This window comes from Capra hircus, chromosome 2, assembly GCF_001704415.2.
Source record: "Capra hircus breed San Clemente chromosome 2, ASM170441v1, whole genome shotgun sequence".
In the NCBI taxonomy this organism is placed as follows: domain Eukaryota; kingdom Metazoa; phylum Chordata; class Mammalia; order Artiodactyla; family Bovidae; genus Capra; species Capra hircus.
This window is the reverse complement of record NC_030809.1, coordinates 100,067,697-100,356,054: the sequence shown is the minus strand read 5'-3', so window position 1 is coordinate 100,356,054 and position 288,358 is coordinate 100,067,697. Positions and strand designations below refer to the sequence as shown.

The 288,358-nt window shown below is 39.7% G+C and overlaps 2 protein-coding genes across 11 annotated transcripts; one reads left to right on the top strand and one right to left on the bottom strand.

Annotated features, from left to right (window-relative positions):
• On the top strand, positions 59,806-281,173 carry RBMS1 (RNA binding motif single stranded interacting protein 1). Of its 10 annotated transcripts, none has more exons than XM_018063576.1 (15): positions 59,809-60,450; positions 183,179-183,351; positions 238,736-238,794; positions 243,684-243,775; positions 252,755-252,912; positions 254,829-254,908; positions 267,175-267,290; positions 268,331-268,380; positions 268,507-268,600; positions 271,045-271,092; positions 271,986-272,036; positions 275,228-275,338; positions 276,270-276,350; positions 277,657-277,741; positions 278,542-281,173. In XM_018063576.1, exons 1-14 carry the CDS (start codon positions 60,376-60,378, stop codon positions 277,732-277,734), a joined length of 1,266 nt encoding a protein of 421 aa, XP_017919065.1. In that variant the 5' UTR covers positions 59,809-60,375; the 3' UTR covers positions 277,735-277,741; positions 278,542-281,173. The 10 variants fall into 10 exon arrangements, with proteins under 10 accessions (XP_017919096.1, XP_017919065.1, XP_017919064.1 ...); XM_018063575.1 differs by having other exon boundaries at positions 59,810-60,450; positions 183,176-183,351; XM_018063591.1 differs by having other exon boundaries at positions 60,245-60,450; positions 183,176-183,351; positions 267,175-267,281.
• On the bottom strand, positions 234,540-234,782 carry LOC102187275 (dynein light chain 1, cytoplasmic-like). The gene has a single exon (XM_013969401.2). The coding sequence runs from the start codon at positions 234,780-234,782 to the stop codon at positions 234,567-234,569; it is 216 nt and encodes a 71-aa protein (XP_013824855.2). The 3' UTR covers positions 234,540-234,566.

Below are 288,358 nucleotides of genomic sequence, written 5' to 3'. Positions count from 1 at the left end.
ATAAGGCATAAAGATTGGAAAGGAGGAAGTACAGCTGTTTTCAGTTCAGTTCAGTTCAGTTCAGTCGCTCAGTTGTGTCCAACTCTTCTTGACCCCATGGACCACAGCATACCAGGCCTCCCTGTCCATCACCAATTCCCAGAGTCTACTCAAACTCAGCTCCACTGATTGATGCCATCTTCTGTCATCCCCTTCTCCGCCTGCCTTCAATCTTTCCCAGCATCAGGGTCTTTTCAAATGAGTCAGCATCAAGTGGCCAAAGTATTGGAGTTTCAGCTTCAACATCAGTCCTTCCAATGAACACTCAGGACTGATCTCCTTAGGACTGGTTGGATCTCCTTGCAGTCCAAGGAACTCTCAAGAGTCTTCTGCAACACCACAGTTCAAAAGCATCAACTCTTTGGCGTTCAGCTTTCTTTATAGTCCAACTCTCACATCCATACATAGCTACTGGAAAAACCATAGCCTTGACTAGATAGATGGACCTTTGTTGGTAAAGTAATGTCTCTGCTTTTTAATATGCTATCTAGGTTGGTCATAACTTTCCTTCCAAGGTATAAGCATCTTTTGATTTCATGGCTGCAGTCACCATCTGCAATGATTTTGGAGGCCCCCCAAATAAAGTCAGCCACTGTTTCCCCATCTACTCCCAGTCTATAAAACCCCCTCCTCAAAACTAGCAAAAAAAACCCTAAAAACTACAGAGTACTGATGAGGGAATTTGAAGACATAATGCTGCCTCTGCTGCTGCTGCTGCTAAGTCGCTTCAGTCATGTCCAACTCTGTGCAACCCCAGAGACAGCAGCCCACTGGATTCCTCTGTCCACAGAATTCTTTAGGCAAGAATACTGGAATGGGTTGCCATTTCCTTCTCTGGAAGACATAATAAATGATTAGATATTCTGTATTCATGGGTCAGCAGATTCAATACATAGTTCAACACATTTTTACTCAAATTTATCTATAGACTCAATGCAATTCCCAATGAAAACCCCAGGAGACATTTTTTTAAGAAATCAATTGGTTGATTCTAAAATTTATAAGGAAAACCAAAGGTCCTAGAATAGTCAAAATGTTTTCAAAAAAGAGAAGTAAAGTTGAAGGACTCATACTATCTGATTTCAAGACTTCTTATGATGTTATTATAATCCAGAAACTTTTATATTGGCAAAAGGATAGACACACAAATATTAGAACAAAATTGAAAGTCCAAAATTATACCCATGTATCTGTGGTGAAATTCTGGTGAATGTGCCAAGGTAATTCAACAGAGAAAGAATAGACTTTTCAACAAATGATTCTGGACAATTGGGGATTTGCATATTTTCAAAAATGAGACCTGACCCATGGTGGTGGTTTAGTCGCCAAGTCGTGTCCGACTCTTGTGACCCCATGGACTGTAGCCTGCCAGGCTCCTCTGTCCATGGGATTTTCCAGGCCAGAATACTGGAGTGGGTTGCTATTTCCTTCTCCAGGGGATCTTCCCGACCCAGGAATCGAACCCAGGTCTCCAGCATTGCAGGCAGATTCTTTACCGATTGAGCTGTAAGGGACCTGACCCGTATCTCCAATCATAAACAAAAATTAATTCAAAATGAATCACAGGCCTAAATGTAAAATTTAAAGCTATAAAGCTTCTAGAAGAAACTTGAGAAAATCTTTGGAATCTTGGGCTAACAAATATTTCTTAGCATACAAAAGGCCCAAGCCATAAAAGAAAAAATTTGGTAAGTGGAACCCATAAGCCATACTATGTACAAAACTAACTTGAAATGAAACTTTGACCTAAATGTAAAATTAAAACTATTGACAAAGATAATTTGCTTGATGAAACTTTAATCAGGCACCTTATCCTATATTCATTTGTTCATTCCTTATAAAATTCCAATTTAGTAATCTATACTGGCTTAACCACAACCCCCCACTCTCAATATCTGATTACCTTCCATGTCTGATCAAGTTCCTCATATTCCAGGATCCCCAGAGTGATGTATGATCATCCTACCTGTCTTCGGCAAGAATTCTGTTAGGTCAGTTTTACCAGAATCTCCCTTACCTCTGACATTTCTGCTTAGTAATTTTCCACCCACTAACCCCACTCTTGCTCTTTGACTACAAATTCCCAATTGCCATGCTGCATTTCAGAACTGAGCCCAGTTCCATTCTGAGGTCTCTTTCCCCCTCTTGCAATAGTCCTGAACAAAATCTGTTTTTATTTTTTTAACTACTATCCAGCTACAATTTTTCTTTAACACTATAAAACTTTAAGGGAAAAAAATCTTTGTGATGTCAGGCTAGTAATGATTTCTCAAACAAGGTACCAAAAAGTCAAGCCATAAAAGAAAAAAAAATGATACAGACTAGAACCCAGACATACAATGACTCTTAAAATACTATAATAAGAAAAATAACTGAACTCTTTTTTAAGAGAAAATTTTAGCAAACACTACCAAAAAAAGGTTCAAATGGCAGACAAATATGGGAGCGTATGTTCAACATTAATAGCCATTAGGAAAATTCAAATTAGATGCTTAATAATACATCATTACACACCAATTAGAATAGCTAAAATTTTTAAAAGTGACAACGCCAAGCACTGGCAATGAAGCAAAGTAATTGGATCCTTACATGTTTCTTTTGGAAATGTAAAATGATAGTCACTTCAGACAACAGTTTGACAGCTTTTTGTAGGGCTAAACATATACTCACCAATTCACTACTAGATATTTATCCAAGAGAAATGAAAACACATGTCCACACAAATGCCTGTGTGCAAATGTTTAAAGCAGCTTTATTCATAATCCCTAAAAACTAGAAACAACCCAAATGTCAGTTGACCTAGGAATGGATAAACAAATTGTGACGTGTCCGTACTTAACAACACGAAAGAAAAGACTACTAACACATGCAGCAATGCGGATGAATCTCAGTATTATTGTGCTAACTGAAAGAAGGCAGACTCTAAAGATTACGTAATGGATTCCTCACTTTATGTGACATTCCTGAAAAGCAAAACCATAGGGATACAAACCTGATCAGTGGCTGCCAGGCCCTGCAGATAGAGTAGGCAATGTATTACAAAGGCCTACAGGGGAACTCTATAATGTCATAGAAATACGATGTGATGGAAATATTCTGCTATGTATTGATTGTGGTGGTGGTTCACACTACTGCATACATTAGTCGAAACTCAGAACTTTACATCTAAAAAGGGTCAGTTTTGCTGTATGTAAATTATACGTCAATAAATCTGATGTTCAGAAACAAATCAACTTATACAATCATGTAAATTGCAGATATAAAGAAAAATTAAAGAAAATTATATAATTAATTTAAATTAGAAATTGGATGAGAGGTGTGTGGAAGGGAACATAAACTAGTTTTCTTACAGTAGGGAGGCAATGAGTAGTGTCAAAAGTCAACAAATCCAAAAAGATTAAGCTTTAGTATGTTATTAAAAGCTCTAAAGTCACCACTAAAGGGCTTAAAACACATTATAAATCTGCTGAACTATCAGAAGGAAAATAGACATACTTATTTAATTTTAAAAGCACAGATAATTTGGAAAACTATAGAATAAAGTAATAACAGCAGAAATTATAAAAGATGAGGACGAAAACCAAAAATACCTGCATAATGATATATGTAAATGGGATAAAGTCACATATCAAAAGAAAAAAATTCTCAGGTAGATTAGAAAATCAAACAACTATTTGTTGCATGCAAGAGATACACTTGAAACAAGACTAAGTATCGGACACATATAGCAGGCAATTACTAAAGCAGTAATTACATTATTAATATCAAAGTATTGAATTCACAGCAAAAAGCATTAGATAAGACAAATAAGTTCACTTTACAAGAGGCAATCTAAATGAAGATCTATTGTAAATCATTTATGCCAAATATCCTAGCATGAAAAATTCTTAAAGCAAAAACAGCAGAAGATATAAGAAGAAATAGAGAGAGAACAGAGAAGTAACAAGAAAATTCGCTCATTCTCTTGACCCATGACAAATCAAGGAAACAGTAAAATATAAAGGTATAGAATCAAATTCTGTAATTCATCATCTCTCTAAAATTTTAAGCTCTGTAAAGTATTAATGTATTACACTCTTCACCTTGAAAACAAAGAGTACACCATCTTTAAGTACCCAGAGTACGTTCAGAAACATTTAATGTTGGACCACAAAATACTCTCAAAATACTACAACAACTAAAAATAGTACAGATTATATTCTCAAATTACAATACAAAGAATGTAGAATTAAATTTCAATATAGAAAATAAAATCCCCAACTGCTTAAAAATTTAAAACTGTTTTAAAAGTTGACTTAAAGTTAATAGAAAATGAAATTGAAGGATATTTAGAAAATAATGTAGACACTATGCATCAGAATCCATGTGTTATGTCTAAAAGCAATACTTTGAGGAAAAATTCAGTCTTAACCAAAATATCGAAAAAAAAAAAAAAAAGAAAAGTGTTCATATTTAGAGGAAGAGATAAGAAAAAGGAATAAAAAATAAATGCAAGGAAACAGAAAAAAAGAAATCAGACAAAATCATATATGAATAATATTGAAACAAACATATCAAAATAATAAGCATAAGAATTGGTCACTTGAAAAATGTCAACAAAATGGATAAAATGGTAGCTCACCTCATTTTTTAAAGGATGTGTAAGGAAAGCAAAAACACATAAAATCTGTAGTTATAATGAGTAAAAGGAAACCAAAATAATTATTAGAAAATACTTTTCATGAAAGTATGCAATATACATGAAGTTGAAGGTGAAGTCGCTCAGTCATGTCTGACTCTTTGCGACCCCGTGGACGGTAACCTCCTAGGCTTCTCCATCCATGGGATTCTCCAGGCAAGAATACTGGAGTGGATTGCCATTTCCTTCTCCAGGGGAATCTTCCCAACCCAGGGATCGAACCCAGGTCTCCCACATTGGAGGCAGACGCTTTAACCTCTGAGCCACCAGGGAAGCCCAATATACATGAAAACCTAGATAAAATAAGTTGGTCTCTAAAGAAATATAAGTTACCAAACTGACCCAATAAAAGATTTTTTTAAAACAAGCTGGCCAATTACCAGTAAAGAAATTGAGAAGGTTATCAAAGATTAACCCCTCACAAAAGCACCAGGCTCCATCAATCTCACTAATGACTGCATTCAAAACATCTAGGAAAGCATTATTTCAATCCTAAGTGGCCTCTGAACATGGAGAGGGAGGTAAAGAATGACACTGACATTGAATCTGACAAATAAAGTGCAAGAACAGAAACTACAGAACAATACAGAATTTATATATTGTGAGGTAATTCCATAAAACACCAAGAAATTTAATACACAATGATCAAATCGGGTTTCTTCTTTGGATGAAGGAATAGTACAAAACTGGAATATCTATTAAGCTATTATTATCACATTAATAGGTTAATGGGTTAAAGGAAAAACTTATTTCATCATCTCAATAAATAGTGAGAAGGTATTTTGCAAAGTTGAACATCCTTCACTGTTTTAAAAATTGTGTGTAATATACATACATATATATATGAGTATATTATGTGCATATACACAAATATATATAACATGATCATATTATATATGAATGTAAATATGATTGTTATGTATTATGTATGGTTATGATTATACATATATATCATTTTATTCTTATATACACATATTTATTTTTAAACTTGTATATTCACATATATGTATATATGCATATATATAACCAAAATCTAACACCTTACATAATAAAGATTGTTATATTTATTTCCATTACCATAAGAAATAAGATGGGTAATGACAGTCTGTATGAGCACAGGGCTGGAGTGAGACACCAGGGCAAGCCCAGTGGCAGATGGTAGTGATTAGAACAGTATCAGAACAGGAGGGAGAACATTTCAGCGTCAGGCAGTACTTGTGTCCCTCTCAAGGACAATGTTGTAATGGGGCAGCACAGACAGTCTGGCAGGATCAAGAAATTAACTACTTACAAGTGACTGAACAAATAAATAAACATCCTAAGGATAATGGAAGATAGGGTTCTCACTGATGGGCAGAGAGAATACAAATATGGAAAAGATGCAAGTAGAATGGATCCTGTGGAACTAAATTAAAATCGGAGCTATGTGAACTCAGGGACATATCCATATATAAAGATTTGTCCCTTGAGCTCCTGCTGTTTCCTCTGATAAGGTCTGGGAGAAGTAATATTCCAATAACTATGAGCACACTTGGTACCCAAATCCTGATTTGCAAATCACGCTTTCCACTAAGAGCAAGCAGGACTTGGAGAAATGGCTAAATCTCAGGGAAGGGCAGGAAAGGTGCAAGGGGAACCTAGGTTTCATGCTGTGCCAAAAAAGTAAGAAAATATTCAATGGAACATGTCAAAAGGACATAGAAGACAGCTTAAAGGAGCTTCTAATAATCAAATTTGGACAATGTGAGTATCAAAATAGGTTAAGATAGCAGTTGATTACTCTTACTGAATGAGTCCCTGAGTCCACACTGATATAAACAAATCAATAAATAAATAGGGAGAAGAGAAAACACTTTCTTACTCTGCTGCTAAGTCGCTTCAGTCGTGTCCAACTCTGTGCGACCCATAGACGGCAGCCCACCAGGCTCCCCCATCCCTGAGATTCTCCAGGCAAGAACACTGGAGTGGGTTGCCATTTCCTTCTCCAATGCATGAAAGTGAAAAGTGAAAGGGAAGTCGCTCAGTCGTGTCCGACTCTTAGCGACCCTATGGATTGCATCCCACCAGGCTTCTCCATCCATGGGATTTTCCAGGCAAGAGTACTGGAGTGGGGTGCCATTGCCTTCTCCATTTTCTTGCTCTAGAAAGTCAAAAAATATAAGAAATGATGAAATTAAAAAATCATTTGGCAGTCATCAGAGAAATAATTCAGATAAGAAATATCAATGAGTGCTAAAACCGGTAGGCGAAAATAGAATGAAAGATGGAATATTTACTTGCTCTCAAAAGTGTCTCCTCATAATATATTTCCCACTTACAAAGGAAAGAAAGAAACTTAATAATAGAGACATCTAGGAAACTCAAAGGTAAGATCATTAGTAATGGTACAAATGGACTTGGTGTATCAGCTGAGTGCGTGCGATGAGAACACTGCACCTCTTCTGTGAGTCATAACCTGGGTCTTAGAAAACACACTGGACAAACTCACATCAAAGTCACGTTCTAAAACACAAATGCTTCATAAATGTCAAGGACATGGAACTTAAGGATAGACAGGTTAAAGGAGACTAGATAGACATGACAAGTATGTAACATGTTATCCTGGAATGGACCCTCTTGCTGGAAAGGACAGCAATCTCGATAAATTGATTTGGTTAAGGGTTAACAATTGGATTCCTATATTGCAAAAGCAGTCTTATTTTTCCCTTAGCAATCAGCAGTAACTCTAACTCTTTCATTCCTTCTACATTTATTAGCCAGCACTCTTCCCATTATCATCTTTTAACAGAATATGCTCAGTGATCATTCTTTCCCTTTAAGTTCAAGTGTTCAGAGTGAAAATTTAATGTAAAAGTCACCTTCAACGTGACAAATGACGCATGTGCTCTCTCCTCTCTCTCACTCTAATTTATAATCACTTACAGTTGATACTCTTTTTAATGCTAGAATTGTCCCATATTTGGCCAATGGGAGTCTCTTCAATCTGGCCCTTATATACTTTTGTTATAAACCCATTGTTCTTTGAACACTTCCTGTTGGTTTTCAATAACTACAAGACATCCTAGGCTCGCTTTATACTCTGAATGTCACATGACTAAGAATCAGCTATTTCTCCAAGGAGATGATTTCTTTAATCTCCAAAGTATTTAGAAACCAAGATGAAGGTGTTAAGTATAACTGTTACTACTAGGGTGTCGGTGGTTCTAGACAATTTTAATGGGTAAAGTTTACTATAATATCAGGAGTTTTATGTGTCCAATTCAGATCTGTATGTCAGAGCTTTATTTCCTTTAACTGCTTTAATTTTCTACTTCTATATCCTCTTGTTTACATTTAAAAATATTGCTTCCTAAAAACATTAACAAATTGTCTTATTTGCTTTACCCTACTGTATATAAAAAGCTTCAAAGTTATAATAACAATATTACTATTAACAGTAAAACCGCTGGCTTAAATTTACATTTTCTTTGCAGTTCTAGTTGTCTTTAGACTGTCATGCTACAAACGTCATCAGTTCAGTTCAGTCACTCAGTCGTATCTGACTGTTTGCGACCCCATGGACTGCAGCATGCCAGGCTTCCCTGTCCATCACCAGCTCCTGGAGCTTGCTTAAATTCATGTCCATCGAGTGGGTGATGTTATCCAAACATCTCATCCTCTGTCGTCCCTGTCTCCTCCTGCTTTCAATTTTTCCCAGCATCAGGGTCTTTTCCAAGAAGTCAGTTCTTCGCATCGGGTGGCCAAAATATTGCAGTTTCAATTTCAGCATCAGTCTTTCCAATGAATGTTCAGGACTGATCTCCTTTAGGATGGACTGGTTAGATCTCCTTGCAGTCCAAGGGACTCTCAAGAGTCTCCTCCAACATCACAGTTCAAAGCATCAATTCTTCAGCACTCAGCTTCCTTCACAGTCCAGCTCTCACATCCATAGGGCTTCCCTGGTGGCTCAGACTGTAAAGTGTCGCCTGCAGTGCAGGAGACCTGGGTTTGATCCTTGGGTCAGGAAGATCCCCTGGAGAAGAAAATGGCAACCCATTCCAGTACTGCTGCTGCTGCTAAGTCGCTTCAGTCGTGTCCGACTCTGTGTGACCTCATAGACAGCAGCCCACCAGGCTCCCCCGTCCCTGGGATTCTCCAGGCAAGAACACCGGAGTGGGTTGCCATTTCCTTCTCTAGTGCATGAAAGTAAAAAGTCAAAGTGAAGTTGCTCAGTCGTGTCTGATTCTTCGCGACCCCATGGACTGCAGCCAACCAGGGTCCTCCATCCATGGGATTTTCCAGGCAAGAGTACTGGAGTGGGGTGCCATCGCCTTCTCCATACTCCAGTCAAAGCGAAGTTGCTCAGTTGTGTCCGACTTTTTGTGACCCTATGAACTATAGCCTACCAGTCTCCTCAGTCCATGGAATTTTCCAGGCACTCAGTACAGTTGCCTGGAAAATTCCATGGACTGAGGAGACTGGTAGGCTATAGTTCATAGGGTCACAAAGAGTCGGACACGACTGAGGTTTCTTTCTCACATCCATACATGACTACTGGAAAAACCATAGCTTTGACTAGACGGACCTTTGTTGGTCAAGCAATGTCTCTGCTTTTTAATATGCAGCCTAGGTTGGTCATAGCTTTTCTTCCAAGGAGCAAGTGTCTTTTAATTTCATGGCTGCAGGTACCATCTGAAGTGATTTTGGAGCCCAAGAAAATACAGTCTCTCACTGTTTCCATTGTTTCCCCATCTATTTGCCATGAAGTGATAGGACTGGATGCCATGATCTTAGTTTTCTAAATGTTGAGTTTCAAGCCAACTCTTCCATTTTCCTCTTTCACTTTCATCAAGAGGCTCTTTAATTCTTCTTTTCTTTCTGCCATAAGGGTGGTGTCATCTGCATATCTGAGTTCATTGATATTTCTCCCGGCAATCATGACTCCAGCTTGTGCTGCATCCAGCCCAGCATTTTGCACGATGTACTCTGCATATAAGTTAAATAAGCAGGGTGATAATATACAGCTTTGACATACTCCCTTCCTGATTTGGAACCAGTCTGTTGTTCCATGTCCAGTTCTTAACTGTTGCTCTTTACTTGCATACAGGTTTCTCAGGCTGCAGATCAGGTGGCATGGTATTCCCATCTCTTAAGAATTTCCCACAGTTTGTTGTGATCCACACAGTCAAAGGCTTTGGCATAGTCAATAAAGTAGGAGTTGATGTGTTTCTGCAACTCTCTTGCCTTTTCTACGATCCAATGGATGTTGGCAATTTGATCTCTGGTTCCTCTGCCCTTTCTAAATCCAGCTTGAACATCTGGGAACTCATGGTTCATACACTTTTGAAGCCTGGCTTGGAGAATTGTACAAAGTAATGCACAAATGCCATCACGAAAATGCAAATCAAAGCTGCAATGAGATACCACTTCATACCTATTAGAATAGTTATAATAAAAAAAAAGAAAAGAGAAAAAAAATGTTTTTAAACAAAATAATAAGAGTTGGCCAAGGAATAAAGAAATTGTAACCCGTATTCATTGCTGGTAGAAATTTAAAGTGTTCAGAGTCTTTGGAAAACAGTCTCACAATTCTTCAAATATTTAAAGTTAGTTTATTATATGACCTAGGACTTCTACTCCTAAGTGTATACCCAAGAAAAATATGAAGACATGTCTACATAAAAACTTGTACATGTATGTTCATAATAACCAAAAAGTGAAAACAACCAACTAAAGAATGAACAAAGTGTATCATAAGGTAATATTATTATTATTATCATTTCTTAGCAATAAAAAGGAGGATGTACTTTTATAGCTACAACTTAGATGAACATTATGCTAAATGAAAGAGCAATTACAAAAGACCACACATATTGCATGCTTCCATATATGTGACAGAGAAGGCAATGGCACCCCACTCCAGTACTCTTGCCTGGAAAATCCCATGGATGGAGGAGCCTGGAAGGCTGCAGGCCATGGGGTCGCTGAGAGTTGGACATGACTGAGCGACTTCAATTTGACTTTTCACTTTCATGCATTGGAGAAGGAAATGGCAACCCACTCCAGTGTTCTTGCCTGGAGAATCCCAGGGACGGGGGAGCCTGGTGGGCTGCTGTCTATGGGGTCGCACAGAGTCCGACACAACTGAAATGACTTAGCAGCAGGTTAGCAGTTGCCTTTGGAAAAGTTGGGGAAATGGAAGAATGAGTAGGGACTGCTAATGAGCACAGGATTTCTCTGAGGATAATGAAAATATTCTGAACTTACACTGTGGTAAAAGTTGTACCTTATCAATTTTATTGTATATGAATTGTATCTCAATAAAGATTTTGCCAATAAAAGGAAAGTTCCCTAATTGATAAAGGATATCTACAAGAGCATCAGATAACATCATATTAAATATAGTAATTGCTTTTCTTTTGTGATCAGGAATCAAAAAAGAATGTTTGCTCAAAATACTTATTTTCAACATTAAGTAGACATCCTAGCCAGTGCCATAAGGCAAACAAATAGATGTGTAAGTGAGAGATAGACAGGAAGATAGATGAAGATTGAAAGGGGGACTTCCCTGGTGATACAGTGGATAAGAATCCACCCGCCAATGCAGGAGACACAGGTCCAGTCCCTGGTCTGGGAAGACTCCGTATGTCACGGAGCAACCAAGCCTGCGTGCCGCAAATGCCGAGCCTGCACTCTAGACCCCGCGAGCTATAGCTACAAAGCTCGTGCATCTAGAGCTCTTCACCAAAAGAAGCCATCTCAGTGAGAAGCCTGCACAGCACAACTGGAGTGTCGCCCCTGCTCTCCACAACTAGAGAAAAGCCACAACAAAGACCCAGCACAACCAAAATAAATAAATAAATAAAGATTGAAAGGGAAGAAATAAAATGACATTCTACAAAGTAGAGGCTACAACAAATAAGTGAATCTAGCAAGATTGCTAAATGCAAAACAAATATGTAAAAAAAATCAACTGCATTTCAACACATAATCAATAAGCAATTAGAAATTAAAAGAAAATTCCATTTAAAATAGCATCCATTTAAAATGAGTCACCTAGAAATACACTAAATAAAAATATGTGTAATATCTGTGCACTGAAAAATGAAAATATAAAAATATCTAAAGAAATGGAGAGATATGCTATTTTTCTAGATTGGAAGACTCAGTATGCTTAGGATATCATTTCTGCTCAAATTGATTTACAGATTCAGCACAATGCCAATCAAAACACAGCATGTTCTTTGTAGAAACTGCAAAGACTTAGAATAAACAGAACAATTTTGAAATAGAACAGAGTTGGAGAACTTGTGTATCTGATCTCAATAATTTTCATAAAGTTAAAGTAAATTAAGACTTACTATAAAGCAAAAGGGGGCTTCCCAGGTGGCACTAGTGGTAAAGAACCTGCCTGCCAATGCGGGAGACATAAAGAGACCCAGGTTCAATCCCTGGCTCAGGAAGATCCCTTGGAAGAGGGCATAGCAACCCACTCGATTATACTTACCTTGGAAATCCCACAGACAGAGGTGCCTGGTGGGTTACAGTTTATAAGGTTGCACAGAGTTGGACATGACTGACGCAACTTAGCGTGCAAGCATGCATAAAGCAAAAGACAGAGTGGTACTGGCATAAGAAGAAAGGTATAAAAAAATGGAACAGAGAGTCTAGAAATAGGTCCACACCTATATAGTAAACTGATTTTTGTCAAAGATGCCAAGGATTACCCAATATGAAGAGCATAGTCTTTTTTTAAAAGGTGCTAGATCAACTGGATATCCATGTAAACAAAATTCAATCATAACTTTTCCTTCACGATATATGTACACAAGCAAAAATCTCTAAGTGGACCATAGCCTTAAAAACAAAAGCTAAAATCATAAAAATTTTAGATGAAAACATAAAAGAGAATCTTCGTAGTGTTGTGGCAGGCAAACATTTCCTGGATAGGACACAAAAATAATGAGAAATAAAAGAAAACTTTAATAAACTGACCCTTATCATGTTAGAACTTTTACTCGTCAAGAGATTACATTAAGCAATGAAAAGGCAAGTTACAGACAGGGGAGAAAATATTTCCCGAATCTAAAATATATAGAGAAATCTTATTTCTCAATAATAATTCTAAAAGTAATCCACTTTTTAAAAATGAGCAGAAGATTTGAATAGTCACATCACAAAAGCAGGTATATAAATGACTCTCAAGCTCATGAACAGTCAACATCATTCGTTCCAAGGGAAATGCAAATTAGAACGCAGTGAGATAATATGACACACCCAAATTAAAATGACTAAAATTAAGGACTGAAAAGGCTAAGCATCAACAGGTAATTCTCATACTTTGCTGGTGGGAATGCAAAATGTTACAGCCACTTTTCAAACCCTCTGGCAGTTTCTTACAGAATGAAATATACACTTACCCATATGACCCAACAATTCAACTTCTAAATATTTACTCATGAAAAATGAAAACATAGGCATGTAAACATACATAAACGCTTCCAGCACTTGGTTATTATCCGCTTTGGGTAGAAGAAGAAGCGACCCAAGATTAGAATATATATGACTGAGACACAGTGACAAACGGCCTGGTTTTCTTGGCCAGAGGCCAAAAACTGATCAAATGGGACCTGGGAAACCAAAAACTGAAATATTAAGTACAGTGAAGTCTAAGGTAGAGGCATGTGGGGGTGGGCACAAAGGGTGTAGATCTCTACATCACATGGCAGCACCCACCAGAGAAGATGTTAACTAACCAAGTAGACAAAATGATTTGGACTGCTGATGTCGGCCTCTGACTACACAGCCCTCTCATCCCTGAAGGACCAGAGATTTGTCCTACCACCACCAGACACAAACTCCAGATATGGGTTTGCCTTTCCTGCCTGCAGGACCCCAACCAGAAACACCATCTGTAGGTTAATCGAGTGTTTGGTCCACCAGCAGAGGGTTCCACACAGACCAGGGGTCCACTTCACAGCAGAGAATTTGCCAGTCTTCTAAGGCTATGGGATCCACTGTTGATATCATATACTACAACACCCACGGCAGCTGGCTTATTGGAGGGATGAGTCTTTCAACGTCACTCCAGAGTTCTTGGTCTGTACCCACAAATTGGGTAGAAACACCTATAAGTCAAGTTCATGTTATTTTGACTTCCACCAGCTGGTTGTAATGGATTCCCATATGACCGTACATATCAGCTAGGTGCTTCTCCAGACATAGGCTCTGGGCTTTTGCTTACACAGCCTACTTGTGTGCCTTGATCCTGCTTGTGCTCATTCCCATGTCATCTCATGTTGCTGGCTCCAGAATCTTCCTGATCTTATGACTGACAGAACTCAGATCCTGAGGGGCAGGTCCAAGTGCATAGTCTCTTGGTCAAACACTCCACCTCTACTGGGGCTCAATCTTACTCTCAGTGAGATGACATTTTCGACTATTTCTTTTTCATGAAGCAGTTTTACTATGTGCAATCTCCAATATCTATTTCTATGCAGTCTTGAAACAATATGCACAAAAGTTGAAAAAAGTCAAACAATAGACTTATTTTTTAAAAGGTGCTGGTTCTCAGAAGTCAAGAACTACCAAAACCCTAATCTCATGATCATAATAAGAATCATATGCTCATAATCATGGCTTTGTTTTTGTTGTTAATTTTGTTCTTGAAATTTAAAATAAAGTTGGAGTTCAAATATGATCAAATATTTCCATTTCAGGACATGCTTTTTGGCTTACATCTTTATCTCTATTTTGTTTAACATATGAAAGTTCCTATGATTAATACTAGCACTTCTATGTTTCATTAAAATTGGGGCAAAAATCGAAATAAAATAGTCAAGTAACTGGCCAGTTCAACTAATTTTCAAAAATGTCAAAGCTGCCAAAACTGATTTATTGATTAGCTCCCAGCATACCCACAGAAAAGCTTAATGTTTATTAGCTAATGTATATCAGTATAAAGAATGGTTTCAGGCATTTAAACATGTATATATACAAATACTGTTCAAAAACTTCAAACTCAAAAATCTAATACTACCTATATTTAACTTAATTTATAATTTAAGTTGAATTACTGCTCTAATAAAAATGGTACTGGCCAAGCCATGAAGCCTTTCACATAAAAAGCCTTTCTCGTGGACAGTGACTCTGAGTGATTTCTTACACATACATACCCAGTAGAGTGAACGCTGTGGTGCGCCACACACATCGCTCAGGCCTCACCACTTCAGTGAGTGCAGCGCTTTCAACTGCTGGGTTCAACTGCATCTCTTGGCCTGAGGCTGCAAACATTAGGGAATAGAAAAGTGAACACCCCTCCTCAGCTTCCCTCCCAGCAGCCTTCAGCTAAAAACTGAGATAATACTTCATTGGGATAACCCTGGGATACGTGTTTTATGTACCCAGATTTCCCCTCCGGATTAAACTCTAGTCACTCACAGTGCTTGATATTGCACTCTTTCCTGGATGTCTTTCCCCAACTCTCTGTCCCAGTTCCCCAGATCCCAACTAGTGTTTCTTGCACTTACCACAGAAACTGTGTGCACAGGAGTCTTCCAGGTAAGCTTTGCACCATTTGACCTCAGCACTAATTGGAACAGCAGTTGGCTAATCTGTGACCCCTGAAGTGGTCTGTTTTGAGACCTCGAGGAGCACTGAATACTGAACAGGCTGATGATCCCAGTCTCCTCTTGGGAAATTTACATGTGGAATACTTGGAAATAGAGTTGATCATAGAAGCAAAGACTCAGAGACATGCTGGTGTACAGTAAGATGATAAGAGTCAGAGGTCCACAATATCTTCAGCCCTTGTAGAAATCAAGAATCAAGTGTTTTACTCTGGTTGAGGTTTCACTTTATCATAAATGAACCTAGAATTGAAACCAGTATCTTCTGCCTTTAATTTATCTATTCAACTCCCAACATTTTCTTTTCTATAAATCAACAATATCTTATATAAATTTCATGTGTTTTATTCAAGTGTTATTGTAGCCTTAAAATTTTTTATTCTAAGCATTTCAAAGGTTTAATACAGTAGGTTAATCCTGGCACTTTGTCAATCACCCCAAAATGCCCTAAGCCAATTTTTTTCATATTTTGGGTCTCAGATATCATCTTCCTCTTGTAGTTGGCTTCTTTCCACATTTCTTTGTCCATTAAAAAAGTTCTTCAAAATATCAACATGTTGCTTCTGGTAAGAGGGGAGTATAATACATCTTTCTCTGCAACCACAGCCCAAGTTATAGCTAAACTACTTTGCAATGTGGGGCTGAGAAGAGATTTACAAATGTACAAATGTTAAGATGCTTTGTAAAGCTATTTAAAAGGAAATATACACCCCCTTCACAGCACTTTTGAACCTATTATAGATAGCAATAAAAGACGCTTACTCCTTGGAAGAAAAGTTATAACCAACCTAGATAGCATGCATGTAAGAATTTAAGATTTTAAAATTTAAAAAATAAAATAAATAAAAAAAAAAAAAAAAAAAAAAAAAAAAACAAAAGCAGAGACATTACTTTGCCGACTAAGGTCCATCTAGTCAAGACTATGGTTTTTCCTGTGGTCATGTATGGATGTGAGAGTTGGACTGTGAAGAAGGCTGAGCGCTGAAGAATTGATGCTTTTGAACTGTGGTGTTGGAGAAGACTCTTGAGAGTCCCTTTGACTGCAGGGAGATCCAACCAGTCCATTCTGAAGGAGATCAGCCCTGGGATTTCTTTGGAAGGAATGATGCTAAAGCTGAAACTCCAGTACTTTGGCCACCTCATGTGAAGAGTTGATTCATTGGAAAAGACTCTGATGCTGGGAGGGATTGGGCGCAGGAGAAGAAGGGGACGACAAAGGATGAGATGACTGGATGGCATCACGGACTCGATGGACGTGAGTCTGAGTCAACTCCGGGAGATGGTGATGGACAGGGAGGCCTGGCGTGCTGCGATTCATGGGGTCGCAGAGTCGGACACGACTGAGCGACTGAACTGAACTGAATGCATTAGAGTTTTTAGAAATGTTTGTAGCCTTATCTTGTGTTTTCCACACAGGAACTCGTGAGATGAGGAGGACAGGTATTAACTTACACCTGAAGGAGGAGGAAATAGAGACACAAAACAGTAACTTCAACAAAGTTCAAATGAATTGTTGGTAGAGCCAGGACCTCAGCCTCTTGGCTTGGTACTCTTCGTCTTCCACCACTGAAGCCGAGTTTTCTGAGGTCTATTTTATAATTGTCTAATTTATAAATAGGGCAAGGGTCGCATCTTCCAATTTAGTGGTTAAAAACAATGTGATACACATGGAATGCCCCAAATAGACATTCATTTTTGATCATTTGAAATGTTTCTAATAGGCCCAAAGTATGTTAAGAGTTCTTGAACAAGAAATGATCCTTGAAACACATCAATTCTGAGAAAGTGGATTTTGATTTTTTAAAGTTAGAAGTATTCCCAAGATGAGTCTCTTCGTATATTCAATCTATTACTTTCTTTCAAAGAGTAGGAAAGCAATCTCTCATTTTGAAAATGAAACAAGCCTTGAAAAATATCTAGCTAATTCCAGCAGTACTTTTGTCCCATTCTGTGCTGTAATTCTGCTAGGTTAATGACGAGAAACTAGTATTTTTAAAGTTGTATTAAAAAAAAAGGGCAACACTGTTTACTGTAACTATAGTTTACAGCCTATGTGTTCTATTTGAAATATAAACTTAAAGGTTTTTTTGTTTGTTTGTTTTCTATTTCTATTCCCATTAAGCTTTGGAGAAGAAGTAAAATGATTTCTACCATTGCTTCTTTTCAAGGAAAAAGTTTGCGAATTTAAATAAAAGGCCTCCTCTGCTCCTATTTCTTCATGCATAACTCAGGACAGAGACTTCTAGCTGAAGTGTAAGTCAGATGAACTTTATTTGTAGCTAAGCATAGAAGCTTAAGAATCTCATAATTATATCTTGTGGACCGGTTCCAAAACCAGCTTCCAAGGAGGCCATTGGAGAGTCATTTCAATGTCAGGGCAGTGGGAACCCATGCTCCCTTCAACAATAGCTGAATCTCTTCATTGTTCATGGAGGTTTATTGGCAGGTGTCACTGCTTGATAGTTTCCAGATTCTCCAATATTTATTGCTGAGATGCCAGCATTTCAAATTATTTTCCAGAGCCCAAAGCACTCATCTGGTAAAATCCAGATTTATTTTCATATCAAATTTAGTCTGTGTATCTTTCTAAGCAGTATTTCTTATATTTCTAGCAGGTAAAGATTGCTTTCTCATCCTCATCAAGGTCACCATTAAAATCCCTGTGGAAATTTTTGTATGTGTTTTGGGTTTGAGCTGTCAAAGCATATTCCTTGCGTCACAAATCATTCTTTTTTATTTTGCACCATTCCTAGAGCTCAGAACAAGCTGCATTTTGAGCTGAGAATTCTAAAATTAACATTGATTTTCAATGCGGGCTTAGGATCCTGATAGCTGAGAACAAATGCATTTGTGAGAGTTATCAGCAACCTCTGACAATATTGTTTCTTGGAAAAGGCTGATGATAGCATATTTAGATGTGAATCTGATTCATAAAATTCAGAACTTCTTGCCTCGTGTATATTTGCTTTACTTAAACACTAATATACTGGGTTGACAGAAATGAGATCTAGGGAATACTTCCTGGATTACTTAAGCAATGATTCTTGTTCAATTGCAGGCACACAAAGGAGAGATCAATAAATGAATGAGCAAATAATTACATAATTAGGAGAAGTCACTTAACCCCATCACCCTTTAAGTCCATAATGTAGTATAATAAACATGTATATAATAGTGTGTGTTAAACTTTAAGATGCCATTACAGATAGTATCTACAGTGGACATTGGTCATCTCTGTCTGTTTAGCATCCACCTTTATTTCCTATCTTCCTAGTTTTTCAGAAGACACCTTGTATTTCAGAAGCTAAATGACTAAGATCCTCTATCCATCTTTCTATCATAGGCAGGGTACAGGCACATGATTAGCCTCTCCCTGGACTTTGAATGATGAACCAGGAATAAAATTATTTTGAGAGAGTTCAAGATTATCTCAAGAGCAGAAGCACATGAGCCAGATCATTCCTTGCAGCTTCTGTTCCTGGCTTTCAGATCTTGCCCACTTTCTAAGCCTTGTACTCAAGCTTCTCTTTAGTTCTCTGCCCCCTGATATTTTTCCAACCTTCCCACCTTCCCCTTCCCTCTCCTTCCTCTTCCTGTTTCACCTCACTCTCCTCCCCTCACTAATGGATGTTAAATATTGTCAAATACTTTTCCTGCATCTATTGAGATGGTCATATGATTTTTATCCTTCATTTTTTTAATGTGGTGCATCACATTGATAGATTTGCAAATATGGAGCCATGCTTACCTCTCTGGAGTAAATCCCACTTGATCATGGTTGGGTCCTTTTTCTATATTGTTGAATTCAGTTTGCTAATCCAATCCCAAAGAAAGGCATTGCCAAAGAATGCTCAAACTACTGCACAATTGCACTCATCTCACATGCTAGTAAAGTGATGCTCAAAATTCTCCAAGCTAGGCTTCAGCAATACATGAACCGTGAACTTCCAGATGTTCAAGCTGGTTTTAGAAAAGGCAGAGGAGCCAGAGATCAAATTGCCAACATCCATTGGATCATCAAAAAAAACAAGAGAGTTCCAGAAAAACACAATTTCTGCTTTATTGACTATGCCAAAGCCTTTGACTGTGTGGATCACAATAAACTGTGGAAAATTCTGAAAGAGATGGGAATATCAGACCACCTGACCTTCCTCTTGAGAAACCTATATGCAGGTCAGGAAGCAACAGTTAGAACTGGACATGGAACAACAGACTGGTTCCAAATAGGAAAAGGAAGACGTCAAGGCTGTATATTGTCACCCTGCTTATTTAACTTATATGCAGACTACATCATGAGAAACACTGGGCTGGAAGAAGCACAAGCTGGAATCAAGATTGCCAGGAGAAATATCAATAACCTCATATATGCAGATGACACCACCCTTATGGCAGAAAGTGAAGAGGAACTAAAAAGCCTCTTGATGAAAGTGAAAGAGGAGAATGAAAAAGTTGGCTTAAAGCTCAACATTCAGAAATCTAAGATCATGGCATCTGGTCCCATCACTTCATGGCAAATAGATGGGGAAACAGTGGAAACAGTGTCAGACTTTATTTTTTTGGGCTCCAAAGTCACTACAGATGGTGATTGCAGCTATGAAATTAAAAGACACTTACTCCTTGGAGGGAGGGTTATGACCAACCTAGATAGCATATTCAAAAGCAGAGACATTACTTTGCCAACAAAGGTCCGTCTAGTCAAGGCTATGGTCACGTATGGACATGAGAGTTGGACTGTGAAGAAAGCTGAGCACCAAAGAATTGATGCGCTTGAACTGTGGTGTGGGGGAAGACTCTTGAGAGTCCCTTGGACTGCAAGGAGATCCAACCAGTCCATTCTGAAGGAGATCAACCCTGGGATTTCTTTGGAAGGACTGATGCTAAAGCTGAAACTCCAGTACTTTGGCCACCTCATGCGAAGAGTTGACTCACTGGAAAAGACTCTGATGCTGGGAGGGATTGGGGGCAGGAAGAGAAGGGGACGACAGAGGATGAAATGGCTGGATGGCATCACTGACTCGATGGACCTGAGTCTGAGTGAACTCCGAGAGTTGGTGATGGACAGGGAGCCCTGGCTTGCTGCAATTCATGGGGTCGCAAAGAGTCGGACACGACTGAGAGACTGAACTGAACTGAATATTTTATTGACAATTTTTGCCTCTATATTTATCAGAGATATTAACTTGAAATGTTCTTCTTTTGTCTTTGTTTGTTTGGTTTGTTTTTTCATAGTATCTTTGTCTGGTTTTGATATCAGAGTAAACACAGGCTCATATAATGAATATAGGAGTATTCTCTCCTCTTCCATTTTTTGGAATAGTTACAGAAGGATAGATATTAGCTTTTCATTATTTGTTTGGTAAATTTATCCCATGATGCTGTCTAATCCTGGACTTCTGTTTACTGGGAGGTTTGCCCTTTTTTTTTTTTTAATAGATTCAATTTCATTGTTGTTGATCTATTCAGATTATCTATTTCTTCCTGATTCAGTTTTGGAAAGTTGTATATTTCTAGGAATTTATCCATTTCTCTTAGGCTGTCCAATTCATTGACATATAACTGTTCCTAGTATTCTCTAATGATTTTTTTTCTTATCTCTGAGATATTGGTTGTAATTTCTCCATTTTTGTTTCTTATTTTGTTTATTTAGATCTCCTTTCTTTTTTTCTCAATGAGCTTTGCTGAAAACATATCAACTTTATCTTTTAAAAAACACCAGTTCTTGGTTTCATCGATGTTTTTCTTTTTTTTTTTTTCTTTATTTTTTGGTCTCTGTTTTATTTATTTCTTTTCTGATCTTTATTATCTCCTTCTTTCTGCTGGCTTTGAGCTTTGTGTGTTCTTTTTAAACTCCTCTAGGTGATAGATTATGTTGTTTATTTGAAATTTTTCTTGTTTCTTGAGGTAGGCCTATATCACTATAAAATTCCCTCTTAGAACTGCTTTTGCTCTATCCCACAGATTTTGGAAAGTTGCATTTTTATTTTCATTTGTGTTAAGGTCTTTTCTATTTCCTCTTTGATTTTTCCATTGACCTATCGAGTTTGTTAGATAGCATACTAAAAAGCAGAGACATTACTTTGCCAACAAAGGTCCGTTTAGTCAAAGCTACAGTTTTTCCAGTAGTCATGTATGAATGTGAGAACTGGACTATAAAGAAAACTGAGCACCAAAGAATTGATGCTTTCAAACTGTAGTGTTGGAAAAGACTCTTGAGAGTCCCTTGGACTACAAGGAGATCCAACCAGTCCATCCTGAAGGAAATCAGTCCTGAATAATCATTGGAAGGACTAATGCTGAAGCTGAAACTCCAGTACAGCTTGGCCACCTGATGTGAAAAACTGACTCATTTGAAAAGACCCTGATGCTGGGAAAGATTGAAGGTAGGAGGTGGAGGGGATGACACTGGATGAGATGGTTGGATGGCATCGCTGACTCAATGGACACGAGTTTGGGTAAACTCTGGGAGTTGGTGATGGACAAGGAGGCCTGGGGTGCTACAGCCCATGGGGTCACAAAGAGTCAGACATGACTGAGTGACTGAACTAAACTGAACTGAATGAGTTCTCTACATACTCTGGATACTAAATCTTTATCAGATAAATGGATTGAAATATTTTTTTCCCAATTCTGTAGGTTGTCTTTTCCCTCTCTTGATGGTTTCTGATGCATAAAAGTTATTAATTTCAATGGAATAAAAATCATCTTTTTTTGTTTGTTTCTTGTGCCTTTGGTGTCGTATTTAAGACCATTGCCAAGTCTAAGGTCATGAAGACTTACTCCCATGTTTTCTTCTAAGATTTTTATAATTTTAGCTCTTATATTTACATCTTTACTCCATTTTAATTAATTTTTATATATGGAGTGAGGTAAGGGTCCAACTTTATTCTTTTGCATGTGAATATCCAGTTGTCCCAGCACCATCTGTTGAAGAAACTGTTTTTATTGAATGATTGACTCACTTGCAAATATCAATTGGCCATAGATCTATGGGTTTGTCTCTAGACTGAAAATTCTATTTCACTAATCTTTATGTCTATCCCTACACCAGTATCACAGTCCTTTGATTACTATAGCTTTGTAGTAAGTTTAAAATCAGGAAATGTGAGTTATTCAATTTTGCTCTTTTTCAGTATTGTTTTAACTAGTTAGAGCCCCTTGAATTCCATATGAATTTGAGGGTTGGCTTTTCCATTTCTGGAAAATGCTATTGGAATTTTAGTAGGTATTGCATTGAATCTATGGATTACTTTGAGTAGTTTTGCCATTTTAACACTATTAAATCTTCCAATCCATGAACATATTATGTCAGCTCTATTTATGTCTGATTTAATTTTTTTCAGCAATACTTTGTAGTTTTCAGTGTATAAATCTTTCACCGCCTTGGTTAAATTTATTCCTAAGTATTTTGTTCCTTTGAATGCAACTGTAAACGGAATTGTATTCCCAATTTGTTTTTGCATTGTTCATTACTAGCGTATAGAAATACCACTGAACTGTGTGTGCTAATTTTATATCTTGCAAATTTGCTGAATTTATTTATTGTTGCTAATAGTTTAGAAGAATTTTTAAGGATTTTTTTATATATAAAACTATGTCATCTGTGAACGGATAATTCTACTTCTTTGCCATCTACATGCCTTTTTTCATCTTCTCGCCTAATTACTATTGCTAAAACTTCCAGTACAAAGTTGAATAGAAGTAGCAAAAGCAGGTAGCCTTGCTTTATTCCTGGTCTTAGGGAGAAAACGTTCAGTCTTTCACCATTGATAGAAGTTAGCTGTGAGTTTTTATAAATTTCTTTAATCATATTATAAAAGTTCTAAGAAAAAGTTTTTGCAACCTAGAATTGAATACTCAGCCAAGCTCTCAGTCAGAGGTGAGAGCAGAATAAAAGACATTTTCAAACTTGTGGATTCTCAGAATATTTGCATGCATTCATCTTTTCATAGGCAGGTGCTTAAAAATGCACTACAGTGAAACAAAGAAGCAAAATGAACAAAGGGAAGATGGAGGATCCAAAATTAATGGATCTATCCAATTCAGGAGCGCAATAAAAGAAGTCTATAGAACGGTTTCACTCTAGAAAGCAACCGGTCCATATTTCAAGAGTGTTAAGATAAAAGAATCCCAAGAGGGAGCTTTATGGTAATTGTTGGAAGTGGGGTTAAGTATGAAAGTATGGTCCACAGATGAAGAAACTAGTCAAATTAAAACAGAAAGTCAATAGCCTTAAAGAGGAATGAAATTGACTCCAAGTAATTTTTAAGAGAGACTTCTCTAGTGGGGAAGTCACCATAAGAAAACAGTCTGGATGACACATAACGGAGCGAACTAAACTGTAGTTTTAAGTAATTGGTGGCAGAAGTCAAGCACCTTTATTTGAACTTGACAAATACAGTTCAATAGGGAAGGCATCATAAGAAAATAGTCTGGATGCAGACTGGATACCAGTGGGGAAGGCACCATAAGAAACACAGCTCAGTGGGGAAGGCACCAAATAAAGTCAAGCAGTTATCTGAACTTGACACAAGAAATTGTCCTTGGAAAGGCATCAAAGTCATGAAATGTACCATCGGGACACTTTTAAGTGACCACTCTTTACATGATCAAGATAATGTTAAAACTGCTTTATTGGTTTTCAGTGTTCATAAAATAAATCAAAGACAGGTTTAATTATGGTTACAGAAGATAACGAAAATAAACAGTCTGATGAAAAGACGAAGAAATGTTTTGGGTTTTCTCTTGGACAAGCACTTTTTCCCAACTGTCTCTCAGTCAGGTTGGGGTTTTTATGATACTGGATCATCCAGATGTGTGGGACGAAATGGTAAGTTTACAAGGTAATGTGACAACGGGTGGCATGAAATCCTAAGAAGGATATGGAAGGACTTTACAAAAGCTTTAGCTTTTTAAAAAAGGAGGATATTTTGTCATCCTTACGGGAAGATAGAACAGGTGATAATTAGTATATTTGAGGTGGAGGAAAAGAAAGTTCCAAGAGAATTTGCCAGTTTACTCTGAATGTTCCATCACTGTTTAACTAGTTTCTAGCTTTTGCCTGAAAACTAGGAATGATATATCACATCCAATTCATTTGAAGCATAAATTTGAATCCATGAATAAGTTTTTCATTTTTGCAGACACCACACCCTCTTCCCGTCTTCTAGTTCTTTTCAATTTTGTTCCATCTGACAATTATGCCATTATGCTCCATGGAAACCATTCCGTGCATTCTTGGCATTAGCTGTTGGTCTTCTTGGTATCTATAACTCCTACTAATATGAATGGGCATGACATCAGTATCAAAGAGTCGTTTAGTTTGGCGTACAACATGAGATATGCTCATAATGAATTATTTTCTGTGCATGTAAAATATATAATTCAAAGCTTACCCAGAATATAAATAGTTCTTGAATATATTCCGTCCTTTTTGAAAAGCATTGCTGTATTTATATGCATAAATCCCATGATTCCTTCTAGTCATTTTGAACATATTATATGTGACTTCCCCAGAAAAGGAAAGTGGAAAGTTAAGCAATTATCCAATGAATGTATTTAATGGAGACAGTCAGTCTGGACCATGTAAGCAATAAAACATTTTCTCAGAATCCTTTTTTGAAACTTGAATTATCAATATAGGCACCTCAACCTCTCGGTTATTTGTGTATGTGTTGCAAATTGCTCAGGACAGGGATATTAAATGGCAATATTTTGCCTATTTTCATAATAAAAGGAGAAATTAACCCTGTTTAAATAAATTTCCAGGCCTTTTGAGGTAGACATTGGCAAGTTCAATTTTTTTCAGTGTAGTAAATTATGGATCATAAGCTCCATCTGAATTATGAAAATTGTGGCTCTTCCTGTAGGCTCCTTCAAATACAGCTTTACCTAGAAGTGGATAAAAAGGAGAATAGAATCCTCTAGAGATTTCAGAGACTTACCTTAAAAGATAACTTGCATGTAACTTGTAGTTAAGAACCTTGGCGTACAGATTACAAATGTATGAAATACATAAATTAGCACCTTGAATCAAAAACCAAGGTATGTTTTTTAACCAGCACTGAAATATGGAGAAGCTCTCCCTCCCACTCTTCTGCTCCCTTACAGTTACCCCTCAGGAAGCCGAAGGGGAAGAACACTGGTTTCCCCTCTCTGCAGCCCTCCTTCGTAGTCCCAGGCAAAGGCGGCTCACAGAGTCAACTCAGCTGGCAGATTATGTTGGAGAATAAGGAGGAAGCTGTTGAGAGCTGGGTTTTGATAGCTTCTCGTTTTCTGGAACATGGTGTCATGTGCTGCGAATACTGAGACGATATCAATTGTAAAAGATAAATGCAAAAACTCACTTAGCATTAGTTATAAGATAAGGCCAAGCAAATGTTTATTTGGATACAGATCTACTACCTGTTTTTAGGACTAATTGCCAAAATAATGTATTAATAGTTGAACAGTCTCTGCAATAATCTACTGATCTCTAAAGCACTCTTCCCTGTTTCATGGGGACTTCAGTCTTCCTCAGTGTGGGTGAGCATCTTCACTTAGCACCCCTCACATAACCCTTACTAACACTGACCTTACAGTCTCTTAATCCGCAAATTTGCTGTATCTCCCATAGCAATTCTAACTGTGATATTGATGAGACTGTGTACCTTAACCTCCAAAGTTCCCTCTCTCAAAAACCCCCAATCTAAAATTCCCCATGACGTATGGAATCCAGAAAAAATGGTATTGATGAATCTATTTGCAGGGAAGGAATGGAGACTCAGATGTAGAGAATGGACTTGTAAGAGTAGACACAGTAGGGGAGGGAGAAAGTGGGACAAATGGAGAAACTAGCATCAACATGGAGAAAGCGATGGCAACCCACTCCAGTACTCTTGCCTGGCAAATCCCATGGATGGAGGAGCCTGGTAGGCTGCAGTCCATGGAGTCGCTAAGAGTCGGACATGACTGAGCGACTTCTCTTTCACTTATCACTTTCATGCATTGGAGAAGGAAATGGCAACCCACTTTAGTGTTCTTGCCTGGAGAATCCCAGGGATGGGGGAGCCTGGTGGGCTGCTGTCTCTGGGATCCAGAGTTGGACACGACTGAAGCAACTTAGCAGCAGCAGCATCAACATATATATAATATTATGTGTAAAATGGATAGCTGCTGAGAAGTTGGTATATAACATAGGGATCCAGTCTGGTGCTCTGTGATGACCTAGAGGAGTAGCATAGGGGAAGGAAGGTTTTGGGGAGAGGGGACATATATGTATAATTACAACAGATTCGAGTTGTTATATGGCAGAAAGCAACACAACATTATGAGATGAATGGATAAGAAAGCTGTGGTACATATACCCAATGGAGTATTACCCAGCCATTAAAAAGAATACATTTGAATCAGTTCTAATGAGGTGGATGAAACTGGAGCCTATTATACAGAGTGAAGGAAGCCAGAAAGAAAAACACCAATACAGTATACTAACACATATATATGGAATTTAGAAAGATGGTAATGAGAACCCTGTATGCGAGATAGCAAAAGAGACACAGGTGTATAGAACAGTCTTTTGGAAGAGGGTGGGATGATTTGGGAGAATGGCATTGAAACATGTATAATATCATATAAGAAATGATTTGCCAGTCCAGGTTCAATGCAGAATACAGGATGCTCAGGGCTGGTGCACTGGGATGACCCTGAGGGATGGTACAGGGAGGGATGTGGGAGGGGGGTTCAGGATGAGGAACATGTGTACACTCGTGGAGGATTCATGTTGATGTGTGGCAAAACCAATGCAATATTGTAAAGTAATTAGCCTCCAATTAAACTAAATAAATTTAAATTAAAAAAAAATAAAAATGTGACCACAAAAAAATAAATAAAAATTTAAAAACAAAAAAAAAACAAATAAATGAAATTTCCCATGACCTGAGAACCTCTCATTTGACATCTCCCCATCCATCAGTTCAATTTCATCTGCATTTGGTTATCACCGAATCTGAAGTATCTGACCCACCACATTTTCAGCTTTTCCTTCCATCTTACTCTGTCTAGTCCATCTGGGCAGACATTTTAAATCTGTCACTTAGAATCTTTCTTTTTTCCACTTATAGAAATAAAACATGCTAATGCACACCTCCTTCTTCGGGTACACATTATCCCATAGTATGGTTATATCTGTAAAACACTGACCATTTCAGCATTGTTCATTGTTCATCTGGAATCCCTTATTTGCTATTTCACCAACCATTATCTTCCTTCAGTAGCTGGTGTCCTGTTTTCTCTCTTTCCTGCTTCTAGGTTAATAAATATCGTTAGAGCAGCTCACAAGAAACTGTTGATAGAACCCATGTCTAAATGTATGCTCTCCAAGTTCACCTGGATCACTCTAGATTTTTGGCTATCTGTTAATGACTGTCTTGTCAAATTAGGATTTGCATCTCAACAACTGTTCCTCATCTTTTTCACTTTCCTTGACTCCCAGGTTTCCCCTTGATTTTTCACTTTCTGGATAGATGATTTAACTTTACACTTTATTAAAAAAGATAAAGATCCTCTATGACCCACCTCCTAGAGTAATGGAAATAGAAACAAAAGTAAACAAGTGGGACCTGATTAAACTTAAAAGCTTTTGCACAGCAAAGGAAACTATAAGCAAGGTGAAAAGACAGCCCTCAGAATGGGAGAAAATAATAGCAAATGAAACAACTGACAAAAGATTAATTTCCAAAATATACAAGCAGTTCATACAACTCAATACCAGAAAAACAAACAGCCTAATCAAAAAGTGGGAAAAGACCTAAACAGACATTTCTCCAAAGAAGACATACAGATGGCTAACAAACACATGAAAAGATGCTCAACATCACTCATTACTAGAGAAATGCAAATCAAAACTATAATGAGGTATCACCTCACACCAGTAAGAATGGCCCTCATCAAAAACTCTACAAACAATAAACGCTGGAGAGAGTGTGGAGAAAAGGGAAAGGTCTTGCACTGCTGGTGGAAATGGAAATTGATACAGCCACTATGGGAGATGGTATGGGAGATTGCTTTAAAAACTAGGCATAAAACCACCATATGACCCAGCAATCCCACTCCTAGGCATATACCCTGAGGAAACACAATTGAAAAGGACACAGGTATCCCATTGTTCACTGCAGCACTATTTACAATAGCTAGAACATGGAAACAACCTAGATGCTCATCAACAGGTGAATGGATAAAGAAGTTGTGGTATATATACACAATGGAATATTACTCAGCCATAAAAAAGGAATGCATTTGAATCAATTCTAATGAAGTGGATGAACCTAGAACCTATTATACAGAGTGAAGTAAATCAGAAAGTGAAAGATAAATATCATATTCTAATGCATATATACAGAAGCTAGAAAAATGGTACTGAAGAATTTATTTACAGGGCAGCAATGGAGAAACAGACATAAAGAATAGACTTATGGACATGGAGGGGGGGAGGAGAGGGTGAAATGTATGGAAAGAGTAACATGGAAACTAACATTACCATATGTAAAATAGATAGCCAACAGGAATTTTCTGTATAGTTCAGGAAACTTAAACAGGGGCTCTGTATCAACCTAGAGGGGTGGGATATGGAGGGTGATGGGAGGGAGGTTCAAAAGAGAGGGGATATATGTATACCTATGGCTGATTCATGTTGAGGTTTGACAGAAAAAAAACAAAATTCTGTAAAGTAATTATCCTTCAATAAAAATAAATAATTTTAAAAAATAATAAAAATCATCTGACTTGATGTATCTCTCAGAATTCCTCATGGTGTCTGCTCCTGTTTTCCTTAGCTAATGCAAATCTTGGAGCATACCTCATAACTTCCTTTGAGACCTTGCCCTCCTCTCTTACCTGATCATCCACATGTTACATAACTCACCCATCCTCACATAGCTTGTAAGGGCTAGAGCTGGACTTTAACTCCAAGCAACCTGACTGCAGACTCTTTCATGCTCACCACAATGCAATCCTGCCTCTAACTTATGCTACTGTCTTCTTCCTTAATCTCCCAAGTTTCAGAAAGAATAAACTTTACCTAACCCTTATTTAAATTATCATTACTCACTCTTTAATCTTTTGCAATTTCCCTATGACCCCACTAGTATCCTGAAAATACTCTCTCCAACATGCCCTCATTGAAAGACTTTTTTTTTCCTTCCTTGAATCATTTCTCAGCTTCTTTGGAGGATTTGATATGGCAAAAGGGCAAGGGAAAAGAACTCATATTAACTAAGTGGCTATGAGGTATCCGAACCTTTGCACGTTATCTACTCTAGCCTAACTCTTACTGTAGCTCTATGGTACAAGCAGTATTCTTTATCATGCTGAGGAAAAATATTTGCAAAACACATTCACTAGAAGACTGTTTAAATCAGAACTTATTTTAAAAGAAAAAGAGCCTCTTAAAACTCAATAACAAGACAAACCTCTCCCAATAACTTAAATGAGCAAGATTTGAACAGACACACCAAAGAGTGGTACATGAATAATAAAAAAAAAAAACATGCTTAACATTATTAATCATTAGGAAAACACAAATTAAAAATATTCCACACACAGTTGAACAGCCAAAATCAAGAAGATTGATAATAGTAAGTGTTAACAAAGATGTGAAATAATACATACATTGCTGGTGTCACTTTCAAAACAGTCTGGCAGTTTTTTTCAAAATTAAACATACATCAATCATACAACCTGCTAACCCCACATAAGGTATTTACCAAGGAAAATGAAGATGTATATTCACACAACTTGTACACATATGTTCATAATAATTTTATTCATAATAGCCAAAAATGGAAATAATTCAAATGTCCACTGACTTTTTGAATACATAAATAAATTGTGGTATATTAAAAAATAAAACTACTCAACAGTAAACAGGAATGAGCTATGATACCTCAAGGATGTTATTCTAAATGAAAGAAGTTGGTCACAAAAGACTAGAGGTATATGAAATTCTAGGAAAGCCAAATCTAATAACAAATGCTGAAGACACTGGGGAGAAAAGGGAACTTTCCTACACTATTGGTGAGAATGTTAATTGGTGCAACCACTATGGAAAATAATATAGAGGGTCCTTGAAAACCTAAAAATAGAGTTACCATATGATCCAGCAATCCTGGACGTATATCCAAAGAAAACCCTAAATTCAAAAAGATACATGTATCCCAATGTTCAGAGCAGCACTATTTATCATAGCCAAGACATGGAAGCTACCTAAATGTCCGTGGATAGGTGAATGGATAAAGAAAATGCGACATATATAACAGAATACTATTCAGCCATAAAAAAGAATAAAAGAATGCCATTTGCAGTAACATAGATGGACCTAGAGATGATCATACTCAGTGAAGTAAATCAGACAGAGGAAGATAAATATCACATTATATCACTTATATGTGATTTCTAAACTATGGTACAAATGGACTTATTTACAAAACAAAAACAGATTCACAGACATAGAAAACAAGCATGACTACCAAATGGGATAGGTGAAGGAGAGATCAATTAGGAGTTGGGATTAGCAGATACAAACTACTGCATATAAAATAGATACACAGCAAGGTCCTACTGCACAGCACAGGTAACTATATTCAATATCTTGTAATAACCCATAAGGAAAAAGAATATATATTTATGTTTGTATAACTGAATCATTTTGCTGTATCCCAGAAACTAGCACAACTTTATAAATCATTATACAAAAGAAAAACCACAACTCTGTTTATAAGAAGCAGATAATTTGTTTCTAGAAGCCAGTGGTGGGAAGAGGAGATTGAGCATGAAGGGGATTTGGGGCATTGAAAAAAAATGTGATCATGGTAGTAGTTTGACAGCAATAAAAACATCAAAAATCATGGAAAATTCATGCCAAGTTGGTGACAGTTCAATCAGTTCAGTTCAGTTCCTCAGTCATGTCGGACTCTTTGCGATCCCATGGACTGTAGCATGCCAGGCTTCCCTGTCCATCACCAACTCCTGGAGCTTGCTCAAACTCATGTCCATCACATCAGTGATGCCATGCAACCATCTCATCCTCTGTTGTCCCCTCCTCCTCCTGCCTTCAATCTTCCTCAGCATCAGGGTCTTTTCCAAAAAGTCAGTTCTTGAGAGTGAAGATTTGGGTCAGTGATGAAATTGTGATTGTGGTAGTAGTTTGACAGGTTAAAGACATCAAAAATCATGGAAAATTCATGCCAAGTTGGTGAATTTATAATAGATATATATTAGTATATATTATAATAACATGTAATCAAACAATAGTAAAATGAACATTTAAGTGTTACATTTAAAGCTATATCTCAATAAAACAAATAAAAACTATGAAAGAAGGGGTGAGAAAATTTGAAAATAATTAGCAATTAGAAGGGTTACATGAACCTTAAAATGTTCCCTCTTCTCACCTTCATTTTTTCTCTCCTTCTGGTCCCTCTGTATTCTTCTATAGTCTTTTTTTCATCTCTCAACATTTTATTTCTACAACCAGTGATTAGTGAATTATATGGTGATTTTTAATCCTAGAAAGTGATTATTACATGAGTGGGAAAAGAAGACAGCCTTTATGGAATCATGTGCTGCAGAGCTTCTCTTGACTAAATAAGCAAAGTGCTGTTAGAGTAAGATGTAGACGTAACTATGTTATCATAATGACGGCTGCCAGGAAGGTAGAGTCCAATGTGATGCTCAGTCACAGCAACTCTATTAGCTCTTAAGGTTGACATATGAGCTTTCTCTTTCTTTCCGTGGTCTTGACTTTCTACTTTAATTTCATCATCCTTATAATACCTTTTTTCTTCATGAACCACCTTAATTCCTTTTGAGACAGAAAAGGAGTATAAATAAAGGACATAGAATTATAATAAAAATGATGATGCTTATGATAACAGGATTATTCCTACGTATGTAAAGGACTGTGGTGGTGTGTATTCTGCTGATGCTTCTTTTCCCAAAACACAGAAGTAGGCAATTAGTATTTCCCAGGGCAGTGTGTAACAGTCTGGAATTACAGGGAAAAGATGAAATATGTTCTCATTTGTTCCTTACATATATAAAAAGCTAAACTTATTGCTGCGCATCTGAAAGCAGTCTCATTTGAACCTCTGACTCGAGAAATTTTCCACTCCGCCTCAGGAATGATAGTGTCCTGCTGCGTGGGATGTATTCTGTTTGCCTCTCCAGACCCACCTTTCCTTCCCGTTTAGAGACTGCCTCTTCGGTCATCTTTTCCTCTGGCATCCATTTCGATTTGGCCAAAGAGAGGTACCAGTAAGGGAGTGGAAAGGGAATAAAGTTGGGTATTTCCTCCTCCAGGTTTCTTTAAGGCAAGTGAAATTCTCTTTCCCAGGCCTCATGGGTACCTCCCTCCCCACCTACTCCCCACCTACCGCTACTGGCTCTAGACTCCACAGTGTGCTTCCTTCCTCTCCCCTACAGCCCTAGTAAATGAGCCCAAGAGGGCTTCACAGTCCCTTGTTGGTTTCTCTCAACCCTGCTATAATGGGTTGAATACTAGCCCCCCAAAAAAGAAATTAAGAGATGTCCACTTCTTAACCTCTTATTTGGAAAACTGATCTTTGCAGATGTAGTTAAGCTAAGGATCTCGAAATTAGGAGATCATCCTTTACTACTTGAGTGGGCCCCAAATCCAATGACTGTCCTTACAAAAGAAAGACAAAAAGAAATATGACATAGACAGAAGAGAAGAAGGCAATATGAAGAGGAGAAGGCAATGCAAAACTGGAGGCAGAGACTGGAGTGACGTGGCTGCAGTCGGACAAAGGTCCATTTAGTCAAAGCTATGGTTTTTCCAGTAGTTGTGTATGGATATGAGAGTTGGACCAAAAAGAAAGCTGAGCACCAAAGAATTGATGTTTTTAAACTGTGGTGTTGGAGAAGACTCTGGAGAGTCCCTTAGACTGTAAGGAGATCAAACCAGTCCATCCTAAAGGAAATCAGTCCTGAATATTCATTGGAAGGACTAATGCTGAAGCTGAAACTCCAATACTTTGGCCACTTGATACAAAGAACTGACTCATTTGAAAAGACCCTGATGCTGAGAAGGATTGAAGGAAGGAGGAGAAGGGGATGACAGAGGATGAGATGGTTGGATGGCATCACAGATTCGAAGAACATGAGTTTGAGCAAGATTTGTAAGTTAGTGATGGACAGGGAATCCTAGCGTGCTGCAGTACATGGGGTTGCAAAGAGTCAGACATACTGAGTAAATGAACTGAACTGAAGTGGCTGCAGTCGAGGAAGCCAAGGAATGCCAATAGCCAATAGAGCCTGGAAGAGGCAAGGAACAGGTTCTCCTCTGGAACCTCTGGAAGTAGTGCAGCCTGGCCAACATCTTGACCATGGACTTCTGACCTCCAGAATGATGAGAGAATAAACTTCTGATGCTTTAAGCCACCAGGTTAGTGGTAATTTGTTATGATAGACCTTGGGAAAAAATACACCTGCCCATACCTTTGTAAAAAGACTCCCTAAAACTCTCGCCAGTTACCCAGTTTGCATGTCTCACCCATCTCCTGACAAGCTGCAGGATATAACTGGCAATGAATGAGTGTCTCATTGTTTTATCTCTGAACTATAGGAGTGCTCTGGTGACATAAACGCAAAATTGTTATTTACATTACTTATTTCTATTAAGTAGTACTTACCCTTATACACACTGGTAACTTTCTGTACAGCATGAGGTACACCTCGATGCAAAAGGTATGTTACGAGGTCCCTAAAAGACCTTATTGTGGGGTTTCTCCTGTAAAAAAGTTGCATGATAAAGATGGTAGTTTTCAAAATGTTCTATGGAATGTCCCATGCTGTGGGAGTTGATATCTGGAATAAAAGACTGTAACTTAGTTTTATGACTATGACTTTTCATATCTAATTTCCAAAACCATGATCAAGTCACCAGGTAACTTACTAAAACAACCCCTGTGGGAGAGATTAGGCCAAAAGTTAGTTATATGAATGTTGTTTATAGAGAAGTAAGACCATGACAAAGGCCAGGAAAAATTAATCAGAGAAGAACCCTGAGGACAGCTCTTTGGGGAGCATCTATATTTAATGTGCAAAAGGTTGAAGAAGAGGCAGAAGGGTAGTTATAAGCATAAGAGGAAAACTTGGAGAGTGAGGAGTTTCAAGGTACTGGAAATCATGGAGTGTTTCTAAATCTCAGTCTCAGGGATTCAGAGGAACAGACACTAATAAAAGCCCATTAATTTGTGGACTTTCAGGAGAGTCCCTGGGACAGAAGCCAGATTGCAAGAGAAGGCTCTGCTGACTGCTGATAAGGGTCTCCTGGGCTGGGTCAACTTTCAAACACAAAAACAGGAACTATCTCAGAGCGATGGCTGTCAACACTGGCTATACATTTTCATCCATGGGATGTTTTTAACTAATATCAACACGGGAGGCCCCTCCCAGACCAATTAAATCAGAATTGGGGGAAGGGGAGTCCAGGTAATACCATGTTTAAAAGCTCTTGCGTTCTTCTAATGAGCATCTGAGATTGAGAATTACTCTTGTGGAGGAGTCCACAAACGATAGCCCAGGCCAGCATCAAGCAGGCTGACTGTTTTTGTAAATAAAGGTTATTGTGAAACAGATGCACCCACTGTCAGCTGGTATATTGTCAGTAGCTGCTTTCATTCTACACAAGCAAAGGCAAGTAGTTGTAATGGAGACTGCATGACTCACAAAGAGGAAGATATTAACTACCCAGTCCTTACAGGGACAGTTTGAAGACTCAATATAGGGCACGGTTTCTCAGCTTTGGCACTGATATTTTCGACCAGATAATTCTTTGTTGTGGGGAACTGTCCTGTGTATGCTAGGAAGTATAAGAGCATCCTTGTTCTTTAACCAAGGCTAGTAGTCTTGGGGGTATACGCCATATACCCCTCATCACAGCCCACTCTTCGCCAAATTCAAGACCATCAAAACAGCTCCGCACATTCCCAAACGTCCCAGATTGTCTCAGGTTCCTATGAGCAGACAAAATCAATTCATATTCTTGTTTTATGTGTGTTTCTGTTTAAAGACAACATTATATATATATGCATAATAATATATTACATAACAATTTTATATACAAGTGTATATATGTCTTGTAAATAATTATTGACATATTTATTTATAATAAAACACTAGCCAGGATGGGTTTAACATTTTCTTGACCCTAGTTAAAATGTCTGTAAATTTCTTTGGTTTTCAGTGTTACAACAATTCAATTGTGGAGGTCACAATAGAATTTGCAGATGCACCATGGAGCAAGTGGAGAAGGAAATGGCAACCCACTCCAGTATTCTTGCCTGGAGAATCCTGTGGACAGAGGAGCCTGGTGGACTGCTGTCCATGGGGTTGCACAGAGTCGGACACACTGAAGCGACTTAGCATGCATGCATGCATTGGAGAAGGAAATGGCAACCCACTCCAGTATTCTTGCCTGGAGACTCCCCAGGACAGAGGAGCCTGGTGGGCTGCCGTCTATAGGATCACACAAGTCAGACACAACTGAAGCAACTTAGCAGCAGCAGCAGCATGGAGCAAGTAGAGAAGATAAGTGTGATTTTTAAGGCAGTTTTCAGGACCCCTTAAATTAAAGTGAGTTTGGAATATGAATCCCCATACATCCTGACTTCTGCTGATTGGTGAGGTCATGCCAACTCTGGACATCTCAAGTCAGAGTTTGTTCTGTGACTCTTCATGAGAGTTAACTTAAGATTCATTTAATTACAAAATAGTGGTAACTCTGCTCAGTAAAAGAGAAATTCTTTTCTTTGTATTTGCACATCTTCTAGAGTTTCTGTGCTGTTTGGAATTTATATGAAGAACTATTCTCTGGGCAATCACTTCCAAACACTGTAATTTTTGTCTATGTCCAAGATCAGTATAATAATTGCAGCAATGAAATCTTACATTTTAAAATTAGTAATAATAGCTAATATATTTTTATTTACCAGGTAAATAATACTCAGTGATATAGACTTATGAAATAAGTGATATTATAATGTTCATATGATATGAATGATATATATATTTATTTAAATTAATTAATATCACAACTTTTAAGTAGGAAGGTATTAGCCTCATTTTTCTAGTTTCATCGAGATATAATTGACGCATACCACTGTATAAGTTTAAGGTGTATAGCATAATAATTTTATCTTCCCTCATTTTGTAATGAGGAAACTGAGGCACACAGAGGTCAAATATTTTGCCAAGGGTCACATAGCAAATAAATAAAAGAACAAGGGTCCAAATCTATTTCCTAACTCCCACCCATCTGCATATACAATATAAAGAGACTTTACTGTAGTTTGAAATGATCAGCAAATGTATTTCGGGGTAAATTTTCTGAGTCGGTAGACATATTAACCACTCAGTAATATTTATTGGTCATAGACCTACTGAGAGCTGATAAAATACAAAATTTCATAGCAGCACCTGATAAGAAAGATATCTTATTTTCTACTTTTAAAAAAATGCTATCTGATTCAGACTATTTCCTCCTTTTTCTCACTAACGCTATTTGGATCAAAATTGCTATAACATGAAAAATAAAATTGTGCCTTTGTCGTGAGGGTTTTATCGATATAATTCATGAGAAAAGACAGTCTGCCAAAGTGATATTAACCATTTTTCTTAAAGATTTTAAAATTTAAAAAATAAAAAAATAAATAAAAATTATAAAAAAATAAAAAAATTTTAAAAAAGATTATAAAAAAATAAATAATACTCTCCAAGTATAAAAAAAAAAAAATATGAAGTGTATGTGTGCTAAATCACTTCAAATGTTTCCAATTCTTTGTGACCCTATGGATGGTAGCTCGCCAGGGTCCTCTGTCCATGGGATTCTCCAAGTAAGAACACTGGAGTGGATAACCACTCCCTCCTCCAGGGGATCTTCCTGACCCAGGGATCAAACCCGTGGCTCCTGCGATTCCTGCATTGCAGGCAGGTTCTTTACCGCTGAGTCACTCAGTTCAGTTCAGTTCAGTTCAGTTCAGTTCAGTTCAGTCGCTCAGTCGTGTCCACCTCTTTGCAACCCCATGAATCGCAGCACGCCAGGCCTCCCTGTCCATCACCAGCTCCCGGAGTTCACTCAGACTCATGTCCATCGAGTCAGTGATGCCATCCAGCTGTCTCATCCTCTGTCGTCCCCTTCTCCTCCTGCCCTCAATCCCTCCCAGCATCAGAGTCTTTTCCAATGAGTCAGCTCTTCGCATGAGGTGGCCAAAGTACTAGAGTCACTGGAGGAGCCCAAATATGAAAATACGACCCTAAAAAGACAGGAAACACTGTGGCATAAATGGTTTAAAAAAATAATAATAATAATTTCAACCAGGACATACTCCACTTTACCATACACAAATTAAGGTTATTTAAGGACAGGAGACAGAGAAGGCAATAGCACCCAGCTCCAGTATTCTTGCCTGGAAAATCCCATGGATGGAGGAGCCTGGTGGGCTGCAGTCCATGGGGTCGCTATGAATCAGACACGACTGAGTGACTTCACTTTGACTTTTCACTTTTATGCATTGGAGAAGGAAATGGCAACCCACTCCAGTGTTCTTGCCTGGAGAATCCCAGGGACAGAGGAGCCTGGTAGGAGGCCGTCTACGGGGTCGCACAGAGTCGGACACGACTGAAGCAACTTAGCAGCAGCAGCAGCAGCAAGAGCAGGAGAAGCTTTATACTGCGACTGCCAGAGGAACCTAGGAATCACATTCTGTTTTACTCATAGCAAAATTAATCAAGTGAGGAATGGCTAAATCTGATAAAGAATTCTTATCTAGCACATGTGGCCACATATTTGCCCCAGTCTAAAGGAAAAGAGAATACAGACAAAAGCAGACAGGATCGAGGAAAAGTATTTGGTCTTGTTTACATTCTTCAAAATAGAAATTATCTAAGAAAAATAAAATGAGGAAACCAGGCCTGTCAGAATGTTGATATCAAAGGAAGACAACAGATCAACTTTGATAGAATAAATTTATAAAATAAATTAGCTGAAACTACAACAATAATGCAGGAAGCCTTAAGAAAGTATGTCCTCACCTATAAAGAAAGATTCCCCTGCAATATCAAACAAGCATTTGATTTTGGGAGGAGGCTGGATGGAAAATATTTCAAAAAATGGATGTTGATCAGGTATGAGTTAAAGCGGTCACTTCTATCCTTGACTAATCTTTGTCTTTTTACAACTTCTCAAAATTTTTCAGCTTCCTAATATGTGTAAGAATTAAATAAAATCTGATGGGAGACAATTAACAAAACACCAGCAGAGCGGTTAATAGTGATTATTCCCCCAAAGCAATGTGACCTCATTGAACAAAGATAGTTTGCATGTGGAAGAGGGTAGAGTGGTTTTCATTATTATGTATCTTAAATATAACCTTGTTCAAATAAATCTTACTTAAATATAATCGAATCTCACTAAGCAAAAAGTGAAATCTTTGATGGGGGGGGGGTAGGCTTTAAGCGAAAGGTATAGCATCTTCTCTCATAGATATAGTTATGTATTCCCAGTCGAATGTCTTAAGATTTTTAAGATATGTGTTTACACCTACAGAAATCAGGATTTCAGGAAAAGATATCTGCTATTGCATATCCTAATCAGGGGGCACAGTGGTAAAGAATCTGCCTGCCAATGCAGGAGGTGCAGGAGATGCGGGCTCAATCCCTGGGTCGGGAAGATGCCTGGAGAAGGGAGCAGCAACCCATTCCAGTATTCTTGCTTGGAAAATCCATGGACAGAGGAGCCTGGTAGGCTACAGTCCACGGGGTCACAAAGAGTCAGACTCCACTGAGCATACGTACATACACACACACATCCAATCCTACAACATAATAGGACATTATACTAGTATATTTAAAGTCACAGACAATCTAAAATACACCTTGTTTTCTACCTGATGCATATTTATTATTTCCTTAATTTTAAATTTTTGGAAACTATCTCTTGTATGAGATGGAAATGTATAAGAAGGGTATGAAGGCCCTCTGTTAATTGCTAAAAGTACACTGGAAGTGTGGACTGGATTTGGAATGGCATTATTGAGGAAGGAGAAATGCTCCCAGTGTCTGGGTCTTGTTAAAAATAGGGCAGGCTCTTCTCTGTCTGGGCGGGTTTGGGTGTGGTCCGACTGGAGGCAGGAGAATGGACGAGAATAGACGACCGCACACCGTCCCTGACAAACTGAGGACACCAGGAGCCAAGAAGCCCTTGGATTCGGCATTGTGGGAGTAAATGAGAGAAAAACCGTTCTGAGTTTTTATTGACCCACCAGAGCCTGAGAAGTAAACACATCCTTCATTCCTGTAGCTTTCTTCAACTGAAAACCCCTAGAATAAATGGGTGGCCTCGTTTTACTCAATCAATGCATTAGTCATCATGTGCTAGAAATGAGCTCAGAAATTATCCAGTCTTAGGTAGCCCTTCACAAAAGTGTGTAACTTTTAATTTTAGGATACCAAATCTCCTGGGGATCCAGGGGAACGTTACCATTTAAAGGAATTCTATATTGAGTCCTTTCCTTACGAAAATACTCACCCTCTGTTTTGCTTTTTTTGTTTGTCCAGAATTCTGGTTCTCTCAAAAGGAGATGTACGAGTGAGTGTCACACTCGTCATGAGTGAGAGTCACTCAGTCATGTGCAACTCTTTATGACCCCATGGACTGTAGCCCATCAGGCTCCTCTGTCCATGGATTCTCCAGGCAAGAATACTGGGAGTGGGTAGCCATTCCTTTCTCCAGGAGAATCTTTCCGACCCAGGGATCGAACCCAGGTCTCCTGCAGTACAGATGGATTCCCCACCATCTGAGACACTAGCCAAGCCCAAAATGAGGTGTATCTGTGTGATATTTTCTTAATTTTCACTACTACAGTAAGAATTTTTTTAATGTTTCTGTATTTATTAACTGTATTGTTGTGTAGCTACTAAAATTATAAATGTAAAAACTATACAACTTGGGGAAATGTAAATGAAAAGTTATATGAGAAAAGTAGAACTGGAAATTGTGCATTTGCCAAAGGTTCTACTACTATATAAAAATTATAAGTATATCTGAATTAAGACCAGAATATGCTTTTATAAGTTAAGGCTTGAGGAACTTTCCCGCAATCCAGTGGTTAAGTTCATGCTCCCTATACAGGGAACACTGGGTTCAATCACTGGTCAGGGAACCAAGATCCTGCACATGCCCCATGGTACTTACATAATCATGCTTATTAATTTCAAGATTAATTATAAAATTAACTGAACCATTTGTATGTTCCATTGGCTGTTTGCTTAAAGTGAAATATTGACGCATAATGCATTGAGTAGAAACTCAGTTCAAATCCTGATTCCTCCATTCTGAACCTTTGGGCAAGAGGCTACTCACACAGTCTTTGGCTTCTCATCTGAAATGCAAGATAGTAACCTACAAAGTGGGTGACTGAGAGAGGATTAGGTAAGGAAACATTTCAAAAGTGGTTGACATTGTACAAGAGCTATGAAGTGTGAAAGATCCACGGAAATTAAATGCAAGCTGGACCTTCAGGAAGTCATAGAAAATGGCTATTTTTCAGGCTGGATCCTGGTTAGTCAGGGGAGCCCTGATCAAACTACACTTTGCCCATCCATGCCAATAGCCCACCAAGTAATCTTGACTCTGCGCTTCCCTGGTGGCACAGTGACAAAGAATTTGGCTGCCAACACAGGAGACACAAGAGACTCAGGTTCGATCCATGTGTCAGGAAGATCCCTGGAGTAGGAAATGGCAACTCACTCCAGTATTATTGCCTGGAAAATTCCTTGGCAGAGGAGCCTCGCAAAGAGTCAGACACAACTGAGCAATTGAACACACACATAATCTTGACTCCTTGCACGGCATTCATCAAAGAGTGTTAACTACCCTTCAACTACATAAGAGACATATCTTTCAAAGAGTTGGAATAGTCTAATGATTCCACAGAAATAAACACCATTCCCATGTAATTGCATTACCCAGAATTGTAACCTACTTCCTTCTAGACATCAGGGTGCAGGTATAGTCCTTCTGAATGCTAGATTAGATTTCCTCCTCTCACTAGGCCAGACATCTCCCAAACACAGAGAAATCCATCTAAAGTATCTTGACAGCACAGGATTACTCACATTTCATTATTGTTGCTGTGTCAATCACAATATATACCAAACAGAGAAAGGCTTGACAAAGACTAGATGGCTTACAATCACTGCATTCTGCACTGTACCTGCAGGAAATGCAAATTACTAAGGTTTCCCTGAACTGGGATTTAGTCTACCAGACAAGTCTCACCTTTGCTCTACTATCCATTAAACTGGGAAAGTTGCAAACATACAAAGGCTCATACCATCCTACAAATGTAATTTGATAGGGAGTAATGACTGCAAAGAGATCCAACCAGTGCATTCTGAAGGAGATCAGCCCTGGGATTTCTTTGGAAGGACTGATGCTAAAGCTGAAACTCCAGTACTTCGGCCACCTCATGCGAAGAGCTGACTCATTGGAAAAGACTCTGATGCTGGGAGGGATTGGGGGCAGGAGGAGAAGGGGACGACAGAGGATGAGATGGCTGGATGGCATCACGGACTCGATGAACATGAGTCTGAGTGAACTCCGGGAGTTGGTGATGGACAGGGAGGCCTGGCGTGTTGCGATTCATGGGGTCGCAAAGAGTCGGACACGATTGAGCAACTGAACTGAACTGAACTGAATGCCTCCCCACCCCCCACCCCAACCCACCAAAGTGCAGGTGCTCAATTTAGTGTCAGTCTAATAGTAAACTACCACACTGAGGTGAATTTCAGTTTTCCAATGTTGTCAACATTCCTTATCAGTAACAAAATGGAATTGAGAAAATTCTCAGTACTGGTGTAGTTGCGAATATGACATGATTAATACACACACACACACACACACACACACACACACACACTACAGGAAGAAAATTGAAAGTGTCCTTTGTAAATTAGAGACTTCCCTGGTGGCTAAGACGGTAAAGTGTCTGTCTACAATGCGGGAGACCTGGGTTTGATCCCTGGGTCGGGAAGATCCGCTGGAGAAGAAAATGGCAATCCACTCCAGTGCTATTGCCTGGAAAATCCCATGGACAGAGGAGCCTGATAGGTTACAGTCCATGGGGTCGCAAAGAGTCGGACACGACTGAGTGACTTCACTTTCACTTTCACTTTCATAAACAAAAAATTCTGAGAAAAGTACAAAGTAACATTAATTAACACATGCCCTGAAACTGAAATACTCTGCTGATGTAACAGGAGAAATAATCTAGACAAACCATTAATAAAGGGGTTTGAGATTACAATGAAGCACAAGTTTAAAGATACTGATAGAAAGAAAGAAAGTGAAGTCACTCAGTCATGTCTGACCCTTTGTGACCCCATGGATTGTAGCCTACCAGGCTCCTTCGTCCATGGAATTTTCCACGCAAGACTACTGGAGCGGTTGCCATTTCCTTCTCCAGGGGATCTTCCCGACCCAGTGATTAAACCCAAGTCTCCTGCAATGCAGGCAGACGCTTTACCATCTGAGCTACTATGGAAGTGGGAAGGACTGATAAGCCCCTCCCAAATTCTTGACCATCAGAAATCATGTGAAATAATGACTGTATGTTGTTTAAATTGCTAAAGTTGGGGTACTTTGTTAAGCAGCAATATATAACAAATACAATGATTAAAACTCAGCAAATTCCAATGCTGTAAAGGACAATAATGCATAGGAACCTGGAATGTCAGGTCCACGAATCAAGGCAAATTGGAAGTGGTCAAACAGGAGATAGCAAGAGTGAACATCGACATCTTAGGAATCAGCAAACTAAAATGGACTGGAATGGGTAAAATTAACCCAGATGACCATTATATCTACTACTATGGGCAAGAATTCCTTAGAGGAAATGGAGTAGCCATCACAGTCAACAAAAGAGTCTGAAATGCAGTATTTGTAGGCAATCTCAAAAATGACAGAATGATCTCTGTTCGTTTCCAAGGCAAACCATTCAATATCATGGTAATCCAGGTCTATGCCCCAACCAGCAATGCTGAAAAAGCTGAAGTTGAACTGCTCTGTGAAGACCTACAAGACCTTATAGAACTAACACCCAAAAAAGATGTCCTTTTCATTATAGGAGACTGGAATGCAAAAATGGGAAGTCAAGAAACACCTGGAGTAACCAATTTTGACCTTGGAGTACAGAATGAAGCAAGGCAAAGGCTAATAGAATTTTGCCAAGAGAATGCACTGGTCGTAGCAAACACCCTCTTCCAACAGCACAAGAGAAGACTCTACACATGGACATCACCAGATGGTCAACACCGAAATCACATTGATTATATTCTTTGCAGCCAAAGATGGAGAAGCTCCATACAGTCAACAAAAACAAGACCAGGAGCTGGCTGTGGCTCAGATCATGAACTCCTTATTACCAAATTCAGACTGAAATTGAAGAAAGTAGGGAAAACCACTAGACCATTCAGGTATGACCTGAATCAACTCCCTTAAGATTATACAGGGGAAGTGAGAAATAGATTCACGGGATTAGATCTGATAGACAGAGTACCTGATGAACTATGGACAGAAGTTAATGACATTGCACAGGAGACAGGGTTAAAGACCATTCCCTAGAAAAAAAAATGCAAAAAAGCAAAATGGCTGTCTGAGGAGACCTTACAAATAGCTGTGAAAAGAAGAGAAGTGCAAAGCAAAGGAGAAAAGGAAAAATATACCCATGTGAATGCAGAGTTCCAGAGAATAGCAAGGAGAAATAAGAAAGTCTTCCTCAGTGATCAGTGCAAAGAAATAGAGGAAAATAACAGAATGGGGGAGACTAGAGATCTCTTCAAGAAAATTAGAGATAACAAGGGAACATTTCATGCAAAGATGGGCTCAATAAAGGACAGAAATTGAATGGACCTAACAGAAGCAGAAGATATTAAGAAGAGGTGGCAAGAATACACAGAAGAACTCTACAAAAAAGATCTTCATGACCCAGATAATCACGATGGTATGATCACTCGTACCAAGAGCCAGACATCCTGGAATATGAAGTCAAGTGGGCCTTAGGAAGCATCACTAGAAACAAAGCTGGTGGAGGTGATGATGGAATTCCAGTTGAGCTATTTCAAATCCTAAAAGATGATGCTGCGAAAGTGTTGCACGCAATATGCCAGCAAATTTGGAAAACTCAACAGTGGCCACAGGACTGGAAAATGTCAGTTTTCATTCCAATCCCAAAGAAAGGCAATGCAAAAGAATGCCCAAATTTCTGCACAGTTGTATTCATTTTGTATGCTAGTAAAGTAATGCACAAAATTCTCCAAGCCAGACTTCAGCAATACTGAACCATGAACTTCCAGATGTTCAAGCTGGATTTAGAAAAGGCAGAGGAACCAGAGATCAAATTGCCAGCTTCTATTGGATCATCAAAAAACCAAGGAAGTTCCAGAAAAAAAAAACATCTATTTCTGCTTTATTGACTATGCCAAAGCCTTTGACTGTGTGGATCATGACAAATTGTGGAAAATTCTGAAAGAGTTGGGAATACCAGACCACCTGACCTGCCTCTTGGGAAATCTGTATGCAGGTCAGGAAGCAACAGTTAGAACTTGGACATGGAAAAACAGACTGGTTCCAAACAAGGAAGGGAGTATATCAAGGCTGTATATTGTCACCCTGCTTATTTAACTTATATGCAGAGTACATCATGAGAAATGCTGGGCTGGATGAAGCACAAGCTGGAATCAAGATTGCTGGGCAAAATATCGATAACCTCGGATACTCTAATAACACCACCCTTATGGCAGAAAGCGAAGAGCTAAAGAACTTCTTGATGCAAGTGAAAGAGGAGAGTGAAAGGTTTGCTTAAAGTTCAGCATTCAGAAAACTAAGATCATAGCATCTGGTCCCATCAGTTCAGTTCAGATCAGTTCAGTCGCTCAGTCGTGTCTAACTCTTTGCAACTCCATGAATCGCAGCACGCCAGGCCTCCCTGTCCATCACCAACTCCTGGAGTTCACTCAGACTCACGTCCATTGGATCAGTGATGCCATCCAGCCATCTCATCCTCGGTCGTCCCCTTCTCCTCCTGCCCCCAATCCCTCCCAGCATCAGAGTCTTTTCCAATGAGTCAACTCTTCCCATGAGGTGGCCAAAGTACTGGAGTTTCAGCTTTAGCATCATTCCTTCCAAAGAAATCCCAGGGCTGATCTCCTTCAGAATGGACTGGTTGGATCTCCTTGCAGTCCAAGGGACTCTCATGAGTCTTCTCCAACATCACAGTTCAAAAGCATCAATTCTTCAGCGCTCAGCTTTCTTCACAATCCAACTCTCACATCCATACATGACCACTGGAAAAACCATAGCCTTGACTAGACGGACCTTTGTTTGCAAAGTAATGTCTCTGCTTTTGAATATACTATCTAGGTATAACTTTTCTTTCAAGGAGTAAGTGTCCTTTAATTTCATGACTCAGTCACCATCTGCAGTGATTTTGGAGCCCCAAAAAATAAAATCTGACACTGTTTCTACCGTTTCCCCATCTATTTCCCATGAAGTGATGGGACCAGATGCCATGATCTTAGATTTCTGAATGCTGAGCTTTAAGCAAACCTTTTCACTCTCCTCTTTCACTTTCATGAAGAGACTTTTTAGTTCCTCTTCACTTTCTGCCATAAGGGTGGTATCTGCGTATCTGAGGTTATTGATATTTCTCCTGGCAATCTTGATTCCTGCTTGTGTTTCTTCCAGTCCAGTGTTTCTCATGATGTACTCTGCATATAAGTTAAATAAGCAGGGTGACAATATGCAGCCTTGACGTATTCCTTTTCCTATTTGGAACCAGTCTGTTGTTCCATGTCCAGTTCTAACTGTTGCTTCCTGACTTGCATACAGATTTCTCAAGAGGCAGGTCAGGTGGTCTGGTATTCCCATGTCTTGAAGAATTTTCCACAGTTTGTTGTGATCCACACAGTCAAAGGCTTTGGCATAGTCAATAAAGCAGAAATAGATGTTTTTTCTGGAACTCTCTTGCTTTTTCGATGATCCAGCAGATGTTGGCAATTTGATCTCTGGTTCCTCTGCCTTTTCATGGCAAATAGATGGCGAAACAATGGAAATATGAGAGACTTTATTTTTGGTGGCTCCAAAATCACTGCAGATGGTGACTTCAAGCATGAAATTAAAAGGCACTTACTCCTTGGAAGTAAAGTTATGACCGACCCAGACAGCATATTAAAAAGCAGAGACATTAATTTGCCAACAAAGGTCCATCTAGTCAAGGCTATGGTTTTTCTAGTAGGTATGTATGGATGTGAGAGTTGGACTAGAAAGAAAGCTGAGCACCGAAGAATTAACACTTTTGAACCGTGGTGTTGGAGAAGACTCTTGAGAGTCCCTTGGACTGCAAGGAGATCCAACCAGTCAATCCTAAAGGAAATCAGTCTGGAATATTCATTGGAAGGACTGATGTTGAAGCTGAAACTCCAAAACTTTGGCTACCTGATGCAAAGCCCTGACTCATTGGAAAAGATCCTGATGCTGGGAAAGATTGAAGGTGAGAGGAGAAGGAGACGACAGAGGATGAGAATGTTGGATGGCATCACCGATTCATTGGACATGAATTTGAGTAAACTCTGTAAGTTGGTGATGGACAGGGAGGCCTGACATGCTGCAGTCCGTGGGTTTGCAAAGAGTCAGATACAAGTGAGCTACTGAACCGAACTGAAAACTCAGCAATAACCATGGCAATTATTTACAACTTAGACCAACGAAAGATTTTTTTCAGGGAGGAGTGTTTCATCATTATCATCACACTTTCTTACTGCCTACACCCAGAATGGACAGCTCCCATTGCTTATATATATCCTGACTCTAGATTAAGCCATTGTCATCTCTTCCCTGAAATAACTGAAGTTTCTGATTCTAATCTCCCCATTGCCAATGAATCTACCATATTGATGACAATGTAATCTTTCTAATCTTAAATCTGACCTTGTAACTCAGACTGCAATACAGACTGCATAAAACCCCTAATAACTCCCTTATACCTAGAGAATAAAGCCCAAGTGATTCACAAATTCATGTTGTCTATGCAGGAAATATTGGAATATTTCCACTTATTGGACAGTAGTATTCTAATAAGATTGTCATGATCTATCCCCTACTTCAGAGAAGGCAATGGCAACCCACTCCAGTACTTTTTCCTGGAAAATCCCATGGTTGGCGGAGCCTGGTGGGCTGTAGTCCATGGGCCCGCAAAGAGTCAGACACGACTGAGCGACTTCACTTTTCACTTTCATGCATTGGAGAAGGAAATGGCAACCAACTCCACTGTTCTTGCCTGGAGAATCCCAGGGACGGGGGAGCCTAGTGTGCTGCTGTCTGTGGGTTAGCACAGAGTCGGACACAACTGCAGTGACTCAGTGACTTAGCAGCAGCAGCTTCAGCAGCCCCTACTTAGCCTTTTCAGCGTCAAATCTCTACTCACCTCTGCATGCACTTGGAACTTAAATCATAATGAAAGATTTGCAGTTCTCCAACACTTTTGCATAAACTTATCTTTTGTGCAGAATTTTCCAATTCTCCTTTAAATTTACTCCTACTACATTCTAGTTGTATCCTTACTTCGTGAATTCTTTTTTATTTTCTCCCTATAAACTATAGTTAAAGATATCTCTTCTTAAAGAAGCTTCATTGGACATCCTCATCCAATAAAGTGCTTCCTCCTTAACCAGCTCACCACACTCTATAGCAAATATGTTTACATGTTTGTTTTTACTGCTAGACTGAGAATCTCTCAGTGACAGGAACTATATTTATTTTAATTTTCCTTTAGTTCCCTGTTGATTAACACAGTGTCAAGCCACCCTCTAGGCATGTGATAAATAATGGAATGAATAAACATTGAAAATCAAAGCAACAGCAGCAGCAAAAACTACCCACTATTGCAATACCCCCACTCACATACTAGTATAATTTTTACACAAGCATTTCCATATTTTTCTAGATAACAATTTTATATAAATTGTCCATTTATATTCTTAGCATTAGCACAGTTTAGTGTTCTGCATTTATGAATATTTTTCATTTTGGATAGCTTCTACTATTAACTGTTCAAGTTCACTAATCTTTTCTTCTTCAGTGTCTAAACTGCTGTTAATCTTTTCAAGAATGTTTTTCACCTCAGGCATTGTTTTTTATAAATAAGTAGAGACCATAACTACAAGTTAAATATATAGCATAGTACGATTATCAACTAAAATTACATTTTTCTTCCTTCCTTTCTTCTCTTTCCTTCTTTCATTCTCCATCAGCCCATTAAAAAGACATTTACCAGCATGAGTTCCTTTCAAAGTCATTGCCAGTCTAGTTCATCACGCTAGTGTTTCTGGTGATAACGTTGGGGGCAGCAGTGCTGGAAGAGGTGATTAGGGTAATGGTAGGACTATGAGAAGGAAGAGAAAACAGAGAGAAAGGAGAAGATGAACGGGAAGGAAAAGACGAGAGAAAGAATGGGATGAAAAAGAGAAAGAGGGGAAGGAGGAAAGAAATCTTAAAGGAAAAGTGATCTAAGTAACAAGCTAGTACTGAACAATACTTAAAAGTAGGGCTTTTAACAATACTTTAAAAATCTGGGATTTTACCCTAGATTTTTAACTTACCATAAATAACTACCTTAGGACAATTATTTCATATCTCTGAGATTTTTTTTAATATATAAAAGAACTAATAGTAATGAATACTTTTATAGTGCTTACTTTTTACCAGGTACTAGTCCAAATGCTTTTTGAATATTAACTCACCTAGGAGAGCGAAAAAGTTGGCTTAAAGCTCAACATTCAGAAAATGAAGATCATGGCATCCGGTCCCATCACTTCATGGGAAATAGATGGGGAAACAGTGGAAACAGTGTCAGACTTCAGTTTTTTGGGCCCCAAAATCACTGCAGATGGTGATTGCAGCCATGAAATTAAAAGACGCTTACTCCTTGGAAGAAAAGTTATGACCAACCTAGATAGTATATTCAAAAGCAGAGACATTACTTTGCCGACTAAGTCCATCTAGTCAAGGCTATGGTTTTTCCTGTGGTCATGTATAGATGTGAGAGTTGGACTGTGAAGAAGGCTGAGCAACGAAGAATTGATGCTTTTGAACTGTGATGTTGGAGAAGACTCTTGAGAGTCCCTTTGACTGCAAGGAGATCCAACCAGTCCATTCTGAAGGAGATCAGTCCTGGGTGTTCTTTGGAAGGAATGATGCTAAGGCTGAAACTCCAGTACTTTGGCCACCTCATGCAAAGAGTTGACTCATTGGAAAAGACTCTGATGCTGGAAGGGATTGGGGGCAGGAGGAGAAGGGGACAACAGAGGATGAGATGGCTGGATGACATCACTGACCCAATGGACGTGAGTCTGAGTGAACTCCGGGAGTTGGTGGTGGACAGGGAGGCCTGACGTGCTGCGATCCATGGGGTCGCAAAGAGTCGGACACGACTGAGCGACTGAACTGAACTGAACTGAGTCCTCTCAACAACCTCCTTTCACAAGCCAGGGAGGGGAACAGTCAGCTCTAAACCTGGGCAGTCTGACTCTGAAGACTGTGCTCTTTAATAACAAGGTCTACCTGGAAGGATTTCAGTGAGGATCAAATGAGGTAACTAATGTGTGGGGGTTTTGTAAATTAAAAAGTAATTATGGTGAAGTCCATGCAGGTCCAGTGGTTAGGACTCTGCACTTTTACTGCCAAAGGCCCAAGTTCAATCTCTGGTTGGGGTACTAAGATCTCACAAGCCACATGGTGCAGCCAAAAGTAAATCTAAAAGTAAATATAATGTTAAAATAATTCCAAAATAAGTGTGACAGCAATGATGGTGATAAAATCGAGATAACAAGTCTTTAGAAAGAAAGCAAAGTATTTCTGAGAATTCAACTGTAGCTTAGATTTGGAAAATTTACAAGTGTTAAAGAAGTTAAGGGCTTTCTTAGTGGCTCAGATGGTGAAGAACCTGCCTGCAATGTGGGAGACCCAGGTTTGATCCCTGGGTCAGGGAGATCTCCCGGAAAAATAAATGGTTACCCACTCCAGAATTTCTGCCTGGAGAATTCCATGGACAGAATTCCATGGCCAGCTACAGTCCATGGGGTCACAAAGAGTTGGACACGACTAAGCAGGCCAGGAAGCAACAGTTAGAACTGAACATGGAACAACAGACTGGTTCCAAATAGGAAAAGGACTACGTCAAGGCTGTATATTGTCACCCTCCTTATTTAACTTATATGCAGACTACATCATGAGAAACGCTGGACTGGAAGAAACACAAGCTGGAATCAAGATTGCCGGGAGAAATATCAATAACCTCAGATGTGCAGATGACACCACCCTTATGGCAGAAAGTGAAGAGGAACTAAAGAGCCTCTTCATGAAAGTAAAAGAGGAGAGTGAAAAAGTTGGCTTAAAGCTCAACATTCAGAAAACGAAGATCATGGCATCCGGTCCCATTACTTCATGGGAAATAGATGGGGAAACAGTGGAAACAGTGTCAGACTTTAGTTTTTTGGGCCCCAAAATCACTGCAGATGGTGATTGCAGCCATGAAATTAAAAGACGCTTACTCCTTGGAAGAAAAGTTATGACCAAACTAGACAGCATATTCAAAAGCAGAGACATTACTTTGTCAACAAAGGTCCATCTAGTCACGGCTATGGTTTTTCCAGCAGTCATGTATGGATGTGAGAGTTGGACTGTGAATAAGGCTGAGCGCTGAAGAATTGATGCTTTTGAACTGTGGTGTTGGAGAAGACTCTTGAGAGTCCCTTGGACTGCAAGGAGATCCAACCAGTCCATTCTGAAGGAGATCAGTCCTGAGTGTTCTTTGGAAGGAATGATGCTGAAGCTGAAGCTCCAGTACTTTGGCCACCTCATGGGAAGAGTTGACTCATTGGAAAAGACTCTGATGCTGGGAGGGATTGGGGGCAGGAGGAGAAGGGGCTGACAGAGGATGAGACGGCTGGATGGCATCACTGACTTGATGGACGTGGTGAGTCTGAGTGAACTCCGGGAGTTGGTGATGGACAGGGAGGGCTGGCGTGCTGCAATTCATGGGGTCTCAAAGAGTCAGACACGACTGAGCGACTGAACTGAACTGAACTGAACTGAGCTACTAACACACAAAGAAGCTAATGATGCTTCCACTATGTGTTCTTTCTTCCCGTTTTCTAATTCCATAGCGCCTTCAAGTAAACAGCAGCGGCAGTGCCTTCCACCTTGTCTCACTGATCAGCTATACTCAGAGAGCCCATACTCTGGAGATAAATATTGATAGATTTTATAGTCTTAGGCGTCTATTTTTATCAAATACTTCCATGTAATATTGAAATACATGCTATATATTTTCAGAACTGAATTGAAAAGTATACATGTGTGTATACATATATAATACATATATACACTGGTTGCATCTCAACTTTTAGTACATCATACCATCTCATTTTAAAATGCTTAAAAAAAAAATCTCAAAGACAGAAGATCTGAAACTACTAAACAGTGGAGAAAGAGAAAGAGGAGAGAGGGAGGGAGGGAGGGAGAAAGGAAGAAAGAATTAGGGAAAGGCAAAAATTTTCTTCTCACTCTTTTCTGATACCTCCTCAGAAGTTCTCCTATTAAAACACTTGAAATATCCTCTGGTTAAAAGAGAGCCTTAAAATATTAGGAGCACAGCCACTCTTTCTTGACCTCTTCTGATGATGAAATCATGAAACCACAGCCTACCTCACATAGGCATCTAAACATATGGCTGCAATGGTCAGGCTATTTTAAAAAGTGAAATTACAGTTGAAAAAAATAACCCTCAGTTGACACATGCTTAATAACATGATTTTGTTGGTCCTTGTAAAACATTTTTAAAAAATCATGTCACTAAATGACTTTTATCTAAATCATTTAAAAAATTTGGAAAGCAAGGCATAAATATAAAAATCTATCTTTAGGAAATATTGGCCTCCACAACAATCCAAATTTCTAACCAATAGCAGCTTGAGGACGGCTAGCTTACTCAGAAAGAAAACAGACCATAAGGTGAATTTAAAAATTTCCCCTTCCCATTCAGCTGGCTTACTCCCTGAACTTTTGAAAATGTCTACTTATTTGGGACTTTAATATCACCAAAGGCTATATTAATACTTATCAGCAACCTGTTTACAAACACATTCACAGAATCAGCTAGGGAATGCAAATTATGAAATCTTGATCTTTGAGGACGGGGTCTAAGTCTCGACTTGCCTCTAGAGGCCAACCATTGCATACTAATGGTGCTCACTAACTACTTACTTAATGAATTAATTCACTATAAATTATTTCATTCACCTTTTTGTGGAGATGATTATCTGGCTTATGGTAATAAAGAGGAGAACACTTGTTTATAGAGCACTCAGCAGGGCTGATTGGGGGAGTGTATGTCCCTGATGATCCACTAAGTCCTTAGTTCTACCACATTCTTGGATAGCAGCATCCAATTACATGTATTATTGCTAAATTTAAAATTAGTAGTTTGCCATCATCAACATTATTCAATATTTACTATAGCTGAGTCCCTCAGTTGTGCCCAGTTTTAGCCCTTATTAATAAATTTATCAAATTATTTTAAATTCATATATAAATTAATTGTCTATTTCAACTCTTGAAGGAAGGTCTTCCTGAAGTTTTGCTCCTACTGTTGGAAATATTTGTGTTCCTTTTATTGGTCTAAAATACACTGGGGCAAGGAAGGGATGTGTGGGTTGTAACATATCAGGAAGTGACTGTGTACACAGCCACTCTTGCAAATCACGAAATCACTGCATTTCTAAATTGGAAGGGACCTTTGAGTATTTGAAGAACTTTTCTTATCACAAGTTCTGGAAATTGCCTCCAATGAATGTGCATGTTAATTGGATAATTGCTGTTCAGAGAGAGGTTCAGACTAGGTACCATGGGAAAGGCATTCAGTCCAACCCGGTGGTTGAAGGAAGTCATGATGGAGCTGTCTTAAACAAAGGGTAAGAGGAGACCACATGAAGAAAGGTGAAAGACCCTCCAGGCAGGTGGATCAGAAAAAGTTGGTTGGAGATGTACAACAATTTGGTGAGTTTAGAAGGCGCAGGCATGGAGGCGAGGAAAGAACTACAAGCCACAAGGCAATGTGGTAGAGGAAAATGAATCTGGGAAAATGGGAAGGTCTAGTCAGGGAGGGAATTTTGAGCTGCGATTTAAAAAAGAAAACTGTGAACTAAGCAATGCTTCTCAAACTCTGGTGGAGTATAAAGGATGCATTCTGTGAATTTCTAAATTTGTGTTTAACTTTGATGGAAGAAATGTTAACGTATATTCCCACTTTTAAAAGTAGCAAAACTTTAGTTTCTTAAGACAGGACTCCACAAAATAAGGTCTTGGATAAACACCTGAGGAACATCAGGCTAGACAATGATTTAAACATACCTTCCCTGAAGACTGTAAAACAATTCCCTATTCAAGACAAAACTCCATTGTACATTATTACCACTGGTTCCCTTTTATCTACTCTCCTGTTTGTTTTACCCTCTAAGAACTCTAACATGTATGTCAGTTACACTTTCACCTTGCAAAAGCTATATAACCTTTCTGTCTTAAGTGTTCAGTAAATGTGTTACAGACATCACCTAGTCACCTAGTGTGGAAGCAAATTCTCCAAGCTCTACGTGAAGTCCTAACGAATCTAAAACCCATTTCCAATTTACTGATGCTCTAGCACAGGGACTTTTTGTAACAAAATTTCCAATTTTATCCAACAATTATTTCAATACTCTCTGACAGACAGCATTAGAACAAAGGCATTCATCAGTGCTCATTTGTTTGGTTCACTTCTGATTAACTGTTTAAAAAAGAAAAAGTTTACCTTTGGTTATAAGTGAAACCAGATTGGAGAGCTTGGATGGGACAATGCATGCCTCAAAATCTTTAAACTGGGGTTGTTTCTACAAGGACATCACCCACACCTTTCACCTCCTACAAGTTTCTTATGGCTGGCCCAGTCTCATTCATCATGTCTCCTCTAAGTGGTTCTCCCTGACTACTTGAAATTCCTAACCCGACTCCCACAAAGTTACTCTGCTCCCATTAGCTTGTTGGTTTCTTCATAGACTTTATCACGATTTATTTTTGTTTTATCTCTGTCTGTCTCACTGGGCTGTACACTCCATGCAGGTGAATACCGTATCCCATGTCCTGCTCATAAAGGACGCTTCTTAAATGTTGGTGAAGGTATAAATATATAACTTCTCTTGAGGAAAATCACTCAATAGCTTATGCTCTCCTAAGAATCATCTTGGCACAAATTTCATAAAGAATAGCTCATGAGCTCCTGCCCCCCAAATGTAATAAGGATAAAACACATTCAAAAATTTTTTCATAATAAAAAATTATTAAGAGCAAGCTGATGTGGGCTCTTTTTTTTTTTTTAAGAGAACTAGCTGATCCAGGTTTAGGCAAGAGCTGTACAGGAACCTAGGACAATCATATGCTAGAAAGCAAAAAAATCTATCAAAGACTGTTTGTTGTCATTCACTCATTCAGTTGTGTCTGATTCTTTGTGACTCCATGGATTGTAGCATGCCAGGCTTTCTTGTTGTTCACTGTCTCCCAGAGTTTGCATGTGCATTGAGTCGATGATGCCATGCAACCATCTCGTTCTCTGAACCCATGTCAAAGGCTATTGCGATCTGGTAAAAAAAAAAAAGCAAGCCACGGTTTTCCATTGGCTGAAAAATGGAACACTTTGAGCATAACAAGAGTAATGATTGTGATGGATTGAAACAAATCAAACATAAAAATCCATAAGTTCAGAATGTTGTTACTTAAAACTGGCAAGCTTTGGAGTTTCTTACAGCATCAACTTATTATTCTGAAACTTGGTGAATAAAGGGAAATTTATCCTGCTCTTCCTGTGCTAACTGTATTTCAAGTTAACCAAAGAATCGAAGAGAGAAAATTCTCCTCCATAGACAATTTCCAACTAATAAGTACAGAAGGAATGGAAAAACTATAAAACCCACAGTTCTATAACTCCTAGTGAAATAATGGATTGAGGTAACGCCCATGAATGACTACTAAAACCGTGGAACTTTTTAATCGAAAAATAAAACTGATAATACCTGAACTTCTGATTGATCTTAATATCACTAAAAGTGAGACAGCCAGACATTATATGTCTCTGTTGGTGTGATATACATCACATTACCTATGTGTATTTAGCACCACCTATGAACTGCTCTTTGCCACCCAAAAAAGTGAACCTGCATGTAATTAAACCTCTGTAAACTTAAATGACACCTGCTACTGCTAAGTCGCTTCAGTCGTGTCCAACTCTGTGCGACCCCATAGACGGCAGCCCACCAGGCTCCCCTGTCCCTGGGATTCTCCAGGTAAGAACACTGGAGTGGGTTGCCATTTCCTTCTCCAATGCATGAAAGTGAAAAGCGAAAGTGAAGTCACTCAGTCATATCCGACTCTTGTGACCCCATGGACTGCAGCCAACCAGGCTCCTCCGTTCATGGGATTTTCCAGGCTAGAGTACTGGAATGCGGTGCCATTGCCTTCTCCATAAAAGACACCATGAGGTTGCAATAAGCCATGTAGGAAATTCTATAGGACAAATGACTCAATTTCTTTAACAAATAAACATTAATTTAAAAAGTGAGTAGGGGTGAACTTTTATATAGTAAAGAGACATATCAACCAAATGTAATGTACAAGCATTGTTTCATTCTGATTTAAGCCAATGAACTTTTTAAAACTGTTTATGAGGTTTCCAAGGACACAACTTAGAGACTGAACAAGGACAAGCAAATGAACTACAAGAAGTGATTTTTTTTTTAGATAACTGGAGAAAAATGAGCAGGAACTGAGTAGTAGACAATCTTAACAAAGTGTCTGTTGTCACCTTTGTTAGAGAGGATCTGATACTGTGTTCTTAAAAGTTCTTATTTGTTAGAGGTAGGTACCAAAAGTGTTGCAGGTGAAGTGATAAAATGTTTGGGATTTGCAGAAACAATGCAGAAAAATTAAAATGGCTGTGGGTATGTGTGTGAGAGAGAGGGTTTGAGGGAGGCAGAGAGAGAGAAACAAGAATGACAAAATGTTGATAAATGTTGGAGCAGGCTGTTAGGAACAAAGGGATCATTGGTCTATTCTTTCTGTATATGTTTGGAAAAGATCATAAACAACATTAAATGTTGAATTTTGTTTTTAAAATGATTTAGTATGAAATACAGTATACATACAAAAGTGTCTAGGAATCACTTAAAGAAAAGTATTGAAATATATTGTTGTATGTCCACAACACAGTGCAAACACGAACGATTGCCATTTCTGCAAGTCCCCTTCTGTCCATCCCTGAACATCACACAGAGAAAACCATTGTTATGAATTTTATATTATAATCCCCATGTTTGTCTTTATAGTTTTAAAAACACTACTTTTGTACTTACTCTTACACAACATACTATTCATTTATTTTTTCTGTTTTTCAACTTCATACAAATGGAATCATGCTTTATGTTGACTAACCTCTTGCATCATTTTGAAATGATCTGTGTTGCTGTTTTTAACTGTTTATTCATTTTCACTACTGCAAAGTGTTCCATTGTAGGCATGTACCACAGCCTTTTTTATCCATTCTACAGGTGGTAGACATTTGACTTATTTTTAGTATATGATGAACATTCCTGTACATTTCTCTTGGTACACAGATAGACAAAGAGATGGACACTCACAAACCAAATTACTGTGTCATCAGATATATGCAAATAAATTGGGAAATGTCAAAATGTTTTCTAAAGCAGCAGATGTACCAGTTTACATTTCTTCCAGTAAGCAGTGTTCTTGAGATATTCCCCTTTTACACATCTTTACCTACTCTTAATATTTTCAGAATTCTTAATTTTTGCCAATCTGGTGATTGTGAAATGGTATCTTGTTATCTAAATTTGCATTTTCCTTTATTACTTGGCTTACCCCGTGGCTCAGGGATAAAGAATCCACCTACAGTGCAGGAGCCGCAGGAGACATGGTTTCTATCCCTGGGTTGGGACGATACCCTGGAGGACATAAGCAACTCATTCCACTATTCTTGCCTGGAGAATCCCATGGACAGAGAAGCCTGGCGGGCTATCGTCCATAGGGTCTTAAACAGTCAGACATGGTTGAAGTGACTTAGCACGCATACATGCATGACTGTCTCTTCAAGTGTTATAGTGACATTTGTGCTTCCTCTTCTATGAAATAGACACATTCATTCTTTTGCTCACATTTTAACATTTCTCTTTTTTAAACTGATTTCAGAAAGTTCTTTATATATCCTGTTAGCCTTTTATAGTTCATATGGATTGCAAATAACTATTATGTGGCTTGCATTTTTGCTTTCTTTATAGAATCCTTTGATGAATCAAATTTAATCAATTTTTGAATTTTAATCAATATAGTCAAACTGATCAATTTTTCAGTCTTGGTTACTTTATTAAAGAAATATTCCCTACTTCATTGTGATAAAGATATTTTCTATATTGTCTTCTAACAGCTTTACAGTTTTATTTTTTTACATCTAGGCCTTTAATTCACTTAAACTTCTTTCTTCTCCTTTTGTGAAACAGGACTCCAATTTCATTTTTCCATATGGACAGCCAATTGACCCAAAACCATTTATTGAAAAGCTCATTCTTTCTCCACTGCTCTGCAATACTAACGCAGTCATAAATCAAGTGTCTACATAATTGTGGGTGTACTGCTGGGCTCTGTAAAACAGACTGAATTTTCATCATCCAGAAGAAACTAGAGCAGTCTAAGTTTGGTCATTTCTTTTATCAACTGATGCCTAGAACCCCTGAAATTGTTCTTAATCTGTCCTCTTCCTTCAGTCACTCTGCTAAAGCATTCCTAGTCCTGCTAGGCTCTTAATGCTGGTTAGTTCATGGCCATTCCCTTATCAAATACATTAAAAGGTCCCACATTGAAACAGTATAAAGAACTATTTTTAACCCCTAGCTAGACAATGAACTACCCCACTCTTCAGACTGTTATTAACCTCAACAGGATCCACCATATAGCAGAAGCTCAGTAAATGCTAGTTTCCCTATAGGGTTTCACATGGGTTAACTGTTATTATTTTTTAATGAGAGCGTGATTGCCTCCTGGCATATCCAAAATATTCTCATATGAACTTATATTGTTTTTCTCAAAATGTTTAACCTAGAAATTTGTCTAAATCATATAAAGATAATAAAGGCTTTACTTCACCTTTGCATTGTTTTAAAGTATCTTACTAAACCGTTTGAAATGTAATCAGACAAAAATGTAATTGTTTGACAAAATCAAGCATTTCATTTCAGCTTGATTTACCTTTGGGCTATTATGAAAACAGACTCTTGGAAATCCAAAATGACAAAACAGTAATCAAGGTCTATTTACTAACATATTAATTTTTCACTACCCTTTATTAGATGTGCAACAACTTCAACTTGAAGGTGCTTTCTTACTTATCCTATTTGTACATTTTGGTATTATCTCTTGTTGAGCTAGAATGTAAAAAGTCTTCTACAGGCAGCTTCAGGGACCAATTAACTCCATTAAATTATATCCAGTTAAGTAGTGAACTGAACCACGGCTGTCTGGGGCTGTCTGGAGCTGTGACAATCAGGAGATGGAGAGAGGCAGAAAAGGAGAGATTGATTTTAATATGTCACCGAAGCACACTGCAACAATATGCCAGCGTGACTTTCAAAATGGCCTTAAAATATTCCAAACTCAGGGAGTTTCCTTGCTCCTGAGTGGGAGTTGACAGACTGTCTGGCAGCATTAGAAACAGGCAGAGAAAAGCTGATGTCTATATTGTGTCCTCTAATGATAACATTCTGCCTCTTTGCGACATCTCCCCCTTAGAAGGATCCGTATATTTGGTATGAGTGTGTGTGTGTGTGCGTGTGTGTGTGTACGCGCGCACGCGAACCCCCCCTCCCCCCGCCCCCGCGCGTTTTGCCTCCTCCAGTGCAGAGGGCAGGGTTTCACCTCTCACATCTGGGAAAACCAAATCGAAGGACACTAACCCTCCCAAGGTCAACTAGAAAATTAGGCCTGGGGAGGGGGGATGGGGGGAACCGAACCCTGGTGTCCCCACTGCAGCTTTGTGGTTGGGCACTAAATCATTTTTCTTCTCTTGTGGGGGAAAAAAAAAAATCACTGGGTGGGAGTAAGTGAGAGATTAATGAGATTTCTTCCTCTTTCTCCCCTTTCCTCCCCTCCTCCTAAAGGAGATAAAACTCATGAAACCAAACAAGGTGTCCACTCCGCAGTTCTTAAGCTGGGTCCCTGCAGTCTACCCCCACACTCCACCCCCAACACAAAGCGATCCGGGCTCCCAAGGTTTCGGTCCGTCCTACGCGGAGCCCGGGAGGTGAGGAGTGGTTAAAACTCAGCCCTCACCTCCAGCGGGTCCCGGATCCGCGGCGCCCAAGCCCCGCCCCCGCCGCCCTTCCCCCACGGCCTCGGCACGCCAGCCCCTCTCCCCTCTCCCAATCGGGCGCACCCACCCCAGATGCCGCCTGGCACCGAGCGCTGCCGCCGCTGCTGCCGCCGCCGCCGCAGCACTTTCCACTTGTATTGATCACCTCCCGGCCCCGCTCAGCCTGCTCGCCGGAGCGGAGCGCGGCCAGCGCGCCAGCCCTTGGCAGCCCCGGAGCAGTCGGGCTCCGGGAGGCAACTCCTTGGGAGCGCCCTGTCCGGGGTGCCCTCTGCGCTCTGCAGTGTCTTTCTCTCTGTCTGGGAGGAGAAGAAGGAGGAGGAGGAGAAGAAGGAGGAGGAGGACGTCTGGTCCGGGCTGGGAGGTGGAGCAGCGGCCGCCGCCGCCGCCGCCGCCGCCGCCGGAAAGGGAGAGGCAGGAGAGACCGAGACTTGGAAACCCCAAAGTGCCCGCGACCCTGCACGGCAGGCTCCCTTCCAGCTTCATGGGCAAAGTGTGGAAACAGCAGATGTACCCTCAGTACGCCACCTACTACTACCCCCAGTATCTTCAAGCGAAGGTAAAGGGGCGCCGGGGATGGGGGGCGCCCGGGGCGCACGCTGCTCGGGTCCGGGAGGGGCGAGCGCCGAGCACCCGCCGCCCCCGGTGGAGTTGATGGAAGGTTGCTAACTATAGCGCTGGCCTGGGCGCAGCCGGGCGGCGCGCTGGGCGGCTGCTGCCCGCGGAACTGAGTGCGGGGGTCGGGTTACAGAAAGCCTCGGGGGGAAAGACTAGACAGGAAAGAGCCGCCGGCCCCTTCCTGGCCCGGGAGGCGGGGAGGGTCGCGGGCCGAGCGGCGCCCCTCGCCGAGCGTTGGCTGCACGGCCGCGGGTCCCGCCGGCGGCGCAGATCTTCGACCCCTTCTCCTGGGCCTCGCCCGGCGAGCGGCAACTCTCGGCTTCCCTCGGAGTGGCGCCGAACCTCCCGCCCCCCGGGGACGCCCCTCAGTCTCCCGCGCGCGCGATGACTGGGGCTCCAGGGGGGGACGGGACTTTTCCCTCCCCGCCTCCGGCCCTGCGCGCCCGCCCCTCGCCTTGATCTTTGTGCGCTGTGGCACTTCACCTGGTTACTGATTTCTACTTTTACGCTGGTGTTTTGGGTAGGAAAGTGGCCAAAGTTCACTCAGCGTTCATTGATGTCCCTTTTAATCTTCCCTGTAGCTTCTGCAAAAGAGGGACAATGGGCAGATTTCGATGCAGAGAAAGAAGTGACTTCGTATTTAGTTTTGAAAAATGCTACCTTATATGTTTACCTACAGATCGATTTTCAGTGGTGCTTTCTCAGAAGTGGCCTTGGTACACGCTTAAGTAAAACAGCAGATGACATGTAGTCATACAAATTGCGCCTGGCTTTCTAGGGACCCTGGGTACGTTGTTAGTGGGCCTATCTTATTTTTACTATAATAATTTGATGCCTTCTGAACTCATTTAAAAAAATTATTGGGTCCATGAAAAGTGAGGGTTTCGCTGCTTTGGAAGCTTTTTTTCCAGTTTGGGAGGGCGAAAGTTGAATGCAAAAGATTTTGTCAGCTGTTAGCATCTCCTATCTGGGCTTCTGGTGCCCTTCCAGATTACAAAAGAATCAAGTGTGGATACAGCCTCTGAACTTTTTCTGGAAGGTTGTTATCATGCCCTGCTTGCTGGCAGAGGGCATTTCAGGCCTGGTGCAGAGAATCTCTGATTCAACTTCGATAAGCCTTTTTTCTTACAGTGTGTTTGGTCCATGTTATGTACCTACATCATCGTTCTGCATGTGTCCCTGTAGGTGAAATGACACTCTTCCGCATAGAGACCTGAAATTTCTTAGCCCTGAAGGACCTCATTTTCACCCCCTACCCAGTAATCACCAGAAAGCAGCAAGATGGTAGCAGTAAGGATACCCATTACTCATTTTTGTGTGGTGGCCTCTGTATTTGTTTTCAGGGATTGGAGGGCGGTACCCGTATTTTGGTGAACTACATTGTAAATATAAGTTGTTCGGAGAAATTTTGAGGTGTAATCAATGCACTACCTTTTAGATATCATATATGTTTAATGCATTTGTTTAAATTATGCAGCATTGGGTACCTAAAGGACAGCCTGTTCAACACTTAACTTTATGAATAATAAATAACATACACTCAGGTGAAGAAAAAAAGACCATGTTTCTACAGGCACATTCACCTTAGTAATTTTTATGTACCATTAGTAAGTTAGAAACCAAGTACATAGCATTTAATATAGCTAATGCAATGCCATTTGGCTCTTTTTGCCCCGTAAATAATTGAAGAGAGAGACAAACGGCAAGAGCCTGCTCTAGTAATTAGGGTCAGATCCCAGAAAGCTTTAGGGCCCATTTTCTGAAAGTGTGCTTCCTGCATAAAGCATTTAATATTGATTTGTGTTACAGTAAATGACAGTCTCAAAACATATCTTGCTGTTTCTACTCTGAAATCTGAAATCCTATTACTCTGAATCTCTTTGTTTCCGGAGAAAGACAGACATACTCACTTGACCTATATAACATGGTATTAAAGTTTGATAATTAAATCTAAATTCCCTGTTGTAAAGAATCTTGATTATCTCAAGAAGAGGCATCTCCTAAAATGTAAAGCGACTAGATGCAGATTTTAGGTAAGCATAATTCAGTACACATAGCCGTTTTTTTCTCCCTTATCTAATCTCTCTCTTGTATCATGGTATTGTAAATCATTTTTAAAAAATAGAGACCTGATTTGATCTGTAGTTAGTTGAAAACCAAGTGTTACCTATTCTCCCTAAAGAGTTAATAAACTGCTGTAGTATCTGTGGTCTACAGTGATGATCCTTGCCTCTGTGTGTTTGTGTTCTGATCCTCCTGAAATACGCGATAGGTAGCATCACCGTTTAAAGTACAATGATGTGTTTGCTAGACAGAGTTGTTTTGAAACTTCTGTTTGGAAGCGGTATCGAAAACTGAAGAATGGTGTGGTCGTTTACCAAGTGATATTTGACTTAGACTTGTCATCAAGAAATGGATGTGATTGTTTTGAATCGAGAAAGAATAAATGGGTGGGATTTCTTTTCCTCAAAAGGAATAGATACACCAATGAAAATGGCACTTGAAAATCAGTTTTGTTACCATGCTTTATTTAAAAAGTTATCATGTGTCAAATAATTTTTCTTATGTTAATCATCCAATCAGTCTGTTTTGAAAAATTTATTTAGTAATGTTTCTCTATAGAAACGTATTAGTTACTCCTACATTTCTATTAACAATTAGTAACCAAAAAATTATGGAGCTGTATTACAGCCTGTGACCATATTTGTGTGTGTTATGCTTTGACAGAAAAAGAAAAGTAACGCAGATGCGATAAACATAAAGTAAAATAGAGGATATTATGGAAGGACTAGACATGGGGTGGAAATGAAGGACTCCAAAATTTTTATAATACCTTAGTGCAGAGTAACAGAGATTGCAAGTAACCTGATTTTACACGCTTGTTGAGTTTTTTGTATTTCTCTGTAAGGATGGTCTTATCACAGCAGGAGTCTCTCTATCACTTGACACATCCATTCTAAGATATAGGCTGATGTAGCTTCATAAGTATAAGCATGTATTGTTTTGAAGGATTTTCTAAATTATTGAGACATTGTATATTATTGAAAATTAAATTTGGTATCTAGTTTTCAGATACACAGGAAACATTCTGACAATTTGATATATTTTAATTAAAATTTTGTATGTAGACATTTTCACTTATCGTAAAGGAAACCCTTGAATTCTGTTTGTTTCAAAAATACCATGATGTGTATTACTAGCAATATGTATATACAAATGTTTATGGGAATTGAAACACTTATTCTAGTTCTTTTGGAGAAAGGGAAGCACAAAACGTTCTTTAATGGTTAGTTGATATTTTGTACCATCTACAAGCAACTTGACTCATTTGGGATCTTTATTCATAGATTGCTTTGTGTAAGAGATGACCTACACTAGAAAAATGTTTGTTTCTAAAACAAATGTTTGTTTTAAAACTATTTTTGTGTAAGTGTATGCCAGAGAAGATACCTGAACCTAGCCTAAAAATCTGAAAAATATTGAGCGATAAAATTTGGTATTCTATTAATGAAACTACTAGGAAAAAAGCTTTTTCTGAATTGAATTTGTGGGTGCATTAATGCTTTGTTGAATTCCTTGATTTTTCCTTAGTTATAACCACATGAATATTGTATCAATCTGTTTCTTTAGGAATTAGGGATGATGATTTGATACATGGAACTGCTGAGTATATTAAGGTGGATTGGAGGTACAGTGGCATGATGTTAAGACTTGGGGTGCTTTGTGTCCTGAGAAGTAACCGTATTTGGGAAATGAATAAAGTTTGTTTAAATGCATCAATACATTAATACAATATTTTATATGAAGAATACACTTTCTTTTCATAAGTGGCCGAGATATTGTGGCTATCTGGAAGTAGTGTTGGAAGACTCGGGGTCATGGAAATGCTAAAGTGAAGATGCATTATAATGAAATATTATAGGCTCCTTCCCATTGGATAGCCATTTCTTTTAAATTTCCATAATATCTATTATTTTTTATATGTTGGGAGCCAAATCTTACACTATTAGAATGGAACAGGGAAAAGATAAGTAAAGAAAAGGAGGAAAGTAATCAATTATTTAGTATCAGTATAACCAGATATACTTTACATATATGGTGATCTTGGCTTCAGATTTAAATTAAAATATGGCAATTCCCATGTAATACACGTTCATGACAAAAAGTTTTAAGCTTTTTGATACATTGATGAGTCTTTGTGCTTTGCTTAGTAGTTTCTTGGAACTATTAATTACCCCAGCTTTCTTAATGAAGACTGAAATTTTAAGTTCTAGGTCTTTATGCTAGACAGCAGGACCTTTTCCCCTTTCTTTTTACTAAAGAAGGATTTGCTAGAAATGAAAATTCCTTTTTTCCCCTATATCTTCTTAACCAATAAAAATTATGTGAGGAAGATCTAGAATGGAAGTTAAAATGATATGGACATCTAAATATCATTCATTTTTTTTAAAGATGAGGGATTTCTTATCTAGTTTGTTTTTTATTGGATTCTCAGTTCCCTAAAGTTTATTTTCCCCTAGTATGGTCTCCTTATCCTACGTTGAATCTCTTTTCAAAGGCTATCAGCTGTCCATATTTCTTATTTGAGTTGCAGAACACTAGGTGCTAAGTAAATGCTTGTTACTATTATATTCTGAATAAGTACATGCAAAATTTTCTTAGACCAGAAAAAAATTATAGACCAAAATCTACAAATATAATAACCCAGCCTAATTTTCTAATGAAATCTCAATATAGTTTGATTTGAATTTTAATTTATCTTGTTCCTGTAATGAAAACTTTCATTTTATGAAGATCACTAAGGTGAACTACATATCAATTGGTCCATGCTTAATTTATGAAATCAAAGTACCTTTTTTTTTTACAGTCTTTATTAAAGACTATGGCACCAGAAAAAAAGATCTCATAGTGTTATAGCAAAGAGGGAAATGTTATATGTGATGAATTGGTTACTCAGCATGTATTTGCCTCTTACTACTGGCCCCCACCAACACAATTCAAACTTTTTCTGCTTAATTTTCAAGAAAATCCTTTTTTTTTTTTTTTTTGGTATATTTCAGATGTGGTAAAAACATTTATTCATTTAATGAATAATAACTAAAATATAAACTAGCCTCAAGTGGTTCAGAATTATAATTATCTGTGTTACTGAGGGGTGTATTACCCTAAATATGACATTTAGCTACCTAGTTTTTTATCCCATTCATTGGGATATTACAGGAATAAACAGGAACATACCCAATTGTTCTTAACTGGAGGTGTTTTATTCAATGTAACATTGCTTAAAGAAATGTTGTAATGATATGTCAGTGATTTAAATGCAGTGCCATAATATTTGGTACACAATTAAGCTGTATATTCAAAATTGAGCATTGGGCTTGGGGATTTTATGTGGAATGAATGTAAATATCCTGATTTCTCTGCTGTATCATTTTAACAAGTGGTAAAACCTGGTGCCTTGGGAGAAGCAGCAGTTGGATGACACAAACATTTACCACCCAGAGTTTGGTCCGATGATACACAGCAAAATGCCTTCTTATACAGTGTATGTGTCAAACACACATGCAGATTTGAGCACACACACACAGATTTGAGAACAGAAACTAAGTCATTTCTTAATCAGGTAGATCTGTGGGGGAAGGTATAAAGAGAGAATGGTGACAGCCAAGCTAGCAAGCTAAACATGTATCTTACATAATTGAATTCCTTATTTTTGCTTAATGCACCTAATATCCTTAAAATAATTATATGAATATTTAACATTTTCAAATAAGCATTGGAAAAAAAGTGTATCAAAGATGGTGAGAAAGAAAAGGGGAGCAAAAATCAACATCTAGACCTCCAGGAGGAGAAACTGTTCAGTCTAAAACTGAACATTCTTGTTCTCCGTATATTGTCTTCTAGCTAATTCTTAAATGCATGCATTTGCCATTGAGGGAGAACAGTCTTCTGGATGATATATGTGAAAACCTAGATTCTAAAAAAGAGGTTAGATACTAATATGAACAATTAACTTGCTTGTAAATCTGATACTGTGGCTTTCCTAGTGGCTCAGATGGTAAAGAATCTGCCTACAATGTGGGAGACTCGGGTTCAATCCCTGGGTTGCGAAGATTATCTGGAGAAGGGAATGACTACCCACTTCTGTATGTTTGCCTGGAGAATCCCATGGGCAGAGGAACTTGGGTGGACTACAGTCCATGAGGTTGCAAAAAGTCGGACATGACTGATCGACTAACACTTTCACTGTAAACACACAAAATCAACGTCTGGTGGATGATTGCCTGTGATGACTCTGTTCTGGAATTAGGCTAAATTTTAAGCTGGTGCTTGTGGGAAATTGCTGAGGCTCTTGAAGGGCTATAATACTAACGAAGTGATTGTATTTCCTTAGTCACCCTACAGCACCATTGTCTGCTTTGGGTATTGGGAAAGGTAAGGGGGTGTCATATCTGGTCCCTGCTGTCCAGCTGCCAGCAAAGACAGAATAGACACATTTTAAGACATAAGCAAAGAATGTTTTCAAAATAGTTCACCCGGGAAGACAGCATACCAACCAAGGGTCTGATGAGAGGAAGGGTCTCTGATCCACATGTGGGATTAAAAACTGTCATGTGTATTGTGAGAAAAGGTAAAGTGCTAATAAAAATTACAACGAACCTGGGAGTTTTATAGAGAAATGGGCTTTAGATTAATGAATGAAAATTTCTTAAATTGATAATCACCCTTGTTTTATATATTTTCTGCTCTGTAATCCTCTTATGACTACTTAGAATTTTAAAGAATATCACTTTTTCATACTTTATCTTAACTCCTTCTCCTCAAAGTTTCATGTTCAATTACCTTATTTTACATTATTATATTTCCAGTTTTATGCTTACAAATGTGCTATTAAGCCCACCTATTAGGGTTGTGACAGGCTGGAAATATAATCCTTGAATGATGACATAATTGTGATATGGAACTTTTACTTTTATTCTTTTACTTTTATCATTTGAAGTGATGTTTATTTCTTCTAATTTGTTACTGTTGTTTGGAGTTGTTAGGCGTCACTGTGTACCTGCAATCTACATGGTGATAATGTGTTTAATATGAGTTGACATTTCTTCAGAAAATAACAGATTTTTAAAAAATTATTCCTGATCTTTTAGGATTATAGCTTTTTATTCTCTTTATTTGGTCATTTTCTAGCTTTAATTTTTTTAAAATGAGCTCTGCAGTGGGTCTGAGTCCTTCAGGAGGCGTATTATCCTCTGGCCTCAGTGTGGGACACTGAGCCCACCCTCCCGACTACCCTTTGAACAACACGTGCTATTGGGCTGTTGGGTCAAGGGAAAAAAAAAATGGTTTCAGGAAGAGTTTTTGTGCAACAAAACAAGATGATTTCATAGATATCATGAATAATTTTTACCAATCTTGAAGAAAAAAATACATCATCTTCCCAGCTCTCCCAAGTGGGTAGATCCACTTTATATGATATTGATTTTGTTTTTTATAAGTTGAAAACTACGAATTGGAATGGACAGAGTTCGATGGATACATCATGGAATTCTGTGCTTTTTCTGAACTTGAGTTTTTTGGGCGGGAAATCAAAATTGCCAAAAAAGAATTTTAGATCATAAACCTACATTTCTGTTGTACTTAAGCTCCTCAAATGCCAATATACTATTCCCCCTATTTAACACTTTTTTAAATGGTGATTTTGAGAGTTGTAATTGAGAGACTATTTGGGCTGAAAAACCTCTAAACCCTTCTTCGTATGTGGGATAACAGTGAAATATTTTCACAGTTTGAAATAAAGTCTCATAAAATATTTGGCTACAAGAAGTACATCATGTCAGAAATTTGTAATACCACCAACTTTACCTTTGTCTTTTCAACAGTAATTTAGATTCATTACCAAACAGGCTTTTGACAAATGCAGACATTTATAGAAAGGAAAATTTGCCACTTTTTATTTTCAGGTGTTTAACTGAAATACTCCCAAAGTCCCCTCTGCCACCTACAGAGCACAACTTTGATTAATTTCATTGTTTAAAAAATGAAAGCCTTAAGAAAGAAAGTTCCTAGTCTCAATCAGTTCTTGGGTTTTATTCTACATGATTATTTGCCTACTTTTATTAACAACAACAGCAACACACAAAAAGAACTGGCTAGAAGAGAAACTTCTCTAACAGAAATTCTATTGCTAGGCAAATGATATTTTTTAGAACGCTGTGTGATTTTTCTGTGATTGGGTATAGCTTATCTTAAAAATGAATTTTGTTTACAACAAGTTTTGCTCCCCAAAGTTCACATATCACTTACTTAGTACTTGAAATTCATCTAGTATATTTCATGTATAAATTGTTATCTTTCATTAAAGGGTTTCCAGCCAACGGATATGGGCCTGTGAAAGTAACCCATTTTAGAATTCACATATAATTGTTACGTATTGGTCCTACCACATGTGCTTCCCAGGTGGTGCTAGTGGTAAAGAACCCACCAGCCAAGGTTCCCTGGGAAGGACATGGCAACTCACTCCACTATTCTTTCCTGGAGAATCCCGTGGACCAAGAGCCTGGCAGAATGCAATCCATAGGGTTGCACAGAGTCTGACACAACTGAAGCAACTTTAGCATGTACTCATGCATGGAACCAAATCATCATAAGGAATAATGTTTCTTGGAGGAGGAGGGTAAGTATTCAGAGTTGGAACTCCAGTACCCCTCTTTGCCCCTTTTAGTGGGGAGTGAGAAGTTTTTCTTAATTCACCTGAGGGGAAGTGGGAAGACTGAAGCTCCCCGTAGTCCCTCAACAGGGCTTTTGAGCTTACCGGACTGGGGACTGGGTTTTAAGAAGAGGAGGGAGGTGTGGCTTGTGAAGTCACAAGGGGCAGGGATTTGTGGAAGTGGGACTTGTGGGCACTGGAGCTTCTCAGTGGGTTAAGCCTCGGGGGCCCTGCTCACTCCTCACTCCTGAGACTAGCTCCCCACATACTTGTTTTCTTTTCCTGTGCTGGCCTCACAGATAATCTCTTGTTCTCCTTCCTGCTGCTGCTGCTGCTGCTGCTGCTAAGTCGCTTCAGTCGTGTTTGACTCTGTGTGACCCCTCCCCCATCCCTGGGATTCTCCAGGCAAGAACACTGGAGTGGGTTGCCATTTCCCTCTCCAATGCGTGAAAATGAAAAGGGAAAGTGAAGTCGCTCAGTTGTGTCTGACTCTTCGCAACCCCATGGACTGCAGCCTACCAGGCTCCTCCATCCATGGGATTTTCCAGGCAAGAGTCCTGGAGTGGGGTGCCATTGCCTTCTCCGCTCCTTCCTCCTAGCCCAACTTCAATTTTATAAAGCAGTCCAAGGCTAGATTCTAAGAAGTAGGGTTTTGTATCCCTGGCTCATCACTGGCTAGATTACTACAGCCTTGCCAACTTCTCTCCTCTTCTGTAGCACTCACTGAATCAGGCAAACAGCTCTTGAGGCTGGTAACAAGAAGGAAACCAAAACACAAAGAAATCATCGTCCAGTGCCATCACTTCTATTTCCACCAAGTCCTGGTCCAACAATGCTTCATGACTCTTCAGTTCAGATCAGTTGCTCAGTTGTGTTCGACTCTTTGCAACCCCATATACTGTAGCACACCAGGCTTTCCTGTCCATCACCAACTCCCAGAGCTTACTCACACTCACGTCCATTGAGTCGATGATGCCATCCAACCATCTCATCCTCTGTCATCCCCTTCTCCTCCCACCTTCAATCTTTCCCAGCATCAGGATCTTTTCAAATGAGTCAGTTTTTCACATCAGGTGGCCAAAGTATTGGAGTTTCAGCTTCAGCATCAGTCCTTCCAAGGAATATTCAGGACTGATCTCCTTTAGGATGAACTGGTTGGATCTCCTTGCAGTCCAAGGTACTCTCAAGAGTCTTCTCCAACACCACAGGTCAAAAGCATCAATTCTTTGGTGCTCAGCTTTCTTTATAGTCCAACTCTCACATTCATACGTGACTACTGGAAAAACTGTAGCTTTGATTAGATGGACCAAACGTTGAGCATCTGACGATGGCACAGTCCCATTAACCTCAGATATTTACTGAGACTCAACCTACGGAGCACTGGTTAAGAATCCTACCTTGAAAAGAAGACAAAAATGGAACCAGTCTGTGCTTAAGAAGACAACTCGGACCATGGATCCTTTGGTACTTGTTTGTGGTTTGTGGCTTGACTCTGGGATGAAGAGCTCGACATGGTCCAAGAGCCTGCAAAGGAGGGATGAAGTCCATGGGTTTGGGCGATCTCCCAAGTGTGCTGCTTCTCTCTCATCTCCTTTTCCCACACTCCCTCCTGCCTTTTCTCCTCCATTTCTACTTTTACCTTTTCTTCCTGCACAGTGACAGTAGTCTCACTGTGCACTGACTTCTGAGCAGCCAGAGGTTTGTGTGCTCCTGGTGGATCTGCCAGGGTTATGGGCGCTTCCAAGCTACTCCCCCTGCATCTGCCCAAATAAGGGACCAAGTGGGTCTGACTTAATTTGGGTAAAAAAAAAAAAATCTTTCCTTTAGAGATTATGATTAAGAATTTGCTAACTTCAGTTCCCTCTTTGAATCAGATTTTCTTTCTGATTCCTTATCCAATTTTATAGGGAAAATTTTAATAAAATTGTATTTGGTGGTGACTTGATGGTAAAGAATTCTGCCAAGCAGGGTTCAATCCTTGGGTTGGGAAAATCCCCTGGAGAAGGGAATGGCAACTCACTTAAGTATTCTTGCCTGGGAAAGCTCATGAGCTGAGGAACCTGGTGAACTACAGTTCAGTTCAGTTCAGTCGCTCAGTCGTGTCCGACTCTTTGCGACCCCATGAATTGCAGCACGCCAGGCCTCCCTGTCCATCACCAACTCCCAGAGTTCACTCAGACTCAGGTCCATCGAGTCAGTGATGCCATCCAGCCATCCCATCCTCTGTTGTCCCCTTCTCCTCCTGCCCCCAATCCCTCCCAGCATCAGAGTCTTTTCCAGTGAGTCAACTCTTCCCGTGAGGTGGCCAGAGTACTGGAGTTTCAGCTTTAGCATCATTCCTTCCAAAGAAATCCCAGGGCTGATCTCCTTTAGAATGGACTGGCTGGATCTCCTTGCAGTCCAAGGGACTCTCAAGAGTCTTCTCTAACACCACAGTTCAAAAGCATCCATTCTTTGTTGCTCAGCTTTCTTCACAGTCCAACTCTCACATCCAGACATGACCACTGGAAAAACCATAGCCTTGACTAGATGGACCTTTGTTGGCAAAGTAATGTCTCTGCTTTTGAATATGCTATCTAGGTTGGTCATAACTTTTCTTCCAAGGAGTAAGCGTCTTTTAGTTTCATGGCTGCAGTCACCATCTGCAGTTTGGAGCCCCCAAAAATAAAGTCTGACACTGTTTCCACTGTTTCCCCATCTATTTCCCATGAAGTGATGAGACCAGATACCATGATCGTTGTTTTCTGAATGTTGAGCTTTAAGCCAACTTTTTCACTCTCCACTTTCACTTTCATCAAGAGGCTTTTTAGTTCCTCTTCACTTTCTGCCACAAGGGTGGTGTCATCTGCATATCTGAGGTTATTGATATTTCTCCCGGCAATCTTGATTCCAGCTTGTGTTTCTTCCAGTCCAGCGTTTCTCATGATGTACTCTGCATATAAGTTAAATAAGCTACAGTTCATGCGGTCACAAAGAGTCAAACTCGACTTACTGGCTAAATAACAACAAGTGTTATAGAAGCACAGACATGATGTAAGACTTTGAGCAAAAGATAACATAATTAGCATAATAAAACGTGTTTTGATGCCAAATGTGTACTCCAAAGAAGACTGGAACTTAACTATGACATAGTGAAATGGTAAGCTGCATACATTTTTTTGTTCACCCATAGTAAAGTTTAAAATCATATATAACCATTTTTTTCAGTTTCTTGAATATTTCACTAAATTGTTATTTATCTAAAAATAATCACGAAAGTATTTTTTTAATTGGCATAAATGTGTGTTTCTTACTTGGTAATAGTTCCTCAGATTTTAATTTTAATAGCAGAAATATTAAATGTTGACTTCGACTGCTTATTTTTTAAAAGAATAGATTATATCTTAGCATACAAATAGGATTTCAAATGACAGAGAGTGATATCTGGTGTTCTTTTCTATCCCTCTGTCTCTGTCACCAAATTCAAATTCATGTCTCAGCAATTCGGGATATTCTTCAGTGAATATCCTTTGAGCCTTCAAAATTTGATTTGACTGTGTGTTCTGAAGATAGCTCTTTCAGATAAGCACATGGTGATCGTCATCCATGTGTCTGGGCCCTAATGAACATCTGCTTTCTAGGGCGCCACAGGAGCACCTTTCTTTGTTTCCTCTTCCTTTGCCTTTTTGATTTGAATCTAGTTAAACCCTGCAAATGGGGTTGTTTTTCAATATGCAAATACTCCTATTTCCCTTTTTGGAAAAGAGAAAAAAAAAAAGCGCCAGATATTTAAAACATGAACGCTTTGGGAGTTTAAAGAGAGTCTGCAGGAAGCGCACGCACAACTCTAGTTCTTCTCTTGACCACTCAGACATGGACAAAAATCATCTAGCGAAGATCATAGAGTTGGAGCTGCCTGGTGGGCAATTTAATTAAATTCAGCAAACACTGAGCAGGCATTGTATTAGACCCTGGAAGGTGCAAATATGTAAATAAGGCATGATTCCTGCCATCATGGAGCACAATGAGATCATTTTATTTACTTTCCTGTTTATTTAAAATTTTTATTTGAGGTAGAACACACACACACAAATATAGCACACATATTTTAAATATAATATGCTCATATAACAGCTACCCAGGTCATTGTCTGACATTGCCAGCACCCACAAAGCACCTTCATGCCCTTCTCAGTGTGTCCTCCCCAAAGGTGTCTGCTAGCCTTACTTCTAGCCTTGTAGATCGGTTTTTGCCTATTCTTGTATGTCATAAAAATGAATTCCTGGTGGCTCAGATGGTGAAGAATCCGCCTGCAATGTGGGAGACCTGGTTTGATCCCTGGTTTGGGATGATCCCCTGGAGGGAGACATGGCAACCCACTCCAGTATTCCTGCCTGGAGAATCCCCATGGACAGAGGAGCCTGGTGGGCTACAGTACGTGGGGCCGCAAAGAGTCAGACACGACTGAGCGACTAAGCGCATTCTTGTATGTCATACAAATGAAATCCTATAGGATACAAAGGGATGTATCCTTTTGTGTCTGGTCTCTTTAGCTCATCATTACTTTGATTTCATTCATTCATGTGGTTAAGTGTAACCATCGATTCTTTTTTTTAATGCTGTGTAGTATTCTATCACAGAATACATCACAGCTTTTATCTGTTCTACTATTAATGGGCGTTTGGATTATTTCACTGTGGAGCTATTATGAATAAAATTGCTGTAATTATTCTTGTTTATACCATTTGGTCAGCATACCCATTTACTCATAAGAGAGGAACTGGTAGGTCATAGAATGTATGTGTGTTCACCTAAAATGGTTGATGCTACCATTTTCTGTTCCTATTGGCAAAGTGTGAGAAAGCTAATTATTCTACATGTCACTAACACTTGGTATTGCCAGTCTTTTCAATTTTAGCCCTTCTGGTTGGCGGTATCTCAGTATGGTTTTCATTTGCATTTCTGTGATGATTAATGATTTTGAGCACGTTTTCATGTCTTTATCGGTCAGTTGGATATCCTCTTTTGTGAAGTGTCTTTCAAGTATTTTGCTCACTTCTTAAACATAACAGCTTTATAAGTCACATAACATAAAACTCAACCTTTTTCCTCACTTTTTAATATCGGATTGTCCTTTTTATTAGTTGTAGGTTTTTTAATAAAGTCTGGATACAAATCATTCGTCAGATATATATCTGACGAATGATTTGTGTGTATATATATATATATATATATACACACACACACGTGTGTGTGTGTGTGTGAAAGTATCTGCTCCCAATTTTCAGTTTTCTCTTTCACTATCTGATTACTATCTTTTAATAAATAGAAGTTTTTAATTTTAAGTTCCATTTATGATTTATGATCATTGCTTTTTGTGTCTGTTTAAGAAATCTTTGCTTACTTTAAGGTCATGAAGATATATTCCTATATTTTCTTCCAGGAGCTGTATTTTATCTTTCACATTAGGTCTGCAGTCTATTTCTAATTAATGTTTGTGTATGTGGATGAGGTCGAGATTCATTTTCCCCTGATACGTGTGTGTTAGTCGCTCAGTCGTGTCTGATTCTTTGTGATCCCATGACTGTAGCTGACCAGGTTTCTTTGTCCATGGAATTCTCCAGACAAGAATACTGGAGTGGGTAGTCATTTCCTTCACCAGGGGATCTTCCCAACCCAGGGATCGAGCTCAGGTCTCCTGCATTGCTGGCAGAGTCTTTACCAGCTGAGCCACAAGGGAAGCCCCCGCATATGAATATCTTGTTGATCCAGCAGCATTTGTTGAAAAGACATTTGCATTTTCTCCTTTGAATTTTAGCGCCATTTTGGTTATATATCAGAGGACCACATTTATGTGTTTCTTTTTCTGGATTCTTTGTTTGGCTTCATATGTATTCCTGTGTCAGCACTACATGGTCTTAATTGACAAAGCAATATATTATTGGTATGTTCCTCAAGGTGGACCTAAGTATTCTAGATCTTCTACCTTTTAAAGTAAATTTTAGAAATTATTTTTATTAAAAAAAGAAATCTGATAGAATATTGGACTGACGTTAAGACTATACATCTGTATTGGAAGAACTGATAGTTTCCTAACTGTAAGGATATCTCTTCTCATTTATTTATGAACTTACCACTTTTAAGTAATTGATAATAAAACAATGGAAAATTACTGTTTTAGATGCTTGTTTCTTAAATATAGTCAATGATTCCTTCAAAATCTGTAGTAGGAGAGTTGGCATAGATCCTAAGAAAATAATTCTTTTCAAGGGGGAGAGAGAATATTCATTATCAGATAAAAATTAATTTTGAAAAGTAGTTTATAACTGAAGTTTTTCCCTTAAAAACATATGGGACGTTCTTTTTGGTTTCTCTTGAATGCATCACAAAGTACTGCTGTTTCTCCTTTATATTCTTTAGTTTCCTTTCTAGGCTTCGTTTATTTAATGACATGTCATCCAGTCACCTTGTCTTATATAAGCATGATTATCATTTGAAAATTAGTTGTGTTTGGAGAATTTTTTGACATCCCCTGTGATTTTATTTTTTTAGTATTACCTGGATATTGTGAAAACAAAGGCTGGGAATAGCTGTGCTTAGATACTAACTTCTGAGCAATAGGATATGCTGCTCTATGGCCCTTTGCCCCTTCGAACTCTTTCTTAGATGTTCTGAAAATCTCATATGTATTTTTTTCATGCTTTATATTTAAGGATTTTAAGCTTTGATTACTGCCAGCTTCAGCAAGCCAAAAACAACTACATAGAACTTTCAGAGCTTATTAGTTCTGGCTAGGTTAGCTTGGGTTGAGTAGGAGGTTGAATAGAAGACTTCTGAAGTCCCTTTCAACTCTAAATTTTATGATTCTGGGAATTTATAACATCCAAGAATCACACAGTCTTAGAACTGGAAGGAACTTTAAGATGATCTGGTCCAAGCCACTCACTTTACCAGTGAGGAAATCTACCCAAAGTGAAGAGACAGGAGTAGAGTTCCAGAGCTGGGGGAAGTGGGGGAGAGGGATGGGGGGGTGGGAGTGGCAGGAGGGCCAGACCTCACATGACTGGTCCGTGCTGTGACCTGAAGGAGGGAAGGAAGGAAGAAGGCAGGCCACACACAGCCTTAGCAAGTAATTATTCCAGGAAACCTATCAGAGGTTGGACCGGGCTGTGGATGGGGCCGGTGTCACCAGCTGGTTTCGGGTTGGAAACTAGTAGTGGTCACCCTGTCAGAGGTCACCCTAGCAGGTGGGGCTGGCCAGACTTATGCACTGCCTTCCCCGAGCACGGCCGCTTCTGCTGGTTTGCCAGAACATTGTCCAAATCTGATTCTGCTTTGTCGTCCTGTTTCTAACCATAAAGATGCTCTGGGTACCGCTCCCATATCTGGGCCCTGCTTGTCCTCCATGGCTCCTGGCCTCTTCACAGCCTTGTCCCCCTTCTGGATTCTTCCTTTACCACATTCCTACAGTCATGGGTTTGGGGCCAAAACCCTCTCGCTTTTTTAGCACTCCTGAAGCTTTCCCACAGTAGCAGGATACACTCCAGACGACTTGATTCTTACTAAACTTTCTCTGTCCTGCCATCACTACCTGCTGTAACCTGTTTGGTCACCAAAACAACAACAGCACAGCCCAGGGAGGCTCCGCTTAAGCACCCCCTGTGTTTGTTGAAGCCAGACGCCCTCATTCACCACTCTGATGGGAACCACTTTCTTCTTAATGCCGAGCACTCCACTTTAGGCTTTAGTATTTCTTTTCTTTTTTTTTTTTTTCATGAGCTGTTTGAACATAGTTGACAGCCTTCTGCATTTATACAGGGTCAGGTTTCCGGAGCTCCATTTTAGTCAATTATGTGGAAAACCTCGGAGAAAGAAAACACGCAGTAGGAGGCATCCACCAGCCTGTGTGCTCCTTGGACACAGCATTGCCCTCATGCTGTTTGGATCATATATTCATTTAAATACATTAGCTGAAAAGATCATGCCTGGCTATACACTTCACTTTAGGGAGATCAAATACCAGAGAAATTGGGATATATTAAGAAAAAAAAGAGACTGATTTTCCCCCAATTTATAAAATGTTCACCAGTGAAAATGCCTCCTAAGTTCATTTACATATTTCTAAGTCTTGGACAGAAAGTATAATTTAAAGTTGAGCCATCAGGAGAAAGGGTGTGTATTAAAAAGAGTAATTCGATATTACGAAAAACAGTTTGTGAAATAATTGCTTAGGTCAGTTGGAAAGGATGAGTTTTTCTGTCATATTAGATTTCCAGCTGACTTCTGAGGAATGCATGACTGAGCAAAGGTACGGCTGTAGTAGCTTTTTGTGTTTGTTTTGTTTTGTTCTCACTGTGTCAGTGCTGATTGGTTTAAAGCTTTTGGTTTTCTTCCTCCAAGAGTGTGTAATCATGACGGGTGAACTCTGGAAGCCATGGCGTGCACAGAAGGAAATGACCGAAAGGCCGGTGGGTGATTTAAAATCATCATGTTAGGGCCTCTACATTGTCTGTAAGGAAAACAAGCTGTGTGTGGACCATTATTTGCTGATAAGCGTCACAGTCAAGGAAGTTTCCAGGAGGTGGGGGTGTTTAAAGATTGAGGAGAGATGTGCCTTTTAAAAACATCTCAGGGTGCTATTTACAGAGCAGTTGACTTCTTGGGCCAGAAAGTTCTCTCAGGTGGGTTGAGTGAATCAAGTTAAAAAATATGTAGCAAAAAAAAAAAAAAAATGTTGTTCTAATGTATTTGGCTAATAATAATAGTGCGCGTGTGGGCCTCCCTGGTGGCTCAGTGGTAAAGAACCCGCCTGCCAATGTAGGAGATGCAGGTTCAATCCCTGATTCAGAAATATCCCCTGGAAAGAATGGCAACCCACTCCAAGTATTCTTGCCTGGGAAATCCCATGGACAGAGGAACCTGGTGGGCTGCAAGTCTATGGGGTTGCCAAAGAGTGGAACATGACTCAAGGACTAAACAACAACAAATGGATGTGTGTAAATTGCTGTCTCTCCCAAAACAAAGCAGTAACTTCGTATTTTACTTTCCTTTACTTATTTAATCATTGCAAGAAAGATAGGCCTGCTTGACATTTTAGAAATCTTGTGCATTATTTAAGTTAAAAACATATGTATTCCATCAGAGTAACTTAGAGGAAAGTTAGGGTTCCAATAAGTACAGGAATAATTATTATCCTTAGAAAGATGGAATTTCTTTTCTGATCCAAGTTTACTTCCTAAACTAAATGTTTCTGATTTTAGTACCTTTCATCTAACTTTTCCAAAATGTAACGAAGCTTTAGAGCAAAGATTACTCACATTTTAAAGAATGTACAGGCATATTAAGGCAGATATATCCAGTCTTGCATTGGTTATATGCCCATTGTTGGGTAGCTGATAAAATCTCATGTTTGGGATGTTTAAAATATAGGGACATAAGAGTTTACTAATCTTATCTTTCCTCATTCCTTATTACATGTTAACTTTCACTGAGTGGAATTTAGTGAAAATTATATAAGGTGAAAATAATATATAGTAAATTAACATTATAATATAATACAGTTTACATGTTAGGAGAAAATATGGAAAAAGTCAGAGTTTATCAGGAAAGAAAAAGCATAGTCTGAAATTATTTAAACTGCATTTAACAGTTTAATGTAGCATTTTGCTAACAGTAATTTGTATGTGATCACCTTTATAAGAATGTGTTAATACATTAAGAATCAGGAAATATGTCTTGTTCTTTTTTGTGCCTATTGCAATGTTTTGCACATAGTGAGTAGTTAAATAAATGCATATTAAATTGAATCCATGTCTTTTGTTTTCTAATATGATAAAGAGAAGTATGAAACACAGCCAGAATTCTTTAGGGATGAAATGCTCTTGTTTAAAATAACGATTAGGATAAAAGGGGGCTTTTAGTCTAAATTACCCACATAATTTTCCCAGTCTGTTGCTTTACCATTAGACTCCTTGTTCATGCCTAGAAGGCCATCACTACTATTAAGCTAGTTTGTCACTGTCATATAAGCAGTTCATGAAGTACAGAAACAAAATATTCAAGTTGAATATAACAAATACAATGTATGTAGAAATGAGAGGCCCATTAAAATGAAAATTTTACTTGTAACTTTTGAATAACATATGAATGGGGCATTATTATTGAAAAGCAATTAAACGTTTTAAAAGGGCTACCTTTCTAAGAACTGTATTTCCTAGGATTAGCTGGAGGTCTCTAGGGCCTAGGACTGTGTCTGGACAGATTTGTGATTATAGTTGTCAGGGTTTTGACAGGAAACATATGGCATACTTAAAGTTGGTATTTAAGGGATGTTTAATAAACAAGGCTATTTACCAATGTGTTGGCAGGACTTAGGGAAACGAAAAAGGGATAATGACATGTTCCAAGGCTAGCAAAAGATGGGTATTTTTACTCCACAGGGTCTGAAGGACTAGGGGAGGGAGCAGTTCCCAGAAGGGTACCCTGCAAAGAGGACTGCCTGAGAGGAGCAGTGACCTTTGGCTGAGGACCAAGGCCCACCCACGTTAGGCAGACATGTCTCACTTTCCTCCCACTTTCACATCTCCCGTGAGTCTCTCCAGTTGGAATCCATAAGAAGCCAGAGGCAGGAGAATCCCTCCGATGCAAGGCATTATGGGTCCATATCTAGGGTGCAGAGTAGGATGGAGAAGGTGGCAAGGCAGCCTGAAGAACGGGGAGCAGTAAATATTTGTCAAATAAATAAATGGCTGCTTACTACTTTTCTTAATGAATAGTTTTTTTTTTCTTTCAGTTAGCAGCACTACTTATTGCCTTCTTAAAAAATCTTTGTTTTTTCTTGAATGAGATGAGCCATATTTAGTAGAGTGCCTACTATGTACAAAACATTTTGCCAGGCCTGTTTCTATCAGTAGCAGATAACTTTCTAAGAAAATTCACTACTAGTGGAGTTGTACCTTGCTTCACACAATAATTAAATCCTTTGAAATGACATTACAAAGTAATCAAAAGCACCTCATTTCAAGACAGATTTGGGAAGCTCGCTCCTTAAAGCAGTCCTTCGGTGCCACTCTGTCCAGTAGGACTTTCCACAACTACAGGAATCGTCTATATTGGCGCTGTCTGAAGCAGTGGCCACTGGCCCCATGGAGGCTATTGAGCACCTGAAATTTGGCATATGTGACTTGAGACACTGAGTTGAAAATTTTAGTCACAGGTGGCCAGTGACTGTCATAATTGGGCAAGACAGCTCTAGTAAACTGTTAAAGAAATATAGGTTACCTGATTTAATTTTTGTGTGAGATCCATTTTAAAGTAAGAAGTTGAATCTTGCATTTGTAGATTTTTTTTTAAGATTGCTAGCCTCCACATATAGGAACCCTACAAATACTGGTGACCAGAATATAAAGGGAAAAGAAGTTAAATGCACCCAAAGAGGAGTGGGTCCTATAGTTTTTGGCTAGTAAAAGCAAAGCAAAACATACAAGAATGCTCTTATGTTATATAGTATATGTTTTTCAAAGGTAGGTTATATTTATTTAGACCAAGTTATATTTAAATATAGATCATTGTGCCTGGATTTCTCATCATTAAAAACTCTACTTCAATTAAAAAACAATACATTTATTTTTATGATGTAGATATTCTGTTCAGTTCAGTTCAGCCTCTCAGTCGTATCCAACTCTTTGCAACCCCATGGACTGCAGCACACCAGGCCGCCCTGTCCATTACAAACTCCTAGAGTTTACTCAAACTCATGTCCATCGAGTTGGTGTTGCCATCCAACCATCTCATCCTGTGTCATCCCCTTCTCCTCCCACCTTGAGTCTTTCCCAGCATCAGGGTCTTTTCAAATGAGTCAGTTCTTTGCATCACATGGCCAAAGTATTGGAGTTTCAGCTTCAAAATCAGTCCTTCCAATGAATATTCAGGACTAATTTCCTTTAGAATGAACTGGTTGGATCTCCTTGCAGTCCAAGGGACTCTCAAGAGTCTTCTCCAACACCACAGTTCAAAAGCATCAATTCTTCGAATCTCAGCTTTCTTTATAGTCCAACTCTCACATCCATACATGCCTACTGGAAAAACAATAGCCTTGATTAGACAGACCTTCGTTGGCAAAGTAATGTCTCTGCTTTTTAATATGCTGTCTAGGTTGGTCATTGCTTTTCTTTCAAGGAGTAAGCATCTTTTAATATCATGGCTACAGTCACCACCTGCAGTGATTTTTGAGCCCCCCAAATAAAGTCTGACACTGTTTCCACATCTTATTTGCCATGAAGTGATGGGACCAGATCCCATGATCTTAGTTTTCTGAATGTTGAGTATTAAGCCAACTTTTTCACTCTCCTCTTTCACTTTCATCAAGAGGCTCTTTAGCTCTTCTTCACTTTCTGCCATAAGCGTGGTGTCATCTGCATAGCTGAGGTTAATGATATTTCTCCCAGCAATCAGATTCCAGCTTGGGCTTCATTTAGCCAAGCATTTCTCATGATGTACTCTGAATATAAGTTAAATAAGCAGGATGACAGTATACAGCCTTGACGTACTCCTTTCCTGACTTGGAACCAGTCTGTTGTTCCATGTCCAGTTCTAACTGTTGCTTCCTGACCTGCATACAGATTTCTCAAGAGGTAGATCAGGTGGTCTGATATTCCCATCTCTTTCAGAATTTTCCACAGTTTATTGTGATCCACACAGTCAAAGGCTTTGGCATAGTCAATAAAGCAGAAATAGATGTTTTTCTGGAACTCTCTTGCTTTTTTGATGATCCAGCGGATGTTGGCAATTTGATCTCTGGTTCCTCTGCCTTTTCTAAATCCAACCTGAACATCTGGACGTTCACGGTTCACGTATTGCTGAAGCCTGGCTTGGAGAATTTTGAGCATTACTTTACTAGCATGTGAGATGAGTGCAATTGTGCAGAAGTTTGAGGATTCTTTGGCATTGCCTTTCTTTGGGATTGGAATGAAAACTGACCTTTTCCAGTCCTGTGGCCACTGCTGAGTTTTCGAAATTTGCTGGCATATTGAGTGCAGCACTTTCACAGCATCATCTTTCAGGATTTGAAACAGCTCAACTGGAATTCCATCACTTCTACTAGCTTTGTTTGTAGTGATGCTTCCTAAGGCCCACTTGACTTTGCATTCCAGAATGTCTGGCTCTAGATGAGTGATCACACCATCGTGATTGTCTGGGTCATGAAGATCTTTTTTGTACAGTTCTTCCATGTATTCTTGCCACCTCTTCTTAATATCTTCTGCTTCTGTTAAGTCCATATCATTTCTGTCCTTTGTTGAGCCCATCTTTGCAAGAAATGTTCCCTTGGTATCTCTAATTTTCTTGAAGAGATCTCTAGTCTTTCCCATTCTATTGTTTTCCTCTATTTCTTTGCATTGATCACTGAAGAAGGCTTTCTTATCTCTCCTTGCTGTTCTTTGGAACTCTACATTCAAATGGGTATATTTTTCCTTTTCTCCTTTGCTTTTCACTTCTCTCCTTTTCAGGTATGACCTAAATCAAATCCCTTATGATTATACAGTGGAAGTGAGAAATAGATTCAAGGGATTAGATCTGATAGAATGCCTGAAGAACTATGGACAGAGGTTTGTGACATTGTACAGGAGACAGGGATCAAGAACCTCCCCAAGAGAAAGATATGCAGAAAAGCAAAATGGCTATCTGAGGAGGCCTTACAAATAGCTGTGAAAAGAAGAGATACGAAAAGCAAAGGAGATATTTTGTACTAACTTATTAATAGTTGCTTCCATGCTTAGGCAATTGATTACAAAGATATTCAAAGATGGAAGTTAAGAATTCTAGTATGTACTCAGAAGAAAATATGACTAATGATGATATATTAAAGGTATATCGTATATCTTCTCTTAAGGTCTTGATATTTAATGTCTTCATTCATTTTTTGGTTATTTCCTTGTTTTTATTGTGTATATTATATATAATATATATGTAATATATATATTCAGCTTTATGGTGAAATCTGAGAGTTCTCTTGGCATTTTAAATAAAGTATTCTTCTTTTTAGCCTGTCTTTAGACCTTAAACTAAGTCCAGAGCCTGAAAAAACATTCACTTGAAATTCATAATTATTGCATAAGGGAAAACAGATGATTACATCACGGATATGACATGTTACCTGTAATGCAACTGAAAATACTTTCCAGAGCATAAGTTCACGGATGTTTGTTTTCTGATTATTATTCTTCTTCTACTCAGGCTGACCTTCTCTGTGCTATGCTTTATTTCATTGGCCTTTAATAGGCCATAATAATTATATATGAGACTGTGCTTTTTGAAATGAACAAGATAAGGTCTAAGATGATTATGACAAATTTTTAAAATGATCTTGCTCTACAAACTCAAGAATGTTGAAGTAACTTTTAGAATGAAATGGCTCTTTAAATAGAAAGATGCAGTTATTTTGCCTCTTTCCATTTCATTTCTGAAGTAATTTTGTCAGAAACCCAATAAACAGTATAAACTGATGATATGGTATGTGCTGAAGGAAGGTGTGGTTTCATGTATGGAATATATCACACTTTGTGACTCACCTTCCTTTAATGTGTTTTTCAAGTTTGTATAGTAATGTCCATACTTAAGCTTTCTTTCTTTTATTCATTTAATTGAGTTCTTAAGGTGATACTAACACAACAGTGAAATTTTAACTCACTTTTATGTGTGATAAAATGCATAATTGACTCATAATATTTTTGGAAATTATAAAAGATAAAATCAGCTTTCTTCCACAACATTGGTTCTGCCTGCTTATCTATTGCCGTAGTAACCAGGTAAACACTAACTAATATAACTAAATGGGCATCAAAAATGTTTCTCACCATCATTTGCATTGAAAATGCTTCATAGTACCTCTTAACAAATATGTTATCTAGATAGGGAAAGGAAAGATTTACGTAATGGAGGAGAAGTCAAACTTTATTTGAATATAGAAAGAGAGTTGAAGGGGTAGGAGTCTGTACTGCTGAGAAAAGAGTTTTCAGAGCAGACTGTTTCTGGTATTTTATACCAATTATGTGCAGCTATTGCTTTGAATAAATTTTGCTGCCCTGCTGAGATTTCCTTTTTTTACAAATCCTGGCGCAATTATAAGATGGAAGTCTGGAATGTATAAACAATGTCCTTTGAACAGTAAATGAGCCTCATTCTTATAAAACTCAAGGGTAAGAATGTACTACCTTTTATTCTATGATTCTTTGCCTTTCCTTCTTTCTTAATCATTGCACAGAAACTCATGTCTACTTATGAGTGTACAAAAATGGGAATTTTCACTAGAAATTCTTTTAAAGTATAATTTCTATCAAACTAATAAAAATCTCTCTGTTGCTATAATACAATAAACAGTAATAACTGTTTAGTATAGCTGTTGATTACATATTTCTGTATCTCCAACCTTAACCCAACAAACTATAATAGATTACCTTTTTCTCTAGACCTGGAAATCAAAACATTGCCCCAAGTCAGTTTCATGGGGAGAAAAATGACACCCTTAGAGCATAACGTTAGGCTGAGTTTCCAAATGTCAGCTTGTTTTATGTGACAAAGCAATCTACACTAATCATGGCAAACAATATATCAAATCCTAAAGAGAAGTCAACTGTCACTTGGATTAACTGAAAAAGCCTGAACTCCATTATTTTGGTGAACTTACAGACCTTATACAATGTTTACAATAAGGTTTGGAGAGTTGCCTAGCATTGGAATATATACAATTAAACAACACAGTGGAACGGCCCTTTTATGTCAGCACTGCTAAAAGACCGCCATTATACTCACATGATAGTCATTCTTGGAACTCTTAACATAAACAGGAATAGAGAACATTCACTTGTAATTCTATCCCAGTGCACGCAGGATTTTATTTTATTCACATAAGCCCCCATGGTAACTAAAGATAGCAATAATAAAGGGATCGTCGAATGAGAATTATTCCTTTGACTGTCAAAGAATGTCATGCTTTTGTTTGTAACTGAGCCCAAGTACTCAGGTCTTTGGACTTTTATGTCAGCTTCTATAAACAAGGGATATTGTGTTTAAATTTATTACAGAGTGAATTTTATTTGTTTGAAGATATCTTTACACTAGAAATTAATACAAAATGCACTTCCTGGTTCCCTTTCTCATACATTTATCAAAAATAACAAATGTAAAGACGCCACAGAGTTTCGTAGATTAAAATGAAACCACACATAGTCTAAGTGTTTAATCCACATCTTGTTTCCTTGAAGTTAGATTAGGTCAATTTAATAGTCACAGCTGGACCAGAAGTGTTGCTCCTTCAGTGCTATAGGAACCGTAAGAGCAAAAGATATACAATCAAAGCAATTTCTTGTTTTGGGGAAGTGGAATATGTAAGACATTGATTTATAGTTGTTTCCTTTAGTAATATATTTTTTTAGTATGTGCATTGGATTTTCCCAGTAATATTTTTTTCCCTGTAGTTTTCCCTAGAATGTTTGGCATTATGATTCCAAAAATTAGTTTACGTTGAGACCAAAATAAAGCAGGGCTATAATCACACGACTCGCTACTGACAGGAAGATTTGATCTCACTTTTAGGTCACTGGAGCCACCCCAGCAGTTTTTGTCTCTGTTTTCCAGTCTGTTGTCGAAAATTTGGGAATTTGTTAAGCATGTTTATTTACAGAGAGATTTGAATTGCTTGATAGAAAGTTGATCTGTTATGTGGCCAAAAAATAGGAATGTCAATTTGATATATGAAAAGTTCACAGGATATTTTAATGACTGAGTATTAGAGTACCTCAGCATTAAAAGGGTATCTGAGATACGGTTTTTTCAACAAAAAATGAAATGTTTGTCTCTCCCTAATCTTGGCCTGAAATCTGTAGTTTAGAGCCCTCATTATAGACAACTTTTTGTCCTTTATTTTTTCTTGTAGTATAAATCCTTGTCCCGACTTCCCAAAATACCCGGCAGGCCTCCACTTATAATCAGAATAAATGAAAGGTTATATTGAGTTAGACTAAGGATTTCCCAAACGTGATTTTGACCCTATTTGGACAAGGTGAACTGAATGCCCTAAGAATCCTTTAAATAACCAATGAATCAATCATAGGACTAGACAGTCCTTGGACCCATTTGTGTGTTTAAAGACATTGAGAGCAATGGTATCCACATACACTTATGAAGTACTACTGGATTCCTTTTTTCAAGAAAATACGTATTTCGAATGTTTCCTCTGTTCTTTACTTTTCATAATTTGAGAACTAGGTTTGGTTGTGATTATAAACTTTGAAAGTATTTCTTTCAAATTAATATTTTTCCAGAATGGGCAATCCTAATTTTATATCTCTTTTCTTTGAATGATTTTAGTTGATATGTCAGTTTAATTGTTTGGAAGGACAATAATTACAACTTCCCAGAATGACCTTGATGCACTTGAGTTTTTTGCATAGTGTTGCAACATAATAGTAGATTTTCGATTTTATTTCCATTAAATAACTTGCCACGCTGAGTGTTAATTGCTCTCCTGGGTTATGGCTCACGTTGAGCTGCTGCCTTTCAAGCGATCCAAAGTGACCCCCAAACACTGCTCCAGTTGTAGCTGCTAGTTTAGAGGTTGTGTTAGTCCTACTCGTGGATAGTGAAGACCGTCTGTCACCTTTTGACCTACTTTCCCATTTGTCAGCCTCATCAGAACAGTATGTGTTGTGATGAAAGGCTAGAGTGATATATGCAGACATGGCATTTCAGTGTGTTCCGCTTCTTTAAATTTTATATACAAATGTTAAGTTAGGCCAGGCACCAATCTGAGAAAGTTCATTCTTGGAATTTAAAAGAATGATGTCTTGATTCTCTTGTTGGTTTCTTGTGACATTCCCTTCCATTCTAGTGTTCATGGCACCTACCTAGGCATATGGAGGATTCGGAGGTCACAAGACATAGCTGCACTCTTGGAGAGAGTGTAACAAAGCTAGGTATGCGTTATACTCTGAAATTTGTAGTTTAGAAACCTCATATGTAGTGTGTAACATATGCCCCTAACAGCCTGAGATGAGGGCTGTGGCTGGTGTGAAGGGAATGGAGAAATAGACTTGACTTCTCTTCAGGATAAATCAGGAGAGCTCTGTGGATGGGGCAACACCTGTGCTCAGCTGTGAAAGACAATGATGATGTGTGGTGTTGGTGACAGAATAACCCTAGTATGTTTAAGGGGACAAGAAGAGCCATGCAGGTAGTTTGGGGTCCATGCAAGAAGACAAGGCAAATGAAAAGTTCTTGCTTTTTCTTTTGGGCAGTGGGGAGCCATTAAAGGTTTTAAGCTGAGGAATGACAATGTTTCAGGGAGATTAATCCAACAGATGCAAGGTAAATGGGATGGAGGCAAGGGGAAGTCTAAGCATAATATGTCTTTTTCTGTATGTATTTTAAAGTGGATTCTCTGTGGGAACTGTGTCAGAAATTTCTTGAAAACTCCTAACTGAGGTACTGTCTGAAAGTCAAAGTGTTAATCGTTCAGTCATGTTTGGCTCTTTGTGATCCCATGGACTGTAGCCCACCAGGCTCCTCTGTCCATGGGATTTTCCAGGCAAGAATACTGGAGTGGGTTGCTATTTCCTCCCCCAGAGGATCTTCCTGACCCAGGGATGGAACTGGGGTCTTGTGCATTGCAGGCAGATTCTTTACTGTCCGAGCTACCAGGGAAGCCCCAGGGCACTGTCTGTATTCCTTCAAATATTCTTTCAGTTAGTGTTAAACAGCTCTTTCCACTACTGACCACAAAAATATTTGAGTACAAAATCAAATATGCTTGTAATATGTACAAAAGACATCTAGGCACAGTGATTCTATGTTTTTTTCTTAATTATTTGAATTTGGAATCCCACTTTATAAGACTAAAGTACTATGTAAATCTATCCTGCACAACTGCAGGTATAGGCTATGAAAGAATTCATCGTAGTAAGGTAAATGGTTTTGAACAACAATAACAAAAATAATAACAATAATGATTACAGTTAACGTTTATTGAATGTTTACTATATGCCAGGCACTCTTCCAAGAAGTTCATGTGTATGCAAATCACTGTTGTTAAAATACATAGCTAAGTATGAATGGATCTCATGTTAGAGTAGGCAGTGGAAAAACGGGAGAACAACAGATCGACGTGCTTGATAGACAGAACAAATTTAATCTATAAACGTTGTCTTCTTTCATGAAATTGAGAAAGCACCTATGTCGTAGGCCCTGTGGGAAATGAATGATGTCACTGTTTTATACTGACATTTGAAATAGTCTATTATATAGTTAATTAACATATGCTAGAAAGTAAAAATAAATTGGGTATACAGAATAATATTTGGGGAGTGTGATGTGGAGCTATTCCAAGCAGAACACCAGCTTGGATTGTTTTTCTTTTACATCTACACCCGCACAACAGCCGCATGGATTTAAAAATATATCTGTGCAGTTTTATCGTCTTGGCTCTGGAGCACTGCACTCAGTGAGAATCATAGTTATCTGCATTAGGTTTCCGATGCCGATGCTGCCTGAGCATCTTTCATTACAAATCTTCTTTCTGATTCCACCTTTCAGAAATGTATAGCCCCGCACCCCTCATTGTTTTATCTATTCACTATGAGGTCAACTTTTTGTCTCCTTAACTTTATTCTGTTTTTTGAAATCTCTCTTTTACTCACTTGTGGAGTTACATTACAGAATGTGTATCTCCTATAATTATATATCTTGTGATAACTCTCATGATGCTTCCCAAGAATAATTTCCGGGTTGTTTGCATAATCCTGTGACTTGATGAGAGTTAGTCATAGGGATATCAGTAAGGTCCTGAGAGAAAACAGAAGGATCAGGTGTAAATGCTGAGATAGTGACTCCCTGGAGGAAAATGCCCTGTAGTGAGGTGGGTGCCAATGAGGACAGTTAGAAAACCGTGGATGGTGATTCTGGTGGATGGTTGTCCAACCTCAAAGAAGCTGGAACCTACTAGAGAAATGGCAGGTTTAGAAAGTGCTGAAAGTTCTTGGGGCCCCACAGCCCTGAGCAGCCGTCTGGAGCCACGTAACTTGAATGCACAGAGTCCAAGGAAGCCTGGAGTCAGGGCTGTGGTGGCAGCAAGGACCCAGGAGATGAGAACCAGACCAGGCAAGAGCCTCTGGTTCTTTCATGTCCAAGGAGATAGATAAGACTCTGCTTTGGGTCAAGGTTGAGAATGAAGGTAAATTTGGAAAAGAGAGAATGCAATGGAAGAATGATTAATATCTCTGTAGATATCATTTATGTGTGGAATGTTTAAAAAATGATACAAAGGAGCTTATTTACAAAACTGAAATACACTTGACAGACATAGAAAACAAAATTATGGTTATCAGTGAAAAGTAGGGTATTTGGAGGGAGATATATTAGGGATTCAGGATCAATAGATTCACACTACTATAGATAAATAGAAAACAAGGACCTTACTATATAGCACAGAGAACTATATTCAGTGTCTTGTAATAACCTATAATAAAAAAAGAATTTGAAAAGAATATGTTTGTATATATGAATAACTGATTCACTTTACTATATACCTAAAGCATTGTAGATCGACTATATTTCAATTAAAATAAAAGAATGATTTAATGTGTAAACACGAGCCAGACCATGTGGCACTTGAGAGGATGTACCTATGTCTAATTTGTATGTAGTTTATTCCCTGAAATTCCTTTACTGTTTGCTTGTGAACAGTTACCAAGCCAATCATTTTGTCTATTTTAAATGACTTTCTGAACATGCAATACTTCAGAGTGGGGACTGAGGGCATTTTAAGAAGAGTACAAAGGCATGAAAGCAAGTGGCTCTGTCTTCAGAGAAACTGGTGTTCCTTGGGATGATGGTGACAGAACATTTCCCGAGAAGTGGCATCAAACAGAGGCCATTTGTTTAAGAGTCTCCTGGGTTTGCATTTCAGCAGGTATACATGTGATAAACCCACTGCTGGTAAATACTGACTCTATCCTGGGTAAGGGCAGAACCAATGCTAACATAATTTTTTTCAGTGAGTTGTTACTAAGCTAGCCCTGCTACCTCTTTTCTTAAAAGAGTTTGAATTTCTTGTGACAGACACTTTAGGTGTTCACTTTTCAAAGCTGAATTCATGAATAAAAGTTGCTTGAATGATTTCTTACAGTTTTTTTTTTTTTTAGGAACCATAAGGATAAAGTTCTCTCCAACTTTACTGCCTAAGATAGAAGTTAATCGTATTTACTTACTTAAAATTTATGCTATAAATTTTAACCAAATGATCAAAATTGCATGTCCCACATGCTGTATGTAATACTGTTACTTTAAATGAAAGCTAATCAAAGTGATCAGAAAGTAGCTTATATGTTTGTGGTTGAAATTGCAGAAATGAAAATAAGTTTACTTCTTTTAAAGCTATTTGTTTTTTTATTGAAGTATAACTGACTTACAGTGTTCTAGGTATATGGCAGAGAAGGCAATGGCACCCCACTCCAGCACTCTTGCCTGGAGAATCCCATGGACAGAGGAACTTGGTGGGCTGCAGTCCATGGGGTCACTGGGAGTCGGACATGACTGAGTGACTTCACTTTCATTTTTCACTTTCATGCATTGAAGAAGGAAATGGCAACCCACTCCAGTGTTCTTGCCTGGAGAATCCCAGGGACCGGGCAGCCTGCTGTCTATGGGGTCGCACAGAGTCGGACATGACTGAAGTGACTTAGCAGCAGCAGCAGCAGCAGGTATATGGCAAAAATACGGACTGAAGACAACCAACCTTTCAGTGTTAGACCATAAAAAAGCCAACCCAAGTTGTGGGCTGTGGGTGTGGGGGGAGGCTGTGTATTTACTCCTCTAATCATTTTGTGACAGCACTCTAACCATGCTCGCAAAACAGTCCCAAAGTAAATCAGATAGGAACATGAATCTGTGTTCCCAGAGAGACTGTTAGTAAGACATTTGCAAGCAAGGGTCGTGCCTTCAAATTGCTTTGAAACGTCTATTATGCACATAGTGGGTACATACGAATAAATACTTGTCGAGTGACCCAGATCCATACATAATGTCATCCCATTCTTTTAAAGAAAACAACCACTGCATTTCCTATTCCAAGTGCACAAATTCCTATCCCCCGCCCCCATACTTTACCTTCTCTGAAATCAGAGTGCATCGCCTGGTTGGTGGCATATTTAAGGGACTGTCAGCCTGCTTCAAAGTCCAGTTCTTCTGGAGGGGATTTGTGGATTTTTGTTTACTTGTGATAGCCACCTGGGGACACTACCAATCTGAGCCCACTTGAAATGAAATCTGCTTGAAGTTTTGTCATGCCACACTGGTTATACGGATCTAGTGCCAGCTGGTAGTTCACATTCTTGGCGGAGAATTTTTTCTTTTCTTCACCCAGTCACAAGCACACACATTTACTTGCTGTGTGTTTTATTGCAGTCAGTTTGTTTCTTGTTTGCTCTTTTCTGAATAATGGAACCTCTTGCTCTCCCTATTTTCTCTAGAGTTCTTCTATCAGATCCCTCATTTTTTATTTCCAAGTGGTACATAGAATAGTGGTGTATCCTGTTGTGGATGGTATCTTAGATGTGATGAAATACAATATTTGTTCAGGTTGCAGTTATCCAGCTGATCCAGGGCACTTGAAAGCCCAGACAGAGGTTCTCCTGACTGGCTGCCAGTGGGACCAGAAACCTGATTTTGTGTAGAGGATGGTTATGAAACCTTCATGGATCTCATGTTATGAGCTAATGGTGGATGACAAGTAATGGTGTTAATTCTGCTAAGCCTGTTTGGGGTTTGGGAAACCAAGTCTCACTGTAGTGACTTCCTCATGGTTCCTTGCTGTGCTTAAGGTTCACTTTGAGACAGCACTTATGTGTTCCAGTCTAAAATTCAAGAAGTATTTTAATCAAAAGTCTTCATGTTTCTCATTAGTTCTCACTACCTATACCTACTCTTTCTTTAGATTTATGGCTAAGTTTCTACTTTACGAACTTACTGGTCTGTTGCATCTGTTTTGTATTTCTCTAGCAATTGATTCTTGCCTGTCTCTTTGCTATCATGTATGCATACTAGAACATCCTCCTAAATTGTAATCTCCACTTGTTAGCATATTATTCATTTTCACCTTCATGAGTGTTACCAGCCCTTTCTTAATGCTTCTTTCTTGGGTGATTCTCTTCCTCTTTGGGAAAAGAGACAGGAGGAGAGTTAATATTTATTGATTGCCTATTGTTGTCAGGTATGCTGTGAAATTATTTTATTTAATCCTGACAACAGCTTATAGCAGATAATTATTATTATCCCATTTTACATAAGAGAAGACTGAGGTTCACAGAGGTGAAGCACCTGCCCAGGGCCATACCGTAGGTAAGGAGGTGAGCCAGAATTTGAAACCTGTGTCAGACTTCAAAGCCAGGCTATGTTCATCATTTCACTTGAGGGCAGAGCTTCACATAGGTTTTTTAAAGTTTTCTTAAGCTCATGTAAGTGATTCATTCACATTAGAGATTCAGCACATACATAGAATTCGACTAAAGCAGATGATGCATCTGGTTTTATCACAGGTGTAGGCCCTGACATTTGAAATTTGCACTTTTGGCTACTGTGTTAACATTTGAGAAATCAGATAAAAACAAAAGCCGAGGCCTCACTAATCCAATTAGCAAATTTAAAAATCTTAAAATTAGTCTGATATCTGCTTCAGTATCTCATTTTTCACATAGATAACTTGTTTAGAACTTTTCCTCCTTAATTCAGATTTGGCAAAGCATTGATTGCAAATAAGTAATATTTTTTGTTTACATTTAGTTATATTCTCAGACTCCCTAGAACGTACTACTATATAATTTGAGTGAATTTAATTTATAAAAGAAAATTATTAGAAACTTTCATTTTTATGCTTTTTTTTTCCTAGGAACTTTTGTTTTTAAAGGTATGATTGACAGACATAATGTAACTCCCTGGGAATGACAATAAATTACAATAAGATTATAATCAAAACACTTTGGGTGTGTATGTACCATATGATAATAATATATGAATATGCTTTGAGCTAACACAAACTTTCCTGATAATTGTCAAAATTACTCTGAGAGGGAGGATTTATGTTAGCTAGATGACATTCATAATTGCTAGGTAAAGACTGAAATTCATGTGTGTGTGTGTGTGTGTGTGTGTGTGTATACACACATACCTATAGCTCCACCAAGGCCTAATTTACTTATCTGTCCTCTTGTTTTCTGCTGCTTGATCAGATCTAGCATAACTTGGGTAATCTGAACTAGGCATCTAATCTGATGAGTTCTACCATGAACCTTCATGATAGAAGAGCAGTCTCAGAAGACATGGGAGAGAAGAGAATTCTGTCCCACAGTCCTCACACTTGGTTCCTGAGTCATGCCTGCTTTCATGATTTCATGCTGATCCTGACTGTGATGGGTCAGTATCTGACTTTTTCTCACCCTCAGACCTGGTTCCTCTCTGAAAGGAAATAATAGGGTTGCCTGACTACAGGCGTGAGGGCTGACAGGTGATGAATGAAAAAGTGGCACCTTTCTTATCTTTATCAAGTAAAAGAGTTGAATGAGAAATGTAGTATTGAGTTTGACAAGAGTAATAATATTGGAGTAGTCAACAATATTGGGGCCTGATTTTTTTCAGTGTAGGTGGTGATATATGTTTGTTGTACAGAGATTACATAGTTACTTTGGGGAAAATAGAAGAGACAAGGCTTTGAGTTTTGAATTTCTACAGAATTGAGTCATGAGATGTTGGAAGCGCTATTGTAGTGTTGCCGTGACTATGCCAAATTTAAGTTTTGCTGTATTACATACTGTTGTCCTTGTTAGTGACAGGTTGACCAATTAATCAGTCTCTTTGGAAAACTTTCAAAGAAAGATTAGCTAATTTGTCTTTTTGTCATTATGATTGTCTGATAATAACTTTGGAACATCTTCAAAACTCATTTGTTTCAATGCCCTTTAAAAAACTCTTGGCAAGAAGATAATTAAAGATAAATATTGACAATTATATTTGTAGTGCTATGACAATTTCAACTCTAGTACTATGCTATTCTGTAAATAAGTATACTGCAGTTACTCTTGGGAAAGTTCAAACCTGATGGAAATCCTTCCTTATTGTATTTAGAAACGCACACAGTAGAATGTGATACTATTCCTATCAAATAAGATTAGTCCATTCGTGTGAGCCTTACAGGAGCAAGGATCTTTTCTTGTTCTTCATATCCCAGGATTAATGACACATTCAACAAATATTTGTTGAATAAACGAGTAAATGGGCAATTGAATGATTTTAGAGAACATACATGACTTAAATAAAAGGTCTTCAAAGATACACTATTTAAAAATATCAGCACCCAAAAAGCTGCAGAGAATAACATAAGTCTATATATCTACCTTAAAATAGTAATAGTTATTAAAATTGTCACATATCGTTTATTTCCTTTTTTCTTTTTAATCAAAATAAAATAGTATCTTCGCACCTTCCTTAGAGGCACCTCTCATCGTAAATTTTGAGACTATTTCTTATGTTCATATTCTATACTTCCAGTACATTTATGTGTATCAATAAAGCAATATATAGTAGAGGATTATTTTGTGTTTCTACATTTATATTTATATCATCCTATGTGTACGATAGGGTCTCATTCTGCAATTTTGCTCACAAATTACAAGGTACATTTATGAGAACTGTCCATGTTGATTACATATGTTCTGTGCTTAGTTGCTCAGTCGTTTCTGACCCTTTGCGACCCCATGGACTGTGGCCCGCCAGGCTCCTCTGTCCATGGGGATTCTCCAGGCAAGAATACTGAAGTAGGTTGCCATGCTCTCCTCCAGGGGATCTTCCCAACCCAGGTCTCCCACATTGCAAGCGGATTCTTTACCATCTGAGCCACCAGGGAAGCCCTGGTTACATATAGATGAATTGTATTCGTTTTATTGTTTAGTAGTCTTCTGTCTTATACCTTAAGTTTGTCTACCCATCTTTTGACACACAGATTGTTGCAGGTTTGTTCGCTCTTCTGGAAATGTCTCCATGAGTATCTGCCTAGGGTCCCTTTGTGTGCATGTGTGGGAGCTTCTCTGAGGCCTGTTCCTGGCAGGGAGTGGAAGGCTGTCCTATGCTCTCTGCAAGGGTGATCTTAATTTATTCTGAGACCAGTGCAGGAGAGTACCTTTCCTCCTTAGTCTTTCAAACAGGCTTTAGTATTTAATTAGTAAAATATGCAAAATAGATTTTAAAGTTCATAGTAGATGGCTTAACTGTTACTGAATTCTGCAAAATTCAAATTCTTTTTCATAACCTTAAAGTTTGGAAGGGAAAATAGCATACTGAACAAAACACTTGTGAATGAAAAGATGGAATAGCCATGGAATAAAATAGGAACCATTAAGTTAAAAATCCTTTGGTTGCCCTCCATTGAGAGTTTCTTCAGAACCACACTGAAGTGTGTCTCATTATCAAACGGATGGTGACTAATCCCCTCCCAGCCTCCCACTACAGTCCTGGCTGAATAGACTCCATAACAATCATTTCTCAGTTCTAAGTACTTGGTCTTGTAGCAGCCTGAACTGATGCCTCTGAGAGGCCTGTTATAAAATGCAAGTAGATATCTAATGAGAAGTTCTGGATTAAATAGCTTAAGTGAGTAAGAATCAGCTTTTGCAGTTATTAGATTAACCATCTTGACCAATCTGAACATCTTTTAGAACCTCTGTTTTTCTAAAAAAGATATCATCTCTTTTATGTGGAAACTACTATTAGCAGAAATGAAACCCTGGTTTTGTCAGAAAGGAAAAAAAAAAAAAAGCTTTATAACTAACTTTATGGATCGGGTTTCTTTCTCTTAGCTCCTGACAATGGGTCCTGTTTTCTTCTCATTTCTGCAGGAGGAGCGCGTTTCCTTGCCATGGTCTTTGCCTTTCATGTATAAATAGTAAGAGTTAGACGGGCTTTACCTCAAATCTCCTCCATTCATCTCAGGTTCTCGTTCTTCAACTGAAACGACCTGCTCAATCTGGCAAGTGACCATGGCTAATATGTTCTTTATCTTTTGCCCAAATTCTCCATTTCTCTTGCCAAATATTTTTATTGTTGAGAGTATGTTTCTCCTTACCCAGCTCCAGAGTCTCCACAGTCTCCTGATTGTGAAGTCCTCCTGGGTACCGCTCACTGCCCTTGCCATCAGAAAATCAGCATTTGGTCATTTGTTCCTTTCCTGTCTCATGGCTTCCCTGGTTGCTTAGACAGTAAAGAATCTGCCTGCAGTGCAGGAGACCTGAGTTTGATTCCTGGGTCCGGAAGATCCCCTGGAGAAGGGAATGGCAACGCACTCTAGTTTTCTTGCCTGGAAAATTCCATGGACAGGGGAACCTAGCGGTCTACAGTCCATGGGGTTGCAAAGAGTCGGCCACAGTTGAGCGACTAACACTTCCTATCCCAATCTGATTGGCGTGAAATGTTAAATTACAGGTTAAAAAAGGTCTCTTTAAGGCTGCTACCTTGAGATGCCTGGACAAAAGGCATGAGAAGGAGTAGAGGACAGGAGTCGTGTGCTGGCTATCCCTCTGCAGGACTTGGCTTGTTGGGAAGTTAGAAAGTCTGAAGCAGAAATGCTTTAGTGTCTACTTACCAGTTGTCGGTAATAAATGGCACAGAATAGATTGGTTTTTCTCACCGCACAGTATGCTTTCAGGCCACTTGAATACTGCCCCCAAATGGATTTGGTATACGTCCAAGTTTGCATCCCTTTGGGCTAAGCAGAGGAGAGATGGGGAAGGAATTGGTGGGGGTGGGGTACAAAGAACAATAAAAAGAGATGAAACAATAATACTAACTGGTACTGTCTGTTGTTCAGGGTCATCTGCCCTGCCCCTTGCCTTTCACTGTCACAGAAAACTGAAAATTGATTCAATTTATTAAATCAAGAAGACGACAATGGTGATTCCATTCAGCTGCCTATAAACCTGAGGGATACTTTCACAGCTAAGCAAATAGTTATGCGGCTAATGCCTCTAAGAAAATGAGCAGTAGGTCCAAGGGAAATTAAACTCTCTCCTTTCGCCAGCTCCCTTTCTATTATATTCTATGGGAAATGTGTATCTGTGAAGGATTTCTGAGTCATTTGCTGTAGGCAAATACTTGCGTGGACTTAATGGACTATATAGAGCAGTGAAAACGGAGTTATCATTCAGGGAGGAAGGCGGACAGTGGTGTGATGGATGTGAACTAGGGCAGGGTGTCTTCGAGGCACTTGTCACAGCCCCAAAGCTCTCATGAAGCAACACCAGCCACAGGGGCTCTCCTTCCAGGGGCAGTGGAGGTGCACTCTCTGGCCCTTCGATGACCAGTGTGCTGACTTTCCAGAAGTGAAAGGAAAGGGACAGGAAGTCACACCCTACCCCACACTCGCTTGAACTGGGATGCAGTTCTGGAACTGCAGACGAGGTCACAGGCCACTCTGCTTCCCTCTGATGTTTGTAATGCTACTATACGGAACCCTAGGTGGCCCAGTGGTGAAAAAAAATCCACCTGCCCGTGCAGGAGATGCAAGAGACAAGGGTTTGGTCCCTGGGTCTGGAAGATCCCCTGGAGTAGGAAATGGCAATCCAGTCTAGTATTCTTGCCTGGACAATTCCAGGAGCAGAGAGCTACAGTTCGAAGGGTGGCAAAGAGGTTGGTGTGATTAAGGAACTGAGCACACACACAATGCCATCATTTACACTTTATTCCTTCCATCAGAACATTGACTTTGGTTCAGAAAAAGCACATTTTCTAAAAGAGATAATGTGAACCTTCATTGTTCATCTCGCTCTGACTGTAGCAGACTGGATGAAGTGCAAAAAATAAGAGGATGCTACCTGTCTATAGACAAGTTCCACAAGGTCATGAGAAGGGGATGGGGATGGTCATTCTTCAGGGAGCTTAGAAATCAGAGAGAAAACGTACCTCCTTCCTCTCCCATCAATGTGGTTGTCATATTGGTAAAATGAGAATAAGCTTGACCTACAAGGGCAGCCTTCAAGCAGCAAAATAGTTGTTGCTTTTCAGTCGCTAAGTCATGGCTGACTCTTTGTGACCCCATGGACTGCAGCATGCCAGCTTCCCTGTCTTTCACTGTCTCCCAGAGTTTGCTCAAATTCATCTCCACTGAGTCAGTGATGCTATCTAACCGTTTCATCCTCTGCCACCTTCTTTTGCTTTCAGTCTTTCCCAGCATCAAGATCTTTTCCAGTGAGTCAACTCTTTCCATCAGTATTGGAGCAAAAGTAGCAAAATGGTATTGGAGCTTCAGGGAGTTTCAAGGAGCAAAATAGCCAAAGAAAAAAATGTATATAAAGTATCAGGTTGTCTGATGCCCTGTGTTAGGAAGGGAAGTGAGCCCTCTTGCAGCAGCAGCTCTCAGACCCCCTTCTCCTGGTATCTCTCCAGCCTGTGACCTGTGGCCAAACCCCAGTGACCTTAACCCAGACTCAGCCTCTGTGAACTGCAGTATCTTTATCAATGAGTTGTCCTTTATGGAGCCCTGGCTGTTGATCACCTTATATCCTGGTGATATGCTGAGTGATGAAGGGCCCCGTCTCTGGTCACCAATTTCTCCTCCTAGCCCTCTCCATTTTCTGTCTCTCAGAGTCATTAAGTGGCTTCAACTTCTTTCTGCACAGAAAAGCTAATGCGTCCCCAAAGTGATGATTGGAAGCAGGACATTGGCCTTCGTTGCCTTGCCTTAGTTCAAGGATGGAACAGTTGGGGCAGGTCAGGGTCATCAACTGCCTCAGGGAGATTCTGCCTTCTTTGGGTCCAGATATTTGTTTTAACTTATCTACAAGGTTAATGGATTTAATTGTGTGTTAGATTGTAATTAAGGATTCGTCCCAATTAATGATGCTGGTGTAGGAGAAGCCATAAATTCTCCCATGACTCAGCCAACTTAGGCTTGAAATAAAATAGTGTTTTGGGGGAAGTTCCCTTCTCCTAATATATACTTTTGTGCACGTTGAGTTCAATCACTATCGACGAACTGGTCTCTTAGAAAGAAGATAAGTGCTTTAGACTTTATCGTGTCTATCCAGTGAGTCAGTTGCTGTGCTTCAAGTGTTAGTATCAGGCACTCTTCTGAAACTTTACTTTCAAAGTAATGGAAAAGTGGAATACATTATTTGTTGAGAACTTTGGTCATGAAATGCCCTGATTTCTTGGGCTTCCCAGGTGGCGCTAGTAGTAAAGAACCTGCCTGCCAGCGCAGGAGATGTAAGAGATGTGGGTTCGATTCCTAGGTTGGGAAGATCCCCTGGAGGAAGAAATGGCAACCCACTGAAGAATTCTTCCCTGGAGACTCCCATGGGCAGAGGAGCCTGGTGGGCTGCAGTCCATAAGGTTGCAAAGAGTCAGACACAACTGAAGCGACCTAGCACACACACTCTTGAAGCAGTAAGGTTAGCTATATAACAGTATAACGTGTGAAATAATATACAAGTTGGTCCACAGTTAATAATGATTAATGAGTAGAAGAAAGAGGAGAATGTTGTAAAATAGATCAGAAATGTAGTGCTTATGTTGGGTTGTATTTTTGTTTGAAAATTTTTAAATCAGTAAATGTATCATTTTCAATTATTTGAAATATGCCATTAAGAATTATGGGTTCAAGGTTTCCCATAAATGCATTTAATCTTTTAAGCGTTTGTGCTATTACAAAAACCGTGGAGGATCAAGTGGAAGCATGTTAAATGGAAATCTTATAAGAAGGAAGAATGGCAGCACTTTGAGTATTGTACTGTATATTTTTCTAAGAGGAAATTAAACGTACTGTATTTGGGGAGCCCACTACCTTTTTTTTCTTAGGGAGACAACAACTTCGTAACCCTGTAGGAGGCTGGATACTTATGGTAAATTGAAATAAATATACCAATTAGAAAGGAGACCAAGAAAGCGCGAATCTACGAGTGGAAACTGTCTAAAATGCCATAGACACTCTGTTAACAGGATTGTTTGGATCATGAATGCAGACCAACTGTAAGCCAAAACAATCTCAAAATGTAATTGCATCCTAAAGCAACTGGGCATGGTAGGCATTAGGACTTACCCCTGATACAGCCTCTTAAAGGTGCTGCCTAAATTGCTAAGGAACTGTGTGGTGCCTCTGACTGGTGGTTAGAAAAGGGTCACAGCAGCACATACAGGCTGAGTGAGTCTAAAGTGAATGAAGCTCAAGGATCTGTCCCAGCCAGGAAGCTGTTCCTCCGTAACTCTGTGCATGTAGTATCTATTATTGGCCTTGTGCTTAAAACATTTCTCTGCAGATTTCTTTCTCTGTGTGTGTTCTGAGATCCGGGACCACAAGATGTGGCCAACAGTTCTTTCATCCTCGCTTGTAAGGAAGCTCTTGAGATGTCGCGGCCATGTGAAGACCTCTCCACTGGTTCTGGTAACTTTAAATGTTAGTGAATCGGTGTATTCTTCAGTGTAATTTCATGTGTGAAACAAGTTCAATGAAAAGTTTCTTGATCCACTTTTAAAATACTGACAATTTTAATGGTGAATAAATGAAGGTACATGTTAATCCAGTGACAATCACTGTACCTAAGTAAATGTCCAGGGTTATGTGCTATAAAAAGAGGCACCTCTACCCTGCCATCTAGTATAATATGTAGCACAGAGTCTCTTAAGCAGAGTATCTATTTAATAAATATTGGTTAAAGAAATAAATGAGTTCAGACAACCAGAATTAGTTCTAAATAGGAGAGATAAGTGCCATGTGTAGCATCCCAATAAGGGGTCTGAATAAGGTCATCAATAATGCTTTAGTGGAATGATATTCAAAAATTGATGCTGACTGTGTTTTTATTCTAAAAGATGTTTGATGTTTAATAGAGAAACTTATATTTCTTTGCATAGTTGTTTCGTATGTGTGTGTATTTGTATGTGTTCAGTGGCTCAGTTATGTCTGACTCTTTGTGACCCCAAGAACTGTAGCTTGCCAGGCTCCTCTTTCCACGGGATTTTCCAGGCACGAATACTGGAGTGGGTTGCTGTTTTCCTCCTCCAGGGACCTTCTGACTCAGATATCAAACTCGCATCTTTTGCATCTCCTGTATTGGCAGGCAGATTCTTTGCCTCAGAACCACTTGGGAAGCCCTCATAGTTGTTTTACTCTTAATGCAGTGAGTTGCTCAAAAGTGGTGGGTTGTGCCCAGAAGTGCCAGGAAATCACTGAGGAAGTCACACGATGTGTGAGAGCGTGATACTCAGGCCAGCACCGATTAATGCATAGGCAGCACTGCCCAGCTAGCTGATCAACGGTTGTGTGTTGCCTATTTAGTAACCTCTGGTTTGTGCTCTGAACCATGTCTTACGATTTCAGTGTGTATTTTTGATATTACTCAATATTTAGCATACCTTAAAGGCATAAAACCAATTGTGGCTATTTCTGGTGGCCATTAGTACTGCAGGAAAGGTTGTGTTTTTTCCTTGCTGTTTGTGACAGTGAAGCTTAGAAATAAGACCATGTTCATATCCAAGCTCTGTTACTTATTTGCTGTGAAAGGCTAATAATTCTATTATAAACATACAATATTTCTTAGCCTCAGTTGACCTCTCTGTAAAATGGGTCTACTCTTAGCCTCTGTTGAGTTACACAAAATTCCTTTGGAACTGGACAGCTGAGGGGAGCTGGAAAGGAAGTGAAGTTGTCTTGGTTTGGCCCAGGATCTCCATTGTTGTTGAGGAAATAACCCATGGAGGCCAAGTGGAGACTCAAAAGGAGGTTGGAGAAGGAAGAAGCAGCCAAGTTGGTAGAGAGGGAGTACAGGAGACAGATTCCTGCTAGAGCTTGGTATCTTGACACCAGCTAAAAGTTAGAGTTGACAACTTGGCAGGGAGGGGCCCGACAATCAGAATAGAAAAAGCAGAAACAACTCAAAGCAACTTCAGCTCCCATTTGGTATAGAAACAAAGAGTCCTACGTTTTTTAGTATCTCCTGAGGTTTGCTATTAAGACAGAACATGATAGCTAATGTTCAAATTATGCTCAATATATTGTGAATTATTAAGAGAATTTTAAATTATGTGCAGGATATTGTGTTTAAGAAAATTCACAAAATCTAAAATATGACTTAGAAAATTTTTCATTAAAAGAGTCAATATTAAACTCTATAGTGTATCTTACTTAAAGTCTGAATTGTCTAGATTGAAAAGAACAACAAAATTTACAGGGAATGCATTTACAAAAAGCTCCAGTCAGATGGAGATGACCTTTCATTCACATTTTAGCTTTGTGATACTGAATTTAGCAACAATTTCCTCATCTTTCAAATGAAAGTAAAATTACTGCCCGCTTAGAGCTGGTAAGAGGTTTAAAATCAGATAACCCTTGGAAAGCACTGAGCACAGTACCTAACACAAAGTCTGTGCTAAATAGAGGTTAGCTTTTATGACTGGTGTTCTTACTACAAATGTTACAATCAGTGGTTTACTATCTCAAGATTCTATTTCTGGAAACTACTAAGACTCACTTCTTTTACATTAGCTAGAATTCTGTCCTTTGTACTCCCTTGCTTGGTCTGGATTTCCTTTTCTTTCATTGATTTTTCCAAACATTGTATTGATACTAGATAAATCAATGCCGTTAAAAGCTTGGGAAAAGAGCTTACATTACACTGTGTGTGCTGGTTATAATTTTCCTTCTGCTTTCTTTCTTCTCTTGTCTTGGCTGGATGTTGGATATTTCTTTGGTGTCCTCTCCAAGCATGTTCATAGTTTTCCTTTCCAAGCTTAAGTAATACCTATATGACACTGCAGTTTGTCAGCCAAAATCCATATACTAAAGTGTGTTCCGGTTAGCCTCTGTTCATCCTGCAACGGTATTTCTCTTCTTCCTTTGTCTCCCTCTTTCTGGTCGTAATAGTTCTTTTGGTTTAACAGAATGTCATAAGAACATTCTAGAAATGATACTATGCTTTATCTACTTTTTGCGCCATAACTGTAACTTGAGTGAATTTGTTTACAACAGAGAGAAGGCTTATGATATTTCTAAACAAACAAAAGTAACAGCCTTTACTGCTTCTTATATGCCATTCTTGGGCTTTCCCAGTGGCTCTGAAGTTAAAGAATCAGCCTGCAGTGCAGGAGATCCCTGAAGATCCGGGAAGATTCCCCTGGAGGAGGAAGTGGCAACCCACTCCAGTATTTTGCTTCCCAAAATTCCATGCACAGAGGAGCCTGGTGGGCTACAGTCCAAAGGGTTGCAAAAAGTCTAATACAACTGAGCATGCACACATATATGCCATACGTAAAGCAGAAGCTTAAGTGGAAAAGGCCGAGTCTTTAATTGAAGTTAAAATGAAAAGTTTGAGTTTCAGTCAACATCAGATACTAGTCTTTATCTTGACATGAGGCTTTGAATACTTTGGAAAGATAACTCTGATTAAACATTTGTTGGCACGTACAGAGTGACATTCCAGGATCCACAATCTGTGCTGTGACTTTGTATACCTGAAGTGTATTTTCAGAGAAACAAGAGCTACAGGGGGTGGCTGGGGTTTAACTGCTGAGGATGATAAGAGACAAATATTTGACTGATGAATATAATATTTGACTGACAGGTATTCAAATAACTATTATCCTAAATGTGCTAGAAAATTAAATAAACGAGAACTTTTCCCTCTCACGAGTAATTCTCCCTAAAGGAATTTTAATTCCTCACTTCTGAGTGATATTTTTAAAATGTAAATCTGATCCATCACCACCACTCTCCTCCCAACACTGCCTAAAATCCTCAGTGGCTTTTGGATCCCCTTAGAGGACGGTCCACTCTGTTTGGTGGAACACCAGCACAGCCTAGAGGAGCTGGCCCATTGAGTTCCTGTTTCACCAGCTTCCTAACAATCCTTCACTTTTGCAAATGCTCCACACTCCCTCCTGCCTCAGAACCTTCCAGGACACTTCCCCTTTTGGAATTCTCTCTCTTCCATTCTTTACATGGTTGATTCTTTCTCTGCCTTCAGTTCTCATTGTAACAGTTGCTTTCTGAGAGCAGGCTTCCCTGGTTCCCTGATTTAAATTAGAGCCTCAAAGTTGCCATCCTCCATGGCTTCCTGCTCTTTCCCCTTATGGCACATACCACAGTGTAATTGTTATTTTTTTGTGTGATTCTTTACCATCTATCTCACAATTAGATTGTAAACCTCATGAGGACAAGAATTCTGTCTCCTTCACGGTACATGGTACCTACCCCAGTGTCTGGTAGATAGTGAGCCCTGGATAACTGTGAGCTGAATTGATAAATATGTAGGACTGCAAGAGAAGGATAAATCATTGAAATGGTTTGCATGGGTCATCTTTGCTTTTCTATCTGACATTCTACCTCTCATGAGATTCTCTTAAAGAAACCGTTATAAAATTATTTTAATTTGAGTAGCAATGATGCAAATGTTTATTGAGTTACAGGCTGGGTGCTTCTACACACAAAGGTAAATTAGATGTAGCTTCTATGTTAACGAAATTCATAATATAAGCAGAGAGGTAAACATTTATCTAGCTCTTTGGTGGGCAATATGGGAGGGTTCCCAAGGGTTTGTGTTTGGGGTAATTGTGGAGAGGGTGGAAAAGACTTTCATAAAGGAGGTGACATTGAAGCTCACTGAGTTTGGAAGAAGTAGTAGAATGTTTATAGGTGGAGAATGTTGAAAAGCTCTTCTTGATGGGAAAACTCAAATGGGCTAAGGCTGTGAGAGCTTCTGTGTGGAGAAGGGTGAGTATCGGAGGAGAGTGGCAGGAAATGAGGCTGGAAGGATAGATTGGGCATCGGTCCTGGATCATTGGGGTGATTTTGCTAAGAGGTTTGGATATTATTCTATAGGCCATAAGGGGCTATAAAATGTTTGAAGCAGGTGAGTGAGAGAGCAGATCTGTATTTTAGAAACAGAATGCGTCTTTCTGAAGACCTTTTCCAGAGAGTTGTTGCAGAAGAGTGATGACAATGCAAAGCTGAGTGGGTGGAGAGGAACAGAAGAGGACGATGAGTAATAGCCAGGTTTGCAGAAGCTAGGTTATAAGGGGAGGGAAAATAATGATGGGATCTCTGTTTTAAATCTTTCTTTTAAAAAAATTATGAAAGTATCTCATGCTTAATAGAATTTGGAAAATGCAGAAAGTTATAAAAAAAGAAAGCAAAGATCATAATATGCTTATGGAAGGGAAAGCAGAGTCAAAGGAAAATGTTCTTTCTCATCCCACCCCCACCTTCCCCCACGGTGTCTACGAGTCTGTTCTCTCATCTGTGTCTCCATTTGTTCCCTGCAAATAGGTTCATCAGTACCATTTTTCCAGATTCCATTTATATGCATTAATATTCAAATTTGCTTTTATTCAGGTTTATGCATGTGAACCTCACTGCACTTTTCATACTTTATAATTAAAAAATAATAAATTAGGTGGAAATTATGGAAAGATGATTTTTCAAGATAATGCTGCAGTAAAAGTTTCATTTTCCTATTTTGTTTGATGGGTTGAATTTAAATAGATGTGAAACTCACCACTAAAGAAACTGAGGTTTATTTAGTACAAAGAAGATAAATTATTGATTTTTTACATTTTAATTCAAATGTTGGTCACACTGTACATTTTAAAGAAAATAGTTTTGGGATGAATTTTGAACCTCCTGCTCTTTATTCTGTTTATCAAGCGATAAGAACTATGAAGACACTAGAAGTTGAATACTCTCAGGAAGTTAATCTCTCAGGTATTTTGATCACAGAAGCCAACATCCACAGGGCAAACGATTAAATTAGTTTTGACATAAATAAATTTAAAGATCCCAACTACTTCTTTAGCAGTTCATTCAGTGTCAAGAAAAGCAGCATACATTATGAATTTTTCCCCTAGTTTTACATATTTAGTTGAGTTCTTTTTGTTTTGTTTTTTTACCCCCCCCCCCCGCCCCCCGCCTTAACAAAAATTGGTCACAGTAAGGCATTTAAGGCAGGTCAACTTGAATTTCAAAATATTGTCTTGGGAACTGCTTCAGTCTTTATCTTTGTCTTCCTGTTTATTTATAGACTGGAAAAGGAAGACAGCCTTTCCTGCTTTTTCAGTTTCCTAATGATGATATCTCAGTTTGTACTGAATTAATCCAGAGGAAGAAGGCATTCTTTCTGTATCTACAGAAGAAACCAGCTCTGTGAGAAGCTGGAGTTGGGGCTGTCAGATTCAAGCGGTTTAGCAATTTCCACCTTTTTACTTTATTTAAAAGTTAACACAACTTTCTAAAAAAAATTCTTAGCCCTATGATATATTAAAGCTGGAATTAAAATATGTAAGAATCGGCAATATTGTAACAGGAGATAAAGATAGTAAGCTATAGTAAAACTAACTTTGTTGACATTTCACGACTGATTGTGATATAAAATTTTGTTACTTTTGGCATGAAACTAAACTTAATAGAGCCTGTGTTCTGATTACCCTTTTTAAAAAATATTTTACATTCATTCATTTAGCAGACAGTTTCTAAGAGTGCTGAATGTTAAGAATTCAGAGATAAGTAAGACCTAGCTCTTGCTTTTGCAGAACTCATAGTCTGGGTGGAAGGAGATGGTTTAATCTTCTCCATGGTTATCAAGGGCATCATCCCAACCATTGTCAAAGCCACTGTAGCATCTCTTGACCCCAGAGCGCTCAAAAGAGCCAGGCTCCAGTATATATGGATTTTTGGAGTCTTCAAGTACCATTTAGCAAGCTAAGCAGTAATGGGAAGAGTGGGCCAAAGCTCCTTCATTAATCCGTTCACTCACAAGCATAAGTGGTTGTGGCAGGAATGTCCTGTGCTATGTGTTAGCACTATAAAAATGGAAAGCACATTGCTGTCCTCAAGGAGCCTGTGACACAGCTGGGGAGATGAACAAGTCAATATGCAAAGTCAACACAAACCCAGTGTGATGGGATCAGTAACCATAGACTTCCATGGATATAACAGTAGAGTCATCTAGAGTCAGAGATGTGGATTCAACAACACTGTTGCATTTTCCTCCAGCAGCTATACCTCTCAGCTTCTTTTGCAGTAGGGATGGAGCCCTATGACTGAATCGTGGTAAGCAGAAGTGATATATACACATCTTGGCCTGGGTATAAAATCCTTACACTCTTCCTTCTCTTTCTGAGATGACCTTGGAGACCAAGTGTAGATGATGGCAGACAGAAGGAATCTGGAGGTAAACAGTGCCCCTCCCAAAAAATACTGAACTGTAATGTAAATGAAAAATAGATTTTCATTGTGTTAAATCCCTAAAGTTTGAAGGTTATTTTTTATAGTAGTTAATCTATACTGATTAATGTACTCTCTGTCCACAGTCAGGATACCTCCCCCTAGTAAGTGTTAGTGAGAAAGGGGAGGAAGAGGGTCTCAGGAGGAGCATGGCAGGGGAAGGAAGAAAGCTTGGAACTTTCAGGAAATAGTAAGTAGGTTGGTGTGGTCAGGGGTGTAGTGGAAGTGGAGGGCAGTGTTTATGGATGGGACTGGAGAGGAAAGTCAAGGACTGATCTTGGAAAACTTTCTGGGCCAAGCTAAGGGAGGAGAACTCCTGAGACCTGAGGGAAAGCAACCTCAGGGATAGAGTATGGGGTGGGGTGTTCGGGCAGTAAAAAAGAGCTAACCTAGCTTTGGAAAATAGTTTAATAATAGAAACAGCTTCTCACAATAGAGATAATTTTTAGTCATGGTCATGCTTAGTGGGTTTTCCCACATGTTGTTCAATCGCTAAGTCATTTCTTGACTCTTTGTGATCCCTTGAACTGCAGCACACCAGGCTTCCCTGTCCTCTGCTATCTCCCAGAGTTTGCTCAAACTCATGTGCATTGAGTCGGTGATGCTATCTAACCATCTCATCCTCTGCTGCCCTCTTTGCCTTTGGCCTTCAGTGTTTCCCAACATCAGGGCCTTTTCAAATGAGTCAACTCTTTGCATCAGGTGGCCAGAGTATTGGAGCTTCAGCTTCAGCATCAGTCCTTCCGATGAATATTCAGGGTTGATTTCCTTTAGGATTGACTGGTTTGATCTCTTTGCAGTCCAAGGGACTCTCCAAGAACTGATTGAAAAGCATCAATTCTTTGGCCTTCAGCCTTCTTTATGGTCCAGCTCTCACATCCATATATCATTACTGGAAAAAACCATAGCTTTGACTAAATGAACTTTTGTTAGCAAAGTGATATCTTTGCTTTTTAATACTGTCTAGGTTTGTCATACCTTTCCTTCCAAGGAGCACGGTCTCTAAAAGTCTGTGATTATAGACCCCTCCACTGATGCTAATGGGGGCCTGGATATCGATAGATGTCCAAGTGACAGAACTGGGGATGTTTAGCCTGAAGGAGAGAGAACTTGGAGAGGCCATAATCATTGCCTTCAGCAGGTGGAAGAGGGTTGACTGAGTAGCCCCAAAGTCTACTTAAGACAGGTAGTGGATGGGTGTGGAGACAGATTTGGGATCAGTATAAGGAAGAACTTTTTGCTATAACTGCCTGAAAATCAGTCATTCAGTCCTGGAAAAGATGGCAGTAAGTCTTATGAACAGAAAGGATTGGAATAAACTGGTTTCACAGCTTGGAGGTTTGCCGTCCAGGTTATTCAACTGTTGGATAAGACTGGGATGAGATACATTTTGAAGTCTTTGCGTAGTTTCATATTCTGTGATATTGATCTGAAATTTAAAATTTTATGAAAGCTAACTACTTACATTTGCCCTCATTTTAAGGTTGAGGAAATGTATGATATAAGGTTTTAAAAAAACTTCCAAAGAGAGAGAGAGAACTCTATGTGCACAAATGTCTTTACCCAGAGCTAACCATTTGGCAGTTAATACATACTTTTTGTTGGGGCTGATGAATAGGCATTTTGTCTGCTTCACATGGCTAAATGACCTTGCCTAGATATCACTGAATGGTATCTCCGTTAGAATGTCAGCCCCCAACAACAAGGCAGTGGGATGAAGGAAAAGGCAGATACTATCTTCCTCTGAGATATTGGGGGAGAAAGTTTCCCTTAACTCCTTTATTTATCAAACCCAGATAGCTCAGCTGTTCCTCTGAACCTGTCAGGCTTTCTCTCATTGCTGCCTCTGAACTGATGGATGGGGATTGATGGATCTTGCTTACCACATGTGCATTGCAGCAAGACACAACTTTATTTAAAATACCATTAAGATGCAAACACTTTATAGCTACTCTGAAGGCCTTCTCTTACAACATGAATTATTCAAACAGCTCTTTAATAACTGCATTGATTTCCACAGTTAAGAGCAGATCAGATTCTGGAATCTGCTCAGTACCACTTAAATGTTTATAGATGTTAGGGTTGACAAATATCTTTTAGACACTGATAATTCCTTTCACTAGATCGGAATGCTAGAGATTTGGCATTACTAATAATGGTCTTTGTTTATTTTTGATAAATCAAGGAATATTGTAACAGCAGCCATTTAAGGTCTTCATTCTTATTCCATTTGGTTCCCAGAGTCATTGCCTAAAAATCTAGTTATGCTAAAAATCTGACCCAAAACTTTTACATTTATATTGATCAGAAGCCTTTATGTTTCTTTTGTAAAGATCAATATATTAAACATGTCTTAACCTGCCTGTGTTGATGCATGTATTTTAAAATCTATGAATATTTATTGTGATAAAATCCAGTAAGATTGTAGCTTCTCAGATGCTTTTAGTACCCTATGAAAGAAGGGCAAATTAATTGGTGTGAGAAGAAATTATAGGTGAAGCCAAACTTAGATCTTTTTTTCAATTGTCCCCTTACTTGGAAGTTTCTGGGAAGATGATTTCCACAGTGTTTTAGTCTGTGTGGACTGCCATAACAAAATACTGTAGACTGGGTAGCTTAAAAGCCAGAAGTTTATTTTCTCACAGTGCTTGGAGGCTGCAAGTCAGAGGTCAGGGTGCTAACATGGCTGTGTTCTGGCAAGACCTCTTTTCTTTTTGAAATTTATTTTATTGAAGGATAGATGATTTACAATGTTGCGTTAGTCTCTAGTGTGCAGCAAAGTGATTGAGTTTTATATGTATATTTTTTCATATTCTTTTCCACTGCTGAATATAGTTCTCTGTATTATACAGTAGGACTTTGCTGTTTATCAACTTTCTATATGATAGTTTGCACCTGTTAATCACAAACTCCCAGTTCCTTCCTCCCCAGCCTCCTTCCCCCATGGCAACCACAGATCTGTTCTCTATGTCTGTAAGTTTATTTCTGTTTTGTAGATAAGTTCATTTGTGTCATATTTTTAGAATACACATATAAGTGATATCGTATGATCTTTGTCTTTTTGGCTTGTTTAGTATGTTAATCTCTAGGTCCATTCATGTTACTGCAAATGGTGTTATTTCATTCTTTTTTGTGGTAGAGTAATATTCCATCTTATATATGTACCACGTCTTCTTTATCTGTTTATCTGCCAGTGGACATTTAGGTGGTTTCCATGTCTTGGTTATTGTGAATAGTTAGAGTTCTTTTCTTGATTTGCAGACGTCTGCCTCCTTGCTGTGTGCTCTCATGGGCAATCCTTGGTGCTCACAAGACATGGAGGATAAAGCCACCAGTTCTATCGGATTAAGATTCTACTTTTATAACCTCATTTAATCTTAATTTCTTCCTAAAAGCTCTATCTCCAAATACAGCTACACTGGAAGTTAGGACTTCAGTATAAGAATTTAGGAGGACAAAATTCACTCCATACCACATTGGCAGTGAACTCTGGAGTCAGACTGCTTGTGTTTAAATGTGACCTGGAACAACTTACTTACTCTTGTCTGTTTCTCAGTTTTGTATAAACTGATAATAAACAGTAATGTTTTCAAGGCTTTATCATGTTGAATAAATGAGTTAAAACATGCAAAGTACTTAGTGTATGGCATATATGAAATATTCAATAAATGTTAGTTATTATTGTTGAATAACTATGTATTTATATCTTAGCTAATAAGACTTTTATGATTTTATATATGTATTCTCCAAGTATTTGTGTTTATATATCAAATGATTACTAGCACTGGAAATTCAGAGCATGCCTAAAAAATTTTCCTTCTGAAATTTGGTAGGTACTTAATTGTAAGAAGATAAAGTATATCTTATTTTATAAAGTACTTATAAAGAAATTCTCATCAGTGTTGATCTAGTCACCCTCGTTCTTCCTATCTTATCCTGTCTCCCAGGGCTAGAGAATGCTCTCCAGACAGACTCTGGACCTTCTCTGTCTATAACCTAAAGTTTTCAGGATGACATTGTACACAAATAGCAAGGGCAGAGTAACTTTCCTGGTGACTGAAAGAGGAATTCTCTCCTTTTCCTATTTTTCCTCTTAACCCTTTTACACATACTTGCATGCGCGTGAGCGTGCACACACACACACATTCACTCTCCTACTTGTGCAGTTAAAAAGCAGAGCGTATGGTTGCATACTTTATTGCTGTGGAAATCAAGATACTTTATCCATAACAAGAAATTCAATAATCTTTGGACTACCCAAAGGGAGTTTGGGGTAAAAGCATCCTCATTTAGTTATTGTCTTGGAAAGCTAAGTGGAAGACAAATGACAGCTTACCAGTAGCTCTATAGGTAAGATACGGTTGCTTGATTCGGTGGCTGATATTCCATTTCTTGTGTTAGACTGAACACTGGCTGGAATTTGAATTGAATTAAAAGAGTAGAGAAAGTGCACTTAACTGATGCTCAAATAATAAATTATTTTTCAAGATTAGCAACACATGCCATCAGACAGTCTACAGTCCTTCCTGGCTCTTTCTGGAGCTGTGTTTTCTGTCAGCATCAGTCATTCCTATTTGGCAGGCAGGCTTAAACAAGAGAAGGAGAAGAAGCAAGACAGACTGTGCCCATGAATTCTCTTTGGGCCCTTCCTCCCTAGCCATTCACTTCTCCTGCCTTCTGAGTCTGCGTTGCAGGCGTTGGACCTATGGCTCCTCTCCCTCTCCTGTTATAAGGACATGAACAAGTCACTTTATCCTTATAAATGTTTCATTCTAAACAGTTGTACTTATGAGTCAAATTATAAGACTTTCACTAAAATTAGGAAACCTCAGAGTCTTTTTATATCTGAGCTCTTGCTTCAAAAACTAAAAGTGAAATATTTATGTAGTGCAATTTGTAGCTGCTATAGGATGTGCAGTTTGAGTAATCTGTCCTTGTAATACTTTTCAGTGTTAAGATGGCCAGTCCTACTAGAATATTGAATGCAGTAGAAAATAAAATCGGCATGGTGTGGGCATGTACCATTCACATGCAAATTAAGGCATTTATAAATTATTTTTCATTTGTATTGGGATGCAATTATTTCACAAACTGTGGGCAAATATATTATCAAGAAACAGACCCTTTGGGAAAAAAAGTGAACTTTCACACCCATCTCTGTTCTATAGAATTAATTTGAATGGATTGCAGACCCATATGTAAACTCAGGACCTTAAATCTTCTGGAAGACATGGGAGGATATCTCTATGACCTCAAAGTAGACAAAGATTTCTTGGATACCGCGCAAAAAGCACATAGTCAGCTTTAAAAACTGACTAATTGGACATTATCAAAATTAAGCATTTTTGTTTGCCAAAATATACCTTGAAGAAAATGAATAGACAGGTAAAATAATCACAACACATGTATCTGACAAAGGACTTAAATCCAAAATACATAGAGAATTTTTACAAATCCATAAGAAAATGCCAACTCAAAGACTGAACTTAATTTACTGCACAAATTAAGGTATATGGATGGCCAACATGCTCAGAAAAGATGATCAACATTATTAGACATCAGGGAAATGCAAATTATAGCCACAGTGAGATGCCATTTCACATCCACTAGAATAGCTGAAATATGAGAGGCTACCAATGACAAATGCTGGGGAGGACGTGGAGCACCTGCAATTCTCAGTCAATAGCGGGAGTGTAAAATGGTCTAACCACATTGGAGAACTGCTGAACAGCTTCTGAAAATGCTAAACAGACATCATATGATGTAGCAGTTCCACTCCTAGGTGTTTACCAATGAGAAATAAAAATATATTCCTACAGAAAGAATTGCATAAGAATCTTTATAGCTGTCATATTCATAAAGCCAGACGCTAGAAACAGTCCAAATGTCCGTGGAAAATGATTAAACAAATTCTTTTATAATGGGGTCTACTCATCAATAAAATACTACTCATCAGTAAAAAAGAACAAACTACCAATTTAAGCAACCACACTGATGAATCTCAGGCAGTTTGAATGAAAGAAGCCTGATGCAAAAAAAAAAAAAAAAGCCTTGTTTCTATGATTTCATTTACATGAAATCCAAGGTAAATCTAACTTATGTTGATAGACTTCAGAAAGTGGATGGAGAGGGAGGTTAAAAGAGAGGGGCATGGTGGAACTCCTGAGAGATGGAAATGACCTAAGTTGTGTTTTGAATGGTGGTTACACAACTGTATACAGTTGTCAGAATTCATGGACTAAACATTTAAGATCTGTGTATTATATCTCAATCTTGTTTAAAAAAAAAAAAAAAACAATAAGAATCTGTCTTCCTCTGTCGAAACATTTGCATACTGATGAATAACCCAAGATGGGATCCTAGAGAATGTGAGAAAATATTATATGTGAGATTTCTTGGAAGAAGAAGAAATTGGCTGCCTCCCATGTGTACAAATATGTCTGTGCTATCTGAACCCCTCAAAAGAATGTTAGAGAGGAGGTCTTGGAGTCAGCAACCTACTGAGGTAATGGAAAGCACAGCTTCAGTACCAGCGGATGCTAGGGACATCACTAAAAAGGCCATTTTAGAGCGAACACATTTGATGAGGTGGGTAGGGGTGGGGTGTAGGGGGTTTTGCCAGCAGTAAAGGTGGCGACTCTCATGCTTCCCCTAGAGGATAAGGTGGTAAGTGGAGATACTTCCAAGGGTACTTCTGATGGTCTTTGGCTTGGGAATCAACTGACCGAAAGACCAGTCAATCAGTCTATGTTGAAGATGGAGCTAAGGTGGAAGCACCCTGAAGTCAGGGATGCCGGATTAGTTTAGGTGTCAGAATTGTACCTAGACATGGTTTTCGAGGCCAGGCCTATTGAGTCCCATCTCAGGGAGGAAGCTGGATCCATTTGGTCAATTTTCATGATGGAGAAGGAGAATTCCTTTAAGTTCTCAGTTACTGGAAAGCATTGATCCTCCAAAGATTGCCTTTTATCTGCATAAACAATAGGTTTTATATAACTTGATTCCCCTATGGAGTCCCTTCAAAGAGTATTCCTGACTTCTGAATGCTTTGAATGCTGCTGAAAAGCAAAAAGGACTTGCTGGGGAGTCAGAAAGGACATCAGCATCAAAGTCACTTCTGTTCCTGCAGTGGTAGGAACAGCAGGGCCCTAAGGCATTTCTTATTTCTTGTCCAGGTCCTGTCAAAAATCTCAGCTGATCACAGGAGGAAAAGTGGTATGAACAGGGTGATTCTCCTGCATTTTTGGAGTCAGGCTCTTGAAAACTGGTTTAGAGAAATTTATCATTAACCCCTTATATGGAGAAGTATAGAATATGGCTATAATTGGAAATTTGTTTTAGAAAAACTGGTAAGTATGACTTCAGTCCCTTAATAATCAGTGCCTCTGATTTTTCCTGAATGACAGAAATACATATTGCATGTGATACAAACTGTTCCTTCATACCTGTACTTCTCACAGTTTGAATACTTCTTAGGTTGCATGCTTTAAAGATTAAAAAGTGTCACAAGCCAACATCCATCAAGCACTTGGGAGGCTGACTCAGAAGGAAGCATCACATTCATAGACTGCCTGTGTTCTTATGGTTATAGACATTTCAAGATTCATTTGTTGGCCATAAAATTGGTCATGTTTCAACATCTGTAGCTCCTGTTGCATACAGGAGATGAAGATTCTGTGTATTGAGTACTGAATTGGAGTGTTGGCCTTTCTGACAGAACTGGCAACTTTTCAGATTGGCTGAGGCATTGGGTACACTTTGAATTATGGATTGTATACTATGCTTGCTAATTGTGCCATAGTGGGAGCAATTGCAAGAGAAATGAGAACAGTTCACGTTTTGCACCTCTCCCTCCCTCAGAGGACCTTTAGGAGGGCTCAGATAGGAGCCACAAACTAGACAGAAAACTAAGGTGGCAGTGGTGGAGCTAAATCAATGTCACCAAGGGTAACCATGAAGGTCCAACTGATGGCCTTTAGGACAGTAGTTGCCAGTATGCCCTTGTAGTTTTATGTAATTTCTTTTCACCTTTAATATCACTCAGGGTTCAGTCTAAAGTGGATTGAGAAAGCTAAAGCAGGTTTTACCTTAGAAAGTGCCCTTTTAACATTTTAGACTTATCTAGCTACCCAGGTTTGTTTTTCATGTCATTCATATTTATTTTCCCTATTAAAAATATTTTCCCAGCATCATTTCATTCCAGGGAAACGAAGCAGTCTTCTACAATCGATTAATGTGCAAACTTAGCACTTATCTACTTATGTTTTGTAATGATTTAAAGTTCTTATCTCATCGTCGAGTTAAATATTCATGGTAAAAAAAGAAAGACAAGAAATAGAGTGGGAGGAGGGGTGAGATTCTAGGATGTACTTCAAAGACAGACAACCCGGCTGCTTAATTTCAGTTAATCTGGCTACTTTTCTTCATTATCCTTTTCAGTTGAAAGGCTTCAGCTGAGGATTCTTTTGCTAAACTCATTCTCTCAGATCAGGGTAAAAATGTATGCTGTGGTTTTCCAGGATCCCATTACTCTGTTAGCTCCTTTCGTTTACTTTCTTTTTGTTCAGTGGTGGTAATAATCACGAGACCAGTGTATCAGGAAACCTCAGGGATGAGCTTTCTGTTTGGGTGAGCCTTTTCCATGGTAGGAATACCTTCAGAGATACTCTCATTCAGTCATATTTGAGCTTGGGTGAAAATGGTCAACTATACTTCCAAGTTATTTCCTCTGTTCAGAATAAGAAGTAAGGAAGCAAATTTGGTAGTAAAATATGGAAGAGATAACATCATAAATCAACCCAAAACTGCATTGCTTAAGACAACAGTGATGTATTTTTCCTCCTGATTCTGTGATATGGGAAGGTAGACAGGGTTGGTAACTCCAGGTGCTATCAGCTGAGGTGGGGCGTTGGGCTGTATTTCAGCTGGTGGCTTCAGTGGACTGGAAAGTTGTGAAGGCTCCACTTTCTCAGGGCTGGTGCTTCTTGCTTTGTTCTTATTCTTTCTTCTCCACCTGAGTAGCTTGCCCTTTCTCATGGGACAGTATTCTCAAGATAGTTGTGCTTATCTTATATGGTGGCTGTCTTCCAGAAGGAAAGGTGGAAACTGCCAAAAACAGCATCACTTCCACCACATTTTGTTGGTCAAAGCAAGTTACATGTCAGCCCACATTCCAGGTGAATTGAGAGAGATTGCACCTCTTGATGGGAGGAGGGACACTTGAGTACAGGAAGGCGAGGAATTGATGGTGGCTGTTTGGAGCTCATTGGCCAACGTTATTTACTGATGTAAATTAAATAGAAGGGACAGTTTTAGAAAAATTGACAATTTTATTTGTTCCACTAAGGTGGACTGCTGCAATGAAGGTTATGAAACCTTTCTTGATGGATTGTTTCATAGAGATGACTTTATAAATCCAATAATGTTGATCAGAACTCCTTCCCCGCTTCGTTTCCTTCTCAATTTATTAATGCTTAATTAAGTCATAACTTGACTATGTGATGGAACATATATTTTCATACTATAACTAAACCTCAGAATGCTGTAATGAATGCATTCTTGGTTCTTAGGAAATTTGGACAAAGAAGTTCAGTTTAGTCTGGATCTGAAAATAATTCTAGATTTAGATTTCCCATTATTGTACTTCAATGGACAATACTTCTTGTTTTTCCTCTTACTTCTTGGAGGGAGAAGTATATGTCCATTTTCTTACAGCCAGAGGTGATCTTAAAAATAAATGCTTTTTGTAAAAAAGAAAAACTAAGGCTGCAGTTCTAATGTAAAAATCCTCCCAAATATGAAAACTAGTCTGTGGCTTGGTGAATATAAAAACCTATTCCTGTTGCATTCTAATTATTAGATAATAAAATATATTGCGTGATTAGTGTATACTAAGTATTCTGAAGAAAGAGCCTTGGAATAGGAATAAAAAGATTGATGTTCTCGTTGCCTTTGGCAAGTCACTTAACTTTAAGGCTTTCTCTTTTTGTCTTTTTATCCCAGTTCTTTTTCTTTAAAAAAAAAAAAAATCATTAAAAAAATTGAGGTATAGTTAGTATAGAATATTGCGTTAGTTTCAGGTGTATATTCTTTTTCAGATTCTTTTCCATCTATTATAATATATTGAATACAGTTCCCTGTGCTATATACTTTATCTGTTTTATATACAGCAGTATGTAGTTGTTAATCCCAAACTCCTAATTTATCTCTGCCTAGCCCCATCCCTGCTATACTCTTTGGTACCCATCAGTTTGTTTTCTATGTCTAGGAGTCTTTCTGTTTTATAAATAAGTTCATTTATATCTTTTTTTAAGATCTACATATAAGTGATATCACATGTATTTGGCTTTCTCTGTCCAATTTACTTCACTTAGTATGCTAATCTCTAGGTCTATGCATGTTGCTGCCAATGGCATTATTTCACTTTTTATGGGCTAAATAATGTTCCATTGTATGTATGTACCACATCTACTTTATCCATTTATCTGTCAGTGAACATTTATATTGCTTCCATGTCTTACCTGTTGTAAATAGTGCTGCAGTGAACATTGGACTGAATGTATCTTTTTGAATTAGAGTTTTCTTCAGATATATAAGGCTTTTTCACAATGTATAAATTGAGGAGAATAATTCCTACTGTTCCTTCCTCAGAGAGTGTGAGATTTAAATAAATAAATGTTTTCAGGACCACACAGAAGATATGGTAACTGGTGATAAGAAAAATGTTGGGATATAAAAAATGAGAAAGAACTGAATTTAGAAAATACATCTGTGTGTCTGTGTGTGTATTCCCCCAAAGGGGCTCAAGTCTCATGAGAGAGGATTTTCAGTAGAGTGTCTAGTTAAAGCATAGAAATAGTTTCAGATAATCTCAGTGATTTCCAGAGAGAGTTAGTAAGACTTTTTGTTGTTGTCATTCTGCTTGTCTCTCCTAGCTGTGTAGACAGTTTGGGTCAGGCTGAACTGCCTTAGCCAAAATACCAGTGCCTTTAAATGTTTAATTTCTTGTAAAAACTGGATAACATGGCAGAATGCTTAACTACAGGAATCAGGATTGGGCTTATCCTTTCTGCCCTGACATTCTGTCATTTCTGTCCTTCCTTGACAGTCCTTATCTATGGTTGAAGATCTTTTTCATGGTCAATTTAACAAGGATTTTAAAACATCATCAGATAATTATCAGATAAAAATAATTCTAGATACCTGCTGACCACAGAGTAGTTGAGCCACTTAACTAACTGTATACAGACATACTTTGTTTTGTTGCATTTGGCTTTATTGCACTAGGCAGATACTGTGCTTTTTACCAGTTGAAGGTAACTGGCACTGAGCAAGCCATTGTCCAGCGTTTTGCTTATTTCATGTCTCTTTGTCACACTTTGGTAATTCCTGCAGTATTTCAAACTTTTTGTTATTATTATGTTTGTTATGGTGATCTGTGATGTGAGATCTTTGATGTTACTGTTGTAATTGTTTTGCCCATATAAGATGACGAACTTAATCGTGTATGATCTGACTGCTCCACCAACATGCTCTTCCCTGGTTCCCTCCTGCTTCTCAGGCCTCCCTGTTAGATAAAACAATTTTGAAATTAAGCCAATTAAGAAGGAAAGTGTCACACATCTTTTATATTAAGTCAGAAACTGGAAATGATTAAGCTTAGTGAAGAAGGCATGTCATAAGTCAAGAGAGGGTGAAAGTTGCCTCCTTTGGCCAAACAGGTAGCCAGGTTGTGAGTGTAAATGAAAAGTTCTTGAAGGAAATTAAAAGCACACTCCAGTGAACACATAGATGATAAGAAAGCAAGCATCGTTACTGCTGATAATAGTGAAAATTTTAGTGGTCTGGATAGAAGATCAGACCAGCAACAATATTCCCTTAAGCCAAAGACTAATGCAGAGCAAGGCTAACTGTGTTCAACTCTGTGAAGGCTGAGAGAGGTGAAAAAGCTGCTGGAGAACAGTTCAAAGCTAGCAGAGGTTGGTTCATGAGGTTGAAGGAAAGAAGTTGAAGCCATCTTGATAACATCAGATTGCAAGGTGAAGCAGAAAGTGCTAATGTGGTAGCAAGCTACCCAGAAGATCTGGCTAAGATAATTAATGAAGATGGCTACACTAAACAGATTTTTTAGTGTACACAAAACAGCCTTTTATTGGAAGAAGATGCCATCTAGGACTTCATAGCTAGAGAGGAGAAGTCAATGCCTGGCTTCAAAGCTTCAAAAGATGGACTGACTCTCTTGTTAGGAGCTAATGCAGCTAGTGATTTTAAATTGACGCCAGTGCTCATTTACCATTTTGAAAATCCTAGCATAAAAATTATGTTAAATTTGCTGTTCATATGCTCTATAAATGGAATAACAAAGCCTGAATGACAGCACATCTCTTTACAACATGATCTACTGAATATTTTAAGCCCACTGTTGAGATCTGCTGCTGCTGCTGCTGCTGCTACTACTGAGTCGCTTCAGTCGTGTACGACTCTGTGCGATCCCATAGACGGGAGCCCACCAGGCTCCTCCCTCCATGGGATTCTCCAGGCAAGGACACTGCAGTGGGTTGCCATTTCCTTCTCCAACTGTTGAGATCTACTGCTCAGAAAAAAGACTCCTTCAAAAGAGTACTACCTGTTGGCAGTGTCTCTGTCACCCAAGAGCTCTGATGGAGATGTAAAATGAAGTTAATGTCATTTTCATGCCTGCCAGCGCAACATTCATTTTGCAGCCCATGCATTAAGGAGTAATTTTGACTTTCGAGTCTTACTACTTAAGAAATACATTTTGGAAAACTGTAGTTGCCGTACTGATTGCTCTGGTGGATCTGAGCAAAGTCAAATGAAAATCTTCTGGAAAGGATTCATCATGTGATTCATTGGAAAAGGTCAAAATATCAACATTTAACAGGATGTTGGAAGAAGTTGATTCCAACTCTCATGGATGACTTGGAGAAGTTCAAGACCTCAGTGGAGGAAGTAACTGCAGATGTGGTAGAAATAGCCAGAAAACCAGAAGAAGAAGTGGAGCCTGAAGATGTGTCTGCTCTGCCGCAATTTCACAATAACATTTTAATTGCCGAGCAGTTGTTTCTTACGGATGAGCAAAAGAAAGTGGTTTCTGGAGATGAAATCTACTCTAGATGAAGATGCTATAAAGATTGTTGAAATGACAACAAAGAATTTAGAATATTAATAGCTGATAAAGCAACAGCAAAGTTTAGAAGGGTTCACTCCATTTTGGAAGAAATTCTGCTGTGGGCAGAGTGCTATCAAACAGCACTGCATACTGGAGAAAAATCATTTGTGAAAGGAAAAGCCAGTCGGTGTGGCAGGCTTCATCGTTGTCTTCATCTAGAAAATTGCCATAGCCACCCCAGCCTTCAGCATCCACTACCCTGATCATTCTGCAGCCAATAACACTGAGGAAGACCCTCCACCAGCAAAAAGATTATGACTCACTGAAGGTTTAGATAATGGTTAGCGTTTTTTTTAGCAATAAGTGTTTTTAAAATAAGGTATGTACATTGGTTTTTTTAGACATAATGATATCACACATTTCATAGATTACTGTATAGTATAAATATAGCCTTTATATATATTCATTATATAAATGAATAAATAAATGAATAAAATGAATATTCATTTTATTGTGGTGGTCTGGAGCCAAATCTGCAGTGTCTCCAAGTTTGTTTCTTCCCCAAGTGTCTCCCAGCATGTATAATAGTTTATTTCTTCAGTTTTCAGGGATCCACTAAATTATAGGCCTATGCTATCAAATATGGTAGCCACTAACTGCCTGTGATTGTTTGAATTTAAATTTAAGTTAATTAAAATAAAATTCACTTCCTCAGTCAACCCTCAGCTATATTTCAAGTGCTCACCAGGTGCCATTTTGGACAGTAAACATGTGGAACATTTTCATCATTACAGAAGACTCTCATGGATGGTACTGTTATAGTCTATTTTCTAACCCATTTACTGCTGTTTTTTTTTTTTTTTTTTCCCCTGCTCTCTATCTCTCCCTCAAAGGCTTCCTTTTTTATGCTTGTTTGTTTCGGGTACACAATGGGAAAAAAGAGATCAAACTCATGTCCAGTGTTTCTGTGTTTTAGTAGTGCTAATGAAATAGTTGGTAACTGGATGGGCTGTAACTATTGACTAGAATAAGATTTTGGAAATATCTGAATTTAGTTTATATGTATCACCCAAAATAGTGGTGTAGAGGTGGCTGTGTTTAGTTTTTAAATGGACTAAACTCATGTCTTCTTCGTTAAACACATCTCTTGAGCTAGTGATTACACTTTTCCTATTGAGTATTGTTTCATTATCTCTAAAAATTTCGTTTATTACAAACTCCTTTAGTAAGTGAAAATTAGGCCACCATGCTCTAGGCTTTTTCTCAGTTTAAACAAATTTCTGATCCAAGATGTGTTTGGATCTTGATATATGCCAATTAAAATATTGACTTTAAACAAAGAGGTCATAAAAAATATGTGATTAAAATGATTAGGAGTTGAGTCCTTATCACATAACCCAAAGTAAACTCAGATTGCACAATTCCGTACTTAAGTGGTGCAGCTCTGCTGTACAGGCATGTTCCTGGATATTCTAGATTGCTTTTAAATTATGGTGCTTTGTGTTGAGAGATTGATATTAAAATATACTTGGGAATTAAAATTCACTTTTGATGAATAGTTGTTTAAAAAGCTGTAAGATAGCACTGTGGAGACATGGTGTAAAAAAAGAAGTCTTCAAAACTAACTCACATTTCTTTGGATCAGAACCAGAAAATTCTGTGTAAGCAGTATATTTACCAAATGAATTTCCAGTAATGGAAGCCCATTTTTCAACCTTAACTTTGATGTTATTTATGCAAAGCCAGGCAACAAAATTATATCTTCATGTCACTTAATGTTTGCTACATGGACCAAATTTCAGTCATTTTTTTAATTGTGAAGCTAAAAATAATGTTTGCTGCCGAAAACTTGAATTCTGTAACCAGACTTGTTTTACTTTCTTAACTTTATATCCAAGCCAGTGAGAATAGGTTCCTTCCCAGGAGATTCAGCCAGTTAACTAGGAGCATGAACTCAGAAGAGAAGATAGTTCATAGCTCCTCTCGTTGGACTTACATGATACACACTGCTTGAGGATTGGGTAAGGAGGGTGATATACCAGGTGTGAATCGGCTTTGTTTTAGGCAGTCAGGCAGGCTACTTAGCATATCTGTCCAGAATTCCAAATCATTAAAGAGATGCTTGTTTCCCAGTCGCTCTGTCATGACACAGCCACGTGTCACAAACATTTCCCCGCACTGTTGCCGCAGCCCCGCTTTCCTGAAAGCTCTGGTCCCTTCTTAGGCTTATTGCCACCAGGCCACCAGCATGGTCTGCGCATTTTCTCCCTACTCCCAAGCATTTCACAGTCTTTATGTCTGGATTTAGCTGAAGTCTTTTCTTGGGCAGGCTTGGTTTTCAGGTCCTAGTCTGAATTCCTTCACAGATGCCAAGTTGTTGCTACAAGGGGTTAAGTCAGTCTCTACACATAAGTCTAATAGTTTATCATTCAAATGACATTTCTTTGAGTGACAATCATTGCCAATGTCCTATGAAACCACCATTTCTTTTATTTCCTAGAATTGGGAAAGAATTTGAGACACCAGGTGAAAAGGAAGGGTGAAGAAAGAAGAGTGTTGGTTTGATGAACACTTGTGAACTTGACTGTTTCTTGTGGGCCAGAGAAATGTATTTGTTTCAGCCTTGCCCTTTCTTGCACGCCCTTTCAGAATATTTTCCACAAAGCTACCTGTAGTTACCATTTGGGTCAGTCTCCTTCTCCCGATTCCCCTCTGGGTGTTATTTAGATCTCCATCATATTACTACTGGTCCGGTTCTGCTTTGTCCCTTGGTCATTTGCGCCTATCTTTTATTGAAATGGTTAGATTGTTCTTCAGAAGCACCTATAATACAGTATGATATGATATGATAATATACAACATAAAATAACATGTTTATATATAGATATATATTAAGTTCCTTAAATGTAACAGATTCATATTCAATATAAAGTATTGAGTAGTTACTCTATATTGTACGAGACACTAGTGCCAAAACAAAGAACAAAACAGGTATGACCCTTTCTTTCAAGGAGCTTTCATCAGAGGATAGACATTAAACAGTAATTTAAACTGCAGCCTGATGAGTCTAGAAAAGGAGATATGCTGAGTGCTCCATGTGAGATGATATAGGAGGAGGACCTTGCCTCTTCTGGGGCATGGGAGGGATGATTTTCTGGTACAAGTGCTGTCTGTGGTGTCAGCTGAAGCTTGGAGGGTAAGTAGGAGTTAACCAGGTGTAGGTAGAGGAAGAGCATTCCATGCAGAGGGAACAGTGTGTAAAGCATGTTGCTGGATAGGTTACCTTGAAGATATGAAGAGCTGAAAGACCAGTGTACTTGAAACACAGTGAGTGGGAAGAGAGTGGTGCTGGGGGGGCAGACAGGCATCAGCTCTTGCAAGGATTTGTGGGTCATGTGTGGAAGGTTTGGTTCTTTACCCTAAAATCAAGAAATCACCACCACAAGGTATACAGCAGAAGATGCTTAATCCACATATTTATTTAATTAAACCCTAACAGCCTCCAGCTTCTGGAATTTACAGTTGCACTCATTGTGCTCATTTGTACTTTTTAGTCTCTGGGGAAAAGAAGTAGTATAACTTAGGTAATTGGAATATACTTTTCCAAAGTATATTGATAATAAGGTGCCTCCTCAGAAGAGGAAAAACTACCAGTCTGGATCTAAGGCTTTTGAATTTTTAGTAATTGATGTGGACCACTTGGTTTGTTCTGATAACCTAGTCATCTTCCTCCCAATTTTTTCTGGTTCTATTGTCTCAGTGAATTAGACCATTCTTGAGTTCTGAGACCATTCACCCTGCCACCCCTCAGGAAAACTTAGCCTTAAAGGGAAGAACCCCAGTGATTTTTCTCTAGCTGGAGTCATGTGTCCATTTCAATTATAAGCAGTCTCATGGAAAGCTTGGAGGAAGGATAGTAGGGGGAGGGGCATCAAAATGTAAAGGGCCTGGGACTAGGCGTCCAATCATTACTTTGGTGAACTGGGGCTCAGACAGATAGGAGGTTGCAAAATTTGTGAATGCATTGAAAATAAGGAAGGCAAGAATTTTTTTTTTTTTTCTGAAAGTATAATTGACCTACAGTATTATCTTAGTTCCAGGTGCACAACATGCTTATTCAATAACTCTATATGTAACAAAGTGATTCCCAGAAGGTAAGAATTTTTAATGGATATTCTCAAATTTTAAATTGCTTGAAGATGCCAGTGCTTTGTGCATAGAAACTTTAGATGACCAACAGTTCTTAAATATCAAAACAAAACTAGAAGTGTGCATAAATCATCATAGGTTGAAAAAGTTGTTTATTACATTTTGAATCCTTAAGACTAGTAGAAATGAAAAAAAATTGTTTAACCAGTTCTAATTTTTTTAAAAAAAAGCACAAGAAAGAGTAATTTTTAGTCAATTGCTTGATTATTTGATGATCCTTACTATAGTTGTTGAATTGGACACGACTGAGCAACTGAACAAAAGCAACAACTATACTAGGTACAAAATAGAAACAAATAGAGATGCAGTATTTTCTTAGGAGAAACATATCTCTTTTAAATGTTAACTTTGCATTTGCTTTTAAGCATTCTCAACTCTTGGATAAGGTATTTTACCTCTGACCCAGTTTCCTACTGGGTTGTAGGGCTATAGGAGCTTGTGGATGTGAAAGGGTTTTATCTATGGACTTCCCTGGTGGTTCAGACAGTGAAAGCGTCTGTCTACAATGCGGGAGACCTGGGTTGGAGACCTGGGTTTGATCCCTGGGTTGGGAAGATCTGCTGGAGAAGGAAATGGCAATCCACTCCAGTACTATTGCCTGGAAAATCCCATGAACAGAAGAGCCTGATAGGCTATAGTCCATGGGGTCGCAAAGAGTCGGACACGACTGAGCGACTTCACTTCACTTATTACTGAGGAATAAACCATCTCAAACTTAAACCAATGATTTATTATTTTGCACAATACCCTGAGTTAGCTGGGATCTGCTGGATGGCGCCAATGTGACTTTGGGTCACTCATGTAGCTGCATGCAGCTGGGAGCAGAGCTATGGATAGAATGTCTTAAAATGAGTGCACTTGCGTGCCTCACAGGTGTGTGGCTCTTGGCTGGAGGGCCTCTCTTCCCCTCCACCTGCTTCCCATTCGGTAGGACCTCTCTCTCCATGTGGGCTCTCTACCTGGACACAGAGGAGCCCAGGCTTCTTTATGTGACATTTGACTGAAGGCTTTTTAAGACCTGGGCTTCCCTGGTGGCTCAGAGGTTAAAGCGTCTGCCTGCAATGCAGGAGACCTGGGTTCGATCCACTGGGTCGGGAAGATCCCCTGGAGAAGGAAATGGCAACCCACTCCAGTATTCTTGCCTGGAGAATCCCATGGACGGAGGAGCCTGGAGGGCTACAGTCCACGGGGTCGCAAAGAGTTGGACATGACTGAGCGACTTCACTTTCACTTTTTTAAGACCTAGACCAGCAAGTTACTCAGCAATATGTTTATATTCTTCTGATCCATCACAAGACCATCCCACATACAGCAGGTGGAAAAATAGGTTGCAAGTCTTGACTGAGGAGAGCAAACATGCATTGGGAAAGTGTATGCAGCCTGGGAGGGATTGTGGCAGCCATCTTTGAAACATTGTACGGACAGTTATTAGGTAAAGCTTGATAGATGAAAGGTTCCACTCTCAATGAATATCAGAAAGAAACTCTTAACCTATACTACTTCTAGAAATTAAAAAGGTTTGTCATTTTTAATTTGTATCTATGCATAATAACCATCAGATATATTATTAGTAGTTATGCTAGTTGAAGGGGAAAATGTTGTCCCCTGAAAGCCTAATTCCTGATTTGGTTTTATTAGCAACGACAAAATGTACAGTGATCACACTTTTTGTTGTTTCAGAAGTTAAAAGCGCTCTACACGTTTATTGATACAAAGGGAATGTGGAGCTCCCTCTAGTGGCAGTAGGTTTTCTTTTGTGGTTTTTTTCAAAGAGCTTGCTTGAAATACTAAGATGGCTGACATATGTAACAGAACGTAGTTTCAAAAATCACTGGTTCTCACTGAGAGGGGTGCTTTCTCCTGTGTGAGTTATGGTAGGTTCTTTCATCTCTTACGAGAAATGGTCACCTTCCTAAGAAACAATGATCATATTATATGAAAAAAAATTAAAAAGAGATATCATTTTTTAACTTTTAAGTATAAAAACTTAAGACCCATCAATCAAGGTCTTAAGTGAAAATGATTATATTTAGACAATTAAAATAGATTGCTCCTTCACTGAAAAATAAACTGAATTTTTAGTTTTTGTCTGAAGAATTATTTTTGGAGCAGATAAATGTATTTGACTGCAAAAATATTTAGAAAGAGAGCAATAGGTTGTTACTGAAATGTGAAACTTGGGAAACACTAATTGCCAAATCAAAAATAAAAAATAAAAATAGAGGTACCCAAACCTTCTGCTTTCCTCTCAAAAAAGTTCGAGTTCAGATTTTCTTAGCCAGTGGAGAACAATATTCATCATAGCCATCACCATCATTGTGCAAAAGGAAGCACCACGTCAAAGGGTGGGAATAGAAAAACAGGGACAATAGAATTTGTAAAGGAAGCTTTCCTGTCTCCACCCCACCACCAAATAGAGTTAACTTAGTCCTGTTGTCTGTTCATTTACAGGCAGATCTATTCTAATTCTTTAAGAAAGGACATTTTCTGTAATGCTATCAGAAAAAAACATTCTTACAAATGCTGTTTTTTCAACTATTTACTGAAGCTGATCCAGGTTACTTATCCTGCATTGTCTTTTCTGGTAGGCTGAGGTCCTCATCCCTCTCTTCTCCTTCCCACAGAGATAGCAGGATGACCAGGGTTGGTAGATGAAAATTCAGAGATTTTTTTTTTTCCCTTTTTTCTTTTTAAAATTTCCAGAAAGTAGAACCTAGGATTATCCAAATAATGTCAGGATATTTTTTGTTTGGGAATAAACTATGAACTAGTTAAGATTTCACGAAATTAATTAAACCATCCAATGAAAATTGAGTTTTTCTTTCCAATACCTCTTTTCAGTTCGACGTGTATAACCAAGTATGCGTCTCTTGTGGTCTCGATTACATCCGGTGTTTTTAGCTGGCAGCATTTCCTCTGTTGAGGCCCCACTTGATTTGCCAGACTTCATTTCTGTGAATATAAAGAGAAAACCAAGTTGTATGAGACAGTGGAATTTAAGAAAAAAATCAAGTGTTAGGATAACATTGATTTTTGAAACAAAAAAACCAGCACTAAATCTGTTACAAACTGATCCTTTGTTTATGAAAAATATATAGGCTACAAAAGTACTTGGAAAGTCTTATAGCCATCTTATAACCATCCAGTATGTTTTCTTTTGAATATATATAAAAATGTAATTCAACTATCAGGGACCAAAGAAGCCCCTCCTGTGTAATTGCACGGATCTGGAATAATGAAAGTGAATTTGCGATTCTTAAAATGGTGTTTTCTTCCAGTTCTCATAGAAGTGTTTTTGGAACAGTGGTCTGTACTAACAGCTGTATTCAATCTTGAGTAAAAGTCACTTCCTGAAGAGAATGAAATTCAACTTAACATTCAAACTTGCCCGGAACGTAATCCTGTGGGGCGGGTGTACTATGTGATTATGAAACTGGACATGGGCACCCTGCTGAGGTGATTTCTTGTAAATAGTACCCAACAGAAACCGTTAATCAGTGCCAGTGCTTTGAACTGAGGATTTAATCATCTAAAAGCATTGCTTATATACAAAACCATTTTCATTTGCAAGAATTTTACTCTTTGGTATTTTGAAAATATAATTCCCTTCTGAAATTATATTTGTATGGAATCTGTATCTTTTGATAGATAGATATAGACATATATGTTTGTATATGTTTATATATATTTAAGCTTTTTAGATTTTTTAAATTGTCATTCTTAGTTTCAGGCAAGTTTGTTTTTGATTTTTTTAATTCATTCACTCATTTACTATAATGAACCTAATTTAAATAGAGTTTTTGTTCCTGGCCTCATAAGGTTAGTTGATTACACATAGAGATATGAGAAGTACAGTTTTAGCCATTTAATATCTATTTTAAAAATATCTTTTAGATAGATATTACTAACTTCTACTGTCCTAAATATTGTACTTATTTATTTTAAAGAAACAAATGTGTATCAGTATAATTTGGACATTGTTAATGGAATCATGCTTTAGATGGAAAAGTTTTTACTGAATCACTTATTTTGTTTATATATCACTCTTCTGATGTCTGAATAGTGATTGCATGGTTTTCAATCAAACCATCAAACTGAAACAAAGAGAAAGTCTGGCACATTAAGCCAGAATTAACAAACATATATAAAAATTCCAGCCTTCTCAATCTGTAGAAATCAAAACCATTTCCTGCTTACTTTGGTAACAAAGGAGGGAGCTAGGCTTTCTTCACTCCTTGACGAAATCTCCCAAGTTGTCTTGAAGACGTTTGTTTATAATGTCTTCATGCATTCTTTTCTTTTTGACATGCTCCACTCCCTCCAGTGAGATACTAATTAAAGAGAGGCCGCTGTGACCCCACATGGTTTAAAAGTCACCAGGAATGAGGCAGCAGGGCAAATCTAGACCGGAAGTGCTCATTCCTAAAATATAACACAACCCTTAAGACCATCTTATCAAAAATCTATTGGCTTCTAATAGCAAAAAAAAAAAAGTGCTTCCTTTGATTTAGAAGATATACGCTTAAACCCAAAATAGAATCTCTAAAACTTATTTAGACAATTCAGCATATGAAAACTTTTTAGAAGAATTTGAAACAAATAACATCATCTCATATATTAAATGGTATATTAAATGGTCCTTTTAGAGACATTGAAATACATAAGCATTAATTACATATTTGGAATTTCGTGGAGAATAGTCTAAATTGTATGTGTGTTTTTGGTTTTGTTGTTTTTGTGGGAAGATAAACCTATATCTTGCCATTCCTTTTAAAGAATTTGAGACAGCTCAGATTGTGTGTAAGAACCTTGGTTTTCTCATATACAGAAAGTAGCAACACTTTAATTGGGATGATAAGATACCAGCTGATCATGTAGGTGCAATTAGGGCAATTTTGTTAATAATAAAGATTTGAAAGAAATGGAGGTAATTTAGTAACTTAATAAGCAGGTGGTACTGCCCGACATCAAATTATTTCCCTCTTGAAATGACTTGCTGTTGCTAAGTTCTAACTTTCAAGAAGCAGTTTCTTATGTAACTGTGTTAGTATTGTTTAGCAAGATGCTTTTGATCGCAAGTAATAGAGACCCCTCTACTGATTGTGCTAATTAATGGGGCTGGGGTTGTTCTAAGAACATATGAATGGGAATCATGAGTCTCTCTTATGAGACCAGACCTCAAGGGAACCCAGGAAGACTGCCTTACCAGGCCTTGGGATTGGCAGGAACCGTAGTGGCTGTTGGGCTTCCCTGGTGGCTCAGATGGTAAAGCGTCTGCCTACAATGCGGAAGACCAGGGTTCGATCCCTGGGTTGGGAAGATCCCCTGGAGAAGGAAATGGCAACCCACTCCAGTATTCTTTCCTGGAAAATTCCATGGACTGAGGAGACTGGTAGGCTACAGTTCATGGGGTTGCAAAGAGTCGGACACGACTGAGCAACTGCACTTCACTTCACTTCATAGTGGCTGTGGGCCTTGTTAAACCAACTGGAAGACTGGTCTCAGTTCAAGGCACCAATAGAAGAGCAGGAGTTTTAAGTTTTCCTTCTTGAGTGCCCTTCATTTCTGTCCCCCAGTTGCTCATTGTTTAGCTGCTTTCTGTGTCTGGCCTCTTTGCTTCTTGCTGTCTCCTGGAAGCTCATTCCTCCATCCCTCTGAGTCTCGATGTTGTTGGAAATCCTTGCCCTGTGAGTCACTATTAGAAGCGATGACTCCTCTGTCTCATTGTTTCTGTTTCCTCCCAGCTTCAGCTTAGTCATGGCCCCTCCACTGCCCCACGGCTTCCCTCTCTGTGCACAGCTCCCAAAGGTTTGACTACAGTAAACTCCCTCTAAATATTGGTCGAATGAATAGATGAGGAATATTGGTAGGGTATTACTTTATCTTCTCTTTCAATCAAATTTTTAAGGAGCTAGTAAGATATAATCTGCCTGCAATGCAGGAGGCACAGGAGACGTGGGTTTGATAGTTGTGTTAGGAAGATCCCCTGGAGTAGGAAATGGCAACCCACTCCAGGATTTTTGCCTGGAGAATGTCATGGACAGAGGAGCCTGGAGGGCTACAGTCTGTGGGGTTGACCTGCAAAGAGTCAGACATGACTTAGTGACTAAACAACGACAACAACGAGAGATAATCAATTCCTCATTGTCTTAAGGCAACCATCCCCTTTTATGCTTATTTTGTAAGTCCTCTACCTTCTAGTAGCTGCTAATCTTTTAGCTTTTGGTTGCTTGGGATATAAAAATTAACACCAGGTCAGAGTTCTCAATTCTTTATTCCTTGTCCTGTATTTTTTTTTTTTAATAAAGGTGAAAGGGAGGTTCTAAAGTTTATTTTGTAAAAATCTTTCCCAGATTCTGCAACTTTTATAATAGTTTATGAGGAGATGGTAGGCATGATTAGATCCAAATGGGCAATTATGTTTTTCATTTAAAAGTTTTCATCCAAAACTTGAGTTGAAGAACCTGAAGAGCAGTTCAATATTCAATAAAATACATTAAAAAAAAATTCAGTTGCTCAAATTTCCCTGTTAGAGCATGACTATCAAAAGTTGCCAGTTAATGGGGCTTTCATTTTTGCTGTACTTTGGAAATGATCAGCATTCCCAAAGGCATTTGAGAGTGTTTTCCCTCATTAGAGAAAAAGTCCTTTTCCAAATCTGAGGACTTTCTGTGTGAAAACAAAAAGAAAATAGATAATAAAAGTACTACATGAGCATGAGGAAAATTTCCTCTTTAATTTTATGAAAATGGTAGATTTTTTCCCCTTGGACTCATATACCAATAAATTTAAAATAACTTTTGTTTGTAGAGTTGCAACTGTGTGCAAGGCATTGAGCTAAAGCCCTAGATCTTAACAAGCCTACAGATTCCAGTGAAATACACAGTTGGATATAAGCAAAGTATACTACAAATGGCCATGATAGGGAGCAAATAGATTTCAGTGGTAATGAGAGAGAGAGACAGATAACCCAGGGAATGCTGAGCAGGGAAGCAGCGGCTCAAGGCAGTTAGGACCATGGGACGGGACCCCTAGAGAAAAGCCAGGATTGGCTCTCTAAATGTGGACTCCTTTATTTAGGGTGATTCCTGAAGTGCTAGTCATGGGTGAACTCATATATAGAGTAGAATCTAGAGCAGAGAAGAAAATGAATGCAAAGGAGGACAACTGAAAGAATAGACATTTATGAAGAATTCCATGAAGGTGAGTTACAGAACTAAATCATGTTAAATGCAGGCCAAGAGGCAGCTGTGGGTAAGTGGTAGGGGCAGAATCTAGATCACAGTGGTCTGTAGCTAGAAGGGAAAGAGAAGGTATAAACATCCACTGATGAGTGATCTTTTAAGAACTTTGCCAATGCATAAGAGAAAGAATAAAATAGCTTAAGAAGCAAAGAAGCAATTTTCCTTCTTTCGGACTAGAGATTTAAATAAGTTAGTTTACAGGAAGAAAAAGCCATTGCATCTTCTGTTATTTCTAAAAGGAAAATATATTCATGTATTACTTTCATAGGAAAAGAAAGAAAGAGAAAGGAAGGTATAGACGTTGCATTGGGGAGATAGGTGTGGGGGATGGGAGAGGAAGTAATAGGGAAATTCATTTGAAATCAAGGGTTTAGATGGAAATTTATGTCTCGAGAAGAACAGGGACCATCTCTACTACTTGGTAGTGAAGAATGCCAAGAAAAAATATATATTTGATCATCACATAAATAATGTCCGTTGATCTCTATGTTATCATTTGGCAATGAAGAGTGAGATTTCCAGTTTGAGGGAGAAAAATGAAAGGTTTGGAATTTTGGGGGGGATGGGATAGGAAGTCACTTGGAAATGAGTAAAGTGAGCATTATGCTTAAGTGAATTTTTCATGAAGCCAATGAGCATGGTTATGACTTGCAACTGTCAGCAATGCAGGAGGAGGAACAGAAAAATCTGAAGGTCAGAACTGCTTGTGTGTAAGACAGGATGAAACAGCTGTGGATGCCGAACACTGGACAGAACAAACGTGGTGTCCCTGATTTGGGGCTTTAGATTAGTTAGTAAGTGAAATGTGTGTGTGTGGTGGGGGTGCTGTTGGTAATGGTGGTGGCAGTATGACCTGATGGAGCAGAAGAATGAAAGGATAAAGAGAATGAAGGGGAAGCTTACATTTTTACATCTGGAATGGGAAGAATAATGATGGTGTCAGATTAATGAAGCAATGCCTGTAAAGTACTTAACAACAATTTCTGGCACATATTATGCACTGAAAAATGTTATCTCAAACTATTATCTTTATTAATAAGAGCACAGAAAAGATAGAAAAATCGGCATTTCAGGACTTGATGGCATGCAACAGTGTTAGTCATTGAAGTCAAGCAAATATGCAAGTTTTCTTGAAGTGGAGTTCAAGCACCAACCTGTAAAGTTGGGATTTTAGATGACATGATATTACCTAGGAAAATCTTAGCTATGTGCAAAATTATATTGAAGGTGAATACATGAAAATGACTTGTAATTTAACAAACTGAACTGTCTTATTTGCTTCTTTCTTCCCCAAACCCCATAACAGAGGTGTTGTTGTTTTTCCCCTTTTTACAGTTAAACAGATTTAGGTGAAGATTCCTAAGTTATCAAGTGTTAGAATTTTCTTTTGAACCTGGCAGTTTTTATTGAAAGCCCATGCCTTGCTCATTACTCCACACTATAAACAGCAGTGATGATCTGGAGGTGATATGAGACAGAGTGCGTTTCAAGGGCTGTGCTGTTTTGCATTGAAGAGGAACATGGAAAAAGCAGATGCCTCTTGGTGTGGGGAAGACAGAATTAACCACTGGAATTTCAAGGAAAATTGTGTCATGAGGAGAAAGTAATTCTCAGCTGCTTTAGTCATTCTGAAATACATTTCGGTACCATCTTGGGTAATAATAAAATAAATCCTTACCTGAGAAAACATTTCATCAGTACCAAAGCCTCTTATGTCAAGAGGCTATAATTTTTATGCACTTTTTTTTTTTTACAAAAAAGAACAAAACATTGTATTCTGTAACATACTAGTTATAGACATATGTCTTATGTCTGCATGCATGCTAAGTTGCTTCAGTTGTGTCTGACTCTTTGCAACCCTATAGACTAGCCTTCCAGGCTCCTCGGTCCATGGGATTTTTCAAGCAAGAATACTGGAGTGAGTTGCCATGCCCTTCTCCAGAGAATCTTCCCAAACCAAGGATCAAACTCGTGTCTCCTGCAACTCGTGCACTGCAGAATTCTTTACCGTTGAGTCACCAGGGAAGCCCCTCTCTTTTATCTCTCTCTGTATAAGTAGAGCTGAAGTTAAATGCTTGTTTTTTCTGGGTTCCTATAACTTACTCTCTGGTTCATTATTTGTAACAGTGTTTTTCAGATAAGGATGGGAGTGTATATCCTCATCCTTTTTGACACAGAATCATATAGAAGTAAGCCACAGTGACTGATGAGAATATACAGTATTCCTCAGGTGTGCTGGACTGGAAAAGAGACTAAGAACAACTGATTTATGGTGAAGCCAGGCCAATAAGTACTTGCTGAGTGCTCACAGGAAGCCTTTTAACATAGTAAATAGTGGAGAGTACATGGTAAATCTTGGTCATGGTTTCATCAGTAGAGGAGTTTACAATGTAAAGACATCAGGTTGACCTAACTTAGGCATTTATTTAATACAGTCCTTAGAAAATATAGCGAGAGGTCTTGGAAAATAGATGAAAGTAGGAAAAACTCAGAGGGGGTGGACCATGAGCTGTGATTTCAACAGAGCAAACAGAGGGAGGGATGAATGTGGTTTGGCTGATGGAAAAACAGAGGCTGTTTCCTGGCAAAACTCAGAGCCAGAAAAGAGTGAGTTCATCTGCAGCCAAAACACAAATAGTAGCCGGAAGAGAGGTAAAGGAGGAAAGGAGTTAGAAAGAGTGCTTTACCGGGGATGGTCAGAAATTGCACTTGATGTGGGTGTGTTAGGAAGTACAGGGATATGGCCAAAGAGGTCATAACAAAGTATTTTAGAAGCAATGTAGACATCAATTTGGAACAAATAAGGACTGGTTAGAGGGAGAAACAGAAGAGATTCCAGCAGTTCTAGATTGAGGAAACTAATGGATATAAGATATCGAAAAAGAGAATCAGTAAGGATGAAAATGAAAAGAGAATCGGTAAGGACCATAGAGGGACTGCTGATTTAGAAGATGGGCATTTTCCCTGTCGACCGTAGAAACTGACTGAATCCAGATATGTTTCATCACTTGGAATTAGATAGCATTTTCCAGCGGGTTTGCTGTCACTCTTGTACTATTCAGACTGTAGTCTCATATATCAACTTTTTAAATGTTTTTCTCTTTTTAGGAGAAAAGAGCAAAGTGGAGAGACAGACTAGTTATTTAAAAGAAAACTTCCTGGATGTTGGAGCACCAAGAATCAATTTGCCTTGGTTTCTGCAGTCCTCTGAAAATCAACCTCACGAGGCGTTTAGTACACTGTATCATCTCAAAATACTTTAATTATGAAAAATTTCAAATATACACTCAAGTAGAGGGAATATCTTGGAGAAGGCAATGGCACCCCACTCCAGTACTCTTGCCTGGAAAATCCCATGGACGGAGGAGCCTGGTAGGCTGCAGTCCATGGGGTTGCTAAGAGTCGGACACGACTGAGTGACTTCTCTTTCACTTTTCACTTTCATGCGTTGGAGAAGGAAATGGCAACCCACTCCAGTGTTCTTGCCTGGAGTATCCCAGGGATGGAGGAGCCTGGTGGGCTGCCTTCTATGGGGTCACACAGAGTCGGACACAACTGAAGCGACTTAGCAGCAGCAGTAGAGGCAATATCTTCAACAATTATGAACAGTTTGCCTATTCTTATTTAGTGATATAATTCAAGTGTCATGTGATAGAATGAAACATTCTACATGATTTTCAATTATAAGAGTTTGTATATCTGCTTTTTAAAAATTTGGTAATTATCAAAACTTAAATTATATATTTTTTTAAAAAGGAAGGAGACAAGGTATAGAAATGGGAAAAAGTCTCTACCATGATTTGCAATATTTTGTACCCTGATTTACTTAAATGATGTCCCTGGTAAATAGCTTAAATGAAGTCTAAAACTTCTTAAAAGAGCCCCGAAATAGAATATATTTTCAAATCACTCAAGAAATCATGCATTACAGAAGCTGGAATGATATTCTTTAATACTGAAGAAGTTTAGCTAGTAAATTCAAATTTATAATCTGTCATTGAATTAGCATATCTTAAAATCATAAGCTGGTTGTACTTTAGGACATAATAATATCTGTTTCAAAAGGACTCTCATGCACTTTAAACATATTGCTTATTTATTCATTAAACCAATATTTGAATGCCTAGTGTGTGCCAGGTCCTGAGTTAGGGGCTTAGAATATATTGGTGGGTGGATGTGTTAATAATTTCTATAACGTAATATTCAGTGTGAAATCAATTATAATTTTCTCTTATAACAAGGGAGAAGTTACAGATAAATGAAATTCATAGATAACCTCCAACCAACATTTTGGCCAACCTCAAGTGAATTAATAAGTTGACCAGTTGTTTCACTTTTTCCTATTGGTTTTATCTTCACATCAGCAATGAAATGACTAAAAGGAAAGGTGCATGAGGAAGGAGGAGGAAATGGGACTTGGTTGATTCCTGAACAAACTGAGCCCTAGGATACCAACAGCTACTAAGTCATTGCTCTAAGTGTGAACCATTTATATATTTTTCTATAACTGAGTCATCTCACCTGCTAAGTTATTGCTTTTGATTCACTTTGTAATTTCATATCAATTTTAAGAGTTGTGATAACCATTTTAGATATGTCTTTCTATCCGATTTACCTGATTCACATAAAAATTACTTTTCCAAATGGAAGTGCTGGACGACTGAGAATTACTACTCCAGGCTTTGCTAAAAGGTAGACTCTTAGATTGGAATTGATGCTAAGTGCCAGAACAGCCCTGAACAACCTTTTGAGTGTGTGTGTCCACTTGCATGCATTTGTGTGCCTTAAACTTGGTAAAGAAGTAACATCTGGGATGAATGTTCTTAAGTTTTGTTTGTAATTGACAGCTTTAGAGCACTGATAACAAGACGTGGAGTGGAGAAGTCTGATAAATGTCTACAGATTAAGCTCATCTCCTTTCACTTTTCTTATATAAATGTGCTGCGTCTCTAAAGCACTAGGGGTAGAAGTTGAGGTGATAGGAGGTGGGGTGGCTGAGAGGGAAGCTGACAGCTGTTTCTTCCTTTGTGAGATTAGGGTTAAGTTTCTCATTCTGACTCGCGGAGGCTGTGCTCACTAGTAAGACACAGTCAGGTCTTGGAAAAACTGACTGTGTGAGTCATTTGCTTGCAGTCACCTAGTAGCTCTGGGTTCTTGTGAAGGTTAAAAATGAGTGTTTGAAAAAATGTATTTCTGGAGTTAAGCTGTAAGATGAACATGTGTGTGCACGGTATCCATGCACTGTCTTCACACACCTGTGTGCCATTCTGAACAGATTCTAGTGCTCACTTTTTTCACATTTCAGCATAGCTGAAATCAGGATGCATCTTCTAATTCATGATGTTCTGTTAATTGCTGTTGTCCATTTTTTTCAAATGTTAATATCTCAGTAGTCGTTAAGCATATTATAATCAGTGGCATCTTAGATTGCATGACATACAGTTTATATCCAAATATTTATAGGAAACTGATCTCAGAGATTTGTCGGACATTTCACTTTCCCTTCAAAAGTAAAGCAAGATTTATTCTGACAGTAGTAGTTGAGGTTAAGAGAGAAACCATTTGATCGTGGTATCCCATTTCCTTAATAAGTAACATACAAATGCAAAATGCAACATTCTCTTAGAATCCCAAGTGATTGAAAGATTAGGATGCAAATTTATCATGCTTAATATAACCTGTGAAATGTACTCTTTAAACTTTGATCCCTCCATTTCTCACATTCATCTCTTTCTAGTTTCACCTCATGATCATTTTCAAAAGAGGATGAAATTCATCATTTGTCATTTGTGTGTGTGTTTCTGTGTGTCTCTCCCTGTGTGTGACTATGTAAGAAAGCTATCGTTCCTCATTCATTCACACCTCCAGCAGAACGGACTATGTGTAGAACAGTGGGTTAAGGAACTCATTAGAGATTTACAGACTATTTAAGCAATCTTACAAGATTGTTAAGATTCAAAGTAAGATGACTCCACCCTCACTTTTATGGGTCAGACACTGTAGAATACAGAAAAAAGCTGTATACAATCTATAGAAGACACAGATTCAAGTCCTGGGGTAGGAATATAATGAATAGATTCAGATTTGGAGGCTGTTTAACAAAGAACCTTCTAAAAGAAATGGCTAAATATGGATAGATTTAATTTATTATCAGTCATGGTGTCCAAGGGCTTGCCTGATAGCTCAGTTGGTAAAGAATCCTTCTGCAATGCAGGAGACCCCAGTTTGATTCCTGGATCAGGAAGATCTGCTGGAGAAGGGATAGGCTACTCACTCCAGTATTTCTGGGCTTCCCTGGTGGCTCAGCAGGTAAAGAATCTGTCTGCAATGTGGGAGACTTGGGTTCGATCTCTGGGTTGGGAAGGTCTCCTGGAGAAGGGAAAGGCTACCCACTCCAATATTCTGGCCTGGAGACTTCCATAAACTGTATAGTCCATGGAGTCCCAAAGAATTGGACACGACTGAGCAACTTTCACTTTCATTTTCATGGTGTCCAAGGAAAGAAGCACAAGCTGGAATGAAGATTGCCAGGAGAAATATCAATAACCTCAGATATACAGATGACACCACCCTTATGGCAGAAAGTGAAGAGGAACTAAAAAGCCTCTTGATGAAAGTGAAAGAGGAGAGTGGAAAAGTTGGCTTAAAGCTCAACATTCAGAAAACTAAGACCATGGAATCCGGTCCCATCACTCCATGGGAAACAGATGGGGAAACAGTGGAAATAGTGTCAGACTTTATTTTTCTGGGCTCCAAAATCACTGCAGATGGTGACTGCAGCCATGAAATTAAAAGACACTTAACTCCTTGGAAGGAAAGTTATGACCAACCTAGATAGCATATTGAAAAGCAGAGACATTACTTTGCCAACAAAGGTCCGTCTAGTCAAGACTATGGTTTTTCCTGTGGTCATGTATGGATGTGAGAGTTGGACTGTGAAGAAAGCTGAGTGCCAAAGAATTGATGCTTTTGAACTGTGGTGTTGGAGAAGACTCTTGAGAGTCCCTTGGACTGCAAGAAGATCCAACCAGTCCATTCTGAAGGAGATTAGCCCTGGGTGTTCTTTGGAAGGAATGATGCTGAAGCTGAAACTCCAGTACTTTGGCCACCTCATGTGAAGAGTTGACTCATTGGAAAAGACTCTGATGCTGGGAGGGATTGGGGGCAGGAGGAGAAGGGGACGACAGAGGATGAGATGGCTGGATGGCATCAGCGACTTGATGGACGTGAGTCTGAGTGAACTCTGGGAGTTGGTGATGGACAGGGAGGCCTGGTGTGCTGCAATTCATGGGGTCGCAAAGAGTCAGACACGACTGAGCGACTGAACTGAACTGAAGGAGAGACAGTTGCATTATTCTATATTGATTTATTTCTTGAGTGATTATTATACGTCAGGCATGGGAACTAGCATTTAATTATTCTTTCCAACCTTGAGGTCCTGCTTCATGACCTAAGTCAAATTGTTTAACCCTACCTGAGGCTCACTCTGCTGTTCAAAAAAAGTGGATCATGCCTGCCCTGCCACCTTCCCTGAGACTCTAATGAGATGTACAATAAAGCATTTTGTAAATTATAACATTTTAATAATATAATAAAATATAACAAAATAATATAATATATGCCTGCCTGCCTGCCAAGTCACTTCAGTCATGTCTGACTTCTTGCAACTCTATGGACTGTAGCCCACCAGGCTCCTCTGTCCATGAGATTCTCCAGGCAAGAATGTTGGAGTGAGTTGCCATGCCCTCCTCCAGGGATCTTAACTCGTCTTCTCAGGCTCCTGCATTGCAAGTAGGTCATTTACTGCTAAACCACTGGGGAAACCCAGTATAACATACAGGTCTGAAAAATGTCCTCAGAAATTATCTACGTCTTCCTCCTAGTGCTTCCTCCAATTTAGAAGAATTTTTCACAGGATTTTAACGTTTAATAATCCTTTAGTTGAAACTTCAGCAAATCTGCCAGTAGATTACATATTAGATTGGGAGGTGAAGGAAGGGTGGTTCTGGGAGGATCTTTTTAGGGTGCTGTCAGCATTCTGGGAGTGTTCTTTATAGTTTGGAATTAGGAACTGCTGACGTCATGATCAGTCATATTGTCATGACGATATCAGAGTTTCCTCCCTTGCCTTTTCTTCGCTTGGGGAGTATCAGTTTGCCACAGGTCTGTCATCTGTTTGTCCCATATGTTAAGTGTATTAGAGAACCAGAACTAGTCATTTCTTAAAGACACTCAGGGTAGGGAATTTTTATAAGCTCCTTATGTAGCCCATTGCAGTACTCTTAACTAAATATGCTATTACTTGAAAGTTTGTCTTCATCTACCCCCTCTGAATAGAAATTTACTTCTAATTTCATATTTTCTTATGTGAACCTTAACATTTATAATTTAGTGGAGAATAGAAGCTTTTTTAGCATTCTCACTTATTATTCTGTTGTCCTCCTCTTCAGGTAAAATTAACTTAATGGTCTTCTTAGCAACTAAAGAGAAAGGAAACTGTTTTATTGTTTTTTTTCTTCTGTATTTTGAATGCTTTAAACCCTAATCTGTGCTGTGGATCCCAGGTTTTGCATAGACATTGTTTGTCTCCCAGCATTTAGGAATGTCTTATGCCTTTTGTCATTCTTGGCTTATATGAGGGTTTTGTTTGTCCAAGGTAGTTGTTCAGTCTGTACTCTCCAAATTTTCATTCAAACAGTTGATTTTTACCTATGGAAAGGTGATGGTTACTCCAGATCTGAGTTTTGTTTTTCATGATTTAGAGATTTTTTTTTTTTTGGCTCTAGTTTTTCACAAATTCTGTTGACTTCCTAAGTACTTTCTGTCTCTTCCCAAGTCATGTAGGAAGAGGTGAATGTAATTAGCTGTTTCCATAGCACATCACCCCCTCCCTGCCTCACTTCAGCTCTTATCCTTTACACATAGTCTGATTACTACAGACTCTTTTCCTATTTTTATAGAAAACCATAGGAAAGAAATTTAACTTACAGAGAACTTATGCCAGGAATTTGAGTGAGCTTTGATTTTATTAACTAATCTGCAAGAGCAAGGAAGTAACTAATTTATGATAGGCTATACATAAAATTTTTTTAAGTATAAATTATTTGTTTGAAATTTAGAGGATGTTGTGCCACAGAAATAAATATCCCAAATGATGATTAGGATGTTAGTTGTCTAATAAGCATTTATGAGTCCCATAATGAAGCTAATCTCGAATATGGTCTCCCACTAGATTGTGAGGGAAATTCGATTCTCAGTTTCAGTTCAGGATTTTGGGAATACCATTTATGTAATCACCATCCCAGGTTCTTTTCTGCTTCTCTCCCAACTCCATTCTACCAACTATCCCTGAGAATAAGACTAGTGGTTGCAAGAGGAGTTACATCTTAGCAAACATTAATTGAATAAGATACAGGAGCTAGGTTGGGTCAGAATGTGTATTTGTACTATTAAGTATGTAATCTAATATTGGAAACTTTGTCTTTGTAATAAACTGAATGGAAATTCAGTGTAATTCCTTATCTTTTAAAGAGTGATTTGCCCAAGTCATGTAGTTGGTAATCGGTGAAGCTTAGATGCACACCCAGGCTTGGGCTCTTAGGTTTTTCCCCACAGGGTTTGGATTTGAACTGTAGATCATAGTAATAATAGTCATCAGGACTATCATTGGGGGTAGGCAATTTGGATTCAGAAAGACCTAAGTTCAAACCTCAGCTCTATCATATTGGATCTGTGGCCTTGGAAAGGTTATTTAAGCCTGAACCATCAGGGAAGGCTAACAGTGAGCCTCAGTTTCCCCTTTAGTAAAATGGGCTAATTATTATTCTCTCATGGTGTGTGTGTGTGTGTGTGAGAGAGAGAGAGAGAAAGAGAGAGAGTGAGGGCAGGAGAGAGGAACTTGCTGAGAAAAATGCCTAGAATATAGTAGTTACTCAATAAATGACATTTATTAGTCCATACAGAGAAGCTGCAGTAGGGCAAAGCCCATTTCTTCTGTTTTGTTCACCAGGATAAATTTAAGAATCATTAGAATATTGCTTCTGATAAGACTCATCAGAATTTGGCCATGTTTATGTTGTTCTATATGTCTTCCAGGATTATAGCTATAGAACTATAGTTTTGTTTTATTATAGCAGTTTCATTTTTATACACATGTGATTTTATATGTGTCCTGGGAGACTTTAGGTCTAGAATAAGATTGTAGAATTTTTAAAAAGCAAAATAGCAAATAATAGAAAATATTGCTGCTCCTTTAGAAATAGGATATTTTATCAACTCTATTTTGTATCAAGAAAGAACAGAAATTTGAAGAATCTGCTGACCTCATTTTTTTTTTCTTTTTTTCCTGCTTTGCTGGGAGCTAGAGGCTTTTGTTATATTTTAGACATAGAGACTCTCAAATGTAAACACATTTTTTTAAGTTACACTAACACCTACTATGTGGTTATATTTTATTCCTTAAATATTGTAATGTAAGATAATGTTGGATAACTTTTCCCCCCTCTTATTTTCTGTTTTTAATGTGACTCAGATAAAAAAGGGTGCTTGAAATGCCTTAGCACCAGTCGAGGATTAGAACCTACCACAGGTCTGCTCTCTTGTTGGCAGAGGTATTCTATTCTTATCTCATTGGACATCTTCTCTACACCCCTCAATGTGCGCCCCGCCCCCCGCCCCCCACTGCTGTTTTCCTGGCTTCTTTCAAAGTATAGCTCTCCCACCACACTTTCTTTGAGTAATTTTATTCAAGGTCTTCTTTCTTTCCTATTTGAGGCTCAGCAACACGTGTTGGAATGGGAGCCTCCCCTACCTTTTTTTGATTTTCCTTCTGGCTTAAGGAGTTTATTGGTAAGTGACGATTTCAATTGCAGTCACCCCACATCTACATTCTCTCTCATACCACCCCTCTCTCTCTCTTATACAGACACACACACAAACACACACACACACACACACACACACACACACACATTTTTGTTTTTCTCATCTGCAGAATGCTTCTTTCTGAATGTCAAACAAAACATTTATACAGCTGAGCTCCCCACGCCCTTGTTATATCCTGTATTGATCTCACCCTGCAGTGGACTTGCACAGTGCGTAATTGTACCACTTGGCTGGCACTTATCACTTAATGCCTTGCATTATTCGTGTCCAGCAACTCAGTGCTGTAGGGGTTACAAGTACTCACCTGGGAATTGGAGCATTATTTATAAGGCTTTTTTGAGTCCCAGCTTTATAGTGTTGAAGGAGCACAGGACAGGATCTTTTAACCCTCACTCAGTCTGGGTTTGAACATTTGCTTGCTACTTCCTAACTCTATGGATAAGTCAGTGAGTCTTCACTTGTTTTCCTTGCATAAGTTAATGAAGCCTAATAACCCTTCCAACTTCATAGGGTTGTTGTGAAAGTGAAATGAGATGTGAAATTTATAAATGAAAGTCTCATTTTCAAAATATTTCTATGGGACAGATATCTTCTCAATTCAGATTCTCAAACTGTGGCTTTACAAACACTTGGGAGTCGCGAAATCTCATCTCCTCTACGAGGCTGCAGGCTCCTGCATGTCCTGATGGCACTGTCCTTATTAGCCTCATTCATAGCCTCCTTTTGCCTCACGGTGTGATCTCTGATAGCACGCACAGTCTTCCCATTCATACAGAAATGGCCCTGGTCCAACATACAACCTCTTTAAAGGAAACAGGACAAAAACAAACGTGGGAGAAAACCTTGAGTTCACCTAGGCTCTTGAAACAGACCTTCTGTCAGACATTTTTTTTAACCTCTTAGGATTAAGCCTTGGAAAGCATCTTCATTCAGCCATTCAGCAAACAGTTCTCAAAGACACAGGCTCTCCTTAGCTAAATTTGGTCTTTTTTACTTGTCCATTCAACCTGCTCCCTTGCTCCTTCTCTTTGATGATCAGCCAGCCTTACTAATAGCAGTTATTTACACAGTATACCTGCTGAAGTCTACAAGCCACCACTATAAAACCTGGGAAAACAATAATAATAGCTGCCATTTATTGAGTGGGGCACTTTGGTTGGAGTACCATAGATATACTTAGGACAGTCAGCGAGGAGTCTGAGACTCAGAGAGGTTAACTGGCTTGCCCAAAGCCATGTGGCTAGTCAGTGGAAAGCTGAAATGTGGAGCCAGATCGGTTTGGCTGTTTAATTTTGTCCCTTGGATTGCAAAGTCCAGATTCACTTAAGCTATCTGAAGAACGAGGGGTGGGGCTGGTTACCCATACACACAGAGGGGCTGTTGTCAGTCTGAAGAGCCAGAGCAGCTTCAGGGACTCCATCATGTCCCCGCCAAGTGCTCACCCGCTCCTGGCATCTGCTTGCCTCTCCGTTTGCTGCCAGTCAGCTTCCTGTTACTCATAGTTTCTGCTTCCTCATAACCTTGGCTTGCGTATGGTTTTGGCTTTTTGTGGCCTCAGTTCTACCCCTGGCACTGTTGCAGTTTCTGCCCCTTCCCTAACTGGTTCAGTTTTCTGAATCAGATTCCCCAGGGGTGAGGATCTGATTGGCTCTGCTCATTTTTTCAGTCCCAGCCATGTCATAGGTCACTGGCCTATCTGTGGATTGATTGCTCCTGGGTCAGATTCCCACAGCTTTACCCACCAGCTGAGCTGGGCTGTGGAGGATATTGTCTGCCCACTCAACAAAGTCTCAGTTTCCCTTTCAGGAAGATGAGCATCTACTGGGCAGATTCCAAAGCTCTAATTCTGACCACGATAACTTAGAGTTTCTCTGGAGTGCTTCCTTGCTTTGTCCTAAAATATAGTTTTTTCAAAGGTCAAATATACTTTCCTAGATGAATCTCACTAATGTCTCTTCTTATAGCCATTTATAAATAATCACTTGTGAATATTTATAATTGATTATATATGTATATATTATATATATATATGGTTTAATATTTGTTATTTCTTTTAGGTTGAAATTATTTGGGTTTTAGTGACTTTGTTTATTTTACATTTATAGTCATTGAGGGTGGAAAATCTATCTTCTCTTTTCTTTGCAGTGCTTAGTTAAGTGTGTAGTACCTTCCTGAGTCTGGAACTTTTGAATCCTGGCTTGTAGACATTGTATAAATATACACCTTTCCTTGTTTCCTTTTATGCCATCCACCATATAGAACATTTTGTTTTGTTGCTATTTAGGTATCATTTTTATTCTTAAAAATAGTCCTTGAGATATTTTTAATGTTCTTAGTATATTTTAGTTACCTAGTTATTAGAATGGCTCTTGTAGTCCAATTTAAATTGTATTCTCATTTAAAATCTTGTCTTAACCCTGTAAAACAACTGCAGGGTATCAAATCAAGTCTTCCTGTTCTAGAAGAGCACAATATCCAAAGCATCATGACCTTAGAGCAGAACCATAGAAAAATTAATCTATGCTGTTCTTTTGTGGTTTAGACTGTGGTTTCCTAAGAGACCAGTCATGACAACTGAGGTTGTACATGGAATTTTTTCCATAGATGACAGGTTTGAACTGCTGGGGTCTTGGGCATTAAGTTCTCAGCAAAAGGCATCTATGACTTGAACAGTTCTACCTAAAGCCTTCTATTTTATACCGGTGTTTGATGACTTGTGGTAAAGGACCTAGTGCCTGGAGACAGCAAAGGAGCAGCCAAAATGGCATGGAGTAGTCCTAAATAGTATATATATTAACACAGAACTGAATGTTAGTTGCATTGTTTTTATTCAATCAATTAAAACAACAGATACGTTTCTCTGAATGTTACCTAGCAAGTTCTTACTTGCCAAACTGTTCACCTAGTGCTGTGCTTAGAGTAAGCTTACTACTGCTGCTTTTTCTTTTTTTAACAAGAAGAATTAGAAATTATATGTATAGTTTGTGTATATAGTTTTTAAGTAGGTGACACTTGCTAGTTCTCATCACTTTTGTCAGAGACTGTTCGGAGCCCCTCTGTATACCGAGGTGGTTCCGGAAGTCAGCAGTGGGAAGGGTATCTAGGTTGGATATTTTTCAGCTCCTTGCTGCTGGTAACACCCTTGAATGGTCACAGCTTTGCTAGAAGATTCGATTTCCATAGGGCCCACTTTGTTTTTCTTAGGGCAGCCAGAAGTTGAGTGCCTTCACTTCATAGCCGAGTTAGGAGTTTTCATTATCATGGCAGATGGCCCTTTCCAGGGAGGCGTTAGAGGCCAGAGGCCAAGGAAGAACGCTGTAATATTGACCGCTTAGTGTGGTAATATTATCCCTGATAGTCTCTGCTGAACAGGCCAACTGTCCCAGTGGCCCATCCACACACTGCCTGTGGAACTTGTTCTAGAGGCCATCTGCATTGCTCAGGTGCTATCTGGGCTTGATATGCTAACGAATGCAAAGCTGATCAGAAAAAAAAAAAAAAAAAAAGTGGGGGCATCTTGAATCGCCTTAAATAATTTCAGTTGAAAAACAAAGGAAACTACCTCCTCCCTTTGTCCCTGTTTTGCAGTTTCTGTGTCCCTTCAGTGGAACACATTTGTGTCGTATCTAATAATTAAATATAGAAGGATCGTACTCCAGTTTTCGAGAAGGCTTGCTAAACCGATGGCTTGAAATGATTTTCGCTATTTGATTTTGGCATCTCGAAGGTAAGCTTGCCAAACTTTGGCATAGGAATGAAGCACGAACTTTACTGTGCGTGTTTGCGGTGAGGGGGTGGGGAGTGGAGACTTATTTTCTCTTCTAAAATTTTCGCGTGAGAATTGGGGGAACGGGGATTTGCAGAGGTTTGATGGAAGGCTGGTGTGTTCACTGAAGTAGGTGTGATCGCCCGCACCTTTTCTGGGAGGGTGGACGGTAGGGGGGGTGGGGAGGGTAATTTGGAAGGATGAAAGAAAAGATAGAACTGGGACCAGCTGGCTTCCTACTCAGGTGTTAGCGTGATCCCCGACCCGGTGCCCTGAAAAGGGGCTTCGAGCCGGGGTGCAAAGCTGCAGCGGGTGCTGAGGCCAAGAATCTAGGAGGAAAAAAAAAAGAGGAGGGGGGGTGGCTACTCCAAGGAATGTGCGGCATGCGGGGAGCCAGACCCAACCATTGCACCGGAGCGGGGGCGCCGGCGGCTTCCCCGGCCGCGTGGCCCCCGCCCCGGCCCCGAGCCCGGGAGGGAGCGCCTGGGGGCCGGCCGGCGGGCCGGCGGGGCGGCAGGCGCGGCGCCGGGCGGGAGGGCGGGGAGGCGCGGGTGGGCCTGGGCGCGGCGCGAGGCGGTGCGCGGCCGCCTCCCCGCCCCCGGCGGGCGCGCTCTCGGGGCGGTGGTTGAGGCCGCGGTAGGTGGGGACGCGGCGGCGCTGCTCCTCCGCTGCCGCCGGGAGAGTCCGCGGCGCCGCCAGCTCTGCGCGCGAACTCCCGTCCATGGCACGCAGGGCGGCGGCCGCCCGAGCTGCCCGAGTCCTGCCCGCCGCCGCCGCGCCGCACTTTTAGGCTACTCGGGAGGTCGAGGGTGGAGGAGAAGTCAGCCCGGAGCTGCAGCCCCCGCCGGCCGCCGCCGCGCGGCGAGAGGGAGTTCCCGGAGCGGCCGCGGCCCCGGCCGGCCCCCTCCTTGCGCCCTCCCCCCTCGCGGCGAGGCTGCCCCGCGCCCGCCGCCCGCGCCCGCCGCGATGATCTTCCCCAGCAGCAGCGGCAACCCCGGGGGCAGCAGCAGCTGCAGGACGCCCTATCGCAAGCAGGTGAGGCGGCGGCGGGGATGCCGCGCGGAGGCCGGCCACCCCGATCTACAAAAGGCGGCAGCGCCCGGCCAGACTCCGCTGTCCTCCTCGGAGGGACCGGGCTGGGCGGTGACCTTGTTTCGCAGGAGGCGGCCCGCGGGGACGGCTCGGGCCGTTGACCTTAGCTGGGGAGATGCCCTCGCTCCCGCCGGCCGGGCCGGGCAGGACGCGGAGGAAGGGGAAGGGGCGGCGGCGCGGCGAGAGCAGGAGCGCTCCGGGCTGGGGGCTTCGCCTAGCTCTGCAACAAGTTTGGGTTTTTTTCTGGAAACCTTTGTGTGTGTAAGAGTAAGATAATAAGTCGTAACACTGGGCTACAACAATCTTCACTTGGAACCTCAAAGAACCTACCCGATTCGTACTAAACCCGGAAGACCAATATGTGTGTGTGTGTGTGTGTGTGTGTGTGTGTGCGCGCGCGCGCACTCCCCCCTCCCATTTATATATTTAAAAAAAAAAAAAGAAAGAAAGAAAGAAAAAGAAACAGGAACTTCTGCTGTCACTTTCTCAAGGTTTTCAGTTTCCAACAGCAAAGGGGAATCCTGTGACATCTAGTTGCAGAGATACTTGGATAAGCCTGAGTCATACACATGCCTTTTCCTATTTTAATACCGTTTCATACATTTTTTAACAGATTGAACTCCAAAGGCACTTTAGTGGTTAGATCAAAATCCCCTGCCGGGAAAATGAGTGGAGCTGGAAGCTTATATTCATAGCCTTTTGTTTTGTTTTTCATCTTTGTTTTTAAAAGAAGGTTACTGAAGCCATGTTGTGATAAATCTCACAGAGCCTTTCAGCAGCAGCAAAAACAAAACGTAGCCTTAAATTATGTAAAAAATGTGCAGGTCTGTTTAGAAAAGGTTAAACTGATTTAGAGGTCAGTGGCAAGATGCTTGTTGAGAAAACAAAAACACGATTGCAGATATTTTTCTTCCATAATATATCTCTTGTCTACATCCTTAGCCACTGAGACAAATCAATTAAGTTATTACCCCCATAATGATTCAATCAAACTGTATCCTTCCATGCAGACCATGGCTCTGTTAAGATCATGACAGATGACAGCGATGCCTGGTGGCTTTCCTAAAGGCGTTCACAGGGTTATTGATTATGTTTAGTCCTTTTTGTTCTCAGACTCATTCTGGGGGAGGGAAGGCATGTCTTAGCATAAGTATGTCTGAAAGTGGTCCTAATTTTCTGAACACAGTGACAGTGTCCAAAAGTATTGTTTTCTGGCCCTTGTGTCTTTCACTTGTTAGCTTCCCCTTAAAAAGACAGTAAACACACCTAGTCCGTGTTCCCTTCCTGCCCAAGTAAATGAAACTTACCTGGCTTAAGAAAAGTCCCTCCTTTTAATTAAAAAAAAAAAAAAATCTACATTTGTGACTTGGTTGAAGTATATACTAAAATTGTCAAGATTCAGAAGCCGGCATCTCTGAACTCTCTTCCTGTGGCCTCATTTAAAAGAAATACCTGGGATCCAGTACACTTACATCAACTTCATAAACCAAGCCAGTTTACAATGAATATTCTCCTGAACCTTCCTCCCACACCCACCTCCCTCTACCTGAAAAGATGGCTAATTATGTAAGGGCCTTGTGTATTCATTTATTTGTTGTCAAAACCCGGCGGGGTGTTAGCTCTGAAATGGGGAAAAAGCTCTGAGGGCGAGGCCTTTTGCTGTGAGGGGCTGGAGGTTTTGTGTGTGGAGGGGGACAGCCTGCTGGTCTGGAGCACGCTGATAAGATGCTCTTCTTTTCACTGGGCTCTCCTTAGATTCAGAGACTAAAAGGGCTGACTGAATCAGAAAAACAAACAGACTCTTTTTTTCTATAGGCGAAGAAAGAAATGAATGTGTAGGCATTATACAGACACAAGACCCTGGGTACCAGTGGTATTTTGAGTCAAAGGTTTCTTTTGTTAGTATTTAGCCATTCACTGGGAAAACACACTTCCAGCGCGGGGACCTGGTTACCATGAGTGACTTTGTGATCTCATCCTGGCATAGTCTAAATGGGAAGTTTAATTAATGCTTCTTAGAAGATTTTGTGATATCAAGCTTGCACCTTTCAGTTCACAATACTCTGTTCATTTAGATGAAAGAATAGGTACGTTTTAGGTGTATAGTGCAGTTTGATTTTAATATATAATAAGCTGTTAGAGCTGATTTAAGATAATTTGCCTGAGGAAAACACTGAATGTGAGGAATACTTGAAAATCACCTTTGGAAAAAATAAGCCAGAGTCATATTTGTATTATACATATATATTAGTGGCAAACCATCATTGAGCATCTTGCAGCCTGTGGATTGCTGTTCTCAGTGCTTTAGGTGGATTAACTCATTTAGTCATCTTGACAGTCTTACAGGGCAGGTAATAATATCTTTATGTTTTACAGTTGAGGAAACCGAGACATAGTTTAAGTTCCGTGCTCAGTCTGTATGACCCAAAGTGCGGAGCCAGGATTTGGACCCTGGCAGCCAAGCTCTTTAAACTACCACACCTCGGCAGCCTGCTTATTACGTGCACATTTCAATGAACACTGGCAGAGAGCTTCTCCACATCACTGCCCATCACCCTTCGAGTCTCAGAAAGTCTGGTTTAGGGATTCCTCCCACCTTTCTGGACTGGGGGCTGGGGTACAGGGTGGAGGGATGGTAAGGGAGTTGAAGGTGAAGAATGATGCGTGGATGACTTGGATAGTGAGTTCAGGATATTGAGGATTGGCAGCAATGTCAATGGATTGCTTATGGAATGATTGTACGATTTATTCTTACAACTTTACAAATATCGGAGTCAGCCAGTTTCAGTTAAAGCAGAAGTGGGTGATGCTCATCCTCCTCCTACTCCGTGTTGAGTGTGGAGGGCATCAAGGAGCACCGATCTCTGGCATCATCCAGAATAAACAGGATTTTCCTGTGTCACAGGCCTACGAGCTTGTTAGAAATACACCTGCTCGGCTCGGGTCAGAGTAAGATGCTTTGAGTGGAGTGATAACCCAGGAGGCAGTATCTAGGCAAAGACTGCTGGCTCTAGTCTCAGTGGAAAAGCCTGTGTGTCCAATTATTGTTAACTGTGACTTTCAGATATAGGATATTAAGCAAACCTAGTCTGATTATATGAGAACACCCCACAACCAAAATGAAAACCGCTTCTGTAATTGTGAAAATATTTTAGTATGTTTCCGTAGAAAAAGTGCTTTGTGCTGAAAAGGCCTTAATTAGAGAAAATAAGTATTTCCATTTTATTTTCAACTGTTGTATTAGGTACTTCCCCCTTCGTGTTTCCTTACTTCCATTATGGAACTGCTTTCTTGAGGTTGACTCAGTTATGTCATATGCTTGGTTTTTTACAAATTGAGGCATGTCCTTGTTTAGGGTTTTGAGCAAGTCCTCTTTTTTTGCCCGGTGGTTTGCAGTTGGGTCTTTTGGGGTAGAGGAGTGAATATAAGAATTTGTGTGTATGTATTTCTTTTCTTTCCAAATGATCTTGCCAACCAATAGCTGTACTTGATAAGAGTTGCTAACTTTTGATGAGTGAAGTACTTATCTCCTCAGTTTAAATAGATTTACATAGTTTGCTGCTTTCTTGAAGATTAACTGGGTGTAGCTGCACGTGAAGAATTCAACAGTGATTCAGTGGTTGGCCTTGTTAGAGGATGACATACAAAGCTGGTGATTAATCCTCTTCAAGCAGTTTCTGTTCACAGCAATTTATGTGTAGTAGATTGGATTTTTGTTAAAGTTTGAAGATTAAAGTTGTTCAGAGAAATGTTTAAATGAACACTGACTGAGCCAGTTCCAATTTATTGTGTTTTTTGTTTGTCTGTTTTAAAGAAAGTAAACCTCCTCAAGCCACTGATACTGGAGGTTTTTTTTTAAAAGTTAGCAGATTGTTAAATTGGTATCTGGAAGATACCAATTCCTGGTTCTCTACTAGGCTATTCCGATGTGTTTGTGATTCAGTAGTCCTTATGTATCAAGGTAATGTTTGAAATAAGAATCCATAGCCATTTGGAAAGTATGGAATTCATCATTAGTGATATCCAGTTTTTCCTCTAGGTATCCCTTTTGGCATCTCACTACATTTTCCATAGTTCACGTCAGGTTTTAAACATGTTTCTTGTTTTTGCTCTTTCCTTCCTTTTAGAGTCTTCTGTTAACTGGGCTCACCATATATTGGTAATACTTTTCAAGCCCTTTCTTGGAGGAGTGGCGGGGAGACTGTCTCGTCCAAGTTTCTGAGAATGTATTTCCAAAGCACTCTGCCAATAAATATTTAAAGATATATATGATATCCCCTTCCCAACTTCAGCTATATTTAATCTTCACAACGGCCATGTAAAGTAGGAAAAGGTCATGAATTTTGAGGTAGTGAATTTAAACGGCCTGGCTGGTGAAAGCTTGGTCTCTGGAGTCAAAAGCTCTGTCTGCTACCAGGAAAAGGACGGAAGCTCAGTCAAGAACAGCTGTAGCCCTCACGACACTTCCCTTTCCTTGGCCTCCCAAAGACATGTGGCACACAGAGCACCCCAGATTTCGGCTTTGGGAATTCTAGCTCTGTAATTTATTAGTGTTTTTTGTTTGTTGTCATAAAGGCCTTTGCTCTAGGGTTGTCAGATAACATACAGGACATCAAGTTAAACTGGAATTTCAGATAAACAGTGAATAATATTTCAGTGTAAGTACGTCTTGAATATTGCACAGTACTGTGGTTTTTATTTGCCAAATCCAATAATCCTATCTATTTCTGGGGAACGAAACTCACTTTTTAAAACAAGTTATAAAAGAAATGATAATCGTAAACAAAATTATTTCCATGTTTTCCTCCTAAAATCTTGCCTCTTAGGATATTCCTTGAGCCCTGGTAATGCAGATTTCACATCTTAACTTCATTAACCATCACTCAACCTCGTTGAAAGACCCCCAGCTTAAGTTCTGGCTCTGTCACTTGCATGCTTTTTCAGTCAACCTCACAAAGCCTCAGTTTCTGTTAAATAAAAGTAATAGTGCACACTCCACAGGGTTGTTGTTGTTAATCCTTCTCAGGTGTTATTATTATTAATGTCCCTACCAAGCAAGCAACAGTGGGTGGTCCTGGGAGGCACTGTGTGATCCTGGGGGACCTTGACACAGCCTGTAAGAATGGATTTTGTTTAGAAAGTGGGGGCAACCTCCCAAAGGGTAAGGATCTGGAGCTTGAAAACAAGACTCTCAACCACATTAAAAAAAAAAATCCAAAAAAGATGTAGAAAAGAACATCCCACCATATTTTAAGACAGTGGTCCTGTGTTATGCTCTTGTTAGCAGAATTTGCTGTGTCTTTGGGGAAAGAAAGCCTTTCAATTCTCCGTTCTTTATGCAAATGTATGATTGGAGAAGGGGGAAAAAAGCATTAGTGACTGTTGTTAATGAAAAATACTGCCTTTTAATTTGCTCAAAAGCAGACAGATTTGCTTATTAGTATATGCATGATGATTTCCTGAATCCTTTCCTTTGTCTTGTTTGTATATTTGGTTTTCAAAGGTGCCATCTTTGCCTTTCTCAGAAAAATAAACATTTTTTTCTCCTCGGACATCTGTAGGTGTTCAGTGGGTGTTTGTTTTTAAACTCGAGTCTGTAGAGAATGCTTTGCTTAATACATTCTAAAAGCTTGGTAAATTTTAAAATAAGATAGACATAACATGAGGAAGGAAGTAATAAGCTTTTCCTGAAGTTAGGACAGGGTGGAAACATTAAATGGAGCAAACTAAATTCTATATTAAAATAATGAATCAATGTAACTGTTGTTTTTTAACACTTATTAAATAGCAGCTACAACAAAACTTGTAAATATAGTAGTGCTCTAATAAATAGAAATATATCTTGGCTCCACTTTATTTAAGTATATGAATATACAAAGCAATGTAATGTAAACTGGGGAAATCGTATTTATACTTGTTAATTGTGCATATAATACAGCTTCAAAAATGCATTTAAAAAAAAGAGGCTGAAAGGAAATTTGCCAAAAATATTAACAAGTGTTTTCCTCTGTTGGTAGATGGAGTCATGAATGATTTACTTTTCATGATTCTCTCTACATTTGTTTTTCAACCTTCCAGTCCCCCTTGGTCTCCACATGAACATACAGTCCTCTGGTTACCAAGAAAAAGATAAAGTGAAAAGAAAAATCTAGAAAATTATACTATTTTTAAGGTTTAAAAATTGCAGTGAAAGTTCAGTTTTCAAGTCAATGAGAATTTCAGCCTAGCGTGTAGGTACTACTTGTTTCTATGTCTGACCTTTGAGATGTGGTCCTTTCCTATTCTTTACAGGTCTCTGTGTATTCTTATTTTTACTGCGAATTCCTGTATCACGTTTTTGGAAATCACCTATTTCTGACACATGGTTTTTATATTTATGAACTCAGTATTTTCCTGTTTTATACCTGCTCAACAATACTTCTGTGCTTTTTAAAAAACATTTTTAGGACACCACTTTATATGAGTCAGCAAGGAGAAAATATAGTTATATGTATGGAATTTCATTTGCTAGATCACTTTTCAGGAAAGGAGCTATTCAAAATATTGAGGAATTACCTCTGTTTTCTCTTGTTGTCATTTGACTTATAACTGCATTTCAGTACAGCTGTTTTGTGGACAAATTCCCTCACATTTAATTTCTGTACTAAACATGAACCAAGACTGCTCTACTGCTCATGTCATAATCCTTTGGATTTATTTTATCATGAATACTTATGGTTATCTTCATCACACACTTTCTTTTCAGTATAGCTTTTTGAAAGGGCAGTAGGGTGGGAGAAGTATATATTACAGCTTCCTCACAGATAGCTCTAATATATAATGGGGCAGTGAGGGTTTCTGTAAGAATCATTAAAGCTGTTACTTTGTAATCCAGGGGGATTTTCAGTTTATCAGGATATTTGAGGTGAACTCCATAGAGGCTACAGGACTTCAGAGAGAAAGGAGAGAGCACTGGCGGATGGAAGAAGAGGTGTTGGGTCTCAGGGAGAAATAGAAGGAAAGCAGTATTGCCTCGTTTTGTTGTTTGGTTGAATACCTGAGCTCTTTTAGGGGAAGAGTGAGTAATCTAGGTGAGCTGGACTGCAGAGTAGAGGTTGAGGGGTGGAGCAGGGATAGTCAAGCTTGCTAAGGTGTGAGAGGAGCTGCTGGGCTGTGCTCAGTTGTGTCCTATGTAGCCCGCCAGGCTCCTCTGTCCGTGGGATTTTCCAGGCAAGAATGCTGGAGTGAGTTGCCTTTCCTCCTCCAGGGGATCTTCCCGACCCAGGCATCGAAGCTATCTCTTGTCTCCTGCATTTGGCAGGCACATTCTTTACCACGTTGCCACCTGGGAAGCCCAGATGAGAGGAGAGCCCTTAGCTCAAAAGTATTGGCGACAGTTGAGACAGAGCTGTAAAATGGAGTAACGGCTGTGTGAAGATAATAGATGGAGTGGATTCAATTTATTGCACAGAGAGAACTGACAGGATTTAGCTGGTGACTGGTTGGAGATGGTATTAGTGAAAAAAGAATCTTAGGTCTCTTGTCTTAAATGAATGGGGAAATGAAGTTTCTGCTCCATTACTTGCTCTGGGCTCAGTGATAAGATGGAATCCAGCCATTCTCTTTCAAGGATTGTCTACATTTTTTTAAGGCACAAAAATAAATTGAGGAGGGGCGTTAGGTGCTAAATTCTAGTGACATGATTCAAAGTCCAGACACCAGAGATGCAAGCGGGTCCTTCTGTGTCCGTGTCAGTCTCTTAAGGAAGAATCATCCAGGCTAAAAGGCTAGTGGCACCTTGTGCAAACCACTTCAAGAACTCATTTTGGATCCAAGAGATGGTTGTAAATATTTTTACTGCTTCCCTGAGATTGTCTTAAAGTTAGTATAGAGGCTTTGTCACATGGGTGTGCTCATTTCATGTTTGGCCTGGATCCTCACATTCTTTGGAGTAGAGTACTTATCCAGCAGATTGTTTCTTGATAGTACATGTCATCTATAACATCTGTAGAATAAACAAGTGCGTTTGGTTATACTAAATATTCCCACCTCTACAGAAGTATGGAAGATGGCAGGTTGGGTGGCAAAGGGGTTAGAGAATTCACCCTGCCACAATAAATTAGTTTCTGAGGAAAGACCGTAAGCTTGGTTTGCCCATTTTAATTTGGCCACACAAATCACACATTACCACCCTTCCCACCTGCCAACTGTAGGCAGAAATTTCCAACAAGAAATACAGAACTAGAGTTCTGGGCAGGAAGCTCAGGACCTCCTGAAACTTAATAGAAGGCACATTGGAACAGGTTAAAGCAGTTCAGGAAGAGAAGGTGTCCAGAAGAATCTGGGCAGACCTAGATTCTGTGGGAGAACCTGTGGGAAGAAGGATGAGCGTTAGGCAAAGCGGGGGAAAGAAACGGCAAAATGTTGGGAGAATCGAGAGATTATCACAGAAGCCCAAGAAGAGCGGAGTCTCCAGAATAGCTGGTCAGCTCTCTTAAGTGTTGCCGAGAAGACAGAGACGTAGTAGAGGGCATTGGGAATGTCCACTGGAAGGTCTTTGAAAGCACTCAAGATGGAAGCCTCAATAGAGTAGTTTGTGTGTGGTAGACAGGCAAGGGGAGCAGGGGTGAGCATGGAAGAAGTGCATGCCAGAGTTTAAGGAATGCATAAGTGAAGAGGGTGTGTCTTCAGAAAAATCGGATGTCCAAAGGAAAGAGTCCCTTCAGACAATATGGAGGCAAGATTATCTTAGTATCTGACTGGTTGTAAGTAGAGCAAGGTAATAGAAAACATGGAATAGTTGGAATTAGGTCTTATTTTCTTTGTTATTTTTTAAGGTTAGTCTTATAGGAAAGGGATCTGAGAGAACTGCCTGACAGTGATACAGGAAAGAGGAGATTGGTGATGCTAGAGATGTTAGGAGGAGTAAGGAGGCCAGTGAAGCACAACCTTTCAAAAGCTTGCACCTCAGTAAAGAGGCTTGGTCATCTGTTATGACTGAAAAAAAAAAGAGAGAGAGATTGTAGGCCTAAGGAGTGCAACAGAAGATTTAGAATAATTGCTCTTGAGAATTTGGTGAGTGTTCAAATAGAGATGGGTAAAAGGATGACTGAGCTATAGTGAGGGCCCCTGGGAATGCAAGGGTCTGAGTTGGCAGGGTATTTTGACCCTTCTCCAGCAAGAAATGAGGGAAAGCATCTGGGTAATGGGACTGCAAGGAGATCGACCAGTCAATCCTAAAGGAAATCAACCCTGGATATTCACTGGAAGGACTGATGCTGGAGCTCCAGTTCTTTGTCCACCTGATGCCACCTAAGAGCCTACTTGTTAGAAAAGACCCTGGTGCTGGGAAAGATCGAAGGCCGAAGGAGAGGGGGTGACAGAGAACGAGATGGTTGGACGGCATCGCCGACTCAGTGGACATAAATTGAGCAAGCTCTGGGAGATGGTAGGGGACAGGGAAGCCTGGCGTGCTAGAGTCCGTGGAGTCACAAAGGGTCAGCCACGACTGAGCGGCTGAATAACAACGACAAAAGGGATTAGGTGTGGAAATTGAGAGTATTTTTGTGAAGGTTAAAGGAGACAGGTGAGATCGAGAGAGACACTGCACTTTGAGAACAGGGAATGTCCTGGGGATCCTGGTAAGATAAAAAGGAAAGGCCCTGGGAGTCAGGGAACGGGAGTGATCAGAAGCTCCTTGATCACGATCTTGAAGAAGTCGTAGTCCCAAGATCTTAATCGTGTAGAGTTATTGGGAGAAATAAATAAGGTGATACCAGTGTGTCTGCCTGGCATGCCAGAAATGCTCAGATGGTTATAATCATTAAGATGTGGCTCTTGTATAGTTTTTACCTCCCTAAAACCACTGTTCAGATATTTGTGTAAATCAAAGCATATATGAAACAGACTTCAATCATGAACCACAAACCAAAATAATACATGTTTTCAACTGAACCACAAGCTGAAATTAAGTTTTAAAACATACCATCAAACTATTGCAAAACATCTTAAGTTGCTTTTAAAGAAAAAAAGGTGGACATGGGTGTGGATCCCAACTTCATCATTTATTCTATTACTGTGAACTCATTACTTAAACTTCCTGCGTCTTGATTTCCTCAGTGGCAAAACGAGGTAAAATAGTTACTTAATGTTATTGAGATGATTCAGTGAAGTCATAGGCGTGACAGCACTTGACCCCATTATCTGACCAGGTGCTCTGTCTTCCCTTCTTCCATGGGATATCACCTAACAAGTTACTTTACGCAAGAGGATCTCAGTGGATGGATCACAAAGTGATAATAGTAGTGAGAGATTGTGATCATTCTGTTCATTAGTAGAAAATACTTTTGAGGAGAAAGATCTAGAAGGATAACTCAGTTGTCATTGATAAATGGGAATGATTCTTACGTTATTGTTTACTTCCTAGAGTAAAAGATCAAGGGATTAATGACGGACTTTATAACAGGGAAACAGTACAGAGATATTGTTATGGCTTCTGAAACAGGTGTCCTTCAGCTATTACATGAGTATTTTGTTTCCTTCAGCATGTGATTCTAAGTTTATGAAGTCTTATCATTCAAAGCCGCTTTTCCAAAATTGTGTCCTCTAAGATTCTGGAGTTCTTTTAAATGTTAAGAGCATTCTGGAATTAAAATATTTAGTGTTCAAAGAAACTTGGGAAACACTACATGGTATATAGTGTTACTGTTTTAGAGAGTGATAGTGGAAATCAGCATTAAAAAGTCTGAGAAGTCCTACAGTGTAGACTTTTGTCCAAATTTTGTTTCTCATTGTTTCCAAAACTATTTGATCATGGTACGTAGAATATTTACTAGACATCCTGTGGAACAATTTGGGAAACACTTTTTTAAAGGAACCTTTGGCATATTAGAGTTGGAAGGGACTTTAAAGATGGTCTAGTCCAACCCATGTAATTTACTAAGGAAATTAGAATCCAGAGACACTGAATGGTTTGTTCAGAATCTCACAGCTCTAAAGCCTAGATCTTTTGACCTGAGTGTTCCACTAAACTACCTTCAGAATCTTGGCTTTTCCAAGGGTGGCACACCCTTGCACTAGTGTTTTCAGAATTGTTTTCATATGACGTTTTTTTATTCTGTGAACAAGTCTTTAGGGATGGTATGCTATGTGTTACTTTCAGGCAAAGTAAATTAGTATCTGCCAGCTGTTATCTGTTTTGTTTTTAATTGCTCCTCTTTTAAGTTTAGTTTACCCACCTATTTTATTATTTCTTGCAGCATTTACGAAATCTAGATTACTGGCTTGGGAAATCAATCTAGTTTTAAATATCAGTGATCTAGAAAACCCGCAGGTTCTAGTTATTAATGAACATTCTTTTGCCCTCTAATTTTGTTTTGTCTTTTTCACCTAATTGGCTGTGGGTAGACAAATTTACATATTTTTAGCCCCTTCCTGCCTGACTTATTACAGCATGCAAAATTTGCTCTGTGGTTTCTAGGTTAAGTTCCTGTATACAAGAAACCACAGTTTAGACTTTACAGTGCTGCTGTGTGCTAAAGGCCCATCTAGGACACAGTAAAATATGCTCTTTAAAAATCTAAATGACCAGTTATTGCCCTTTGTTACCATTATGATATTTTAGGCTAATAGTTCACTTGAAGTGTTTCTTTTTAATGTATCTTACGGTTTGTAGTTGCTTAGTTTAAAGAAAAATGGGTGGGTCCCTGTCAGAGACCCACACTAATTTTTTCTGGTGTCTGCAACATGAAAATTTATTCTGAATGAATCCTGTAATGTGATACTAGTGTTCTGGATGAAGTGATATGAAATAATGTCTGTAATATCATATGTATCACAAAAGGAGCACAGAATATTAGTAAAGGACCTTAGAGGTGAGGATATTTCAACATCACTCAGCTTATCTGTAACAAAGCAGGAGTAGAACTCGTATATCCTGACTACCAGTGCAGTTTGAACCTTTGCAAACAAATTCATCTTGGATTATCATTGATTCGATCAGTATTTTATGGCCCAAGCGCAGTGTGAGTTCTGAAGGGAATAAGAAATTAATGGTTTTACTTCTCAACATTATAGTGAAATGGGAGTTAGGGGGCAGGTATAAATAACTAGATAAGGTAGAAATGAATCAGTAACATAAGAGGTGTAGCTATTTAAGTCCATGGTGTAAGAACATGTGTAACCTGTAGCTATCTTGCTCTCAGTTCAGTTCAGTTCAATTCAGTGGCTCAGTTGTGTCTGACTTTTTGCGACCCCATGAAACGCAGCACGCCAGGCCTCCTTGTCCGTCACCATCTCCCGGAGTTCACCCAAACTCGCGTGCATCGAGTCGGTGATGCCATCCAGCCATCTCATCCTCTGTCTTCCCCTTCTCCTCCTGCCCCCAATCCCTCCCAGCATCAGGGTCTTTTCCAATGAGTCAACTCTTCGCATAAGGTGGCCAAAGTATTGGAGTTTCAGCCTCAGCATCAGTCCTTCCAATGAACACCCAGGACTGGTCTCCTGTAGGATGGACTGGTTGGATCTCCTTGCAGTCCAAGGTACTCTCAAGAGTCTTCTCCAGCACCACAGTTCAAAAGCATCAATTCTTCGGCACTCAGCTTTCTTTACAGTCCAACTCTCACGTCCATACGTGACCACTGGAAAAGCCATAGCCTTGACTAGACGGACCTTTGTTGGTAAAGTAATGTCTCTGCTTTTCAATATGCTATCTAGGTTGGTCATAACTTTCCTTCCAAGGAGTAAGTGTCCTTTCATTTCATGGCTGCAATCACCATCTGCAGTGATTTTGGAGCCCCCCAAAATAAAGTCTGACACTGTTTCCACTGTTTCCCCATCTTATTTGCCATGAAGTGATGGGACCAGATGCCATGATCTTCGTTTTCTGAATGTTGAGTTTTAAACCAACTTTTTCACTCTCCTCCTTCACTTTTATCAAGAGGCTGTTTAGTTCCGCTTCACTTTCTGCCATAAGGGTGGTATCATCTGCATATCTCAGGTTATTGATATTTCTCCTGGCAATCTTGATTCCAGCTTGTGTTTCTTCCAGCCCAGCGTTTCTCATGATGTACTCTGCATATAAGTTAAATAAGCAGGGTGACAATATACAGCCTTGACATACTCCTTTTCCTATTTGGAACCAGTCAGTTGTTCCATGTCCAGTTCTAACTGTTGCTTCCTGACCTGCATACAGGTTTCTCAAGAGGCAGGTCAGGTGGTCTGGTATTCCCATCTCTTTCAGAATTTTCCACAGTTTATTGTGATCCACACAGTCAAAGGCTTTGGCATAGTCAATAAAGCAGAAATAAATGTTTTTCTGGAACTCTCTTGCTTTTTGATGATCCAGCGGATGTTGGCAATTTGATCTCTGGTTCCTCTGCCTTTTCTAAATCCAGCTTGAACATCTGGAAGTTCACGGTTCACATATTGCTGAAGCCTGGCTTGGAGAATTTTGAGCATTACTTTACTAGTGTGTGAGATGAGTGCAATTGTGCAGAAGTTAGAGCATTCTTTGGCGTTGCCTTTCTTTGGGATTGGAATGAAAAATGACCTTTTCCAGTCCTGTGGCCACTGCTGAGTTTTACAAATTTGCTGGCATATCTTACTCTAATTGACCTGAATTTAGACTATTTGACATTTAGATGCATTTGACTTGATTCTGGGATAGAAAGAAGATTCTCAGTTGGCCCATTTTGTCATTGTGTTGGTTGTCATGTTAGAGTTACTGTACCCTTTAACTGACTGTAATAAGCTGCTTACTGGGCTTCCCTGGTGGCTCAGATGGTAAAGAATCCACCTGCAATGCAGGATACCTGGGTTCAATCCCTGAGTTTGGGAAGATCCCCTGGAGAAAGGAATGACTACTTACTCCAGTGTTCCTGCCTGGAGAGTTCCATGGACAGAGGAGCCTGGAGGGCTACAGTCCATGGGGTCACAACAAGTCACACATGACTGAGCGACTAAGACACACACGCACAGTTTATTAGGGTGTAAAGTAGAGTAGAAAAGATACAGAAGTATATCTTTCATATTCTTGACATTAATTCATTGCCAAATTTGTTTTAGTTCTCTAAACGAGGAGTGGGAAAGGTAGAGAGCACAAAGAGAAATTCAGGCAAAAATGTACTAATTCAGTTTCTAAAAGGCTCTTCTTTTCATTATTCACTAACTGAATGTGTGAAGTTTGGAAAATATAGTATTTGTAGAGCTAGGATTGTTGACAGTCAAGGAAATAATAAATAAAAGTTGACATAAAAGTGGCTCATACATTTTATAGAGTATCTATGGCCAGCGTCAACATATAGTTTTCTGTGAAGGGCCTAACAGTAAATATTTTAGGCTTTGCAGGCTGTAAGGGCTCTGTTACAATTACTTAGCACTGCCTGTGGCTGCCAGGCAGCCATAGAGAATGCGTTCAAATGGGCTGTGTTCCAATAAAACTTTATTTACAAAAGCAAGTAGCAAATGATATTAGGCCTCTGGATAGTAGTTTGCAGACCCCTGATTTATAGAATCCTTTATTCATTGACTCTTTTACCAAAAGGTACACAGAAAGAATTGAAAGAAAATGGCACTCAAACTAGAAGTAATGATACTTATCAGCACCATCAAAATAGAGTAGACAGAGAATAAAACCAAGTGAGTATAGGTTTGATTCTTAGCTTTGATCAGAAGGTGTTAGATTAAAGACTCAATCTTGACTAGATATTTCGTTTGGTTCCATTGGGGAGGCTTCTTTCATGTATCTGTATAATCAATACTATCTTGGTCTTTTTTTTTTTTTGATATTTTGAATCCCTAAATCTTAGTCATAATTCTGAAATGGTGAGACAGAAAGCTGTGATAAAATAGAAATAACATCCTAGGAGTAAAATATTAATTTCTTTCCCTTAAAAATATCTTTTGCCTTAATTTCCTATAGCTGCCATAACAGAGTTCCACAGCCTGAGCTATTAAACAGTAGAAGTTTCTTTTCTTACAGTCTGGAAGATAGAAAGCCAAGATCAAGGTGTTGGCAGGGCCACATTTCCTCTTACATGTTAGAGAAGAATCTGTTCAGGCCTCCCTCCTACCTCCCTTCCTCACATAACAGTCTCCCTGTGTGGATGTTTATCTTTTTGTCTAGATTTTGCCTTTTAATAAGGATACTAGCCATATTAGAGTCCACCCTAATGACCTCATCTTAACTCAGTTACCTTTGTAAAGGCTCTGTCTCAAGTAAGGTCACGTTCTAAGATACTGGCGGTTAGAACTGCAATGTATAAGGGTTTCTTTTTTTTTTTGGTGGGAGGACAAAATTCAACCCACAACAACCTGATACCAGGCTTGCATTCACCTGGAATTGCATTCATCTGTTGGGTTCCCTGGTGGACCCAAAATAAAGATGAATTGCTTTGTGACTCAGTCGTGGTCACCTTGGCTTTCATAACACAAATGTTAGTTATCCTGGTGGCCCTCTTGTGCATCATATATAGATGATTTTTTGTTCTGTTGTGTTTAACCTGTAAGATAAAAGATACTTCTTTACAGAAATAGTGTAAACATGCACATGGCGAGGGATGCGTCCATTTCCAACCCCAGTCTTCCAGGACCTTGAGGAACTAACTGCTGTGTCCCCAGTCTGCTTTGCTCAAGTTCATACCTGCTATTCCAGTCAAAGTTATTGACACTTCCCGTGCTTTCTGAAGCGTGTTTTTCCTTCCTCTCCTCCGCACTTTTGTTAGGCTGTCACAAATGGCCATGGAACTCTGTCCTCTGCTCTTCAAGCTCACTCTCCTGTCTTTCGGAAGTTCAAGTTCTCCCTCCTCCAGGATGAGGATCTCTGTGATCTCTTTTTTCCTGCAGTTCCTGCTGTTACATGAGAGCAGAATTCTGATATGATGGTTTTCCATCAACCACATCTCAGCTGAGATGTGTGTGTGTGGCGTGGAGAAGCAGTAATGCCATTTATATTCAGAAAGGGATGAATTGCACCATTACCCATTAAGGTATTAGGTTACCCCTAGGGACTTGGAATGGGAGTGAGCTCCTATAGTTATTAGGCAAGTCCTTCAGAACAAGGAGATTCTTGCCATTTGTAAGTTTGTTTTCAAAGCTGTTATAGAGCTGTAGTTCTGTAAGCATGTGGCGTCGTATCAGAACTTCTTGAGTCTTATACAAAGATTTAAAGGTGTTCATCCATTCTATTAAAGATTCCTTGCTTTTGTTATTCTTTCTTTTACCTTTTTCTTTCTTCCTTCCAGGACTACTTCACTCCTTTTTTTTTTTTTTGACAGATACTAAGGATGTATCTTAATGGCACCCATTTTAAAAAAGGCTAAATTAACCATTTCTCTTTATCAAAGGATTGCTCATTATATATATAATTGTTGCTTAATTTCTGAGTTTTCTAACTTTTTGTTTGGGCGTGTTTCTCATTACCTACTAGATTGTTTAAGATCTCTGTGTACGTGAAAACTGTATTTCTTTGCAGCATAGTGTTTATGGAGCATAGCATTTTACATGCATTATTTGGGCCACAATATTTGCTGATTTCATTGTCAGGTTTTCTTTAAACATGTTATTTCCTTAATGCATTCAAAACATGAATTCTCATGAAGAGTTTTTCAGAACTACCTCAGTGTGTGAAGTAGAGATGCTTATCAGTCATTATTAGGCAAGAATTTATCAGTGACTGGCACTTCTCTATGTCAGGGAAGGTACATTTCTGCCCAATATGAAGTCGCTGATAAGCCGTCACTTTCTGAAGTTTGTTTTACCACATGTAGTCACACAAACTTAGGTAAGGATTGAGACAGTTTGTAAGATGAACAGATGTGGACTTGACTCCCTGACTCTGAATGGGAAGAGAAAGATGTCTTGAAACTGCGTAGGAGGTGCCCTGTCGAGCACCTTGTTCCAGAGCATGGCTCCCAGCAGGCGAGTTGATGTTTCTTTGTACCCAGTGAAATATATGTAGAACTGAACATTGAATTCCCTCCCTGTCTGTCCAGGGGGAGCCACAAAAACCTCTCACATCTGAGGGAGGGTTAGTAACAAGTGTCAGATAGGGAACCAGAAATTGCTTGAATCAGCTGATGCAAAAGAGGATCTAGAGGGTGTGACCAGAGAGTGTGCAGTTTTAGAATGGGGAGACGCCTTTTCCTGCCGGCAAGTCAAAGGATCAAGTGTCATTTGGAAGAGTTTAAAGAGACCTGGTGGGGAGAGATGGCAGCTACTTTGTGAGTAGGGTAATCACAGCCAGGGTGCTGGGGCTTAAGTGGGCGGAGGCCTCAGTGCCCTGAAGGCTCAGATCAACTGTAGAGACCAGAGGGTTGACCTTCCAGAGTAGGAGGAACACCAGGGTCTTTGAATTTCAAAAGTGTGCTCTCTTGGTTTTATGCATTATGTAGGCATTTCCTCAAGCGTGGTCCCTGGACCACATGCATCAGTTTCCTGGGGTGCTTATTAAAAAGATAAATCACTGGGTCCCACTACCTCGCTTTCTCAAATGCTGCAGGGACATTTTAAGGTCTGTTGGTCCCATCACTTCATGAGAAATAGTGGAAACAGTGTCAGACTTTATTTTTTGGGCTCCAAAATCACTGCAGATGGTGATTGCAGCCATGAAAGTAAAAGATGCTTACTCCTTGGAAGAAAAGTTATGACCAACCTAGATAGCATATTCAAAAGCAGAGACATTACTTTGCCAACAAAGGTCCGTCTAGTCAAGGCTATGGTTTTTCCAGTGGTCATGTATGGATGTGAGAGTTGGACTGTGAAGAAAGTTGAGCGCCGAAGAATGGATGCTTTTGAACTGTGGTGTTGGAGAAGACTCTTGAGAGTCCCTTGGACTGCAAGGAGATCCAACCAGTCCATTCTGAAGGAGATCAGCCCTGGGTGTTCTTTGGAAGGAATGATGCTAAAGCTGAAACTCCAGTACTTTGGCCACCTCATGCGAAGAGTTGACTCATTGGAAAAGACTGATGCTGGGAGGGATTGGGGACAGGAAGAGAAGGGGACGACAGAGGATGAGATGGCTGGATGGCATCAGCGACTTGATGGACGTGAGTCTGAGTGAACTCCTGGAGTTGGTGATGGACAGGGAGGCCTGGCGTGCTGCAGTTCATGGGGTCGCAAAGAGTCAGACACGACTGAGCGACCGAACTGAACTGCACTGAACTGAGGTGACTTAGAAGAATGAGCTTGCTTATAAAGCAGTGATCTTTTAAGTCCAGGGGTGATGCAGGCAGTAGATGGCTGCCAAGTAAGAGAATGACATATATATGAGCAACTAAGTCAAAATCAAGTCCAAAGAAAAATTGAGGTGTAGCTTTCAAGGCCAACATCAGAAAAGCTAACTGCATTTGTCCCTTGGAACCTTGGTTGTCCAGACCACTGGACCAGCTGGACTGGTGCATATGAGCCATTCTGTGTTTCTGTAGGAAACTGGAAATAGTTTCAGAGGTCAGTCTGTAGAAGTGCTGAGCCAGCCAAGATGCAGGGCCAGGCATAAACCTCAGGGACCGGATGAAAATCTTCAAAATCTAGAATACAGAAAGCTTTTTCTTTTTTTATCCCCTAGTCGAGTTTTTGCCACACATGTTTTTTTAAGTAGCTGCCTAGGGTGTGTATGTGTATTGAGGGGGTGGAGGAGGTATGTATACTGCTAGCTGTGTGTACTTGTTCGGGAAGAGGCGATTGCTGAGCATCTCAGAGGTGTACTTGATGGGGAGAGGCGATTGCTGAGCATCTCAGAGCCCACATAGCTGTACGTGTGTGTGAGAAGAGTGAGCTTCCATTTCTCTTGTTTTGTTGACTCTTTTCCTCAACATCTCTGCTCTGCATACTGAGTGGACAAGACTGCCATGGGCAGCAGGGACAGGAAAGGTCCCAGGACTCACACCATTGCTAAGCCTCCCCCCACCAGCTGGACAGCTGTCCGATCAGAAGCAAGTACAGGACCAGTCAGCCCATCAGACAGTATCACCCAAGTGCATCTTTTCTTCTTGCTAAGCCACAGTCCGCAAAACTTGGCAGTTCCTGTTAATTTTAGTAAACAACAGTTGGTTATTAAAACCTCTTCCTAATAAAATTTAGAGATTTACCCAATTCTTATTCAGTCTACTCCTTAGGGAACAGGGCGAAAAGAACCATTAAGATAAAAGGAATGGTTACTGTCATCTCGCTTGCCTCAGTGGTTCCCCTATCATGACCACCTCCTCAGCCCCATTTACTGCAGCTGCTGGCAGTATTTTGATATTTTTCACTTCTATATTGACAGTCACCCATAGCTCTATCTCTTGCCAAGAGAGAAAAAGCAGCCAGGGAAGACAAGAGGTGGGGTTAGTCTTAGGATTTGATAAACCAGACAGAAAATATCCTGAGATGAATTTGTTGAAAACAGCAACTTGTACACCATGTAGAAAATATGCTTCTCAATTCTTCTGATGACATCCAGCTGGGAAGAGTGGTGCACTACTGAGAATATCAATTAGCAAAAAGTACCAGCCCACTGGAAGATAGGTACCTGTTAACAGAAAGAGCGTAGATGGGAATAAGTAATCATAAAATCGTGCAGTTCAGTGGAAAAAAAATAAATAATGAGGGAAATTGAATACAACTCGGTATGTGAAAAGACCTGTATGGTGGTTTGACCATATATGAGTATTAGCCAACTAATTTAACTGCTTAGAGCACTAGGGTTGTTTTACCTACAATTAATAAAATTTGAGTATTTAAATTGAGAAGTGAAATCATCCTGTTGCATGGATATTGAAAGTTCTCATCCAGAAGTTCATCTGTAACTTGAAATTTTAAAAATTAGAACGCTTCCCCCCCCCCCACAGAAACATTGTAGTCGATAAGTTGGTTCCTAGGTTTGCCAGTCAAAATGTTATTAGCAATAGCTAGATTCCCATGTTAGCCCCAAAGCCCAAAATCTTCTAATGGAATTTGAAAACTGGTGGTGGTGCCAGCTTCAATTCTGAATCTCTGGTGAGCAGAGGCTTGTCATATGATACCTTCAGTAGAGGAAGAAAATACCTTTCTTACTTCTAATAATCATAGTGAAAAATGTAAATTGGATGGCCTTTTGCACTCTCCCGCCTGTCTCTCTGAAGGTTGAACATAACAAAAATTAGGCACCTCTAATGGAACAAATGTAAGTCTTTAAGTTCCCTTGCTGATGCTCATCTCAACTGTTTTAGATGATGACTATTTTACCACATCAGATTCAGGAAGTTTGGGGATTTTAAGAGAGGCCCCAACCCAAACGCATCTCTAGTTGGAATTTCAAGTGATAAAACTAACCCAAATGGAGAAGCTCAGGGAGTAGGAAAGGTTTGGTTAGGCCAGCCTTCCCAGGGAGCCTTTCCTGGGTAATCAGCTCCAGCAGTTCCCCTTTCCTTTGGCAGCTTCTTCCACTTTTGAACGCACAGGGTAGTTTACATTTTCAGTTTTCTCCATTCTCTTTACTGTAGCTTTGCAAAGGAGCCTCAGAGTAGGAGGGGAGGGGATTGAGGAGCTGCTTACCTATACAAGTCAGTTTCAAGCTTAGGACTGGTGGTGTCTGTACTGGGCAGAACCCTCTGGGTACCAAGTTGAGAGAGAGACACTGAGAAAGATGAAGTCAAATGTAGCTGGAAGTCATTAAGTGCGTCTTCCAAGCTTGGCGTTTTACTGGAGGCCCAGCAGTGATTAGTGTGAGTCTTCATAACTACTCTGTGAGCCAGAATAGACAGTATCACAGTAGAATCCTTAATTTTTTCTTGGCTGCATGGTACGGTTTACAGGATCTTAGTTCCCCAACCAGGGATTGAACCCAGGCCCTCAGCAGTGAAAGTGCCAAGCCCTAACCACTGCCAGCGAATTCCCAGTATCATCCTTATTTATAGATGAAGAGATGAGATTCAGTTGCCATTTCCTTCTCCAGGGGATCTTCACCACCCAGGGATCAAACCCATGTCTGCTAGATTGACAGGCAGATTCTTTACCATCAATATAGTGGTACTGACATAACTTTCTATACATGTTTTGATTATATAAGTACATTTAAGAGAAGTCTGATTAGGAGAGTCAAGATCAGCCTTTAGAGAAGGTCACTTCAGTGGGTTGAATAGTGGCTCCCAAAACGCGTGTCTAACCAGAAATCCAAAATGTGACTTAATTTGGAAATACAATCTTTGCAGATAAAATTAGTCAAGGATCTTGAGATTAAAAAGTATTAATAGAATTAGAGTGGGCCTGAAATCCAATGACCAGTGTCCTTATAAGAAGAGGAGAGGACCCAGAGAGACCCAGAGAGGTGGCTGTGTAAAGGTGAAGTCAGGTTGGAATTATGCTAACTTGAGAAAAGGAATGGTAGGAGCCTCCAAAAAACTAGAAGAGACAGGGAGGGAGTCTGCCTTCGAGCCTCCAGAGGGAGCACTGCCCTGCTAACCCTTGGTTTCTGACTTCTGGCCTCCTGAGCAGTAAGAGGATAAACGTCTATTGTTATAAGCCATTTGTTGTTGCTGTTGTTAGTTGCTCAGTCGTGTCCGACTCTTTTGTGACCCCATGGACTGTAGCCCACCAGGCCCCTCTGTCCATGGCATTTTCCAGGCAAGATACTGGAGTGGGTTGCCATTCCCTTTCTCCAAGGGCTCTTCCCTACCCAGACATCGAACCCACGTCTCCTGTGTCTCCTCCGGGGTCTTCTTGGCAGACAGGTTCTTTCACCACTGAGCCACCAGGAACACCATGTAAGCTACTAGGTTTGTGGTGATTTGTTATAGAAGCCCTGGGAAACTAATACAGCCATTTCCCACTTTCTCTTCATTTATAGTTTACCTTTAGCTTTGGTATGGCTTAATGTCCATATGTAATGTTTCAGTTACTACACAAATGTAAGTTTTAAATTTCCTGATAGAAACTAATGACATTTAAATTGTTTTAAGATGGTGATACTTATTATTTAATTAACTTTTTTTAAAGAATTGAGGTTCATTTCAAGGAGTAGCTTTTTCTTTGTCTAATTTTTTGAAAGGCACACTGCAGTTGAAGGTATGGCGGGAACGGTTTGGAATTCATCTGAGAGAATTTTATCAAACTACTCAGATGATTCCATTAAGAAGTTAGTCCTCTAAGTAACTCTCTGTCTTACACTTCTCTCATGTTAAAAATCAATTAAAAGGATTGGAGTGAAGGTGTCATTTTTCAATTGAGCGTCTAATAAAGCAAATCCTGGCAAGAATGAATAACAACTGCCTGACCAGATGTGGCCATTACCGAAGGCAGGAGGATCCCAGAGTGATTACATCTTCTTGAAGGTTTATAGTAATTCTGATTAATCTGTTTTGAAAAGACAGATACCCACATATCTCCTGTATCCAAAGGAAATAAGATTAGGATTATTAGGACTCATCTTTTTCGCTAAATTATAATTCTTACTATCAATCATAATTTGTCTAGCGTCCCTGGTGTTTTTGAAGTCGAAACTAGGAATTTTAAAAGTCCACCTGTCAGAGTTGGGAAATTGTCCCAGAGATGCTTCAAGTCTGGATTTCAGTGAAAACAGAGATCTTGTTTCAGCTACGAAAAGGCTATGATGGATGCATTTTGTCCCAGATGTCAAACTCCTTTCTCAGACAGTTAAGCTCTACCCATCATCTAGCCCTGGCCAGCTCCTCTCACCTCTTTACACCCCAGAGGTGTTCAGCGCGCCACACTTAAAGTCCTGCTACGGTTCCATGGTTTCTAACGTGTGTCAGTCTGTGTTTCCTCCCTTTCCACCCGCAAAAAGCGCTTGGTCCAGGCGCTGTGCTGTGCAGGGTGGGATAATCAGGCAGGATGTGGTTACATGTCCTCAAGGGGCTTACAGGCCAAGGGAGGAGATTTATTCTTTAATTCAAAGGTAGAAATATCTTTAAATATTTTTAATATTTAAAAATAGAAAGTGTTAAACGTTTGTTAAAATTAAAATACTGTGTATTGAGAAGACCTAAAAGAAAGCATGTGGCCTGAGTGTTTTGTAGTGATATTCTTTCAGAGTCACACTGTACTTTTGGGATTGCGGTAAGGGAGGACATATCACTAAGTTTCACCATTCTTGTAACCACTTTCTTGAGCCAGAAACCTTCAGTTAATCTTTTATTGATGGACGTTAGGAAGATTTTTAATATGACATAGGCAAACTATGCCAGCAGAGGTCATTTTCTTAAGGCTCCCAACTCAGTGAAACTCAAGGATACACCCTCCCTTACCCGCATTTTCTCTCTGCCGAGCTCCTAAGGAGGTTGTCAGGCAGACCATATTTCACATCCAGACTGCTACCTCCTCCATGATGCTGGGAAAAATCTCCTAACTTCTGTTTTCTCAGCTGTAACATGGTGAAAATCATACCTCCTTAATTGTGATTTAATGAAAAAATACATACAAAGCCTCTAGCTTGGTACCAAAAAACACAATAAACGTTCAACAGTGTTAGGAATCAGTACAGTAAATAACACTCAGTTTTCTAGAAAAAAATGTTTGCAATAAGTTGTCATGGTTTGAAATGGTGTTTTCCCTTTAGTTTCTGCTTGTTTTGCTGTTTTAAAAGATTGTCTAGATAAATTTGACAGTAAAACGATAAAATATTATAGCCCCAACTAAAACAGGTAAACAAATGTGTAAGCCTCCTCCCCTCAATTAAGAGAAAAATATTCTTCTTGGCATTCTGTCTAATGAGCCTTTGCACATCAGCTAATATTGCAAGACATACTTGAATTTTGTAAGAAGAATGAAGATGAAGTTAGAGGCTCCAATGCAGGCAGAGTTTCCATGTGTATTTCTGGGGACAGCAGAGTGAGATAACCTGTCTAAGATTTTAATGGATAGGTTCTGGCTTCAGTATTTATAATTTATATATTACCTTTTGAAAAATGTATCCAGGCAGGATTAAATGATCTTTTAGATCTGTATCTCCTCCTAATTTGCTTGGTAATGGAAGTTCTCCTAAAACTAGGGTGATGTTTTAACTTGAACAATTCTTACATAACTGGGAGCAGCTACTGGGTTGCAGAGATGAGCAGAGCAGTGGCTGACTGGCACCCTCCGTGCCATGAGGTTAGAACAGCCCCCTCTGGTTTCCCTGGCGGGAGTGTAAAGAAGGCAGCTTGCCCACTCATTCCTATTTTTTTTCCCTCATACTAGAAGTTATAATGCCTGGTTCTGACCTTTAAAAAAAAGAAAAAAAAATCTACCATTCTTCCTTTGTTCTGTGCCCTGATTTTTAAATTGGGCAGAGAGTACTGCTTGGGGATTAAATCTATTCCAGAATGTAAAGGAAGTATCCAAAGACTTGAATTTAAGGATTTGTGATGTTGTCTATAGGGAGAAATAGAAGTTTTAAAGCTGTTGGTGTTCCCCTCCTGCATTTTTTTTTTTTTTTTTTTTTCTGTTTCAACGAAATGAGCTGGTAACGCACAGGTTCTCTGAGGTTCCTCTGCAGCTAGCTGCTTTGTGTTCACACAGTTCGGAGAGCCTAGGAGATCCTAGGTGGCTGCAGGTCGCACCTGAACCATTCCTGTCTGCTCTGTCAGGGCAGGGGTTCACCTTCCCTGTCCTGTGCTGGCAGTGCTCATTGGCTGCTTTGAATTAGATGGGGTGGATGCAGAGAGCTGGTCCCTCCTTCCTGGTTTCTGGAGTGTGGAGTCTCCTGAAGCCAATTTCCATTTAGGTACAATTGTCTTCATAAATTTTTTTAAAATAATACTTCTTTGTTGATGAGTAGGAAGAAATGGTGTCATTTTCTTGTGCATTTAAAGGGCAGAGATTTATATAGCCCACTTTGGGTTCTTGTCACTAATAAGTTAGATTAATCTGGGATTATGATTGAGAATGAAAGATTGCGTGTTTGGTTTTATGCTGCAAAGGTAAAGGGTATATGCTAGTATAGTGAAACTAGACGAGAAGAAAGGGGGATGGGAAGACGCAAAGGAATGAGTAAGACCTGTGCTGCTGGGGGAGAGGTGACCCCCACACCGGGCCCCTCAAACTCACAGAGGTTCCAGGTCTCGTTTCTACCGAGAATTAGAACATGATTCCTACTGTCCAAGGTTTCTTGGAAAAGAACCTCCTTCTGAAGTTTTCAGTTTTCAGTCAGTTTCAGATGAATGGATGCTTTGTGATTAACTTGAGCAACAAAAAATAAAAAGGTCTTCAGGAAGATTAATAGGTTAACTTTTTTCTTCTTGAGCAACAACTCCCTACTTTAAACAAAGAGTATTATGAAATAATTTTTCTTTTGAAAGAGGAGTCATGTCTGGTTTACATAAATACTGAAACCATTTCCCACATTCCACTTAACTGCAGAATTAAGATGTGGATTAGATTATCCACTTCAGAAATGATGAAGAGAGGTGTGAACCTTGCCAGAATTTGGGTCAGTTTCCTACAAAGGCCCCCAAGTACCCCAGGGCTGATGCCATCAGTCCTGAAGTGATGAGACAGCAGTGGTGCACGGGCTGGCTCCACAAGACAGAGGAGAGTCTCCAGGCTGCTGGAAGCAGTGGTGGTTTAGTGGCTAAGTCGTCTAACTCTTTGTGACCCTGTCGACTGTAGCCTGCCAAGCTTCTCTGTCCATGGGTTTTTCCAGGCAAGAATATTGGAGTGGGTTGCCACTTCCTTCTCCAGGAGATCTCTTCCACCTAGCCATTGAACCTGGGTCTCCTGCATTGCAGGCAGATTCTTTAACTGCGTGAGCCACCAGGGAAGCCCAATAGATATTCAGATATACAAGAGAAATACAATGTGGAAGAAAATTGTCCCTGCAAAAAAGCAGAGAAATGCCTACCAGGTTGAAAGAGATACAGTTCTTTGAAGTATACTGGTGAGCTGCTGGGAGCAGGTTTATCCTAACTTTTTGGGCTTCTAAAGGAAAACCTACTCATCTTAGAGAATTATATGAGTATAAGCATTGTGAAGCTTTGGGATAAAACCAAACACTGGAACACATGAAAGGAGAATCTCACAAATCTCTGTTTTCTTTGTAAGAGAACTGAAGGTTGAAGTTGTTTGCTTTAAGTGAGTGACATACACAGGGGGACTAGACAGTGGGCAGACAATTCTAGTGATTTTTTAGAGGGTTTTAATCTAAGCTTATTAAATTGCCAGTTGACCCTTAATGTACTTCTCTGACAGCAAGGCAGCAAACTGCTATAGTTCATCTATTTGATTTATTTCCTTGTAGATGGTACAGATACTGATTGTGTTAGTCACAAATTTTTAATATAGACATGAAAATAACAATGGTAGCATTCATAGAATTTTTTAGGGATTTTTGAATGATAAGTTTAATAGATAGTGTGAGATTTTTTTGAGGGGGGATGGTAAGTAGAAACACGGACAGCTAGGTAAGCCATTTAAAATATGAGATGTATCAGAGGCAGTACAAAATATACACTTTTTCTATGATGCCTTAATAGGGCTAGCATATCAATTTTCCTTTACAAGACTCATTGACAAAACTTGGCATGTGCTGTCATAATTGCTGCAGTACTTATGGCAAATAAGGCTGGTGCCTTTTGACAGCAGTGGTGGGAAGAGAGACTTAGTTCTGCCTTGAATTAGCTGTATAACACTGGACGTACATATGCTTTGACCTCTCTGGACCTCAGAGGGGTTTCCTGAAAAGTAACAATGAATTAAATCAACGTTTATCAACACATTAACAGTCAGGTCTTCCTGCATAAAAATAAAAATACTGCCCCTGTCTCCACTCCTGACCCATCTTTTAAGTTTCCGCTATACTTCCTGTTGAGAATTACTGGACTGCATGATCTCTGATGCCTCTCTCAGCTCTGGAAAGCAGAAGAACAGAGGTTTTCATCTTATTTTGTGGATAGGTAAGCCTTGCTCCTTCTTAAAGCTGGCAAGGGGCTTTTCCAAAATGCCTCCTTTCTCACCAGGAGGACACATTGCCTTGAGTCCTGCCTTGTGCATGGGCAACACCCAGAGAGAAGCTTGCTAGAACTGCAGAATCTTGGCTCTACCCAAATGGCTGAGTCAAAATCTGCATTTTAACAATGCAGATGATTCCTGTGCACAACAGAGTTTGAGAAATGCTGCAGAGCACTGTTTTGTAACCCACAAGTGGCAATATTAGTGGGATCTGAAATCAATTTAGTAGGTTGCTGCCAGCATTTCTTATTCAAGGAAATAGACAAGAAAAGATAGTATTAATGGCACATCGTCTGTGGTAAAGGACAATAACTATTTCACAAAATTTTTGTTTCAGTTTTAAATATCTGCGCCTGTACGTGTATACAGGGTTTCACTCTCAGGCCAAAAGTTAATTAATTTTTAGGTGGATCTCAGGCAAAAGGCGGGTAGGGGGAAGCCCCTGTGCTTTGTCTCAAGACAGTGTATCTCAGAGACAGTCATCTGTTTCCTCCCTCTCCTCACAGATAGGTCAAGATATGTACACAGAGATACATAATAAAGAGCTGTCCTTAACACTAATTATCTGTATTGCGTCAGATGTAAACTGCTGAATTGTGCCATGAGAAAGAAATGTGTGACTTAATTTTTTTGAGTTGTATTAACTCAATTTTTTTTCCTGTTGATGTTTTACTTTGAGTGTATACAAATCACAACACTGTCAGATAAGATTTCATTTTTTTTTTTGTAATGATTATTATGGGAAGATTTCAGATACTTGTTCGGTTTCCTGAAAGTAGAGAGAATGCTTTTTTCTCCAGGGCCTAATTTGTGAAACCCATAATGCTCCCAGCTTATTCATATGTCCCTTTGCATCTTGAGAAAAAAAAAGAATACCTTGAATAAATTCATTTGGGGGTTTTTTTTTTGGGTAAGCTGGCTCATAATCACTTTTTAAACTTTATGTTTAGTTAATCACTTTACAGTACTTTCAGTAAGTATTGTATAGTGTGAAGAAAGTATATTTTTAAATAGGTAGTTTCCACCCTGAGGACTTTGCAATCTCAGCGATAATTCTTTACTTACAAGAAATGCTAGAAGATACAAACTGTACTGTACATAGACTTTTAAAAACAGATGGAAGGAAGTTGTCCGTGCCGGCATGCTCACTTCATTGGGGTGAAGCAGGAAATTCAGGCTTTGCAGAGGTGTTCTGAGCTGTCATGATAAAGGTAACCCCACACTTCCCTTAGGAAGTTTCCTTTTTTTTCCAGTTTATTTTGAGTAAAAAGGAAGAGTCTGTTCTTGTCCCTTCACAGGGCTCTGTGTCGAGGAACATAATGGGTGTGGATTTGAAAATTCTTCACTTGAGACCCAGAATGAGAATAAAAATACTCCATGCACCTGCTTTCAGAATCCAGAAGACTAATCCGTTTTGTACCTGCAGTTTGGCAGGATTTTTTGTTTACCGTGTGGAACATAGCTGGTTGTTAGGAATGTTCTTTTAGGGTGATTTTGAAGGTATTACATGGTCCTTGTTATATGTGAGATTAAATAGAATATGAAATGCAGCTTTTTACTGATTACCTATTGAAACAAAGAGATATGAGGCTGTTAACCAACATAAAGTCTCAGTAGGTCAACATTATTAAGGCAACTTCAGCTATAATATTCTCACCATAAGACCACCCTGGCTCTGAATATGATATTTTAAAAACTTGTAAAATTTGTTTCTTTAAACTTCAGTTTTGATTTTAGTATAGCTTCCATGTTTATAGTATTTCCTCATAAACGTCTGTGACTAATAGGACTCTGTGCTTGGCCTGAGTGATGTAGGGAGTTGGGACCACATTGCAACTCCTGTCTGTCTTTAAGCTGTGCCTGTAGCTTCTCAGGTCTACTGATTCAACCTCTGACTCCATTTCTCAGCTAGTGGCACAGGTCAGTAAGAGTACCAGGAACCTGGCCGAGTTTGGTCATGATATACCTTAGCTGGAGACAGCAAGAAGCATTAGCCAGCCTTAGAATCTGGAAGTAGAGGGGAGCTTAGAAATCACCCAGTCCAATCTGCTCATTTCCCAGGTGAGGAACTGTGAGGTCCAGAGATGACATTCCCGTTACTGGCCAAGACAAGATTGGAATCCAGATATTTTTCCATTCAGTCATTTTTCGTGCCTGTATACCTTTTTATAGAGAGGAGGGGGAAGAATTTCCTTTGTTTTATGTTTTCCACAAGCTATGCTCTTCATTTATCATTTGAATTTTCTTTTCTCCCTGTGAGCCTGAACAGTCACGTGTGGCTTGCCATCCATATTCTGTATTGATTTCTAGGTAATCTTGCTGCCTTTCTAGTGTCATCCCGCTGTCCCTTCTTGTCCGCAGCAGTGTCATCACCCTGTTCTGGCGTGTACCCTTGAGCCAACCAAGGTTGGGCTTTTCCCCGGCTTTCGTTAAAAATGCTCCATCCTATCTGCATCTTTGTTGGCACTTCTCTCCCCGCACACCCGTCACTTTCAGCAACTGCCCTTCCTCCGGTTTTAATGACTTGCCATTAATATGCAGCTCACTTAGCCGTCTGCCCCCTTGGTGAAGCCTTCTTCAGCCTTTCTGCCCCAGGCCCTTTCATCCCTGATCTTGCCTTGGTTGAACTATAACTATTTTTAGAAACCATACCATGCCACACCATTAAACGTGATGCAGCTAAGGGCAGATAAAGGAGCCCACTGTTAAAAGCTTTTCCTTCCTAATGAATGTGCTTTCTGGTAAGGAAGTTTTGAGCCCATTGCTGTAGGCCCCTCACAGTTTTCTGGTGAATAACTTATGTTTAATACCTTCAGTTTGATATCTTAATGTTGATGTTTGTGCTTTTTAAAGACTGTTTTTTAAAAGCAGTTTTAGGTTTACAACGAAACTGAGAGGGAGATTGAAAGATTTCCCACCTGCCCTGGCTGCCATACATACATTTACTCCCTCCATTGTCCACAGCAATCATCAGAATAGTACATTTTAAAATTTCAGTGCACATCTTAAATTTATTTTTTTTTACCCAAAGCTTAAGAAAACGATGCCTAGGTAAAGATATTTAGGACTTAAGAGATTTATAGGTAGAGATTGCAGCTTTACACTTAAGGATCAGATTTGATAGGTATCTTAGAGAATATTAATTATAAAGTCTTAGAAATTTTTACTTTTAGTTCACGTAACAACGTGAACCTCTTTGCTTCAACAAACACAATCCAGCAAAAAATACTGAATGATCTATTGCTCAGTTTCATAGTTTGAGGCTGCAAAGTTTATTTCCAAACAAGGGACAGTGACAGTATGAGAGCCAGTTCATTAGCTAATTAGCTTTGTGATCTTTAGCTTTGATATCTTGGCATCCAGTGGGATCAACTGATATCTGCCCATTTGTCCTCCTTCCCACGTGGTGGATGTTGAGTAAGACCTTGCATGTGTGAAGGGGCACCATTGTTCTTAGTTACTGCTGGTGCCGTCCTTTCGCCTCCAGGCCCACCCGGAAGAACATCTGCTTCCTGACCAGCTTCTCATCTCTCACTAACTCACCTCCCACTTCTCAGCTGTGTACTTTCCCAGCTGCCTGTGCCAGAAACTTTCTTTCTCAGCCATTATTCCTAGCCCTTTTGGAGCCACTCAGATGTCTAAAAGAAAACAAACCAACAAAAATGCCCTGACAGTGGTGAAAATTGGCCCATTCAATTATTAAATTCCCTTTACATATTGAAAGTTTAGAGAGAAGAACCATTATACAGAACTAGTCTGGTAGACAGTGCCTTTGTATAGTACTCCATTCATGCCAGGCTTGATATTATACTGTTTCCTGGAGAAATGATAATGTCTGTGACTCCAGTCTGCTCTCAGGAGTGACTGTGGTGATTATTGGATAAAGAAATAGTTGAAGTGGTAGACCTCCCTGCTGTTTGATAGTGGGTGTCTATCTGTCCCTGTGTGTGTGTGTGTGTGTGTGTGTGTAGGGGTGGCAGGGTGGAGACAGGGATTATGGACTATAATCTTAAACTATAAGGATGACAACCTTAAAGAAGACTTGAGGGTAATTAAAAGGGAGGTACTAGATTTCCTTTCCCTTCAAAATATATTCTTAGGGAAGTTACTAAATGGGGAGGTAGGGGTGGGGGAAGAACCACTTCAACTGTAAAATTGGTCAGAGCACTATTCTTGAGCCTATTAGAAATAGGAAGGAAATAAGACAATAGAATTTATAGTGACCAGTCTTTAATTGTCTTTGCTGAATAGAAATCTGCAACAATGTACATGATTACCGATATATTTTTAGTTCGCACACAGCTAATCCCTTGAAAAAATACTTTTAGACGCATTTATACAGAAGAGGCTTCTTAGTGTGCGTTGGAATAGGGCTGATGTGATGGGAGTGAAATAGATTTACCGTATGTATAGTTGTTGTGTGCCAGGAGTCTTTTAGTTTAGGAGGTGAGTGGGCCTTCCTGCTTTGATGGAGGCATCAGAGCTGTCCACACAGGAAGTCCTCCCTGATTGTGGTCCACACAGGAAGTCCTCCCTGAGTGCTGAGAAGCACTCTTCCTGCTGATGCCACACCCACTCCTACAGGGAATGCAGAGAAGCTCTGCTAACAGCCACCCAATTATTCACCATCACCTCTGCATGAGAATTTAGCCCAGTTATTAATGAATGTTATTGTGAAAACTGAATTAGCTTGTTTTTCCCCTTGGATGACAGTTTGCTAGGTATATTGTTGGCCTGAACTGAAGCAGTGAGATTAGGCCAGAGAAGACTGGGATAGACTTCTCAGCTCTTGTAGGATGTGCTGTCACTTAGTGGTGGTCATTCAACCATCCAGTTCCTTAAATAAATAGGTTGAATTTGTGAAAATTGTCTACACGCTTCATCCAGTGGGTGAAAGGTTGGTGGCGGGGGAGGGGGGTGTCTTTTCAAATTTGGGGGCAGCTTAGGGATCTTGAGAGGCAAAATGTAAAAGGACAGCCAGTAATGGAAATGGAGTTTGGTAAAGTATCATCCACTTACAAGCTTTTTTCCTCCCCGTAAGTTTGCTGTTCATGCTGTTGAGGCATGTGACTGTAAAATGTTAACTGCTTTGAATTGATCAGCAGGGTCCTAACTAAGGTAAAGACTTGTCAGGGTTTGTATTTCAGTCTGGGAGTGAGGGTTTCATTCTTTCGTTGAGTGGAGGCTTCCTAAAATGATGACTCTGTTGTTCATCTGTAACATGCTGTAATTTTCCAAAGTTGTTCGCAGAATTCTTTTAGTGAAAAGATCTATAAAGGTAGAATCTTTAAAACTGACCTTTTAAAAGATTTCCTTAAAAAAAAAAAACCAAAACACAAGCTGACTTCTGTGATCATTAAATTAACTTAAAGGCACTTTTGACATTTTTTTTAAAGTGCAGCCACCGATGGTATTAAGTATCATATTTCAGAGAAACTGGAATTTAGTCATTTAACTTGTAGGAAGGATGAGCACAGAAAAATGAAGTAATACAAACAGCACATTTAGGATATGGACAGTGTTTCAGATGCCACTTAGGACACAGATTAAGGGCTTTGACTTTTTTTGTCCAGCAGACCTGAGTTCAAATTCCAGTCCTGCCACCTACTAAAAGTGTGACCTATGACACATTACTTAATGTCTCCCGAGACTCAGTTTCCTGATCTTCAAAATGCGAAAACAAGAATGCATCTGTCTCGTTTGGATTAAGTAAGATAATACATGCACAGCACACGGCACAGTGTCTGTCACATATGAAACATGCAATATTTGGTAGTAATTATTACCCTGCTCTTACAGTTATCATTAACCAATTCTGAATATTTTGGAATAAACTCCTTTATTGTGTTTGAATTTTCTTCTTTGAACATGTGTCCAGTCTTTAACTTTTTAATTTCGATGAGTTCTAAAAACTCAGTCTTTGGTCTAAAGTTTTAGAAAATTGACAACCTGGACTAATTTAATGCTTCTTCTCTTTAGTCATCAGCCATTTGTGACAGTTGCTATTAGGATACATTTGAATTTAAACTTGGTCACCAGGATTCACCAGAGACCAGTCATCCTCCTTGAGATGCATTCAGGAACCCCCTTCTCCCACCTGGGATAGGAATGCTAGGAGATTTCTTTCCCCCAGAGAGTAAGTTGAAGAGTTAGTGGGGAGGGACAGAGGGTATTTGCTCCCCACCTACTTCCCAGAGTAGGAAAATATTACTGTCATAAATAGGGAGGCCTGTCAAAGATATATTAGATCAGCTATGTAAATCACAGTTCTACTTCTGCCAAATACGTGAATAAAAGCCTACTTCTTGTCCAAAAAAATCTCCTGATAAATCATGCCCCCAGGTGTTTCTTTTAACGATAGAAAGTCCATGCCTGGCACTCCACTTTCCACCCCAGAGAAAAGCAGAGGCAAGAGCCAAGGCCAGCTCGGAATGCAGTCTTTCAAACACCTAACGGTTCACTGGCTTTGCATGGCATCCCCCTGAGAGGTGGGCGTTGACCCGAAATCCACAGCTTCTGTCAGACCCCTGCAAGGCTTACCCAGGTGAGCACATTGCCTTCCCCGACTGCCACACTGAACACACCAAGTCTTACCAGGAAAAACAGTGTGTTTGTGGCAAGGACCAGGTTCTTGGACGTTAATCAGAAGTGATTTAAGAAAAATTTGATTCTTGCCTAATCATCTACAGCTGTCAGTGTAAATCGAAAGCTAGGGACAGAGAGGCAGATGTGTGGGTTACGTCCCAGTCCCCCTGCTCTTCACTGAAGAAAGAAAGGAGGGGCACCTGGCTGATTGCAGGTGTCAGCCAGCAGTTATATTGAATGACCTTGGAGCAGGAACACAGACCTCTCTGTGGGCCGGATGGGGGTCTGCAGTGCCAGCAGAGACAGTGCAAGAGACAAGGCTTAGTTTATACCTGGAAAACAATTCTTACCTCTTAGAGAAACACGAGGGATGACAGGAAAGGGTTTGAGTTCACGTGCTTATTAAGGGCATAAATCAAACAGATTTGATAGGATATGAGCTCAGGCAGGTTTCATTGGGGTTAAGCATTGCTGATATTCCTGGTTCAAGTTCAGCCTTCATTAATACATTGACTATTGTTAACTCTTCTGGCAACACTCCTTTTTGAAAAACAATCCTTTGAGATAAAGTGGTGTCTGGGCTGTGATTTTAGCAAGGACCCTGGGGAGTGAGAAGAAAAGTCTGTATAGTATACGTTTCCTGTCTAGATCCACGAGGAGCCCCATGCCCCCAGGATATTGTGGCGTTTGGATGGCCAAGGCAGTGCCAAGTGGGACAGTCTATCCTGGGGCGCTGAGATGGCCAACAAGGTGAGCAGGGTTGTATGTATTGCCAGAGGTCTGCCTTTTGATATAAAGAGGAATTGAATTGTGTCTTAGATATGCTTTATTTTCTTGTTTGTGGTAGTAAAAGTCCTAAGGTTTGACATTTTGGATCCATGTCTAGTGACTAATTTTACATCTTCAAACTGTTGTTCAGTGTCAGTGATGTCCTTTATTAGGACCATGTTGGTTAGTCTTATTTATTATTTAGAAGATGGGAAGTGAAAAAATTCCTGTCCTGGTGTGAAACTGCAGAACGTTTGCCGTGAGAACACTTCAGGGTGTGCTCACTCGCATCTCACACTGAACCATTTCACTTCTTCAGAGGTCATGTGTGTGGCACGGGGACAGAGAACTGTGGTTTCTTTCAATTGGTTAACAATTATCTGGTGTGAGTACATTTTCAGACAGGCTTCCTAGGTGGCTAAAACCACACTGAGCCCTGGCTTGCAGGCTTTACAGAAGTTACGTTGGTTGCTGCCAGGCCTGGGAATGTGTCCAGCTTCTGCACCGTTCTCACAGGGGTTAAATTTCACAAGGTTAGCCAGAGCGAAAGGCAGCTGACCTGTGAATCTTATCCAGATGTCTCAAAGAAGCCGTGGGCCTGTCTTAGCACGAGGTGTAATCTTCGTTATTTGAGCATCTTGACTGAACTCTTTAACTTTCTGATACTTGAAGAGTAATCCTTTTTTCTTTTTTGATCGCTAAGAATCATCTCAATAAAATTGTCAGCAACTTTCAATCAAGTGTTTTTCAGCGTTTGAAAACCTTTTCAAAAGTCCAGTGACTTCTGAATGACTGTGTATTAAAATTTTATTGCATAACTTTATGCAAGTTCACTTTGAGTCTTGAATGTATTCCTTAAAGTATGTGAAGAAAATCTTACAAAATTTTAGTCTTATTTCAAGGGCATGTAGAGAATGAGTTGTCCTATTATTAATTTCATGTTGAAGGAGAGAAATCTTTTGCAAAATGAACAGATCTTTTTTAAGATGTAAATTAAAATTATGTAGTAAAGTAGCTGAAGATAATCTGTATATATATATATCTTGATTTGCAGATCTTGCAACCTCTGAATGGTGCTGAACACAAGTTCCATGGAGCATTCTAACGCTGTGGTCTTTGTTTTCCAGCAGTCTCTGGTCCCAGCCCATCCTATGGCCCCTCCCAGCCCCAGCACCACCAGCAGTAATAACAACAGTAGTAGCAGTAGCAACTCAGGATGGGATCAGCTGAGCAAAACGAACCTCTATATTCGGGGACTGCCTCCCAACACCACAGACCAGGACCTGGTGAAGCTGTGTCAGCCGTAAGTAGAGGTTCTTGTTTTTAGCTCCTAAATACCTCCTTGATCATATTACAGAGTGGTATAAATTGTGTTTTAAGAGAGGTTTAGTACAAATCTGTGAATCCTCATTATGGCCATAGTTGACAGAGTTTCTAAGTTTTGAGTCCTTGGACACTTTCTCAGTCAGCATTAACATCAACAGGGTACCTATATAACAAAATAAATTGGAACATTTTCTCAGTAGAATTTGCCTTTGTTGGCACATGAGAAGGAGAATGTGAATTATTTAGAAACACGGCTGGTTCCTTTTGAGGAGTGCTTTTGTTTTTGTGGAAGCACATCTGGGGGCCAATAGGTCTCATCCTTAAGAGAAGCTTCAGTTGTTACTGTTTGTCAGAAAGGCAGTTACCATCTAACCTAACTCTAAATGTGTATAAACTTAATTCCAGTGGGGCAGCGGTGATCTGTCTTCACTCACGCCTGTAGTTTTGTGGTTCATGTTGCTCACCCTCGGCTCTGGACACTCATTCCTCAAGTTCTTATTCCTCTTCTTGCTGCCGCCTTTGTTGTGTCCTGGGAAGAGATGTATACATGTGTATTACTTTGTTCCAAAGGAAATGTACATTCTATGCTAATGTTGTCAAGGAATAGCATAGAAATATGCTACTTGGCTGCAATTGCATTAACTCACTAAGAAAGCACTAATTTAAACCAAAGAGCCAGAAGCAAAGACTAAAAACCGCTAATCACTTTAAGCTATAAAATCCTGCATATGCAGCAGCATCTTTTATTTACCCAAAGACAATCATGGTCCTTCACAAATGGAATTTTATGTAACTATGGAAAAGGATATCCACTAAAGAATGTTTCCTGTTCCCTGAAAAGTATTTCCATTTCTAAACATCTGATTAATAGCATCTTATTTCCATTATCCTGGGTAAAATATAAATTTATTACTTCTTGCTTTAAGAAAAAAAAGAATCTTAAAGCTTACTTGGGCAGCGTTTCCAAACCGGAACTAAAAGTAACATCTGGCTTTCCATCAGGAGTGGTGGTGGTTTTGCTCTGTTTTGTTTCTAGAGAGGAGTGTGGGACGGTGAGAGATGACTTGTCAGGATCCAGAGAGCCTTTTGACGACCATCGCCCTCAGCACCCTCCCTGGGCCTTTCCCATGTAGCCCTTCTCATCAGCCCCTTTGGACTTGGACTGCAGCCTTTGCTTCCAGGGCAGTGAAATAATGTCCCTGTGCTCAGGATGACTTTGAAAGCAAGTCTGGCTCCTGGGGTTTGTCCTGCTGACCAGAGTCAGAGGAACTCTGCCAGGCGCGCCCTGCCCTTTTGCAGCTGTTCAAGACCACAGATAGGCCTTTTGCTATCTTGTCTGCTGCTGGCCTTTACCAGCATCTTCCTATGGTTTTGCAGCATAATTACAGGTAGATAGAGCACCATAACGTCTAAGGAGCTAAAAATGCAACTTCGTAGGGAACAGTAGAATGAAGATAAGCCTCACATGTGTGAGGTCTAAGAGAAGGGGGAAAGATTTCTGAAGACAAATTTTTCCTTCAGCTAGTTTGGAAGCACGTAAGGTGAGTTTTAACACAAAGAAGATAGAATTGAACAACCATAATAGAATACCATTTTTTTATGTACAGTAAATTCTATATTCAAAAAATTAAACTGGAAGGTTTTTTGTTTTTTTTTTTTAAGCTGAGTTAAATCATGTCCCAATGCAGCAGAAGAGCATTTGATCATCTGTCCTAGATAATTCATCCTCTTTGACGAATGTGGATTTTCTCAGCATGTGTAAACATCAGTCTCTTTGCTGTTATCGATAGCAACAATAACAGTTTGCCACTTACTTTCTCCTATCATTTGCAAAACCCCAAGTTTGATAGTTAGCTCCAGTGATAGTTTTCTTTATGTATTATACAGAGGCAAAACACACAGTAATAGAGAACTCATGTCAATATCTGTTGAGAGCTTCATTCCATTTAACACAGAGCATCTAATAAGTACCAGATTTGTCTTGTTGACAATTTTGTGTCTCAGAATGTAAAGAGAGCAAAAAAGGGCATTCCTGTTCTGGAGTTGATTGTTTCCAATAAAGAATAGCTAGTTGGCGACATGGAAGTGACAAGAACTCTTATGGGAAAGTGACTCATCCTCGAGCTTAAAAAACCCAGTGGATGTAATTAGAGAGTTTTTAGAAAAGTTTCAGGAGCTTCTCAGAAAAGATAGGTGTAAACTCATAGCTCGAAAAAAGAAAAAATATATTAGAAATAAAAATTCAGCACTGTAATTTACAAATTGACCTGATGAGCTGAATTATAGGAGGGGCAACAGTAGAAACAAATAATTTGACTCTCTAGAGGACTTGTATGTTTTAGAGGGTTATCTAACAGGTGAATGGAAAAAGATGCCTAGGAGCATTTGTAATAGGGACTCAATAATGTACAAACAATGCATGAAACCTAAAGGCAAGAATGACGTGAGGGTTGTGAAAACTGGCAAGAGAAACCAGAAGTATTTTTAAAATGCTGTGTTTGGAGTAGAATATACAGATGCTATAATGTTAGAAAAAATGACGGTGAAAAAGCAGATGTCAACACAAAGATGACGGTGGAAAAGCAGCCTCTTTCCAAGTTACAGAGGGACTCAGGACAACGTGAAGAGAAGGTCTGCATGGCTAAGAGGAAGGGGGCTCATGCTGGGGGGCCACCAGTTTAGGTCACTTGAAGGAGACTGGCCTCAAGGACCAGCAGGGATTGACACTGGCGATGGTGGTCAGGTGACTCGGAGTAAGAGTAGGTCCACCTTCTAAGAGCATTTGATGCAGGCAGCTCGGCAGCCCTAGCTGACAGCATCTCGTCTTCATGACTTTCTTACCCACAGTATAAAATCATGGTAGTCAAGGTGGCAAATTTTTGGTACCCCAGAGTTACCTACCACAGTGCTAAGCAAGTACCTCATTCTGTCAGTAGCCTGTATAATGGGTCAAATGATGCTTATATCAGGAGGTGGTGATTAGAACTAAATCGAGTAATATAAGCAAAGGAACTGGTCCACATTCTAGGACCATCGAAACTCATTTGTAATTGAACAAATATTTGTCTCCCCATGACTGAGCCCTTGCTCCTCATAGTCCCAACTGCTGAATTACATTTTAATTACATATAGTTCTACATCTTAAAGTAAGAAGGAAATACCAGATTCTGATCCTGAAGGCTGAGAAAGCCAGGGCACTGGACAAAATGCCCATAGGCTGCATTGACAAAAACCACCAGCCTTCTGTCCCTGGAGCTTTTTGGGGGAGCTGGAGGAGGGGGAAAGTAAACACTAGGTTCATTCTCGTTGCCACTCATCCATGATTTAGTCCTTGTCATAATGATGTAAAGTCCTTTATTGTGTCCAAACTATTTTTTTCTGAAAATTTAAAAACAATATTTGGTGCAAGGTTTGGTACATAGTTTCTTCCTGGTTTGCAGTAGGGGCGGATATGTGGGTCTCTGCTGGCTGAGGCTAGACATTATTGTGGTATTGACATCACATGGAAGGGTCTACATAACTCGGTGTATCAACAGCTTCATGGTGGTAGTGGTTTAGTTGCTGAGTGGTGTCTGACTCTTGTGACCCCATGGGCTATAGCCCACCAGGCTTCTTTGTCTATGGGATTTCCCAGGCCACTGGAGCGGGTTGCCATTTCCTTCTCCAGGGAATTTTCCCTACCCAGGGATCGAACCCAGGTCTCCTGCACTGCAGGCAGATTCTTTACCAATTAAGCCAAAGGAAAAACAGTGCATTGATATTGAAACAAAATGAGATGTTTCTACTCTTCCTACCTTCTGTAACCTTGCTCTCATTCCCAAACCAGTCCTTGGTCAAACAGTTGTTTTTTTTTCCCCCCTTTCATTCAATAGATATCTAATTCATTTCACAATGAAATAAAGCATGATTTTTATATAAATATAAAATTAAATTTAGCTTGTTATAGCCTAGTACTAATTAAAAGGAAATATTTTTAAAGTATGATTCCCTGGTTGTAATACCCAGTATATTTTCATTTCCTAGCCCTTTGTTTTCTGTTCTCTGCAAGTTTTCCTTATTCTTTTGAATACAATGCAACTCTTAAAAAGGCAAAGCAGAAAAAGCAGGACAGATCAACAGAGGCAGACATAAACAGCCAGCCCTAATTTGAGACAGAATAAAGTAAATGTTATAATCTGTGCAGTGTTGTGGGAGGAGTCAGAAGACGGTTTCATTAACCTCAATGCCAGGGAATTGGGGTTGTTTCCAGGGAGGAGATGATGCTAAACCAGAAAGAAGGAAGATTTCATGCAGGATGGAAATAATAGTGTCCTCCAGGCCTCTGAGAGGACCCAGGAGATGTGAGCATGCTTGGGTGTTTAAGAAAGCACAAAGAGCACTTCCTGGCGCATAACTGTCATTTAGCAGTTGTTTGTTAGCCAGGGCTTCTGGTGTCCGGAGTCGGGAGAGTGGGTGTAGAGCAAAGAGAAGCAGGCTGGTAGCATATTGTTAGCACTGAATAATAAGCTAAAACTTTTGGAGTTTATTCTTTAGTCACAGAGGAGAAGCTGGCTCTTGGAGTGAAAGAGAAACACAATTCTGTGTTTCCTTTTTCTCTCTTTCTCAAAATGGTAATTATGCCAAAAGTCAACAGGTTGGCTTGGAGAAGGGGGCTCTCATAAGTCAAGTTAACATGACCCTCATTTGGGGCTGTAATGAAAGATGGAGGGGAGGGGCACCCTAGAGACAGAAACCCAGGGTCTGAAGCAGGATTTAAAATGACTGTAAGGTTTTATCTCTGAATAAAATGAAAATGTGAGTTGCACTTAACTGAGAGAGAAGACATGAAGCGCATACACACTCACTGATTCTCTCTCACACCCTAAACTCCAGCCTTCCCTGTGTTCCCCAGATGTGGCCATACTTTTATTCATTCATGCAACCTACAAACAGCCCCCACGAAACTAAATACTCTCCTGAAACCACTAGTTTTTTGTTGTTGTTGTTGAACACTGATGTTAAAAGAATATTTTAAGTTCTGACTGAAAAACTATTAGGTAAATGGAGAACTTGAAATTATAAGGAATAACTCTTTATACATTTCCATCTATCTCTGTAACCAAAATTTCTTAAACAGTCTATCAGCTAAACTTTCTTTTTTCTCTATCCAAGAATAAAATGATCATCCCTTTTATTTCAAAATCATTAGGCTATTTTTAGGGTAAGTTTGGAAGTGAAGGTTTTCTAGTGAGATAAGTTTAGTTTTTTTATGCTTAAATGATCCAGTTTTAACCCTAATATGAAGTTAAACTCTGAAAGTAACAGTAGATCTACCAGACCCACTATTAGGAAATCCCAGGTATATATGAAGTCCATTGGAATTTACTCTGTGAAATGGGAAGACCTTAAATTGAAACAAAACAAACATCCTCTGATGAAGTAGGAAAAATCACCGAAAAGTGATCTGATTCTCACTCACTTTCAAATCGATGAGAAAATTTAAAGCCCGATGATCCAAGGCCATGCAGGCATCCCGAAATGACTCAGTCCAAGAAGCCTGAACATACCCTGAGCTATTAGTGCAGTTACTTTAGAGAAGAAACACATACACCTCACATGCATTTATGCTGGAGTATTCAGGTAACTGCACAGACATCAAAGATATGGGCCAAAAGATTGTATTGCCTACATTCAGTATCATTCTCAAGTCAGGCTTGTGAATCTTACAAACCCAGAGCTTTGGAAGCAGGGTTAAGTGAGACACTGCTCTCTCTCTTTGAAGCATAATTTACCCTTCAAGTGATGTTTCCAGGCAAGTTGAAGTGGTGTCAGCTACTTAGTGGCAGTGGCGGTGGTATTGGTGGTGGTGACAGTGTATTTAATTCACATGCCTCAACAGTAAAGACCCATAGATCATTTTTTTTCTTGGGCATTGACTGCATCTCGGATAATTGAAATTTATTTCAATACTGAAGTTGTATTGTATTCCAAAGCCATTTGAATTTTTAGTTCTTTTTTTTAATTGTATTTTACAAATATACTGAAACTATGTCTAGCAATTTTTTATGTCTTTTCCTTTGAAAGACAGCCAGAAAAAGAAAAGTTAACAGGAACATAGAGTAATTAAAAAAAAAAAGTAGTTCTGTCATTAAGTGTGTGCCTTAAAAAAAAGTGTTATTGACTGGCATACTTAAAAAAAATTCTCCCCAAAAGTCAAGATAAGTTTGCCACAGTTAATCATAGAAAATACATGCCATTTTTCTTTCTGTTGCTATTGTGTAGCTCCTTGCCCATATACAGGTTTTATTTATATAATAAATAACAGGGTTTCTTTTAAGTTCCAGTTGTTTTTGTTCTTTACGCAGGTGACTTTTATCCTCTCAATGATTCTTTCTTCATCGATCTAGAAGATTCTCAAAACAAAATACTAACAGCAATACTTTCTGGGACTTGGTTTCTTTTATTATTCCTAGCATAAGAAGATGACACATAATAACTCAATGAGGACTTAAACCAAGAAAATTGAACATTTTCTGAAAAATGTGATATAAGATGTGTTTTTCAGACTTTATGTCGTGCTTTTAAAAAAGCATGCCAATCTATTGCATAAAAATATTGAGTCACTAATTGTAATTTAACTCTTTCTTCATGGACCATATTCTAGTAAGGGTTTAGTTCAGTTCAGTCGCTTAGTCGTGTCCGACTCTTTGCGACCCCGTGAACTGCAACACACCAGGCCTCCCTGTCCATCACCAACTCCCGGAGTTCACTCAGACTCACGTCCATCGAGTCCGTGATGCCATCCAGCCATCTCATCCTCTGTCGTCTCCTTCTCCTCCTGCCCCTGATTCCTCCCAGCATCAGAGTCTTTTCCAGTGAGTCAGCTCTTCTCATGAGGTGGCCAAAGTACTGGAGTTTCAGCTTTAGCATAAGTCCTTCCAAAGAACACCCAGGACTGATCTCCTTCAGAATGGACTGATTGGATCTCCTTGCAGTCCAAGGGACTCTCAAGAATCTTCTCCAACACCACAGTTCAAAAGCGTCAATTCTTTGGCTCTCAGCCTTCTTCACAGTCCAACTCTCACATGCATACATGACCACAGGAAAAACCATAGCCGTGACTAGAAGGGTATGTGTAGTCAAAGAGAAAAACACGATGCTTTAGACACTGAGCAGGATACATATCATCTTGTGATCTTTTCTTCTAAAAATGGAAGTCATAGCCGATTTCAGAGTTTAGGAGGAACAGTGTGTATTTAACTAAATCTCCTGTTCATCTCTTGGATAAGCATATAGAATTTTTTTCATGTTCATGTTAATTGCTTCATGGTATGAAAGAATTCTGGCACTTTAGGAAATACTTTATGTACAATAGATCTTTGATACGCTAAGATATAATCTGAAGACTTTTGGAAATCCCAGAATTTCACAGACATAATTTCAGCATCAAAAAAAAAAAAAAAATCCCCCACAAATACCTGCTTTCCATTAGAGAACCATCTCTTTCCTACAGCTCTCCTTTTTCTTCCCTTTTATCATTAGAAATGTCAGTTGGCTTTTTTAAAGGGAATGGGCAGTTTTCAGAAATGAACATAATATTGAATCCCTCCTTGAGAATTGCTGCTCCACAATTAGAGCAAAGCCCTCTTGAAATATGGACTCTGGGTCACGGGCTATACTTCTTCACTGGCAACATGATTCACTTCCCTCTGTCTAGGAGTGCCCATGATTCAAATACATACCACAGCAAAACTGAAAATTACTACAGGTCAGCGACATTCAGTGTCATCACAAGCAGTTGAAACCTCAAGCATTAGGTATTGCCCCATACCTGATGTATACCTGCATTTGATACTTTGGCAGAAAAATCTCAGTTATGTCTGTTTTCTAATTTATCCTCTGTGTGATATCTGCTGGTTGACATGGATATGTAGAGCTCTAGCCAACCCTCCTTATTGTCTTTGGCCTTTTTCTTAAGGATTTCTTTGTATTGTTCCTGGGCATAATTAAGAGCCTTCTCTCCTGTATTACCCAGATACTGCACATGCTGATAGCAGATCAGTTTCAGTGTTAGCCTGAGCAGAAGTTAATTGGCAAACCAGCCCTGAAGATAAAGGCTGTGCCACATGAATTTTTACCGAAGCACCCTCTCCTTCTCTGTAAGAGCAGATAGAGTTTACTGTATGTCTGTCCATTTCCTGTTCCTCTGTATGAACCTTGCATTTCTGTGGCATCTTCTGTGGCAGCAGCTCGGTAGTGTTTAATTATTAAATAAAGGTGAACGTAGTGTCATCAAGAATAAAAGCATTAAGTCTCTATTTAGCAGTTATGCTTAGTTTGATTTAGAATTTCCTTATTGGGTTACCATGGATATAAGAAATTTACAACCTCTCCCTCATCTTTTCCCATCGGCATTTTATAATAAATATATGTGAACAATTTGGGTATAATATGTAAACACCTCAATAATGGCAACAGCTAACCTTTTCAGATATGTCCTTTGTTCCAGTAAGTACGCCAGGTGTTTTATTATTTAATCCTAAGAACAACATTATGGGCAGTACTGTTATCCCTATTTTTTCAACTAATTTTTAACAAATTAATTTTAATGGATTAAAATTAATTTTTAATTGATAAAACTTGAATATTTAAATTATTTTAAATTTAAATATGTATAGTATTTTTTCAGATTCTTTTCCATTATAGGTTATTACAAGATACTGAATATAGTTCCCTGTTCAATGCAGTAAGACCTTGCTTATCCATTTTATGTATGTTAGGATGTACTTATTAATTCTAAATTCCCAATTTATCCCTCCCCCTCACTTTCCCCTTTGGTAACCATAAGCTTGTTTTCTATGTCTGTGAGTCTGTTTCTGTTTAGTAAATACATTCTTTTATATCATTTTTTTTTTTTAGATTCCACTTATAAGTGATCATCTGATATTTGTCTTTCTCTGTCTGAGTGTCATCCCTATTTTAAAAATGGAGGTGAGAGAGATTTCCTTCTCTTACTGCACAGGATAATTCAGCTGATGATGGTGGAGCCGGGATGTGTGCCTGGACAGTCTGACTCCAGAGCCCATACTCAGAACCACTGTGCTTTCTACTTCCCCAGATATCCTCTGAATGCCAGTTCATCGTCTTCACCCTCCCCTCATCAGTGCCCACAGCCCTCTGTTTACCACAGACTATAGAAAGACTCATTTCCTAAGGATCCAGAAAGAGAGAAATTCAGTCAGGATAGATTTAACAAGATTTTGTTAGAAAAATCAGCTTCCCTTAAGTCCAGTTGACTGGTTAGTAGAATCAAAAGCTCAAGGCAAAGGCGAGAGGATAGAGGAGGAACTCGTCTTTCCTGACATCTAACACAGTAATCCCTTTCAGTGCAGCCAGTTATACAGAACTCCGCTCCCAGTTAGCTGTCTACTGTGCAGCTGCCCAAGGTTACACAGCACAGATAAGGCATGCAGCTCGTCATTCGCTTGATGCCTGAGGGGCATAGTGCATAGGAAGAGAGCATTCTTTTACAGACCCCCATCTAGAAAATCTCAACAACAGTGCTTTAGAAAATGGTGTGACATAGCATTATAACTTTGCTACAAGTATCAACTGGATTAAAATACAGACCAAACCTCTTCTGGGGAGAAATGAAACAAGTAGAATTGGGTGGTGAATTCCACATTTACTAAGCATCGTGCTTTTTGATTTTGCTGGATCCTGCACTGCATAAGACCCATTTCCCACCCTCAGGGAGGTTCTTGTCTTACATAGAAAATAAACTTCACTCATAGACATAGACCAGAATGTGGTGTATCAGGTGAGAGATAGAAAGTACTCAGAGCTTACAAGGTAGGGCGTGATTACATGTCCTTGGATGGTGCTAGTGGTAAAGAACCTGCCTGTCAACGCAGGAGACATAAGAGATGTGGGTTTGTTTGATACCTGGATGGGAAAGATCCCATGGAGGAGGGCATGGCAGCCCACTCCAGTATTCTTGCCTGGAAAATCCCATGGACAGAGGAGCCTGTCAAGCTACAGTCCATGGGGTTGCAAAGAGTCAGACATGATTGAAGTGACTTAGCACGGAGGCATCAAAAAAAGCTTGGCATTTGATTAAGTCTTCAGTCTGGGTGAGCAGCTTAAGCCCAGGTTTGAAGCCTGGCTTCTGCCTTGTCTGGGCTTCATTAGGACTGTGTCATGGGGGCCTTCAATCCCAAAAGAAGGCCTGTACCTCACTGAGAAGGTAGGCGATACCTTCAGGATTGTCCCTTGACAGCATGTAAAAGAGGGTAAGTCCAAGGAGGAAGATGATTCTAGATGAAGGTGAGATTTTGAGTCTAGGAAACTGGGAGTTTGGTGCCATTAACAGATATAAGGATCAGGGGGAAGAACTTACTTTTATTCTTGCCTGCAAATTCTCATCTACATTCAGGAAATTTCAAATTGAGTACCTGTTTGCTTTATGAGTTTGTGTGCTTTTGGTGTGGCTATTAAGTGGAAAGAAATAATACGTCAATTCCAGACTGAAGAAACTTTAGTGCAGAAGAGTGACTAGTAATTATACCTGTTTGTCAGCTGGAATACTGTGTAATAGAAACTTTCCATCTGTATAGCCACCGTTGATATATATATTCCTCTAACGTCATTATTTTTGTAAATTTTTATAGTTCAGTCTTAGGAACTTAAATTTTTTTTTAAGTTGCGTTTTGTTTAATAACGAGCTATGCAACTCCCTTGATAGGATCATTTGGCTTCAGACTGGAGACTTTTGAGAAGAGATTTTGTAAGGGAGCCATGGGATTGAGTGGGAGGAGAGGAGGACAAGTTTCCCTAAATGGGGTATCTAGAATTAGAGAGGAAGTACATTCATAACACAAACAAACCTGACCAAGTTCAGGGCTGTGCCAGGGGATGCCATCTGTACCCTCAGTGACCTGGCTTAAACCTACCTCCTAGGCTCAACTGGCTTTTTGGACCAGGATCACTCGACTTTCTCATTTTCTCTTTATGCCATACCATCTTTCTGATTCTATTACTCAGCTGTCAGTGAGGGAACCTGTATGAAAAAAAACCAACATTATTTAAAGGATCAGCATTTACATGCAGAGTTCCATCTTTTCCAAAGATGCCTCTTTTTTGGTAGCATAAGGATTGTTTATTTAAACATGGAACAAAGAGGTGATTATTTGTGATCCTAGAAACAAAGAGATCCCTGGCCCATTTGGATAGAAGCACTGATCCTTTCCAAGGGTTTTTCCAAAATGTTTCATCTTCACCCCCAAATCTAAGCCAAAAATTATGAAAATATTATTGTTACTGCCCATGTATATAGGCTTGAGTTTTGCTCCATTACTCAATCAGCTTAAGTAACCTGGTGCAATCCGTCTAGTTAACTGGCTAGATAACATTTTGTTCCCTAAATTTTCCCTACTATTTCTTTATTCATTGTCTTTGTTGTTATTGTTTGATACTATACAGTGTAGCTGTTGAAAGCCAAACCCATTTAATTTTGACTGAGATTTCTGAGGCCTTGAGTATTTATTTAATTAAAAAGTTTATGTCACCTTTTTCATCTCCAAGCTGAATCACAGAACATTACATCTCTTCTAGTTCAAGTGACTGTGAACAAAGAAACTCATCAGAATTAAAATTTGCATGTACAGGCCCTTCAGTAGAGTCTGAGTCAGAAGATTCAGAGATACACATGGAGAGAGGCAGTGTAACATGGAATTGTACTAAAGAGCACTGGCTTGGGGTCCTTCCACCCATCTCTGCCACTTAACTGGGCAGATTTCTCAACCTCTTGGTGCCAGTTTCCTCCCCTGTAAAATCAGGGTAATAATACCTGTAACAGTTCTTGTGGGGAACTAAATGGGTTAATACACATAGAATGCTCACATTTCCTGGCACATATGAATATCATTGCTAACATGATATATTTTGTAAAGCTCTCAGGAGGTTCTGATGTTCAGTCCCTGTTGAAAGCTACTGATTTGGTCCCTTCCTGTTACAATCGACAATGCTGAGGTTCAGAGAAGGTTAGGTAACCATTCTGGAATCAAAATAAGGAAGTGGCGGGCCTGGGAATACATCCCATTGTCTTCCCCAGTCACCGACCTATCTTGATTTCTCTCTTTACTTTTCATGAGTGAATGAAACTCTATCCTCATCTCTGCCCTTATCATGAGTATGCAATATCTGCTCTTCAATTTGTTGCCAAAGAACTTAACTTTGTTCTTTCCACTGCAGCTCTTGTCAAAAGCTGTTGGGAGAAATCAGATTTATGAAAAATTGCCAGCACGATTTGTAATTCCTTTGTTCTTCAGAGAGCTTCCCAACCTTGTCATACCACTCATAGAAGAGGATGGTGTTTGTGTTAGATTATATTGGTATCAGATTAGATTAGACTGGTAGGTCATTAGATTTAAAGACTGCTCAGTGCTTAGTGAGGCGCCCCACCCAGTCTTGGGTTGGGTTGGGGGGGAGGGGGAGCAGGAAGGGGTGATGGGATCAGTATCTCCCTGTCTGTCATAGGACTACCCTAGCCAGAGGTCATTTTGAAATTTTTTAGTAGAAAAGTTCTTCAGTCAAATGAAATTTGAAACAGAACTACCTATACAAATATTTCACACTAGTTTTTTTTAGTGCATATTTTATAAATGCATTTGTAGCATTTATGAAATGTAGCATTGGGGAGTGCCATGAGGCAGTTTTGATGAACTCAAAAATTTGAGATGGAGACTTCTGACGGTTGCAGAACAATATTAACGACTTAACGTCTAGATTATTTCTGTTTTCCAATTCAGTAGTAGAGTATTAGGGAAAATACTTACATCCATAAGTAGTTGCAGAGATACCTATCTTCTAAGCCCTCATTTTATCTTCTTAGTATCATCTTGAATTGAATTAATCTGATCCAAAAGCTAGAAAGAACCAAAAAGTTTTTTGTTTTGTCATTGAATCCTAATACAGCTGTCCGTATCAAAGTCAGAACAGGGGCACTTCATACAACAGTTAGGGCCAGTCTTAGTGATATTACCTTGTGATTCAGTGAGCGTGGTAGGCAGGTTATTAATGTGCAGCTGGCTGTTAGGTCATGATGAGGGCGTACACCAACTAGTTGTACCTGCTCCTGGCCTGTCATTTGTTTGAAGGTGATATATGTGTAGGTTGTTTGTATAATTTTATATGAATGGACATGCACAGGCTTGAATTTCCAGAATACCAACACAGAATTATAACTTTCCTAATCAGTGACTCATTTTTTAAGAAGTTCAAATGTACGAGAAGAGATGGCAGGACGCATGTTGACCCAGCATCTGCCCTTAAAGAGGCTTAATATGAGGATGGTTATCATTGTTAAAATGTGTTGTGCTGTGTATTTGCTTGCATTTCCTGTTTGGGTTTTTTGGCGTGCTTTCTCTTGGGGGGTGGGGTGGGGAAGGTGGTTGTTTTGTTTGTATTTGAAGACTAGGAAATTGAACTCCAAAAGAAAATTGGTAGAACTCTGAAAGTACCTCATTAGAACCCAACTTGATAACCACCGTTCCAGGGAGTGTGGACTTTATCCCTGGATGCTACAAAGTCAGCAGAGAGTATGCTGTAGTAACCACAGAACCCTTTGCCCTTGTAGAAGGGTACTTGTGGCACCACAAGGCACAATTCCACCAGGCATGAGGTCACCCGATCTGGCTTTGCACCTAACTTGTGGCCTCAGGAAGACCCACAGGAATAAGCTCCTTCTGGCTTCAGAGCTGGAACAAAAAGAACTTCTCCTGAACCCTAGACTTGCTTTTACTCTAATGAACACTAGTTTCATAATTGTTATATTTCCTTCTTATTTTGATTGCTAGGAAGTTCTAGGCCAAATTTGCGTTCGCTTTTGGCAGCTCTGTGGGACTTCATTTTCTGGTTTGCATGTCTGTGTAATAACTCTACTCCTGGGTTTATTTTCCCTGCACCTTTAACTACGTATCTATTTCTATCTTGTGGTGTTAGTTACATTTCTGCCAGCAGTCTCAAGCTTTTATGGAAAGAAATATAAATAAATGTTTCTCATGCTCTCTATTTGACTACCCCTTTTAACCTCACAGTAGACAGAACTTTACTGGGTCATCTTCTTTTGTCAGTTTGTACCACATCGTTCTTATCAATTTGAGTGGCTCTCTGGGGAATGCTGGTATTTTTGAGTACGTGCATGCATGCTCAGTCGCTCAGTTGTGTCCAGCTCTTTGCAACCCCATGGACTGCAGCCTGCCAGGCTCCTCTGTCCATGGGATTTTTCAGGCAAAAATACTGGAGTGGGTTGCCATTTCCTCCTCCAGGGATTAAACTCATGCTTCCTGCAATGGCAGGAGGATCTTTACCACTGAGCCACCTGGGAAGCTCGGTATGTTTGAATATTCAATGGCATTTCCATTGGAAAGGAAAACTTCTTTCTGGCCCTATAAAGGCATAAGTGGGTGCACAACTGTTCCCTGGATGTCAGTAAACATTACAATCATCAAATACTCAAAATCCTGATTCCCAACAACTCTTCACCTGATTGACATCTTCAAGGAAAAGGAAGGCTTTTTTAAACTACGTTTCTTATACCCATTCTCACTTGGAATTCCCTTTGACCTTGAATTAATTGTCCCTCTTTTTAGTGTTTGAAGACAGAAAACATCCAGCAACTTGCTTAGGTATGTGTTTTAGCTGTGGAAGTTTATTTCACCTGTGTTTTGGTGGCTTCATAAGTCACAGTTTAAAATACTGATTTCTGACTTCTAAACCTCCTGTGGGCTACACAGCTGCTTCATTCTCTACCTACTACAAGTTCCTGATAAATTCTGTGATAAATTCCTACTCTTGAGCTTGAAGGAACATTCTTCTTTCAGAAGTAGGTCATCATAAAACAGTCAGTTTTCTGTCTCCCTCTCTTCTGCTTTCTCCTCTCTTTGGATGTCTGTTCTGATAGCACCAGCCCTAACTGGGCGTGTGTAGACAATAATGATATATCGGTTCTGAGTTTTTCAGGATTGGTTTTCTTTTTGGTTCATTTATATCTCAGTCTTAAAATAGATCTTCCTCAACTTGCAGGGTGGGGTTATATCCTGATAATGGGTTTCAAAACCACTGCAGATGGTCACTGCAGCCATGAAATTAAAAGACACGTGCTCCTTGGAAGAAAAACTATGACAAACCTAAACAGCATATTAAAAAGCAGAGACATCACTTTGCTAACAAAGGTCCGTATAGTCAAAGGTATGGTTTTTGCAGTATTCATGTACAGGTGTGAGTTGGGCCATAAAGAAGGCTGAATGCCGAGGAATTCATGCATTTCAACTGCGGTGTTGAAGAAGACTCTTGAGAGTCCCTTGGACTACAGGCAGATTGAATCAGTCAATCCTAAAGGAAGTCAGTCCTGAATGTTCATTGAAAGGACCGATGCTGAAACTCCAGTACTTTGGTCACAAGATGCAAAGAGCTGACTCATTGGAAAAGACCCTGATGCTGGGAAAGATTGGAGGCAGGAAGAGAAGGGGACACCAGAGGACAAGATGGTTGGATGGCATCACCAACTCAATGGACATCAGATTGAGCAAGCTCCAGGAAATGGTGAAATACGGGGAAGCCTGGAATGCTGCAGTCCATGAGGTCGCAGAGTCGGAAACGACTGAGCAATTGAACAACAACAAAGCTGAAAATAACCTAAGTCAAAAATGCATTTGACACACCTAACCTCCCTAGCATCATAGCTGAGCCCAGTTTACCTTAAATGTGCTCAGAACGCTTAATGTTAGCTTACAGGTGTGCAAAATCATTTAACACAAAGCCTGTTTTATAATAAAGTATTGAATATCTCATGTAATGGAGTAGGAAATGACATCCCATTCCAGTATTCTTGCCTGGGAAATCCCAGAACAAGAGAAGCCTGGTGGGCTACAGTCGGTGGGGTCGCAATATTGCACTGGAAGTGGGAATCAATGGTTGTAAGCGTATTGGATGTTTATCCTTGTGATTGTATGGCTGACCTGGGACTTCAGCTGCTGTACCCTATCACGAGACAGGATCCACCCACTCATCACTAGCCCCGAAAGAGATGAAGAATCATCTTTCACAGTACAGTTTCTGCTGAATGCACACAGCACCAGCCAGCTGTAAGAGGAACCATTGTCAAGTACGAGGACTGTCTATATTCATAAATAGTGGTTTTCTGACCTCCAGCACTTGCCAGACCACGGTTTCCTCTGTGGGTCCACCATTCAGAAATATCCAGGAAGAAGAATCTTAATACACCGTTGAAGAGAAGTGATGAGGTGATGCTTCATAAGTGATCTCAGAATACAGCAGATGGGACAGTCCTCCGCTCTCCACTTGTCTTGCTCTTGCTCTCTGAACCTTCTCAGAATATGGCCTTAGGAGCGCTGCTGCCACACGGACACAGCTGCCAGGATGTGTCTCACGTCATGGACCGATGTGAGCCATGATGGTAACATCTCTGGGCATGTTCCTCAAATCTGTGCCCTGCCACTCCCCACAACTGCACAGAATGTGTAGGTCAGCCCTGTCTCCAGAGTCAGGGAACTCAGCCGTCCTGGCTGGCTGACCCCTGGCGACTTTCTCTCTTGGCTCATCATTTACAAGTCTTAGGATGGCTGCAAGACCCTATGTTACCTGCCCCTCCACACACACATTGTTTTCCTGACCTTGTCTTCCCTTATTCTCCTCTGGCGCTTTACTCCAGCCGTGGTGGACTCCTCGGTGTTTCTCTAAAACCTGCCAAGGCTGCTTCTGCCTTCCAGCCCTGCGATGGTTTTTCCTCCTCATGTAACTGCCTTGCTCCTCCCCAGGTCATCCTGACTCACTTCCTCACCTCCTTCAAGACTACTCAGATGTCACCTCAACAAGCCTGCCACGGCCACCTTTCTAAAAATTATAATCTGCCTCTGTGTCACCTTGGCGTTGTATATCTCAGTCCCCCTTTCCTTGGTCTTTCCAATTGTTTTAATACCACCTTCTACCATACTATGTAATTTGCTTATTTTTAATTATTGCAAGCAAATACCAGTTAACATTTTTGAATGAATGACTAAAATGCTTCTTTATATGGCACAGAGGAAGGCTGAGGTATGAGTCCAGCTCTCTTAACTGCAGAAGCTTTGTTTTCTTCTCTTCTCTTTTAATTTGACCACTGTTTTTTGTTATTAAAGAAAAATGTTTATTTCTTCCAGATAGCCCTGACAGAACTAACTTTTCCTGTATCTGTATTCATTAAAAATCTCCTTTTGAAATGTATTATTGCCAGTAATTCAAAGTACAGTGGCAAAGTAAATGGGCAGTGCTTCTTGAGGCCTTGTTTTCTTGACACCCAAGCTTAGGACCTGCTCCTGAGGTGCATATTTGTCACACACACACACACACACACACACTCACACTCACATACACATTCATACTCAGCAACTAGATGATGAGTGAATCTGTATTCTCCAGCGCTGGGAAAGGCCATGGTGAAATGAAGGCTTCAGAATTGGCCCCAAGGACAAACTTTATCGTCCTCATAAGGTATATATCTTATCTTTCATCCTGTTTTGTCACGTCTCTTTATTGTTTCTTTGTGTATTTCTGAGACATGTCAAATAGTAAGGCAAGCTAAAATAAATCTAAAGAGAAATGGTAAATAAGTAGCCCAGCACTTTAAGACTCCAGCTCCTCCTTGGAAACACGAGCAGACTGAACTGAGATGAGGAATAGAGCAAGTAAGCAGCAGCGCCCCACCTCATTTCTCTTCCCCAGCAGCATCTCTAATACAAAGATGGGAACACTCTTTCCTGCTGAGCCTGGCTGGGCCTCAGAATCCTTCCCTGCACAACACAAGCCTACTGACGCTTCAGGGATGGCATGTGAGAGGAAAGCTATTTGAAACCCTTGATAGATGCCTTCCGGCTCTGTGGTCTAAGAAAGGGAGAGATAAAGGGTTACTCTTTGCCTTTCTAGGGACCTTGAACCTTGCTTGTTTCTGTTTTTGAGGGCCTTTAATATCCCTGCACAAAACATATTAATAAGGCAGGGGCTTGTATCTCCAAGTCGTCAATAACTGGGCTGTCTTCCAGTGTAGTCAGGAAATAGGTTATATTAATTTTATGATTATAAATATAATATATTCTATATGAATTGTCAATTTTCAAAGCAGCAGGATGCAAGGAAAGAAAGACATTTTCTTATCATGATGCAGGTTACACTTCACACTTGCATTGCAGAGTTATCATTAGGACCAATTATTCCTGAAGTATGCTTGTGCTGAAGAGATGCTTATGATAGATTTCTTGTCAACCAGGCGCTTGATATCCAGGTCATTCACTGTGTTTGATCAGCACTGGTTGATAGTCATTAGACAAGCTCTTCAGACTTACCCACCGATGAGAAGTTGGGCACTTGAAACAATTGACCTCTCTCAGTAAGCCATTTCGCTCCTGCCTCATTTTCCCTTCGTCTCATGTTCCTTACCATTGATTTTTGCCTTTATTTTATCTGGTAGGGTATGTCTTTTCATCAGCTTCCTGAAGTCCTTTCAGGAACTGGACAGACAATATACATGTATAGATGTATATGTTTATATATGTATTTATACACACATGCACACAAGCATCTTACATGTTTGAATGCATAAATAGATGAATAAATGTCACTTCTACTCTTGTGAGGAAAATAATGAAAAGCATCAACTAGAAATCTTTTCATTCCTCTGGTGAAGAGGATATTTTGAGGTGAGTCACCTTTTGAAATGTCTTATGGGAAATATTTGGAGTGTCAAATGCATATATACCGTATTTTTATGCCTCAAGTTGATTTTGAGTAGGTTTATATAATGGTTTCCTTTCATATCCTGTTTTCAGTGCAGTAGATGGTATTCTTTAATTGGATCACAATTAGAAAAACTTGTTAAAGGTAATAAAATTAGCGATAATGACTGTGTGGGCCATTGTTCTCTTCTACAATGATCAGGAATACTGCCCCTGACCATTCTCCATGCGACTGGCAGTATCTAATTTGTTAGCATTTATTTTAGCTTCCTTTCCCAGTGATGAACTCTAAATTAAGATAATGAATGTGAAAGCACTTTATAAAGTATAAAACAATCTGTTCACACAGAAGATCAGGGTTATCAGGACCTCTGCTGGTGTGCTGTTGGGCTAATTTGAGACATTGCCATGAAACACAGCAAAATTCTTCAGAAATGCTATGATTTATATGATAATGTAGGTGACAGTGCTTGAAGATCAATAAAAATGCTACTGTCAAAACTGTGCGTTCTATGCACAAAATCAGTGGACAAGCTCTGAGGTGGTTTCACCCATTAGTGTCGAGCCTGGTTATTCATTCTGTTACTTGATGACCTCCAGTGAGGAAAGGATCAGTCCTCCTGCTGTCTTGAGTTCACCACTGTTCTATTCCAAATAATTTTCCAGTTCCTCAGTCTAACTTGGTCTCTTGCATCAGTGAATTCCATTACTGTGACTGTCCTCTTCTGTCACTGGATATCACATGGATGCTAACAGTGAGGATTAAAATAAGGTTTAAAAGTGGTGTTTATATATATGAAATGGAATAATACTCAGCCTTTAAAAAGAACAAAATAATGTCATTTTCAGCAACATCGATGGACCTAGAAATTGTCAGACTGAGTAAAGTAAGACAGACCGAAAAGGGAAAGTAACATATGACATCCCTTATATGTGGAATCTAAAAAGAAATGATACAAATGAACTTATTTACAAAACAGAAGCAGACTCACAGATTTAGAGAATGAATTTATGGTTACCAGAGGAGAAGGTTAGGGAGGAGGGATTAAGAGTTTGGGATTGACATGTACACACTGCTGGGTGTAAAACTGGACCTACTGTGTCATATGTGGAACTCTGATCAATGTTACGTCGCAGCCTGGCTGGGAGGTTAGTTTGGAGAGAATGGATATGTGTGTGTGTGTGTGTGTGTTTGTGGCTGAATCCCTTCACTGTTCACCTGAAACTATCACAACATTGTTAATTGGCTATACCCCAGTACATTTTTTTTTACTCTGTACCCCAGTACAGAGTAAAAAGTTTTTAAAAAATGGTGTTTATAGGATTTCCCTGACAGTCTAATGGTTGAGACTCCACATTTCCAATGTGAAGGGCACGGATTTGATCCCTGGTTGGGGAACTAAGATCCCACATGCTGCATGGTGCGGCCAAGGGAAAAAAATTTTTTTAATGATGTTTAAATAAATAAGCACTGCATGGTGTTATAACTATTATGTGAAAATTGTTCAAGAATGTTACATTTTGCAGGGTTATGTTCACTTTGGTGGTTTGATGGTTTGAAATACTCTGAGCATTATGCTGGGTTTTTCATTGAATTTTCAAACCATGTGAATTATTACAGCCACCGAGGTAGTAGAATATTGCTTGAGTTTTCTGAACAATTAACTGCTGGGACTTAGGAAAAGACAACTATGGTTCTACCTCTGCGTTAATATTAAAGGCAGTTTTATTCCTCATTCAAAGTCATTCATTTTTTTTTCTCTGATACGTCTTATGTTTAAGTTAAAGCTCAAGCATTTTCTAACAGTAGTTTTGCCTTTTTTTTCCCCCTGATGATAAGAAAAGATCTCTTTTTCATAGTACTTCTAGAAAAAGAGACCCCAACAGAGTGGCTCTGGAGAAGACAATGGCACCCCACTCCAGTACTCCCGCCTGGAAAATCCCGTGAACAGAGGAGCCTGGTGGGCCACAGTCCACGGGGTCGTGAAGAGTCGGACACGACTGAGCGACTTCACTTTCACTTTTCCCTTTCATGCATTGGAGAAGGAAATGGCAACCCACTCCAGTGTTCTCACCTGGAGAATCCCAGGGATGGCGGAGCCTGGTGGGCTGCTGTCTTTGAGGTCGCACAGAGTCCGACACGACTGAAGCAACTTAGCAGCAGCAGCAGCATCAGAGTGGCTCAGACAGTAAAGTGTCTACCTACAGTGCAGGAGATCCGGATTCAATCCCTGGGTTGGGAAGATCTCCTGGAGAAGGAAATGGCAACCCACTCCAGTATTCTTGCCTGGAAAATCCCATGGACGGAGGAACCTGGTAAGAGTCGAACACGACTGAGCAACTTCACTTTCTTTCTTTCTAGAAAAAGAAGCAATGAATTTCCTTTTTAACCAGTTCTTTTGCAAAGTTTTTTTTTTTTTTTTTTAAAAAGAACTTCTCCGTAATAATTACATTTGGTTTGAACTGAGGGACCTAAATGAAAAATTAGAATTCTCTGGTGTTTTTTGAAGGTAACTTTAAGAAATTTTGTTCAGAACTCTGTAGTGTTTATAGAGGAGTTTGTTATTGGACACAAAACCATTAACTTCTGTTCCTTGGTCCTTCCTTCTCATTGTATTGCCTTTAAAATCTTCACTTTTAAGAATGGCTTAAAACAAAGGAATGTTCAGTCACAGCACTTATCGTGAAGACAGTTAATGTGTACTGTCTGTTACCTGCCAGCTGCTTTCACCCTAACCCCATTCCTGTATTGGTTAATATATCTTTAGGAGGAAGAGGCAGAGAATGGAAGCTCAAGCCAGTTTTACAACATGGCAGCTTTTTACAACAGGGCAACTTAGGTGAAATTTGGAAATAGATATAAATAAAATTTGGATGTTTTCTGTGATTTGTCTAGATTTTAAAGACGTGATCTGATTTTCATTTTATAAAATTTTGACCAAATTTTCATCTTAGGAAAACCTAAGTGGGTCACTATGCTGCAGGAATGATCAGGGCTGCACTCAGCACCAGGAGGGCCCACTGGCAGCTGCCCTTTCTGATTGGTCAGTGCCTGTGTCATATTAAGAGTGAAATACTTTTGGCATCACGTCTGTGCTGGCACATCTGAGTTCAAGGCTACATTCTGATGGTGAACAATGCTGTAGCTCACCTCTGATAAGAAGCGTATAGACCCTCACTGAAAGAGGCAAGCCTAGGAGATATTTCACTATTGAAAAGACTTCATTATTGAAAAGACTTCTTCCCAGGAAGACTTTCTCCTGGGAAGAAGGCTTCCCAGATTTGGGGAACTGTATTTATCAAGTAATTCAGCCAGTATCTGCTGAGAGTGCTTACCATGCTAGGTTCTGGGAGGTCCAAGGTAAAGTTAATAACACAGTCCTTCACTCTGAACAGTCACTGTCTGCTTAGGATGCTAATTATGGCACCATGTGTGACATAGCCTAGACTGTGACAGTGGTGTCCATCCTTAAAGTTTTAATGGCACTATGAAGGAAGATTGTTCCTGCTACCCACCACCTTCATCTGTGAAGGTGTGAGTGAGAGTCGATTAGAGCAGACTCTTAACTAATCAGAATAAGCACTGGCAAGCTGGTTTATGTATGTTCTGCCCACTCAGGGGGGAGCTTCTCTAATTTTCTAAGGGGATTTTAAGCATATAATATGTGTGGGCTGTATTCTCAAAGAGTATGTATTAATAAAAGACCAAAGACCTGATTTCAGGCCCTGGTCTTACCCTTTTCTAACAAGGGTTGGTTATAAGTCAACCCTTAGGAATGCATTAAATATTTGAGTTTCAGTTTCTTCACCCTTAAAGTGGAAATGATGTCATATGGAATGTGAATTTCTAACCCTTACCCCAAGTTTCCTAACTTCCCACAGGAATGAGCAATTTCAGGTCTCCCTTAAGAAATCTTCACTGTGTCTTCTAAGACAGGACCAGCTTTTCCATATGGGCCGCTCTTCCTGCCTTCTTCACATGCTGACTACTAACTCTCCTCTCTTTCATATTTTTATCTGCTCTCTCTGTAAACTGATTATTTCCAGTGTAGCCCTCTTTTCTGAGCAACTTGCTGTGTTACGTTTCTGTTTACTAGCCTGTAAGACCTGAATGTCCTACAGGTTACTCAGCTCAGCATTGCAGGTTTTACAATGGGAAGGGAAAGTTCAGTTCTGAAATTACTGTGTAATCTTGGATGAATTTGAAACTTAGTGTCCTTTCTTTTTTTTAAATAGGAGTAGAAATACTAACATTCTAAGCTTATTTTTTAGGAGATTTAGAGATAGACTTGAGCTGTTATATAGAATATCTAACCCATGTACAGTCCCAAGAGGAAGTTTCTATTCATATTAACGTTGTCATCATACTGTAAGGTAAGAATTAATGATGCATCAGTAACCCAGTCCAAGGAATCTTTGCACACTAGGTTCAGTTTAATAAACTTTTATTTGAGCATCTGCTTTGTGCTGAATGACAGGAAGCAAAGATGATACTAAGCTGAACAAGCAGAGACACGTGTAGCCCACTGCACCTAACACGTACCCACATGTATTATGATTATACTGGGTTTTCTTTTCTGTCCTTTGTAGTTTAACATCTGATAGTAGACGCTCAGTAAATAGTTGTGAAATGTCATAGTTGTAAAATATTTTGCCATTCCCATATACTACTTGCAGGTGGAAAAATTAAAACCTGACCTCTTCCTTTTAAATAGCTTATGTTGCATCTTCCTTGTAAGACCCATCAATGTTTCCATTTATTGTTACGAGTCATGATGTTCTCATCAAGTCAGGCAAAACATCATAGATATGGAAAGGAATATGAAAACCTATCTCCCTCTGTTCTGTCTTTGACTGAGGCTGCCTTGAATGTATCTCAGGAAGGTGTTGATCTGAAGTTAAAATTTCTAAAGAAACAAACTAGTTGCCGTTTTAGTAATACTTGCTGCCCCACCCACTATTGCTGCTTATAAGTTCCCTATTTTACCTACTTTACTGGCTGTTGTGAGAACTATACGAGATCATTAGTAATTAAAATATCAGAAATAGACCGATTTCACTGATTTCATAGACTTTTTAAAAGTATAAGGTTATCAAAAAAAGAAAATGTGCTCGCAAAAGGTAACAACTGTTTCCTTAATTCTAAAGTTGTTCAGGTTCAGAGCTTTTGGCCAGTGAAGGATAGGATAGGAAATAGATACATAGTTTTAGAACATGCAAGTCCTCTAACATTGTTTTAAATGTCAGCCTAATTTCAGTCAGTTCTTGTAGCTCATGTTCTTGTACACTGAAAAATATAAAAAGAATTTGCTACATTAATAACACACAGGAAAATCAGTATAGTTATACTGTGGTCTCACACTCTGGGTGAATTATTTTCAGATTTTATAAAGAGGTTTAGTTGTAATCATTTTCCTAATATCAAATCAAAAATTGTAAGATTGTATTTAACCACCACAGATGCCTCACAAGGAGCCATTTTATATCATTCTTACTCGTATATTCTCTGGTTGATAATTAAATTTTAGTCCAGGTGACGCACAGCAGAGGTCAGAACTTCCTATAATGACAATAATGCACATTAATAGCTGTGTGGTAGCCAGTAACACAACCCTTAATTAGAACCAGTAATCCGATAGGCTTCCTAACGAAGCCGGAGGCCCCACTGAACTTGTTCTATTTCCATATGCAGACCTAGGATGGAACCACTGCTAGGACTTGGCTATAATAAGCCAGTAAAATGTGGCCTAATGCTAAGTAAAGTCAGTTTGTTATTTTAAGGTGGATTTTACTTTTTTTATTTTAAATATATGACATTCAAGGATAATTTTTTAAATGCTGAACAGTCATTTTTTTGAAGGTACAAGCCATTTTTTCAAAGGTGCAAGCTGTTTTTTCAAAGATACAATTTCTGAAGTGCTAAACAGCCATTTTTTGAAGTTAACAAGTTTTTTAATGAAAACCCTTGATTGTACTTTTAAGACTATTCACTGGAAATAAGGATCTGTCTTGCCTAAAATTCTGCAAAAAGAGAAATTCCTAACCCTAGTAGAAAAAGGGTTAGAGGTAGAGAATCCGCTTGCCAATGCAGGAGACGTGGGTTTAAGCCTTGGATCAGGGAGATCCCCGGGAGTAAGAAATTCTTGCCTCTAAAAATCCCACTCCAGTATTCTTGCTGGGAAATCCCATATACAGAGGAGCCTGGGGGGCTATAGTCCATGTGATTGCAAAAGAGTGGGACATGACTCAAGAACAGTAGCAGCAGGCAGCATAAATAAGAGCTGGGGTTTGTCGCTCCTTGAATATAGCATTTGATTGAAGTGAGCATTTTTAATCTAGACAATAACAGACTTCTTGATGTGGTGTGTAATGACAAAGTTGCCAGGGATCTTAGTTTGGTTCGGTCAGTAAGTTTCCATGAGATGTGTTTGGTGCCAGGATGGTGCCAAGATCCCTTACTTGAGTTCTTAGGAGATAATCATATTTTCATATATCAACTGAAGATCTCCAGTTTGGATTGTAATAGAGTCATAAGAACATAAAATTTTTCCTTAAAGTTTCCCTCTGCAGTGATAACTTGGTATGTGCCCACTAAGGACTCCAGTGTGAACAAATGGTGCAGATGCTTCCAGGTGGAAGAAGTGTCTGACACCTAAGAATATGCTCTATTTCTGCTCTAATACTGATTTCACAATCTTAAGAGGAAGCATTGTGTGAGCGTTGAAGTAAATAGGCAGCTGGCACTATTGACTATGAATGTGATGAGTTTAAAAAATAATCTCTTTGGTTGGATTTTTTTACCTTACACATTTTGTATCTTTCAGTAACTATAAGGGATGTCTATTTATATGTTGAAAACATGTATAGGAACATAGTTCTCAGATGACTTTTGAAAATTGAAATACAAATGTCTTATTTATTACATTGAAGTATACAACATAAGAATTTGATATATATGTGTATATATATTGCAGAATGATTATCACGATAAAAACATTCATCACCACACGTAGTTTTTTTTTCCTGCGACTGAGAACTTTGATGATCTATTCTCTTAGTAACTTTCGATGTTGTTAACTATAATCACCATGCTCTCTGCATATTACATCCCCAGGACTTATTTATCTCATAACTGGAAGTTTGTACCATTTAACCACTTTCAGAAGAAGATTTTGACTCCCAGCATTTCATGATACTATGCCAAACATTAATAGAAGTCATTTTCTTCAAGGAGAAATGGTCAGATATTTAAGACAAATTTCTATAAATGACAATAGTGAAATAGCTGCTCAGAACTCAGGGGGTCTTTTTTTTTGGCATGTGGCATGTGGAGTCTTAGTTCCCCAGCCCGACCAGGGATCAAACCCATGCCCCCTGCAGGGGAAACATGGCATCCTAACTGCTGGATTGCCAGGGAAGTCCCAAGAACTCAGGGTATCTTAATTAGGCCTTTGAACAGTTTGTTTCTGGCACTTGATTTCAGAGACAGTTTTACCAGGTTCAAGATCAAACATTAAGACTGTAGAGTGGAACTTATTGATTATTGCTAAATAAAACAAATGATTTAAGAGCAATCTCACCAGGTTTACTGAGCTTTTCTTTTGGAGAGGAAGGTGGGTTTTTTTGTGTTTTTTTTTTTTTTTTGTATTTTCTCAATATTATTCATAGATTTTGTTAAATATTTTAATTTAGTTGTTTGAAAACATGTAAATATATTGAAGGTAAAAGTTCAACTTTAGATCTTTCTCAGATTCATCTGTCCTCTGAAATGCCATGAGATTTGTAATGGAAGGGAAATTGAAATGGGAGGTAAAATTATTTGGACATTTTAGTATACCTCACTGGTTTAATTTAAAACAGAAAACAGATGATAGTGTAACTCAATCCTATCCCCTCTCCACTTAGAGATACCTTCTTCTAGGTATCCCTGAGAACAGGAAAAATGTTCCTGGATACTATCTTTGGCTCAGGTGGTAAAGAACCTGCCTGCAATGTGGGAAACCCAAGTTGGATCCCTGGGTTGGGAAGATCCCTTGGAGAATAGAATGGCTACCCTCTCCAGTATTCTTGCCTGGAGAATTCCATGAACAGAGGAGCCTGGCAGGATGCAGTCCATAGAGTTGGAAAGAGTCAGACATGACTGAGCAGCTAACACTTTCACACTTTTCACTATCTAATACTTTTCACTATCTAATATATCTCTTCTCATGGTAGTGTAAATAGATTTATGGTTTGTAGGTGGTTGTTTTTTTTCTGGTTTCTCTTTCCACCCTTAACCCTCCCTACTTCATAGTAAATATGGGATTCTCCTCTCCCTCTGTGGTGTCAAGGGAGAGGCTTTCTAGTCCTGACAGTGGTACAAGGTTACCAGCTTTGGCATCAGAGTGCTGGGACTCAGAATTCATTGCTGAGCAGAGGGAAGGTAATTTATGGCACTGAAGACGGTATTAGTGAAAGGATATTTATGATGGTGCCATTTGTAGTAATAAAAGTTTAGAAACAACCTGAATATTCTGAAATAATTTATCAGTTCAGTTCAGTCGCTCAGTCGTGCCGACTCTTTGTGACCCCATGAATCGCAGCACGCCAGGCCTCCCTGTCCATCACCAGCTCCCGGAGTTCACTCAGACTCACGTCCATCGAGTCAATGATGCCATCCAGCCATCTCATCCTTTGTCGTCCTCTTCTCCTCCTACCCCCAATCCCTCCCAGCATCAGAGACTTTTCCAATGAGTCAACTCTTCGCATGAGGTGGCCAAAGTACTGGAGTTTCAGCTTTAGCATCGTTCCTTCCAAAGAAATCCCAGGGCTGATCTCCTTCAGAATGGACTGGTTGGATCTCCTTGCAGTCCAAGGGACTCTCAAGAGTCTTCTCCAAAACCACAGTTCAAAAGCATCAATTCTTCGGCGCTCAGCTTTCTTCACAGTCCGACTCTCGCATCCATACATGACCACTGGAAAAACCATAGCCTTGACTAGACAGACCTTTGTTGGCAAAATAATGTCTCTGCTTTTAAATATGTTATCTAGGTTGGTTATAACTTTTTTCCCAAGTAGTAAGCGTCTTTTAATTTCATGGCTGCAGTCACCATCTGCAGTGATTTTGGAGCCCAAAAAAATAAAGTCTGACACTGTTTCCACTGTTTCCCCATCTATTTCCCATGAAGGGATGGGACCAGATGCCATGATCTTCATTTTCTGAATGTTGAAATAATTTATAGTGTATCCATTAAAACATGTTATAATCATATTAATAGATCTTGTTTTTAAAGAATATTTTATGAAATGCTCAAAATTCTCAATATAGTAAATGAAAAAAATTAATGCTTATATATTCAACACTATCTCAATTTTGTTAAAAATTTTTAGTCATACATCCAGCCACTCACATACATTTATTTTTTAAAGTCTTTTAAGACAGTTAATACTGTTCCTAATTTTATAAGAGCACCTGCCGATTTTATAAGCAAAAACAGAGGGGTGAACATTTCACAGGAAAGAAATGATAAAAATGAGAGTAGACTATGAAAATTTTCCTAATCATTGAATTAAAACTCACCATTCAGAATATCTTCTCTGATGATAATTGGGTAGTTGGATATCAAGTGGATATTTCATCTTCAAGGGATGAACATGTACAACTATTTTCATTAGCTCTGAGTTAGGTTTATTGTTTTGTTTTCTGCCTGGTGGTAACAGTTTGCCTGTTTTTGTAACTTGTATCAGAAAATTCTGGTTCTCTCCACTTCTTCATTATTGAATGTGCACCTGCTTCAGATCTTTTCCAAGAGTTGTTGATTCCTCACACTCTCAGGCCTCCTGTAATTTCTGCCGTCGTTTCCTTAGAGATCTTTCTTTCTTCCTTTTCCCTTATGTACCCTGAGGTCAGCTGGTATATTTCTGCTCTGACTAGATTACTCCTTAAGGAGCCAGAAGTCAGTGTTGGGCCTCAGGGGAGTATTATTATGAGAAATTCTTCCTTGCAGTGTCTGGCAGAATCTCATATCCACTATAGCAACATACCCCGAAGATATCCCTTTTTAAAGCTGTCAGTGGGATTCAGCAGAATTAGACATCTTTTCTGATGGTTGCCTCAAATGGCTATTTTACTATTTTGTCTAATATTCTTTAAATAGTGTTGATCCATTAGTAAATCACAGCAAAGGAAGTAGCATATTTAGTATTTTCTTAAAAAGTTATACAGCTCATGAAGAAAAAGTGTACAAAAGTCTAGAGAAGAAATTAAGAATCAGATGTAATTTCACTGCTAAAGAACCCCTCTCCACAGTGTTCCGGTTGATACTTAAAATATGTCCATGTAGTTAACCTAAATTGGTTCATTGAGGTCTGCACAGTAGAGCACAGATTTGCATGAGAGAGAGAACAAGGGAGATGATTGACTGAGACATGACTCTTTGAAGGACAGCAGGTGAGGTAGGCACCCTGAGTGGTGTTGTGAACAGTATATGAGCGCAAATGGTCCAAACATCACCAATCCAAGGATAAGACAAATACCTTTAAATATGTTCCTGTGTTGTAAGAAAATACCTATGAACTAAGAACTAACCTGGGCTTCCCAGATGGCGCTCGTGGTAAAGAACCCAACCCACCTGCCAGTGCAGCTTGATGTAAGAGACTCGGGTTTGATGCCTGGGTTGGGAAGATCCCTGGAGGAGGGCACGGCAACCCACTCCAGTGTTCTTGCCTGGGAAAACCCGTGGACAGAGAAGCCAGGTAGGTGAAGGTCGATAGGGTCACAAAGAGTCAGACCCAACCGAAGTGACTTAGCACACACACAGCAAGAACTAATCTAACTTTTTCAAAGTATTCCTTATTACAGTTTACTTTAGTCACAAAGGCCATTTCACACACACAGAAACACACAAACACATTTTTTAAATTGCGTCACGCACAGACACACACCTATGTATAACGATATTTGCACACACTGACCACATGCATATATTTATTTTGCTATTTTGGACACTTTACTAAGAACTTTATTTTAGGACAGTCCACAGTATGTAATAAAACACCCTTGTGTTTCATTTCTTGGCACTGTGGGGGAAATTAATTTACAGATACTGTTCCCAGAACTTCTAAATCACCACAAATAATTTTAGAGCATCAGCATAGCTTTGACATCTGTTTGTTTCCAACTACATCAGAAACACATTAAAAACAATGGGTAACAAAATCATTGTTACTGTAAACTTCAGAGGCTCAAAATAATTTGCCTTCCTGGAATTTCATGTTGAGTAGTACTAAGATAACTTGGTTATCAATTTAGAATTTATGCTCAGATTATAATGTTATTCATAGTGAAAATAAACTTATTTCAGTAGACTACAGTGAGATGGGTAACCGGTAAAGGAAAAAGAAGAAAGACAACTACCCACTTGGATAATGCAACACAGAGTTTTCCTCCCAAGTCTGTACAGCTGGCCTCTCTGCATTTTCTGTAGCAGGTCCTCCCCGTGCGCCAAGGGCGCAGGCAGGCCTAGTTCAGTCCTGGTTTCCTATGTAATAGCTGGATGATCATCCGCAAATTGGTCTTCACTCTGGCCTTGGTGTCTCAGGCATAGAGTCAAAGAATTAAGTAAGATAACATCTGAAAGTTCCTCCCCCAGGGCTTGGCACAAGTAGGGTATGGAGCAAATATGGTTTCTTTGGTTCTTTCCCTTGCCTTCCGTTTTCTAAGCATGGAGTGGTTATTTTACATTCTTTTGTACTTACCCTATTATCTGTGCCATATGGCCATAACATTCTCTCAGGATTGTTTATTATGTATTATAAAGATTTATGGAACATATTTTTATTAAATTTACCATGTATTTCTTGATATTAAGAACTGCTTTAACCTTGAAAACTTTAATTTCCAAGTTTTATATGTATAATAACAGTTTCAATTTTTGAATACCTGGATTTCTCTGTATTTACTGCCTCACCTGTCTGTAAGGAGGCCTGTCACCGTTCTTCAGCATTTAAGAAGGATGGCGTTTTGGGTACTGATGCTCCTGAAGGGAATATATAACCTATAGATTGAGCTCACTGCTATGTCTCCAGGGCTTGCTACCCATGTCTGCTATTGTGTGCCAACTGGGAAATTGTTCCCAGGACCCCCATAAAATTGGGGACATTGTCACCTGCTTAAGAAATGCCTGGTTAGCATGGGTATGGGACTGAAATCCCTCTCAAAGTCAGACACACGTCCTGTGCCTCAGGGATTTCTTCCTACCACGGAGGAATCTTTTTTCATTTTGCAAGAAAGTTGTCTTAAAGGCTGGCGGTCGCCCTGGTGGCTCCCCTAACCTTATAGTAGCAAATGGCTAAATGCGAGCCTGAGACAAGCCGACTGACTTCAGATTAGGCAGTTCCTTGTTTTCAAACAGTCAGTAAGTATGTGGTTGCCCCCGCAGATTTTTTTCTTAAAAAGAGGCTCATCAAACAAATGTAGCATTCTGACACGTGGTCTTGTCATATGTTATCCATTCCACTCAGAGTGCATGATTAAAGCCCCCAAGAATTGGGGGTGATGAAGGAATAATTGTAGAACGTTCTGCTGTATATGTGCCATAGGTCTTAATTCATACGGTGAGAGAAACCGCAAAATCTTACCGTGTAAGTCAAAAAGACAGTTCTGTCAGGACCTTTCAAGTATACAAGTATACCTTGCTGTTCAGATATTCTCAAAGGTTAACCCCAAAAGGCAAATACTTATTATCTCCTGTATAGCCAGGGTTAGAAAAATAATGTCAGAAGTGCAAAAGTTGGGTGATTGCTCTCTTTTGTGCTGACTCTAAAGCAGTTTCCACAAGCAGTCTAAACTAGTACCTGCCAACTGCTGTCGCCGTGATTTAAATGATGCCAGGATACTATTTCTCATGGCAAGGAAAATCGTAAACTGTAGAACACACGGCAGCCCGTGAGCATCTAGGTCTGCACAAACAACACGAAGCCACCATATGTGGCCCTTGAGTGCTTGAAACATGCCCAATCCACACTGAAATGTGCTAGGGTATAAAATGCATGTGGGATTTCAGATACGGCTTAGGAGAAAAAATATATTGATTATGTGCTGGACAGATTATATTTTGGACATATGGAATCAAAATATTAAAATTTATTTCATGTTTCTTTTTGCCTTTTAATGTGGTTACTACAAATTTAAAATGAAATATATGGGTCACATTTGCGGTCTGCATTCCACATATTGATCAGTACTGGTCTAGGTATTTCAGGAGAAAAGGTGGGGGTAGGTGTCTGTGGTTTCTTCACTGTCTATATTCCACAAAATACCAGATTTTGTTGCCTCTGTCCCACAGGCAGGAGCTGTCTCTATAACAAGGACATAAAATATCATGTTTTTCATCCCATGGCTATTCTGCAGTTTATTTAGTATTTAGATTATTTACAGTCATTCTGCAGACTCTTTGTCACAGAATTTTGTACATGATCTTAATAGTTTCCTCAGGAAAAATGGTTTGCAGCCTTCACTTCACATTGCCCTCCCAACATGACCTGTTTGCTCTTAGCAGAGTAGATGCCTCTTTTGCCAATTTTCTCTCCATCCTGGGGATTTTTGTTGTTGTAATGGAGAGTGTGTGTTATCTCTATTAGAAAAGGGAAAACAACTGAATTTTACACTCTGATGTGAGCTGCTCAGTGTAAAGTAACAAAAAGAATGAGAAAGGACAGCATATCCTAACCCGCTTTGGATAAAGGTTTGAATTAATTTGTAGTCCCTGCAGAAATATATCAGACTGGGTGACCATCACAAATTATATTTTTCAGGCTTTATGCCAGCATGAAGACCCTAAGAAATAAATAATTTAACCTGGCATGGACCACCTGATAGGATGAGTCAGCCCACTGACGTGCCCTGGAAATGAAAGGATGCCAAGAGCAGTTAGCATCCCATGTAGCTGTCCAAGTTTCATAATGAAGATCCTGGGGAAAGTGTCCTTCTTGCCTGGGAAGTTTCTAATTGGCCTGGCTGCCTGGGATACGGTTGCATCAGGATTGCAAGTCCAATTAGCCAGGAGTTTATGAAAATGCATCCTGTGCCTTATGTACTTGAGAAGAACAGATGAAAAGGAGCCCTGAACTCACACAACTTTTGCTTTCCTTCTTTTCATTTGCCAACCATATAGAACTGGTTTACATCTAGAAATTGATTGTCACTGTGTTCTCCGGCACATTACCATTTTTCACACACAACAGTTGGAACGGCTCCCTAGGAGGTTGCTGTCCTATAATTGTCATGTCTCAGGTTTGCTACGTGGCTGTAACAGTAAGAGAGCCTCAACCGCTTGATGAATGGGATGCTTCTAGACATCTGGGCTGCCTTCTTTCTCCCCGTTACTTTGTATTCTGTGTAAAGCCTGACAGGACTGCACATCCTTATGTGCCTTTGTTTTGTTTTTTTCACTTGGTTGATTAGTTTGATAATAAAATATCAAATGAAAAAATATTTCATGCCCCCTCCCCCCAAATAACATCCTACACATTCTCACCTCCCCTTTGTGGGTGATGGATAGGTCACATGCCATTTCTCCAGAAAGCATCTATTTTTCTTTGCTGAGCTTAGGTGTATAAGTCATATTCTTTAAGTTTGAGACATTTCTTCCTCTTTCCCCTGCATGGGGAATTAAGATAGAATTTAGTCTTCATTACTTTGCTTTTTGTTACCTGATTAGCTGAAGGGATTTGGCCTTTTTTTCTGAGATAATATCTTTTTGTTTTCGATATACATTACAGCTATGTCATTTGGTTGAAAGACTGTACCTCCCAAACCATCTATCTCCAGTCTGTGCTTTTATTTGCCTAAATTTTCAACTTGTGCCTTAAACTTAGCCTGGAAAGGTGACTAAAAAAGATGAATTTTGGATTTACATGTTTTTGTTTTATTTCCCTAAAGGAAGATTATGCTGTTATTTCCCTGACCCAACACACTCTCCATGGCTCAGGTCCAGTCTTGGCTTTCTTTAGCAATGATCTCTTCCCATTTTAGCCAACAAGTTTCCTTAACACACTTTTTTCACTGGAAGTGGCTACTCAGTGAGCTGCAGGAGCCTGACTCAGATTCATTTTAACCAAGTATCTACCAAAGAGCCTGGTTTCCTTTTCTGATTCTTGTGTATAGGCGTGCCCTGGAAAGATGAGTCACTGTCCCCCCAGTCTGTTTCCTTCCTCTGCAGTGCAGGACTGATCTCCTTTGCTGGGTTGTCATGAGGCTTGGGAGAAAGCCCTTAGAAAATGTCAAATGTGACAATTCTTTAAAAAGTTTAAAATCAAGGAAATCCTGGAAATCAGGCACTTGTCATAGCTTCTCTCCTGGTTCTTTTCTAACTGCCTCCCCACTCGTCAGAAATACAAATTCCTATGGCTGACTCATGTTGTTGTATAGCAGAAACTAATGCAATATTAGAAAGCAGTTACCTTCCAATTAAAAAATTTTAAACAAAATAGAAACTCCCCATTCATTATCTCATTGTCTACTCAAAACTATGTTTTGGAGGACCTGAAGTGCCTTTGTACATCTTTTCTGCAAAATCTCCTTGTGGAATGTGTCAGAAAAATGGAAATCTTTAGGTACTGTACATAAATGCTTGTGAGTAGTAATGGAGGATTCCTCACTGGACAGGATAAAAATATTTTTAGAAGTAAGCCTACAAAATGATCATCATTGCCAAAATGAATTTACAAATGTGGGCATCTCATTACACATGGTGCCAGAAAAGGTACTATACCCCTCGAGTTTTCATCCGCTGAAAATGACCACACTTTTTTTATATGGTAACTTTTTAACTGTAGGATAATTGCCTTACAATGTTGCGTTGGTTTCTGCTGTATAACAGTGTGAATCAGCTATAAGTATACGTACATCCCGTCCCTCTTGAGCCTCCACCCCACCCTTCCAGGTCATCACAGAGCACTGAGCTGTCCCTGTGCTGTACAGCTGACCACACTTTCTGTCTCTCTCTGTTCTTTGAGGTTCACCATTCAGGATTCACGCTTGAATTGCATGGTTTCATTTGTCAGTTTTAAAGACCCTGGCTTGTCATTGTCTCCTGAATTTCCATTGCAGCGTCTCTCTGATTCTTCTGATTATCTTTCGTGCTTTATATCCAGGCACTAGAAGGAAACTATTTTGTTTACTGGACCTAAAAGTGCGTGTTCCTGTCCACCAGCCATCCCTGACTTCACATGCTCTGCATCCAGTCACCTTTGTAGATGAGATGTGTGGTTTGGGAAGTGTCTGGAGTCAATTCTAGAAAGACAGCTGCCACTTCAAGCCGTCCCCTGCTTTCTTTCTGATCCCCAAGTAGGAGCTTGGAGCAATTAGTGAGCCTAGGGTAGGCCTGGGTATTAGTTCAGTTCAGTTCAGTTGTGTCCAACTCTTTGCAACCCCATGAATCGCAGCACGCCAGGCCTCCCTGTCCATCACCATCTCCCAGAGTTCACTCAAACTCACGTCCATCAAGTCGGTGATGCCATCCAGCCATCTCATCCTCGGTCGTCCCCTTCTCCTCCTGCCCCCAATCCCTCCCAGCATCAGAGTCTTTTCCAATGAGTCAACTCTTCGCATGAGGTGGCCAAAGTACTGGAGTTTCAGCTTTAGCATCATTCCTTCCAAAGAACACCCAGGACTGATCTCCTTCAGAATGGACTGGTTGGATCTCCTTGCAGTCCAAGGGACTCTCAAGAGTCTTCTCCAACACCACAGTTCAAAAGCATCAATTCTTCGGCACTCAGCTTTCTTCACAGTCCAACTCTTGCATCCATACATGACCACAGGAAATACCATAGCCTTGACTAGACGGACCTTTGTTGGCAAAGTAATGTCTCTGCTTTTGAATATGCTATCTAGGTTGGTAATAACTTTCGTTCCAAGTAGTAAGCATCTTTTAATTTCATGGCTGCAGTCACCATCTGCAGTGATTTTGGAGCCCCCAAAAATAAAGTCTGACACTATTTCCACTGTTTCCCCATCTATCCGAAATGCAGTACTTGGATGCAATCTAAAAAACGACAGAATGATCTCTGTTCATTCCCAAGGCAAACCATTCAATATCACAGTAATCCAAGTCTATGCCCCAGCCAGTAACGCTGAAGAAGCTGAAGTTGAACGGTTATAAATGAAGACCTACAAGACCTTTTAGAACTAACACCCAAAAAAGATGTCCTTTTCATTATAGGGGACTGGAATGCAAAAGTAGGAAGTCAAGAAACACCTGGAGTAACAGGCAAATTTGGCCTTGGAATACAAAATGAAGCAGGGCAAAGGTTAATAGAATTTTGCCAAGAGAATGCACTGGTCATAGCAAACATCCTCTTCCAACAACACAGGAGAAGACGCTACACATGGACATCACCAGATGGTCAACACCGAAATCAGATTGATTATATTCTTTGCAGCCAAAGATGGAGAAGCTCTATACAGTCAACAAAAACAAGACCAGCAGCTGACTGGCTCAGATCATGAACTCCTTATTGCCAAATTCAGACTCAAATTGAAGAAAGTAGGGAAAACCACTAGACCATTCAGGTATGACCTAAATCAAATCCCTTATGATTATACAGTGGAAGTGAGAAATAGATTTAAGGGCCTAGATCTCATAGATAGAGTGCCTGAAGAATTATGGAATGAGGTTTGTGACGTTGTACAGAAGACAGGGATCAAGACCATCCCCATGGAAAAGAAATGCAAAAAAGCAAAATGGCTGTCTGGGGAGGCCTTACAAATAGCTGTGAAAAGAAGAGAAATGAAAAGCAAAGGAGAAAAGGAAAGATATAAGCATCTGAATGCAGAGTTCCAAAGAATAGCAAGAAGAGATAAGAAAGCCTTCTTCAGCAATCAATGCAAAGAAATAGAGGAACACAACAGAATGGGAAAGACTAAAGATCTCTTCAAGAAAATCAGATACCAAGGGAACATTTCATGCAAAGATGGGCTCATAAAGGCCTAGGTGTTAAGGGGGCAATTATCACCTTCCTCTGGATACAGTTTGGAACTGGTGCTGGCCTGGTGGGGGCCAACCCAGGTGAAAGAAAAACAAATATTTTGATAAGCTGAGCTTTGAACAGTTAAGTAGTGGGAAACCCTAAATATTTACTTAGGGTTTTGTCTTTATCTGTGTTTTAAAACAGCCACCATGTTCCTTATAAGTGAGTGGGAGTTTGTATCATTAGGATCATGATATAGATAATATGCAATGTGTATTTGGCAAATAAGCACAGGCAAGATGATCGTGTCATATCCCTAACCTCCCCCGTAGTCTCACATATTCCCTAGTTTCACTCAGCTCAAGCTCAAAGAAAGCCCACCTGGCCTTCCCACCCCATCACTGCCCAGGGGTGCCTGGGGTGAGGTCTGGGAAGAGTGAGTTCACCTCTATCTGGGTGGCCTTATATTTGCATCTCACATTAATGCCAGAGATGTTACGCTTACTCTTTAAAATAGAAAAAGCTTCACACTCACCTAGAAAGAACTCTTGTGTACGTGCATGTGGATGTGTGTGTACACATAATGTATGTGCTTCTATATGTAAAACTGTGTTATGTGATAAACTTTCTGGTGACTTCCTTTAACACCATGTCTTCGGTGATTCTCTTTTATCACTGGGATTTCAGCTTCCTTTTGAGGCTCCCTTGCAGGTTGTATGAGACCTTTGTAATGATCTGTAGAATGCTGCGTTTTTCAGGACCCATTTTTCCTTGACCATTTAAGCATACGAGACTGATTGAAGTAAGTGTTAGTCGCTCAGTTGTGCCTGACTCTGTGCGACCTCATGGACTGCATCCTGCCAGGCTCCTCTGTCCATGAGATTTTCTAGGCAAGGATACTGGAGTGGGTTGCCATTTCCTTCTCCAGGGGATCTTCCCAACCCAGGGATTGAACCCGAGTCTCCTGCACTGCAGGCAGATTCTTTACCCCCTAAGCTACAAGGGAAGCCAAGGCTGATTGAAGTAAGCTCCAAATGAAGCAGGAAATCAGGGGAGCTGAAGGCTGTGTTCTCCTCAGCAGGAGAGTCTCCAAAAGTGTAAGGAGACTTACACTTTTGCTGTAAGCAATGGTCATACCACGCCCACCTCAGCCAAATCCAAGAGAGAAAACCAGAGAGAACAGAGCTAATCAGAGCCTTATGTGTATTTTTCAGGGGGAGAGCGTGGTCTATTCATGTGCAGTTTTACAGGATTTTATTGAGCTGTTTTTGTCCCAGTTTATAATTTGAAATTAAAATAAATTCAACTGTGTGTGGTATTGTTTTTTGAAAGATATTTTTTGCCTTTATGCTTGACCGGAATGATTCTGTGCATGTAACCATTATCCTTACCAACATTAATCTGATTGATCACCCAGGCCAGTCTCCTTTTCAAAGCAGGAATGCCAACTTCCCACTTACCACCCCACCATATTTTAGTGGCTCTCCAGATTTGGGGATTTAAGAACCAATACACTAAACAAGCTTCTACTGGTGGCTCAGATGATAAAAAAAATCTGCCTGCAATGCTGGAGACACTGGTTATAAATAGTTAGTGATATTTGTTAAATTTTTATTTTGTCAGGAAGACACAAGCTAAAACAACCACCATCTTTTGTCACTATTTCATAAAATTACCCAAAGTATTTCATTTAGTTATTTATTTTAATACTGCTACTTGTTTAATAGGAGTTCCCTGGTGGCTCAGCTGGTAAAGAACCTGCCTGCCAATGCAAGAGATGAAAGAGACACAGGTTTGATCCCTGGGTCAGGAAGATCTCCTGGAAAAGGGAATGGCAACCCACTCCAGAATTCTTGCCTGGAAAATTCCATGGACAGAGGATCCTGGCGAGCTGCAGTCCATGGGGTCCCAAAGAATCACACTTGTTTAATGCCAGAAGTGTGAGAAGCCCATAAATTTAGATTAAATTTAACTCTTTGAAAAATTCCTTGCACTTATTTTTCTGTTTACCACTTGGCGACCATCCCTCCCTGGGCTGGTTCTTGTGAAATCTGCATCTCTGACCCAGCCCTACTTGAACGCTGCTCGTGGTGGCAAGCTCTCTTAAGATAGTTTTTAGACAGGACTTCTTTATAGTTTTTTTTTTCTTTTCCAGGTGAGCATCTGCAAGGCTGTCATCCATTTCCTCCTTGTAGGATATGATTTCTAGACCTTTGCCTACCGTGCCCACTCTCCCCCAGAAGAGCTCAGACTAAGTAAAAGGAGATGTTTAGGACAACCATGTTTCCTGGAGAAAGCACTCTGAAAGCAGGCTGTCATTATTCCTTTGTTCCTTTACTCCTTTCTCCTGAGTTATGACTGTTGATCACTGTCAGGCACTATGCTGGGGCCTGGCATACAGAGAGGAAGCGATCTAAAGGCACACATCTAGTGGGATGCAGATGTGGAGGTGATGCAGGGCTGCCCGGGGAGGTGGTGGGACACACTAGCTCAGGCAGTGGCAGAGGCAGTGCTTAGCCTGGTCAGGGGAGGCCAGAGAAGGCTTGCTGCTGCTGGAGACAAGCTTTACACCAAGACTGCAGAAAGGTGCTGAATTTCCCAGGTGAAGTGACATCTTAAATATCAGGAAGTTAAGATGGAGCAGGGCTTATATAGGATCCACAGGTAATCTGGAGCTGTTTGAGATTTCTAAGGCTGTTGTTACAGGGACCGTAAACTGGCTAACTTAAAATCATTATTTCACAGCTCTGAGGGATAGAAATCCAAAATTAGGTGTCAACAGAACCATGTTCTCTTTGAAAGTTTTGGGGGAATCCTTCCCCACCTCTTCAGCCCATGGTGACTTGCTGGCAGTCCTGAGTGTCCTGGCTTCCAGCTGTATCCGCCCCCTCACCCCCGAGCTCTGTCTCGTCATCACATGGCATTCTCCCTGTGTCTCCATCTGAGTCCAGATTGCCCTCTTACAAGGACACCTGTCACATTGGATGCAGGCCTACCCTAATGACCTTATCTTAGTTTGATTATATCTACAAAGACTACTTCCAAATCACGTGCACAAGTACTGGAGCTTAGCACTTGGATGTACTTTTTTCGGGAGGGGAGTGTAGATGGAGTTGGACACAATTCAACCCATAGTGGTGGGTGTCGGGGAATGTTGAGCAAAGAGGCCCAAAAGCATAAATTTCTTTCTATGGTCAGGATCATATATTTTCCTCAGTACAACCTTAATCTGTCTCATTCAGAGAACTTGAATTTGTTCCTAATCAAAAAATCCAGGTATTTTCATATGAGTAAGCCAAGGCTTTCCCTAAATTTATACAGTTGACCTCCACCGCCCCACCACCCCCCACCTTGGAACTTATATTAAGACTTACTTTTCCCTATTAAATATTACAGTGTTGGCTTTGGCTAAAAATTCATTCTAGCCTGTTGAAATAATTCTGACATCTTACTTTCACCACCACCCCCAGGTTTGGGATGTTTATATATTTAATAAATGCACTATCAGTGACCTGGTTTATAGCAATTTTAAATGTATACATGCTGGCCAAGAACAGAGCCTTGTGGCTCATCACTAGATGGTTCCTCCGTGCTGACTGTCACCCTGACCATCAGACTAGCTCAGTCACTTGTTTAGCTAGTTGCCCACTCACCCAAACCACACTTCCTCTTCCCAGATATACTCCTCTAATCCCTGAGCAAATAATGATTTTTATTTAGCTCAAATCAAAATATACATTGTAGCATTTCCTAGCAACCCTGACCTTCCTCACCCACCCCCAGAGTAGAAAGAGCAAACTTGAATATTCCTGAGTTGCTCCGAAGGACTTTACTGATGCCTGTTCTTATCAGTCTTGCTAACCTTCTAGTTCACCAGTCCATTCTGGAGTTTCACTTCAGATCAGCATTAGCCTTACCTGCCTTTTGCTTCTAGAATCTAGTTTTCTGTTGTTTTAAAGAATCAGAATGATATTTTTCCTCTCCATTACCGCCTCTCCTATTATGCAGGTTTTCTCAAAACAACCAAGATTGGAAAATCCTTGCTGATGGTGTCCTGTAAACAAGAAGCACTTTTAGCCCCAGCCTGGGAAATCCCATGGACAGAGGAGCCTGGAGCTGCAGTCCATGGGGTCCCAAGAGTTGGATACAATTTAGCAACTAAACCACCACCACTTGTTCACAGCCCCCTTATTTCTGGAAAATGCAGTAAATTTAAGCTCTCTTGAAAGTGAGGCATATTACCTTCATTTGAAACATAGTAATTTTGTGAAACTGATGCTAAAGTAACTTACAGCATTTGGCTGGCTCTCTTTGGTTCCATTCTTTTCAGTTCAGTTCAGTTCAGTCACTCACTCAGTCGCTTCTGGCTCTTTGCTACCCCATGGACTGCAGCACGCCAGGCCGCCCTGTCCATCACCAACTCCCAGAGTTTACCCAAACTCATGTCCATTGAGTCGGTGATGCCATCCAACCATCTCATCCTCTGTCGTCCCCTTCTCCTCCTGCCCTCGATCCTTCCCAGCATCAGGGTCTTTCCAAATGAGTCAGCCCTTCACATCAGGTGGCCAAAGTATTGGAGTTTCAGCTTCAGCATGAGTCCTTCCAGTGAACACCTAGGACTGATCTCCCTTAGGATGGACTGGTTGGATCTCCTTGCAGTCCAAGGGACTCTTAAGAGTCTTCTCCAACACCACAGTTCAAAAGCATCAATTCTTTGGCACTCAGCTTTCTTTAAAGTCCAACTCTCACATCCATACATAACCACTGGAAAAATCATAGCCTTGACTAGACAGGCCTTTGTTGGCAAAGTAATGTCTCTGCTTTTTAATATGCTGTCTAGATTGGTCGTAACTTTCCTTCCAAGGAGTAAGTGTCTTTTAATTTCATGGCTGCAATCCCCAACTGCAGTGATTTTGGAGCCCAAAAAAATAAAGTCAGCCACTGTTTCCACTGTTTCCCCATCTATTTCCCATGAAGTGATGGGACCAGATGCCATGATCTTAGTTTTCTGACTATTGAGCTTTAAGCCAACCTTTTCACTCTCCTCTTTCACTTTCATCAAGAGGCTCTTTAGTTCTTCTTCACTTTCTGCCATAAAGGTGATGTCATCCATTCTTCTGCATATCATCCTCTCTGATGTTCTTAAGTTTTAGAGCCATACTATTCTGTCTTTGGAATGATTGTTTATATTTATCTGCAGTGTCCAAGGACAGTCTTTTTCAGAAACAAACCAGTGGGAAACCCACGTGTGAGCCCTGTTTATCCATCAGATATGCTCTTAAGACACGTGACCACTGTCACGAGTGACCCTTGAACAAAATATCTAAGTTTAGAAACATCAACTGTGCTGGCAGGCTATTCCCTTGCCTATCCAACTCAAGTGTATCTTTTTTTTTTTTTAACTAATCATAGCATTTATAGTATATCCCCAGATTTCTTAGAACTGAAGTGAGTAAAATAGATACCATTTTCCTTCTCAGTCTGTTCTTCAAACAGGCTTTTCAAGGTTGTGAGGCAGTCAGGATTTATTACTTTAAAAAAACATGGCCTCACGGCACTTTGAAATCAATACGCTGGTGCCGTGTGCTGGATCAAAGCCAACATTAGGGTTCAGTCTAGGAAATGACCAATTTGACCCTGTCCTTTTTTAGTTTGTGTCAGAAGCAAGAGAAATTTCTAGGTAATTTGCACACTCTGTTTTAATAGTTTCAGATAACTCTCTGTTTTACTTTAGAGAGCATGTTTACTTTTGCTCTCTGTCACACTCTTCTTGTTTTGAATGAAACAGTCATTTATGGTTTGAGTGTTGACGTTTAATGCATTCTGTTTTACAGACTTCTGGTACTCTGTGTGTGTTGTGTGTAAAAGCTTTCTAGTTTTCATTTTCCAAAACAATCTAGGAACCAAAACTCTTCTCAGTTTTTTGTGTTCCCCTGCCACCAACCCTTTGTAGATTTCCTTTTAGTAGCAATTTTTAATTCCATATTAAGCTCCTAAATTACCTTGCTTCCCTCATTTGTTTTTATAAGCTAAATTGGGATAAGATACAAGGCCATGTTCAAGGCAGAATGGAGTATTTCCCTGCTCTGGCTGCCAGTCTCCCTCAATTCCCCATACCAAACCCTTTAAGGGAAAAAATGTATATTGCATGTTTATGTTTTATTCATTCAAGCAATATATATTGAGAGGGTTTCATTATGCAAAGATCTGGACTGAAAAGTAACCATGAAAAATGGTTGAGTCTACATTTCTCAACATTCTCTGTCTTAGGGACCACATCATTGTGAAGGTGAGGAGGGAAGTTTAGTGATCTCCAGTGATAAGAATTAAAGTGCCCTTAATCCAAATAATTCCAGGAGGGGTGGAAGAAAAGGTTAACATTTATTTGTTACCAAGCATCTGTTATGGGCCAGCACTGTGCTGACCCCCTAGTAACAGTGCCGTGAAGGAGATGTTTCCACATCCTCGTTGGTAGAAATGGGGATGCTGAGGCCAGACATACACACCCAAGTCACAGAGCTGGCTATTGGCCGGAGGTGCACTTGAAGACAGGTCTCTCTCTCGGCAGCTCCATCTGCTTCCCAATGTAACATTGTCTTCCTTCTCATCTGGTGAAGTACTGTATCAACATGAAGATGAGATTGTCAGAGCAAAGAAAATACATCACAGATTTTGGTGGAAGAGGAAGAAAATTTCTTAAATGCTCTATCATTGTCAGATTATAAATTCAACTCAGAAATAAAACACGATTTTATGTAATTAAATTGCCTTTGTTTTAAATGTTAGGCATTAATCAGTGTGTTGAGACTTTTTGAGACTCATTTTTATGATAGACTGTCTACATTTTACTTGCAAAATTCTGGGTTCCATTTTCAGCAAGTACTATTTTCCTCTGACATATTAGTACTTGGGCACACTAATGTGGGCCTGACCATCTGTGACTGCATGCATAAGTGCTTCAGTACGGTGACTTCTGGCTAAAATATTGTCATAAGATAGGGTCAGTGACCCTTTGTGTGCTGTATGCTCTTAAAAAAACATAAAATAGTGTAAAGCTACTTTGCCTTGACTACAGATCATAATAGACTGGATACTAAGCTCTAATAGCAAATCTGTGTAATAAATCAAATGCTTTATAGTGTGCTTATTATTTAGAAGAGAGGTATAAGTTTTTCACAGAATATGGCAAAAAGTACATCTTAGCCATTTCTAATGAGGTGGTTTTTAATATTCATTCTATATGAATTATTTAGTTTGAGCCATACATGCAATAAACAGCATCAATTGTTGCTTTTGTGTAGCATTTATAATAGTTTAGCTGTGCCAGCATCAGTGTTGAGAAGGCAGAGTAACAGGAGTGGTTCTACATTTAGTCCTAAGTTATATTCATCCCAAATCTGGGTATAAATTACCAGTTTTCTTAGTATTCTGAAAGGATATGTTCATCTTAAAATTTCAGTGTTATGAAAAACTAGATATGTCGATATATTTTCTCTTGAAAAATGTGCTGCTTTGTCCCCAAACTTCTGTAGTTTATTCCCCATCAGCTCATATGTTGTAAAGCAGCCCATCTAGCTGAGGGCTGGACCACTCGAGGATGGCGTTTGCTTCTGCTACATTAATCTACAGGCTCCAGGTCCGGAACTGGAGGCGGAATTTACTGTCCTTTCCAGGATAGTTCAGAAAAGAAGCCCATGGTGATTCCTTTTCTCCCTCTCCTCTTTGTTCACAGAGGCAAACCACTGGCTTTCTATAACACAGATACCACAGGCTATTTTTCTCAGATATTAAGTTAAAGCATTTAAGGCTAGTTAAAGCAAGTCCTCTGTCTTAAAGCTTTCCTGTCCTTTAGAACCTTCCCATTCATCTCCTAGCTCTCCTGAGCCCTCCATGATAACTTCTTGAACTTGAATGTTATTGCCTGAGTACAAAGAGCGCCCCCCCCCAAAAGAGTAATACTGAAACAAAAATGTAACATTTCTCTCTGCTAATTCTAGCTTAAGGTTTTTATTAATCTTAACCCAAATCCTGCTTTCATCATATCATTCCACAGTTGCAAAACCTCCAGCCACATTCTGTTCCCTGACTCCTTTTCCTAGAACCCAAGGCCCTGTCGGGCCTTTTCAGACTTGGCTTGCCTTACTCCTCACACAGCTTGCATTAGACAGAGTCCTCTGTTTATTGTCTTCCATGGCCTACCTGAATTTCTTTTCCCCAAAGTCTTTTTTGCTGAACTTGACCTTCATACTGTTTATGCTCCTTTATTTAGCTTTCATCATACAAGATCACAACATTCTTAGCTACTTTTTTAATATTAAAAATCCCTATATTCCCTCTCCCCAAAACTGTTCCCCTTGATGGCAGGAATGGCATCTTACATATTTTTCATAGGCCTTGGATGGTGAAGGGCCTGCTGGAGACATGCTGTAAATATGTGTGGCTTGATTTCTTAGTCCGACCTCCTCCTGGACTGTACTTGTCTTTCACGTGTTCCATTTAGCTTCAGGACCAGGTTTGCCTTTGACCTTTAGGACTGCAGCAACTTTGCCTGCCAAATATTGTCCACCTTCAAGCCCCGGCTGCCATTCCAGCTGCATCAGATGCGCCTTCCTCTTCTGTCCCATCACAGAATCATGTACTCACGAAGCACACCAGCTGTACAGCACAAGTGAAAGGCGCAGTGACCGAACATTAAGGAATCAAGCCAAAGTGACGGGAATTACAAACGGAATATCTTTCTATACCTTTCGTTGTTGTATCTTAGATGTCTTATACAGACAGCGAAAATCTTCAAGGCCTAAAAGCTGAAAGTTTTAAAATACCTATCTGATACTGATTGCCTAATTTTAAAATTTCACATATACCTTATCTTCAAATGCTTACCACTTCTTATACTAAGTAAATAAAGAAAAGAGAACAAGTTGAGCTATTCAAAATAGTGGGGATTCAGGATAACATGGATAAACAGCTCCTTCTGCTTTTTTCTATTTTAGGCCTCATTGTCCAACAAACTTTGCTGTTAGCAGAATGCATATAATTTATACTTTCTTTTCCTTCTCCTATTCAACCATTTTTAGAAGACCTAAAGCAAATTGTAGGAAATCCCGTTTCCTGGGAAGTCATTGAAAAGATAAAGAAGCAAAAAAAAAAAAAAAAAAGGCAAATTAGGGAACTGTATATACAGTATCACCTGTGTGTGCGTATATGTGTGTGAATTTTTTTCCCTTTTTTCCCACAAGTCCATAGTCATAAGGAAGTTTTGACTCTCATTCATAAATCCATTCCCACCAAACAGATACATGTAGTTACTCTGTTGAAGCTTTAAAGCCAGCCGTACCTCCTCCTGACTGATACATTTGTTGTCTTGGGCCTCTTATTTCAAATAGAACAATGTTGCCTACCCAGAAGGTCAGGTAACAACTTTCTGAATGTTATCAGTATCTGTCTCAGAGACTTAGCAGTTATAGAGGCCACCCTCATCCCTCTGCCACCTGCCTGGAGCTATGCAGACTCAACACTGGGAACTGCTTTGAACCTCTGGAATATTCGGCAGTTGGCAAGTAAAGTATCTGTAGTTATCCACATGGTTGACCAAAGCAATCTTCTGCCTCTCTTCTTTGTTACTTACCAGCTTCCCTGGTAGCTGAGCTGGTAAAGAATCCCCCCCGCAATGCAGGAGACCTGGGTTCGATCCCTGTGTTGGGAAGATCCCCTGGAGGAAGGCGTGGTAACCCCCTTCAGTATTCTTGCCTGGAGAATCCCCATGGACAGAGGAGCCTGGCTGGCTACAGTCCATGAGATCGCAAAGAGTTGGATATGACTGAGCGAGTAAGGACAGCACAGCTGTGTAACCTTCAGTTCGGTTCAGGCGCTCAGTCGTGCCCAACTCTTTGCGACCCCGTGAATCACAGCACACTAGGCTTCCCTGTCCATCACCAACTCCCAGGCTTCACCCAAATTCACGTGCATCGAGTCGGTGATGCCATCCAACCATCTCATCCCCTGTCGTCCCCTTCTCCTCCTGCCCTCAATCCTTCCCAGCATCAGGTCTCTTCCAGTGAGTCAACTCTTCCCATGAGGTGGCCAAAGTATTGGAGTTTCAGCTTCAACATCAGTCCTTCCAGTGAACACCCAGGACTGATCTCCTTTAGGATGGACTGGTTGGATCTCCTTGCAGTCCAAGGGACTCTCAAGAGTCTTCTCCAACACCATAGTTCAAAAGCATCAATTCTTTGGCATTCAGCTTTCTTCACAGTCCAACTCTCACATCCATACATGACCACTGGAAAAACCATAGCCTTGACTAGACGGACCTTTGTTGGCAAAGTAATATCTCTGCTTTTGAATATGCTATCTAGGTTGGTCATAACTTTTGTTCCAAGGAGTAAGCGTCTTTTAATTTCATGGCTGCAACCACCATCTGCAGTGATTTTGGAGCCCAGAAAAATGAAGTCTGACACTGTTTCCACTGTTTCCCCTATCTATTTGCCATAAAGTGATGGGACTGGATGCCATGATCTTCATTATCTGAATGTTGCGCTTTAAGCCAACTTTTTCACTCTCCTTCTTCACTTTCATCAAGAGGCTTTTTAGTTCCTCTTCACTTTCTGCCGTAAGGGTAGTGTCATCTGCATATCTGAGGTTATTGATATTTCTCCCAGCAATCTTAATTCCAGCCTTTGCGTCTTCCAGCCCAGCATTTATCATGATGTACTCTGCATATAAGTTAAATAAGCAGGGTGACAATATACAGTCTTGACATACTCCTTTTCCTATTTGGAACCAGTCTGTTCCATGTCCAGTTCTAAGTGTTGCTTTCTGACCTGCGTACAGATTTCTCAAGAGGCAGATCAGGTGGTCTGGTATTCCCATCTTTTAGAATTTTCCACAGTTTATTGTGATCCACACAGTCAAAGGCTTTGGCATAGTCAGTAAAGCAGAAATAGATGTGTTTCTCGAACTCTTGCTTTTTCGATGATCCAGCGGATGTTGGCAATTTGATCTCTGGTTCCTCTGCCTTTTCTAAAACCAGCTTGAATCTCTGAAAGTTCACAGTTCACGTATTGCTGAAGCCTGGCTTGGAGAATTTGAGCATTACTTTACTAGCGTGTGAGATGAGTGCAATTGTGTGGTGGTTTGAGCATTCTTTGGCATTGCCTTTCTTTGGGATTGGAATGAAAACTGACCTTTTCCAGTGTAACCTTCAGTGGGTCCCATACTCTCTCTACTCCTCAGTTTCACATCTACAAAGTGTAATAAAACTTCACCTACTCAAAAGATTGCTGGGAAGATTACAAATATTTGACCTAAATCACTGAAAACAGTATCTGGCATAAGATAAGAGCTGTATCAAGGTAAGCTGTTACTTCTGTTATTCCCCTGAATTGACTCACTAGGTCATAGGCTTTCCAGGGTGGATGCTAATTCGATAGCACATGGTCAGAGGTTTGGGTTTTTCCTCATTTCAGCCCCCTCTCGCTCCCTCTTGCTGGTTATTGTCATTTGCATGGGCACAGTCTCTCTCACAGGGTAGGAAGTTTCTTTGTCCTTCAGAGGCAGTTCACTTATTAAGTCAAACAAACATCATCCTATATGCATGAGGAATATCCCACCTTTTTTCACACTTAAAATAATCAGTTTTTGTTTACATTATGTGTACACTTTTTTGTAGCTTTTTTTTTCACATACTGCCTTTTTTTTTTTTTTGGTTTGATAATGTTTATAAAATAAATTAACACAAGCACTGCTAATGACCCCACAGGGCCTTAAATGAATCTCTAACTGGGATGACCAATATTAAAATAACTCATCAACCCTTACCGCCATCTGTTGGTAGTAGGTGGAATAAACTCCATTCTCCAGAGGCTTGGCTTGTAACCAGCAATGTTCAAAAGCTCCAAATTCTCTAGAAGGGGAGAGAGACAGTGTACGTGTGTGTGTGTGTGTGTGCACGCGTGTACACTCACATGCAATGTGCACATGCATGTACATGCACACTGGATGAGTCTATAAAGATACTCAACAATCCGTTTAACATTTGTTTCTGGGACAATAGGTGACTTTAGTATTTTAATCTACTTTTCTCTGTCTTCAAATTACAGCAAATATGCATTTCTTTTGTATACCATAATCATAATTATGGTAAATTATGAAAAAGGTAAAATTTACAAGCGACTAAGTGATGGGGGACAGAGGAGAAAAATCAAGCTTTATTTTAGTAAGTGCGATCTAAATATACTTAGATTTTATATTACAGCCAATGAAAGAAGAGATGGAAATGGGCAGATATGGCGAAAGCTGTGGTGCAAAGGGAAGAAATTTAGGTAGATTCTAAGCAAAAGGTTTTTTCAGCCAATAGGTTTAAATTTGAGTTTTTACTTGTTTATCCTCTCCCTTTGAAATTTTCAGTACTCCATAGTCATGTCCCTTAATTGCTCTCTATCCTTTTACTGTCAGAGTTTCCTCTGGGGTGGATCGTCTACTCTTAGCACAGAATATTATATTCTGGGTAGCTACAACTGTGAGTCTAAGTCTTCTTACTTTGAAGCTGATAAAACCCAAAGAATCTTTGTTTTCATATTTTCCCCTATAAAATTCTGCAGCTTGCTCTCTTGGGCATGCGTCTCCTTGGTATTTTTAAAGTGTAAATTCTACCCAGTTAGGAGGCCTGTTTTCTCCAATAAATCATATGTCCCTGTTACTAGAATTTTTGTCCTGTTTTGTTTTACAAATTAAGTTGTAAATAGGAGCAGGGGAGGTGAAAATCTGGTTGCTTTATGAATTTTCCCCCCAGATATCTGTTACTCTTGCAGGCACTGCTGATCAACGATAGAATTAGGCTAAATGTTAATCATGTGTAATTACTTCTCCCCCAGCCACTCCATCATTTGCCTCACATTATTAAATCATAACTACAGATAAGACCAGCAGAGAGGGATAGTGACTACTCTGAACCCTGCTGCCCGCTTTCCTGCTCATTGAAGTGCCATTTACCACGTGGCTTTTCCCCATATTCTAGATCTTTCTCATGTCATCAGAGGAGTTTGTTCTGTACTCCATCCCCACAATATGACTGCATCAGCCCCTGAGAAACTAACTTCCCCTGGGCCTGAGCAGTTTAAAAGTATTGTTTCCAGGCCAGGGATCTGTATTTTTGTGAGAGCCCCTTGTGCTCTGAGCAGTATAATTGAGTGAACAGCTCACAGAAAAGATGTTGTAGGAAAGGAAAACCCTTCAGACCCCTGCCCCCACCACCACCTGTGGTAACTCCGTAGAAGCAGCCTCCTGAACACTGGATTGGAGAGAGGCTGGTATGTAGTAGTACCACGGACTGAGTGAAAACTGTCTTGACTTTCTGGGAAGTCATGGGCTTTCAGTGTTAACCCACAAATCACAGTGAAAACCACAATAGAAAGTAAAACTGATCAATGTTAGACATATCTCTTCTCCTATACATACCCCCACCCCTCCTTTAACTGTGAACCACCTGTTTATTTCTTGTGTCTAAAACAAACAAAAAACTTGCTTTGGCTTGAAAAATAAATCTATTCTGATGCCTTAATAGAAGAGATCTTCTATTTTTTCCCCTTCACCTTTCATACTCTGAGTTTATAAAGGAAATTGTTTCTCAAAATCATTTCTTTTTTTTTTTTTTTTAATTCCTGCAGACTTTATTAGATCACATGGAGGACCGCTGCTCAAAAGCTTTTTCCCTTTGAGACCACCTTTAATCTTTAAATACTTTGACCAAGGCAGGGGAGGGGAAATATCTAGAGCCCAACAAATTTCTCGTTAGCCCAACTCTCTCACCAGTTTATTTCCATTTTACAGCCATAGAAAGCTTAAAGAAGTTCTACTGCACATTTATCATCTCTTGAGGCCTAAAGCCCAGAACAACTATAGCAGTTATCCCAAAGGAGCACTTAAGTAATGTATTTGTCAGGTTAGGAGTAAGAGTTAATCCAGTAGTTTCTCTGCCATGCATTTCTCAACATGCACTTCTGAGAGGTATTCTTCCATGCACAACAGGAACAGGATGGGCAAGAATGAAACTCAAGAGTGTTGAATAGGCTAGTCTGTTACATCCCACAGAAACTTCAAGGAATCACCACCACCAACCTACCCAAGATCAAGTAATAAGCCATCTTCAATAGAATATTTGAACAAATGGTAATTAGTGCACACTTCTTTAACAGATTTATTTCTTTAAAGGAATGGATTTGGAAGAGAAAAAACATAGGGCAGAGAGATGTGGAATAGAAAATAAATACAAACGTAAGCTGTTTTGCTAATTGCTTTATAACCACAAACTAGTACCGAGAATGCCCTGTACAAAACACAATAAAGGTTCAAAGGTGGAGGTGTTCCCTTAGGCAAGGCTGAAGGCTTCAGTCCCTGGTATTTGGAATTTAGGCTGCAGTCCTTCTTTTTGGATGGATCGCTGGGTGTGTGGCACAGTCCCATGCTTTTAACCAGATTAGAACAGGATGGCCACTTGGCCCAAGTAGAAGTAGATGAAGTGTTTGGTTTCCCGTGTCACATAACTACCGAAGTTCCTCCCCACGATGCAGTGCCAGGTGGGGTTGTGCTTCTTGTTGAACTCCTTGATACGGGTTGCAGTGTCCTTCTCTATATATTTCTCCAATGCCTGAGTAGCACACTCCACCGAGTCCTGTTGCGTCTTCTCTGACATATCGGCATTCTTGATCTCAGCCTTTCAGTCACACATGGTTACCAAGGAGCAGGGGCTGGCCGACTGCAACAGTCTCCTGGGCGAGGGGCTGGCGAGGCTCACACCTGCGTAGAGAGGCGGTCGCAACTGAAGCCTTGGCGCATTTCTCGTTTCATAGAGAAACTGCTGTAAGAACTTTAACTATTTTTCAGTTTTGATGTGTTAGGCAAGATCTTAGACCCAGAATTTCTGTGAGCTTTTGTTTTCCCATTTGCAAAAGTGAGGATAATAGCAGCTACCTCTTAAGATTGTTGTGAAGTTAAATAAGATCATACACAGAAAATGCCTAGAACTTTAGTAGAAACTAAGTAAATGTAATTCCCTTTCTGGTTTCTTATAAAATCACCCACTGAATGGTTGAGGAGATTAGGGATGGTTTCATGGAAAAATCTAGTGTTACAACAGGTTCTTTAAATTCAAAGATTGATAGGAGGGGGCAATGGAGAGACGGGAGAACCATGTTCAACTCCCACCTCCCCCCCCCCGCCCCGTTTTTTTTATTTGCTATGCTCTGCATCATGTGGGATCTTAGTTCCCCACCAGGGATTGAACCCATGCCCCCTGCATTGGGAACACAAGAGTCTTAACCACTGGACCACCAGGGAAGTCTCAGAGAGAACCATGTTTAAAGTAATGTTTAAGGCAAATTAATATTAGACACATGTTAAAAGAGTTAATGACTAGCTGGATTCAGGAGTGGCCGAGTTGATGATGTCTCAGGGACGTCACCAGTTTCCCTGGTGGCTCAGACGGTAAAGTGTCTGCCTGCAATGCGAGAGACCTGGGTTTGATCCCTGGGTCGGGAAGATCCCCTGGAGGAGGAAATGGCAACCCACTCCAGTACTCTTGCCTGGAAAATTGCATGGACAGAGAAGCCTTGTAAGCTACAGTCCATGGGGTCGCAAAGAGTCGGACACAACTGAGCGACTTCACTTCACTTCAGGGACCACAAACTTCAGGAAGATTGGGAATCTGGTGGTGCTATAGAATGAAAAGATACATGAAGAGGAGAAAAGGAAAGATTTGTCTAGGGTTCTTGGGAAATACGACTTAGAAAATAGAGGACACGAGGTAACATTTAGCTAGATATTTAAGTATTTTATATTTCAGTAAGATACTAAGATGTTTAAGTAAAGAGAGGAAGACAAAAGCTAAAACTTTGGTCAGATTAAAATAAAAACCCAGGAAGGAGAAATTGGCTTCATCAGAGAAGATTCATTTAACAAATCCATGGCATTGGGTATATTTCCTAGGGAAGAGAAGGGTAGAGGACTGATTATTAAATGTGATGAAAGAACTTGGTTAAGGAGAGAGAGGAGGGAGCTGAATGAGGAAGGAAAAAAAAAACCACAAAACCTGAAAGAGAGCACAGAAAGGTGAGATGGGATCCCCAGAATGAGGGTCCTAGAAGCCAAGGTGTGAAAGTGAGGAGAAATGTCAGATGTAGCAAAGATCAAAAAGAACCCAAACCAGACGAAAGAATGGCACGGATGGAGTCTCTGGGTTCAGTGCTACCAGGAGCCTCTTCTCTTTCCCTGCTTCCCGCTCCTTCCTCTCTCCACGTCTTCTTCCTCATTATTAATGTGGAGAGCAGAACCCGAAAGATAGAAGGCCAGCCCCTGACCTTCTGTAAATTTCCTTCTATTTGGTTTACAAAAGACCCTGAACTCTGTGACCTCAAGCAAAGTCCCTTAATCTCTGTAATTCCCAATACCTTTATCCTACATTGAAGTCACATCAGTTTTCTTCCCTGCTTTTGGAAAGGGCTGAGGTAGGGATGTACTCTAAAAGCCTTTTCAGCTAAAACTTGTACAAAGGAGAAAGTTCTGATAAATATCAAGCATGTCAATAACTTAGGTAGATAAATGGTTGCTAAAAGGTGGTCTTTAAATCACTTACTTTTTTCTGGTTTGCAGATTTTTTTTAAAAAACGTTGTAAGCTTAGTGACCTTCTGTTAAGGTTGTTGCAAATACTCAAAATCTTTACAGGGAATTGAAGGTGTTTATGCAGCCTTATGCCTGTTGGATGTAATTGTCCTTTAAACCTTAAGTTATCTTTACTTTTATGCTCAGTTAGTAATCATCTGATTACATGATTACACAGAGTGAAATTAACTGAGGGAGAGTGGTGGCCCAAACTATTTGTTTCTTCTAGATCTTTCAGCTTGTTCAAATGCATAAAATAGAAACCTGCAACATTGAAAATGTTTTAAAGTACTGCACAGATACTTCCATTTCCTAAAAATTTAAGTCTTTTTAATCCTCAGCAGCAATCACAAGAAAATAATATTAGAGAAAATGTGAAAATGTCTAAAATGAATATATAGAAAATTAAAATTTGGGAATTTGCCATGTATAAATGTGGAAATAGTCTCAGATACCTGAAGTATGTTAGATGCATTTCCCATAGACCCAGTAATTTTTAAGAATTATTTTTCAAAGGTCTTCTCTATTTTTTGAAGATAAACATAGATAGCAGTGCTTTGCATTATAGTCTGGTCACTGTGAAAGGATACAGGGTAATACATATATTTAAACTCTCTTGCCCCTTTTTTTCTTTCTTTTTTTAAAAAAAATTATTTATTTTTCTATACCAGGTCTTAGTTGAAACATGCAGGATCTAGTTCCCTGGCCAGGGTTTGAACCAGGGCCTCCTGCTTTGGGAGCTCAGAGTCTTAGCTCAGAGTCTTAGCATCAGGGAAGTCCCCCCTTTGTTTTCCGTAGAAGTGCACTCAGTTTTAACATTCTGAATTGTTTTCCCTCTTTCCCCAACTTCTGTTGTACATGAAGGAGTTTGAACACATTTTTCATACAAACTCTCATAAATTAATGGTTGATTCCTGGTTCATTGATTTTTGTTTTTTATTGCCTGTTTCTTGCACACACATGCCCACACATACATAAGTGAGTACACTGTGTAACTATTATTATGGCATTAAAAGAGGTCTTAAAAATATATTTATAAACAATCATCAAAATCTTAGATAAAAAGACCTGTTTTAAATATTACATTTAAAATACTTAAATATCCCATCAAGCGTGTTAACGATACATATTCCAACACACCCTTCTGTGATGATCTAGAGCCACACAGAATCACCTGCAAAAGAAAATGAATAGAGTGATTCAGGGAGCTTTCTTGCCTCAGTTAGTTCATAAAGGCTATATGCATCATAGTCCTTTCCCTTAACAATTCTGTAGCCTTGCCTTTGGCTTTGTATTTGACCACAGACATGGCGTTACTATGGGGCTTCCCTTGTAGCTCAGTCGGTAAAGAATCTGCCTGCAATGTAGGAGACCCGAGTTTGATTCCTGGGATGGGGAGATCCCCTGGAGAAGGAAATGGCAACCCACTCCAGTATTCTTGCCTGGAAAATCTCATGAATAGAGGAGCCTGGTGGGCTGCAGTCCATGGGGTCACAAAGAGTCAGGCATTACTGAACACACACACACACACACACACACACACACACACACACACACACACAGTGTTACTAGAAGAAACTGCTTTTTGTAGAGAAACTATTTTTCCTAAAGCTCGCACACACACACACACACACACACACACACACACACACACACACAGTGTTACTAGAAGAAACTGCTTTTTGTAGAGAAACTATTTTTCCTAAAGCTCGCATTCCATTTCTTTGGTCCCAAGATCACCAGGTAAGTGCCTGATTTCTCAAAGCTAAGTATCAAACTATAATCCAAAGAGCCAAATGAGAGGTCCAGCCATTCCTCCTTTTTAGTTTAGCTTGAGTTTCGAATTCTTATTTTCTGTCCCCTAGTAAAGAACATTTTATACGTTAAAGTTTGCAGAGGTTTGATAAGTGTGTGTATGTGTTCTCTGGACTTAGATATTAATAAAGATTCCTCAATTATAACTTCTTTTTTTTTCCTTCTATTTTTAGATATGGGAAGATTGTTTCCACAAAGGCAATTTTGGATAAGACAACAAACAAATGCAAAGGTATGTTTCCTTGTCTGATGATTTACTAAATCAGAACTTTAGGGGAAAAAAGTGGAATTTTAAACCTGATCTTTGATTTCAAAACTACCTCCGTTTATTAAAACCCAAATCTTACATGTCAACCAGTTTCTGTCTTGCACAGTGTCAGCATATTGCTTACGTTGGTCCCTGGTTGAGTTTTGGCTGGAAACCCAACAGCAGCTAGCCGCTTGCCAGAATCCCAGATTTGACGCCAGTAGAGTTAACATGCAAAATACTGGCTGGCATTTATCCCCTGCTTTTTAAGAGGGAGTAGAGTTAGAAAATAGCTTTTCTTTCCTGAGCCTGAGGAGATTAGAGCTGCTTACCGAAGACCATTGGACTGTACTAAAGAACTGAAAAGATTACATATTGTGCAAATTGGCTCTATTAATTAGAATAGAGTAGTTTTAAGCAGTACTTAATTACATGTTTCAATACTCCCAATTGTTCTCTGCTGAATGCCTGTTGACAATATTGGCAGCAGGGAGGGGAGAACCGTTTTCACTGACCAAATTGTAATAGGGAAGGGAGGTCATACGCCCCTTTGAAATATGCTGCTGCATTAATTTGATGCACTGACCTTCAGTTTTCCGTGTAATTAGGATGAGCTCATCCAGCTCCATGAGCTGGAAGAGGAGGCGTCTACAGTAGGCAGCACTGATGCTCTGTGGCTCTGACTTTTAATGATCCAGCATCTTAACAATAGGCATGTGATTTCTAGGAAAAGGGAAGAATGGAGTCAGCTGACTTTGAGTCTAACAACTGACCCCATGAATTGAAATAAGGTTGACAGGAATAGGCAGAGAAGGCAAATCTCCTCATTAATTAGACCCCAGTTTTCCAAGTAGGGGTGACGGTTGCGACTTAGCACAATCTGAACAAGGCAGAGAACGTCAGTGAAGCCTATGGTACGGTAGGGCCTCGCCTTAGAAGCCAGCCGTTTCCTTTAATCTAGACTTGAAGTGATTCATTGTACTCCTGTCTCGTCTTCAAAGCTCCTGAATTTAAAGGAGCTATTGTGGCAAATATCTGAGCCCATGTTTAATCAGCATGGCACATTCAGGCAGTTTTGCCGTAGGACACTGAATAGAGCTTTGCTTTATGTAGAGTTAATATTTTAAGTGAATTAAACTGGAGAGAGTCTAATTGTAGACTGAAATGTTTACCCAGTTACCAGGTTAGTCTTGTTTAACATATTTTAAAATGATTTGGATGAGCAGGGACACAGGAAAAAACTTTTTGGTTTTATCGCTAAGAGATGGACTCATGCAGGAATAAACCAGGAAGCTGATCTCAGCATTTGTTTCAGACCAAGAGAGAGATCACAGTAGACAATAGTTTTACAACCTTACCTACATTTCTTCCTCCTGACCCCACCCAATTCCCTCTCCCTCAAAAAAGAAGTCTTCACATAGGTCAGTGTGTTAAAAAGCAGAGCTGCCCTAGTTAAGTGAGAGATAGTACCCAGCAGCCTCCCTGAGTGAATTCTCTATTACAACTCTGCACTGGACACTGCTGTTTTACACTCTTATCCAACAAGACCCTATTGCCAAGAAACCAAAATTCCCAAATGCTTAGCGTGATCTAGAAATGCTATTAGTTAAAAAAAAAAAAAAATGCTAAACCTAACATCTTATAATAATATAAACGCATGATATTTGACAAGAGTCCAAAGATTAGTGGGGAGATTTGTGGGGCTTCTAAATAAGTATAAATCAGAACTAGTTTTCAATACATGTCTCCTGGAGAATTTCTCCTAAATTGAGTCGTAGGAGAGATTGGCTTGTATGTGGGGGCAGTGATAGAAACCTTATAAGGTTTTTGTGTGTCACACAGGCCTCTCAGAAAGGAAAAATGATAGATATGTGGGGTGTGGATACGTGAGTGAGGAGAGAGAGTAAGCAGGAATGGATTTGTAAAATTCTGGAAGGGGCAATGAAAGAGCTCCTGAAAAAAAGTAATTTGGGGACAAGTGGGAAAAAAAAAAAAAGCATAGCTCACTATAAAAACTGGTAACATGTTAGTAACCATGTTATAGATAACTTGGGAAGGTGGGGGGTGGTGGACGGATGGATGAATATAGGTGATGCTTCAGAAATTATTAGTATAAATGAAAACTGCTTGTATTGTATACTAATTTTTAGAGATTGAACCAGTCAAAGAATTTCATACCTGAAAATTAGAGACCTTAGAGATCATAGTACATTTTTTGGTCACAAAACATATTTGGGGGCCTTTCTCCAGAAGACACAATTAAGCGGAAGGAAACATTGCTCTGAATAACATGTTGCTGTAGTTATTAAATTTGAAAATCCATTATTCAGTTGCTCCCACGCATTTCAGCTTTTGCCAGTTCTTAGCAGACAAAAGGTGTTTAAATGCTTTCAGCTCTAGTGTACGTGGCAGTTCAGGACCAAGAAAAACTTGCAAAGGATTGATTGTGCTCAGTGTTGAGTTGTATATAAGACCAGAAAGCACAATGCACACAAAATGGGTGAGGACAAATCAGACCAAAGGAAAAATAGGGGTAAGAGCAGGAAGCTTCCTGTGACTACAGAAATGGCCCTGTATTTCCTGGTTGCCAAACCAAAAATAACGTACCTACTCCCGTGATTCAGTAATCTCAGTGTGGAAGAAAACCCAAGGAGCAGAAATGCCGTAACTATGCCTGGTCCCGAGACCTGGAAGGATCCTCCTGGGGTTCCAGTGAGAGGATGCTGTGTTATTTAGTGACTCCCACCTTCAAAAATATCTGTATACATGTTTAAATAATGAACCCCCAGAGAATCCGTGAGACCCGTTTATATACTCTTATATTTACTTGAAAGTATTATAACAGGGAACGTGGAAGAGTGCATAGTTGCATGCATAAGCATGTTGTATTTGTTTTAAGCAAATATTTATGAAACAGCTATGTAGTGGCACTGGGCAAGGCCAGAAAAGAATGTAAACAGTTAGCTAAGATGCAGCCATTATGGATTTTTCCTAATAAGGAAATAACAGATAAAATAATACTAACAGCACTTGAGTAGAAACCTCAGCTACATTAACGTCAAACTTGGGATCTTCATCTTACTGTAATTTATTGACAACAGTAAAATTAAAGAAGGACTGTTAAACATCCATCAGAAGTTACATCATTTCCGTGTAGTTGGGTGTTCGTTTATGACCTGCTTAAGCTCTGCTTGGTAATAAAATATGTATGAGCGTGAGAGATACATGTGTGCCTGCATACATCTTCATAGTGGGTTGCATATTAGCGTTAATAACAGATTTCAAAAAAAAAAAAATGAAGTATATTTAACCTAATTTCTAACCTGGCTGCTGAGGAGCATTCTGTTTTTACCTGGGTCAGCCTCCTCTTTTGCTTTCCAACCTGGGTATTTCTCTACTCACTGTCAAAATCAAATTAAGCCTTATTCCATTGCAATTCCAAGTAATAGAAAGAAGCTGCTATTTGTTTTAGCTTTGACACTCCTCTCTCTAAAATAACCTATTTCTGTAAATCTTAGTCTAGTTCACTAATTTTTTACCAGGGCAATATTTTTGTTGCTAATACTGCACACTCTTTGAACTACTTCTGAAGTTTCTGTTTTGTCATGTTGATGTGCATGTTTTGACCCTAGTTCCTTCCTGTCTGAATTTCTGTAGCTTTATAATATCTATAAATAAATGATAGGCCTGGCCCCTCTTCTGTGTAACTTCCAGACAAGACTTTCCTTTTTCAAAATATTCTTACTCATTTAACATTAATTTTATAATCGGTTTGAGTCCCAAGTAGATCGCTGTTGATATTTTTGCCTGGAACCCTGATCATTTCACTGATGTGCTTTTAAATACAGTTGCACCTTTTCTTAATAATTTAAGCCTTATCACAGTGGCAAAGTGATGGCCTGATTTCATACAGTGATGCTTATGGGATTGGTAGGTTCGTGGAACGGTTGCTCAGGTGCTCTGTAAATGCCTGCTCTTTATATTGTTTTCCTCTTTTTTTGGTTGCTGTTAGTTTTCACTAGGTGCCATCCATATGATTTTGTAGCAGCCCTATCCTCAACCTGACCCCTCTTTCCTCTAATTTCCTGCTTTTGATTTGTTATAGCCAGGGAAAATAGCTGACCAGCTTGTTTAAAAATGTTTGAAAAGCTATGGATAAATAAGCTTTGAACCAGGGCCTCTCTTAGGATGTTGTTTATTTGTTTGCTTTATTATGTTTTGTTTTTAGACTTTAGGCCAGGAACACCAAAACAGCTACTTAGGGTTTCTGGAGCCATATCCCCACTGCCCTTTATTTATTTTGAAGAGATTGTGAGCTGTATTTTAGATAAATAAGTAATATTTTTTAAAAAGTTCTAATATGTAGATTATTTTATATTTGGAGTATCCAATTGTTATACTAAATTTATTTCAAAAATGCAGTTTACAGAATAAACAAATATTTGTAAGCTCTGTAGGATAGCTCCATCTTTCTTACCAAATTATTAAAAATGCTACTCTTTTCCTGAAGTTGATTCCCCCCCCGCCCCGTTTTTTATTTCAATCTTGATTGATAACTTGGATGTCTTCCTTCCCAATCCCCTGCCTCACCCCAGCAAGTACAGATACTTGAGAAAAAGATCTGAAAAAGGAAATAAACTGGTTTCTCTTTTTGTCCTTTTTTTTTAAACTTTGAAGGGAAACTTACCTAGCCCAGATAGGCGGGACAGACAGCTTGGGGAGGACGTTGAAGTACGGCGATAAAGCTTGGGACTGTCAGAACGTCAGGGCTTTGATTTCTGTTGCCTGCCTCAGAGACCAAAAGGAGTCATCCTTTCCCTCTTTACATAATCATAAAATAACAGCTTAAACACTAATTGTGTTTTGCGTTTCAGGTTATGGTTTTGTTGACTTTGACAGTCCTGCAGCAGCTCAGAAGGCTGTGTCTGCCCTAAAGGCAAGTGGGGTTCAAGCTCAAATGGCAAAGGTGAGTTGAGAGCTAGTACTTACTCCTCCAGTCTCTGGCTTGGGTTCTGAATCTGGGCACATGGCTTTTCCTGTCACCATCCAAGTCCTCCGTCCATCCCAGTGAGTCACAGGTACCTGGGGACATTTGCCCCTTGCCTTCACATCCTCAGTAGCAGCTATTTTGCCAAAGATAATTCCTCATAATTTTATGTGTGAAAAAGAATTTTACAACTGTATAAAATTTTACTTAGCAGATTATGTAACCCCATAAGTAAATGGAGAAGTAGCATCAGATTTTCTCAGGTAATTGGGTACTTGTGGACTAAAGCTCTGTACTTTATTATTTTTTTTTTGTACTTTATTTTTAAAAATAATTTTAAGTTTTCAGTGTTTAAGGAATTAATACATTTTAGAAGTATTTCAGAATGTCATGTTCTGAAAGAATAATATACTTTGTCACATATGTAGGCTTGTACAAATATACTAGTAGTTGTAATGCAGTGTCAGCTACAGATAATATTTCCTCTGTATAAAAGAGACATTTTTAGACATTGATTATTAATGAAATTAATAATTCTACAGTTTCAATGAACTCTTATCATAGAAGTGTTGTTTGTGCTCCAGGTTTTAGTGCCTGAATGTAAACCTGGGTTTTTTCATACCTAGTGCACTTACTCTTTTCAAAAGATCAATACTTTTATAATATCCAGTTTCTTGAAGTACCGAGTAATTTTGTACTGTCCTCTGCTTCTTCTGAAGAGTAGTTTGTGATCTCTCCCTGAGGAGCACTCACATTTCCATAAGGGAAGGAGATTTATGAAAGTTAAAGAACCCTGGGTGAAAAAAGTTACCTGCTAAGTCCTTAAAGCTGTTGAAGGACAAATATGCAGCTACCAGAATAGCGATTTCCCTTAACTAAAAGAATCAACATGAATCAAGATTTCAGGAGTTGATGAAAGGGGTTTTCCTGGTGGCTCAGATGGTAAAGAATCTGCCGGCAGTGTGGGAGACCCAGGTTCAATCCCTGGGTCAGGAAGATCCCCTGGAGAAGGGAATGGCTACTCACTCCAGTATTCTTGGCTGGGAAATCCCATGGACAGAGGAGCCTGGTGGGCTGCAGTCCATGCGGTCACAAAGAGTCGGACACAGCCGAGTGACTAACACTTTCATCACCTTTCTAAAGTTATCCTTGACTTTTCATATTTTTAGACCTTTGGGGTAAGATAAAGTCCAGAGTAAGAAGCCAAAATAAACTGTCAATACTAAGAACCAATCTTCTCTAGAGTAAGGGCACCCTGATTTTTAAATTATTTGCCCATAATACAGAGCACCTTCTTGTGGTATTGTTGAAAGACGGTGATCATGAGGCTTTAGTATGTTTAACTGTAACATGCAATACTTGTGTATGGTTTACAGAATGTTTAATATGTATCTGTAAACCGTGGGTAACCATATGTTTTCTAAGCGGGACTTTGAAGGCATGATCAGAAAAGAACTGTATTTTTCCCTCTGTTCTGTCCATTTCCTCTACTCTGTGAAGCTCCTGTTTCTTTCTCTCATGGATAAAATCTAGGGCAGATCCCATGACTTTTCTGGCAACTCTTTATTATTTTGAAAGGTCCCTTCAGTTGCTTCTTTCATTTCAGGCCTTTTTGGTTAATTTTTTTCTTTAGAGTGCCCCTTGATTTTTTTCATGTCCAAACTTTGGGGAATATAATTGTCTTTTTTCAGCCATTCCTTTATGTATTTACACCAACCTCAATACAATATCTTAAATAAGATGTTTAAGGGGGAAGTCTCAAGTTATATTCCAAATATGGTTAATAAAATCTCAGAATTGTGTAAAGGTTTTGAAAACTCAGTTCTGAGAGTCAGCAAAAGGGATGTGCGTCTTGGATGTTGCTGGTGCTAAGAGAAATCACAGCTTACAAAACAGTTGTCTGCTAAAAACCACACACTGATAATTTGGTGATCAAGAGGTGATATTTTATAAGTTTACATCCCAATAAGACAGTCTTTTACATGTTTCCAAACACACACATACACATACACAGATTTATAAGACATGTATTTAGTGACATTTTAGGACATTGGAGGTTGTGATTAATGATAATGCATTATGCTTTTTTCTTGAAATAATGTGAAATATTATTAATACATCCCAATACAACCTTCTATTATTATGTGTCTACAAGCACACACACAGATGTGTAACACATGGTTAACGTTTTGATGCTGAATGTCTGATTTTTCAACAACACATTTCCAATGCTAAGTGTGTGATGCCCGTAACTGAGATGTCCAGTCCTGTTTATTTGACAAAATTTTGTGTGCCATATAATACTAAAACTTCTGCCATCCCCCCGGCTCTGGTCTGCTCTAACTAGTAAGCTTGTCCTGGGATGGGAACATGGTTCGTTCTTTCCTATTTTCCAAATGTGTGTTTTTCTCACTCTTCCATAGCTAGCTGTGGTTTCTTACCCATCCCAGGTTGGAACAGTGGTAAGGGATGGGAAAGCTTCTTGACCTGACAATTATGTGATGTGGTGGTGATTTCTCTGGGCAGAAAACTGATGCTTTCCCTGGTAGAATGCTCTGCTCTCTCCCCTGTGGTTCCTTCACCCTAGAGAAGACGTGTCCTCAGCTCCTGAGGATCCAAGGGTCGACCTTCAGTCCTTTTCTTCTTGGACCTTCTTGTCCTTCAGGACAGCCTTCCTGGGTGGATCTAACACAACCCTGCGCCAACTCCGTCTTGTGTGGCCCACATTGATCTGGCTGCCAGCTGTCTGTGGGAAACTAGTTACCTCCCAATCACACTTATAGGCCCCTTTAGTCAGCCTTTTGCCTTGTAGATTCCTCAGGCTTAAGCCAGACATTGATCCATTGTATCCACCAAGCTCCAGAGGACACAGACCAGGCCTCATGAGGGGTCTCTGGAAGCCCTTCTTGCTTGGCTGGTGGTGGGCAGGGGAGGGAGGGTGCAGGAAGAAGCCCAGTTAGTTGGAACGTGGAACACATCAGTGGTTCTCTCCACCTGCGTGTTCATTCCCAGCCTCCTCAGGCTCTCCCGGGCAGACAGAAGGTGGGTGGTCAGCTGAGCATCCGAAACCAGGCTTCAGCCAGTTCCTATGCAGACTCTGTTTAGGAGGTCTGGTTTCTCACTCTAGCATGTGGGTGTGCCTGACACCCGTTTTTTGTTTTTTGGGGGTTTTTTTTTTTTTGGTGACTTCTGCTGAAACAAAGTTAGAAAGAGGCCTATTTTAACAATCTACTAGGGCTAATGCAGAGGCCTTATTTAGAGAGGCCTCATGAGCACGAACCTAGGCATCTTTTCAGTACCAGTGATATTGAGTAGCGTAGTATATTAACTATATGCTGTTTGAAGAAGTCTTAACAATGCATTTAGTCAGAGCCAGAGTGGGTATAGATTGGCACTGTATGTCCCATGTCAACAGTGCGCTTTGAATGCCAGCTTTCCCGTGGACTGATAATGAGCACTGTTCAAAGACCTCCTTAGGCAGCTTGGGACTGTAAATTGGCTAGGAAAAATGATCCCTTCCTCCATCATCTGAGGGGAATGAACAGTGTAGGGGTTCAGAGACACTGGCAGTGTGCCAACATCCTGCACATCATGAATTTCTTCAGGTCTCTATAGAATGACTGAGTTTCATGGACCTGATTTCTTTTTTATTATATCATTAAAGTTACAAAAGGTATTTTAAATGGAAGAGGGTCCATTGTTCTATGCCGTAGAACCATGGATATGAGTATGGGGAGTTAACTTGGCCCCTTTATGCTGTCTGGATACAGGATTATCTGACTTGTACCTTTTGGTGGAGACAATTTGTAAAAGTTTAAGCCTGGCTCCTATGTTTGGGTGATAAGAGACCTGTCACTGTCCACTTCCTTTAATTAATCTGGATACTATAAAGTTTTTGAAAATTCACATTGCCACATATTAAAGGCTTGCCCTTTTGCATAATCAAAAAAATTCAGGGACATTCTAGTAGGTGAGGGGGGATATAATATTGTTTGACATTTTGGCTACCTGAGTTAAAAAAGGACTCCACAAATATTCAAAACTGAATTATAAAACTACAAATGGAGAGCCTTGGACAACAGTGATTTTCTTACTCGTATTTTAATTTCAGTGCCTTGCTTAGTACTTGGCATATGGTAGATATTAAATGTTTATTTTGTTGATGATCAAAGAAGCCAGTTAAGCACGAGAAAAACTTCCCAGCTTGGGCAGATATGGAGCGATAAGAATGGACCATTTAAAAATTATATTTATTGAGCTCTGTCCATTGAGTACCCTGATGAAATTTACCAAAAGGTTTTCCAAAAGGCTCAAGGTCATTCCCATTTATGTTACACTGGGCATTTGTTTCAAATGTGTGCATTTTTCAAAATAAAAGACTCAGAATCTATGAAAAGAAGAAAGAAACCCCAGACAACGAGCTGAAAAGATATGAAACTCAAATCAACATTGGTTAATAGAGTGATTTCTGTGGGCCTTTCAGCAATACCTCTTCCAGCCTGCTGGGGGTCAGCACATCATTCCATGTTATTTGCCTACTGGTATGCTTGCAATTTTTTTCAGTAAATAGGCAGTCAAAGGAGCAGAAATTTAATCGCCCTTCCACACAGAGGTCTACCATGCTTCAAGCAGTTTGCATTCACATGCCCGTAAGCAGCTATCTGCTGGTTGGTGAACCTATTCAGTACAAGAGAAAACAGATGTCTGGTCTTCCTGCCAAGTCCCTTTCTTGCATTTTAGGAACCATTCCACACGCACAGGGAGGTTTTTGTTAATTTCTTTCAGATGATGACTGAGTGCTTTACACCATGTGGGACCTCTGAGCCCTACTTTTCTACTCAAGTGAACATTAGTAGCCATTTATCCCTCTCATGGCCAATGTGGGATCTAGTTTTCTACTTGTTAGAGAAGCCATTGAACCTTTTCCACGCCTTGGGATATAAAGAGGCCTATTGGCCGCATTTTTATGTCTGACCACCCATAATTTACAGAGTAATTGTTTTTTCAGACATAGCATTGCATGTCGTAAAACAGAGTTATGGTTGTCCCTGATTTAAAGGCGCAATATTGCCCTTATTCAAGAACCACTCCCCTTGCTACAAGTACTGTATGTTCTGTTTACTGTAAATGTATCATGATTAGAACACAGGGACCCTTTTTTGGTGATTAGATATTTTTGTGGCCATTGCTGCCAGGTTGGAGTTGCTTCTCATTTTTGTTTTTTTTTATTTTTTTACACTGTATGCAGAAGAAGTTGACCATTTGAAAGGAAAGATAAATAACATTAGCCCTGGAGGTCATTCCAATGAAAAGAGCTAATTGACTGACCTTTTGCTATTGAAAACAAATGCATTAAAATCATAGGAAATACCTACCTATCTACCTTATCTACCTATCATAGAGTGGGTTGGGAGCTCAATTTCTGGATTCTGATTTATCACTTTTAATTATTTTTTTTCCTCATTGGTAAACTTTCAAACTGAATCAGCATTTTAAAGAATAATATTTTAATAATTTAATAATTATATTTAATAATGTTTATTGAATATTTATATTTAATAATAATTGATATTTTAATAATAGCAAGTAAAACACAGATTTAGAAAGCACTTAGTTACCTTACATTGTTAGTTCTTTTGAAAATACTTCACCAATGACAAATTCTATGAACATTCTTAAATACTCTTAAATTTCATCATTTAGATTTTAATAATTGTAACCCAAAAGGAAAGCTCATGATATTTATGATACATGTTTCTTACATAACATTTCTGATGCCATATCTTTGTCCCGGGAGTGTTTTAATGCTCCTTAATTAGGGAGTTCCCAGCTTCTCTGAATCTGACTAAGCATGATTCAGAAACCTTTCTAATAAGATAGGTTTGATCACATCACTCCCTTGCGTCTGTGCCTCAGGAAGCTCCCCACTTTTTAGGGCGTGGCTTGCTAGCAGTGGTTCCCCCTTCCTAGTCCTCCCCCCTCAGCCACCAGAGTACCTGAAATTACAGGATAAGTATGGCTTATCTCCCTGGAGTGTCATTATGACTCCAAAGTATTAGGTCAGAAATATTGCTCTATACTGAAACAAATTCAGATAATTAGGGAGTAGATTGCAACATTCACATACTTTTTTTTTTCCCAGATAAAGCACAAGGCTTCAAGGAAATTGTGCAGCCTTAGCAAGGCTCTTTTCTCCATTGCCCACACACTTGCAGGAGACATAATCATTCTCTTTGCTGCTGCACTCCTTCAATGGAAAAGTTTAAGCAGGGATGACTGACAAAAAAGTCAAACTTCTTGGATAGCTTTTTACAGTCTGGTTTTCAGCCTCGTGCCTTATGTGTGTCTCTCAGGTCTCAACTCAATGCCATGCCCCCTGAAAAGTGTTCCCTACTAAGGACAAGCTCCCGTTTGTCCTCCCGTTTTAATTTGTTCATGTCTCCATTACAGCATTCATTTCGTGTGTTTCTATCTCCCCAACTCTAACTGTAAATTGTTGGAAGACGGGACTGGGGTCATAATTATTGTGTAAGAGGGTCTGGCATGCACAGGATACACTGTAAATGTTATTGGACTGTGTTAGGTTACAGGGCCCCTCAGTACGCACCTTCAGAAAGAAAGGATCCCATCTGTGTTTGCCAGCTAAGGGCCAGACTTCCACAGGAACAAATACAGTCTTGTACACTCCGTGAAAGCTTCAGGGACGTAGGAGATTAGAGCTGACATGCAGTAGCTAATTGAGAAGCTGTACAATTAAATGGGCAAAATTGAGGAGGTAGTGAGTGAAGGGGAAATAAGGAATGGAGATTTTACCTCTTAGCCTACCTCAAAAGAATTGAAAATTTTGATACCTAAGAACATATTGTTTTCTCCCTTATTTTAAAGCCTTTTATTTACTGTTATGCATTTATTAAATCACTTTGCAATCTTTATATATTAAAGATACGCTTTATGTAATTGTCAGTGGGAGCTTTTGCTCTGCGTAAGGTAATCAGTGGTACCACAATGACTTTAATTTCAGCCAGAAGCAAAGGTAGTAGCCGTTTTTGTTTAGTCTGTCTAAGATTAAGTTTTTGGCTTACTATTGAACATTTGAAAATTTAAAATTTTTTTTACTGGACCCAGCTGCACCTGGCACACCTCTGAGAAGCTGGGAGCTTCTGCTCCATTCCTTTGGGACTGGGAGTTACAGGCTGCCTCTGTCAGAACCCGGAAGTCATAGAGAGTACTTTTTGCCCGTAGTTTGTCAGTCTGTCGTAACTTTAATTATTGGAACTACCAGGGTGTTTTACCCTTCTCTGGGATACCAGATTACTGTTTTAAGTCTTACAACTTAGATATAGCGTGAAAGATCAGTATTCACTTTTACTTGCAGATTATCTAAAAGGAGAAGTTTTATTTCATGTTTAATTAATGCCAGAATAACATTTGATAGTAGCGACTGTACAAATCCAAACATTTGTATACTGCACATATATTTTTAAAGTACTGTACATTTTGAAAATCTAAAATATGATGAGTGCACTTTTCTGATGCCTAAGACTAAAACATCAATTAATGACTTTGCTAATAGTACTTGTTGGGCTTCCCAGGTGGCTCAGTGGGTAAAGAACCTGCCAGCAGTGCAGGAGCATGCCAGAGGTATGGGTTCAATTCCTGGGTTGGGAAGATCCCCTGGAGGAGGGCAGAGCAACCCACTTTAATGTTGCCTGGAGAATCCCATGGACAGAGGAACCTGGTGGGCTACAGTCCATAGGTCACAAAGTCAGACACATCTGAAGCACAGCACAATAGTGCTTGTTAAAATCATAAGCTTTCATAATTCAATATGTAAAGATACAGTTGGTTAATAATATCAAAGGAAAGCCTATTTTAAAGACCATCCTAATCTCATAATTGCCATGGTGAATTTTTATTTGCTCAGAAAATATTCTAGTTGTCATGTAAGCTTATTTCCTCATGATTTAACACCAAACTCTTCGTAAGTCAAGATACTTGCTGTGAGAACCCCATGAACTGTATAAAAAGGCAAAATTATACATAGCAGTTACTGATTCTCAGAAAACTCAGTTCTTATCTTTGATTTCAGCTGATGTTACTTGGAAGGGTGAGTGGGAAATGGTCTAATTGTTGTTTCTTAGACTTTCATATGCATTTGTACTTCCTGAAGATCTTGTTAAAATGCAGTTTCTGATAACATTAGTCTAGGATGGGACCTGGGATCCTACATTTCTAGTAAGCTTGCAGGTAATTCCACCACAGCTGGCTCCTGGATCACTCTTTGAATAGCAAAGATTTCCCAGAATGCCCTACCCCCTTCTACACTTGAGTTTAGCTTTATCCAGATTCTAAAATTTGCTCTGCCTCTAGTCTTTCATTTTGTATGGCTTTGTAGGTTTTTTTTTGATTTTGTTAGCTTAAGAGCCCTCTACTTTCCTTTGGTGATCATAGATCAAGTTAATAAGGACTCCACCATAGAGCAAAAGAAGGGAATTTGGGCAAACCACCACTGAATTTGGATGACTTGGTCCAGAATCCATCATGTGTCTCTGGATCGAATTATTAGCAGTAACCACCATCTGTGCAATAGTGTGCCCGAAATGGGCTCCTAAAAATAGTAGTGGAGGCAAGGTTAGTTATTTTGCAGAACACTGCAAACAGCTGAGACTTGTACTTCCGTGAGGGCATCCTCTCCAACTTAGCAGCGCCTGCCAGCACTTCCACTTCCAAACCTGCCAAGAATGGTTTGGTGGGATCGTGACTGACCTCACCAGATTGTCCAAGCTTCAGACACTGTTGCTGAGTGTCGAGGGTGACTCGGGTGTTCTGTAGCAAGTGCTCTCACTTGCTAGTACTTTAAAGGGCCCTGAACTCAGAGAGTGGCTAAGTAAAAGTGTGTTCCTGTAAATATCTCACCTTCTATTAGAAATTAACAGGTAATTCTCTGTTCCGTTTTAGCAACAGGAACAAGATCCTACCAACTTGTATATTTCTAATTTGCCACTGTCCATGGATGAGCAGGAACTTGAAAATATGCTGAAACCATTTGGACAAGTGATTTCTACAAGGATACTACGCGATTCCAGTGGGACAAGTCGTGGTGTTGGCTTTGCTAGGTGAGCTTACGGCCCTACCTTCATGTCAACAATAGTTCTGCTGCATTTCCTGGAGAATAAAAATTGAGCAAGAAGAGAGAATTTAAGCCAGGGTTGTAGAAGCCAGTTGTACCATGAACTTAAATTATGCACAAAAAATAATGTGCATCTTCCCCCAGCTCTTTGAAAACTCACTGGGATTCTTGAGCCTGAGGACCCTAAATATTTGGAGACTCAGGGTAAGGAAATATCACATGAGCAATAGTTTTGCAAGTGTGTTTCCTTAATATTTTGACCAGTTCAATCAGGTTGCCTATAAACTGCTTAAAAAAATAATCTCAGGCTCCTAAATTTCATAAATAAATTGGTATTTTTGTCTCATTAGGTAGAACTTTGGTTCATCATCAATAAAATCAGTAAATTTGATTTTTTAATGAAATATTTTACACATTGAGAAGAGTGCAGCAAACACCTGACCACCAGTTGTTATACACATTATAACACTTTACAGTTTTTGCTTCAAATTATTTTTTAAGAAGTAAAATGTTGCACATATCTAAAGCATCCTCATTCTTTCATCTTACTTTTATTCTTTCCTCCCCAGAAAGGGTACTTCCGTGCAGTGATTAGTTTGCTTCCTTTGATTTTGACATAATTCAAATCTGAAAGCCCACATACAAAAACTGATTTTACAGCGCTTAGCAACCTATTAATTCTGTGCAGTAACCAATTATGTCTACATGTTTTAAAGTATTGACTTTGATTTTGGGGGGGGGGAATCGCTGACTTTTTACCTTCCTGTGTTATCCCGTTTGATGACAGTCGCATCTACCACAGGCCTGTGAGATCAACAAAGCAAGCATTGTTCACACTTTCACATATAAAAAGAATTGAGTTAAAGAAAGGACATTGTCACGGAGTTGCCAAGCAATGAAGCAAGGTCTAGTACTTAGTTCTTCTGGCTTTCAACCCATTGCTCTTTCTGTTAGACCAGATGATTTTATAATAAAACTAGAATATTCTACAAGTGGAAAGTAACCAAGGCCAGAACCCATTGTGCACTTCATGGGTTAAAAGATCAGGTGAAACAATGAAAGGCCCAGTGCCATCTGAAAATCATCCCTCTGTGGGTGTTCTTCTGAAAGCAGATCAAGGACTTTTCGTTGCTGTATCCAAAGATGGAACCCAGTTAAATTCTAATGCTTTTTAATTACCACTATTACCACCCATTAAAATCAAAGTGCAACTATTCTGGGTAGTCCAGGAGTGCAGTGCATTTTGAGCAGATTTTTCAGTGTTTCCTCCATTAAAGAAAAATAAATCAAAATTATTTAATTCCCCTGAAATGTTTCTGCAGATGTAGAATAAGTTGTCAGGCTCCATCCTTTAATTCTTCCTCTAAGCCAAGAAGACCGAGAAGGAACATAATTGACTTCACTAATTTTAAACTTAAAGCTAAGGTGAAAAACTTGTAAGACACATCCTCTGTTCAACCCCAATTCATTTCATGACTTTTGAGTCTGTCGTTTTAAAGGAAGGACCATCTCTGAAATGAGCAGTATCCTAGCGGCACTAAATACACTAGTAGTTTAAACTGGTATTTTTGTTATTGATTTCAGCATCATAACTAATAAAGCTATTATGTATTGATAATAATTTCAACAGGTAGAAAAAAATTAAATATTTTGTATGCTTGATTAAAGGTACAGTTTATTTCTTTTATGATTCTGAAGGTATCTGTTATCAAGTTTTCATTTTATCATGAAAGCACACAAACAACACTTAAAGACAGAATAAATCCACTTTTTCTTATCACTCACTTTTTGTTAGGTTTCATTTGTATCAAATAACCCTATAAGATTGTATTCATGTGCACTGAACAAAATGAAAATTAAGATATCTTTGATTATTTATGTCTTATTTTTATGTATAAATAGGATGGAATCAACAGAAAAGTGTGAAGCTGTTATTGGTCATTTTAATGGAAAATTCATTAAGACACCACCCGGAGTTTCTGGTATGTTGTTTGTCTAAAATTATATTAGTAGTCTTTTCTGTTATTTCTAATTTTAGGATGTGGTGACTCTTATATCAAGAACAAAACACTCCTCATTTAGTTCTTTAAAATTTATTTCTTTGGATCTCCAAAAAGACTTCAAAATTCATTTCTCCCTGCTGTTTAAATGTGAATGGAAGCATAGAGTCACAGATGTAGAAAACAAACTCATGGTTACCAGGGAGGAAAGTGAGGAGAAGGGGGAGGGATAAATTGGGAGACTGACAGATACACACTACTGTACCATATATAAGATAGATGGCAAATAGGAGCTGGACTCCCCCGGTGGCTCCGCAGTAAAGAATCTGCCTGCAATGCAGGAGACCTGCGGGAGACACGGTTCTGATCCCTGGGTCAGGAAGATCCCCTGGAGAAAGAAATGGCAGCCCCATCCGTATTCATGCCTGGGAAACCTCAAGGACAGAGGAGCCTGGTGGGCTACAGTTCATGGGGTGGTCAAAGAGTAGGACACACCTGGAAAACAGCAACAAATAAGAAGCTACAGTTTAGCCCAGGGAACTCTACTCAGTTCTCTGTAATGATCTGTATGGGAAAAGAATCTAAAAGAGGGGATATGTGTATGTGTATAACTGATACACTTTGCTGCACAGCAGAAACTAACACAACACAGTAAATCACTATACCTTCATGAATTTCTTTTAATTCAAAAAATAAAATGAATATGTATGTGTAAAATGAAAATATATATATGAATGGAAGCAGACGTACTGGTAAAGAAGCTGTGTGCCTTGCAGAGGATTGGAAACCTCTCCTCCCTGGATGCTAAAGGCATCCTCTGGCACACCTTATCATTCAGTAAGTATCCTGTCATTCAGTGATATCCATCGAGGACGATGGTACTTTCTACCCCAGCTCCTGCCTTTGTTCTGGATGATTTCAGCATGTGTGAGCCCTCCCTGCTTATAGTGCCTGGACTCAGCTGCGATGGCCCTCCATCTGCTCCTCTGCAGCCTCCTCCTGCCATTGCTCTGACCTGTGTTGTCTTGACTGAGAACAGTACACCTCAGGAGATTGCATTCCAACATCACACCTCCTCTGACTCCCACTAAACCTGCTCTGAGAGACAGTGAGCTCCAGCCTGACCAGACCCTCAGCATCCCTGGGCCTCACTCAGCCTCTCACCCTTACCTAAACTGTAGTTCTTCACAGTGTTTACCAGTTTGCACAGCCCTCTCCCTAAACTGCTCCCACACTGCAGTCCTAAGCAGATGGCTTCGCTTCCATCCCCTTTAACTTGGCTGTTCCCTCCTCACCCCTCAAGACTCTGGTCAAGGCCTGCCTCCCCACTTCAGCAGCCTTCTCTGCTCCCATTGGGTCACCATCTGCATTGCTCCCTGAGGATACCCACCTGGAGGGCAGCATTTAATTTAACAGGTTTACACATGTCAGTGCACTAAACTGAGCTCCTTGAAGGCAGAGCCTGTTTTCTCATCTTGCGGTTTTCATGCCTAGCTCAGTACTTGAACCTTACTAAGCACCAATAACTTTGTTATTTTGCATAAACTTACCAGGACAACACTGTTTACAAGCTGGCGTGCAAGTGGCTGACCACAAACTGGAAGATGTTTCTATGTGCGCATGTGTAACGAGTGTTTAGTATTTATTCTCCTGTAGCTCTAAGGCTCCATCTTTAACTGGATGGCTGATGATTATGGTTAGGGATCCACTTTAGTTTCGGTATCCGGGTGAGTCCCACTTCATAGAGAACTTATAAGTATGTGTGATCCCATGAACTAATTGCATCGTTTAACACCAAAACCTGATAGGATACAGTTTGCATGGCTGTATGGGAGCTTGAACTGCCTACTGACATGAGTTTGAAGCATAAAATACAAGACCTGGTAGTACATTCTTTCAAGGAACTCAACCTTGTGAAAAAGCTTCCTTTTTTGTTTTTCTTAGGCAGTTTTCTTTTGAGTTGAAATTAAAGAAAACAAGAAGGGATTGTTTTTACCTTCCAACTAAGTAAAGACAAGGGAAAGATTTCATACGTGGGAGCCTTCTGTCAACCTTGCCCTGCAGGCCTTGCAAGGCCCCTGCACACAGCTGCTCCCGTGCCCTACTCCCTCCCCTTGCCGTCCTCTGCATAGTCAGGACCCCAGAGAATTACATGAGTCTCTTCGAAGGGCTGCTCATCCACACACCTATGACCTCCTTACTTTGTCAGCTTGTTCTTGAATGCAACAGGGGAATTTCAAGAAGGAAAAACACCACAGCACCCTTTTATTTGATGTTGTATCAGCCTAAGATAAGATCTGCCAGTTCCCTGCGTAAAATAGATCTCAGCATGTCACGAATTGAGGTTGGCCAGTTTCCTTTTTTCTCCAAAGGACTTCATGGTTGTGTCATTTAACTGTTTTCTTTGAAGTAGATTTGAAGATTGTTGGTCACACCCATTCTAGGGAAAAAAAAACAAAAAAGACCTGATTTCCAAACCACACATAAATGATTGTAGGATTCTCTGCACCTTTGCAGCTAATGATGAATAGTTTCTTCCAAGGAGTGCTGAGGGTCAGAGTGGGTGTGTAAGAACCAGATCAGTTCCTTCTCCAAGAGGAGCATCCCCTAGGGAGGATAGCTGTGTGGTCAAGCCATTCTCTTTCTTCGAACCAGGACTTAACTTTATGCCGCTTTCTGATGGGTGATGGTCTCTCCTGTGTTTCAGTATTGGTTCCCGACTAGACTGCAAGTTCTTTAGTGGCGAGGGCTGTGTTTTGTATTTTAATTTTGCGGGAGGCACCAAAGCCTATGCATCGCCCTGGACCAGCAGAGGTTTACCCAAGGGTTTTCAAGAGCGTTTTTCAGATGGAGTGCTTATCACAAGATTCGTGGCTGGCTACTTTGATGGCCTTTTGGGATAGATTTTGCCTATAAGTTGTTGAGCTGCTGTTTTGGCAGGAGTTTGAAATGTACAGTGCAGGTTGGGAAGCCCACTGTTCAATAAACAACCTTTCCCCAAAACAAGTCTCCAGTGGACTGGAGAACCCACACCAGAACTGAAACCATTTTTAACATCTCTGGATTGTTTTCTGTCCATGTAAATACGAGAATTATCTTTGACTTACAGTCTGTTTATTAATGCCTCTCTCTCCCCTCCAATTACCTGACTGACTGCTCTGCACATGGGTTTCTTCATGGAGTGCATATGATTACTTTCAGTAGAACCAGGTGAAAAAGAAAGAATATTGTCAGACAAGGGTGAATTGAATGGGCCTCCACTTTCATGTTTAAATAGTGTAGGCTTATTGCTAGGCAGACATAACATTTCATAAATACAGTCAGAGGATGGTTTATTTAATGATGCAAGTTGTTTAGCTGGCATAAGCAGAATTATCCAGGTTGGTTTCTGTCAGAGTACTCTGATTCTTGCATGACTGGTGATTTGCATGTGACATTGGAACCAAGTATAGAAAAGAAACACACATTAGACACAGTCCCCCAAAGACACTTTTTGAAAATTAGCAAACTGAGCAGTTAACTCATTGCCTGACACTAGAGAGAAAGTCTCTAGATGGCAAAGCAAGAGGAGCTCAGCTATGTCATTTCTCCAATACCACCCATCCGTCTGCCAGCACTGTCTTCATGCCAGGGTGTTGTAGCTCGGTGCCCTATGTGGGGCCTGGTAATGCATGTTTAGAGTTCCATAAAAATCACTCAACCACATCACAACATTTTATACAGTCTTCTTTCTGAAGCTGCTTTTTAAACAATCTTGTGCTTTTGTGTCTGATATTACCATATTTTCACAAAGGCTTTATCTTATGGCAGATTCTTCAAGCATACATTACAATTTATGTTGAAAAAGAAATTTCTCAGAATGCCTTTCCTTCTATCGTTCTCCGCACTCAGGCTCTCACTTTTCTCTGAAAATACTGAAGCATTTTCTTTTGTTTGGATTTACCTTGGTTTTGAGTGCTAGCTGGTTTGCACTTAGTCACATTTGCTTGAAAGGACCATGAGGATAAAAGAACTTCTTTGTGAGACAGTGACTTCTTTGTGAGACAGTCTAGGTGAATTCCATAGAAATTTAAAAGCAGTATGTCCTACTGGGTTGATAAAAATTCCGTTATGGAGAAATAGTATAGTGGTGCTTTCCCACACAGTGAATGTTAGAAACGAGAGATGGGTAGAACTGAGGTCCAAATTAGGAAATGTACCCAAGGCAAAGACACTGTCACTCATGGTCATGATTCAGAGATTTGTCTGAAAAATGTTCTTCCAGTACCTTCCTGGAAGAGAGTGCAAATGCATATGGCATGTTAGCTGGAACTCTCCTAGGGCTGCTTGCCCTGCACCCACAACACACACCCCATGGACAAAGGCCACACGCATATCCAGTGCTGCAGAAGGCAGTATGATCACGTCCCTCCTTCTGGACTTCTCCGTGACATTAATGGAATGTGAAGACGTCCTAGTGTGGTCGGGGCAGAGAGTTTTGTTGTTTTTTTTTTTTTTTTTTTTTTTTTTTTTTTTAGGAAAAAAAGTGCCTAGTCACTGGATATGCAGTTGCTTGTTAGATTCCCAGCCTCACGCTGGCTTCATTCTGCTGCATTGCCTGAGGCTTCTCCTGTGCAGGCGAAGGAGCTCCAGTGAAGTGCATATGTGACTGCTGGCCGGCCCCATCCAAAGACCCCAGCTTGTTTTACATCTGCTTTCTGTGTTACTTTGACTTTTCAGTTTGGGTATATGCCCGGCAGGGCTTGAAAACTGCTTTTACCCATGTTCTGGAATGTTCTGTATATAGATAAAATTATTTGGGCCTTGTTCAGTGCCAGAAGGCAGAAAAGGTGATGTTTAGAGGAAAAATTACAAATCTAGTAAAAAGGCTGGACATCTTTCAAGGGCTTTTATTGCCCATTTCGTTTCCTGCACGTTTGGCTTAAGCTTCATTTACTCTGTTAAAAGCAGAAAATTTGGGCAACTCTAGGGCAAAAGAAATACTTGAAGACATGTGCGATGGTCCTGGTACCTTTAGGACAATGTGGTCAGACCTCTGGGATTGTGATGGCTCCCATATCCCTCACCCAATGCGTATAATAGAGCAGAGTCTGAATGCACGTTCTGTTGAGATGTTCCCTCCAAAGGTAAATCATGAGTAAATCATCACCGAGAAAGCAGAAGCACAGGAACCATCCTGGGAGACCACTGGAGTGACGACTGTCTTGCAGATCCGAAACTAAAACTTATTCTCTACCAGAAGGGAAGTCTGGGTTTTAAAAAGTGACAAGGGACCTCAACCAGACACGTGCCCATGTTTCATCTGAAGACACTTTGAGTGTTGTGCCAGGTTTAGGAGGAGACTGCCTTCAGGCAGTGTTACCACTGCGGATCACACCCAGCCCACAGGCCCACTCCAGTCAGTTTTACACCTTTCTACTGTCAGGTCCTGCTAGAGAGGAGTAGTAAATGGTGGTGTGTGCGTGTTAGGTCACTTCAGTCCTTTCCCGACTCTGCAACCCTGTGGACTGTAGCCTGCCAGACTCCTCTGTCCATCTAATTCTCCAGGCAAGAATACTGGAGTGGGTTGCCATGCCCTCCTGCAGGGGATCTTCGCGACCCAGGGATCAAACGCATGTCTCTTACATCTTCTGCATTGCCAGGCGGGTTCTTTACCACTAGGGCCACCTGGGAAGCTCATAAATAGTGAAGTAAGATTTTATTAAAGCATAAGGATCTTGAGTTAAAAATGTAGGTGTTACTATGAAACAGTTTTCTAAAAGGCGCTTGCCAGTAACTTCATCCCTAACTACAACTTAAACATTTCTTTAGTCTACATCAAGCCAACGTAGCAACCGTAGCCAGCTCTTTAAATCTCACAGAATCAAATCCCAAGGAAAACAGGCCAGTCCCTAAAAACATTTATAACTTCTGAACCAGAAGTTCCTCTCCCAAGAATTTAACAGTTCAAAGGAGGAGCCACAGCTCAAAATTTGAGCTCCTCCTGTGGTCATAGTGATGATGATAATAGTAACTAATATTTATTGAATTGTTCTGTGTGTTTTATATATATTTATATATATTAATTATAACAATGTTTTGAAGTAAGCACTCTTAATGGTCTCCATTTCACATATTATGAAACCAGAGACCTGCCTGGAATCACTAGCTAGTAAATGGAAAAGCCAAAATTCAAACCCAGAAAGACTAATCTAGATCCATTGTTCCAACCAGCGCAGAATCTGACCACTAGCATCACATTGGCCCTGGGACCAAAGAGATAAAATATATAACATTCACAGATGTTCACACAGTGTCAGTTATAAGAACAATGATCCCTTTTCAAATAGAACATTATGAACTATAAAACTCCTAGAGGAGAACATAGGCAAAACACTCTCAGACATAAATCACAGCAGGATCCTCTATGATCCACCTCCCAGAATTCTGGAAATAAAAGCAAAAATAAACAAATGGGATCTAATTAAAATTAAAAGCTTCTGTACAACAAAGGAAACTCTAAGCAAGGTGAAAAGACAGCCTTCTGAATGGGAGAAAATAATAGCAAATGAAGCAACTGACAAACAACTAATCTCAAAAATATACAAGCAACTTCTGCAGCTCAATTCCAGAAAAATAAACGACCCAATCAAAAAATGGGCCAAAGAACTAAATAGACATTTCTCCAAAGAAGACATACGGATGGCTAACAAACACATGAAAAGATGCTCAACATCACTCATTATCAGAGAAATGCAAATCAAAACCACAGTGAGGTACCACTTCACACCAGTCAGAATGGCTGCGATCCAAAAATCTGCAAGCAATAAATGCTGGAGAGGGTGTGGAGAAAAGGGAACCCTCCTACACTGTTGGTGGGAATGCAAACTAGTACAGCCACTATGGAGAACAGTGTGGAGATTCCTTAAAAAATTGCAAATAGAACTACCTTATGACCCAGCAATCCCACTGCTGGGCATACACACTGAGGAAACCAGAATTGAAAGAGACACATGTACCCCAATGTTCATCGCAGCACTGTTTATAGTAGCCAGGACATGGAAACAACCTAGATGTCCATCAGCAGATGAATGGATAAGAAAGCTGTGGTACATATACACAATGGAGTATTACTCAGCCGTTAAAAAGAATTCATTTGAATCAGTTCTGATGAGATGGATGAAACTGGAGCCAATTATACAGAGTGAAGTAAGCCAGAAAGAAAAACACCAATACAGTATACTAACACATATATATGGAATTTAGGAAGATGGCAATGACGACCTTGTATGCAAGACAGGAAAAAAGACACAGATGTGTATAACGGACTTTTGGACTCAGAGGGAGAGGGAGAGGGTGGGATGATTTGGGAGAATGGGAATTCTAACATGTATACTGTCATGTAAGAATTGAATCGCCAGTCCATGTCTGACGTAGGGTGCAGCTTGCTTGGGGCTGGTGCATGGGGATGACCCAGAGAGATGTTGTGGGGAGGGAGGTGGGAGGGGGGTTCATGTTTGGGAACGCATGTAAGAATTAAAGATTTTAAAATTTAAAAAATAAAATAAAATTAAAAAAAAATAGAACATTATGTAACCATTAGAAAAAAAAGATTCTGTAGCAAGATAAAGAGCTACAATGTAAATGATAAAAGAAAAGCCCCTATCATTGCAAAAATGAAAAATAAATATAGACTTAGAAAAGTAGTAAATATAGAATATTAAAATATTTATGTTGGAGTGATGGGAAAATATTGTGTTTTTGGTTTCTCTTTAACCTGTTGTTTAACCATTATTTTACTGACAAGGAAAGCTGAATGGGATACGGAACCACTCTGTAAGGGTCAGGAAAGCAGAGACAGACCCTAACAGAGCCCGTACAGGAGGGTATGCATCTGGAGAGAAGCCAGGGTTGTGCCCCATGGTAGAGAGGACCACAAGGTTTGGTTGTAAACAAAGAAGGGACTGAAACAGGAAACACAAAAAAAGGATAGTATTTATTGGATCCTTAGATAGAAATTTTTAAGAGTCTTGGATAGTTTCTTGCATGGTGTTAGTTGAGGAACTTTGAAAGTAGCTGACAGTGATCATTAAGAAAGCTGATTACAGTTGCTATGAAGTGAAAGTGAAGTGAAGTGAAGTGAAAGTCACTCAGTCTTGTCCAGTTCTGTACAATGCCTGGTGGGCTCCTCTGTCCATGGAATTCTCCAGGCAAGAATAATGGAATGGGTTGCCATTCCCTTCTCCAGAGGATCTTCCCAACCTTGGAGAAACCTGAATCAAACCCAGGTCTCCCACATTTCAAGCAGATTCTTTACCATCTGAGCCCCCAGGGAAGCCCCAATAGTTGTTGAGTGGGCTACTTTTCCAAAACTGATAGAAAAGCTTCTATCAAAGGCAGTTTATGTCTTAGAGACTGTTATTTGGGATAAAGTGCTGCATAGCTAGAAAAAAAATGGGAGCTGGGGGGTAGTCGTTTCTCCAGCTGTTAGAACATGGTAAGGGAAAACTCCACTTTGTTAGAAATAGAAGACAGCTTGGAGTCCTCTGAGCAGCTGGATTAGATAAGTGAGGAGGATGTCTGGGAGGTCTGATCACGTGCTTCAGTGCTTAGTCAAAGCAGGCGTTCTAGAAATGATGTTGAGTGTAGGTGTCCAGGAAAGACAGTTGAGCCTAAATAAATCACTGCAGAGTCTGAACTTCAGAAGCTGGGTAAGGACACAACTTGGTGGAGATGTGCAGGAAGCCATCATGGACATCCCCCCGTGGCTCACAGCCCCTTAGGAGGGACTATCGATGCCAGAGATCAGGCACTTGGTGAAAATTTCAACTGCAAACAGACCAGAGAACATAATAATAGAGGAAAGAAGTGGTTAGAATTGTATGTTGCCTCACACAGAATATTAGGGCATTCCTCTTTCCCTGAAGCAACAACCCAACAACTGTCTGAAAACTGTGTCATTTCTACTGGGTTATGCTGCTGCTGATGCTAAGTCGCTTCAGTCATGTCCGACTCTGTGCGACCCCATAGACGGCAGCCCACCAGGCTCCTCTGTCCCTGGGATTCTCCAGGCAAGGACACTGGAGTGGGTTGCCATTTCCTTCTCCAATGCATGAAAGTGAAAAGTGAAAGTGAAGTCACTCAGTCGTGTCCTACCTTCAGCGACCCCATGGACTGTAGCCTACCAGGCTTCTCCATCCATGGGAGTCTCCAGGCAAGAGTACTGGAGTGGTTTGCCATTGATTACCTTCTCCAACTGGGGTGTAGTTCTTTGAAATAAGAAATTTGTTTTCCTAAGATATGGGACACCTGCCAATAGACACACTGTTTTAACGACTTACCTTTTTGGTTTTAGAGGAAGGAAAATATCTTAATGACAGTGCAGAATCATGTAGCAAATGTAATTCACTTTGAAAGATTCAGCTACATTCTGTTCCATTTGTTTCATTTTAAATGATATATTTGCAAACATGTCATTGCTCACTTGATGTTTACCTCCTCATTACATGTCTTTAGCAGGCTTGATTGTTGCCTGGAATTGCTTTTTCGTTGACAGAGCTTAGTAGAGATGAATGAAAATGTGTTGGGAGCACCTTCCCACAGATAGGGAAGGCCAGTTTGGCCTCTCAGCAAAGGCGCAGGCTTGGTGCTCCCGGACGACGGCTCCCCAGCTGCCTCCATTCGCACCTGCCTGCCTGGGCAGCCCTGGGGAACTTCCAGAATGATTCTGACCTGGTCACCTTCTTTCTCTGCTAATGGAGGAAAAATGGTGCATTTGCGTTGTTCCCTTTGAAGGGAACTTCTTTTTCATTTTTAATTTTACTTTCAGTCTCAGAGCTGATCTTTATAATGCCTCTAGATAAAAGCACTTCCCCAAAGTGAAGCCCCACAAAGTGCCGGCACCATAGAGTTTACTCTCTCTTGCTCCGCAAGGTTATGGGGAGACAGAATCCTAAAACCCTCAGATGTCAGTGGAGGAAACATTTGTTACTATAAGGACCTTTCTAGATCAGTGGAGAGCGAGCTCTTGTTTCTCTCTCAGTTCTCAGTTTGTCCTCAGGAGTCAAGGACGAGGCATCGCCGGCCTCGACAGGCACTCTCTTCACTTCTGCTTGAATGTCGTCTTTTCTCAGTCCCATTTCCATCTGATTCTGAAGGGCCAGTTGCAGGATTAAAAGCATTGTCAGTGATTTAGAAAGCTCCCTGGTTTCACTGCATCCATTTACTTTACCTTCAGTGATTGTTGGTGGAGGTGGAAATTTCCAAAAGTCAGTAGCTTTTTTTTGTTTGTTTGAAGAGACAGAGAATGTGGTTTAGGAATGTAGGATTTGGCCCCTGTCCATCTTCCATCACACCCGGCTTGCCTTAAATGGAAGAATGGAAGTTCCTCACTCAGGAAATCAGCAGCTGGGGGAGGTAATGGAGTCAGAAGGGAAACTCAGGGCCCCTTTGTGAGTGGCGGGCACGCGTGTCTCACCAGACACAGGACGGTCTTGCTCTCACCTCCAGGCACCCATAGCAGTACAGCTGCCGTTCAGACCTGAGCTCACGTGCCAGCCCGTCCCTCTGGAGCAACTCAGCCAGGGAGAGGGGAAAGGGGTGCCAGTGGACAGCCTGCAAGGGGGAGTGGCAGTGGGGTTTTGGTTATGTTTTGTTTTTTTGGCAGAGCAGCATTGAGAGACACTGTTGCTTCCACACCCTGTCATTAGTGGGTGGGTAATAGTGATATAAAATAAGAGATGAATTAGGATAATAAGAGGCAAAGGAGAAAGGAGTAAATTTTCCACAAGTAATATTTTTCTCTTCATGGTTATTTAACTTTGAAACAGAACTTGAAAGTAGTAATCACCATTCCACGGTAGACAAAGGACTGGATGCAAGAGCCAGACACGAAGGTGTGCGTATCTTTATTGTGTTAACCAGAAACATACTGAAACATGTGCAACTTTTAGGAATACACCGCTGTTTCCATTATAGAAAAAAGCATTTTTAAAAGCAGAAGTTATGGGTGGCCTACTGTGTTGTTGCCTTTTTTTTTTTTTTTTTTCTTTTTTTGGCTAATGAAGACGTAACCCTGGTGAGAAAAGTCTGTGCATCTTAGGCACCTCTTGCTTTTCTTTGACAGTTTTTTGGGATCATTTTATGAGGCAGATATATTGTAAAGCAACTCCAAGTGGGATGATTAGAGGCCAAAAAAAACCTTTAAAGACCGTGGGCAGGTATAGCTGTTTCCCTGCTATAGCCCCAAAATAAAATAAGACCTGTTTGTATTCATTCATTGGTTCACCCAAGAGGGAATAAGTGCCTGCAGTATGCCGACCCAAGAGGGAATAAGTGCCTGCAGTATGCCAGACACTTTGGCACTGGAGGTAACAGGGATGAACAGAAGTCACTGCCCCCACGGAGCTTACACTCTGGAGGGGAGATGGACACCAGACAGATCGCCACATTCACAAAGTATTATAGATGCTCCAAATAAAAATGCAGTGTGGTGGGGGCAGGGCGGGGGGGTGGCGTGTGAATTGAGAGAGTAGCATTGACGTATCTGCAGTGCCATCTGTGAAACTGACAGCTAGTGGGAAGCTGCTGTATGGCCCAGGGAGCTCAGCTCAGTGCTCTGTGATGACCTAAAAGGTAGGAAGGGGAGGGTGGGAGGAAGGCTTAAGAGGGAAGGGTTGTATGTATACCTGTGGCTGATTCATGTTGTAACACAGAAAGTAACACAGCATTGTAAAGCAGTTACCCTCCAATTTTTTAAAAATTGAAGAAATTTTTTTAAATTGTATGAATAAATAGTAAGCACCTATTTAAAAAAAAAGTACAGTGTGAGCAGTATACAAGGGAACTTGTTTTCTCCTGGAGGAAGTGAAGACCTCTCTGAGGAATTATAATGGAAAATTACAGGAGCATTTTTAAGTGGAGGAAGGGAGAGTGACAATGCTAGTTACATTTGAAGATTTACAGGGATGGAGCTGCAGAGGGCTCACACCTAAAGAAATACACGAGTGGATCAAAGACTGCCTTTGCCTCTTCGGAATAGCTCTTTAAATGTTTATTGCACTCCAGTTTGAAGTAAATAGCTAACATTTTGTGTACTGTTTCTCACCAGTGGGTCCACTTCTAAGGGTCTGAATAAACTTTTGCCTTGAAGTATTCTCTCAGTTCCCTTCGAGCACCAACATTGCTCCTATTAAAAGAATTCAGTTACATTTCGTCACTTGTAGGCACATACAATTCTGGTTTCCTGTTATTTTCCCCTGTTTATTCAGCTCCTACAGAACCGTTATTGTGTAAATTTGCGGATGGCGGACAGAAGAAGAGGCAGAACCCAAACAAATACATCCCAAATGGACGGCCCTGGCACAGAGAAGGAGAGGTGAGACTTGTAAGTCCTTTCCTGAAACTTCTGTGGGGCTGTGTCATCACACAAGATATGAGAGTAGTTACCCGTGCAGCATCTTGACACAGTTATTGCGTTTCTAAAATAGGGGCTAGGGTTAAAACTTCATTATCCAGATAGTGTCATGTGAGGACTTCTCACCGTGAACACAGAGCTAAGGAAGTGATGATTCTCCCGACAGACAATAGGTGGTGGAAACAGCCGGGTTTACCAGTTAGCAACATTTATTTTTAAAAAAGCGCATTTTAAATTGCTGTAAGAAATGCACAGCTACAGCTAAGTCGCTTCAGTCGTGTCCGACTCTGGGCAGCCCACCAGGCTCCTCCATCCCTGGGATCCTCCAGGCAAGAACACTGGAGTGGGTTGCCATTTCCTTCTCCAACGCATGCATGCGTGCTCAGTCGCTTCAGTCATGTTCGACTCTGTGTGACCCCATGGACAGCAGCCCACCACACAAGTGGTCTCTAATGTTATGGTTTCTTAGAATTACAGTTTTAATTATTTAGAAATTATTTTAAATATTATTAAAATAAGTAGTATATTTGTCATTCAGGTTTTTTTTTACCTAATTCTTTTCAATAATGTTCTTTAGAAAAAGAAAAAGAGCTCAATTTCTTAATAAAAATGTGGGCCCTCCATTCCCCCATACTAACCATAAATAAATTGTTCTTTTATTTTTTTTTTAAGTAACATATTGGTTCAAGAATGTCTAAGGAACTGCCATTCAGTAGAATGTTCTACAGTCTGTACTGTCCAGTGATTGCCACTAGTCACTCGTAACGCCTTTGAAATGTAGCTGGTATGGTAGAGGGACTCAGCTTTTCGTTTAAATAGCTGTCTTTGACTAAGGGCTGCTATGTTGTACAGTTCCAATCTAGAGCTTAATTCTTAATTACATGTGTCTAACATGAACTCTCAATTTTATCAAATACTAAACTATCCCCACTTTTGGTTGCCCTGAGTCTGAGAAATGGAATTTTTAATTTGTACCTTTGCAGATGAATGTTTCTTTTTCTTTCCCATAGGCTGGAATGACACTTACTTATGACCCAACCACAGCTGCTATACAGAATGGGTATGTCATTAAGATAAATACATAATAGCTAGAGGGAAAATGTGAAGGTGGAAAATATCAGACGTTTATTCCATGAATGATTGTGCTTAAAGGATTACTTAATAAAGGCTTTTGTGTTTGTTCTAGATTTTATCCTTCACCATACAGTATTGCTACAAACCGAATGATTACTCAAACTTCTATTACACCCTATATTGCGTCTCCTGTATCTGCCTACCAGGTTTGTACCTTTAGGATTCATCAAGAGTATGACAACTTGCCAACCATGAATTATTGCTATGATTTTATGTATCTTAAAATTTTGAATATTTATAATGAAATTTTAAGTCAAATGCTAGGCAGCTTAGATACCCAATTTAGAAATAGCTGCTTTTTATTTGACAGAGTGATTTATTTTTGTGTTTAGGAGAATGTACAACAAAGGGAAATGGTTGTCAGTTTTTGAAATTGTAGCATTTTAGAATTGGGACAAACTCAGATGCTTCCTTTACAACAGGCCCTGCCGCTGGACACCATGTGTCCCAGACATTGAAACTGGGAGAGAATTGCCGTTAGGTAAAATACAGAATAGATCTGCACTATTCCTTTGTTAATTTGTCAGCAGAAACTAACAAAAGAGAAAGTAAATATGCTAATAAATGAAGATGTGTCTCTATCAGGTAACATGAAATGAGCAATGCGTTGAGACTTGAAGCCAAAAAAGGGGAGGCGGCTTCCCATTTAGGTTATTTTTTGAAGAGGCTTTACCTTACACTCCCAACTTAGAACCAAGATCTCCTTCAGCACCTTGTGGTTATACTGATGTGGTTTTATTGGAGAGGTAGCTCCTATTCTCCGTGAATCCTGGGTGTACGTGCATTTCTCCTCCCATATCGGAGTGCCTCTCACAAGGTCACCGCCTTGACCCAGACAGGAACACCAACGGAGTCAATTACAGACATAGGAATACACTTTTGTTAACTGTTGAGATCCTGTGTGACTAAACTTTTGTGAATTCTTGTCTTTAAAACAATTGAATTAGATATTGTAACCCTGGATTCTGGTGGTAGGGGATAATATCTAATAACTGTGTGATTTCACATCTATAAGCCTCAGTTTCCTCATCTTTAAAATGGGGATAATAATAGTTTCTATCTCATAGACTTATGATAATAACTAAAGGAGATTTTCTGTCTAAAGAGCTCAACCCAATATCTGGCCTATGATTAGCACTCAGTAAATGTTAGCTATGATTATCATTATTGTCCTTTACACTTTACATCCAGGATTAACTGGCTGGTAAGAGTATATCCATTCTGCTTGTTTAAAATAATGGATTGGTCAACAGAAGCAATATAGCAAAGGTGGTTCTGTCTAAAAGCATTGAAGTAGCTCTGAATAACAAAGAGAAGTGTTTAAATACACTAGAACTGAAGTTGTAAAGTAGCATTTACGCCTCCCTCAGCTTCTAGGTTCTTTTCACTTCCTTTCTCTGAGCCATCACTCATTGTCTTTTATCTCCTTGGGTTGTTAAGTTTCTAACGCTGCTACTTCGATCTGCTCATCTGCTCGGTGTAGCACTCACTCATTTAATCCCTCTCTAATGATTTTGTACTCAAGATTTGTTTATTTTCCTTGCCTGTCTGAGATTCACTGAGATCTGCTGCAGTGCATTTTCCCTAATTAACAATTCCTGTGTCTGATTTTAAAGGATAGTTTTCTTTCTTAACTATTTGAACTTTTCAACCTCTAATAGGGACAAGTAAGCATATTCTCAGACAAATGAAAGATTGTGCATATTAATTTCAGTGTATGCACTGTAGATATTTACAGCTATGAATGTATCTCCTCACAACCTCTTTTTCTGTCTTTGCTATAATGGCAGTGACCATTTTGGCCACAGAATTATTTCATGGAGTAGAAGAAAATTAGGAGACCAGTGTTGTTAATAGATTTGATAGACCTAACTGGAAACAGCATTTCATTGCAAAGGCCTGATTTCTTTTCCTGGGCAATCTGTTTCCCTAAGATACATGTGGAATTTTATTCCAATTGCCTGGCCCTCAGTGGCATTGCTTGTTAGATCCTCAACCCCATAAGTTCAGGGGCTCAATGGGGTCAGAAAATGGGCTTTAAGTGATCTGTGATTCTCTTAAATGCAAAGTATCACTGGTAATGTATGCAGTCAGGTGCAGAGGGAAAGGTCTATTTCCTTCATCAGGTTTTCAAAAGGATTCATGATTCAAAAGAGAATAAAGAACCAATAAAGAACATAGATTATTATTCCCATTTTATAGTTAGGGAAAATTGAGGAAAAGAAATTGACAGCAGCAGATTTGTTGCTTCCAAAAGAAAATTGGATTAGATGTCATGGCTCCCTAACCCCATGATGATATGAGCTATTAGATTATCAGGACCACAGAAATATACCACGGATGAGTGCATCTGGCCCAAATTGGGGTCTGCAGGGAGCTGCTCGCCTCCCCGTGATGTTTTCAGTGAAGGCCTGGCGCTCATGTTGGAGCGGGCCTTTCTCCACTAAACCACTATATGCTTATATTAATACAATTGGATTTGAGAAATTGGCATCTGCAAGAAACCACCAATATCCCGATGGGGAAAGGCTACAGTCCAGATAACTGAAATGCTAACGAGGCAGAAGCACTTAACTTTGGTCTGCCTTAGGTGGCAAAGGAAACCAGAGAAAGCAAGTATCGGGGCTCTGCTATCAAGGTAAATCACAATCCATTCTTCCCCATGACTCTTCCCCGTGTCCTCTCTGTAGAACCTCTTAAGTTAACAGTAGGGGATGAGATGCAGGAGGGTTTTGTTCTCAAGAATTAAGAGACAAGCTTATTCTGAAATCTAACCTCAGGAAAGCTTTGGGTATCAAGAAATGGACTGATAGTCTCTTCTCTAGAGTGGCAGAAACAACCCTGCTTTCTTCCATGCCACAGAATCTGACTCTCAGTCATTTCTTAGTCCAGAGGGTCTACTGTATAGATATCCTTTTACCTGTAGATGTCAGGATCTAGTTACTAAAGTTTAATTTTCTAAATATGAATTTCAGATTTTTATATTTCAGACTAACTAGAAATTATTGACTACCAGACAAGATTTTTGAAATACAATGTCCTGGGTATCAAAAGGGAGTTGAATTTGATTGCTCTTAAAGTAAGCACATACTTTAAGGGTTAGTTTCTAGTAAGAAGTGCTGGAATGAATGCTCATTCCTCTGTATTCCTAAAGCACCTATGTTCCTACGTTGATTGTAACACTTTTCACTGTTTCTTTGAGTTGTTTACTTGTTTATCTCCCTTGGTTAGATAGTAAATTTCTTGAGGGTGGGGCCCATGTCTTATTGCCTTTACCTCTTTGGTGCTTGATACTCAAATACTTTTTCAGTGGGCAGATGGAACTTGGTTTTGAATAATCATTTCATCCTATTCAGAGTGACCAGTTTGTCAAGAACTCTTAACTGCCTTAAGTTAAATCCTTTTAATCAATTGATAGTATTGTTTCTTTATTTTCCTCCTGTAGATTTTAACATGATTAAAAGATCTCTAGAGAAATAAGTAGCGCTCCTATGGAAATCATTGTTTCTTCCAAAATCATTCCTTTTCCAGGTGCAAAGTCCTTCCTGGATGCAACCTCAACCATATATCCTACAGCACCCTGTAAGTTTTTCCTCTTAATGGCTTTGTAGTTTTCAAGTAAGCTATGTATAAGTTAAAAACCATTCTCTGGGTTTAAATCATTTGTGCAAAGGTGGTGTAGTATTTGGGAAATGTTAAATATGAAATATTGAGAATGTATAAGTTCATTATAAAACTTTGACTCACCTTGTCTTAAAACAGATTGGTAGTTGACATTAAGTTAGATTTGCAATCCATGAGAATTTAAATATAGGAGATCATTCCACTGAATTTTTAAATTTTAAAGTTTTTAAATTGCTAAATTTTTAACCATACTTGTGATGAAATAGCTCTTTGTCTACATTCTGTTTAATGCAAATATAAAGTGTTCAAAATTGACCTAGGGTTTTTTCATCAGTGTTAAGCTCTCCATGGAAATTTTAAATACTAAAAGTAACACCTACTGAGGGTAAATAACAAATGTGATTTCTTTAGTCACACAAGCATGTACTGTACATACATATATATTACATTTTTTAAATTGAATGAGTTCACTTCACCTTGTTAGGTAGTATATTGAATGTATTTTTCAAAAATACATCAAATCCAGTTTGTTGAATTAGAACATGAGTTTAGAATGTTGAAAAATAAAGAGAAAAAACAAAAATCACAAAAAAGACTAAGAATGCGTAATGTAATAATCTGGATGCTCACCACAAAGTGAGCCTAAGCTTTCTAATAGCCAGTGCAAAATGGGAATCTTAATGAGCAGTATAGCTCATAGTGCTTATAAAACAGATCAGTTGCATAGGGAAAAGCACATTGTTCTTGGCCTTAAAATGAGACAGGAATTTCTTTAGGACAACTTCCGAAAGAGGACACTACGCAGTGTTAGACCAGGCATGTGAAACAGCAGAACAGGGACACGTTCTGAACAGGAAGTTGCTGAGATGACTTTGAAGGAGAGAAAGCATGTGTAGTTGATAACACAGGAGAGGGGCTCTCTGATGGTGTATCTATATGTGTTATATTGTCTGTATAAACATGCACACATATGTTTCTACACACCCACACATGCATCTACGCACATCCACCCACTAAGCCACACAAACGCCCATGGCAGTCTACATCCCAGGTACTCTGTGCTGTCCTATTCGGGAATGCTAGAGATCAGCTCACTTTTCATCTGGGGGCTTTCTAGGACAATAGTTCCTACAGATGAATGAGGAAGAGCAGCAGGCAACTCCTGAATTTTATAGTCTTCTGAGTCATTTCATGTTACCACTCACTTTTGAATGATGCACATTAAAAATTTTTTAAGGGAAAAAATTCTTATGAAATATATTAATATCAAGTGATCTCTGACATGGGCTTCCCTGGTAGCTCAGCTGGTAAAGAATCGGCCTACAATGCAGGAGATTCGGGTTTGATTCCTTGGTTGGGAGGATCCGCTGGAGAAGGGATAGGCTACCCACTCCAGTATTCTTGGGCTTCCCATGTGGCTCAGCTGGTAAAGAATCCACCTGCAATGTGGGAGACCTGGGTTCGATCCCTGGGTTGGGAAGATCTCCTGGAGAAGGGAAAGGCTACCCACTCCAGTTTTCTGGCCTGGAGAATTCCATGGACTGTGTAGTCCTTGGGGTCACAAAGAGTCGGACACGACCGAATGACTTTCACGCAACTACTATCTCTGACATGAATCTGCATCCTTTGGCACTCTTCTCCTGGAGGGAGGAGAGCTTACCTATTAGAGACAGGCAGCACATCTCTTAGTTGAACACCACTGAGACAGCTGTAGTGTGTGCTGAGACAGCAGTAGTGTGTGCAGAAGGACCCACCTGAGAAGTCATTCCTGCTCCGCACCCAGATTTAGACTGCCTGAGACTAGCACTAAAGTTCCTGCATATCAGCTTTTATCCTCAATTGTGTATCTAACTATCAATAAATAACTGTTTTTAAGAGATGATGAGTCAGTCCCAGTGATACCAAAAACCTAACATTAATAATTGTGTGATGTATCAGAGTAATTGCATCCTCAGGTAATTGGGTGATTGCAGAAGTGAGAGGAATGCGATAATCTGTAAGAATGTTACAATGGGATAAATTAGAGAAGATGCAAAACTCCAGAAATAGATCTAATTGAATTTCATATACAATCAGGGTGCCATTAAGTAATCATTAAAGATGATAATGAGAGCAAGGCAGTAAGTTAGGTAAATACTGATAATGGAATGTTAAGTTAAAAAGCAAAACCCATGATATGAAGTAGTTTCGTATTTCATATGAACCTGGTTGCAACTCTGTAAAAATATGTGGAAGCCAGAATCCATGCAGTGCTACCCAGACAATGCTAACAGCCATGTATTAGAGACTGGCTGGGTTATATGAGTGATTTTTTTCACCCCTCCTCTGTGTTTTTAGCTATATTTAATTTAATTTTATTTATTTATTTTTAATTGGAAGGTAATTGCTTTACAGCTATGTTTAATTTTGTTTTTGAAGACCAGAATTTTTTCCAGTGAAGTCAAAGATTCTGAAATTAGATTATTAATTATATCTGAATCTGCTTCCCTCCCCTGGCACCAAATTACAGTTGCAAGTTCTGAGAAACACTGAGTGAATGAAGACTGTGATCTTGACCCTAACAGCCTGACCTTGAATCAAATGACTATTTTTTTTTAACATTTTTAAATAAGACGCTGTATTTATAATATGCAGTATAGTATATTGTGTTGTGACTGCATAAAACATCAGCTGTCATTTACTTTAAAAATGAATTGAGTATTTTGTAACCCTGACCAGCCCAAAGTAGTTTGTTTTCCTGTCACAGCACATAGTCCTCCCATGGACTAGCTTGCTTTACAGTTAAGTGAAGAGAAAGGGAGCGGTATTTAATAGAAAGGTATTTCTATGAAGTGAGTGCTCTTTAGAAAAGTCTCAGGGAGACTTACCTGGTGGTCCAGTGGCTGAGGCTCCATGTTCCCAATGCAGGGGACCTGGATTTGATCCCTGGCCAGAGAGCTAGATCTCACATGCAGCTAAACAAAGATTTTACAAGTCTTAGCACAATCCAGACGATTTTTAAGAAATCGCATATGACAGTTTACAAGTTTGAAGGGAGGTTATTTTTGCTTCATGTTCTGCAGCAGGCTAAGCCATTTCCTATGGAAAAGGTGGTTCCAGAATTCCCCTCCGCCCTCAGTGTGTCTCACTTGCTCTGTCTGACTCCCCAGGGTGCCGTGTTAACTCCCTCCATGGAGCATACCATGTCACTACAGCCTGCGTCTATGATCAGCCCTCTGGCCCAGCAAATGAGTCATCTGTCACTTGGCAGCACCGGAACAGTAGGTGGCAAATTAATATCATGTGTCTCAGCTTACAGAGGAGGCTAAATTCGTGTAGCCTGGTTTTCCTTATCAGTTATAGGCTCTATAATGTCAGAGGTTATATCTGATCCCCTCTCACCTCCCACATTGCCTTCCACATAGTAAATACTCAGAGATTTCTTGATTAACTGATGAACTAAAAGTCTGTCCTCTGGCTATCTGTCTCTCCTGTATCAGAATATAGCATCCAAACAAAATCACTGGTAGCCCTAGTAACTGGTATCATTCATTCACACTGGCAGACCTGGTCCCATGAAGCCAAAGATGAAGGTGATACATGGTAATAAAGGCAGGGGATTTTTCCCCACTTACTTCCACTTGTATGGGTTTTAGGGGCACTGAATCACAATCGTAGTATTGACTTTCCCCAAGTCCAGGGTTGCCGTTGGGTATGGAGTTGAGCTGATATCAGATTAATTTCCAGGTTTGATATGTGTAGCATTTAGATGGTAAGATGACCAAAGGCTTTTAATTGAGACCATACCTGTGGTGACTTATTAGAACAAAGGGTAGTATATTCTTTGCTTACGTTCACAGCAAACAGCAGCAGCTCATCAAGGCCAAACCAGGGCCACATACATCGAATGAGAAATCTCTCCTGCCTTTGGAGAAGGGTAATTTTCAGCATCAGGAAAGCAAGGGTCCATTTTCCATTTTTCCCCATTTTTCAGTGACCTGCTGAAGATCTAAGGCATTTACTTCTTCGGTCTCCACTTACGGGAACAGTTCTAATTCAGGCAGCTGCTGTAAATGAATGAGGTTTTTTGAGGGAGAGATCTTCTAGATTAAAATAGCACATTAGTGATATTGAATTATTGAGGATGAGAAACTGTAATGATCTTCACCCATGGCTTGTCATTGGCCACCCTGACCATATTCTTCTTTCCAGTACATGCCTGCCACATCAGCTATGCAAGGGGCCTACTTGCCACAGTACACACATGTGCAGACGGCGGCAGTTCCTGTGGAGGTTGGTACACACCATCCAGTGGCCATTATGGCAGTGAGTAGTTTCAAAAGTGGGTAAATCAGAACTCAAGGAAGAATCAAATCAAAAGTGAAACGTACATAAAGAACTGAGTTTAGAGGAAGTGTAGGCTTAGAGTTGTTTTCAGCTATGAAATATAATTCTCTGCATACAGATTAGCATAGCAATATCCAAGCCACACCCACAGGGCTCCCTGAAATATTTTAATATTTTATAAGCTTGTAGCACATTTCATTACCCCCTCAAGTCTCTATCCTCTCTCCTCTAAAATGATACTTCCAGGCAAATTAAGATAAAGCTGGAGTTTGCAGTCCTGGTACCAGAGATTATATCAATAATAATCATTATAAAAATCTGTTATAATTAAATACTTGGAAAAAATATTTCAGAATTTAACAGGGATAAAAAACAAACCATACCTGTTTTTGTAGAAGACTTAATAGAGCTAAATAACTCTTAGTTCTTGTTATGGAAGATACTGGTATGATATTAATATGGAAGAAACCTGACATTTGAATTCAAGTTGGGCAGAAAGCATAGTGTTTTCCTGCAAAGTATCCTTGAAATTCTAAGGAAATTTATCTACCCAGTCGATGCCATCAGCTAGTCACATCCCATAGGTTCCAATTCCAAAAACAGCCCTGGGATTGTGGCTGAATTACAAAGGAGGTAGGGTTTTTTGTTTTGCTTTGTTTGCCTCTAAATGATTTAAATTTGTGCAGTTATTGGCAACCACAGTTACTGGAACCCACAATCCATATCTGCAGTGCTGAAACAAACAAATCTTAAGAATTTTCTTTGTAACTACTTCAGGAAAAACCTGACCTGTGGCAGAAGCCCAGCTGAACTGACCCAAGACAAGATCTTTGCCCCATTTACACTGTATCTTCATACTTGTCAGCACAGACCTGTTAATGTGTTTGATCATAAGGTACAATCTGAGACCCCACTATCATCGGTGATACACAGCATATGCGTAGTATATTTCAGATTGTAAAATCTGAAATTACTGAGGTCCAAGTCACTTCTAGCCCCAGAGGATAAGAGATTTGTTTAATAAATTGTAGTTTGATGTGAAGAGATAACTCATACAAGTTGGAAGAGGTTCTTTGGGTCTATCAGACACTTAAACTCCTTAGGGAAGTAATTAACCTTGAAGGCTCTATATGACATTAAGAAAATCACTTGTAAGCAGTGCTTGTCTCTACGATGTGGGACTCAGTCCAATCTGGTTAGTAGAGTTTGGATTTCATTGCTCACATGTCTCATCTGTTCTGCTTTGTTGTAGGAGGCGAGTGGTCAGCAGCAGGTGACTGTGGAGACGTCTAATGACCATTCTCCATATACCTTTCAACCCAATAAGTAACTGTGAGGTATGAGGGAACAATCTCCATCACTGTAGGGCTCAAGTCAAGGAAAGGCTGTGATGATTTTATCAGAATGGTACTTAGAACAACTCAGGTCTGGTCACGCTGCTTCAGTCATGGCAGGGGAATCCACTGTTACTGAAATCTTAAAATCAGTGGTTTTGTGGTCTTGTAAATTAAGTATTCTGTCCAAAAAGAACACAGTGCCTTATATTGAAGTCAAATGTGTGTTTGCTGTCTCTCCTTCCCTATCTGCCTCCAAAATCAGTAACATACTCAGAGAATACCAGGTACCAAATTTGTCCTACATTTATATATATATAGATAGATAGATAGATATGTGTGTGTGAGAGAGTATATACCTATATATGTATATATCCTATTATTTTAATGCTCACAGACTGAAGGAGAAACAGTGGAAGATTTTGCTTAGTCTAGCGTTACAAGACTAGCAGTATCTTGACAGAATCAGATGTGAGCATCCTTAGATTGATAGATTGCTTCCCTACTCTCACTTGAACCACATATCTCAAAACTTGTCCCTCTGCCATGCAGATTACATTGAACAACTGTGTGGAACATAGAGCACTTGGGTTTCTAGATTGCCCTGGTCTCAGATTTGAAAGGTGGACTCGGGACATAGACAGTGACCCTCAGTTCCAGAATTTGCATTTACTGACCTACCACCAGAGCAGATCCTTTCTCAAACATACATGTCTTTAAAGCAAGAAAGAGATGACAAAGCTCAATGGTCTGTTACACCAACTGTTACAAGAGCATTTGTTTTTTATATTTTTCTCTTCCAGATGTACAGAAGGGTGTTCTTATATGAAGAAGGTTGTGAAGGCTGAACAATCATGGATTTTTCTGATCAATTGTGCTTTAGGAAATTATTGACAGTTTTGCACAGGTTCTTGAAAACGTTATTTATAATGAAATCAACTAAAACTATTTTTGCTATAAGTTCTATAAGGTGCATAAAACCCTTAAATTCATCTAGTAGCTGTTCCCCTGAACAGGTTTATTTTAGTAAAAAACAAAAAAACAAAAAAATAAGCAAAAAAAAAAAAAACAAAAGATTTTTATCAAATGTTATGATGCAAAAAAAAAGAAAAAAAAAGAAAAAAGGGAAAAAAAAAAAAAGAAAAGAAAACTTCAATTCTCTGGGTATGCACAAAGACCATGAAGACTTACTCAAGTGCATGACCGGATTCTTGTGGTTTTGTTCATTTTGTATTTCGTTTGTGTTTTTTTCCGCTGTATGAAATGGGCTTTCTGACGTTTAAATAGTCCGACTTCACCCCTGGTGTTCTGTGCTTGCAGTGAGAGTGTTACCGCCAGTGTCTCTTTTCTTAGCTTTCCGTTTTCCTTCCCACGTCGTGTGAAGTGTCTTATCCTTTTCTATGAATTCCAATTTGCCTTAACTCTTTTGATGCTGTAGCTGTTTCAGTAAAAGTTAGTTCAAACTAATGATGTAGAATGCTTTGACCAAATGGGCTGGTCTATTATGCCTTGTAAAACAGCAGCATAGGGCTTTTAAAAGGTAGTCAATAAAAGTTGCTGAAATTTTGGCTTTTTTAAATATGTAGTAGGTGTTTTTAATGATTTTTCACATAATGTGTAAGGTAGTGAAATGCAAGAAGGGAAAACTGTTTTGTGTGAAACACATTTTCTGACTGGGGAACTTTTAATAGGGTGAATTGTTTGTAAGGCTGTGCGCCAACAGTTTCCTCTGATAGTTTGACTGATTTAGGATATCTGCTGTATGATGCAATGTAAAGTCTTTTTTGCCTTTTTTCAGGAAAAAAAAAAAAACCTAACTTGATGTTCTAGATTTAGTGTAGGTAGCGTTGGGGCAGGGGGTGGGGGGCGGGGGAGGGGAGTCACCGAATGTTTTGTCCTTCCTTTATGCTAATGATAGTGCTTTAGAATGAGAATGACGCCTGAGATCTGGCAAACCGAGGGGAAAAAATGTTGCTATTGCAACTAAATGGCAAAAGCTGAAAGTAAGGATTTATCTTCAAACATAAAGCTGAGATATGAATAGAAGCAAAATGATTGGCTACTAGCTCTCTCTATTACGTAAATTTGAGAAATAAAAATTACTTGGCACTTTTAAAGGTAACTTCACCAAAGACCGAAGAGCCAGTAACCAGTAGCTCCAACTAGTCTCAGCATCACATCTTCTGTGCTCTTTATTTTTGCCGGACCAGTTTGCGGTTAGGAGAATGTGCCTTTTTTGTACCTTTGCATTTAGGTTTTCTAATTTTAATTGATGTATGGACACACACAAACAAAAAAGCGTGAAGGAAGATTTGGATCCAAGCAGTGCCACACTTTACATCATCACTACAAGTGTTCAGTGTAAAGAAAAACCAATTTTGAAACTATGAAATTCCTGATTCATAAATACACAGTTATTTCTACTTTAGTACCTAGAAGATAATTCACTGTTATTAAAGCTCTTTTATTAAGACAATTGCGTATGTTTGAAAAGCAATGGTAAATTAAGTTGTCTTCCAAAACTGTGTACTTGTCTGGTCAACTGTGTGTGATCAGTTATCTACCTCAGAGTCTATTTTCTTTTGTGCTGGGACAGGTTGCTGGCCCTCCCTGTTTCCACAGACCAAATCCTTCCTAGCTCAGGAGCTAGGCCTAAGCAGTTATTTCTTTCGAGTATTTTTTAGTTCTTAAAATTTATGCTTGTATTTGATTATAGATGTCAGTGACATTTCATAGTTTCAAAAGTCCTTGCTGCTCTGAGAAGTGTAGATTCTAGTGAAAATTACATAGTCATAAGAGAAATGTGTTTTTGTTTTTGTTTTTGTTTCCTTTTTTTAAAGTTGTGGTATTATTGGTTCTATGCTCCCTGGAATATTACTGCTTTGTGAAAGTCCAGACCGAACGCAGCACCCTCTTTGTACCTAGTACGTTATAAACCTGGGTCTCTCACTACTTGATATTTTTGCATTAGTTAAGACAGAAATTTGATAGCTCAGTTAGAGAGGAGGGAAAACCTGCTGCTAGAAATGTCTGAACTAAGTGCCATACTCGTCTGGGTAAGATTTGGGAAACATAACCTCTGTACATAAAAAAAGAAAAAAAAAATCAGTTAAACATCACATAGTAGACAGCCATTAAATTATAAAAAAATTAATTTATGAAGAAAGACCTTTTGTACAGATTGAAAAAAAAAGATTTTCATAGAGATATCTATATGATCAAGAGAGTTAATTTTTTATTTTTGTTTTACTAGTGCCACAAACTTGCCAGTGGTAACTTATTTGTCCGGTTCAAGATAACTCTGTAGTTTTCTTTCCTAGGACTTGTTGTTAAACGCCAAAAGACATTTTTGAACTGTACATTTGATCAGATTGTTAGCTTTTTTCTGTTTTATTTCTTTTGAAAACCTTTGAATAAAAAACATCTGAAATTTTATTTTTCCTGTCAGTTTCTTTTTAGGTTAGATTAAATGTATATCAGAATTTCATTTCATTTCTGATCTCTTCCTTCAGTTCAGTGAATTGGTTGGAAATTGAGTTGAAAATTATTTTAGATTCAGTACGTATTCAAAATACATTTCCTTTAAAAGAATTGGAAAAACCATCCCACCGTCTCATTTTTGGCTATTTCAGTTCATGGACACAAGGACAACCATTAGCTCACCACGTTTCCCCTTGGCAAATTCCACCTTTGGTCCGTCCTTAAAGGTCAAAGAACCATATCCCTTTCCTCCTTCCTTCCTGCTACCTTTTGACTGGTGCTGTCATTGCCCAGCAAGGGGGGCAGAATAAAAACTGTCACTGTTTAATAAGCAGGTTCACAGGTAAGGATTTCAAGATGGTCTTACCCCTGCCTTGATGACTTGGGCCTCCTTTAGTGACCTCACTTGGCTGTGCCCAGTAGGAGGCTCTGGTGCAACATTCATGGAGGAAAGACACGACTCTCTTTCCCACGCTGACATGCTTTATGAGAGACTCTTAGTATAAGAACTTGACTTTTACCCAAGGTAAATGAAATATTTTAGTGTAGTTATAAAGGTTTCTTTTTCTGCTGCCCAGTGACTCTGTCCTGATGAAAGGAATGGGCAAGAAAAATATCCGTAGCCTCCCATTTCTGTCTGCCTCCAATGCAATGTGATATGTGAATTAAATACAAGAGGTTTAGAGCACTTCACTTGCCAGAGCCGAGAAAGCCCCAGTACTCTCTGGCTCCTTGAGTAAAGGAAGCCAGGTTCTCTGATGATAACCAGTGCATCAGAGGGGAAGATGTCGGGGCCGGAGCAAAGTGTGGCCTCGTTGAGATGAAGGCAAGCTACCAAGAATGTAAACAGTGTGATCTCATGTTCTTGGTGTCCCCATGCTTCTTCATAGGACCACCGGCCAGAGACAGGAAAAAAATACTACTGGCCTCCTTAGGTTTTGTTAACCTCATTTTTATTATTTTAAGATGGCTCATGTCATTGGAGTCCTGGGACACCCAGGGGCTGTCATTCATACAGAAACTGATAAATGCTTTTTCAGAGCAGCTTTTCTATCTGAGCAACAGGGCCGAGCAAGCCAGATTGCTGATGAATAAAAAAGGAGCTATCGCTTACACACAGAAAGAGGACCTGTGGCACCCCTGGGGATTAACCCCAGGTTCCTCGGGCCATCATCAGGGGCCAGGGTCCAAGTAGTGGGGTGGAATTCTTGCCTTGGAAGGCAGGGAGGAAACTGGCAGCAGCTCCCTGGTGTGCCTCCTTCCCTCTTTATGGGCCAAAATGAGAGAGCAGTGGTGGATGGGAGCCCTGTTTCCTCCCATGCCTTTCAAGGGCAGTGGAGCAGGGTATATCCACTGGAGCCTGCATTCCACCTCCTCTCAAATTTCATAAATGCTGCTTAAAAAGTCACACGGAAAGGCCATGCCTCCCAGCCTGAGCAGGGACTGAAAAATGTTCAAATGAGACCGCAATAGCCTCATTCCACCGAAATAGCCAAAAAGGAGAAGATCCAGGGGCCTTGGATAAAGATCACAGACTAGTCACCACCACCCTCCTCCCACAATTCACGAAAAGCTTCAGAAGATGACAAGTAGGTGAAGCAGGAAATCTCAGAGCCAGAGTTAAAGAAAAGCCGAGCAGTTTCTTCCCCTTGAATAGCAATGTGATGAGATAAGCAAGGGAGTAGGCGGACACTGGCGTCCCCCCTGGGCCGCCCGGGCAGGCTGCAGGCCAATGCCCAGGGGGTCCAGCGCACAGCTAGGGGGTGGTGCTGTGCGCCCATCCTTCCTGTGGGTGATCTTGGCCAGGCAATGGAATTTCAGTCCTGTGGAATGGCTCCAGATTGTCTCCCATCGGGATGCTCTGGATCTTAACAGGGCCCGGGAGTGTTCCCACGTAAGCCACTAGAGGGAGGACTTTGTCACTCTTCACCTGTGTATGTGAGATCCGAAGGCAGGAGACCCCAGCCTCGGAGGGGGCGCCGCTGGTGGAAATTGAGGTGTGCACACCGCTGGGGATTACAGGCTACTTCAACTGGGGGTTAATGGTAAGAAGTGTTGCCCAATGCTGGCAGCTCCCTTCTGAGAGCATTGTTGCTGAGACTGGCAAGTAACTTACATGACTTAAGATTCAAGGAAGCTGGAGTCAGGGAGGGAGCCAAAAACCTTGCCAGACCTTATGACTCCAAGTGCAAGAAAGTGCTGGCAGGTCTCCGGGCTGCTCAGAATTGAAAACAGGTGGCTTTGGATTAAATACAAGCTCTAATGCTATTGCTCCATTTTATTATTATTGTGTTTTGAGATTTGATCTAGGTTATTCCACTGCTCATTTGCACAAGATACATATAAAGGAGACTACAGGTATCTCCTACCCTCTAGGATTCCTGAAATCACTTCTGCTTGAATACGTACAGGTACGGGGCACTTCCCACCTTTCTTGGCTTCCTGTATCTTTTTGGGCCAGCTCTCAAACTTGCTTAAAAAGTCAAGTTTGCATCTTTGTTAATTTCTACCTATCAGTCAGCCTTAGTTCTGCCAGCTGAAATGCCACAGAGTTAAGTCCGTCATTCCCATTTCTGAAAAAAGCATAGTGCCAGAGGACATGTCAGTGATTGCCAGAGTTAATGGGGACAGGAGGCCGTGGCCATGAAGGGATAGTTTGGGGGAGGAAGAACCTGTTTTTATCCTGATGGTGGTGGTTACCCAAATCTATATATGTGCTAAAATTCATAGTGCTGTACACCCAAAAAAGTCTATTTTAATGTATGGCATTTGCTTTAAAAATCTTAAAAAATGAGGCAAGTCAGTCATCCCTCAAATGTGGACAGCTCTGGCTTCACAGATCTCTGGGTTAAACACTCCTTGCAGCTTTAACTGTCCCTCATTAGCTCTGGCTCCACACTCCACACCGGCAGCTCACTCTCCAGATGGACCACAGTGACTCGGGATAAAATCCAGAACCCCAGGAAAACTCTGTCCCTCTGTGGCAGATGAAATCATTTCCTTCTTGACATCTCAGTTCTTAAAGCTTGCAGCCAATTAAAGCTTGGGTTTTGTTTTGTGTATGTCACGACAATTGATTCAAATAAAGACATGCCATAGTCATTTTTAAATGAAAACGTTTTCAAGGCATGAGATACAGAATCTAAAGAACATCCCTGGTGGTGCAGTGAATAAAAACCCACCTGCCGATGCAGGGGACACAGGTTCAATCCCTGGTCCAGGAAGATTCCACATGCCTGTGGAGCAACTGAGCCCATGAATTACAGCTACTGAGCCTGTGTGCTACTTACTGAAGCCCACACACCCTAGAGCCGATGCTCTGCAACAAGAGAGGCCACTGTAATGGGAAGCCCGCACCCTCCGAGAGCAGTCCCTGCTCGCTGTGCAAAAAGTGGGAAGCCCACGCCCTCCAACTGAGAGCAGTCCCTGCTCGCTGTGCAAAAAGGACGCCAGCAAAAAAGCAATGGAGAGCCAACACGGTCAAAAATGATACTTTTTTTAAAGGTTTTTTTAAAAAAGAATATAAGGTAAATAGAATTCAGGCACAGAACTGTAGATACAGTATGATCTTAATTATGAAGCAGTATTTACAAAAGATGAGAAGGAGGTATTTCCAAGTGCTGACATATGGATGAAAAAACTAGGGAAAGTTTGTATTTTCTCATACTTTTCCAAATTCTTCTAGTTGTCTACAATAAAAACATTCTATAATCGGGGGAAACGTTTCAAAAGAATCTTGTCAGGTTATCCTGAAATTATGCAAATAGCTATGTTCATTATATTGCAATTTAGTGCATTCGATTAATTTCTTGCATTAAAAAGGACTGCCCCAGACATCAGAAGACACAAAGATGGCATGATGTTGTCCCGGTCCCCAAGGGACATTCTTGTAGAGAGATGGTATGTAAGTGACACTGTTTCAAGGAGGAGTAACCAAAGTGTGATCTAAATAAAGAGCTTTGGGCGTTCTATGAGCACATAAACTTGCTCTCCTGAGATTCTTGTCATTTTCACATTACCAACCAGTTAGTTCCTTTTTCACTGATAAGAATTTACTCCAAAGCAGCCATTTCCAGCCTAGTTCCTCTGCCTTCTGACATGAAATTGTCAGGCAGACAAGTGAAGTCTGTTGTAGCTCTGGCCTTGCAGAGTGAGACTGGGAGCAGATGTCCTAAGCGTGGACTTTCCATCACTCCTGCTCTGAAAGTCTTGGGATGTGTAACAAGAAAGTATCATCATGTTTTGTTTTGTGGTTAACAATGAAGTGTAATATGTTTCCTAATAGTGTCATCTTCTCTTACCCGCCTTGGTCAAGTATTCTGCACACACAAGACTGCGGATTTGTAATCACCTGTGTAGTTTTCTAGCCATCCCTCCCATGTCCATTGTTGTCTTGAGAACTCATACTTTTGACTTTTCACAGATATCTAGCCAGCAGTCTCATCGTATCCACTTTGTTACACGTTGCTTTGACATATGCAGAATAGTTACGTGTATTATTCCTGGCCTCCTTGCCTAATAAATAACCAAAGGAACTTCTGTTCTTGCTATATGCGTGATTTTCTTCCTAATGTTTAACTCAGTTTTATAGAGAAAATTTTGTTTCCCTCAACTTTCACTCTCCCAGTGATTCTTCTGTCTGTCTCTGTTTGTTTTACAAACTTTTATTTTTACAAAGGTTTGAAACAACTTACCAGAAACACAACAAAACAAATGTAAAAATCAGAGCTTGGGACATTAACTGTGAAAAGAGACAAGGAGAGCATAGGATGTAGCTCTGCAAGCCAAAAGGCCTCCGTCATCCCTATAGTTGAAAGTCAATGGTTTTGAGTTTCCTGGCAGCCAGAGTGAAAAGGAAGAAAGGTACACACATCTAGTCGAAGAGTACAAGACTACCAGATCCTCTGGGAAAAGGCATTTACTAGATTTAGAAGGAACGCCTGAAGGAAGCACTGGGCGGAGTTTTCCACCGCCTTTCTGTGCCAATACAATCGCACTTTCCCAAGGTGGTTTCAGGTAGGGCCCCTCAATGAATGCCAAGGCCAGCATCCCAAAGCACCAGTCCATGAAAGTGACTCTGGAAGGCTATAGACACATAATGAATGTTCTCAACTAGGTCTCTTCTCAGATGTTCTTATGCAGTATATTTCACCGCTCTCACCAAGCCAATTGCTCTGCTCCTGAAAGACAAATCTCTGCTTTGCAACAGCACAAGTATTCCAAGTGCTCCTTTCTCTTCCACTTTCAGCCCCTCGGTGGAAAAAAAGGTGCTGGCCCCAAGTCATCCTGCCTCTTACTGAGCACTCCCCGTGATGCCTGAGGCCCTATGCCCATTTCTTCCTTGTCTCTTCCTTCTGCCGGAAGCAGAACCCCCCCACCCCACCCACCCAGGGGGGAGTGGCTGAATGGGCTGGTCTGGGCAGGCACTCGCTGCTCCACGGTGGCAAAGCCTGAGAGCTGGGAAGCAGGATCATGGCATGTTCCATTACCTAATACTGAAACTTTCCAAAGACTCAATACTGCTTCTCTAGTTTTTCATCAAAGAACCCTTGAGAGCTGAGGAGGAAGCATAGGGAACTCGGAGGACATCAAAGTACAGCCTTGTATGGCCCCCCATGAACACAAAATTTCTCATGTTTTCTCAGTGGGAATCTTGTGTTTACCTTATCACATCTGTCTCTTTTTCCCCGAAGTGGTGGTGCCATTGAATTTGTTTCTTAATTTCAAAAAAAAACTTTTTTGAAACATAAAATTGCAAGTACAGTGCCAAAAAGCTTTTATCCTGACTTATTCAAAAGCAGATTATCGGGGCTTCTCTGGTGGCTCAGTGGTAGAGAATCCCCCTGCCGATGCAGGAGACACAGGTTTGATCCGACCCGGGAAGATCACATGCTGCAGAGCAACTATGCCTATGCACCACCACTATGGAGCCCATGTGCCCTAGAGGCCATGCTCTGCACCAAGAGAAGCCAGCACACCATGACTAGAGTGGAACCCCTGTTTGTTGCAACTAGAGAAAGCTCACACAGAGCAGCAAAGACCCAGTACAGCCAAAAATAAACATTATTTTTTATTCTTTCTTTTTTAAATTAATTAACAAAAAAACACATAAACAGGGTTATCATTACCATCTTTCTAAATTCCACATATATGTGTTAGTATACTGTATTGGTGTTTTTCTTTGTGGCTTACTTCACTCTGTATAATCAGCTCCAGTTTCATCCACCTCTTTAGAACTGATTCAAATGTATTCTTTTTAATGGCTGAGTAATGCTCCATTGTGTATATGTACCACAGCTTTCTTATCCATTCATCTGCTGATGAACATCTAGGTTGCTTCCATGTCCTGGCTATTATAAACAGTGCTGCAACGAACACTGGGGTACATGTGTCTCTTTCAATTCTGGTTTCCTCAGTGTTTATGCCCAACAGTGGGATTGCTGGGTCATAAGGCAGTTCTATTTCCAATTTTTTAAGGAATCTCCACACTGTTCTCCATAGTAGCTGTACTAGTTTGCATTCCCACCAACAGTGTAAGAGGGTTCCCTTTTCTCCACACCCTCTCCAGCATTTATTGTTTGTAGACTTTTAAATTGCAGCCATTCTGACTGGTGTGAAATGGTACCTCATTGTGGTCTTGATTTGCATTTCTCTGATAATGAGAGATGTTGAGCATCTTTTCATGTGTTTGTTAGCCATCCATATGTCTTCTTTGGAGAAATGTCTATTTATAAATAAATAAACATTTTTTTTAAAAAGCAAATTATCAACCCAATGCTCCATGACCCTCTACACACAAGGATATTCTCCTGCATGATCACAGTACAACCAGCAAAATAAGGAAAGTCTTGCTGATACATCACTAAGTATTCCAGTAATGCCTTTGTAGTAAAGAGATCCAATTTGAAATCATGCAGTGACTTTAGTCATCTGTGTTCCTTTAGTTTCCTTTCGTCTGAAATATCTCCTCGGTCTTTAGTTGACCAATTGAAGATCCCAGGCGGGTTATTTTGCAGAGTGTCCTCAGATTGGTTTGCTGGGCGGTTCTGTGTGGTTCTTCCCCTTCGGCAGAAATATCACCAAAATGGAGCTGTGCTCTCCTCACTGCGTCCCTCTGGGAGGTGCATGATTTCAATTTGT

Coding starts and splice junctions, on each gene's coding strand:
- RBMS1 (XM_018063575.1), top strand. CDS start 60,376: ATGGGCAAAGTGTGGAAACAGCAGATGTACCCTCAGTACGCCACCTAC. Junction 267,291..268,330: donor GAGAAGGAGAGGTGAGACTT/GTAAGTCCTTTC, acceptor TCTTTCCCATAG/GCTGGAATGACACTTACTTA. Junction 271,093..271,985: donor ATCGGGGCTCTGCTATCAAG/GTAAATCACAAT, acceptor TTCCTTTTCCAG/GTGCAAAGTCCTTCCTGGAT.
- LOC102187275 (XM_013969401.2), bottom strand. CDS start 234,782: ATGTCAGAGAAGACGCAACAGGACTCGGTGGAGTGTGCTACTCAGGCA.